Here is a 235,232-nt window from a genome sequence, read left to right on the forward strand (position 1 = left end):
TTGTACTCTCCCTTAAGTACAAGGGGCAGTAAAGTCATTCACTTCATAGTCAGTCTTTTGAGATAATTACAAACAAATGCACAGAAGACAATGATCTTTTAAACCAAAATTTACAGTGACCCCAACAATGTAGAAAAGCTCCTTTTCCTAATTAATAAGTACATGCCCTCAGCGAGGGAGCATTTTCTCTTCTTTTCAGCCTAGTAGTAAGGAATTAATTGCTTGAGCATCTGACAGAGTCAATCTCTAAAATATTTCGAACCTCCTTTTCCTTTGTTTTTCATATTTTGTCATTCCCAGAAAACTGGAAGTTAACTAGGCGGAAAATCTAATCTCTTATGGAGTTTCATTTTAAAACAGAAAGGAGTATATCAAGTTGAGTAGGTTCCTTTGTGCATTTTTATTCTATGAACAATTTAATCCTGAAGAGTAATTGAGAAGTAACTTAAGTTGGACAATGTCACACAATAGACACATACCTCTGTATTGGCAGAGGATTTTACTTTGCAGTAATGAGGAAAATTGAGTTACTCAGCATTGCGGTCAATGCAGACCATTAAAAAGGGTGTTACGGAAAAAGCAAGTAACTTCCAAATTTCCCAATACGAGCTCACTATTTAATCTGTAAAGTCTTTTGTGTGTCTTCAGAACAGGGTGCCACAGAGTTTGGGATTTTTATCTTCTCATCATAGGGTAGGACATGACATCCAGTTCTTTTACCTAGAAATGGAGAACTCAAGACTTTGAAAATAAAGGGGAGCTCCAAGATTTCACTGGTACAATGTGACTCTCACAAAATGTGACCACGAAGAGCATTACATAGATAGAATAATTTATGTTATTCCCTCCCAAACCTCCCCCATCTCTTGATCAATCTAGCATTTGGAATCTGTTTCAGCAAGAGTGGAGTACTAGATAGCCCTCTGAGGTCAGGGATTGTCAATCCTAAACATGGCCATCAGGACTTACATGCATTATCTAATTTAATTTTCACAATTCTCTGAAGTAGATAGTATGATACACATTTTATAAACCAGGAAGACAAGACTTGGAGAAGTTATATTAAACAGTTTGTGGGCATGTTTTACTCCTTTCAAATCTGTCTTTGGAGGTATTTTATCAATTGTACTAAAAATTATTTTATATGTTTACTTTAATGTTGTCTCTCAGAAGAAAAGTTTCTGAAACTATGGAGCCAATTCTTGATTATTTTTAGAATGGCTCACAAAAGTTTCTGCAGGTGTTTATAATGTAATGTTAAACAAAATAATGCAGTATTTCCATTTCTGCTTTTTCACTGTATGTAAAAGTATTCAAATTTTGTTTGAAAAGAGTGAGAGTTGTACTGGGCGTATCTGAATAGAAATATCCATCACTTACGTAATGACTACATTCATTGCAATCACCAATTGGTTTATAACTCAACTGGAAGATACCAGCCACTGACAGTGATTGCTTTTTAAACAGCTTTGAGATATAGTTCACATGTATATATATGGTATATACAACTTGCCTACTTAAAGTACATCATTCAATGTTTTTAGTATATTCACAAGGTTGTGCCATGATCATCTCAACCTATTTTAAAATAATTTGTCCTCCCTAAAAGAAATTCCATGCTTATTAACAGCAAATATGCATTCCTCTTCAACCCCTCTCCCCACTTCCACCTCTGAGGAACCACTAATTTACTTTATGACTCTATAAATTTTCCTATCCTGGACGTTTCATATAAATGTAAATATATAATCCATGGTCTTTTGTGACAGACATTTTTACTGAGACTATTGCTTTAAAATTTCATCTTTGTTGTAATATTTATCAGTTATTAATTTCTTTTTATTGTATAGTAATATGCCTTTGAATAGACATCCAACATTATATTTACTCATTCATCAATTGATGAATATTTGTTTTTTTCCCCAATTTTGGCTATTATGAATAGCTACTATGAATGGCTACTATGAACATTGTGTTCAATGGGCATAGGTTTTTTTTGTTATCTCTTGGGTATATATCTAGGAGCAGAATTGCTGGATTATATGGTAACTCTATTTTTCACTTTTGAGAGATAGTTAAAATGATTTCCATAACAACTGCACCATTTTATATTCTTATCAGCAATGTATGAAAATTTCAAATTCTTTACATACTTGCCAACAGCTGTCATGCCAACAGCTTCTTGCCAACAGCTGTCATTATCTTTCTTTTTATTATACTATCCTAGTGTGTGTGTGAAGTGATATCACACCACAGTTTTGATTTGCATTCCCCTAATGACTACTAATGTTGAAAATTTTTTCATATGCCAAATAGCTAGTTTTATGTTTTCTTTGGAGAAATGTCTACTCAAATCCTTTGGCCATTTAAAAAATTGCTATTTTTCATTTGTTTGTTTGTTTGAGATAAAACTGATGTAACACAAAATTAATCATTTAAAAGTATATAATTCAGTGGCACTTATTACATTCACACTGGACTAATTCATATATATATATATATATATATATATATATATATATATATATATATATATATCTCATGTGTTCAGTGTAAATCACAGTATTTGTATAAACTATGGGGACAAACTCTTGCAGTATGGTTCAAAGCCCAAAGCACCTAAAACACTCTTATCAGTCAGAGCATTCCATGAGCTAAATTCTCAAAAGGAAGCCAAATGCCAGCAATGAAAACAGGTCTTTCTTTGAAATATGGAAAGTTTGAGCAACTCAGGTCTACTGGATTAACCCTTTTGCACAAAACTTGTATGTAGAATATATAAATAACTCTGAAAACATTAATCAGGCAAGCAAACCAACAGAAATGGTGAAAAGATTTAAACAAACATTCACAAAAGAAGATATATAGATAGCCAATAAGAACCTAGAAAAGATTGTCAATATCTTTACTCATCATGGAAACCCAAATTAAATCACAAATGAGTTTCCATTAGACATGACTAAAATAGGATAGGATTAAAATGACTGACAATACCAAGTGCTGGCTTGAATGTGAAAACACTTGAAATCTCATATATTGTTGGTTGGGTGATAAAATGGTAAGGCCACTTTGAAAAATAGTTAAACATACACTTAACATAAAATTCAGCAAATCCTTCTTCAGTATTTACCCAAGAAAATTGAAAATATATGCTGACACAAGACTTGCCCTCAATTTTTCCTGATATTCTGCTATAATTTCCTGCAAGGGAAGAAATCAAAAAATAAAAAAGTAAGCTCAATTTATGATCTTGGAAGTTTTCCAGATCGCAGTTATATCAATCCCTTCAGTGGAGGAACTATCACTGACCTAAATAGACAGGAGATTTGCATTTACTCCTGAGTTCTTGTCCTTATCACCAACTTATCAGTGCACGTAAAATGTCTTGGTAAGGGCACACAAAATTCAATCATTTTAAACCCACTATTCAGCCTTCAGAAAAGAAGGAAATCCTCCTATTTACAACAACATGTATGAAACTAGAGAGCATTATGCTGGCTGAAATAAGCCAGACACAGAAAGAAAAAGACTGTATGTTTCTTTGTCTTGTTCCCTGGCTGCTTTCAGTTTTATATACCACATATCAGTGAACTTTCTTGACTAGTTCTGATTTATTTCGCTTAGCATAATAATCTCAAGACCCATTCATGTTATCGCAAATGGCAGTGTTTCATCTTTTCTTATGGCAGAATAGTATTCCATTGTGTATATATACCACATCTTCTTTATCCAGTCATCTATCGAAGGACACTTTGGTTGTTTCCATGTGTTGGCCACTGTAAATAATGCTGCAATGAACATCACAGTACATATATCTTTACAGATAAATGTTTTCAGATTTTTGGGAGGTAGATACCCAGGAGAGGGATTTCTGGGTCATATGGTAATTCTATTCTTAATTTTTTGAGGAACTTCCATACTGTTTTCCATAGCAGCTGTACTAATTTACATTCCCACCAACAGTGTGTGAGGGTTCCTCTTTCTCCACAGCCTCTCTAAAACTTGTTATTGTCTTGTTAAAAATAGCCATTCTAATAGGTGTGGGGTGATATTTCATTGTGGTTTTGATTTTTATTTCCCTAATAGCTAGTGAAGTTGAGCAGTTTTTCATATATCTGTTGGCTGTTTGTCTTCTTGGGAGAAGTGTCTGTTAAGGACCTCAGCCCATTTTTTAATTGAAGTTTTTGGTTTTTTGTTGTTGAGTTGTATGAGTTCTTTATATATTTTGAATATCAGCCCCTTATCAGAGGTTTTTGTTTGCAAATATCTCCTCCCATTTGGTTGGTTGCCTCTTTATTTTGTTGTTTCTTTTGCTGTGCAGAAGCTTTTCGGTTTGATATAGTTTCATTCATTTATTTTTGCTTTTACTTCCCTTGCCCGGAGGTCAAATTCATAAAATCTTCTCTAAGACCAAGGTTCATAAGTTTAGTACCTATGTTTTCTTCTATGCATTTTATTGCTTCAGGTCTCATATTTAGGTCTTTGATCCATTTTGAGTTAATTTAGGTGTATGCTGACAGACAGCAGTCTAGTTTCATTCTTTTGCACATAGCTCATAGACACAGACAACAGTTAGTGGTAACCAGAGGGTAAGGGGGTCAGAGGGAAGGTAGAAGAGGGTAAAGGGGGTCAAATATATGGTGACAGAAAGAGATTTGACTTTGGGTGGTTAACACACAATGCTATATATAGATGATGTATTATAGAATTATATATTTGAAACCTATATTATTTTATTAACCAATGTCACCACAATACATTTAATTTAAAAAGAGATTTGAATTTTATCCTAAAAACAATGGAAAATTTCTAAATGGTTTTTAAGTAAGGGAATAATAATCTGATTAGTTTTTAGGAACTGTCACTCTTTTAACAGTCTTGCCTTTCTCTATAATGAATCTCAATTAATAAAATTAGGAAAGAATCTTCCCACAAAGGATAAAAAGATATCTTATAAAAGTAGATTTGTAAAAACTGAAGTTGGAGTCACTGGATCAATACTTAATTGCATTTTATTTGTCTTCTAGTTAGGTTAATGAATAAATATCCTTGATATTAAATCAATTTGAATTAATTTTCTGTTGCTTGCTTTCAAAAGCATCTTTACTGATACATCTCATCAATCATAAACTACATAGAAAACATATACAGATAATCCAGTCAATTATTTTATGTATAAAACTCATGCATATCAAACAATTAGATTATAAAATATTTGTCATGTATTTCACAACTTCAACTACAATTATACTTCAGCCTACATTTTTACATATATTCAATTCCTAATTAAAAGTGATACATTATTTTTTAATTTATTTGTTGCTGATAATGCACTTTCTCAAAAAAATAAAATTTAAATTAAAATAAAATCCTAACTAAGTGGTATATATGTGAAATTTGCCTTTAAGTAAATATTATTAAATATTTAATTCAAAAATATATACATAAACAAGTATATCATGAAACTCATGACATTCTGATCTGAAGTTATATAATATATTTTAGACTGTAATATAAATATTTAAAATATTAACTTTTATAAATTTCTTATAGATAAAAAAGATTTTATGTAGATAATGATGGGCAGATAGATTTTGGGGATAAACTTTTCTAAATTTGAGAATGCAAATATATGGTATTAGAGAATATAATTATTATGGAAAAAGTCACATTCACAGGTTACTAGACATCATTATAGTTAATTTTTTTCATTGTTAGTAAATGACAAAATGTAATGAGTGGTGCTCTCTCCTTTTCGTTCTTTCATGTTCTGCTCTTTGCTCTCAATGAACAGCTTAAAGAAAGAAAGAAAATGACCCATAAGATATACATTGATTGCACGATCAGCCCAGGAATGATTCACGTATACAAAGTTTCCATTTATTCCTCAATTGTGCCCTTTGTCCTTATATTTTTCTTTCTCTGTATGCTTTCCTTAAAAACAGCACAATGGAGACTAGCAACAAGGCTGCCATTTTGTCATTTAATTTGAATTATATAACTGCTTCCATTTCCACAATGTGCTAAACCATTATCCAAATTAGTTTTAGAACCTGCTTCTGAGGTGATCCAATGTTTATCTCAGTAACTATAGGATAATTTATGCCCTGGAATTAAACCTTTGTTTTTGTTTTCATTTCCATTAATGAACAGACTAAGCAGATATTCATGCCTGACCAAACTAACTTGCCTTATATATATTTTTGTATGCTGTAGTAATGGTTATATTGAATTCTAATTCAGTTGGTTGGTGCTATAGATTGAATGTTTGTGTCCTACCCCAGATTCATGTATTGAGAATCCAATGCCCAAGGTGACAGTATTAGGAGGTGGGGATTTGGGAGAGGACTAAGTCAGGAAGGCAGAGCCCTCATGAATGGGCTTAAGGCCCTTATAACAGAGGACTGGCAGAGCTCCCTAGCCCTTCCGTTATGTGAGGACACAGCTAACGTGAGCAGCAGTCTGCTGGCCTTCACCACAGCCTGACCATGTCGGCACCCTGCTCTTGGACTTCCCAGCCTCCAGAACTGTGAGAAATCAATTTCTGTTGTTTATAAGCCACCCAAACTGTGGTATTTTGTTATAGCAGCCTGAGCAGACTAACAACTGGGATTTTCCCACGTCAGTTTTCATTTGCAGTATTTTTATAATTGAGCTCTCTACATTAAGTCAATCTAAAAACAAATAAATTTGTTGTTGTTCCTTATATCTTTCTCCCTTCAATAGGTTAAGGAAGAAATTTTTCTATATATATTCAGTAAAAACATCTACTGGAATATGAGAATCTTACTAAATAAATATCTAATAAGTATCACAGTGAAACAATAGTAGTGGTCAAAAGCATGGGATTCTGAAACATGCAGATCTGGGTTTCAAAGAGTTTTCCAATTAGTAGCAATATCATCATGGAGATAATGCCTCTCTAAGCTTTACTTTTCTAATCTATTAAATAGACAAATTAGGGTAGTTGTAAGGATAAAGTTAAATTATAAATAAAAAAATGAAAACGTACTTAGCAAAGTGAATAAAGTGACAAATTTTAGTGTTCAATAAAAGTTAACTTTTATCCTTAAAAGTTATCATTATTTTTATTATTTTTTGTCAGACCCTAATAATATTTTATTTTCATTATTTGGTAAACTATTGGAATACAAAGTTAAATTAAGACATCGGAAGTGGTCCTGTACAGTTCACAGCCTATTAGAGGAACAAGACATGCTAACAGATGGCTATAATTCAGTGAGATTATCTCTATTACAGCATGAAAAATATACTGTGTTATTTCAAGGGAAGAAGATATTATAGATTAGTTTTACCTCAAAGTGAAAGTAGGTAAAGTGTGACAGCTGCTGGAAAGATGAAAGGAAAATCTTCATTAATGTTATGACATTTAAGCTTTCTCACAAACTACCTGTATGAGTCTGTTCATTTGAGTCCCTCATTTTCCACCATGACTATTTTAGACTTTATCCACCCATCCTCACACTTATAATGCCTCATTTCGTCCCCACATTCTCAAAAGATGACAATGTTTCATAGTTTTTTGAGAACAGAAAAGCCATCAGGCTGGTACTCTATTAATTTCATTTTTCTAATATGTAAACCTGTCTATACGAAAACCTAGCAATATTCTTTCAGTCCCATTACACTAAAGGAACTTAACCTCCAGTGTATTTTGAATGTCATCTCTTCTGCTTGCTCAGAAAACTACGTTACCTATTCCTCCTTTTCTTTTGTATATTTAACAACTCCCTTCAACTGGATCCTTCTAGTTGGCTTTTAAATATGGTAAGTGTCTGCTATAGAGAAAAGTAAAATGTAACAAGCATCTCCAGCCACTGCCTGATCTTCTCCCCTTCGCAAGCTAACTTCTTTAGAGTTTTCCAGACTTAACATTTTCTTTCCCTCACGATCATTTTAATCTCCAGTCTAGTTTCTGCTCCCATCACTTCATGTTAACAGCTGTTTTTAAGGTAACCAATAAACCTCATTTGACTAACGCTAAGAAAAATATTTCTTACTTGATATTTTAGGAGGGTTTGTCACACTGACTATACTCTTTTCCTTGAAAGACTTGTTTTCTTGGCTTCCGTGACACTTCTTTTACTTCCAACCGGATTGCCTCTCTGTCTTCCGTGCGAGCTAATTCCACCTGGCCATTACCTGTCAAAATTCTGGAAGTTCAATCCTCTTTTCATGCCATAGTCTCCATGGGTGACGTCATCCATGCCAGAGACTTTCTTTATCACCAATACACCACTGACTCATATCCAACTGCCTACTTGGCATTTCCTGTTAAGTGTCTCAAAGGCACATCAAACTCTACACATGTAAAGCCCAATTAATGTCTCTACCTCCCACAACCACCTCATAATCCACTTAGCCTGGGAGTCTTCCAATGTGTGACAAACCAGACACCTGCTTTCAAGGACCCATGTTCCTTGTCCCCCAATCTGTCACTAAGTCATCAATTTTAGCTCCTGAATATCTCTTATTTCTGCCTATTTTCTTCTATCTTCACCACCATCACCATAGTCCAAGCTGCTATTATCTCTCACTCGAAAAATTGCAATGTCCTCTGTATTTATTTTCTATTGCCAAGTAAAAAGTTACCAGAAACTGAATGTCTTAAAATAACACCAATTTATTAGCTCACAGTTCTGTAAGGCAAAAGTCCAGTAGGGGGCAGGCATAGCTAGGTTCTCTACTCAGAGCATCAAAACGCTAAAACCAAAGTGTCAGGTAGGCTAAGTTCTTATCTGCAGGCTCTGGGAGAAAATCGCCTTCAAAGCTCATTCTTGTGTTGGTAGAATTAAGTTCCTTGTAGTTAGTTGTAGGACTGAGGGCTCCATTTCCTTGCTGCCTGTCATCCAGGAATTGCTCTCAGCTCCTAGAGGCTTCTTTCGTTCCTTACTCTCCATCTTCAAGCCATCAATGGCACACCAAATCCTTCTTGTACTTTGAATCTCTGACTTCCTGTTCTATAATCTGCTAAAGAAAATTCTGTGCTTCTAAGTAAGTTTAAGGTCAGGTCAGTTCCACACAAATAATCTGCCAATTTTAAGGTTAACAAATTTGGGAGCTTAATTCATCTGTAAGATGTTTTCACAGGAGTACCAAGATTAGTATTTAATTGAACAACTGGGAGAAGGTATGTATGCACCTTTGTCCCTTAGTGAGGCAATTCAGAAAGATCATCCAAGGTCACACATCAGAGAAATCCTAACTACGTCTCCCTACCATGCTAACAAAATTATACTTTATTCTCCAGGGTGGGAGAACCATTGAAGGTTTCCAAACAGATGACAGACACGATTACGTCAGTGTTTAAAAGGATGACTAGCAACAATGTGAGAGATGAATTTGGTTAAGAGAATGTGCACAAGAGGTAGAGACACCGTTAAGAAAACTGTAACATAAGCCAGACCATAAAGTAGGCAGATATTCTGGAAGAAAAGGGATGGATTCTAGAGACATTCTGGAGATCTGACAAAACTTTAACTCAGTCATCCTGATGTTAATTAAACCACCACTCAATCGTTCAATAAGTATTCCCTTATATACTCTTTTTAGAAGTACATTTAGGCTTGTTGCTAGGACGTACCATCATCAAAGACCCGAGTAATCTTCTGGAATATTCCCACCCTTAATTTCTCAGATATCAACCTAGCTATGAAATATGTAAACAGAATATAGGTTTCTACAAAATCAATGCTTAACTAAAATATGTATTATTTAAAGTATTTTGAAAACTGCAAGGTATTAAACAAATGTAACACATTCCTGATGCCTAACGTTCCTTAGGAAGATTCAACCCCACTCCCTCTGATACCTAACCCAGAAAACTCCGGAGAATAAGATTAATCTACCCAGCATCCTTGGATTTCCTTAAATATCAAGATGGTCCTTGAGGTAGCCCAGAATATTGATCTTTTTTGAATGATATCCTAATCAGGACTCTTGTCCTCTGGTAACTTTCATTTTCTCAGTAACACAGGACTTCTCAGTCTTTCTGATCTGTTGGCAGCTTCCCAGTCTGCTAGCAGAATCACAGAATCATTCAATTCAATTCAAATCGTTTTTATTAAACATTTACTATCTATGCAGCATGACATGGTAGACATCATGGGAGAAATCAATGGTAACTAAGCAACTATTATGATCCTCAAGTCATCCATAACACAGTAAGGAAGATGGACACAGTCAATTAAAATACAGTGTCAAAAGTGAAAAAAAAAATGAAGGTGTATATAAAGTGCTGTGAGGCATACAGTGGAGAGCAAATTGTTATACTTTATTTTTTTCCACAGTAATTTTGTAGGACGGCTTACCAAAAACTGAAGTCTGGATTTATTTTTAAAAGCAACTCATATTGAAATTAAAACTATAGAATGAAGTAGTGTAATGTCAGTTATTTCTAACATTATGAAACACTAAAATTTCCAAATAGCACTATATGAGAGTAGTTTTATTTTAATTATACATTGTTTGGAAAACTCAGAATGACAAAAAAGCTTTTGCCTTTAGTTTGGTCACTAAATCACAAATTAAATTTTACATATATCTATTAGGAAAAAAATGCACTGTAAAAAAATCTTTTTAATCATTAAAGCATTTTCCTTTAATTTAATGGACATTTAAAATTAATTGTTTTAATATTGCTAATCATAGGAACATCCATCTCTATTTGAAATGTTAAAGTGCACACATATAAGCCACTTTCAGTCTATAGAAAATCTTTAACACATTTAAGGACTTACAGTTTTTGAAACTCTAATGGTTCTACAGGTTGGCGGAGATCTGTGGCCTAGAGCTCAGAAAAGGAAGAAGCACAGTTTGGGTTTCTGGGTCACTGAGAAAGAATTAGAAAGTATGTGGGGAGCTAGAATGGAATTTAGAATAGTCATAGATGTTTCACACTCTGTAAGTCTATGTGAATCCTTAATACAAAATATCAAAATTAGTAGAGACATTAATGGTTTTGTTTCTTGGTTCTCCTCATTTAATAGTGAGGAAACTGAAACTCAAGAAAGTTAAAATACTGCTAATAGTAACCAAGCAATATAACCAAAAGTATGACCCAGGATCTTGAATCTAAGTATATTATTTTATCCAATCCATTAAATTAAAGGAAATGCCTTAATAATTAAAAAGATTTTTGCAGTGCATTTTTTCTAATAAATATATGTAAATTTTAATTTGTGATTTATTGACCAAACTAAAGGCAAATTTTGATGTTAATTACTTAAAAAAAGAAGACAAATTATAAAAAATATTAAATCTATATTGATTTGTATACATTTAAGTTTCATTGAAAACTTTAAAATATACATTGACACATTTTCCTTTCCAAGAACAAGAAACACAAATAAACCACAGACAACTTAAAGCTTGTTTCCTCCAAGAAAGATTTGTGTCTGTAGCTCATTGAGCATTCTAGGTCAGAATAATTATGCAGGAGAAGAAATATTGGACAATGCAGGGACTGACACTTCATCTCTATTCCCACAATAATTACTTGGCTTCATTTCCTAAAATCTTAGATGAGGAGCTAATTTCCGTTCTGTTGTTCTGAATATAAATGAGATTGTCATTTGCTTCTGTTTAACTCTGACTAAAAGTAATAACCACTTAAGTATGACTATTTAATCTAGTTTTGATCAAAACCACCTGTCACCACCAATAATAGAATTTAAAACATGTATTATACAATATATTTATCCAGAATTCTATTTGTTCTCAAACAAGAAAACAAGTTCTATATTGTATCTCTTTAAAGAGCACTCATATTCTTTTAAAGAATGGACCAATGCTGGGTTTTGTCACCAATTGGTTTGCACATCATCAAAGTTCAGGAAGGACAAGGCTTTCGCATCATGCAAAGACAGAAGTTGGAACTAAGGGCACTGCAAAAAGATGAGTCACTTGTCACAACAATACCTGATGAGACCTTCCCGCCCAAAGCCATCAGACATTGTAATTATTGAATCAAGATGACAAAAATAAATATGTAAAGTGAATTAAAGATATAAATAAGAATTTCAAACAAAACTAGAAAAATGTAACGTATTTAAAACATAATGAAAAGTTAAACCATAAATAGATACAGCTATTATAAAATTTTAAGTCATTAAATTGAAAGCTAGATATTGAAATAGCCAGGCATAGAAAATATAAAAAAAGAATTAGGAAATATAGAAAATGTAAAAACAAAAGTTAGTAGGAATTCAAGTAGAAGATAAATAAAAAAATAGCAGGTGGAAAAAGAAAACGTAATTTTACCAGGTAAAAGTTCCAGAAATAAGAGTTAAGATCTGAGAAAAAAGCTGGAAATATAAAGGGGAAATCATGGCAGTGTAAGAATCAAAGAAAAGTCAAACCAAAATTCAGAGTATAAACTGTCCAAAGCACTGCTAACAGCTTAATGGATTAATGGGATAGATCCCATGGACACAGTAGGAAACACTAATGGAGACCACAAGGAATTGAAAGGTCAAACAATATGATGCCAGATCTGTGAGACTCATGATTTTCTCGACAGGGTGCCAGATTCAAGAACTTCAACTAACTCCAAGCAAGATTAAAAATAATAATAAAAGCTCTTCTAGATACATCATTCTTATCTAGACTTCATCATAGTGCTGAAAGCCAAAGATAGAGAGAATATCTTGAAAGCAGCCAGAGGAAAATGGCACATTACATACAGAAAAACAAGGATTAAATCACGGATGACTTAGAAATTCTCCAAGCTAGAAGACATCGATATTCATGGGGCTGAAGGAAAAATATTGTCAACTAAGAATTCTATGTCCAGTGAACATAAACTCCAAAGATGAACGTGAAATGAATACATTTTCATAAAAACAAAAACTGAGAGAATGTATGCCTCACAGACTTGCACTATTAGAAATACTAAAGGAAAATACTCTAGAAGGCAACTGGAATCTATAGAAAGAAATTTTAAAAACCAAAATGGGTAAAGATACGAATATATTATCAGTGAAGATATAGGAGAGAAAATGACACTAATAGCCACATTAACCTAAATGGTAACTGTGAGATGACGGATGTGTTAACTAATCTGTTTGGGATAATAATTTTTTAAATATCATATATCAAATCATCATGTTGTACACTTTAAATCACACAATGTTATATGTCAATTATATCTCAATAAAGCTGGAAAAAATAACTACATTAACCTATTGCCGATTGTGTAGCTCTACACCCAAAAACTAAAGAGGCATATCCTTTTCAAGTACTTATAAAATGTACATGAGGATGGACCGTATCACAGAACTTAAAACAAATCTTAAAAGTATTTGAAAATATTTAAACTTTATACAATATAATCCCTGGTCAAAATAGAATTAAATTACAAATCACCAAAATAAAACATTTAGAATTGCCCCAGAGATCTGGAAATTCAACAACTTACACTTAAACTCATGGGTCAAAGAAGAAATCACACAAAAATTAGAAAATATTTTTAACCATTGATCATCAAAGCACAACACACAACATCTTTTTGATACAGCTAAAAGAGCACTTTGAAGGAAATTTCAGTCATTATATGTTTATAGAAAAAAAAAAGGTCTCAAATCAAAGATCTAATCTTCTCTACTGGAGACTGAAAAAAAAATAGCCAATTACACCTGAAGCAAGCGAAAGGAGGGAAATAATAAATACAAAGGCAGTAACCTATAAAATTAAAAACAGAAAACCAATAGGGAAAATCAATTATATCAATGTTTGTTCTTTAAAAAGATCAACAAAATTAAAGATCTCTATTAAGGCTGTTCAGAAAAAAGAAAAAGCAAATTATCAGTGCCAGGCCTGAGAGAAAGAAAATCACTACAGATCTTACAGAAATTATGAATAACTTCATATCAATAAATCGAAAAACTTGGATTAAATGAAAAAAATCCCTTGAAAGACACAAATTACTAAAGCTCGCTTGAGAAAAAAAATACATAACCTGAATAAGTTTGTACTTAATAAAGAAATTGATCCATATTTGAAAATCTTCTTACAGAGAAAACTTCAGTTCCAGAAAGCTTCACTGGTGAATTCTACAAAATATTTAAGGAAGAAATACCAACTTTACACACTATCTTTCAGAAATATTCTACTGAAGGAAGCAGGCTGATAAAATTATTCAGATGCATACACATGCTACCTTTCATTTAAAAAAAAGGAAATATCACTAAGACGGTGAAATCAAAAGCACAGAGAGCAGAGCCAAGACACTCCAGAGCACAAATAAGAGCTCAAGGGGCTGAGCAGAGAGCCATGAAGGATTATCCCCAAGGCTTGAAACCTAATCAAGAAACTCAGGCTAGAGTTTGCCTGGATAAATTTCAGAACTGCATTGGACCAATTATTCTTTTTTACCTTCCACTTTTGCCCTTTTTGAATTGGAATGCCTATAACTGTTAGCCTATACTTGTCCCACAATTTTATGTAGGGAGTGTTACAATCATGTAAGTTGTCTCTTTAGTTTCACAGGTCCACAGATGAAGAATAATTGTCCCCCAGGAGTTACGCGTAAGGGATTAAAACCAGGAGCCTCATCTGCATGTGATTTACATTATTTAAATGTTGAGAGTTTGAATTTTGAGCTAATAAGATGTAGATGAGATTCTGGATTTGAACCAATGCTGTAATGGGGTGAGACGTTTGGAATCCTTGGGATCAAATGAATCTGTTGTGCATTTGGCAGGAACTTGAATCTTTAGGGTCAGAAGGCAGACCAGTAGGCAGGATTCTAAAATAGTCCCCAAGAATTACCAACTTCATGACACATATTCCCTGCATAATATTGGGATCTTAAATATGACAGATTTTACCCTAGTGAATAGGTTACATTATAGACAGAGTTGACTTTCAGATACAAAAAGTATCCAGGTGGGTCTGACCAAATCACATGAGCCTTTAAAAGTAGAGCATTTTCTTCAGCTGGTCACAGAAGAGATAGATTTCCAAAGCATAAAAAGGATTTGATATGTCATTGCTACCTTGAAGATCTAGGTTATTAACATGCCTCACCTGGAGTAATAGAAGCTGGAAATAGGGGTGACAGAAAAGGAGGAGGAAGATGAAAAATTATATGATCCAATTATATGTAAAATTATGTGCCTGGGGGTGTGGGTGAATGCACAGAAGATGTATTAAAAGATGAAATAAAATGTGAGTGCTAGTTATTTTGGAATGGTAAAATTTCAAGAGATCTTAACTTTCTTATATTTATACGTATCATTTAAATGCTTCAACACAGAGATGTATTATTGATTTAATACTCAAGAAAATGTAACTGTGTTTACTGTTACAAACATAAATACAATTGTTCTTAAAATAACACATAAAAAAGCAACTGTGATATTACAGGTAAGATTGGAAGACGGGGGGATGTTAAGGTGGAAGAGAGAGATTCTGCGAATCAGTGAGAACAACGGCAAACAGCCAAAAAGAAAAACGGGAACAACCATTTTTTTCAGCAAAGCAAAACCTGATAGTAAATAAGCATAGGGCAACCTGCTAGTGATCATATAAACGTGTAATAAAACCACAATATGATACAATTTCATAACCCGAGGCTGGCAAAAAAAAAAGAAAGAAAAATAAAGTCTAATAATACCAAGTGTCAATGAGAGTGTGGAATACGAAAATCTCTCTTATGCATGGCTAGAGAAAGTGTAAGTTTGAGAACAATTTGGGGATATATGATAAATTTGAAGATGCATTTCCTATGAATTAGCAAAGCAATTCCCTGCTAGAGACTCTTTCACACATGTACACAAGGAGACATGAACACAAATGTTCACCACAGCACTGTTTGTAATAGAGACAAATTGTAAACAACTTGAATGTCCTTCAGTTGAAGGGTGAATAAATAAACGGCACTCTCCTCATCTATGTAAGAGTTGTATCAATATGGATGAATTTCACAAAATTTCATACACTGAGTATAAGACTCTGTTTTATAAAACAGGCAAAACAACAACATATGAAGTAAAAACTTACATGGGAAGATAAACACTAAATGGTGGAGAATGGCTGAAGGATAAGTAGGAATGAGATTAGGATGGTACGTATAGGGATTTCCAGGAGCAATTTGTTTAAAAAAAAACAATGACGCAATGTTATGATGGACAAATTTGAGGGAAAGATGAATGATGATGATGATGAAGATGGACAGATAGAAATTTTTTCATAATGTAAAAATCCTTGAAATGTTACAAAAATGTATTTTCCAAACATCTGCTAATAATTTTTAAATGGAAATGTATCTAAAATGACCTGGCATATATTAGCTAATAAAGTCTCACTTTATTTTACTAATTGAGGATAATCTATTATTACTAAACTGTCAAGGTTCTATTAGGGGTCATTTGTTTGATCATTATTTCATGAGGAACAGAACTCTAACACTGGATCTATACCTAACAATTGATCAAACCACACAACAGTTGAACCAGTCATTGCAACTCTCTTCAAGATCAATATCAATCTTTACAATATTGATTGGAATACAAGGCCAGACATAGATTGTGAAGCTGGAGAAAGTGATGGGCTCAACATGATTCTAAAGCCAGTGTGGAGTGTCCCAAAGAAGTGAAATAGCAAAATCCTTCCAGTGTGTCTGATTAATTAAGTTAATTTAGAATCCTACCCTGCAACCTTTTTCTTTTTTGGGGTTATTAATCCTCCATTTCACTTCCTGGAAAAATTTTGCTTTTAATTTTGCCTTTTTAGGCTCAGAAATAACTACATTATTTCTGAAGGTCTCCTGTACCCATTTTACAAAGAGCAGGTTCAATCCATTTTGACAACACAATAATGGGAATATAGCTTCCCCTATGCCTAATTAAGAATCAGCATGTAAAATCCAGAGAAGAAAAATTGGAGACACAGAAAAATTGGTAGATGCTGACTATTGCACGAGAAGGGACAAGATTGTAATATACTGAAATTTTATAACATAATCCATAATGTTATTATCTAATATACATATTCCTGAAGTTTAAAAGCTCTTCTAATAAATGGATATCTTTAAATACCCTGTGGCATATGAAAATGTTGATTTCCTTCCACATGATATGACCGTTTACTAGAATTAGAATGCATCAACAGTTTGACTGTAATATACAAATAGAGGAGACAGTGTGCTTTTATGGGCATTCAAAACGCAGCAGGTAAAGACATTCAGGTTTCTTTTATTATCTTCTTAAGCCGATCCCCATAATGACATATGGAATTATGGAATGATGTAATTGTTGTCAGCTAAGAAGACTGAAAAAACATAATCTGGGTACTCAAAGTAGCAGAATTCTGAATATCCAACAAAGCAAATACCTCTAATAGTCTGCTTACAAGTAATGCCTTTCTATTCATACAGTAGAGTTATACATAATAGCTGCTGCTAGATATAAGGTGCAGCAAGCAGCCTCCAGAATAAGGAAGAGCAAATTCTATTTCAAACTTTTTTCCCACGTTAGGGGAAGATGTAGAAAAAAAAAATCCCTACAGAGCTCTCAAAATCCTAGCCTCCGCACAGCAGTGTGGGAGAGGTACTCTTGTGATGCCTGCAAACGAAAAGATGTAGATCACATTATTCATGGATACCACCTGCTGGTAGACACGCAGCGTTGCTACCCAGAGAAGGGCACAGAGGGTAAATGCGTACACAAAGAAATTAAAAGACCAGAGTACACTGAATAGAGAAACATGACATTTAGAAAAGGATGATGAAATTGACTAGGCTTTATAGCAAGCTGGTGACAATACCTCATTTCCTCAAGAACTTTTCTAACAAATTTCTGAGTTTTGACTTTGAAATGTCTGTAGTAGCAGTGACATGTAGCAATTGGCTCCACATTATAACTTTGTAACTACTAATAATTGTACATAAATCCAATTTTCTAGGCTATTAATTCTTATATCTAGAACACTGATTCTCAAAAGGGACAATTTTGCCGCTCCTCCCCTCCTAAGGGAATTTAGGTAGTGTCTGGGGACAGTTTTAGTTGTCACCATCAGGGGCGGGGGTTGCTACTGATATCTAGTGGTTAGAAGCTGGGGTGCTGCTAAACATCCTACAATACACAGGACAGCCCCCACAACAAAGGGTAATCTAGTTCAAAATAAAAAGAGCAACAAATTTGAGAAATCCTGATCTAGGGGGACCCATTTAAATATGAAAATACACAAAACTGACTTTTATTTAATAAATATTATGTAGTACTTACCATGTGTCCCGCTCTCTTTTTTTAATTTTTTAATTTATGAACTTAATTGTCAGGTCTTTTATAACACTAATTTTTTTTTAATTTATTGGGGTGACAATTGTTAGTAAAGTTACATAGATTTCAGGTGTACAATTCTGTATTACATCATATATAAATCCCATTGTGTTTCACCACCCAGAGTCAGCTCTCTTCTAAGACCTTTACAAACATTAACATATTTTATTTTCATAACAGCTCTAGGAGGTATATATTATTAATAGCCCCGTTTTTAAAATGGGGAAACTGAAACACAAAGAGGTTAAATAGTTTGTCTGAGATCTTACAACCGGCAAGTGCTGGAGCCATAATTTTAACCCAGGGACATTGGCTCCACGGTCCATTCCCTAAACTATGAAACTATGCTGATCACTTTTCAGTGCACATATTTTTTTAAATATAAGGATATACCCAAAAGTAGGATTACCATTTCAATGATTTTTCTGCACATCTTAGAGTATTCTGCTAGAACCTGATAAAGTCAATGTATTGTCATTTACTGCACTCTTTGGTGTCCCTGTGTCATGGGAGTAAGTTGGTATAGCAGGGGTGGGGGGGAACACTGTGTTTTGAAATTCAAAAGATGTGAGTTCCAAGGCAACCAACAGAATGGGAGAAGATATTTGTAAATGATACCTTCAATAAGGGGCTAATACTCAAAAAATATAAAGAACTCATATAACTCAATAAGAACAACAACAACAACAAATCAATCCGATTTAAAAAAAAATAAATGGACAGAGGACCTGAATAGACACTTTTCCAAGGAAAACATACAGATGGCCAATTGATATATAAAAAAATGCTCAACATCACTAGTTATAAGGAAAATACAAATCAAAACTACAATGAGATACCACCTCATACTTGTTAAAATGGCTATAAAGACAAGAAATAACAAGTGTCGGTGAGGATGTGGAGAAAAGAGAACCCTCACACACTGTTGGTGGGAATGTAAATTGGTACAGCTACTATGGAAAACAGCATGGAGGTTCCTCAAAAAATTAAGAATAAAGCTTCCATATGACCCAGCGATTCCTCTTCTGGGTATCTACCTGAAATTTTGAAAACACTTATTCACAGAGATATATGAACCGCTATGTTCACTGCAGCATTATTCACAATAACCAAGACATGGAAACAACCTCAGTGTCCTTCTCAGGTGACTGGATAAAAAATATGTGGCATATATATATATACAATAGAATACTACTCCGCCATAAAAAGGATGAAATATTGCCATTTGTGGCAATATGGATGGATCTTGAGAGTATTATACTAAGTGAAATAAGTCAGATAGAAAAGGACACGGACCATATGATTTCACTTATATGTGGTATATAAAACAAATAAACAACAAAACAAACTCATGGATACAGATAACTGAATGGTTATTACCAGAGAAAAAGGAAAGGTGGTGGGAGGACGAAGAGGGCCAAGGGGGTCAAATGGTAATGGTAGGAGACTATGGGTGGTGAGCACACAGTTGAAAATACAGGTGTCATATTTAAAGCTGTACACCTGAAATTTATATAATGTTATTATCAATGTTACCCCAAAAAATTTAATAAAATTTTTTTAAATGAAAAATTTGAAAAAAGACAGATGTTCAAACTCTATCCCTTAACCCTGTGGCCTTCACCAACTTTCTAAGCCTGTTTCCTTCTTGTAAAATAGAAGTATTAATACTTGCAGACTTGTTGCAAGGAATGGAGATAAGGTATGTTGTGCGCATAGCACCTGGAAGACATTGAAAGTCATAAAAGCCAATAAAAATGGTTATTATCACTCTTTCTATTCAATAGACTGGAATTTCTTACTAATATCCAACTGGTTCCATATTCTCTCTTCCTTTACCTTCTCTACTTCCCTGCCCATTCAAGTCTGAATATCTAGTTCTAAAACATTTCTGACTCTCCTAGTTGGCCCCACTAACTGAAGTTAATTCTCTCATTTCCCTGGCTGCGTAATAAGTAAAGGTATTAGGACAATGCATATAGAAATACATTTTTGTGTGGTGCTTGTGGTTTGAGTCTCTTGAAAAAGTATTTCTTTATTCATCCTGTTGCTATGTTGATTTCTTTGTCTTAGCCAGTTCAGATATAAATTCATGTCTCCCTATCATTTCTTTATCTGAACCAAGACAACTCCCTGGTCTCAGACAGAAAATGACATTATAAATGGTTCAATTTGCATTTGCAATGTCAAATTTGACTCATTAGTTTATCTGTAGTAGAAGACCCACTCGAGCTTGGGAAGAAAAGGATTTTATGTGTTAATTCATACCACTGGGAAGTTTGGAAATGTAGCCAGGTCCTAGGCTTTCAAGTGTGGCTAAACAGAAGACATTATCTCTTTGGCTATTTTTTATTATTATTATTATTATTATTATTATTATTATTATTATTATTATTATTATTATTTAGAGCCTTCCATAACATCTCTGCTGAAAAATCCCTAGAGGCTCTGATTAGCCTGAGTAAGTCAAATACTCATCACTGAAAAGTCAAAGTGGCCAGTGAGATAGTTTACTCTGACTTATATGGCCTATGCCATGTTCCTTGTCCTTCAATTATCAGAAAGGTAAGAGCTATGGTCACTTACAAAAAAAGAGTTTCATCACCAGAAGAGATTGCAGACACATGTTGTCCACTAGTCACCAAAGAGTTCAAGCTTGGATTGTAAGGAAACAAGTTTTGGTTCTGCATTTGCATGCACTAGATTCCTAAATCAAGGTTATTTTTAATGTTTTCATTCTTTTCCCTTAAGATTTATCTTGACACAAAAGATTAAAATGTAGAAGAATTTGATGAACTATTACTGAGAAAAATATATTCAACTAGTAGGACCAGGCTAGCACCAATGGCAGGGATGGAAATGATAGGAACCTAATTACAGGGAAGGTAAGGGATGCCCAACCAAGCACAGCATAGGATTTGGAAAATATGGTGACAGGCAAAAAATTGTGTCCAGAGAAGCAGTTGCCTTCTGAGAAGTTTAGTAAGACAAGCATCAAGCAAACTAAAATATGTGAGATGGCAGGCACAGTAGTAAATCTAAATAAGTCCAAACACCTATTCCACCCCTACTCAACTGTTTTCTATACCCTGGCACCCACCCCACAGTGGCTAGAATAAGGAAAATCTATAGTAAAGAGATCGAGTTATCAAAGGTGGTTATGGAATGGCGTCTTTTGTAATGTAACCCAGGACGAACTAAGAGACATATTTTTAACCTAGAAAGATGTAAGAGAATAATTCCCTAAGGAAAGATATATTATTTAATGCTATATCACCAGCACTTTTACTTATTAGCATAATAAAGAAATGAATGACAATCTTTATTTGCAATAGTAAAGTAATAATAGCCTTTCAGACTTCCCACTTTGAGACAATGTCATCAGGGAGACTTCTGCTCCTCCTTTCTCTACTTTCAAGATCTGAAAACTCTCTCTCCCACCTCCTATCCAATGACAGAATTATAAGTGACTGAGAATAACTAACAACCCCAGCTACAAAATAGACTTTTCAGAAGGAACCAAAAAGCTAAAAGACACAGAGCAGCTCTAGTGGCTGCTTTTCTTCTCAACAGCAAGAAAAGTTGGTAAGGAGAAGGTAGAAATAATATTTAAAGCCAGAAGACAAAAGCATGGGACGAGTAGAATATGTGAGAGAAACCAGTTTTGAATATCCATTACCTTATGGACTCTGAATGTGATGGAATATGAGCTTTGTACTTGAAGTAGAAGTCTACTTAAATAGTCTTCAGGATCCCTTGCATGGATTTAGCTAAGAAGAGGCAACCAACCGAATGGGAGAAGATATTTGCAAACAAAACCTCCGATAAGGGGCTAATATCCAAAATATATAAAGAACTCATACAACTCAACAACAAAAAACGAATGATACAATTAAAAAATGGGCACAAAACTTAAACAGACATTTTTCCCAAGAAGACAAACAAACAGCCACAGGTATATGGAAAAATGCTCAACTTCACTAGCTATTAGGGAAATGCAAATCAAAACCACAATGAGATACCACCTCACACCTGTTACAATGGCTATCATCAACGGCACAAGTAATAACAAGTATTGGACAGGTTGTGGAGAAAAAGGAACCCTCATACACTGCTGATGGGAATGTAAATTGGTAGACTCACTATGGAAAAGAGTATGGAGGTTCCTCAAAACATTAAGGATAGAATTATCATATAACCAGCAACCCCTTTTCTGGGTATCTACTCAAAGAAACCTGAAAACATTTATCCGTAAAGATATATGTATTCCTATGTTCATTGCATCATTCTTTATGGTAGCCAAGACATGGAAACAACCAAAACGTCCTTCAACAGATGACTGGTACCTATATACAATGGTATATAGCAGGTGTTCACCAAACTTTTTGAAATGAATATGTCACCCTAGATCTATGCTCCCTTATTATAGAAGACAAGGGTGGTCAAATCCATAGGAAAAGATGAAATACTGCCATGCAACATGATGGATCCTGAGATTATCATGCTAAGCAAAATAAATCAGACAGAAAAAGTCTAGAACCATAGGATTTCCCTCATATGTGGGATATAAAACTGACAGCAACAAATGAACATGACAAACAAACAACCAAAAACTCATAAACACAAACAACAGTTTAGTGGTTACCAGAGGGTAAGGTGGGAGGGCGTGTGGTAGAAGAAGGTAAAGGAGGTCAAATATATGGCGACGGAAGGAGAACTGGCTATGGGTGGTGTGGTGAACACACAGTGCAGTATATAGATGACGTATTATAGAAATGTATATAATTTTACTAATCAATGTCACCTCAATAAATTTAATAAAAATTAAAAAGAAAAATAAAACCTGCCATATATATGCTAGGATCTGTGTCAGCACCAGGAGTATACAATTAGGACAATATATTTCTGACAGAGGATAGCGATAGCTTCTGTAATAGTAGATAAACAAAATTTCATGGAAAGGAGATGAGACAGTGGAGAGAAAGAGCCTAGAGAAATTGGAAAGTAGTACATGGACTGTATCTTTTAGGAGCTGGGAAACTGGAAAGACTTTAAATAAAGAATTCAGGCAATTAAAATGAGGTAAGAATTTGTTATAAATAGGTGTTTTAAATCCAAGAAAAAAGCAGAAGTACTAGAACTAAGGAGCCATGGTCAAATTAGGATTGACAATAAAATTGACTTGATCTTTTATACCCCAGGCATAGACCTGCATTTCCTGAAATTTCGTCCCTGATAAGATGGGGCAGATCTCAGAAGCTAGAGATGGAGAATGGACCCATAGGTGATGATGGTGCTATAAGAAGAAAAACAAAGTTGTAAAGATAGTTACTAAGTTTTCTATTATGACCAGAGAGTGAACAGATACCTATTCATTTGGGTTCTTCTTTTTTGACTCATTGTATCTAGGATATTAACAATTTTTAAATATTAGTCTTTGTGATCACAGGGTGAAATAGTTCAAATTCCTCATCAAATTCCTATTTTCCTTAGAACATCAGTTCAAAAGCATTTCAATGGGATTAAGATAAATGGCATAGAAAATATATATATATGTGTGTGTGTGTGTATATATATATACACCCTTTGTTGATTCTGATGGGCCAAAATGGCTCACCCTAGGCATGAGAATTTTGTATTCCAGTTATTATTGATCCATATTTGTATTATTTGTGTTGTTATTAAAATGTTTACCCCAAAACATTTTAGTAACAGATATTTTAAGAAGATGTGCACTGTTTATCAAACAGCTTTGCGTGTTACTGGAACCCTGCCATATATCACCAAGGAAATAGACCCAATTTGAAAAGCTCAGTTTTAGAGCAAGATAAAATTGTTTTGATCTTCAGAGGAAAAGGGGCAATGGCTAAATTTGGATAAAATTACTCCATGCTTCCCTCTTTTTTCCCCCCACCACATGATATAAACGTTCTGAATATTCTTTGGAAATTCATGCCATGTATATAGTAATTGTACTGGACATTGATTCCACTGGTTTAAACAAGCTCCTTCTCAAAAGTCTTTAAACCTATCCTGATAATAAGAAAACTCTTTTCTGTTAGAATTATTCTGCAAATGTAAAGCATAACTTCCAGTAAAACAAACAAAATTATCTTTTATTCTTGAAGGATACATGATTCTAAGGAGACAAATTTTATGAGGAACCCTTTGAGGAAAAAAAATGTCAAGTGTGTTTTTGTCAATTACTAATTTACAGAATTGATTTTGATCTTATATGGTAAACTGTTGTAAGAAGACTATAATTGATACTATCTCAAGGCACTTTGTCTTCAGTATCTAAATATACCATGATGCTTGGCGTTCACTGTCATGTTTATCATCATGATTCCTTAAAGCCAAGAGATGAGAACCATTTTGTCTGATGCTGGGCTTTGTCATAACAAATGTTCAATGGGATGTTCTGTCAAGGTAGTCCTACCTCATTTGCAAAATTTGCCCTTCCCTTTCTAGACTCTTCAAGTCAGATGCTAAGAGATAACAACAGATCATAAATAATTCCTATGAATGGAAAATATGAAAAAATTTGAAAATAATGCATATAACCATACTTTTATCAGATTACTGATTTCACTTATGAAACATATTCTCTGAGTAAGGATTCATGGAGTTGGTATGAAACACTCCCTTAATAATGCAATCGTTTTATTACGAGTCCTGATCATGAAGAAAGTTAGGGTATGAAACCTACAATATGATGAACTTTTCCTCATGAATTGTCACAGCTTTTCCCTTCCCCTACTTGCTTCTCCTACTTGAAAAAGAGCCTTTTGTCCTGTCATAGATTCACAAGAAGCAAAGATTAAAATTTTAATTTTTATCAATATGTGCTCAATTTTCAGGTAGAAACTGGCTTCAATTAAGAGATTTACCAGCTTTTGGTTCAAGATTTTTGACATAAGAAGATCCCTCCCTCACCTCCTCCCACAAACACATGAAATCTCCAGCTACATAGAAAACAATTTCGTCTGAAAAAAACCTAAAAACTGGCTGAGCCACTAGCATCTACCAAACAAGAGGTCAACATAGAAGTGGGTAGGAGAGGCTGGGACACAGTCTTGTCATACATACCACCACCCCCATGTGGAGACCCACAGTGTGGAGACAATTCAAAACCAGAAGCTTTACACTAAGGAGGGAAGGGTGTGAACCCCACATCAGGCACTCCCAATTGTATGTGAAAGAAAAGCCTCCCCCACCCCCGCAAACAGCTAGCTTTGAAAACCAACAGGGTTTTGTGACACAAGACCTGAAAGGCTGTCACCGTCTGGACTCTTAAAGGACTCGTGCACTGTGACTCACCAGCTCCAGGCCCCAGCAGGAAGCAACGGATGGAGGGGTGCCTGGACATGATGTGGGAGAGGCTCCTTTTCTCTTCCTGGAGCATCTGCCTGAGATGCAGGCATCAGATTGACACACATTTGGGGGCCTGCTGGATGCTCTCCAGGGACAGACTGGTGGACACCACTGTCTCACTTTCCCTCCTCGTTGTTCCTGCCCGGTGGGTGCCATCTTTCTTTCTTTCTTTCTTTCTTTCTTTTTGTTTTTTAAAACTCTAGGCTTTCTTTCTCTCTTTGTCACCTTTTCCCCCTCCCCCTCTCCCTCTCCTTCCTTCTTCCTCTCTCTCCTTCTTTTCTCTCTCCCCATAGGTGCCATTCTACACCCTCTGCCGCACTACAGCCTGTGGGTGCCATTTTCACATTTTCTCTCTATGACGCTCCTAAGCGCTAGTATCTCCCAGAGAGGGAGCTTTTACATATGTGTGGTGACTCCATCTTTGTAGCTACCTCTGAGGGGATGCCTCTTGATCACCTGACCCCAATGGCCAGCAAGGCTTGTGTTCCTGCATCCCACAGTCCCATGAGGAGAGAGTTCTTGGCAGGCTGCCACCTGCAGAGCAACGCACAGAGCTCAGACTGAGACATACCCCAAGTCTTTCTGTGAAAGAGACCTGTTTACTTGTTCTGGAGCATCAGCCTGAGGAGCAGACTCTGATTTCGCATCTCGAGGGCCCTACAAAGGTGCTGTTAGGGAACTTATGTTGCCCGGGAGATGTCATCTTTGCGTTCTCCATCAGCCTCACTCCAGCTTCCAGGTATCTCTCAGACAGGAGGTTAACACACTCCCCTGGAATGCAGATTTTTGTGGCTGCTGCTCAGGGGACATTTTAGATCACCTGGCACTGGTAACCAGTGGGGCATATGCCTCCAGTCCCATAAGACTGTATATACTTGCACTTTCAAAGCTGCTGCCTGAGGGCCTGGCTTCCAATTACATACCACAATATAGCACATTAGAAAACTCTAAATAAGAAAAATAATCTTCCACAATCTCACCAGTATTCCTTGACTTTTTCATTTATGCCTTGTCTTATCCACATTCAGTTTCCAAATCTGTATTGATTTTTATCTTCTAGTCTGGTAACTTTAAAATATGTTGGTTTTTAAAAGGATATCTCTTAAAGAGCTATGCATAAGCTCTACCAAACACAGCATTAATTTCTAATTACATGTCATGAATAACTTTCAGAATATCATAGGTTACCCTCCTTGTGTTTCTTGTTTTCTCCTGCAACATTTTATGGACTAACTTTGCTAAGCAGTGCCTGTCAAGATACATATTTTACATTCATCTCTTCAATTCATGCTTATTAAACTTCATAGATATAACCAGTGGTAACCCATGATATATTATTAAGACCAAACAATTAACTTGTCTTTTTATTTAAAAGAAAACAAATTTCTAACTTCAAAACCTCTGCATGCATTTACTATAATTATTTGAGGATCTTTTCAAAACTCCTTTTTAATCTTTTGAGGTTTCCCCTCTAATTTTGCCAAATATAGTATTAATGAATCAATAATTAATTTTGAACAAATTTTCTTTAGTTTTAAAACAAGTTTGCAATGTTATTTATTTAAGCACTTTTGGAAATGTAAAAAAAAATATTGGGTATCCTTCAAAGGAAATTTTTTAAAAACTGACCTAACAAATTCTCTGGTGCATGAACTTTGTATAAACACATCACTACCTCTTCTATTTCCGTAAGCCTTAGTGATTATGGTCTTAGGGTGACATTAAAGATTTCTTTTAAATAAGTAGTGCCCAATATCTTCTGAACATTTTTTTTTAACTTGGAGGCAGAGTAAGGAATTGATGACTCTGTGATCATTTACATCAGATTAATTCTAATGTGTATCCTTACTTAAAGTAAATGAATTAACCTGATCATTAAGCTTTATTTTGTTTTAAATGCACTTTGTGGTCTTGACTATCTGAATTACACATACCACATTAAAGCATGTTAGAAACCTCTAAATAACAAAAATAATCACCCAGACTCTCACCCACAATCCTTGAATTTTCATTTATGCAGCCCTTCTGTCCTTGCCCACGCTCATTTTAAATAGTCATAGAGTTGTGAACATGGTTTTATGGCAGAAATGTAAGGAAGCTATTTTTCATCAGACCTCTTTACATCATTCTGCCCCAAATTCATGAGTACATCTTTTAATTACCTCTTTTTCTGATCTTGTTTTCACTTAACGAAAATCTATTCCCATTAATGAAGCTTCCCCAGAACAGGTCTTCACTAGTGGTTAACATCCATCTTCCCACCCAATGGTGTCCCATTTTTCCTCGTCCTACATTTGACATCCTATTTAGATTTTGACCAAGTTCCACTATAACTCTTTATGCCATCCTTAAAAATCACATTGGCAGGGAGATCCAAGATGGTGGAATAAACCCTGTGCCTACATCCTTCCATGAACACATTAAAATTACAACTAAACTACAGACAAATCAACCTGGAGAATCATCTGAAGTCTAACCAAACAGAAGTCCTACGAATAAAAATATAAAGAAGCCAAGACGAGACTGGTTGGATGGGCAGAGATGGGGAACAGGCCACAAACCTCTTTGTGGCGGTTGAGAACAGGAGGGATATCTCAGCCAGGGAGTTTCCCCCTGGAGGAGCAAGGGACTCCAACTCCCCACACCAGGCTCCCCAGCCCAGAGTACTGATGCCAGGAAGAGGAGCCCCCACAACATCTGGTCATGAAAAACAGTGGGGATTCCAACCATCCTCGTGGGACAGAAGGCTTCGGGGAAACCCAGACATCCTCTTAAAGGGCCCACGCACAGACTCAGTCGCTCTCAGGCACTTACCTTGGGCTCTGGTGGAGGGGAGGTGACTTGGGAGGCATCGGAGACATATGGGGAGGCAGACTGAGGTGTGTGGTTTGGGGGGGTGGGGAGGGACTGAAGGACAGTCGGCATTTTCTCTGTGTGAGGTCCTCTTCCCAAGCAGCTGGGAGCCATCTTTCTTATGTTGAGCCCACCCCCCCACCACGGCCAAATCTGAATCTGATTGGCCTGGTGAGGTCTGCTGATCCACTCTGCTGACTCACTGGGATGCCACCTCACCCAACTCACCCATGCATTGTATTCTGCCTTGGAAAACTATCAGAGTCTGGCAGGCCTCCAGTGGGTGCCTACTGGCCTCAATGTTCTCTGAGGCTTTTGCTGAGTAGATTGAGGCTCAGCACTGGCACCAAACCAGAATTTACATTAACCTGGTGACCACACTCTTCTCATTCTAGTGACTCCCTGAGACTTGGCCTCACTCAACTTGCATACCGTACAAGGATCTATCGGTGATGGGCCCTTAAGGGAGCCAGCTGGTGGAAGGAGACCTCAGGATGTCCTGGCTTTTTGTGGAGATACCCCAGGTCCAGTACTGGTGACCTGGGCCTGCACCAGAACCCCTCCCAAGAGGCCCCAGAACCAACATGCTTGGAGGTTGGCTTCAGACCATAGCAGAGTACCACCCAATTAGCCCACAAACTATACACACAAAGGGTGGTCCCAACAGCCACCAGAGCTCGCTGGAGCAAATCCCACTCAGTGGGGTAAGCTCCCCACAGAGCAGCCCGTAAGCTTGTGGACATGGCCAGACATCATAGCCAGTCAGCATAAGGGTCAGATCCACCCACTGATGTGCCAGTAGCAATCAAGATTCAACTATAACCTGAGGGTACCCACAACTTACACAAGGGACATTCCTGGAACACCCAGAGCAGGTGACCAGGGAGACTGCCAATTGGCCCTGCAGGGCACCTATCACATAAGGCCACTTGGCCAAGACTGGGAGACATAGCAGGTCTACCTAATACATAGAAACAAACGCAGAGAAGCAGTCAAAATGAGGAAACAAAGAAATGAAACAAATGAAAGAACAGGAAGGCTATCCAGAAAATGAACTAAACAAAACGGAGGTAAGCAACCTACCAGAGACAGAATTCAAATCAATGGTTATAAGGACACTCAAGGAACTTAGTGAGAACTTCAACAAAGAGATAGCAAGCATAAAAGAAGGACAGAAACCATTAAAAAGGAACCATTCAGAAGTGAATAATACAGTAACTGAAATGAAGAATGCACTAGAAGGAATCACCAGCAGACTACATGATGCAGGTAATCAAATCAGTGATATGGAAAACAAGGTAGCAGAAAACACCCAATCAGAATAACAAAAAGAAAAAAGAATCCAAAATCATAAGGAGAGTTTGAGAGACTTCTGGAACAACATCAAGAATAACAACATTCACATCACAGGCGAACAAGAAGGAGAAGAGAGAGAAAGCAAGAGGTTGAGAACCTATTTGAAGAAATAATGACCCAGAAAGGCTATCATTTAAAATTGAAGGACAGATAAGGTGAGGTAAGTCATTTTCTTTTCAAATTAGTTTCTTCATCTGATAAAAAAAAAAAAAATTCTGAACAAAAATATATGTTTTGCCCATCTCACTGACTTGTTTTAAATACAAAGAGCACTCGATAAATTGTACAGTGTTATATACGATGCTACATAATGAGAGTTAATGTAGAATATGGTTAAGTGCAGACTCTAGTGTCTTTTTCATACACACTTGCTAGCTATATGACCTTGGCCAAGTTCTTTAATCGCTGTAATATTCAATTTCTTCAACTTTAAAAAGTTATAAGAGGGTTTAATAATAGAACTGATTTCCTAAGATTTTTGTTCACCTTATGTAAGATAACACACGTTTGGTTTGAGTTTCCTCACATGCAGATCTTGAGAAAAAGATTCAAGTGAAAGTAATTTAATGGGAGGTAGGGAAGTGAGACAGAATAAGGAAGCAATAAAAGGTGCATTATTAGGTAAATCACTGTCTTGGGTTATTAGAACTCAGTTCTGCAGGGGAACTATGAGTTTGAGGAATGGTATAGAATATATACCCCAGAAATGAATATATACATACCGGGGGTGTCAAAAAAATGTATACACATGATTTTGTTATCAGTATATATTGAGTATTACAATTTTAATACACTTTTTTTCTTTCTTAAAATGTGTATACTTTTTTTGGCACTTTCTGTATATATGTGTGTATATGTATATACACACATCTTCATCTTCAAGTTAATTGATACTCTCATTTCTTATATCCAGTTACCAAACCCATTAAACGAATGTTCATTTTTCATATTATATATTTTTCATTTCTAGAATTTCTACCTGTTTCTCTTAAACTTGCCATTTCTCTGCTGAAATTCTCCATCTGTCATATCTCTTCTTTACCTGCCCTGGTTATTATTGCTACATAAATAAATTACAAACTTAGCAGCTGAAAATAACCATTTTAGTTTGCTTAATGAATTAATGCTAATTCAGAAAAGGCCCAGACTTTCATTCTCTCTTCTATTCTGTCCATATTCAAGGGGAGATAAAATAGACATCACTTCTCAGTAATGTCAAAGAATTATGGGGCCATGTTTTAAAACCACCACACGACCTTTACTTCTAAATTAAATATATTTGTCATAGCTATGTTAAAGACTTTTTCTGCTAATTTCATATCTGTGTTATCTATGGGTCTGTTTCAACTAACTCTTCCTTCTGTTGACTGTGGGTGACATTGTCCTGCCTCTTCATATACCCTGCAATTTCTAACTAAATGCTACATATTGTGTCTAAAAATAACAGCAAGGACCAATATAGATAAAATTAGTCCAAAATGACATGCTCCTTCCTCAGACAAGCCATTAGGTTGAGCTACAAAGTGAGTATACTCAATGTTGTATAATCTGTCTTGGCTTTTATTACAGTTTTAGTTGGATACAATTCACCATTGCATTCAAATATTTTGATGATGAAATCAAGTCTTTTCCTCAGCATAGGAAGACGCTGAAGATCCCTCTCAATTTTACCCCCCAATTCCCAGCATTATGTATTGCCGAGGAGTTTTCTTTGCTTTCTAACTTTCTACCCTTCTTCCCTGGCCCCAGTTTTCCATGGGTTTATGCTTAGTGAAGGTTACATCCACCTCAGGCTCATTTCTCTGAGCTTTCCTGCTCTGCCCTGAGCCTCCAGTGTCCGGCTTTCTTGCACTTGATGATAGCTGTTTGCACCTTGGAGATGCATCTCCTCTTTCTTTCCCTGTACCTAACTTTCACACATTCTTGCTGTGCTTCACTGAAAATCCCATGGGAAAGAATTTATGGCTATGTGTCAACTTACTTTGTAACTGGGATTCTCAGAAATCTAATTGCTCATTGCTGTCTACACATAGCCATTAAAAGTTCACTAAAAATTTGACTGCTTGCCTTTACCTCCATCTGCTGAAAGCTTTCCTACCACAGCCCCAATGATGACAGCCAGCAGAGGCATCTTCTCTCCTAAAAGGGGTAATTCTTAATCCTTCCTAAAATTTAGCTCATTTGGATTCCTTTACATTCTCAGCTCTCTAAAGAGTTTCTGAAAACTATGATTTTATAATAGCTTACATGACGTGTTTTTATTTTTTGTTTTTCTTTTGCTAGTTTATTTTTTTATTTAACTATAGTTGGTATAAAATCTTATATTGATTATATTAGTTTCAGGTATACAATATAGTGATTTGAAATTTTTATATCTTACAATTGTGATCATTCCACTAATAATCATCTAATAATTCTAATAATCATCGGTCACCGTGTAACTTATCACAATATTATTGACTATATTCCCCTTCCCCTTTTCACTCATCCCCTCACCCCTTCCCTCTGGTAATCATCTCTGTTTCTATGAGTCTGTTTCTGGTTTGTTTTGTTTGTTTGCTTTGTTTTCTTAGATTCCACTTATAAGTGAAACCATACAGTATTTCTCTTTCTCTGCCTGACTTATTTCACTTAGCATAATACCCTCTAGATCCATCCATGTTGTCAGAAATGGCAAGGTTTCATTCTTTCTTATTGCTGTGTGTTTTTGTTTTTAGGGATGAAAATAATGGTCTCTTTTAAAGCTCTACATGAACTGATTTTAAATGAGAAAAATTTTCCGTTACACATAGCATGACCTTATTCCACAGCGCTGAGGGTCTGCAATGTGATTCTTCTATTGGGCTCACTAGAGTCTCCACACAATCCACTCATGTACTGCCTAACAGCGTTTCAGTCAATGACAGACTGCATGTTTGATGGCAGTCCATAAGATTATAACGGAGCTGAAAAATTCCTATCACCTCATGACGAGATAGCTGTCTGAATGTCATAGCACAATGCATTACTCACATGTTAGTGATGATGCTGGTCTAAACAAACCCACTGCACTGCCAGTTGTGTAAAAGTGGAGCACCTACAATTGTGTATATTACATAATACTTGAAAATGATAAACGACTATGTTACTGGTTTATGTATTCACTATTCTATACCTTTTATTTTTTTAGAGTGTATTCTTTCCACTTGTTAAAAAAAAGAAAAAAGTGAGGCTGGTCCTGAGGGAAAAGGAATGATAAGATGTAAACTTGGAGGTCACGGGGCCTGAGGGGATGCTATCAGACCTGGAGGTTTCCTTATTCCTCTGTCTTCTTTACCAGTGAGTTGGAGAAGGCCTGATTCAGCATCTATAGATTATTATCATCCTAGCTCTCTCTACCTGTTTCCCATATGATTAGCCACATTAATTATTCATAACACTAACTTGTAGGGCCCTTATCCACAGCTGCCTTCACTTGCCTACAGAAGAAGCAGTGCCTGAAACTGTTGAGCCGCTTCTGAACTCCCCATGAGTATATCCATTTTCTACAACCAAAGGTGCATCCTTGATACCTATAGAGACAGTGATAGTAAGGAAAGGAGGAGTTCCCAGCCATTGTTCTTGGGAAACACCATCTTCAGTGATGAAAACCATCTCTGTTATTTGTGATCTTTCTGCTTACGAATATATCTAGTTAATGAAATTCTCCGGTTCCCACACCATACTAGATATCTGAAAATGTTTTATATTGAGGAAATAAGTGTGTTAATCTTCTAATAATCCCATTCATTTCCATCACTATTGGTAGAGTACCTTTCAAATGAAATGTGAAAAGAAGATCCAGACTTTCTGTGATTATTAGAGATTTCATTACACTTTCCATGAAATTGACATTGCTAACCCTCGTTAGTGCCTTCCTCAATTCAAGTGAAAATAATTATATTTTGTCTCAGTCACCTTTTTGAATGTGTAATCTCAGAGTAAAAATTATTTCTTTTTTCTACATACTGGACTATGATTTTGTGCAGTTTTGGAGTGTTCCTAAGTTTGCCAATCACTTCAGATTTCATATAGAAGTCTTGAATTTTAACCAAGAAAAAAAATGGGAAACATTTCTTTAAAGAAGCCAAATGTTCTTTAAAGAAGAACGTCTTTAAAGGTAGTGTTGCCAAATTACATCAACATATTCAACACTGGGTTTTTGTGTGAATAGATGAATATTACTAGTCTCCACATTACCACAGAAATAATCATCAAAAAATACAGTAAAAGATAGCACATTTCTCTAATATGGGAAAGTAGAAATATTAGCCAAAAATATGGCAGGTCCAGGGCAGATTTTTCTCCAATCAAACCAATTAAATCTTTGAAACAATGTAATATGGCAGGCAGAAAACAAATAATTTTTAACTGACTATCTCATGACTTACTTCAGAGTTTTTAGACTTTGTGTAACTAGAAGTTTCCTAGAGAGAGGAAACTTCTTTCTGAGGAAGTAAAATTCACAGCAGTCCCAACTCTCCCTCAGTTATTCTTCACACTATCATTTCACTTTCAATACTATTTATTCACATTTAGGGATAATAATTCTGTTTTGTAACTTATGACAGATGGTATAGAAAGAGGAGAACTAAGAAAAATATGGAGATTGGACATTCACCACAGAGATTTTCCTTTCACATGACATTAAATTCATTTTTATTTGCATTATATTGATATGTCATCTCTTCTCTCTGTGTTTCCTAAAAACCTTCCTAAGATCAGAACTGTTCAGCAATATAATTTGGTGAAAGATTTCTAAAACTGGCTCTGGAGCCCTTGTAGAAAATATTGTAAATATTCCCTACATGGGTCAACTTAATTTTCAAAAAGTTTGTAGTGTGAGTGACACCAGGGGAAAGGAAGCTATTGAAAGTATATGATAAGCAACACCTCCTGGGCTCTGATCAATCAGAATGAATGTTATGACTGATAAGAACACTGACCATAAACAATGGCACAACTATGCAATCTGAAGATGGGATCACCAGGAAAAATTGTTAGGATATAGGAATAATAATGAAGGCATTTTTGTGCATTTTTCAACATCTCAGTAAAGCTGATATAATGTAGGATTAAAAAGTATAGCAAGAGATATTACAATCTTTATTCTCTTGCCAAAAAGAAAAAACAAAACAGTGAAGGAAGTTTAAGAAAATAAGATTCCTGACTTCATTTCAATGTAGAAAAATGTTTTATAATTCCTAACATGGAATAATGGTGACCACTTCTAGTTCTCTAAATTTATGTTTAAAGATTTTATTTTGTATGCAGTGCGTACACCAATGACTTCATGTCATACATCAGCATCATCTCTCTGTCAGATAATAGGATTTGTTTACAGGTGAGTTTCATGTGAAAACTGATTTTGGTTTATTGTTAGCAATAGGTAATTTCGTGAAGTTTCCAACTGCTCGAAGGGGCAGTTGTTAGCAATAGATAATTTGAAGTCTCCAACTGCTCAAAGGGGCCACCCACAATGAAAAGGATTCATAAATGTCTCCCAAACAATGCAGGGGTTGCTTAGTAATTCCAAGAAACTATCCACATCTCAAAATGAAAAAAAATAGAGTGAAAATAGAGGAACAAGACGCATTTTGAAGTTATTTCAAAGAGTAAATGCCGTAAGCTTTCTTTTGTGTACTCAAAATAAAAAGAATCTAAAGAATTTTTAAACTTTACATTGAATAAAAACGGGTCATGAGATTGCAAATCAAAAACGAGCAAGAAATGAAAATGGTGGCTCAGTGACCCCTCAGCAGTTTAAATTCTTGTTTGAGAAAGTAACCACAAGTTCTCACTTGACCTTCCATCACTGCCAGTCACTCTCTAGACAGCCTCAAGAAGAGAATGTGTTGTCTAAAAGAGAATTTCTCTTTATGAGATCCCAAGCAACCCATGTTGTATTTAATACGCCTGTACAAGACGGTATATATTCTGAGGTCATGGCCTGTTTCATTTTCTTCTCTTCCTGCTAACTTTGACAGCACCCTTTGGTGAATCAAACTCATTACAAACAGGAAGCTAATATTTACAACTCTCTTGCCACTTAGGTGTGTGTTTATCTAGTTCAGATGACGATTTTCTTTAGTTCAATCATTGAACCTTTTTAAAGCATAACACTTATAGAATCATATTGTCATAAGTCACTGTTTTTCAAGACTTTTTTTTACCACAACTCAGTAAAAAAATACTGACCATAACCCACTAAACATGTGCATATGCTTACATACATATGTAATTGAAATAAAGACCCTTTATACTATACAGTGAAATATAATATTCTCTATTTCATTGTAGTTGGGTCACTCTTAAGCTGCTATATATTGTTTCCATTTTAATTGCTTGTCTAGGCCTACTAAATCCATATCATAAACCATCTATAGTTTACATTCTCCAGTTTGGGAAACACTGCTATAAAGATCTCAAAATAGTACCTAGACCTTTGTTCCAAATGGGAAGAAATCAAGAAAAGGGGCTCTCTCTTAGAGATGATGAGTTCTGTAGAAAAAAAGCACTATTCTCTGAGATAACCTACGAAGCCAAGTGAGTAGAAATTTATTTCAGGCACAAGGACATGTTTAGCTAAATACCTTTAAACAATCTCTAAACCCTGATGGCAAAAGTCCAAAACCTCACAACGTTGTGGGAACTCTGTAGTACTGCACTTGAATTGACCATGAAGTTCCCCTTTATTGCTTCCAGAGATGAAGTTACATATTAAACGTAGAAGGACCAAAAGAGGCAATTTCTTCTTTGCCTGGAATATTGACTTATGGAAGAACAAGGGACATCTTAAGGGCTGTGAAATGCCAATATGAACCTGATGTTGTGACATTATTCTCAGTATCACCCTATTAATATCAATGTCAAATAGGATGGATAGTACTATAGTTGGTACTGGAGGCAAGACACACACAAAATGATCTCATGGTTCTCTAAGCCGGTCAGGACATCCTTAGTATTATCTTTATGATATAACCAAAACCAAAAAGTATTTGGAGCATTTTATTAGTGTTTAAAATTGGTTAGCATTTATTTCATTTGAATTTGCCTTTGCTTTTTTTCTAACGTTCTACTGTATTCTTATACCACAAGTTCCCAGGCATGCTTCCTCTCTTTAAATCATATATAAAGAATACACACACACACACACACACACAATATATTCTTTTTTAGTTAAAATTAAAGTTTTATGCCCCCTGAAGCTCTTCAAAAGAAAAAACATGCACAACAGACAATGTTTTCCTTCTTTTCCTAAATAAAAGGCAACAAAACAACATGACTAAAAGATTTTTTCCACGTTTAAAATTCTTTTTCTGGGAAAAACATTATTTGTAGGGTCAGTGTAAGGATTTAGTCACATAGCTTACTCAGTGTGGTCCATTATCTGGCATTATGCATTCTCTGACTATGGACTATATTCTAGTAAAAAGGGAGTAAAGGGATCACTTTTTAGAACCACATTATCTTACACGTATTCAGGCTATTGAAATGTTCATGCATATTGAAGAGAGAACTTTGGATCCCCAAAGGTTTAATGCACCCATATTAATAAAGAAGACAGTACTTTCTCCCTAGTAGGCTTAATGTGGAGAGAAGAAAGACCAAGAGACAAGAAAATTCAACAATACAAACTACATTGAATTTAATATGAACATGTTCAGTCATTCCAAATACATTTTGATACACCTTAAAGTTCTAATCAACTGAAAATAGCTATGCAAACACCAGGATCATTTTTTTGCACAAAGTCTTATGATCTCTTTGACATAAAAAAACATAGTATAAAAAAGAAGGCATATGTAGAGATATGCCTCAACAAGATGCAGAAACAAAGATCATTTTGCTGTATTGTTTTTTTTTTTTAAGTATTTTACTCAACTATCTCAGTGAGAAATGGTTTATTTGCGATTAAAATTTTTATATTTAATAGGGTATAATTTGGTCAAATCAACCCAAAGCACACTTTAAATAATTACATATTCGACAAGTAACTTGATATTTATCTTATATCCACTCACATCCAAACTTTTATTATACATTTTAATGAAAGCTACTTGTTATTACTATAACAATACTGAAATTTTTAAATGTACTATTACTACTTCTGGAAACAAAGACAAGCAAAATTAATCTGGATAAGAAAAACATGTCTTTGATGTGAATTTATACTTTAATATTTATTCTATGGTAGTGTGTGTGTGTGTGTGTGTGTGTGTGTTTACAGTGGCATTATTTTTTTAGCATAAAATAAGCAATCTTAGCTTAAAGACAGCATTAGCAATTGTAATATTGCTGAAGTTAAGTCTTCTCAGTAGAATATTAAGAGTCTTAAAGTTAACTGGATATCAAAAACAAACTTAATTACTTTAGTTTTAAAAGAGACCCTGCATCGTTTCTCATAAAGACATTTCAAGTCATGTGTGACTTGGTTGCAAATACTATAGGTCTATATTATTAATCTTTGAATGTCAGACCAAAAATTAGAATTAAAAACCTCCCAACTGCAAAACTTTACCTTTAATCATTAGCAAATATTTATGATATAAGCTTGTTAGAACATCTGAGTTTGCTATTTGTTAACGTGGCTATTTTTAATTATACAAGTTTTGCTCATTTTCTTAGGCTATATAAAGCATATTGTTAATCAGTATCATAAAAAGGCATCCATTGAGTGGGTATGAAACATTAATATATATGTGCCAGTTGCCACAAATGACTCATGGTTGAGGAGCTCTGTTCAGACACTTCATGTGGACTCCAAGACGGCCTGTTTGAAGTCTAGGCAAGTCTGAGTCAGTATGTATTAGACTAAACTCTAAAATTCTGTTTCTCATGGTTCATCTTTTTTGGGGGAAGTGAGAGTGATATTTCAGTATGTTGGAGTGGCAAATTTGGGAAGTTAAATAACCCAAATAGGACCCAAATAACCCAAACAGACTGCTTTAGCTTGAAGTTATTTGGGTTGACAGGTTAGGGAAAAGGACTCCTTCACACAACCCAGCCTGGAGCTCTTGGGTTTTGAGACAAAACCCCAATTAATATAAAATAAAATTCATCACCTACTTTACCTCCTTTGAACACATTATTTTGGGAGCCAAACGGGGACTAGGGCTGTTTGGACTAAATATAATACTATGTTCGACATGTAGCCTGAATATCCTGCATCCGCATTGTTTGAGTAAGCCAGCAAGTGTATGCCTAGAACGGACATTTGGAGAAAAGGTTTAAAATGTGGACAGATTCCTGTATCAAAAGTGGCTTAAAAGTGGCTTCTTCCTTTTAAACCTCAAAATGAAAGTATACTTTTCTAATATTAATGGGATTGGGGGTCCACAAAATTCTGGGATTTTAAGGTATAAGACCATTTATAAACCTGCTGAAATGAAAGTAACTTGGAGGGACCAGACATCTGGCCATGGGCAGAACTAAGATTTTTTTTAAGGGAATATGGGAGCCTTATTCTTAAGCCTCAGACCAAAGAGGAAGCTGCTGCTCTTGTGGCCTGAATTTCACAAAGAGTCAGCAGAGCTCTTACTAAATCCTACTGGATATCAAAGACTGGAATTAGTTTCTAGGGGCAAGGGAGCCTTCATCCAAACCAGGGACTTGGACATTGGTTTTTCCATGTTATTGATTAAAAAAAAAAAAAAAATCGGCACTGAGAACGTTCATATTTCTTCATGGGGAGTCAGATTGTATTCCAATTAGAAAAAAAGATGTAGAAAAAATATTGTGTTCTAATAAAAAATTTTTTCATTTATTTACCAAATATTTATTGAACACTTAGTATGTACTAAAGTAGTGAAGTTCTTTTCCAGCCCAAGAGAGTTGAGATGAGTTCAGGAAATAAGAAGATATGATTTCAGGAGATGAGAAAGAGTAGGGCTACAGCATGAGACCTGGGCAGAGGATGTATTGCTTCTGATTTGGCCCTGAGGAAACAATCTCCTAAGGGAAGCTTCTGGAAGCACAGCTTTTGGCAGCAGAGACTCAACAAGCTTCTTCAGACTTCCAAAATATGGTAGGGAAGGGCAGACAATAGCACCATTAACCTCTTACTGTGAGATTTCTCTCAAATGTCTCTTAACATCTGGAAGACTGAGTGACAGCCTGGAAAAGCTGAAACCAAGAGTCTCTTTCTCTCTATTTTTTTTTTCCTATTTCTGCTGTATACTTAATTTCCTCAAATAATGCTAATGCTCTTTAGCTATCAACTTTAGTCTGGACCTAGATTTTAATAAGTACTGATACGGAGAAATTGCTTTGCTTGGGACTTATTATTATATAAGAGAGCCAACATTTAGAGGATAAGTTGCTACTTTTAGATTTTGGGGTCTCGGATTCTGGGGATATTTATAGTTCACTCACATAAATATTATTCCAATGCTATAGTCCTGTATTGTGTTGATATTCCGGTACTTAAAAAGAATATATGAGAAACTGGTCTCATTAGTTAACTGTTGTTATACAACAAATAATCCCCAAACAACTTTTATTTGCTCATGACTCTGTAATTTGGCAATTTAGCCAGAGATCTCTGGGACAGACAGCAGATTTCTATTCCATGTGGGGGCAGCTGGGCTGATTCACATGTTTGCGGTCAGCTGGCCAGTGGGTCAGGGTCTGGATGGTCCTGGGTGGCCTCACTCTCTTGTTTAGCAGTTGGCCTAGACTTTTGGCAGAGGCACTTTAATTCTTTTCCACATCACCTCCTCATAAGTCTAAGTCAGATCTCCTCAGCCAGTGGATGCATTTCAAGATGTCATGGCCCAATGCAAAAATGCTCATCAAGCCTCTGCTTGCACCACATATACTAATGTTTAATAAGACAAAGTAAGTCTTGAGGACAACCCCAGAGTCAATATGGAGCACACAAAGGAATGGATGGTTAGAGGCATGACTTAATGGGGGCCATTAACATACCAATATTGTGGTGAGAATAATCCCTCTTTAGTGAAGAAAGCATAGAATGTGCAAAATGACTTGGGCTAAACACACACACATTCATTCACCTGAGTGAGACTCTTCTAGGTAAGGGAAACCTTTGAATTATCATTACACTGTGAGAAAAAAGAGTGATACATTTGTGGGCAAGTAATTTCTCCTAAGCAGGAAAAAGTAAGAAAATTAATTTGTCTTTCTCTGTGGTTACCTGCAGTATCCATATCACAATGCACAACTGTCTAGCAAGTGTGATTGGACAAGAATTATTCAAGATAGGGCACAGAAGAGATGGCAAATTCATGACTCGCTGTGACCTTAGAGTTACTTTAATGTTTTATCTTAACTCGTTGCAGAAAATCCTAGAAAGATTATGAGATCTGAGGATGTAGTGGTTTTGAAATCCTTCTACAAATTCTTTGATAGCCCTTCCTTCAAGTGGCAGACTTTCATTTTCCTCCTCTTGAGTGTGGGCTGGATATAGTGACTCACTTCTGAGGAACAGCATGTGACAGAGTGATGAACAAGATTAAGACACAAAAGACATTTTGGCTTTCTCTTTTGTCTCTCCTCTTGGATTATACTCTCTAGAAGAAGAAGTTGCCGTGTCATGAGGACACTCAAGGAGCGCTATAGACAGGGCCATGTGGGGAGAGGCTGGGGCATCCAGCCATCAGCCATCATGGAAGCAGATTCTCAAGCCCACCTAAGCCTTCAATGATTGTAGCGCCATCTGATATCTGGAGTGCAACCCTGTGAGAAACTGAACCAGACCCACCCAGCTTAGCCATTCCCAGATTCCGATCTCTCAGAAACTGTGTGAGATAGTAAAGGTTTGTCGTTTGAAGCTGCTAAATCTGGGGGTAATTTGTTGCAGAATAATAGAGTACAGTGGAGCTGAACTGCCTCTATTATTAATCCAGATGCACAAAGTAGAGTATGGAAAAGGCTCAAGAAAATCACCATAGTGTTGCAGGTAAGACTTACTGATGTTTACTGACGTCTTCCCCCAACAGAGACAGCCTTACCCTTAGCTGATCATAGACCTGGCCTTTAACTCCATGGGATTAACAGAACAACTACAAAGACAACAATTTTGGCTAACGGAGAAAGAAATGAAAACTTCTCCTCAAGCCCTCTGCTCTTTACTATGCCTCAAAGATGAATCAGAATCAGGTGAAAAAATACTCTACTGCCAAGAAAGAACAGGTACTACATGAATTTCTGGGGTGAGGGGGAACCATTGGTTAACAAGTCTAGCACAGAGAGGTGTGGCTCCATTTATACAATTCCCATGGAGCCTATGTGGTGACAAGTCTGGGGCTACTGCCACAGAATAGGGCCACACACTCTTCACTCTTTCTACTACTCTTTTTCTCTTCTATTCACAAGTCTAAGAGAAGTCCAGAACAAGTTTTCCCGCAAAGCAAAAAAAAAAAAAAAAAAAACAACCAAACTAAAACAACAACAAAAATCTCTAAGTGTTTCTTTCTCTCTCCTCCCTCTCTTCTCCTTCCTGAAAACTAGACCTGAACTCTTGTGCCACCAGAAGAATATGTAGAGTGGACTACTTAGCACAGTTTCATTCTAGACAATGGAGGCAAATATCCATTTCTGATTTCTTCTTCTCCTTCTTCTCCTTCTTCTCCTTCCTCTTCTTCTGTCCTCCTCCTCCTCCTCCTTCTTCTTCCTGTTTTTCTTTTTCTTCCTCTTCTTCCCTCTTTCATTGTACTTCTCTCTGATTCAGTTTTCTCAAACACAAGCACAAGTGTTGCCATCAGAGGTAAGATACCAGATTCCAAGCGGAGGTCTTGAGGGGGAAGCATCCTACTATGTGTAGGGAGAAAGAGCTATTCACGAAGCCCAGCCGACCTTCTAAGGAGCAAAACCAAGCCAAGAATGAAATATCACTTTGCCTTCTTCATACTTTTTTGTGCATACATATGTCTTTGGGGCTTTCAGGAAAGGAAGCAGAAGTAGGGTTCAGAAATTTGTTGGTCCTAATTGACCACTCTTTTGGGTCAATTTTTATATACAATTATTAAGTGAAATGTGGGAATTATTTGCTTGCATTAATTGGGGGATCAAGTTAAGAAATGAGTACAATGACAATATCAGCAGCCTAGACTATCTGATTGTCAAATTGTCAGTCAAGCTAAGTTCTATGTAATGTGAAGAAATGCAGTATTATTCCAAGCAGGAATTGGGCACTATCATAGCAGGCAAGTTTTCGCAGTGTCAAGTTCAAATGGACATAGCAATTTAACATCCTTTGTCCTGATTTTGTAGTTTCTGTACCCAAATCCCATTAATTGAGGAGGCATTTTGCTTGAATATGAACTGTGGGACTGGATCACAGCTGATAAGCTGTGAAATAATTTAACCACTTAGTGAAAGAAGAATAAAAAAAGACCCAAGAGTTATCACTGTCATGACAACTTAACAAAATCTTCTGTTTGGTATAAAAAGAACTTTAAAAAGCAAAACTCTACTCAGTCTAAAGAAGTGAATATTACACATTAAAAGTATGCATTGAATGTCTGGTATATGCCAAATTCATTATATGATTATCTCATTTAATTTTCATTAAAAATGCCTGTGAGGGCAGCACTTTTATCATTCCTATTTTATAGATAAGGAAACCAAGGCTTAGAGAATTCAAATCTGTTGGTGATAATCATCCAAAGTCAGGAGGCAAGTCTAGGTAGGCGGACCCCAGAATATTCATTCCTAACCACCTCACTCTAGTATCTCTAACAGGAAAGAACGCTGAAATACTGAAGTACTATTAAGTGCCACCAGCAAACTCTGCTAAAGGATTATGAGATTCCACTCACAGTGGAATACTTCAGACCTGATGATGTCAAAGGAGAGAAATGAAGAATATTTATTTACTATGTCTTTTCCTGGCTACCAGCCTGGTAATATTATAATATAACAGTCTGTCTGTCTGCCTGTCTCTCTTCCTGTCCCTTATTCTAACATCATGGATTATAGGAACTTCAATCCTTTCTGACTCAAAGCTGGGTATCCAGGAGATATTCTTTGTGTGGCTCAAAATTGCCACTTTCTTCCACATTCAAAACCCAGTCTCAGGCCAATGTGGTCATGGCCCCGACCAACAGTTCCCAGCATCCTAGAGGACATCTATATTCTGCACCCATCATCGATGCCCAGTGAAGCCTTGTAAAATCCTCTTCTCTACCTGCATCACTGCACAGACGGTTTTCTTATCCCACTTGAACTGTTCTGGTACTGAATTGGCAAAGATAACATTGCTCCAAGCCTTCAGCTTTGTACAGGAATATCAGCGACATCTGCTGTTTGATTGTCTGTATTTTCTCCTTCCTTTAGAACTCTGGCATTGAACCTGAGGAAGCTAGCGAGACATTTTGAGTATCACTTCACCATGACGGAATGAAAGGGTGCTTTCCTCATGTCATAAATGAAATGTCGTGAAAATATTCCTTCCCCAGACCTTATGATAATCAGGGAGAGCTGATCAGGATTGGCTGTCAGCCCCCAGAACGGGTACTTATTTCCTCTCTACCAGGCTTCTTAGTTCCTCACGAAAATATCCCTGGTTGGTCCACTAACCTACCCTAAGAACATGCCCAGATAAAGATGAAGCTGCAGGAAACAGAGTTAGCACATTATCCCAGCATTCCGGACGTATCAGAAACCCATCACCAATTAGCCACAGGCTGGCTAGTATATTACAACCTATTCAAATGTTTTGTTTTTTTTTAAATGTATGCTCTAGTTTGGGATCAAATAGTGTATGATAATACTGTTAAGTATTTTACTTTTGATTAAATTGGAAGCATAACAATTCTGCATAAATTATATGTTTAGGAAACTACAATTTCACTGCACTTTTTAAATGGTATAGAAACTTACAATATTATCAGTGTATGTGTGTGTGTCAATTAAAGCATAAACATCATGCCAGTTGAGGACATGTCTAATCAAACTGGCAGCATGATAAGATCATGGATCAGAAAGAAGCCACTCCTTTATTATGCAAGTAAAAGGTAATATTAGGCATATATTTGCAGGACACATTTGTGTGGGTAGGGTGTAAAATAACCTTTCTAAAATCAATCCAGGCTCTTTTCTGACATCCCTGATATGCAAAACTCATTAATGCAAAGAACAAATAATAAGCAGGAGAAATGAAAGAACTTAAGAACCCACCCTCTGCCTTCCAAGACTCTAAATTAAAGAAACCTGCAGGACAGACTGTGTTGCTCTCTCTGAGGTCTGATGGTAGAAATGAACTCTCTAAGTTCCCCAAAGGGAATGAACCAGGTGGGAAAATGCAGTTAGGCCTGTTGACAGGAAACCTCAGGTTCACCAGCAACAGGCAAGGGCTTATTATAGCACAATGAGTCTAAGACTGGAAGCCCTTTGGGACCCAGCCAGTTCGCTTTGGGAAACACTGGGTGAGCATGTCTGTTATTCTGAATCAGGACCTCTTGGTATTGTGGACACCAGGGGGTGAGCAATGGCATCTCTGTAGCGTGGAGCCAGCAATCTAAGTCTTGTACATGACCGACTCCCACAGTGCCACTAGGTGTGCCGAGAACGGCAAGACTCGTGGACACCCAGGTATCACTCATTCTGGCATTTAAAAATAAAAGTGAAATTTCACTCTATTAGAACTGAGTAAATCTTGGGGTTCTTTGGAAATTTTAAGGTAAACGGATATAAGAAAACATCTAATGGATTTCCAGCAAGTAAGAGCATTTGGAAGCATTAGTTAAATCCCCCACGTTGATGAAGTGTCCTTTTATTGGCTTTTTGGCTTACCCATATCACGATTCCAGCTGTCTTACTCTTGTTTCTTAGACTCACCTCCCAAATGAACCACCGGTACCTAAGTCCTCTCTCATATTCTGCTTTGAGGGGAAACACAAACTAAAACAGTTACTTTGAGAAGCAACCGTGGAATAACTGGATTCCAGACAGGGACAACATCTTCTGCAAGAGCGCAAAAGTGAGACAGAGGATGCTACTAAAGCATCTGAGTAGCTTGGCACGGCTCTCATACAGACCTGGGAGTTAACGCAACGATGAAGAGGGTACTGGGTAGAAATGTTTCCTAAGAACTCAGACGAGGAAATTCCAAATAGTGGAGTGAATTATGTAATGAGCTTGGACTCTGCTTTTTAAGACATAATGATTCAGAGAAGATCTTTCAGCCCTGAAATGGCATGTTCAAATATATATATTTCAGAAAGATGGCTCCAAAAAAAGCATGGAGGACGGAGAAAACTGGGGAAACAGACAACCTAACAGACTATGACAATGTCTCAGGTAAGAAAACAAATGAGGCCTTGACCTAAGGTAGTAGCCGCAAAAGTGGAAAGGAGGGTGGATAATTCACAGAATCACCTGGAAAGCAGTATAATGTGAGGGTGAAGAGTGCAAACTCTGCAGCCAGAGTACCTGGATTTCAATCACTGCCCAGGTGTTGCTTGGGGCAACTTTTTAGGCCTGGTTTCCTCAGATGTGATATGGGGATATTAATATTAAAGTCTAATAGGGGTATTGAGTGTTAATTGACATAATGTTGAGTTCTTGGCACAGTGCCTGGCAGATTATCATCCTTCTCATCGTCATTGTTATCATTGACCGAATATAGAAAGTTTAAAAAAAAAAAAAAAAAAAAGAAAGCTAATATTTTTATTTTGTCAAAAATAACAACTTTTTTTTTTTTCAGAATGCTATTTCACAGCACTACATCACCACAGTAAAATTATTCTTGGCTATATCTCCTCCCAGAAAAACTTCAGTGTCATTATTCTAGTTGAGATTGATGTAGATTTAATGACCGGCCTAAGGTCACACAAGCTGCAAATTACAGGGCTGAAATTTGAAGCGTGATCTCTTACAACCAGTCATGTCTTGGTCCACTAACCAGATATGCCCCTAGTCACCAGCATGTCCATGTGCAATAGGGTATGTGAAGAAAGAAGTTTCCTTCAGACAGCAACCATTCATCAAGAACCCAGGAAGTCTCCTAGACTTTATATAAGGCATCGTCTTATCCATAAGTCATTTTATCTGTTCTGAAGGTAATCACGGCAATGATTGAAATGGGGAATTATTGGACATCTAGTTTCTGGTGGTATCTTGATTAATTCTCTCAGCAACTCAGTGAGATAGACATGTTCATCATTATTTTCCAAATAAGGAAATCTAGGCTGGGAGAAATTAATCCACTTATCCACAGTCACAGGAGCAAAGGATGAAGCTGAGATTTGGACCTGGAGCTGCATGATTCTAAATCTCACACTTTTTCAGAATTTGAGGTCTTAGAGATGTGGTGTTTCCTGGAGATCACAAATTCGAAAGATGTATTCAGATGAATACAAATCAAAGCAGACTGAGAACTTTGGAAGTGAAGACACCAAAAACTGATGAAAGTAAGAGATCAGAAAGTAGATTATGAAAATCCAGAGAATAAAGGGAGAAGTTGCTATGGAAGTCAAATGAGGTAGGTCAAATAATGGTTATTGAAAACACAGTGCAAGGACTGTTGAGAGCCGGTGGGGCATGTGCAATTAGAAGGAACCAGTAGATAAAGGCAGACAAGTTTGGCAGAAGATTTCATAAGTGGGTAGTGGAACTCGAAAGAGGAATTATTTTTTATGGCAGAGTAATAACTTCCTACAGAGTTAGGGATTTCTTGCCATAATACATTTAATCAATATCTTTTTTTCTGAATTAAATACCCTTATAGATTATACTGCACTGAGTTTCTGCCATTGGGAAACAAGACTGAATGAATTGAAATATAAAAGCACTAAGTTGGAGAACAGGATACTATAAAGTCCCATCATTGACTTAGAAATTAACTTAGTAATTTTCTTACAATTTTATACAAAAATAACAGTGTGATGGCATATTGGCCGTGACAGCGTTGCTAATTGTCTTCCCCCAAACCCCTTCTCTTCATTTACCCTTAGTAACAGAACCCAATTTTATTTGGCTGATAAGGTTACTAGCTAAAAGAATGCGTTTTCCATATCTTCTTGTGAAAAGGTATAGCTCAAGTCAATGAGATGTAAGCAGAAGACTTGTGAGACTTCTGAGAAAGGATACGTTGTCTCTGAAGACCCTAAGGATGGCAGAGCAGCAAGATAAAGGGAAACTGGATTTCTGATAATCCTGGAGTCATCACAGTGCCAGCAACTGCCTACCTCTAGACTCCTCTATGAGTGAATTAAAACTTTCCTTGTATGTTAAGCTCCCATAACTTTGGGTTTTCCCATTTTATAGGGTCGAATCTGATCTTAACCAATATAGGATTAGTTAGATTAAACCATCATTGACTTAAGTTGTTGTTAAATGCTTGACCGTCTTAAATTAAAATTGAAGTAGATAAGTAGATGATTCAAATAATTTAAAATTTATCAATGGAGTTGTTTGGAGTTGTTTGTAGCTGAGTTCAGTCCAAGAGTATCAAATATAATAATTATTTGAAAGCTGATCTAAGAGGAATGAGTTGATTAGGTGATAATAGATAAAAATTGTCTTGAACTTCTTCCATAATTTCAGTATTTCACACACAGAGCATAAGCAATAAAGACAACAAAGTGTTTGGACTATTTCCATAAATAATTCATGTTCTTATGATAAAAGGAAAATGTTCAAATACAACAGAAACGCAGGAACTCATTTTAATCTCCAACATTTACTGAAGTATCTATACTTTACTATTAAATTATATTGTGAAAGAAAATGTGCTATTTTGAAGTGTAACATGATTCTTAAATATAAATCTTATGATGATCCACTACATACTAAATTAATAATAAAAAGAAATAGCAGATTGTGGAAGAGTCATGAATATGCTTGCTAAAAATCTCTTCCTCAAATTTTGCTATAATTTGGCTATGATTTTTCTGTTTTATCTTTGCAGGGTTCCTCCTCTGACTGGGTAATTCCAGACTGAGAGAAGACATCAGGAGATACTGACCTCAGAATGGGGTTCTTTCAGAAGGATGGAAAAGAAGGGAAAAAAGGGCCATGGAACAATACTAAGTGGGGCACCATGCATGCTTTAAAAATCTTCTTCTTAATTAAGAGAATGAAAAAATAATAATTAATGAGAGGGAATGTAGACAATCAAGCCCAGTCCCTATCAGGGAGAAGAAGAGGGAACTGCAAATAGGAGGTTTTTATTTGGCTTAAAAAAGGAACAGATCCATTTAAAATGTCACACTAGTCAGAATGTGTCAGTTGCATCCTCATTTTAGCTTATTTTATGTTTTATTACAGAGTAATTTCTCTAACCGCACAACTTCCATCATCACTTATTTACAGAGGAATCCTAAATGTCCATCTCCAGGTCTCACTGCTGCCCTGAATTCTAGATCTGAATGCTGTCATCTTCATATGAACGTCAAATCGGCACAGGGAACCCAAAGACATTAAAACTGAAAAATTACTATTTTCCTCTGCCCCGCTCCCAACTCACATGTTCTCTATCTCGGTTAATGTCATCACCTTTACTACCCATTTTTCCCTACATTCTCTCTCTTAGCCCCAAACGGACTTACCTCTGCAAAACTTTCCTTTTATTTATTTCTTCCTTTCCACTGTTTCTGCTAAGGACGTAAATTAACTACCATCACCCCAACTCTCACTAAAACCATCGGAGATCCTCGTAACTGATCTCCATCCTTCCTGTCCCCTTCCCCTTTAACTGAAGACAATTTATTTTCTAAAATCCACATCTCTCCTTGCAAGCCTTCAGTGACAATCTGTCCCTAACCACCTTTATATTTTCACCTCCTGTCATTTATTTCCTATGACCTTATGCTCCAGTGACATGAAGCAATTCACATTTCTTCAAACAAGATATGCACTCGGGGCCTTTATGACTTGCCTGGTACTCTTTTCTCTGCATGAGATGCCCACTTCCTTCCCTGCTCTGCCTGTTCACAGTACCTGTGTGTGTACATCGGTGGCACCTTCTTTGTGATTCCCAGTCAGAATAAGTTGTTCTCTCTTCTTCATTGTGCTCTTAAAGCATCGAGTACACATCTCTATTAAAACACTTATATCTTGTGTGGTACTTAATTGTTCACTTCCCTTTCCACCACTAGGCTTTAAATTCTTTGAGAGAAGAGACCATGTTTTATCTATTTTTCTATCCTTAAGATATAACACTCTTATCTTGTACATAGTAGGTGCTTGGTTTTTCTGAATTGATATAAAATATACTGTCATGCTACCCAAATAACGGTTATTTTTGTTTATTTGTTCATTTGTTTTATACATTTTTCTTTCTCCCTGAAAAAAAAAATACCTACTACTTTAGTTTCCTTCTCAAAAGGTAATGACTTGAAATAAGCAGGGAATCAAACCTCAGAGATACTCGTACTATTGAATTTACACAGCACATTTTAAGTGCAGCACAGTGCTTAATAATCCCCCTAATTATTTATTAAAATTTAACTCTCTTTTCCAGTTAATTAAACTTGCACTTGGTAAAGCTATCCCATTTTGGCAGATAAGCAGCTTTTTCTACGCATCTCTATATGTGTTAAAGGCTGACTTGATACAATTTTTACAGCAGTGAAAGTTTTCAAATTTCTCTCCCTACTTAAATACAGGGCAGTATCAATAGAAAGGCTCTCCCGAAGAAACAGTGAGACTTCATCTATTGCCTCTAAAGGAGTAAAGCTTAAATAATTTAGAGAGTTGTTATTTTTTTTCCTTTATATATCTACCTGCTTACAGATTAAAAGTACCCTTTAAGAAAAAACATAAATATTAAAAGAGTGGATAGCATGGTTTTTGGTCTTCCTAAAGTATTTATCCTACTATGAGTCAATGATCTGGATTTTATGCCAACAAAAAAACGCGGAGCCCTTATTCACTTCAGACATGCTCATCTCCAAAATGTACCAATTCCAACACAGCATGTTTCTTTTCTAGGAGACATTTACCTTCCTCTCTGTTTTTTGGATGCAGGTGCTATTTTGGGAAGACACAAGCAGAGGCAGACACATTTTACAGATATGCAGAGGCTCTGGAACTGCTGATATGATTCTGGAGTTTCAATCACAAAAATATCACACTCCAGTAGGCATCAATTTCCTCACGGCACCACTCTGCAAGGGGCTTCCTCTGGACATCCAGATTGGAACGGCGCTGAAACTTGATTACAAGTTCTTTTTTCCAAAGAGGGGCTGTCATATTTTTTTTTCTGTGTTTAAACATTTTAAAATTATTTAGTTATATAATGTTTTAAACCTATCAAAGACATACAGAAAATAACTTAGCCTTCTATATACACGTCACCTCGATTTGACAGGTGGTAATATTTTGTCACACTTTACTTCAGATTTTCTAAGAAATGAAACAGTATCAATATAGCCTAAGTCCCACGTCCCATCCTTTCTCCCTCTCTCCCTTCTAAATGATGATACAAACAATAGTAGTCTATCTTATTTATGGATGCCTCTAAATGTAAGAAAGGGCTTCTTTTAACTAGTGACTTGACAATTACAAAAAGGAATGGATTCATTTAAAATTTGTGAAATCATGCTCTAGAGTTTAGAGAAGGAATCGGCAAATTTTCAGGAAAAGCACGGTAGTAAATATTTCAGATCTCTGTTACAACTATTCAACTCTGCTTCTGTAGTGCAAAAGCGGCCATCCACAATACACAAATGAATGCGCAGGGCTGTATTCCCATATAAGTTTATTTACAAAAACAGATGGCAGGCCAGATTTGGCCGACTTCTGTTGTTTTCTGACCTCTGCACCACACAGTCTAGACTAAACTATTTAATTTATTGAAGAGCTACCTGCAACACAATTATATAAAGAATAAGCTATAAATAAATATTCACTGTGGTTCTTATAATAACTTCTCTAGAAAGATAAAAAATTGTCCCCATTATCTGTTCTCCCCTTCTTTTATAATGATATAATTTTTAGTACATGGTAGTCTGGAATAAACATTGATTTTCCCATACTGCTTTGTAGTTTGTGGCCATGTGACTAAATTGTGCCAATAAGCTATAAGTACTAGAGTCACATGACAGCTTCTGTGAACTCCTTAAAAGAAAGCTGGCAGATACCCTTTGATACTTTTTCCTTTGCTCTGCATTCTGCTGCTTGAAATGTGGTCACAGTCATTGGCACTCTGGCTTAGCTCATGGGGATATAAACCTCACCCTAGAAATGGGAGAGCGACAAGCTGGAAGGAGCACAGGTCTTTGGTGACTTGTTAGAAATAGATTCTGTTAGCCATGTTATCCCTCGGATTCCCATCTCAATAAGCTTTTTAAATGAGAGAAATGAGTTTTCATATTATCAACCCATGGTTATTTGGGGTTCTTGCAGCCATACCTAATTCCAACTGATATAACTTTCAGGCCTACTCAGTAAGCAATAGGCAAAACCATCAGGTTCTCTCAGCATCGATATTGCTGTCTGACAGAGTATCCTCCCTCCTCATCCAGATTCTGCATTGTTCACTTCTCTTTATCATGGAACCTTCTGGAGGATTGATTGTATTTACTTACAAAATGTAAAGAAGTACCAATCGTCTCTCTCCAACTGTTCAAAGCATCGATGGAAAATTCTATACAGAGACTTTAACTCTTTTATTTCCCTAATTCTGATTTATACTAATACCTACAACAGATTCCTGCAAATGCTAAAAATTTCAGTGTTCTTTGATCTAAATATCTGTGCCTCTGACGTATTACCCTGGATAATGACTCTCGTGAGCTGTCCTGCCAAGAGTTGTTTCTACACAGACATCCCTAAAATGGTTGTTATTTGAGCTGCCATAGTTGCAACTGGAAGAAAACAGATTCCAGACTGGGTAAAACCTGAAAAGGTTACCCTGATGCAAAACCATGTAATCTATCCTTTGAACTTCTTATCATTTGTCCCCCTAGATATAGCAAGGATTTGGAGTGATTCAATTCACATCTGTTTTCATGTAAAGCACTTTTTCTCATCATATCCTAGATGATGACTGGAGGAGGTAAGTTGCAAAGAAAATTACAATCTCATTTGAAATGTAATTTAAAATAAGAGAAAGATAAGAAGATACAATTAATATTTTTAGCATGGCAAAACTGGGGAGAAAAGAACCAGAATGTTAATGTAGCTTATCTTTGGTGAAGTTACAGGTGATTTATTTCTTCCCTTTCATTTTCTAAATATTCTACAACAAACATTTATTACTTTTGAAAACAGAAAACATTTATAATTCAAGTCCAGAAAAAACTCAATTCAATAAAGAAAACACATAGAATGAAAAAATATAAGGAAAATCAACATGGCACAGAAATTACTAGCAAACAATAGACCAACAGTTCTCATTTGTCTGCATTAAAGGAAGACAACAAAAAGTCAGCTACTCCAACATGCAAATGGTACAGTGTTCAATTTCATTTCGGTTGGTTTTGAAACACCTCTGCAATTAACCTTCTAGTCTCTTCTCTGAGCCTTTGAACCTCAGTTTCATCCTCTGTGAAACTGTACCCATCCCTCTGAGCAGCTGGGAGGACTAAAAATTGATGTGACGGCACCTGGATTTCCATTACTAGCAGATGAATAATCATTTCCTTTCATTGTAATAGCAGATGTTCAATCAATGAGTGAAATGCTATGTGAGTGCCCACTGTGAGCTGTGAGAAACTAAGAAGAATGGGAAAGCCTCCCTGCACCCAAGGACATCACAATTGAGTTGGAGGGAGAAGACATATACCAAAATGTTACAATGCAACGTTCTTCATAAGAGAGGAACAAAGTACAATGAAGTCAGAGGCAAATTAAGAAAGGTTTTACAGGGCATAGTATTCCAATGTAAAGATGGAAGAATTATTTTGGTAAAAGAAGTGAAAATCCTGAATTCTAGAGTTGGCTGTACCAGCAACCGTGTGACATAGGACAGGGTTACGAACCTTCTCTGAGTTTCAGATTCATCATTTTTCCAATTAGGACGAATTTCCCAATGATTTCTAAGATAACTTCTGCTTTTATAACAAAAACTGATACCGTATTTTGTGCAAGAACTGATCTAACTTCTTCATAGCTACAGATCAGATAAAGATTGTGTGTGTGTGTGTGTGTGTGTGTGTGTGTGTGTGTCTGTTAAACCTTAGGATACAAATACAATTATTATCATCCCCATATTTCAACTGAGGAACTGAAGTACAGAGAGATAAAGTAAATTTCCTAAAGTCACACAACTAGGAATCAAATCCAAGCATTCCCCACCCCGTACCATTTGAGTGAAATTTTGGATGGTTTTTAGGATTTTATAAGAAATAACTTTTTAAAGGAGTACTTTCCAGAATGGAAACTCACCAAGAGCAAAAGCAGAGAAGTAAGTAAGCAAGAGAGCTTTACGGAGGCCACACATGATCCTGGAAAGAGCAGGTCTTAGAGTAAAATTACAAGAGTTGGAATATTGATTCATTTCGTGACAGTGATAAAATTACTTGAGCTTTAATTATCTATAAATTAAAGATAATAACACATTCCTTTTAAGATTGAAGTAAAGATCAAATAAGATAATCATGTAAAATACTGAACAGCGTCTGGCATGTGGTGGGAACCTAATAAATTGAAGCTATTACTACTAATAGATGAATAGCCTAGTTTGACCAAAATATGTCAGAATAAGGTGAGAACTGGACAATAATTGGCTACAAAGGTAGTTAGGATACAAGTCGGGAAGATCTTGAAAACCTGGCTAGGAAGTTGGGATTTTTTCCAGTCACTTAAGTTTTCAAGAACGGAATTTTGTATGTCTAAAGCCAATATTAAAATTGTTCAAGGTTTCTGAGCACTCACTTCATGTGGTGGACAGGGGGAGATGATACTGAAGGAGGATCCTGGGCTAGAATATAAAATTGTATGGAAAATAATACACATCCATTTATGAGGCCACTGGCTCTGACCTCTCAGTTTACGGGATTGTTGAAGTTTCTGGATAGAAAGACATATTGTTATATTCAGATGTGTCAATTTCTAAAAAGCTGAAAATATAGAAAGGAATTTTTAAATACGAAATGATTGAACTGCCTTTATTCAATTATCATCCAAAGTTTGATGTCAAATCTATGACATCTCATTCTGAGCAAATGAGGATGTGTCCAGGAAAGAAAGAGACAGAAAAAAAAAAAAGTGAACTAAATAAGTAAGTCTGAATTCAACCCAGTGGACCCTTGTAAGTTAAGATGAATGTGGAGTCAGGCAATTTTACCAATAATTTATTATTCAATGTGTTGAATAATAAATATTCAACACATTTGTTGAATAGGGGCTATATGCCTTACACTTTGCTAAGGACGTCACCTACTTTATTTCAATTAATCCCACAACTAAGTATTTCAAATACGTATATTTTAATACTCATAGCAAAGCATTTTATTGTCACCATTTTTCAAATGAGAAAACAGATTCAGAGACATTAAGTATTTGCCAAAGCACACAGAGATGTTAAATGGCTTGAACCAGGATTGAAAACCAATCTTTGTTGCTCCATTACTTAGTACAAACTAAATAAAGCCAGTCACTGCTACTTCTACCCACATGTTGACCACCACCGCCATCATCACAACCACTATCACAACCACTGTCACCATTATGACTCCCACACCCACCTCTTACAATACTAGTATCACTATCATGACTATCACCACCACCAAAGCCAACTACAAATACCAACACTATCACCACCGTCACCACCACCACCACCACCACCACCAGCAACATCAGCACAACAATCACACCACTAGTCCCACCACCACAACCCTCTCCATCACCACAATCATCTCCACCCCCACCATAGGACGACCATCACCACCAGCACCACAACCACCATCACCACCATCACTATGGTCACCACCAATACCATCACTAATAACAAGTACCTCCATCACTGACACTCCCTTCTGCTTCTAAGGAAGATTAGTTTCTTTTAACCAAGTATCCTTCCAGGAAAAATACCTGATGTCTATAAAAATCCAGGAATAAATTTATTTCCCAACTTCCCCCTGCACGAAAGGCACGTACTCATCAACAATGTTCCCCTCCCAGGACAATTGTCCTCAATAGTTCTACTACAGATAACGGCTAAGATATTTTTGAGATTAAAAAGACCAGAATTAGTCCTATTTTCCATGGTCATGCAGTAATGTATTTAATAAACAAAGAATATTTCTACAATTTTAAAAGAATAATGTTTATAAGATGAAGTGAATATTTGAGGGGAATGATTCTAAAGCCTTGAAGTATGAGCCATAATCCAGCATCGTGGACCTAGGAACTTGTGAGAAATGCAGAGTCTCAGGCCTCACCCCTGATTTGATAAATCAGAATCTGCATTATAACAAGAAATGCAGGTGATCTGAGGCACCTCAAAATTTAAGAAGCACTGCTCTAAATCCCTTAAATCTATCATTCTGCATATAACAGTGGATGATTTTTGTTTGTCCGTATTTTTTGAAGAGCTCGACTCAGACACATAACAAACATAACATTTCCTTTTAAATAATAGTATAAAACTGTTTTCAGAAAGCTGAGAATCTAGCTGGCTCATCATTTAGCAATGAAAATGAAAACAGGTATTCTTTCTGAGAAAGGGGAAAGCAGGCTGCAATCGTAGGAGAAGAAATTTTGAGTCTATGGGAAAAGAATATTAGGAAAGGGTTAAACAACAAGGTAAAATAGGAACAGATATTTGAAAGAAACAATAACAGGGAAAACATAGAACAGGAATAAAGAGGATACAGGAAAGTGCTGCCCCCCTTTGAAGTAGAGAAGGGAAAGCTGGTAAAAGCTGACACTAAGTGGCAGAGGCTGTTAATGAGTTCTGAAGACACGTTTTTCACCACCACCACCCCCATATATATATATATATATATATATATATATATATATATATATATATATAAATCTGTAATCAATATAGTACTCTGTAGTCAATATCTGAGGACCATGGTAACAAGGGTAGTTTAAGAATCACCCCAGGGATGAAATACCGATTTCTCATAGTTCCGTCCTCTCTTTTAATCCTTGTTCCTACTCATGATCTTTCCCTTTATGTAGAAAAACTCCTCCCTCTTTTCAGTATCCACCTTTGAAACACGTGTGCACCCTCATCCCGTCTTCCTCCTTGAGGAACATATGCAATTAAAATTAATTTCCGATGTATTTATAGATGCCCACCGTGGGCCTATTCTTCTGTCATTTAGAATCATAGCATTTTTAAGAAATTAAAGAAGCCTACCTGAAGTACAGCAGTCCGTCTGATTTCACACCCCTTACAAACTGGGGTCTCTGTTCTCTCCTTCTGTCTCCTCCTGCCAGGCAAGATCGGGGCCCGTTGACTCCAAATTCTATAAGAATATTTTCATACATATAAGGCCTCAATTTTAGGATCTGGGTCAATTGTTTCTCTTCCTATTTTTATTTTACCTTAAAAATATATTTTCTTAGTATTTTATACTGATTCCATTTTCTTTTCTACACTTTAAATGCCCTAGCCATGTAAATTATTATCAAAATGACATTTTTGCTTTAACTCTGAACTGGAAACAATGTTATAAATGTTTAAACACAATATCTAAAGAAAAGCTGTGTGGACAATCTATTCTACTGTTACGTGATTTCATTCATGTATATTTACCATGAAACGTAAAATGTCACCTCTCATTTTGTACTAAAAAGGGGTAATTCTATTTCTAGGGCATGTAAAGCTCTGTTGTTTCTAACACTTGCCCACCCACACCAGAGTCTGTTAGTGCCAGAGTATCAGATTTCAGAGAGACGATAACTAGTAAAAACAAATCTCTTCCCAGGCAGAATTAATCCCCTCTCTTCTGAGCTCCCAGGGCACGAGAACACACTTCTGTTGCAGATCTTTGAATTATTATTAATTGTTTAAATGGTTTGACTCCTCCATTAGACTGTACTGTGCCCGGGAGGCAAAAATCCACTGTAATTCAGATGGCTAGGTGTTCAGTTTTTGGTTAGTTGAAACAGAAATTGTTTTTTGAAAGAGTTTTTTGGGAGGCTGTCATTTAAAAATATGTCAATCTGTATAGAATTGCCAATTAAAATAATCTTATGCTTCACTAATTATAATCTATAAATATATATATATATATATATATATATATGTGGGGCATAATTACTGAACAAGGCCAGTTAAATATATATTACTGTATATATATATATATAATTAGTATATATTATAATATATGTATTAATAAATGTTTATATATTATATATATTAGATATAGTTTATATCTAATATATATATATATATATATATTAGAATCTGCCTGTTTTAGAATCTGAACTCCTTTGTCAAATCATTTAACTCATAAAGCATCAGTCTGTACATCTGTAAAACAGGAATAATAATTGTACCTACTTCATAGAGTTAAAATGAGGTAATACATTAAAGTGCTTAATATAATGCCTAGGTTATAGTGGGTAGCAGTTGTTCCATAAAGCAAAATCAATAAAGCTATTGATTTTTAATCAGAAAATGGAAAACTAAGAATCATAAACATTAAAGACAAGTTTTGCATTAGTACTGAGGGAAGTTGTATATTATCTTGCATTTTAGCACTCAGCCAACACATCGTGAGATGACCCACGCTGAAAGGCTAATGCTATGTGAGAGTTCTCTCCTAATTTAACTTCATATGGACCAGCCTCCAAAGTACTGAAAAGTACCACTGCCTATCCCGTATTGCAAGCCAGATAGATACCTCCTGTCTCCCGGATTCCTGAGCACAGACCAAATATGAGTAAATTACAGAAAGCCTTTCACAAAGAAATGCTCACACACATTCATACAAAAAAAAAAAAAAAGTAGATTTCTGACCCAAGTGGTATTCATTTTCGCTTCACGAGGGGTGAAGTGGCACTGTGTAAGATTTTTCACTAGGGAGCTCCAACTGGCTGGCTCCTTCTCATTCACATCTCAGCTCAAGGAGAGATTCCCCTAAGCATCCTAAGGCAGCACGACCCATGCCTGACTCTCAGCCCTCTGTACATGGTCTTCATACTACTGCCAGTATCTGAAATTAACAACTTATTTCTTATTTTATTATCTATCTCCATCCTCCCACTAGAATGTAAACTTTTTAAACTCAACCGGTCTTTATTTATTAAACAACTTCATAAATGGATGCATACATCAATTTGCTTCTGCAGTTTTTTTCTCCTGGCTTCTGGATTTCCCTCTAGAATTCTCTTTAGAAGCTAGGAAATACCTGGATATTTCCCAGATTTATCAGCGATGGAACAATTAGTTTCCACTGCGAGTTAATGATGGATGCTCCCACCGTCCCCTCGTACCCTGAGTTATTTATTTATAAAGTTAACAGTTAACCCAAGTGAAGTTTATAGAAGTACAACCTGAAAAGACACTTCCTAGTTTAAGTGGAATTTATTTTTTCCCTGCCAGGAGACACATGCTGCAGAGAAACACAACTGTGTTTTACCCTTAGAAAGATGAAGAGAAAAAAGACAAAGAGACACTTAGAAAAGCATCAGCTCCTATTTATGTAAAAAAAAAAAAGAAAGAAAAGAAAAGAAAGAAAGAAAAAGAAAAGAAAAAAAGGCCAATAATCAAAGCAGGAGAAAGCTTGATCTATCAGGTGGAAGTTCAAATCATTTCAAGATGAAAATATTTATTTTTCACCAAGGCAAATTATTATTCTGTCTGTCATGATGAGGTCTGTAAATCTGTGAAGGGTAATTATATTAAGGATAATTACCAGCTGTTGTCTATTTGGAAGGAGGCTACAAGAAGAAGAAACAAACGTCCTCAAATAGACTGTGGGCTTCTTGAGAGTAGGGGCTTCATATTATATTTTTTGGGTCCCCATGGGTGGCTAGCCCAGTGTGTTTTGACATAAGGTAATATTAAATATGCATTATATTGCCAATACATACATATGAGGGATTGGACTGGATTTCAATATAAAGAAAAACTTGCCGATTGGGGAGTAAACTAAAGCTAGGAACTGGGTTCCTGAGAGAGGCTGAGAAATTTTTCTCTAAATGTCTTTTCAAAGGAAAGCAAACTAATCCGTTTAACCTGATAAATGATTTTTTTTCAAATAAAACAAAATGACTTTTTTTTAGTTCCTCCAAAATGTGACTTTCCTTACATTTATACCAAGTTTTAGTAGAGTGAATTTCTAATAAAAGGCAATTTTTCTTCCACTCACTGTAATTCAAAAATTGTATGATTTTTATGGAAAAGTCTCTGGGTTTTAGAACCATAAATGGAATTAAAGTGATATGGTCCAAATCCTGGTTTTGCCGATGCATAAGCCTTGCTCTAGAGAGACACAGCTGAGAGGTCACTCAACCTGCCGATAGTTAGTGGCAAAACTTCCTCAGCAGTGAGAATGGAGGGTCGGAGGACTACAGTGGAGTTTACATCAAAAGGCTATACTTCAGCACCCAGACGTGGAAGACAAGATCTACAACAAAATTATTCACTCTAATTTATTATCTGCCCAAAGGGGAATTTTTTTTTTTAAAAGAAGACAGGCAGAAGGAAAACGGCAAAGTCTCATAAAGATAGAGAATTTTAATCATAAGTAATCAGTGAAAATACCAGAAATGTGTGATTGCCACATTTTAAGATGATTTTCTGAGTGCTCCTTCACTGAACTAATTTCACTAAAAGATTTATTTGCAAATACAAGGTATTCTATTTGAAGAGTGGCTTATTATAACCAAGTATCTTAAGATATTTGAGTCAGAGAAAAATATACACATTACTTTGCATCTCAATACGCACCTATGTAGATAGAAGAGACACAAGCTTCCAGAAACCCTGCTCACTTGTCACTGACGATGAACTTGACTATTTTCTATTCTACTCCACTTCGTTTTTAAAAAGTAGTTTGTGCACACTAAGTTGATTTCAGAACCAAAGCCTGGTTTTAAAGCGTTTCCAAAAACACTTGCTAATTCCTCTTACCAGACCATCCTTAGTTTAATACCCACCCTCCCAAATCAACAACACAGTATCTACAGAGAAAATACTTCAATAGTGTCAAGACAGCAATAGAGTTAAATTTCTGTAAACTCCAAGTGCTTCTAACAGGTGCAAACCCCTTTGGTGTTCAAAAAACGTCTGTTGCTGACAAAGTTAATTTTATCCTCTTGCGAGGACCAGAGAGCCTTGTCCTTCATCCTACTCCTACTGTGTCACCTTCCTTGAAATCTTCTGCCTACAGAGAACTCTCCTTTTCCACTCCAAGAATGTCTCTTAACCCAATTAGCACTTTAATCAGTCTGAGTCTCTTCTACTTATACCACACCCATGCCATTTTTCTCACTAATTTTGAGACTATCTAAGTTAAGGTTAAGGGCTGTGTCCTACACCCCTTTAGTAGCTTTACAGAACCAAGCCTGTCCAGCTCTCAGATTACTGGTTGTCAGTCAGGGATATAGGATGCCCTAGGATTAAACTCCAACAGAAAAATCTCCCTGTGCTTGCTGTGTCACACAGTGCAGAAGACAGCAGCACCCTCCCCTTGGCAAAAATTGCCCCGATTCAATGTTATTTCCATGACTTGGGCGACAACAGGGAAATTTTCAGTGTTAGCCCCCAGCAGTTGACGATAGGAGATACTCAAACAATTTGAGTAATTCTCTGCTTTTTTTGCACAGAGAAGGGGTAATTAATGTTCTGAACGATAATTCATCAAAGAGGACATGGTCAGGTGTTAGCTGGTTAGCAGCAGCTGGGAAGCAGGGAGCTACCATTGAACTCAGGACAGATGTCAAAGCGTGGTGAATATTCGTGTCTGAGCCTGAATTCAGAAGGTTACTTGTACAGGTGTTGTGTGTGTGTGTGTGTGTGTTCCTTTATAAAATTCCTCTCCCCATTGCCCAGCTTCCTTTCCTAGTCACATTTTTTACGGCTAACAACATCATTCCCACTTAGATCCCCTAAATAAAGGGACTCTAGAATATTCCCCTGCAGTGGGGCGGTGCTGTGGGGTTTGAATGCATGGTGAGTCACACACAGCCCTCGAGGTCACCAGACTGGAGGTGGCAGGGAAGTGGGGGGGGCTATGGAGGGGAGGGAGAGCCTGGAAAAACAAAACCCCTGGAAGGTCTGGTGGGCACGCTGCTCTGACCCTAGAATCTCCTCTATTGGGCCCCCTGAAAGCCCCCAATCACACGAATTAGGGGTCCCTGAAGTCCCCCTAGGGTGGGAAGTGGGAGCTCCCCTTAGGGCAGACACACATGCACCTTTTGCCTATAGTAATTTCTCTCTCCAGGGAAGGAATCGGAGAACCCACGGGTGCAGGTTGCAGACCCATTCACAGGGCACCTGTCTCCTGGGTGCTTAGGAGAAAGTTGGGCAGCCCGGGAAAGTGTACCGTCTGGCTTTCCTCTTGTCCTATTTTGTTGTTACCATTATTCCTTTGGCTGAGCACACAGTGTTGTTAACCTGAACGATGCATGGCCACCTTGCAGTCCCGAGACGCACGGGATGCTGCATTCTTACAGCTCAACGCCCCACAGAGTTAGGAAAAAAGTGTCCGCTGCTGCCTTGCTCTACCCAGCTGTGAGTTAAAGGATGTTAAGGGCTGTGCGTCCTTGCAACCAACTTGCCCGCTTCCCTGTGTGCTACCGCCAGCCCGGGATGCACCCTGTCGGGACTCTGATTGTCCCGGGATCCGCCTGGCATCAAGGGCTTTAGGGGGAAAAAGGGAGGTGTCGCAGTCCCCACGTCTGCCGCTCCAGACCTCCTTCTTTCCACTCTGTCCTCACTGCGCTCATTCACTCTAGGCTACTGTGCCCACCACCAGCCCCCTACGTGGAGGGCGCAGTTCTCCCAAATCCAGCTTGCACCCCCAGCTCCGGACAGCTTGCCCCACTCCGGACGCTCTCCCAGGGCTTGCCGGACCCCCATGACCCTTCTTCTTACCTCCTGCCTCCTGGCTTCTTTTCTTGCTTCCTCTCAGCACCCCAGCTCTTAGCCAACCGTTTTCCCACCCATCGCCTTTCCACTTTCACTACCTCGCCCACTACCGACCCTCTCCACAGGCTCTCAGGTGGTGCTACCCCCCTAGCAGTGGCTGAAGGAGCCCAGGTGGCACAGTCTCCCGGGGTAGGTTCTTTTGGAAATTCACCTCCCTCCTGAATTTGCTTCCCCCAGGGAGGGGACTGGGCTCACAGAAAGCTGTCTCCGGAGATGGGCTACAGACTATGCCCCCCCCACCACCCCTCTCTACCCAAGGTCTAACTGGGGTCCCTCTCCTGCTTCCTGTGTTTACGCCGCATTTTAGTCTCCGGGACTCGTGGGGTGAGCCCCAGCCCGGACTGGGGTAAGGCAACCGCGGCCGGTGCAGCCCCACTCGCGGGCCGGGGCAAGAGGGGGTGGCGGGGAGGCGCTCGGAGCTCTCCTGCTCGCCCCTCCCTCTTCAGGGACAGGAAAGGGCTGATGGGGGCGGAAGCGACCAGGGCGGGGGGGCCGGTGCTCATCAATTCCGCAGCCACCTCCTCTGCAGCCGGGGGGGCCAGTGGGGGGAAGCAGGCGGGGTGGAGAGGGAGCGCGGGGGACGACTAAGACTCTTAAGTCGGGAGAAGTTTGCGCACAGCTCACAGCTGGGCGAGGGAAGGAAGGCGCCGGGTAGGTGAGCCTCCTGGACTTTGGGGAGATGGAAAGAAAGCATAGGGGAAAAGCAGTTGCCTTTTAGCCTGTAATACAAGCTGAGGCTGGGTTTAAACCATCACTTAAGACAGAATTAAAGTGTCAGGAAATCGGGAGTGGGGCAGGAGAGGGAGGGCTCAAGATTAACGCCGTTTGCTCTCATGTCCAACTAGGCCAGCCAGCCCCCCAGAGGCTGGGTGGGCTGCGCGGCGCGGCCGGAGGACCTTCCTGGGTTGGAGAGGTCTGCACCTCACCCTGCAGCTGACATCTCCTGCTCAGCAGACAGGGGCTGAAGCGTGAGTTTCCGAGTCTCTGGAGTCACCAACTGCGAATTTCCTTCTCTTCCAACATGAGGAAGTGTCCAGCCGAAATTGTGCTAGGTAAGGGGGGTCTGGGGGAGAGAGGGACTTAAAGCTTTGGGATGATCCCAGAAATGGTTAACAGTGGCAGTGCCCGAGGTACCTTGATTTTTATGATTATGATGATGATGATTATTATTATTGCAAACTGCAGTTTGATTGTGGTGTTGGAAGTTCTGTTGTTGGGTCAGTCTCAGCTGCTTCACTTTACTCTTGGTTGAAGAAAAGATGGTAGGTAGTCCTGGAAAGGTGCTACAACTTAAGGTTTCATATTGAAGAGTTCTCTGATTTTTTGTGACTTTTACTATGCTGTTAATGTCAATTTTTCCCTTAAAAGTTGTATTCTCCAACTTATCGGGTATGAAAATTACCGGGATGACAGTGGTGGATTTTTTCCGAAAGGTGTTTATTAACTAACAAACAGGTAATGTCGGCATCTACGTGATGTGTCATGGTTGTTCTGGATATTGGGATGAGTACAGTGGTGAATGGACTTGCTTGTTAAGTCATGTTTTACAGAGAATTATTTTCCAACAATCATTTATGCATAGCAGCCATTCTTCACACCTATTAGGAAAAATATGTTGTGTGCGTAGTTTCCAAAAGGGTACTCTTTTTTCATGATGCTCTTTCCAAGCCTGGGTGAAAGACATCAAGAAAAGCTCTAACAAATGAATTCTTCTCAAAACATTTATTTTCCTTCCTGTCCAAGAAAATCCAATCAAAGTCAGAAATCAACAATCCAGTTAGATTTTTAGCCCATCATTCAGGCTTTATTTTGCAAATCTATGCAAGAAAAGTTCTATCTGAAAGCTTTAACCTAATATTACATGGTATATGCACGACTAGAAGACGGGTTCCATTTACCGATCTTCAGGAGACCCTCATGCTATATTGACTGTAATTAAACCAAACCAAGTCATCTGTTCAAGGCTATTTGTTGAAATTATTGAGTTATTGAAAGTAAAATGTTCAAAATAAACCAAAGTGTAACCAAGTCGTTCCTGAAACTAATCTTTAAATAGCAGAGTGTCCAAGTTTGAGTGTGTCTTAAGTGATAATGGAAAGCAAATATTTCATACATTTGGACCACTTTGGCTTACCATGAAAGACAATGCCGGAATGAATGCTTTTAGTGTTGTGGGATTTATAAAATAAAACTTGTAATAGCATGTTGCTAGCCTATTACGCATTTGGTTAAAGAACTTAGCCTTTAAAAAGTTGAAATTGCTGGTTTTCTTCACTAGCATTACGAGAGGAACTAAGGTGATTAGATTTGCAAAGCATCTTTGCAGTTTAAGTCAGTGTTCTCTGTGGGCACTTATTTCTACTCAATATTTTAATATAGCTGAAAATATCCATTGGCCAGGATTTGGTTTGGTTCTATGTCTCTCTAATCTACAGTTAATTTTAGGAACTTTGGCCATAAGAATAATATTCAGTCATATTGTAAAATGTTCTAAGATTACCCACACCAACACACCGAGCAAAGTAAACATAAAACCCTTATGATAACTTATGCACAAGAACACCTAAATAACCTTAGAATTGTATTGTTTTATGATGCTTGGAATTGAATAAACTTAGCTGATATAAATATGGCTTTGTTTCCCATTTTTTTGTGTTTTGGGGACTCCAGATAATGAATGATGATGGATAGGTAAAGATAGAATTTGCCTCAATCACTTAAAGAAATGGAGCTAAATGTAAGCACAGGTGTGCCATGGCAACTCTGTTCTTGGTGAACTTCTCAGACTCTTTCAGTGTTAACATGAATGAGGATATTATCTATTGTTGGTTTTTATCAGAGTAAAAATAAAATGGAAATAGAAGACCGGTGATATTTTCAGTGATAACCTAAACCAGTGTTCTCCATCCGGGCTTCAAATTAGAATTAATGGGAGAACTTTCAACAAATATAGATGCACAGACCCTACCCCAAACCAATAATCCAGAACATCGAGGAAGGGGTCTGCATTTTGATATATTTTTTAACATGATTATAATGTGCAGCCATGATTGGGAATCATTGATTGAGATGCTTCCCGTCAGATTTGGTACAGCCTGTTAGTGTCGGAGGGTCATCGTGAAAATAAGTGCCATATGTTCTATTGTCAGTCTAATCTTTTTTTCTCTATATATATATAACTTGATTTCCAAATTAGAAGAAAGAGACTTTTTTTCTTTGATGTTAGATGTTTAAATCATACCACCTTCCAGGGGAAAAAATGTTTTCCCCCCAGAAAACAAGCTATTGAGTTTGAAATTTACTTGACTATCTAGAAAATGCTTTAGTAAATTAAGTCTACCTTTAGGAGATGTTGGAAATAATGCTTTATGAAACACAGAATTTGATCTCATTTTTCTAAGACCTGCATGATGTGTAATGTACAAATATGTACCCTTTTAAAAGGGGAAAAGGAGAAAAATAGTACCATTCTCCTAGGCACACCAACTAATATATCCCGGGTGCCAGCTATGTTCTAGAATTTTCACAGAAATTATTTATTTAAACCTTACAGTAGTTTTGTGATGTACCATCTATTATTCTGAATTACGCATGAGGAAATTAAGGACCCATTAGGTTGATGAACTTGCTCAAAGCCACAAACCAAGTAAAATTTAATATGTATTTGAACCCAGGTCTTCTAATTCTAAGTTCAATACTGTATGTGTGTATGTATATATTTAAATTTAAACACAGCATTTTTTTAAGAGCACAGATTCTGGCATGGCTCCGCTTGAGTTTTATGCCCGGCTCCATCACTTTCTAAGAAGCTACGTGATTTGGGGCAAATAATCTAACTTCTCCATGCCTTAATTTCCTTTGCAAAATGAGGTTTTTCTAATGAAAATTAAATGAGTTAATATTTGCAAATCTCTTTTGGTATGCACCTGGTGCATAGTAGGTCCTATGTAAGTGTTATATTTTTTAATGTCATTTATTCAAAAATATTTTTGATTATTATATGCTAAGAATTGCATTAAGCCTGATGTTATATCAAAAAATAATACATGTCCCTATTGTCAAGGATTTTGTGTCTAACAGAGAATGACCAATATATAATCATTCCACTCAGGTATGAGATTTCTTTCCATTTTAGTTATAATTAAAAGCATTATTTTGTGTGTCAAGTGTGTCCTTTTCAATGTTGATATGAACTTCCAGAGGTCCATATAATGAGGATTATAAAACCAATTAATAATAATTTGTGTTGTGACAACGGTGTTAACTTGTCTTCATTTCTACTATCAAAACACAGAAAATAATATTCACATGTTTCTGGCTTCACTTTATGAGTTTAGAAAACGGGTAATATGGAAAGGTTTCAGGTCTTTACATTTTTATTTTCAAGGGGAAGAATTTAGGGGGAGAGAATTGGTTAAAAAAAAAATGTTATCGGAATCTATTCCTTAATACTTCTAAGTGCAGTTTCCTTGAATTGTTTTTTGGAAAGAGTGTTGTCTGATTGGAACATAGTTTAAAAAAGAAAAGAATTTTAGGGTATGAAGAGTAAATCAAGGAGTACAGTTAAAGGTCTCTAATATCGGACTGGCTCGGCAAAAATCTATCTCATAGGAGCTGGCTATGTTTCTCCCACGGTGCCGGCAGCTCCATGCCACTACCCAGTATACATACCTGTGATACCAAGGTATAAGAACCTGGCTTTGTTCAAATAAAAAGCCTCCCTTTATTAAAAATAGCATATGAATCGGTGTTCTCTGTAAAATAATAACACAGAGACTCTAAACCTATGGAGCCATTGTTCAAAGAAGTAAAGTACCTGGCTCGGTGAAATATTTTTGGTTCTTGTAATCAATATTTAACCACTTTTTTTTTCCATTAAAATTTCTATTTGCAAGTGTATGTATGTCTTTCTTCTCTCTAAATCAAGTCTTAAGGCTACTCCCAATTGTTCCCATGGATGCTGCAATTTTCTTCCAGTTTAAGCTTTTATTACCTTTAACAAAATACTTAGGTATTCTCCTAATATTCAGGCACAGTATCCCTGTGTTACATTCAGTGTTACACAACGCAGTCAGACTTGTTTTCCAAGCTCCCGTTTTGTCACCCGCTATGCATAATCATTCAGTGATTGCCCAGGGACCCTAAGACTTAGAATCACTCTTCAGCCTGACATTTAAGATGTTTTATGATATAATCCCATTGTATCTTTCCTATCCAAGTCAAATAGAACAGGGCAACAGCTCCCTAATTCCAGTTCTAAAGCCGTAGTGACGCCACAAAAATCGATTCCAGGGTTGGAGTCCATCCTTCACTTTCAACCCTTGCGCCCTTGCCTCAAAATTGGTGTATGTGGCAGGGGAGGGGGCTTTGCATTAATGGTTCAGTTGCAGAGCTGTTTTGCTGTAGTGTTGGTTTTTCTCCTGCAACCGTAGTCCCTGCCTTTTATTTGTCTGGTAGTTCAGAATTCGGCATTTCAAATCGTAACCTTCCTCCATCCTTCAAAATGTTCTAATCATTCACCCGTAACACATCCAACAAATTTCCATTCTTATAGCTTTGCTCATATTTTAAAACTCAATAAATATTTACTAAATGTCTATTATATCCTAGTCAAGGGATATTGTGACAAATTACAGTTCCCCGCTTTATGAGAACTGGAGGAGACACGACAAACCAATAGACAATTACGCACCCGTGTTATAAGTACTGCAATAGAGAAATGCCGTAAATGCTCTGGAAGCAGGGAGGAACAGCACTGACCTGGGCTTTAGGGAAGCTTTCCGAGGGAGGTGACCCTAAAGGGGACATGACTGAGCATTGAAATGACAAGACAGAATGAACCGGATAAGGAGGGGAAGAGATGAAGAGCGTTACAAGCAGGACACCAGGCTGTAAAAAGCCCTGGATGCTTGAAACAACGTGATGATTTGGGAAAGCCAGGTACTTTAGTTGGCTCTGGCGAGGTCTGCTGGGCACCCATTACAAAGGGGTTTGCATTTTAACATGAAGACAATGGGGGTCCTTGAAGGAGTCAAAGTAGGGGACTGACATAATCAGACCTGCCATTCTCATAGATTACTCTGCTGGTAAAATAGCAGGAATATTAGACTGAAAGTAGGATGGATACAAGTTAACGGGAAGCCGGGAGCCTTACTGCAGTAACACAGGAGAAACAATTAGGGTCACCTTATTGGACATAGGAAAGAAAACGGGAGATGAGTATAGGAGTAGCTTTTGTAACAGTTAGTGAATAGAAATTGGAGGTGAGATGAAAGAGGGGAGCGACCAATTGTACGACCAATCCCGGGTTTCTTTCACAGGTAACAGGAGAGATGGATGTCATTCATACAGTCCAGACAAGGAATATTTTAGGGAAGGAAGATAAAGAATTTAATTTGGAATGTGATACATTTGGGTTCTTCATGTGATGATGTACAGTAGAAGTAGATATAGAAATTTGTGGCTCAAGAGAGAATTCTGTAGTAGAGATATAAATTTTGGGAGATGTTACGTTTACCTATTTCAGCTGATAGTATAGAAAGGAGAATTTCACCTTTAGACTACATATATATATATATATTTATCAAAGGCAGAAAATTAAAAAGAAAAGAAAAACATGTAAGTACACACCTCTCCTTATCCCTGCCTCTCGCACTGGTCTGATGGTACTTAGGTGGCATATGTATAGGTATTATAGGCAGGGAAATAACGGGACTTTCCTCCTCATATTCCCAATATAAGCCAGAGCCCTGGAAGCTATTAATCCTAAATTGTTTGAATTACCAATCATCAGCAAGTTAAGACCTAGACTTTAGTAATATCATTAAAATAATAACAAAAACAGCTACAATTCATTGAGCCCCTACTGTGTGCTGGATACAGCGATGCTCAATCACTTCCCATGACAATCCTACTGGATGTAATGAAGCACATACCAAAAGTAAAGAAACATAGACCCAGAAATCTCACATTATTTGCCAAGGTTCACGTATCTCTGAAGCAACACTCTTATTACAGTGAAAACCTGTTTGCCTGATGCCAAAAGACTACTCATTCCACTGCTGCAGTCGAATGATGTTTTGATGGTGACTTAGAGATCTTTTTATTTTAATTGGTATATATTAATTGTCCTGAATGATCAGAGCCTTTCATAACAGATGGAATAAGCAGCCCCTCTCCATGGACTTTCAAGTTATTATTTCTGGAGGCTTTAAACTCAGCTTTCCAGCTCAATGGGGCTATGGGAGCTGTAGCTATACGGAGATTGAAAGCCCAGCCTTTTGGAAAAGGCTGAAATAGTCCAGGCTAATGCTATATGTCAAGTGGACATTCTAGGTAGCTCTGTGCATAAGCAGGAATTCTCTGCACGGCAATAAAAATATGTGAAATGTGATAGAGTTCTTCTAGGCTTTCATGTCTGACCCAAATCTATTTCTATTAAGTAGATGTGAAATGAATTTATTGTAAACGTATATGAATTCGGTGTCAGTCTAATACGAAAGCTATATTTATTCTTTCCTGGCACCTAAAAGTAACAGTATTTATCCCAGGACTATACTAGGGAAAAAAAAATATCTCTCTGATAAGAATAATTTTTCAAGGAAAGCTCTGCCGTTTGAGGAAATTTCCTCCCTAGCGGGGTGTTCGCAAAGTCAACACGGGCAACAAGGGAAAAAAGAAAAGCAAATTGCACTGCTGCCAAATTTAAATTTCAAATTGGCTTGGCTCATGCATTAATTAACCCAAACTTTGGCATAATTATTTGTTTCTAACCTTATGTCTAACAGACAGAATTCTTGCAAGCGTGAGGGTGTGTTGTAGAATATGTCAGTGTTTATAGACATTGAGATGGGATCTCTTTAGCCTAAGATTCAAAGAAGTTCACGGCACAGAGAACATAGTCATGCAAATTGCTTTAGCACTTCATTCCCCGGGCGGCTAGGTCAGAACAATATTAGAACACTTCTTTATTCCTAACATCATATTGACTGCCAAGATGGTGTAAGGCAAAAATCCCAGCAACGTGGAGAGCGATCCTTGTTCCTCAAGGGCCAATTCAGGAAAAACCAGAATTTACTGAGTTGCTTTTCTTCCCATTCAAAATACAAATAATTGTGTGGCCTCCAATGAGAAAAATATGTATGCTTGCAAATTAGATATATTATTTTAATGAATAGAAAGTTCATGAGAACCTTGAATTTCTCCTTAGCTACTAAAATTTTAATAATCTTGGGCAAATTTGTGAAGTAACAACTTGGGTCAGCAAATATCAAAACTGGAAGTTATAGTCCCATGGAGAGGCATTTTAATTTGCTAAAGAGGCATCCCTAGTATTTGAGGTGATGCCATACATTTTCTTGGTAACTGGTATTTTAACCCTTTGTTATTGATTGAGTCCAGATGCTTTCATTAAAGAGGAGACCGAAGCAGAGATCATGTATTTCTCCACCAGCAGGTGACAGTGCTGCCATGAGAATTTCAGCCTTCGGACTCCAGGTCCAGTGCTCTCTTAAGGAAGTCTGCAAAGTTGCCAGGAGTCATGAGTATTTGCAGAGACATATTTGCATGAATGTCCTTATGGATGACCATGAGGAGAGTTAAACACATAAATAAGAGTGGCCCTGGGCTACACTACATCAGGGGCAGAGCCTGTATCTGGTGTCGATTCACTTAGCTTCCCACGCACCTGTCACTCAGAATATTCCCATTAATTCTAGAATCCTGCTTTCCTAAGGAAAAGCCTCGTTGCTTGAGCCTCTTTGCATAATCTCCCCTTCCACTCCCTTTGCCCACCAAAATCAATTGCCTTTTTGTTTTACCCTATCCCCCAAAACCCTACTGTCTGCAAATAATGTAGTAGTGGAATGAACCCTTATTCCCATCAGAGAAAAATTATTTGCATTATCAATGATTCAGGAGGTAATTCTTGAACTTGCATTTCCTGATGTGTGCTCTTTGATCACATCGGTTTCAATCTTTATTCCCAAACTTTAAGCTTTATGCTCCACGTGAGCATATTAAAAAGCTGTGAGACGTCTGCCGGGCTGCATATCCACCACCTGTAAGATGGACAACCACTGTCATCTCTCGTCAGGACCACTCCGACAGCCTGCTATCTGACCTTCTCACTAGCCCTGGGACCCCTCCCCTACAATTCTCTGGGAGCACCCAAAGGGAACTCCTGAAATGCAAATCAGACCAGGCTTCACAACCCTTTAAGGGCTCTGACCATGCTCAGACACTCCTCACTTTGGCCTCAAGTTCCTCTGTGACCTGGCTGTCACAACCTATTGCTCCAACCTCCTCTTACCTGGACCACTCACTCCACCACACCAATCTTGATCCGTTCACTGGAACATACCCTGTTCTTCACCTGTGCTATTCCTGCTCTTCCCTCCATTTATGACGCTCTTTTACTAATTTTCACACATCTTCCTGCTTCTACTACTTCAGGCCTTAGTTTAAATGTCATTGTCTCAAAGAGGTCTGCCAGAGTCAGTTGTACTTTCTAAAATACGTATTGCCCTGTTCATCTCTATAGCCGCACCTTGTTTACTTCCATATAGATTATTTCCATAATCTAGACAGAGCCAAACGTGCAACTTTGATCCATTATCTGATTCCCAGCAAAGTACAACTTCCAATTTTAAAGAAAAGTATGTTTTTAAAACGTTCAAGGAAACTCACATATAAAATACATTTATTGAAATAGTTCAATGACGATGATAGTGATAATAGCTAACACTTACATAGCACTTACTATGAACCCGTAATGTACTAAGCCTTTTGTAGATTTTAACATATTTAATCTTCACAGCAACCCTCTCAGGTAGGTACTTGTTCTTATCTCCTTTACACAATGAGGAAACAAGCACAGAGAGGTAAGTAACCTACCGAAGAACACGCAGCTAATCCATGACAGATGCTGAAATGAAACCAAGGAAGCCTGGTTCCAGAGAGTAAGTAAACCCTAAAAGAGAAATGTATATTTACGTTATATTTTATGTCTATTGTAATTTTATATTAAATGCTTAACAGCCAAAGTTTTGTTCTTGTGGTGTAAAATATCTTTCAGTTTTGCGATTTTGCAGGTCTTTCAACAGCAGTGGATCCACGGATTTCTCTCTTTTTCTTAGAAAATTAAAGGAATTAACTAATGCTTTTTCTTATTTGTTCTAAATATTGATCTCTACAGCTGCTGTGGGAGGTACTGGTGCTAATAGTATTCCACTCTGCCCTGTGGTTTATAAGAAGGGGAAATTGTCCTCCAGCAGTTGACACCTCATTCATAAAATGCAGAGTCAAATACAAAAACTTAATCTGTTTTATTATTTTAAAGGTACAGTTTCTACAAAAAAAAAAAAAAAAGGCAAAACACAACTCTTTACAAAATGTGGTTTTAAAGAGAATTTCAAAACTATATTTTGATTACTTACATGAAAATTAATCAGAAACCCATACTATATATGGTTTCAATGATGTGCAGGGGAAAAAACATGGTCTAAAATTGGCCAGTACAAGTACATTGAATTTTAATTAGCCTAAAAAGGGTCAAGTTTCCTATTCACTCACTTGGAGATAATAAACTTTCCAAGATCTATTTTGGAGCATGGCCACTCTTTTCCATGTGTTCTAAATGGTCTCATTTCCCTGTGCGATGACTACGCCGGACTCTGTGTACTTGTGCAACGAGAGGGATCTGTTCAGATACCCAAAGGAAAGTCTGCGTGTACTTCCACGTTCAAACTGCTCAGCCTTTTGCAAGTGATTTGTATTTACCACCTCTGATACATTTTTAATGTATTTACCATTTCTGTGGTTATTTTCTTCTCTAACATTAATTTTAGTTCTTTTATTTGCTGTTTTAAATTTTTTCATGCATTCTGTTGTGTGATATGTTTTATTCTAAAGCTTCTTTTTTTTCTTTTACTCCACAGTTACAGCTCATTTTAAGAATAATAAAAGAAAGAATGGAAAACATGTGTTTCAGGGACATTTCACAGAATACTGATCTAGAACCTAACTGTTTTACATTAGATTACCCAATTTCCCTGTAAATCAGGTCATTTTTCCAGCAGTCAGTTATCATTTTAGAGGCAAGGAAAGGAATGCACCAGAAATTGAGAAGATTTTATCCTCCAAAATTGTACGAAAGTGTAATCAAATTCATGGAGAAAAAGAATGGAAGAAAAAGGAGCATATATGGCACGAGAAAAAACTATTTTATTTCAAACTAGTTAGAAAAGAATATCTACTCTTGACATTTCTTCTGTCAATTTGATATGATGCTATATTTTAATTACTCAATAAAAAAATAGTGCAGGATCTTTTTTGCCTTTTATCAACCTCAAGAATTACAGAATAATATTTATGTTACCCTCAGTAATGCAAAATATTATCTTAGGACATGGAAAAAAAGGCACTTGATCTTTAACACAGAAATTCATCTTGAAGGCTTTTGAAGATTGATCAGTGTCTCTAATAGAAGAGGAGCAGTCATCGTTCTGTTCAATTTAGGTCACCATTAAGTCAATGTAGTCAATTTAGCAGAAGTCCCAACTTTCATAAACATTGCATTATAGAATTCATTTAGACCTTGCCTAAATTTTTCCCTTCCAGAAAGCCAAAGAACAATCGGTTTACAAACAAACGTAGGAAAATTAGAATGGAGAGCACACTGGCTCTGGCAATAGTGTATTGAACCTCGAAAGATAAGATAGAGCCTACTTTCTCTGATACTTCTATAATGATTTAACAGTCAGGGATTTTTCTAAGACCGCTTTTTTTGTTATTAATATTTTCAAGCTGTTCCACCTTTGGGCATAACAAGAAAAACACATTTGAGCTCTTCTTTATATTTATTATAAATTCCCACCTAAATGATTCAGGATAAGACCTCTAGTTTTGATACACCAGGTACTGTCGATAAAAGTTATCTCTCACCATCAGTTTTACAAATGCCTACCCATTCTTAGCCTTCATTCTTAAGTCCTTGTGTTAGTTTATGTTAGTCCATGATTTACATACTTACATATTTGAGGGATTTTCAAAAGAACATAACACTTCCCTATCAGGTTCCCTCTCCTCTCTGACACTTGTATGTCTTCTAAAACAACCTTTTACCTGTCTCCATTCCTTAGTGCACAGGTTCTTAGGGATGATTACAGCAGATCATAGCAGTCCAAATCCAATTCCTTCATTATATAGATGAAGAAATAAAAAAGATATGACTTCTTCAGTGTCACGTAGTTCCCTTTTCCCCTCAATCACATGTTCGGGGGAATAAGAGGGAATGGCTATTTTAGCTTTATCCATCGTGCATTAGACAATTTTACATTCGGATTTAGAGGTGACTATTAGAAATAAAATAGGACATCCTCTATCAAGGAGCCAAGATTATTGCAATATAGGCTGAGTTTATTTCTCCTTTTGGCTTCATCACTGTCCAGAATCTTCCAGCTAGCCAGACTCCACGCCATATTAAATTTAAACAGGGGTCAGGATCCAGACATAACCACCATGGTGACTAGTGGGCATTAGGTGTGGAGGTAAGTGGCACCTTGAGTGGCTCTCTGAGTTGTCCAGGCTGATGGACACCTGAAAACATAGACTTAGGCAAGAAAGAAAGCAAGCTTATCTGGTCTTAACATTACTCATTGTATCCAAGCTGGAATTTTTTTGTTGTAAAGTCTTCATCTTTTTTTTCTTTCCTTTTCACAATGCTTTTAAGCAGAAGTCCAAAATAGATATTCTTAAGCTTTTTAGTGGTAAGCATGCATGTGTTTTGCTTTTAAGATTTCTCAGTGTGCTTGTTTAAATAACATTCAAAACTTTCCCAAGGCAGTTTGTTGATGGAATTTCTTTCAAATGCATTCAAAACCTTACAAGACAAATAATCAGGACAGGTAAGTTTTTAGGCACACTATAGAGGGATTGGCTGGAGCCTGGAAAAGAGTTCCAAGCAGAGTACCGATAAGGGGTTTGGGGAAGCTAAGGGCAGTCTGTGAATGCACTAGGGGAGTGGGGATGGGAAATGTCACAAAAACAATAATGACTATTATTCATTGGGTTTCTGACATATGCCAATCTATGTACAAACATGCGTTATTTCATTTATGTTCCACAGCAACCCTGCAAGTTAGGTATTTTTGTCTCCATTTTACAGATGGGAAAACTGAAAATCAAAGAATCTAAATAAATTAATAATAAGAAGAAATAATAATATAATAAGAATTATAATTAATAATAATATGTTCATAAGTTAACTTAGAAACTAACATTTTTAGAGGGCTTATTATGATAGCACTTGGCTGAATTAGCTATTTCATTCTCATAATAATAACAGGCATTATTATCATACCCATTTTACCTCTAGGAAATAGAGAGGCTTAGAGACTTAAAGGAAGATAGTATAACTACAAGCAGAAGCAGGATTTAAAGGTAAACAGCCTAACTACAGAGCTCATGGTTTGGATCCCTGTTCTCGCCTACTAAAAGCAGGGCATACATTCTTGCCCAGATCTGTTTGCAGCTCAGTCCATGATTTCTCAGGGTCCCACACGAACTTTGAAATAGTAGTTCTCAAATTTGGTGTGATGACCCATGTTGATTCATGATGGACAGCATCATTTAAAACACACATCTACAGAACGATGGAGGCACATTTCAATGAGGTTTCCCTCTCTGGAAGCAAAGATCAAAAACAATATCAAGGGTTTCTCCTGCCACCGAGTGTGTTCAAGTTTAAAGACTGCACTTTGTTCAAAGATTATATTATTCCTTTTCTGGGGCAAAAATATCCCTTCTTTTTCTCTAATTATGATGGTAATTGGTGACAGTCTTTTAAATATAATTTAAATATTTAAATATCCTTAAATATTTAAAAATTATAAATTTGTCAACCCTATGCCCCCTACCTCACATCAGGAACAATGAGAGAGGAATTGTATTCATTCACAAAATTTAAAAATCTGGGCTCTTTTAAAAGAGGAAAATAGTGCTTTTAGGCAATGAGGAGTAGTCCACAAAGCAAACTCTACAAATTGGCCCAAGATTAACCCTAATGCCAGTGAGTACCACTTTATGGTTTTTACAGAATTTTCAAGGAAGCAAATTATACTTGAAAGAAAATATACTTGAAAGAAAATTAGCGTATATATGTATTTTTATTGCATTCTCCATATGCAAAACACCCAAGCTTTCTAGAGTAGTGTACATGTCGTCTAGGAAGTGCCTTCACATTCAATGTCTCATTCGATCTGAACCCAACACCCCCCGATGCCCTGCTACTGAAACAGGATGGGGGTTGTCTTTCAAGTGCACACCAGGATAGACTACTTATTAGTATTGTGTGGCCACTCTTCGCCTCAGTTTCCTTTAAGGAAGGAAATATTCTATCTTACAAGATTTTTCATGGATTTTAAGTAAAGCAAGAAAAGTGCTGAGCATGGTACAAGGCATACAACAGTCAATCACTGCCTCTGTTATTATAATTACTATGATGCTCATTTTACAGATGCTAAAATTGTAACTTGGATCACAATATGAGCTAAAGGGGCTCATCTAGTGAAGGGATGGAGTTGGGGCTTGAACCCAATTCTATCTGCATCCCAAAGCGTCTGCTCATTACCTCTCACCCACAATACTATGTGAATCCCTAACTTCCTTTTCACTGTCCCATACCACAATTCCAGTAATGGTAAACACCTGAGATCCCGCTGATTCAAATGTGCCTCCATCATTCTAATAATTACGGGGAAGTCAAAACGTAGATGTGTGTTCTAGGAGATGCTGTCCACATAGGCAGAGCACATAAACTTCTCGGGAAAATCACATGAGATTTAAAATGATTTATTGTGTCTATCAATCGAATAGAAGAAACATTAAAACACATGCAGGTAGGAATGGCAATTGTAAAGATCACCAGATGATATGAAAAATAAGATTCTCTAGTGCATAAAAGAGGCAGTAGTGAAAGGTCAGCAGTTTAATGGAAAGATAAATTTTGAAAGTGGACCCATAATTTTTATATCTATAAAAGAGGCCTTATGGTGTGACTAGTGCGTGCCAGCAGATATATTTTCCTAAATTACACACATTGATAGCATGTTGTTTGTTTGTTTATTTTTTATTTAAATTTCCTGAGGTGACTTCACCTCTCTAGGATAGAGTATGGCTTTAATTGTGGATGGAAGATTAGAAAAAGTGGGCATCTCACTGATTCTTTAGTCAAAGCTTTGTTTTCATCAAAATCTTAAAGAATAAGAAGTTTCTGTCTTTTTAAAGAGAAAGGAGAAGTATAACATATTGCAGTCCTTAGAGGGGGCAAATGAGGAAGCAAAGCCAATGTCTTTTCTTTCAGAAGGGTTTTCTCTTAATACAGCACACTCCAATTTAGAGTTTCATTGCTTGCGTTCATCAGAGATCTGGATCTTACACAGCTGCTTCTAATATATTCAGAGACAAGGGTATGGGTATATTCACTACACACTGTGTTGTAAGAATGAATGTCTTGAACTAAAGAATTTAACAGATATTAAGTTTCATATCTTCCCATGATTTACGGGGCAAATTTGCCACAGGAGCTTGTCACATGGTGTGTCAGCCATCAGGCAGGGAAGATAACAAGACTGGATTGCCAAAGGGAAGTTAAGTGTTATGAAGTAAAGTGATCCACATTAACAGTTAGGCAGGGACCCCAGTGACAGTCTGAAAGAGGAGGAGATAACGTTTGAGAATCTCACTTGCTGCACCAACTTATGAAAATGACTTGAAAATATTTACATTCAAAGACCTACATATTTCTTCGTAGATTAACATTGCTCCATGAAAAATAAAAAGGAGAAATATTCAAATGTTTGTCTTTCAAGTACCTAAGTATCATGCCAGCCACTAACCACTATTCCTAAAAGTAAGAAGGGGAGAGTCACAGTGTTTAGCTTTGGGTTTATTTCAGGCAATGGAAATATTTTAGATGAAATAATCAACTGGACTTATAATACCAATCACTTATTTTACTAAGCCAGAAAAGGGCAAAGGCCTTGGTATATAACTCATGAGACTAGGGAAGGTACTTCTTTTTTGATTGTTTCTATTTTCATTGCTTTTTTTTTTTTTTTTTTTTTTTTTTACCTTTTGTGTGTGTGTGTGTGTGTGGTGAGAATGCTGATGATCCAAATACAATGTTATTGTATTTGGCAAAATACAGTATTATTAACTATAGTCACCATGCTGTAGCTGGAAGGCACTTCTTAATAGGCAAAGGACAGAAAACCAGATGAGCCCAGTTTTACTGGACAGCAGTCATGGGCACTGATTTGTCTTAGGGGCCTGGGAGCAGGGAGCAGAAAAGTCTAGGCTTAGTAGCATCCAATTAAGTAGGTCTGCCCTGTGAACTATGCGTGTGAATCCTGCTAAGAAAGAGGTACTGTAGAAACTTGCCTAACTTGCCCTACCATTTTTGAAAGTTATAATCTATTTCCAGTCTTACAATGTTTTCTCAAAATAATTTTCTCAACTTCTCTTCTGTCCTCATATAAGGGAAGGTGATAGGGACAATGATTTCCTTAGTTGTCAGATTTTTGTAACCTCTCATCTCCTCTCCTTACTGCACTCCAGCAGTTCTCAAACCTCAGCCAGCAACAGAATCACTTGGAAGGCTTGTTAAAACACAGCTTGCTGGCCTCACCCCAGAGTTTCTGCTTCAGTCTAAGGCAGGGGTGTCCAAACTGCGGCCCACGGGCCAACTGCGGCCCGCAATCCATTTTTAATTGGCCCGCAGCAAATTCCAAAAATATATTTAGTTTACTTAAATAAACCAGGTGAGGCAATATGTACTTCACCTCGAGTGAGTGGCCCGGCTGTTAGGGTATTTTACCGAATATGGCCCTTGGTAAAAAACGTTGAAAAAAGTTTTGGCACCCCTGGTCCAAGGTGAGACTCCAAAATTTGCATTTCTAGTAAGTTCCCAAGTGATGCTACTATTTTTGGTCAAGGCATCGAGCTCACAAATACCTCCCAGATATCCCTTTCGACACACTATCTTCCCCATCCCTTCCATAGTTCGAGGATTTTCCATTTTATTACTGCATGCCCACTGCTATGTAGCCTTTCATCAGCCCTAGCATTTCCTTGGCCAATCACAATGTCAGCAAAGCACCGACAATAATGCAATTGTGTTCTGAGTGAAGTATTCCAGATGCTTTGCCTCTTCACTGCCCATGTTTCTAATATTATCTTTCCTTCCAATACTTTCTTTCTGATATTTCCAAACTCGTATCAAAAATAGCTCCCTTATTTTTCTTAATTCCAGTTAAATGTTGATTAATATAATAAAAAGAATCATCTTTATTTAAAAAACTATCAAGAACAGCAAAACATGATGAAATCTGCCCTCCCCTCTCAACATCTCTACTGTTTTCGAGAGAGATTAAACAACAACAACAACAACAACAACACGAAGCTCTACTTATTTCAGATGGTATTCTTCTTGCTCACAAATGGTGAAATTTTCAAGACGTCGCTATTTTCCCCCCTAAAACAAATGGCATAGTAAATAATGTCCTTTTAAATAGTACAAATAAACATTGCCAAATTTAGGTATTCAAAGACATGAAGATCCTACCAATATGACTGCTTTTAAAACTCCTACTGCTGGCATAATAATTACGGGGAAGTCAAAAAGTGCTGTATTTCTTTCTAAAAATTGGATATAGGGCAGTAGTTCAAGAGTGTATATATTTTTGTTTTGTTTACTGTACTTGTTTATTTTAACAATAAAAAAGTTTTAAGAAGAAGCAAAGATTACTAGATTTAGTTTATTTGTTCAAATCTCACATACTGTGTGCCTATTCTGGGTGAGGCACTGTTTCAGGCAGCTGAGATATAGCAGTAAAAGGCAGACCGGCTGTGCTTCTTCAGAAGCATTCTAGCACAGAAGACAGGTGATAAGCAAATAGATATAACCAAAAGATTAAAAGGAGTAGAGTCTTGCCTCACCAAGGGTCAAAACATACCATGAAACTGAAATAACTAAAATATCATGGTATTGACACAGAAAAAGGATAAATAGATGAGTGGAACAGGATAAAGAGGCTAGGAACACCCTGGAATTTAGTATATGGTGACAGTGACATTTCAAATCAGGAGTGAAATGACAAGGAATTCAAAATACATATCTACCTTGTACCATACTCAGAAACAAACACTGATGTGTTTCAGTGTAAAAATTAAAATTGTGAATGTATTAGGAGGAATAGAAGAGAATATATTTGTGATAATCTAGGTGTTATAATTCTAATCATCGTACTATACAAAACCCAAAAGGGGTGGGGGAGTGGGATGAAGGATTTGACTATATCTAAATGTCAAATTTCTATAAAATGGTAATTTCTGAAAATAAAATTATAAGTGAACTACCAACATGAAAAAAAGTATTTACAACATATAGAGCAAACAATATTTATTGAACACCTACTCTGTATGAAGCACCACCCTAAAAATTAACAAACATTGTGTTATTTTTAAGACTCAAGAAAAACCTATCAGGCATGTAGTCTTATTATTCTGGTTTTATGTATAAACAGTCCGAGGATTGGATACTTTAGATAAAGTACCAAAGTCATCCAGCAAGAAAGAGGCAAAACGAATTTAAACTAAGGTCTCTCTGACTCTAGAGTTTGTTATTAACACTAAGATACAAAGAGGTCCTTTAAATCCAAAATGCAAAGGAAAAATAACCCAATTTTTTAAAAGTTGGGAAGTGTTATAAATCCACTGAAGATGAACCAAATAGCCAAGGTCATTATAATAAGTCTAACTCACGACCAAGGAAAAGCTGGCGATGTAGTATTACTTGTCAAAATTACAAATGCTCATATGCTTTGGCCCAGCATTTCTATTTATTATCTACCCAAGAGAAATGAGGGTCTTTCTGTACGTATCCTTCAGGACCTCTATAATGTTGCTTGAAATATTATTTGTAATACTTCAAAGCTAATTACTCCGTAAACACCAATCAATAGGGGAATAGTTAAATGTATGGCATATCTGTATGATGCAGTACTATACAGCCACTAAAAAAGAATAAAGTATATGTACTGACATGAAAACATTTTTATCACATATTAAGAAAAAAGAAAGTTTTAGAAGAATATATCTAGAGAGATAAATAGATCCTGTTTTGTAAAATTATACATCTGTGCACACCTGCATGCACAGAAAAATATCTAGAGTGGTAAACTTCGAATCGTTAATGGTTTCTACTACTGAGCAGTTAAATTGGAGAAGTGGGATGGGTATGAAAGAGAACTTTAACTTTTATAATATAAAATAAAGTATAAAATAAAATCAAAATTCTCTCCAGTTTAGATGTTACAATAAAAAAATATGTGTTTTTGCAAATGGTAAGATTTTATTCGTTTTTTATGGCCTAGAGAATATTATGCTAAGTGAAATAAGTCAGACTGTGAAAGACAAATACCATATTATCTCATTTATATGTGGAATCTAAAGAATAGAATAAATGAGCAAACAAAACAGAAATAGACTCAGATACAGAGAAAAAACTGATGGCTGCTAGATGGGAGGGGGGTGGGGGTGGGGGAGAAGGAGAAGGGATTAGAAAGTACAAATTTGTAGTCACAAAATAGTCACGGGGATGTGAAATACATTATGGCGAATATAATCAATAATGTTGTAAAGATCATGTAGGGTGCCAGATGGGTGCTGGACTTATCGGGGGGATCACTTCATAGATTGTGTAAATGCCTGACCCCTGCACTGTACACCTGAAGCTGATGTAGAATAATATTGAATGTCAACTGTGATTAAATATATAGATATAGATGATATATAGATATTGATACAGATATATAGATATATTCACGGGATGTAAAGTACAGCATATGGAATATAGCCAATGATATTGTGACAGCTCTATATGATGTCAGAGGGGAAGTGGACTTGGGGGGTCTAATGTGAGGGTTGTAAATGTCTGATCATGATCCTTTGTACACCTGAAACTAACATTAAAAAATAAAATAAAATTTTAAAATATGTGTTTTGTTAAAGGCAATAAGAAAAAAGCGCAGTGGAAAATATTTTAAAAACAGATTTTATTTAAAAAGTAAAGAACATGTCAAAGATATTTCAAATTAAACAGCATAGAACATTTCTTCTTGAATAGGATCTCTGAATGCAAGGGGAAATACTCCCAATTTATATCTGACTCAAGGATATCAATGCCCTTGAATGCCAAGCTGTGCTTTCATACTTTTCCAGGCCACTGATAATAAAAGCCATTTCAATTCCATTTCCATTTTCATCCTCCCTCCCTATTCTGCTGTTTTCAAGCCCTGGGAAAACAAATTCAAGTGTCCCCAAGTATCTCTGTGACCTAAGGAAAACCTTAATGGATTCAGAAAGGATCATGTGCCCATATTGATTTTTGAACCATTTGCTGGATGCAGTATTTGGTTAAGGTGAGCCGCAGTGTGAAATATCTGTCCCACGCATTTGGCCATCAGTTTCTCGCCTCTGTATTATAGATTAACCTTATTCTCTGTACAGTTGGTGCAAAGGACTTTAGTGGATATGCGATGTTTTAATAAGATTAAAAATTGAGCAGAAATACTTGTTCATTCATAAATGTGGTAAACCTCCTTTGTCCACCAATCAGCCTCTAGTCTTTTCTCCGCTGTCAAGTTCTTGTTTATCAAGACCTGTTTTTAAACAGATGATTTCAGATTAAATGCTAGCTCAATGTTTCTACCCATTTGAACAAATCTATGATCAGCTCAGTGCTGTGTTTAATCTGTGCCACTTGACAGAGTCAGTATCCTGCATCAATAAACTCTTTAACAAAGTTCAGAATTCAATGTCTCCCCTCTGATAAATGTCTATCCCTTCAAAACAACTTGAAGGGAAACATCACTCTAAATGTTTGCGTTAATCTGCTCCATAAGTGACATTTTGCTGTTTAAACCACTATCCAATTTATTTGGGGCTACCAGCCCTAATCCCATCCCAGCTGTTCCAATTGACCCCAGGAGTATGCAGGCCTGTGATTTCTTTGTCACAGCCAGTTTGAAGATAATGAGTCAGTCTTTCTCCAGCCTACCCACAGTCTTCCAGGGCCCCAAATTAACTGGGCCTGCAGTGCTTTGGAGCACAGAGGGGATAGGGTACTTGATGGAGCCTGATCAGATCAAAACCCCCTCTTATCAAGCTTCTCTTTATCCAGAAGCTCCTCCATCCCCATGCAGAGTGTTGACACCTGAGGAGTAATTCTGTTTGACATTCTTTGTCATCTGCCTGGGGCCTGCCTGCACAGAACTTCCCACCAGCCCTCAAGCCCTGGGGAGATGGGACCTGGCAGTTACCCCATAACCGCAAGGACCCTCAGTATAGTAATTAAGTAGTGACTCTGGAGTCAGAGATTCTAATGTCAAGCCCTGGCCTTGCCAGTTACTGACAACATGATGTGGGGCAAACAATTTAACCTTCCTATGCCTCAGTTTTTTCCTCTGTTCAATAAGGATATTAGTTCCTAGCTCTCAGAGTTATTGTGTCAATGAAGATTGAATGAGTAAGGCTTTTAGCACAGTGCTCAAATATTAATGATATTATGTACTATATGACATGTACTATTATATTATATTATATTATATTATATTATATTATATTATATTATATTATATTATATTATATTATATTATATAATGGCCTGACAACTGGATGGTTCACTATCTCGGCCTTTAGAATTTTTCACTTGTCCTAGCCCAGCAGCTGAGACTTCCATTTGGAACACAGTGTTTGGTTTAGACTGGAAATAGCCAGCTGCTACCTGGTCTTAAACTTTCTGCTCTTCCTGATGAACTATAGCTGGACTCTGTCTCCTTATAGTTTTCATACATCTGTCATTCCCCTAGATTAGGCTATACCTTGTTCTTAGAAAAGGTTGATGAATATCAGTCCCTTTTGGGAGACATATAACGGGGTCATCTTTTTTTTTTTTCATCTTTAATAATTTAGGTCATGTGGTCTGTCTAACTTCTATCTCCTTTGATCTCTTTCTTTCTTTGAGGAAAGTTCACATTTGTAAGATGGTTCTTAATCTATAAAGAATAGGAACAGATCTTTTCTAGTCAGTGTTAAAAACCTGTCTTTCCAATCTCTAAATAATAGACTATCATGAGACATAAATATACTATCCAGCAGTGACCTCTAATAGAAATGGTGCCTCTAACAAAACACAAAAACATATTTTTATACATCAATTTTCATGACGGTCTATTTAAAATGCACGTTTTCATGTGAAAAAATAGATAAAACCAAAATTTTGTGGCAATATACCAAAGCCACCATGAAAATATCACACTAAAGCAAAAAGTGGAGTGGATGTGTCGCTCTGGGGTTTATCTTTTGATCCTGACAACTTTCACAATTAAACTTGAAATCCAAACATCTTGAACAAATTAATAAAAGCAGAAATGGCAAATAGGTTCCTTTTCATGTATCTGCTCTGGAGCTCTGCATTGAGAAGTACACTGAGGTCACATGCAGGCACTGCATGCCATGCTAGAAGATTAATATCTATCAAGGCTGCAGGGGTGGTAGTGATGGGATTTGTACCACACGGTTATCATCCCACTTGTCTTTGGGTCGCACATGCATTTGCTCTGTGTGGTCAAAGTATGGTACGCATTTTGTAGAAAGGGAGAGTGCGCTGACATTTGGGGAGTGGGGACAAGGATTATTCTGAATGAGACACTATTCAAAGCACTTCACAAATACTCATTGAATAACTACAATAATCCCCCCAAAAGTACACACTATTATTAACTCCATTTTGCAAATGGGGACATTGAGGCACAGAAAAATGTCAGTAACTTGCCCAAGGTGATACAGATAATCATGAGCGAAGCTCATTGGTGGAGCTCTCAGGAAGTCTGATTCCATACTGTGTCCTTACCACTGTACTAATATGCCTCCAAAGTTTTTTGTGCAAAAAAAAAGAAGAGAGTAAATTTTCATGGATATCTTTCTACAGCATGAATTTTGTAAACCTAGCACCATAGAATCTTAGTGTAGGAAGGGATTTTGTTGGTTATCTAGACCAAACTTACACCTGTTAAAGTCCCTAGTATCCAGTCCCATCTCAGTATCTCCAGATTTTTCCTTTACTGAACAGCTCTCAAAACCCTTTGATATATTGAGCCAAAATCTGCTTCCCTATGAGTCACACCTTTGATCCTACTCCTGTCCTGTATGGAGCAAACAAACTGTCTTCCACAGGATGGTAGCCAACATCCTGTCAGTGAAGACTCTCTACCATGAGTGAAATGTGACAAGGAAAAAGGCAGCAGATTTTAAAAACAACCTATAATGCAGTGAAAAGCGATTTTATTTTAAAATTTTCTCCCTCTAAACGAACACTATATATTTTAAAAGAAGAAGGTTGTTAAGGTTCATATTTCCACTAGGTAGCTAAAACAGATGGATTCTTTGGCCATCACCCTAGAAAGAAATTCTCTGTTTATCCCATCCAATGAGGAAGAACTTCCCAAGGGCTGTCAGACATACTCATTGAATCTGGTCCACCATGTCCAACAGGACAAAAGTAATCCCTTCTTTAGCAGGGACATTGCTACATAGGGAAGAAGGGAACTCTACTTGAGCATTTCATCTTACGATGTCCCTCAATTGCTTGTTTGAGATTCACAAATTCTCTTTGATATAATAATCTATTAATGTGCTGTACTTCATTTATGAAGATAATGCTAATTATCAAAGATTAACTTTGAAACTCGTCTAGTTATGTCCTCCAGAGAGGATGGAAATAGGCCAAAGAGATAATTACAGAGATATGGTCTAATATAAAGGTTTAACAGCAAACCTGATTCACCCATACTTCAGGCCCTGAAAGTGACTTTCTAATGATAGGGCTGAATAGAAAATGGCCAATCAATTGATTCACAAAGGTCAGGCCTTGACCTTGCTTTAGTTGAAGTGATATGCATATGCCCATCTATATACATACCAATGGAGCTGAATCTTATGTTTTAAAATTACTGAAATGTAAGCCCTGACACAGCACAGCCTCAAAAAGAGCATTACATCAACCATCAGGATTCAGGGGTTCCAGTTCCAGCTCTGCCAATAGGTTTTGTGACTTAGGGTAAGATCATGAAATTTATTGAGTACCTCTTAGTCTTTGAGAAATTGAGCAGAGTATTTGATCTTATGTAATCTTCATAGCCAATTTCTAAGTTAGATAATACATTTACCTTGCACAGATGAGGAAACTAAAAGTCTGAGAGGCTAATTCACAATGGCCAAGATCACTCAGCTAGTAAATGACAAAGCTAGGGTTTGACACCAGCTTTTTTCTGCTATTTCCATCACTTAACCTCTTGAGTCTTAGTTTACTTCTTTATATAAGTGAGGTCTACATGCTGTCTATCTCCATTGTAACTTTGTCATTCTTTAATTACAGTGTAAATATTAAAATGTAATATCTTGTTCTATTATTATTATTATTATTATTACCCTTTATCCATTTCACTGACTGCTTGCACACCTTTTTCTTAATTTGTATTATCTACATCAAAATTTATCTCAGTCACATTTACCAAATAATGAAGCTTGTACCTGGGTTGGCTTAACATACTATATCACTATGATTTAAATTTTACATTTGATGTATCTGTAAAATCAACTTAAATATTCAGACTTCAGGAGTCAAATTCTGTAATATTTAAGTTGATTTTACAGATACATCAAATGTAAAATTTAAATCATAGTGATATAGAGACCCTTTGCTGAAAAGTAGAGATGCTGGCACCTTTTGTCTCCTTCATCCAGGAGATGCCACCAACAGAATTGGCCTCATATTTGTTTTTCCAAAAGGTATGGGGAAAGAAACACCTACAACCTTTTGCCAAACTCCTCTTCATTTTAGCTCTCACTTTTGGCCTGGTGCTTACAAATAAAGTTGTTATTCAATATGTGCAAATGGACTCTAAAATAGCTGCCACTAAAAAAAAAAAAAACAAACAAAAAAAAAAACCGTTGAGGAACACTGTTATTGTTTTGTTGGTGTTATTGTTTGAGCATTATAGGATTGATTCTGAGCACATGAATCAGGTTAGAAAAAAAGCCTTCTGTGATAAATTGAGACACAGCAAGGCTTCTAAGAGCATTTGGTAGGAATAAGCTCTGGGATATATGCAGGCAAACTTTTCAAATAAGTAGGAAAAGTTTTCAAATAAGTTGGAAAAGTTTGCCTGCATGTATCCCAGGGCTTATTCCTACCAAACGCTCTTAGAAGCCTTGCTGTTGAAATACACATTTCAATTTCTTGAGTGCATTTCTTGGTAGTTCACAAGTTGTCCACTAGGTGGCAGAGGGTTAACACTCTGTTCGTGGCTTTTCCTGTTACAAGGAACTTTCTTGAAGTTGGTTGAAAAACAGGTTCAGGAAAGACTTGCTTTATATGTACGGTGTTGAAATACACATCAAGCCATATTCATTTTTGAAAATATATTTTTAGATTAAATAATTTTTGAGCTTTTATATTTTATTTGGGATTTGTTAACTTTATACTCTCATTATGCCTTCTTCCTCCAAATATTTATATGCTCACTTCTGATGATTGTTTTCCTTATAAATAAGTAGAAGCAGATGTATTTTGGAAGTGGATTTTTCAGTATTACAAATATTTATTGGCAAACTCCTTGAAAGCACAAATTTGCAGAATCAAGACTACTGGTTTATGGATTGCTGGAAGTTGATATCGCTATTGTGCACTTTGCAAGTGAATTGTAGTTGTAGCGGGGCAAAAAACAAAAAAAGTCACATCTACAAATGTTGCAGATAATACATACAAAAGCATCAATGCATCTCAGTTATTTGAAGATATCAAATAGGTGTTTTGCCATCTTTAATCCATCCAGATATTGCACTTGCCTAATACCCTTTTCCAAATTGTCCCAGTTCCCACATCTCATTTTCTCGTGTGTGTGTGTTTGTGTGTGTGTGTGTGTGTGTGTGTCTGTTTAGCGTAAATGGAAATTCTTGGTGATAATAAACATAAATTCTAAAGGTACTAAAATCTGCGCACCTTGATCAAATTGACAAATTTCTCCACTAATTTGTCTTTAAGGGGGAACTAAAACCCTCTAGCACACTAGGTAGTAAACACAGTCTAACAAAGTTATTATTTTGAGAAACGAAGTTGCTTAAATGCTCTGCACTGGGAAAACATAAAAAAAGATTCCACCTCACATTTTGACATATTGTTGTATTTAGCTAAAGTGCAACAAATGGTGAACTGTATCATTGTGTTCTGAAGCAAATCATTGTATTTAATTATGTTGCCTGTCTGATCCCTCCAGAAGAAAAGATTTTTAGTGACTGAAACTGAATTGCCTATTTGCACTGTTTAAAGCACTGCTCCATCAGCAGCATATGGTAGTTTGGGATACATAAGCTCCTGGATAGCCCCTCTTGAATGTACTTGTCACTGTAATAATATTTATACACTGCTCATGGTCTTTACATCTCAGTTGAGTTACAAAGGTACAGAAATGCATTAGCTTTGCATTTCCCATTAACTCTACTTAGTAAGGTCTTCGACAAGCCTTCAATCTGCAGGTTTATCTAGTCAGATGGTCTGAATGAATTCTAAGACCATTATCTTCATTTTTTTAATTTGATCTTTTCATCTTGATACCCTATCCACAAATCTTAAAATTATTCTTGTGGGAAATTTTCTATTGAAAATAATGAATAACACCGGCCTCCAGAGTAATTGTTTTCATATTATCTAATGTCAACTTCCTAAGCTGGGTTTTTTAAATGGTCCACAGCTGTGAATGCTCAAGAAACCAACTGGAAACTTCAATGGTTGAGGAGATTTTATTCTGTTTTCTATCAGATATCCTCTTCTCCCTCTCCACCTTCCCTAGTTGAAAGAGACATAGAATTGAGAAATAAGGGAATCCCCTGAGACGTGTCATTGCCTTTAATATAACAAAAAGGAGGTCTAAGAGTACTTGATCATTCAGTCCCTGACACTGACCTAAGTCTTCGGGCGACTCATAGTGCCCATGTGGTGTGTGGTCTTGTCGCATTGTACACTGGAGAAAGACAGAGCCGCATACCAAGCAGGGTGCTGGCACCTGTTTAGAATGAGCTATTAATATCCTATTAGGATTGCCTGAGGGATTATTGTCAAACACTTTTCAAAAAATAATGGCATTCTCTTCCATATTAGTATTTTCAATTTGTTAATTTGCAACAGTTTTTTTTCCTTCTTAATAAGAGGAAAGAGAGGGTCCTCCAGCGTATGTTTAGGAGGGTCTCTTACCATTGTTTCACTTATTCAGCCCTTGCCCTCACTTGATGCAAGAGAAATGCAAGCATGGCGTGTAGCTCAGAGGCTCCTTGTGTTCATTCCAATCCCCACCCTTGTCTGATGATGAAAGAGGGGTTAGAAGGTGAGCCCAACAGTAGCAGCAGGACGAAAGTTTAACTTCAGGAAGTTGACAGTTATTTTTGTTTAGATTAAAAGAAATTAAAAACACTGTGTCCAAAATCCAGGAAAAATAATTGGTAATAGAAGCAAAGAAATTCTAGACTCAGAAGTCCCATGAAGTCATCTCTGTACCTCTTGCCAGCAATAGGGTCGTTTAAAAACATGTTCTCAGGGTCCGGGCCAGCTTCACATCAGCTGTCCCGAAGATGGGACTTCCATCATTTCTTTGGCAAAACATCCCCGATGTCCAGCAGGCAATGTCTTCTGACCTGCCTTTCTCAGGTCAATGTACTCCCGGTACTAGGAGATACCACCTTAACTTTCTGTTTAATGAAACTTCTTAACCACTATTGGCTTTATTTGAGCCTATACATCCAGAAGCAGAATTTACATTGCAAAGTTCAAATCCTTTTTATATTTACCATCACAATTATTTTGCCCTTCTAAGTCTACACTTAACAAAACCAGTACTCTGTACTTGGCAAGAGGACAGGATTATTCATCTATGGTACAAAAAAAAAAAAAAAAAAAAAGCAATGGCATATGTGAAGGTCTCAACATACTGAAGGGGCTACTAGGTTCCTTTTTTTCCTGCTAATATCATCAACTGGAATCACATTTTTTTTTTTTTTGTATAGGTCCACCCACATTACAAAGTAAGCCAAGATACATTATCTCATGGGTATTTTATTCTTTCTGTTCCACTAATTTAACACTCAGCAGGTCCAATCTCGTGCACAAAGCAGCCTGAAGAGAAAGCCCAGGCACTAGTACCGTGCAGCTTGTTTTCGACCCTTCTCCGGCAGTCCAGGGAAAAGTGTGGGACAGCTCACGAAAAGATGAGTTCATGTTGAGCCTGGGAAAGCTGCACAGCGGCCTTTCCTGCTGCTCGGCATGAAATGAGCCATGAGCAGCATGAAATCACTGACCACAGGTGTAGAGCTTCGCAGTGACATAAATATCTTTGCTGCTTAGCAGTTGGAGGAAGGCTGTGGGAAGATTTGCCACAAGCGCCTCCCGGCCAAGTCTGCCTTTATAAAGAAATGGTCATTTAGGCCCCAGTGTTGCCAGGGTGCCTGAGCCGAACTTCCAATGAAAGGACTTAGGAAGAAGAATTAGAGAAAGATGTGGGTGAATACTTATCTCAGGTTATTTTAAGGAAAAGAGCAAAAGAAACAAATCATCAAGTGCAAAACTAGTTTGACCACAAACACTTAAAAATCTGTGTGTTAATAAAAATTCCATAAATAAAGTTCGCAAAGACAAATAAAGACAAAATTGTAATCTATATGATAAATTATTAACAATACAACTATATAAAGTGTTTTAAGATTCTTTGGAAAAAAATAAGTTTAACTGATGTGAACATATATAAAGAAGATGGAAAGCACATCATCAAAGGAGGGGTAAAGTCATAGAATATATGAAAAATATTCAAATTCACTAAAAACAAGATATATGTAAATTAATGTAATAAATATACTGTGTTTGCCTATGAAACTTGAAGACTTTTTTTTTCTTAATTGTAACATTCAGCCTTAGCTGAATGTGGAAAGGGGAGAATATACCATCTGATTTCAATTTTCAACTCTTCCATTTTATTTGGTATCAGACCAAATTTTATTTATCTATTTCTGCATCATTTTGTTCGTTTCTTGTCAATATAAGCAGGATACAGTCAGATTTTTGATCAAATTAAAAGTTATTGTCTTTTAATGGAAAAATATATTCCAACTATATTTATTGTCATACTGGCATAAATGATCTTAAGTTTTGCTGTTAATTTTCCAGTTTCCTTTCATTCTGTTATTTTTGTTTGTTTGTTATACAGTCTATAATTTGTTTACTTTTAATGTCTATTGAAATTTAAAAGGTGTAAATTCTATAGAAATTATTACCTCATATAAATATACCCTCATTAGTAATCATAACAATTATCAACAGATCATTAACAGAAACAAATACAAGTAATAATAAAAATATTAAATACAGTAGTTTTATCAATCCGATAGAATACTTTGTAATTATTAAAATTTTTATTTAAAAAAAAATTTGGCATGGAAAAAATCTCAATATAATAACTTGACAAACAACTAGTACAGTATGATCCCAAATGTATGTATATATATCATATTCATAGAAAAAGACTGAGAGGTAAACATATCAAAATAGCAACAATGTTTGCCATCTATTTATCAGTTATGTGTAACTTTTTCTCTACCATATATTTTTTTAATTTTTCAAATTTTATGTAATGAGTTTATACTTTCTTAATAGCCCAAAAACAACCACTGAAGTGAATTTTAACATAATGCTTATCAATGTGCTTCTTAGAAAGCAATAGCTTCTCAGAAAGCAAAAACATCAGACTCTTCTAATGCCTGGTAGCAGATTGTAGAGATTATTTAGAAATCCAAACCCCAGTTTGCAATGGACGGTCACAGGCCGTCCTTTAAGATGGGTGGATATTTCCAGCCACACAATAAGCACAATATCTGTGGATGGACAAATGGATGGAGTGGAACTTCACAGGCACTCTGCCAAACTGTTTTACTATGTTAGCAAAAAGTCACAACCTTGAGATGCCCTCTAGCCCATAGATTGCCTACCATATACCAAAAGAACATAAAACAAAACTCTTCCGCAGCTGATTCTTTTAAATTATAAAAGTATTTAATGTATGGTTCTGAAGTCAATATTTAATATAAATGCAGCAGTGAATGTCTCTTCCCCCAGTTTCTATCACTTAATTTCAATTCTGCTGCTCTTTTATCTTAAAAAGAATTCAGTTTCTGTGTAATTCACAAAGCCTATGATTTTGTTATTTTGGTGTTTATAATCCAATTTGTATCTATTGTTCAGCCCAATGGAGTAAATTTGCATGGCAACCATAGGTTACAAATTATAAACTCAAAACACATTCGAAATTTTGCAGTCTTTACAAGGCTACTGTGAGTTTAAATGCCACATCACTTGTCATTTTTCTTAATGAAATTGATTTTTGTTGCTACCAATATTGAACTATTTCCTAATGAATCCTTCCCAATTGATTATAAATGGGAAAAGAGAGAGTTTGAATTAAGTTGATGTACAGAGGAACGCTAATGTTTGTATAGTCACATTCTCTGTTGTACCACTTAAATATAATGAAGACTTATATCTTCTCTTTAGAGTTGTTTTCAAGTTTGAGCATATTTTAAAAATAGGAAAATTGGGGATAAAACAATACAAATTGTTTAAAAGTAACAAGAAAAAGCAGCCTTCACTACACATTTAAAATAAATTGACTACCATTAGGCACTAAATTTGCCTCCAATTTTCCTAAAAGTAAATACAAATAAAGAAACACATTGAGTTATGTAAAGATCAAAATAGTTAGAAAATGTATCAGCAAAGATAGACTTTTCACTGGATCTCAATTCAAACAAAATTTTATCACGTAATTCCACTTATGAAAGACATTGGGCATCAGCACAAAATACTTTCCACCACCGTTGTACCAAAGATAGAGTTAGTGTATTGAAGAGAATAGTGTATTCCCCTGCCTTCCATACAAGAGAACTGTATCCTAACCATTGACTCCTGTCTTCCTACTTCATGTACTCATACAGCTGTTTCACAGGTACCAAAAACTCACCAAGTCCAAAACTGAACTATCTGCCCCTCAAATCCTGCTGAATTCATCTGTTTTTGATTGCAGCTCCTCTCTACCCCCCGTCTAGGCAATGGAACTAGACATTGAAAGCCTGCAAGAAGCCTGGCAGTACTTTCTTTCCAGCTCTCACCTCTGCTGCTCTCTGCTCACTGGCTTCGTTCCACTGCCACGCTGTGACGTCCATGGCAGAGGACAATTAATTGCCCCACCTAGCGTTCTTTGACGTGGGTCCTCAAATTCAGGCCACCCAAAGGCATAAACTGCCTCTTTCTTCTTGCTCTCTAGAATTGTGTCTTCAGAGCCTTTTTCACTTCCCAGAGTACAACATGCTCTCTCCAACGACTGTAATGGTAAATAACATTACAGTCATTGCCGTGGAATGCTGCCCCCATTTCCCTACCCAGCACATCTTTGCCTAATTAACCCTTAGGTACCCTTGGCTGTTCAACTTAAAAGTCATTTCCTCCAGGAAACCTTCCCTTAATTCTTAGACCATTCATTCACTCACTCAACAAATTTTACTGAGCACCTACTATGGGTCACACACAGCTCTGAGTATTGGGTGAACACTGGGTCCCTGCTTTCATGGAGTTTATGAGAAATACATGTTTACATGATGATAAATATGACAGAGGAAAGCAACAGGATAAGGAATAATTGGGGGAGCTCAGGGTGGTCAGAGAAGGCCTACCCATGGAAGTGATACTTCAGCTGAGACTTCTGAAGACCAATGCGTCAAGATCCAAACAATATTCAAATAGAATGTGCGCCAGCTCCATGGTGCATCTGAAGAATTGAAGGGAGGCCAATAGCTTTCAAGACACTGAGAACATGAAGTAGAAAGTGGCCATGACAGAAAATGAGATCACCCTCCCCCCTTTCCCAAAAAGGTGCTGGAGCACAGGGGAATAATCAGTCATCTGCACACCAGATTTGGCTGCAGGCACATTTTATTTGACTGGTAGAGTATTTTAATGATCTTTTTAAAAATTTGAATACATCAGTCAAGACAACACTCCACACTTCACATGTCTCACAGGCCAGATTCAGACATTTGTGCTACTTGCCAGCCCCCAGAATTCCATTGGGAAGGTGCTAGATACAAATTGGATTGGTTGTTGCATGTTCTATTTCTGTCTATGTGGCAACACCTAATGCAATGTTTAAAACATTTGATGTTGTTAATATGGTGGAATGAGCAGAGTGGAATCCTGGAGTCACAGTAGAATCTGCTCAAGATATTCATAAGAACTGAGATCACTGGTCATATTACAGGGTGGACATTTTATTTCTCTGGATAGTAAATGCCCCAAAAGTGTTTATATAAAGAGATACCTTCAAGGCACTACTCAAAAAAGTTTTATATCTTTCAACCACATAGATACGTTCTTGGGATTGATAGGCTTATAAATTTTATTAAATGTGACATACTGAAAAAAGAATGGAACCTTTAAATAGAGACTATGTTTGTACACAGAGCTAAGAAACGCCATGATTTCATCATTGAAGTGTTTTCAGAAATATGTTCCGTTCTGAAAATTGTGAAAATGTATTAAGCATACAAAAAACGCTTCTAATTTTATTCTTAGATGCCACATAAAAAGGTGGCCATAAGTTATTTCCTAATGGAACCCTATGTTGTTGTGTACAATGAATAATTAACATAAACGTGGCTCAGGTAATGCCAGATCATTAAGATCATTAAAATACTCTACCTTTTTTCTTTTTTGCTTTTTAGATTTGAAAACTTAAGGTATAATTATGGTTTATCCAACTCCAGTCAGCATCCACAAGCTTGTTATGCAATGTATTCGTTTTCTCCTGTTGCTAGGGGTACTCAGCTCAGGGTCCCCCAAGGTTGAAATTGTGCTGTCAGGTCTGCTCTGATCTCACCAGAGTGGGAGTCTTCTTCCAAGAGTGTTTCAAGATTGTTAGCAGACTTTAGGTTTTTGGAGTTGTAGGATAGAGTTTCCTGTTTCCTTGCAGGTTGTAGGTCTGAATTCCCTGCTCTCTTGCCAGCTATTGGCCAGGGACTGCTCTTAGCTACTAGAGGATGTCCACAGTTTCTTTTATGTGGCCACCACCATAGGTCTTTTTATTCTTCCAATTTCCAATTTCTGGAAGGGCCGAGTTCCTTGAAAGACTCACCTGATTAATTCAAGCCCACCCAGGAAAATCTCCCAATTGATTAACTCAAAGTCAATAGATTTGGGACCTTAATTATATTGGCAAAAACCCTTCCCTTTTGTCATATAACATATCCTAATCATGGGAGTGAATTAAAATATATTCAGTCCTGCCCGAACTCAAGGGGAATGGTTTATACTGGGAAAGTACACCAAGAGGCAGGAATCTTGGAGGTCATCTTGGAACTTTGCCTACCACGTGCTTCAAGAGCCCACATCACCGAGAAACCAAATAACTAACTCTTACTGAGCACTTGCTGTCTGCCATGACTGTGCTAGGCATTTTGCTTCTATTAATTCACTTCAATACTCAACAATAATCCCATGATAGAAATGTTTTTATCATCTTTGTTTTCTATATGGGATAACTGAGACTTTTTGAGATATTCAGTAACTTGTCCAAGAACACACAACAAGCAAGAATGTAATCCTAGGTCTGATATGTCTGATTCCTGGGACCTGTGCCATGAGAAAATGACTTGTTGGATGGCATTGACCAAAGAGTACATTGCCATACACTGTTAAGGATAATTATTGATTTCAGAGGAACACTTCTTCCTTTAATCATCCATTTATCAACCAGCAAAGATTTGTTAAGTTCCTCACTTTTCCTGGAACACTCGGCTGAGTAATCAGTGATTATACATATTTCTACTAGAGCTTTGCCCTCAAAACCTTGTGATCAAAATGGGAGAATAAAAATAATCATGTGCCTCCCCTAAATAGCAACCAAGATATTCAATACATAAAATATGATGCATTTGACACACAAGTGCTAGAACTGATATATGTAGACTATTCTGAGCTTCAGCATTCACAGAAAACTTCAGAAAAGAGATGAGACTTTGATATAAGTGATTAGGATTTCAGAAGGATACGGATGAAACGTTAATAGATAGAAGAAAATCATCTAGGGATTTTTTGCAACACATCAATATGTTGTAACATGTTATATATGAAATAAGGCATATCAGGTATCTAAGTTCGGATTCGGCTAGGAACTAAGATACACAAAATCTGGAGGGAATGTGGAAATTCTTCATCTGAGGCTCCTAGACTCTAGAGGAGTCTTTCTCAGAGTGTGGTACAGGGTCACCATGAACTCACCTACATCAGTGCCATCTAGAGTTTGTTAAAATGCAGACTCTAGGTGCCCCTTCAATTGGTATCTCAGGGAGCATGTCTCAGGAATCCACTATGTAAACAACCACGGAGGAGACTCTTATTTCAATAACCACTACCCTGGAGGGTGCACACGCAGGCTTTGAGACGGAGCATATGCTGAAATGGTGCACAAACTCTTGCACACATGTGCCTGTCTGCCTGGAGAGAGGCTCATGGCTCCCCTGAAATTCTCAAAAAGGTCTGTGAACCAAAAAAGAGAAGGCCAAGAATTATTAGACTACAAAAGAGAAGGCAAAGGTGTTTTAAAGCTAGAGAAACAGAATGTTTTCAGTGTTAAGAAGATCAGAACTGTCTCGTCCAGGATAAAAACACTAACCTCAGGGTGGACCTGAGTAGGCAGTGCTGTGAAATGGATGATAATGCCGACCAAGGGTTCGCCACCTCTACTGACAGTGGAAGAAGAATAACTATCATAACACTGTAGCAGAAGGAATTGACACAGGAAATGAACGCTTCATCACCCTAAACATGCTGGGACTACCCCAGAGGGCAAGAATAAACTGGGTGATCACCTATCCAGAAAGTCAGACACACTGTCAGACACACTAAAAGGCAGATTATCTGGGTCTGTCTGCTTCTTCAGTAGAAAATAGAATAATACAATCTTGGTTGTTTTTGTTATTGTGATAACCACAATGGTCCTAATAAAGGAAGAGACTTTATGACATTCAAGGTATTTTAATATTTAGGTTTATTAAAAATTAAATTTAACTTATTACGATTTTTATGTCCTTCATTAATTATCCATTATCACAGCAAAATGATCACTGTTACAATTTACCGGATCAGTAAGTAATTTTTTAAAAAGGCATGTGTTGAGAATATACTACCTGGCTAATTTTCTAAAAAATCCATCTTTCTAGAAAAAGATGTGAAAAATTTTTATATTTAATAGTACCTATTCTAAATAAAATAAATTTAAATTTATAAATGGAATTGTATAAGTTGTCTTGGGCCCTGGCTAAAACAGTCCCAACAACTAAGCAAGTTCATTAATTTGGTAAAAAAAAAAAAAAAACTATCAAGCATGTTGTATGATTTTATATGAGAATAAAAATGTTGTCTTTTTTTATCCAGATGGTTTGAATATTATATATATTCACATAGATATGAATGTTATATATTAAGTATATGTATATGCATAGTAATGGTATAAAACAGCTCTGGATTATAAACAGGATAGGAAGTCTGTAGAAAGTAATTCAGGGAAAGAATTGTAACAAGCTCGTTACATGATTTTTAAAATAAAATTACAAAAAAATGATCACATAATAAGCTAATTACATAGACTAAACTTAAACTAATAATAATAAGAAGAAATACCGAAGAAAAGATTTTCACTAAGTTGGAAAGCTATGGAATTCAACAAAGTTAAAAAAGGGATAAGAGACATATAGTTATATCTAGAAGTATTCATTTATACTTTAGATGTGAAAAACATTGAATTAATGTCAAAGAGAGAAGCTGAAAATTAGAAAATGTATAATGTGGAACTAGACTAATAAAACCTTATAAAAAGGTGATATCCACAAACCTGCAAGATATTGTCCAATGCAGTATAGTTCGTAAAGGGGACATAACCTGTTTAGAAACGTGGGTTTTATTCTCCATTCCACCACCAGCTTTTGTCTTCACCTGTACTGATACACTGTGGTTCTATGAAATAATCTAACAAATGAGCACTTTCTCACTCAAGGTACTAAATTATATAATCTATATATATATAGATTATATATATCTATAAAGCACTAAACATACCAGAAAATAGTGTCAAGGAGGAATTTCACTTGAACCTGAAACCTGGAACAGTTTAAGAGAAAAAAATCTTTTCATTACTTCACTAAATTTTTCTTTGTTTTGCAGTTTAATAAATGTTTTATGAATGCTCATTGAAAATGAAGAAATGTTTTCATAATTCTTTTCTTAATATGAGTTTATTTCTTTAACTTATTGTCATAGAATTTCACATTTAAAAAATGCCTCAAAGTGTAGTACAAGAAATTTCTATACATCCTGTACCCAGATTTACGAATTCATTGGCCTTATCAATTTTCATAATTTTTGGGACCATTTAAGAATAAGTAGGAAACATGATGTCCCTTTACTCTGAAATACTTCAGTGTGTATTGTCTAAGAATAAGTATATCCTCTTATATAACCACAGCTGAATTCTCAAAATCAGGACATTTAACAATGATACAATTCTATTATTCAATCCACAGCCGATAGTTAAATTAAATTTCATCACTAACTTTTTATATCAAGAATGACTCAAACAAAACTTCATGAAAAAATACAAGAAAATTAAGAAATTGCTAAACATTAAAAAAAAAGCAAAAGAAGCTTTTATCTTGGGGAAAAATAAATAAAAGGCTATGCTCTCTGCTATTCCCTATAATTTTTAGAGATTTTATTTTTTTGCATAATGTCACAAAAGCCCAGAGTTTTCTGCAAGGTCTCCAGTTTTTCTTTCCAAAATTGTTAACAGGAAACATTAACATTTCTTAAATAGAAATGCATGGCACAGTAGGTCAGATCTCTTTAAGCTGATCAGTAGAGCAGGAAGAAAATTAATGCCCAGGGTTGGTGACAAAGTGTGCCATTCACGTCCATGAAATAGCATGTGTCGGTCTGAAAGCAAAAAGCATTTAGCATAGCAAATAGCTCCCAAGATTTATTTTGCCCTTTAAAATGCTCTTATACTTCCTCCATGTACTTGCAGCTTGTAATCAATGACTAGAAGTGAGAAAGAACTTCGGGACAGCCCCACCAATTACCATATTCCTTCTCCTAAGACAGAATAGCAAAATATTAACCTGAACAAATATTCTATCTTGGTACATACACATAAACACACGTGATATTAAATAAATGAGTAAAATTATTCAATACAACAAAAGTTAAGAAGGCACCTAGAGAGATTTGCGAGGATGCAGATAACTATGTCAAAGTTAAAAAAAAAAAATTAATTCTGCTTTAATGAGAGAACTTTACATATGGTGTTAGCTGACAGAGTTCAGTTGGTTTGATAGTTCCCAAAGTCCCAACCCACACTGTGGTTCAATCTGCATCTAACTTTGTAATTAGGTCAGAGAGATGATCAACCTGCCTCTTAGGCCAAGGGCAAGTGCTTAAAGAGTATATACAGCCCTGAGTAGATAAACCAAGACTATTTACTTCTGGTTTTCAGTACGAAATTCTTTGGCAATTTTTATATATCTCAGTTGAAAACTGCTCAGCCAAGGAGAGATAACTTTGGTCTCTGTGAGAATATTGATTCATTCATTCACACATTGAAAAATTGTGAACTTATTGATAGAAGCAATAGTATAATAGTAATCATTATCTGTATATTAGGTTGCAGCTTATGAAAGACTTTAGCATAAATAATATCATGTAATCCTCATACATACTCCTGTCAGATAGAGGCTCTCAATGTGTTCATTTTATATGACACTATGTTTAAGTGCTAAGGAGAATAAAATGTTAAATAAGACAAGCCCATGCACCGGAGAAATTTAGGCTTACATAGTGAAATATGCAGCCAGGTGGAATTATGTTTAATATACAGCATGGGAAATCTAGTTCAATGATATTGATGGTTGCAGTGATCACTTCTTTAGCAGAGGGAATATAATCAATGATGCGGTCATGACCCTGTCCTGCCAGTGGGTCCCATTGACTTATGTTGTATGCCTGAAACTAACACCATATTGTACATTAGCTATATTTCAATAAGAATCTTAAAGAGAAAACAAACAAACATATATATATATGAATAAAATATATATTTTTTCATATAAAATAAAAATTAATCATAAAAATTATGATTAAAAAATAATCAGAATAAAAAGAATCAGCGTTTCAGCTTGTTTGCTCTCAATTATCCAATAGATTTCAGTTGTGCAATTACTAGGGTCTCATAGAAGCCGTGTCTTATGATTAGAAGAAATGCTAATAGTACCTGGAGAAACAGAGCATCAGCATAGAATTAAAAATCATAGGTCAACAAGATTCAATGACTGTGAAATTTACACTCATTTTTTCTAGGTATTTATTTACATGAAGAATTATAGAATTATGAATAGCCATCAACTAATCTGTAAATAATGTTGAGAGGCGCTACAGTTTACTGAGTTAGGAAGATTTGCATCACAGCTCTATCACGGAGTTCGTGACATTGGGCAAGTTTTTAATTCTCTGAATCCTAAGTTTTTCATATACAAGGTGAAAGTAGTAATCAGTCTCTCAGTTTATATGTAGATTGAGATATTACACATAAAATACCCAGTGTAAATCAGTAAATGTTATCTCTTGTCTGAGTATTTGAATAGTTCTATAGGGGAATATTTATATATTTCTAAACACTGTAGGTTCTTGGAACTTCTCCACTCATCACAAGAATGGCTTCTTTTGCTATCGTAATTAGTACAGCTTTGGAGTTTTGTTGGAAGGGGTGCTGCCATGGACAGATACAGAAATAATGTCCACCTACATGACATCTTTATTCAAAAAATGACAATTATTTTTGAATAAGTCAAGTTTGCAATCTCTGAGCCAATCTGCACATTTGTGACCAGGGAGCACATTTTAGGAGGCAGCATGGTACAGTAGGAGGCAAATGGTCTTGGAAAGCAGTCTCCTAGTTTACAAATCCCAGCTCATCCGTTTACTCCCTGTGCAATTTGGGGCATGCTTCTTGATCTCGCTCAGTTTTACTTTCTACTCTTTCAACAGGAATTATCACCATTACTACTTTTTACTGTTATATGTATTTGAGATAATATGCAATACTTGCCAAACTTTTGTGTGGTAAATCCTTTAGATCATTCTTTTTAAAGTGGCATCTTCAAAATCATCCTTCCGCTAGATAGAGGGATATTTTGCTAACCAAATGGTGCTTGATTTGTTTTCCTCTTTGAAAATGTGGGATAGGGAGCTGTCTTTTAGGACAATAAGAGTACCTATACCAACCGCTAAATAAATACCAGGCAGGTAAAAGCAGACTGTTACCAAATTCATGAGCAGTGACTCCCAGATTTATTTCCCAAAGAAATAACATTCCCGGCAGAAAATTATTGAATGCTTTCTAAATTTACAGGGCACGGGGGAGAAAAAGACTCAAAATGGTGATAGCTTATTTTTGTAAATTGTAGATCTAAACTAAATTTTAAACCTAAATTTTAGCTACTAACCCTTGTGAGCAAAGGTCCCTGTCTTTCCACTTTTCCTCAATCGGAGTGAACCCAGGGTAAAATGATGAAATGAACAGACTTTTATCTGAATGTGTTTCCCCACTTTAACTTCCCAGTTCATGTTCAAGCGTCCCAACAATGCCAAGTCGTTTTGATATTTCCTTCAACATCCTCCCCCACTGAAACCTCATCTCTGCTGTTTCATTAACACAAAAACTAATAAGAGCTTTGTGCTTTTATCCATCTCATTGGTCTGCATTTCAACAGAGGTCAAAGGCCAATATTTCAATGAAACATGAAGTATAATTTGTTAAAAAAAAAATCAGGCTTCTGGAGAAAAGGGTGCCAAATTAGGAAGATGATTGGCACTTCCTACAAATATTAAGTCATATTAGATTATTGGGCATTTTATCTCGTGGGCATTTTAGTTAAAACAGTAAAAGTGAAAGTGTCCATCGGACACACTTTTGGCTTATTCAGAATGAAAATCACATAACTGAGTCCCGTGGGAAAGGGATTTTTCTTCAATTTACATTATTTATTTTATTGAATAAAACAAGAATAAAAATGAGAAAATTGGTACCACTTTTATCCACTAAAATGTTAGTTCCCGAGCAACTTTTAGAGAAATATCTTTAATCCCATGTTTTTCTAGGTATTGTCAGTCTTCATACTTGTTAGAATCCTGGGAGGTAAGCACCATTATGATCCTTGTTTTGTGAAAGCTCAGAAAAGGAAAGGAACTAAGGATGAATAAGTAGTTATCAGCCGAGCTGAGGCTCGAATTAATGTATCCAATTGAGTGGAGTATTTACTATTGTGAGCCAGGTCCTCCACCACCCAGTGCTACTGGGCCTTCCTCTTTGATATCGCAGGATTTCTTCTCTGCTTGGCATTGGTGTGGCCCAGGAAAAGGGCCGTGCTACTTTTCATTACACTGGTACCATGATTTGGCCAAGGAGGAAGAGGGCTTTGACTCCTGCAACTTACATTGCCTTGCAAAGCCCAGATGTCCCAGCCCATCCTGGGCGATCGCCCTGGCTGTGTTCCCTGGGTTAGCCTGCATTTGCCTAAGAAAAAAAATATTTACCGTGTTTCCCTGAAAATAAGACCTAACTGGAAAATAAGCCCTAGCATGATTTTTCAGGATGACATCCCCTGATCATAAGCCCTAATGCGTCTTTTAGAGCAAAAATTAATATAAGACCCAGTCTTATTTTGGGGGAAACACGGTATACAGTATATCAAAGTTCTGCTCTTTGATCTAGGATTGTTGTTCCTGTGGTTTTTATTCCACAATGTATCTTTGAGCAAAAAAGTAATATTTGAAATTGGCAAAAGTAACTAAAGGAGTCGATAACCAACCAACTGGAACATATGATCACTTTCTTCCTAACTGTAAGGTCATCCCTTCCTGTAACCATGATTCAAAAAAGTCTTGGTTCTCTGGGGCTCCTGTGTCATCCACAGTCATAAGAAAGGAAGCCAGAGCATCGCTTTTTGGTTTTTTTGTCACATTTGGCAGTACGTTGATCTTTTGTAAAGCATATCAACCAAATAAATTGATACTACATCTAGTGTGCCAAGCATTTCCACATTGACTAGGAAATGAGAAATTATCTTTCACACCAATGACATCGAATACTCACGTCTTGAGATTTTTCTGCTTCAGACATGAGCAATCAAGGCTCTAGGATGGAGATGTGTATTGGATTCCTGCAAACTCCTCTGGGCCTTTCGGCAAAGCAGCACCCCTACCATTTTTATTCTAAAGAATGTCATCCATAGGCCGCAATCTGTCCACTATTCCAAACCCTAGCCAGATGGACTGTTAGCAGGTCTGCTCTAATTTGGGAACTGTTTCTGTTCTGAAATAAAGTGCCTTAATAATTTTGTTCCATATGTATCAGTCATTGACTGAGTTTTTGGCCCACCATGAAAAGCAATTATGCAGCTTTCTCATTACTATCATTATCCATCTGTAAAGCATCCTGTCAATAAACTACATTTTCTGCTGCCTGGGGTCTATTTTAACCTAACCTCCTGAATATTGTTCTATTCTGCCTAAGGTAAGAGGAGGTGCAGCACACAGCACACACAATGGAAGGACTTACATAGATTCGTGCTAGTGCAGAGTGGGGGTGAGTGTGCACCACTGGCAAGGGTACCCTTCTTGTCTTCAGCAACGTCTCACTCTTGGCGCTAAATCCTCCCAGCACTGAATATAGTCTCTCTGTGGATTGTGGGTATCGCTATTTATTATAGAGCCTGCACTTGCCTTTAGATAGAATGAATCATCCAGTATCTTTCCCAAAGTTGAGAAAGAGGGATGTTTTGAAGTAGTGAGAACTTTGATTCTTTTACCACTACTTTCTTTTATTCATATCACATACTTCTGACATTTCTGCATGACTACCTATAGGTAGTAGTTGAGAGTATTCAAGTGTTCATAGTGACAAAACTCATATTCTTCTACAATTTGTTTAAGTTTTTTCTTTTTTTAATCTTAGAAAGAATAATATTTTTAATTTGGTTTGAATGTTAATCACATTATGAGCTTGGCTGATTTATTGATTCAGTATACTAAATATGCTTCAGCTATCATTTAAAAACAACTTCTATGATAATTCCTTGATGATGAGTTCATCGTATTTAAATTTTAGCTACACGTTGAATTTTGTTTAAGACTTTGGCCACCAAATCTTTGGGTTGTTTCAATTATCTGAAAACTAGAGGGTTCCTTTGTTTGTTTTTAACCTTCCATTAGCAATGGCTTTCACTGCGAATGTTACTATTGATATGGAAACCAGTAAAAAGAATGACCAGAATGAAAGAAATAAGTATTAAAAATGTAAATATAATTGTATGACCATATATGTTCATATTCCCATGAAATTCTGAAATTGCTTTGGAGAGCATATAAAAATAGATTCAAGGAAAAGGAATATTTTTCATATTATCTCCCCAAATTGCTAATTTGCTAATTTCTCCATCTTTCAAATGGTTTGTGATTTTCAGCTCTCTTTTGTGATATGTGTGATTGAAGGAAATGTTCCTGAAGTTATATGGCCTGCAAGATGGACATATGGAACACCAAAGGTGGTAATTTAGCATCTCTGATCCCCGCCAGTATGCAAAAACTTTTAGAGCAACTCAGCCTAGGTTCCCACACGCCATAATTTCCATTCCACCATTTCCTAAAGCTAATTTTTCTTCACAGAGGGAAGTCACAATTAGCATTCATATCGTGTTATGTCAATGAGTTATTCAACTATACTAATTCTAATAAATTTAAAGCAAAGAAATAAAAGATAAGAATAGAACATCCCATCCATGATATAGTATATAATTTAGATATAATATAAATTATAATAATACTTGAACTTTTACATTCCGCTATGTTCTCTCTAGAGAGCCTTTTTTTCCCAGGTACCTTCAAGTAGCTTACAGCAGAGGCTCTCAAATTTTAGCTTGTGTGGGAATCATCTGGATTGTTGGTAATAACACTGATTGCTGGGATCACCACCAGAGTGTCTGGCTCACTAGTTCTGGGTTGAGTTCAAAGATATGCATTTCTAACAAGCTCCCAAGTGACGCCCATGCTGCTGGTCCAGGAACTACATTTGGAAAACCACGGGCTTAAAGGACCATCTATTCTGCTAGGATTGGATTTTTCCATCGATCACCCATTTTGAAAATTCTAAAATAAACAAAGGATTTATTTTTCCCTGGCTTTATTGAGATATAATTGACATAAAACATTGTGTAATTTTAAGGCATACAGTGTGTTGATCAATTAACAAAGAATTTATATGAGGATCTGAGAAAGTTGGAGTATTGATGCGAGATGCTTTGTCTATCCTCTAATATTACTGTTTATTCCTGGAAATTCAATGATTCTTTCCATAGATGGTGCTGCTCTCCTCAGAGAAGTTAATCACATCAACACCTGTGTGACTAAATACCATCTGTGCTCTCTGGAACCTTGCTAATAGGAGAACGTGTCAAAGATCTTTAATGAATTTTAAAATGCTCCACTTATGGATGACCATAAGCCCTTTTTTATGTACAGGCAATGATGGGCCACCTGCCTGATCTATTACATTAATCCAAATAAATGAAATTGAGCCAAGCTTTTTGTGTGATGTGGCATTCAAGTTAAATTAAAAAGTGAAATAAAGTCTACAGTTACATAGTCTATGTAGCTTCTAGAATGAAAAAGAAAAACCTGGGCCACCTGCTAAGTCCCCAGATAGGTCTGGCTGTCAGAAAGGACTAGAGAGGATTCTCCACTAACAGGACAGTCCATATCTAACATTCCTATAAAAATAGCAGAATTGGTCATAGCTTAGACTAAGCAAAAACCTGTCTGCCACTCACTTCCTATAAGGATCACTTAACCTCTCAAACACTGTATTTTCTCAGTTCCATAATAAGGGACAATTATGTTGCTCTGCCCCATAATGATGTGAGAGCACTAGTAGTGGAAGAGAGCTCTTTTTAGAACTTGACTTTCTAAAGTATAAATAATGGTCAGGGTACTTATCATTTTACCTTTTCTCAATTTTGTTAACCAATTTGCCTGAGAGTTCATGCTGTAAAACATGAGAACTGATAGAGAGCAGTGAAAAAAAAGAACTCTGTTTTACATATAGAAATGTAAAAATAGTGATGTTTGAGAGGCTTTTGCTATTATAAGGGGAGTATAAATTAAAGTGTTAATCTAAATGCAGAGGAAAATTTTGCCTTTGCATACATTAACATTAATTTTATTGAACTACCTTTCCAATAACTATTCTAAGTATTTTAGAATAGTAATCACTGACTTTGCCCAAACCTTAGTTAGTCATCTTTCTGTTCATCATTCATTTATTCATTCATTCAACAAATACTAATACCTAGTGTTCTATTGAAACTGTGGCTGAACCTGTGCCTTGATCCTACATTTTAGTAAAAGTTAGGTAAGTCCCAGATGCAAGACATTTAAATATAAAATTAAATAAAAGAAAAAAGACAAATGAAAAGATACCTGGCATTTATGGGATAAGTGATTTAAAAATAAATGAAAAATCATAGTATCACATATACAAGTTTTGTGATTCTTCGAGTGGTTGTTTTACTTTGAAACTATATGAAATACACACATATCTTTATCATATGTTCACTCGTCAAATTTCATTTATTAATCGATTCATCCACGAATGCAACAGGCATTAAAATAACTAATTTTTCTATAGTCATATTTCAGGCCAGTGCTTATAGCTATAGAATACAGCATCTCTCCAAGGTCAATTGGAGACCAAAGTTTCTGACAGAAATAAAGCCAAACATTCCTCTTTCACAAAAATTTCCAATGACATTGGTTACATATAATACATATATCGGTTTCAGGCTAAGTTAGCTGCTTGAGTAAAGGTAAAGTGAAAGCCTTATTCAAACCATGTATTTTCAGGCAAAATAGAACATTATTATGATGGAACTCTTACTTTAGGAAATTTCAGTGTGGCTTTTCCTTTGTGTTTATTTGTCCTTTAAAGGCCAAATATGGGTAAGACATATTTCTAATTCTTTTCCCATTAAAGCTTTTTAAAGTACATTTTCAAATAAAATAATCAATTTTGAGATATTTAAATGGAGAACAATGTTTCAGAGCTTTATTCATATTATATCATGAAATTTTATATTTCATAGCAATTTTCCAAACATTATTGAGGGTATACTTTGAACCAAACACTGTGCAAGGCTCTGATAATACAAAAATGAGTCTAGAGGTGAACCTGCAAGTGTTTAAGTTAATGCTAATCTTTGTTACTAGTGTACAGATTTTATTTCAAAATTGACTGAACTTCTAGACAAATCAGAGGATCAGAGCATTTCCTGAGCGGTTTTAGACTCTGAGGGAAAAAAGACTAACATTTCAGAGCAGTAGACAATGGTATCTTATATTCTGGGACCTCAAATAAGCCATTAAATTAATATGCTTCTTTAATAAGCTTCCTACATTCAATTTTAGTGTTCACAAAAACTTTATCTCTGTAATAAAACTGAGCAGGTCTGTTTTCTCCAAAGATGCTTCAGCTTTAATTGTTTTGACCCTGAAGATAGCATTTGTTTTCCCACTAGAGCAAACCCACATGAAGTAGCACAGAATTCTGCCCTCATGAAATGGGCTTCTATTTAATGAAGTGCTTCTGCTGCTTATGTTTCTCTTTTATAATAGCTATGGGCCACTGTTTTGTCTCAGAAGCTTATCTGCAGAGCTATTCCTAGATAATATTTTGAAGTGGGCAAAGTTTGTTTTACATGCTTTCTTCAGAGAACCATTTAGTCATTTTCTGAAGATGTCTACCTACTTCAGTTGTCATTTTTAATCAGAGGATCTAAACAATTTTTAAATTAAAAAATGTATTACTCAAAAATCACAAATGTAAATAAGTGTAAAATAAATTTAAGTAATTAAATTGTCAAATGATATTTTCAAAGTTTATAGCATTTATAGTTTGAAAGTGATTAAAGATTAAAACTATATGAAGATTTGGAGGACATCCTGTATATAGAGAAGTAAACAATATTTAGATATAAAATTTAGATATAAATATATACTTTTTAGTGAACAGTATATAATACATATTAACTTATAGAATTATGTATCAAAACATGTATTTATATGAATATTTAGTATATATAAATATATGTAAATATGACATAACTATAAATATTATATATTACCCATATATATCCTCCAAAATGCACTCATTTGCCAAGCTGACTATTTGACAGAGAAAGAAAAAGATATATGTTATTGAGTGAATTTGAAGTTCTGTTAAAAGCTTGAAAGCTATTTTGTATACAATCACTCCTTATAAAGAAAAACACGTTTCGTAGTACAAATCTAAATTTGGGAGAAAGAATGCCGTCATGAAAAAGACAGAGTTTTGTCTCAAAACTATTTTGTTCTGATCCATGGTTAACTTAATGCCATGTGTTCCAGGAATGGAATAACCCAAAGCTAGAATTTTGGTATCTTATATTTACTCATAATCTGATACTGTCAAACATAGACATAGACCTTTTTGTTTTAATTTGTTGAAGTCATAAGGAATTACATAAGTATACTGTACTGCGGCACTGACATCCAGAGGGGTATCATCTGGCAAAGCCAACTCAAATTGAGTTCCTGCCTCCTGACGGCTGCTTTGCTTTGTCTTTAGCGCACACACTATGACCTGCCTACATCATCTTCCACTCTCAACCTTAATTTAAAAGACTCTCTGATTTCAATGGGTTAGTTAGTTCATGTTTTTAGTCTGAACATACTTCTGAGAAATCCAAACAGGTACCTTCTGAGATAGACTGCAAGACCCAAGTAACCTTCTGTTATGCTAAGTCCAGATTTGTAAGAAAAAAACTCAAATAATTGGAGAAAAGGTCATCTTTTTCAACATATTTTGATTTGGTCAAATGGGAAGGTAGAATTGCGTAGAACATGGGAAAGATAGGAATGTGTAAGTGACTTCTAAAAGGTTATTATTATTACTAAAAAAAAAAAAAAGCGATTATCATTTTCTATTTAACCGAGGCTAGGAAAAGAAAATAGTTTTTCTGACTCAAAGCTTTGAAATTACTACTCGACCACTAGACTTTTCCAGTAGTGATAATTATAACTAACATTTATGAAACACTTTCTATGTGTTCAGGCACTTCCCAAAGTACATTGCATGGCTTAATATTCTTTAATTCTCCAAACAACCCTATATGGTAAATATTTATATTAATCTTTTATTCTTAAAGATGAAGAGACTGACACAGAGGTGACATGACTCACCCTAAAAATTTTAATTTTATAGTAAATACCATTGGGGACACAAAATTCACTTCAAAGCATCCTTTGTTATAATATCTTTGGAATTAATTTTCTTAAAAAGATTGTAGGTTTCGTTATCTAATTAGGGACAAAGGCTAAAGATACAGATATTTATTTTAAAAATAAGCACACATATACATTTTTATTTATTTTGTTCCCAAGTCTAATATTTTGATAATTTTGTGAGCTCGATTGTACATGTAAGCTCCTTGTGAGAGGAGAACACAATCAGCAAGTTAATGGAACAACTTGGAATTAAATTTGCTTACTTAGTACTAGAAAGCCTTTTTCTCCTCAAGCAGAGATAAAATTACTAAATAATATACATGAGATGTAAGATCATAATTTGATTATAACTTGGAGGAGAAAATTGTAAATATGTGTACAAAAAAATGGGGGAGAAAAAAGAACAAAATGTTGGAGGTGGTTGTGGTGGGACACTAATCAATTATCTTCCTCATTCTACATATATTTTTCATTTTATTTAAGGGGGGCTTTTACCTCTATGGTGAAAAATATTTAAGTATGGAAATTAGAAGTGTAATTATAGAGTGCTATAATCAGAGTCTTAGTATTATAAATATATTATCTAGAATAAATTTCTATAAAATATGGGCATCCATTATAGAAATTTCTACGCAGTAATACGCACATTTGTTAGATTTGGGATATTAGAAACTTACTATTTCAAAAGGAGCCCTACCTCATTACCAAAGTATTAGATATTCGAACTAGACATTGGATTTTTAATATCTATTTATTGCAAACTTCTTTATATTGACCTAAATTTTATTTCACTGTTGTGGTTTAGACTTAAAAATACAGGAACAATCTCTAGGTTTAAAACAGCAATCAAAGGGAATGTTTTGCTCATTTGCTGGTAATTTTGAAGTGAAGTGTTGTTTTAGTCAAGGCACTCTGTTAAGCACTAATCGAGGCTTAGCAAGACCAACAGAATATAACTCCTGTCCTCAAAGAGCTCTCAATCTAGTTGAAGACATGAAACATTTACCCATATACTATACTATGTTTCCCCGAAAATAAGACCTAGCCAGACAATCAGCTCTTATGCATCTTTTGGAGAAAAAATTAATATAAAACCCAGTCTTATTTTACTATAACATAAGACCAGGTCTTATAATATAATTCAATACAATACAATATAACACTGGGTATAGTATAATATAATGTAACATAATATAATACCAGGTCTTATTTTACTATAAGACCAGTCAATATAATATAATAAAATATAATGCCGGGTCTTATATTAATTTTGGCTCCAAAAGATGCATTAAAGCTGATTGTCAGCCTAGGTCTTATTTTTGGGGAAACAGTAGAAGTTGGGGGAAAAAATTGAAGACATAGAGGGATAGATTTAATTAATTGGTTCATTCAGCAAACACTTGAATACGTACTAGATGTTGGGAATACTCAAACATATTATCTTTTAAAACATATATTACCTTTTAAAACATATATACAAATATTAAGAATAAAACATGAGAGCCACTGAAATGAATGGAAATATAAAATCAGAAGAAATTGTTTAAACCAACTGTTCTGTGAGAAACCCATGGTTCTATAGTCTATTCAACAGAGTACCTTAGCAAATAAAAATATATATACTGTTACTCTGAGGAGATGTTGTTATAATTTTTTTTTCATTTTTAACATTTATTAACATGAATGATTAGCTTGATCTTCCTTGGACATAACTGTTTTCTCATTTTCTGTGGAGCATTTAAGACTTCTAATTGTCCTCTGGCATTAATCATACGCATCCCAGTTTCCTTTGAAGCCAGTATTTCTTTAAGACCATCCTAGAAGCACAGTGAGAGGAGGGGGCATCAGGACACACACGCAGGTAAAGGCCATGACTGGCTTTCTGGGGCACGCAGAGCATTGGGGAGAAGCAGGAGTCTCCTGCAGCAGCTCCGTGCCTGGATTTGGGGATGGACCGCATTTGGAGAGTGTTAATGGTCACTCCCAGCCTTCATGGGGCCTGGTTTGCCTTAAAACATTTTGTTTGTTACAGAGCAGACTCTATTGCCTTATTCATTAGAAGCCAGTTCCTAAGTGCAGTCATCATACATTAAAAGGAAAGTGGTTATCATAAATCATATCAGTGTTGCCATCTATCAAGGAAAACAATTTTATGAGTGCTATTTAGACCCAGATAACTTTCCAGGGAATTATACGATACTCTTGCTGGTGTAAGAGGCAGATGCAGCCAAACAGCATGCAGCTTTTTAAGAACCACTGAAGAGCCTCTTCCACTCTGAATGAGAGCTGCTTTTTAATCAGACTGTTCAGATGGTCTGTATAAGTTGTAGTAATTCATACTATCAAAAATATAATTATCTTAAATATTTTAGGACCTCCAGCTGGATTTAAGTAAGCAAGAAGCTCCCCACGTGTTATACTCACCAAATACTCGTTGATTCCACACAAATTTTACAAAAGTTTCGTGTTATGTATATTTTTCAGGCTCTGAATTACTTTTATTACAAATTCTGGTATCAGAAAACAAAAGCACTGCTGTTCTAAAATAAAGAAAGCATCGTGAGGTCCTGGGAAAAGGAAAACAGGGGCTGTAGATCGAGAAAACCTTTGGTTTGAATTTCAACTCTGCCTTCTCTTACTAAATGGAAGACTTGGACTAAGTTTCTTAATTTTTCTGGGATGCTGTTTCTTCCTCAGTAAAACGAAGATGCCGTGTACCCTCTGTGGGAAACTTTCCCTCCATGGCTATTAGACAATCTTTAATTCCTCATGTTACACTGAACAAGGAGAATGTGAAGCAGAGCTATGCTGGCCAACTCTGACTTCAAAATATAGTTTTGATGGGAAGAGACATTTTTATGTCACCCATATAAATAATTGTAGAGTACTCACGGCTATACTCTGATGAGTGAAATATGCCTTTGCTCACAATAGGGAAATTTATAGGGAAAAAAATCTCAAAAGCCTTCAGAAAACATATTTTTAAAGATATAGGTCATTGCATAGCATCTCTGAAAATCCTTTCTATATTAAAGAAAATAGTAAAAGCATTATAAACATAATGTCTAACTCATATGATTATAGGGAAGCTTTAGGTCAAACTAATGATGTAGGCAAACTATTTTTATGTATTCAGCCTATAAATATGCACATTTGGAATTAGAATTAACTATTACTAATTTTACCATAGAGATTTTTCAGTTCTGTATTTAAAGTTTCATGATATATAGATGTTATATACATAATTTACTTGCTGAGTCCTTAGGGACATAGTCTACAAATGCAACACTGTTCCTGGAATGAATAAGATTCACTTTATGGAATGATTTCCATTGAGGAAATACATTGAGAACTTCTGTGTTTGGCAGAAACTTAATCTCCAATAAACTGAGGGATTTATTGGATACATTGATAAATTCCAAATGTTGCTTTGGCCAAAGTCTTTAGAAAGAAAATAAAGCTAGTTTCTCCTTTGAAGGCCATTGATCTTGTCCAAAGTTTTAGATTGATTCTAAATTGGAATTCTTTGCTGAGTTGTCTTGAAAGTTTTTTCATTTTGTTTTGTTTTTGTTGTATGTATTCAAAGGTCCAAAATGACCTAGGGCAGCTGTTTATTTATATGATATGAGATTATCATATCATGAGTTCTTAAATACATTATTTAAGAGTTCTTAAATACCTTATTAAGATCTTCTCAGGTAGCAGTGTCCTATTTCTAATAATTTGAGTCTCAGGGTTGCCAGCAACCCTTGAGAGAATAGCTCCCCAAATTAGATTTTCAGTAATGTACAAGATAAGACTTCATCATTTCCTGTCTAAAACCCAGTGTTGTTGGAGAAAAGAATTTTGCTTGGGTATCCTATTAGACCCCTCTCTGCCATGCTCTCATCTGAACCAACATGGTGCTGCTGTTCCTTGCTTGGCCCTTCGCTCAGTGACAGAACTCTCAAAGGCCAAGTCCAGCTCCAATTCCTAGAAACAAAACTTTATTCTCTCTCACTAAAACCGAGTCATCTTTCAAGTAATAACGTCCAATCTAATTTGCCAACAGTCCTCTTCCTGTTTCCTTCATTATGGTTAAGTCACAGCCTCACAGCATGGAGTTTTCCTTTAGCTCCACAGTTCATTTCTGCCACACATGACTTTTAACATACAAGTTGGATTTTCTATGTTCAAGAAAGGAATCATATTATTTTCGTACAATTTCTTCCCTTCAGATAACAATTTCCCTCATTTCCTTTAAGGATCACTTTGTTACTAAAAAATAAAAAATGCATACCAATGCCTCCTGACAGAAAAGTTCCCTTTTCCTTTCTTCTCTGTTTCTCTTGAGGTAGAGATCTCAGGAAAAGCGAAAGGGCAAGAGTAATATGAAGAGCTAAAGGTTAATTTTAGATCTACCAGACTACCACCCAGGAACTTAAGGGGTTGTTTCCTTACCCACACCTCTGCCACACCCAATAAATCAGAATCTTTGGCCAGGAAACCAGTGAGCTTTTGAAGTTCCCCAGGTGATTCAAGTAAAGCATCCAGGCTTCAGAAGCCCTGGAGTTTCCAATTGTGAAATAATATTGAATACCTCTTGTGTCCCCCGCTTGTATTTGCTACTACCTATTTATTACCTGTGTGACTTTTAATATAGTCTGTATGGTTTTTATAACTGTAAAGTGGAGGTGGTGAATGGTAACAACTGCTCTACTTTTTTTAAAAAAAAGACAAGCAAAAATATTTACCTCCCAAATAGTAATTCATTCTGTTTGACGATTTGTAAATATGCATCAATGTGATTAGGATGATCAATATATCATTTCCACTCCATTCACTCTGTCAGAACTAAAGCTCCGGAAGTATTTAGCTAATGGCTATTACATTATTTTATTTTTACAATTTCCATTCCTTCATTCAACAAATATCCATTGGGTACACTTCATGATATTCCCTTATTTTGAATATCTCATCACGAAATCATGGATCCCAGGGCTGGAAGGAACCTCCTCCAATTTCCCCAATTAGAAGATGGAAAAGCTGAGACCCAGAGGGTATTGTGACTTATTCAAGACTAGTTACATTAGACTAACACATCTAGGTAGTTGCAGAGTTAGAAATAGACCAAAATACTCTCCCTTAATCTTTTACCTGAAGCCCTTGAGCCATATTTTATTATAGTTATCTATTGTTGCATTAAAAATTGTCCCAATATTTAGTAGCTTAAAACAATAATAATTGTTCATTAATCTCTCACCATTTCTGTGGGTCAGGAATTTAGACAGGACACAGTGGGAACAACTTGACTTTATTCTTTGAAGTCTGGGACTTCAACCAGAAGACTTACAGGTAGGGAGCCAGAATTATCTCAAAGCACTTTCATCACACGTGTGGCAGTTGATGCTCAGACTATCAATCAGAACGCCCATACTTGGCTTTCTTACAACCTAGTGGCTGGGTTCCAAGGGGAAGTTATCAAGAAAGAGAGCCAAGGAGAAACCATCAGCCTTTTATGTCTGAGCCTAGAAAATCGTGAAGAGCCATTTCTGCCACACTCTGAAGACCAAGTCAGTTACTAAGGGAAGGTCAGATTCAAGAGGAGGGAATACAGACCCCACAAGTGGATATATGAATGCCCACATCACATTGTAAGATCATGTGGATGAGATCTATATTGGAGCCGCTATCTTTGGGAAAATACAATCTGCCACAAGTCAAAGCTTATTTGGGGGAGCCTAGTACAAGTTTAAAACCATGTCCATCATTTTTTTTATATAAAAATGCGCCTCCGATCATACAAATAGGTCATTATAAGGATGGCACTCTACCTGTGATCCCCTTGACTGGATTTTCATTTCAAGCAGGGTTAATTAAAAATATTTCTATGATACTACCCACTAGACCATTCAACTACTATCTACAGTCATAACTTTCATTTTGTTTATTGCTAGATGAGTGTTCAATGTCAATAGAAGCAGAATTCAAGTCTAAATTCAATTAAATTGCATTAAAAAGCAATTGCATTTAATGGTTTCATTAGAGTGTGTTGAAAAAGCCCACCCTCTTTGAGTCCACATGCCTTCTGACAGCCATACTTCTGCGAGAATAGTATTAGGTTGGTGCAAAAATAATTGTGGTTTTTGCAATTATTTTCAACCTTTTAAACTGAAATTATTTTTGCATCAACCTAATATATCCAACTGGAAAATATATTACATTTTGCACTGACTCATTCCTCCCTTCTGTTGACTAAGTACATTGAATTTAGTTTTGGTGAAATACCCAACATACACATTAGAATTCTCTTATGTTGATATTTGTGCAGTAAATATACATTTGTCTTTATTTGGGTATACGCCAAATAGCAACAGAGGTTTTAATTGTATTTAATATCTATGCTGCCGTGAGATTCTCTGAGAGTATCCTATGACATATTGTGGACTTGATCCTGGAACTCTTAAGTTAACCAGAGATCAAGGTTTTGTGAAATTAGGAGCACTGGTTCTTATAGATGAAAATACAGAAGAGGTAGCCATCTTCATCTTGTGCACAAAGGAAAGCAGACTTCATCAGCATGACGACAGTCCTGCACACACAGTGGGAAAGGGGATGGTTTTTGCTCGTTTGTTTCTTCTGCTTTACTGTCTTGGTCATGTTTTCTTTCCTGGGGGCCTGATTCAACTTTCCAGGCTGTCTCAAGAACCCCTACATTAACGCCCCCTATCAACCTGCCTTACCTGACCTTGCTGCCTGCCCCTTTCGATCCTGACTCACTACCCTCCCTGCTCTTCACTGTCCTGCCAGCGAGCTGTTTGTCTTTTTGAAATGCTGCTGTTGCTCTAATGTTCACCTGACAGCTTAATATGCCCCATTTTTACCACTTCTCGCCCCATTAGTATTCTCTCTCTCTCTCTCTCTGTGTGTGTGTGTGTGTGTATTCAGTAAAGAAGTGTTCTGCTGCCCTTCTTAATTACACTAAGGCTTCTTACTCTTCATCTCATGAAGCTAGTCCTAATTTGGCACTTGGAGACTTTATTCCTCTCTGATTATTAGCCACTTCCTGGAGGAAAAGTCCTTGCTTAGTAAAGGAAACTAGGAAACAGACTCTCCAGATCTTATGCCCCAATCACCAACTGAAGTTGCAAAACAAACCAATCACCATAGATAGCTCTTTGGCCAAATGATTCAACAAACAACTGAGCCATCAGGATGTTTGGTCGCATGTAGTAACAACAGCAGATTCCTATTTATTTCCTGCAGGGACATTTAGTTCTTTTCTTCTGCAATGCAGCGATCATTATTTGCTTTTTGTTTGTTTGTAACGTCCTTTGTTTAAGGACTTACGAAAACACCTTAAGGGATATTCAACAACCCCTCTGTGATTACTCTTAAAGTTGCTGAGAGTTGGTGAAGTAGCCTTAAGTATGCCCCCAAGAAACCCATGTCTCTAGGAGAATATGGATAAGAAACAGTGAAACTGGTCTTTAGTGAAACCACTTCATGTCCGAAACTTAGAAGCCTCCCAACAAAACCCGACCTCGTATCAGTGAACGGCACCCCCATCAGCCATATTATAAAAGTCAGAAACCTAGGAGTTCTGCACACTGTTCTCACCTTCACACTCCCCATATTTAATCCACGATCAAGTCTTATCAATTTTACTTCCTAAATCACTTCCAAATAGGCAATGTCTCTGTCCTAGACAATTGCAATCACCTCCTTAACAGGTCTTTTACTTCTATTCCTGCCCTCTTCCAACTTTTTCTCCAAGTTACCTACCATAATTATGATATCTGTTACCAAGTTACCAAGTTACGTAGTTATGATATCTGTCATCTCACCACCTCTCCCTCTGCCCCATTAAAACACTTTAAAGGCTTTCCTATGGATCTTAGGTAATGGAGGCAAAGCTTTCCTGGGGCTCGTATGTAGTATTAATTTCCTACGGCTGCCATAACAAAGTACCACCAACTGGGTGGCTTAGCAGAAATTTATTTGCTCCCAGATCGGGAGGCTGGAAGTCCAAGATCAGAGTGTTGACAGGGCTGATTTCTTTCGGAGGCCTCTTTCCTTGGCTTGTAGATGGCTGTCTTCTCCCTCTGCCTTCACACGGCCACCCCTTTCTGTCCTACTTGTCTCATAAGACTAGTCATATTAGATTAGGGCCCACCCTAATGACCTCATGTAATTTTAAGTACCATTTTAAAGGACATAGATCCAAATACAGTCACATCCTGGGGTACTAGGAGTTAAAACTTCAACATATGCACTTTAGGGGGACACAATTCAGCCCATAATATATGGGTTTTGTGTAATCTGACCAACCCTACTCCCTTTACAGCCCCATGTCTCACCTTAGCTCATAGGAATCTCAAATTCATCATATTTCCCCAAAACCATAGGACTTTACGTATTGTTTCCACTACCCAGAATTCTCTCCCCCTCTGCTTGCTAAACTTCAACTCTTCCAGCACAGCTAATGCAATCTATCCTGATTCAGGAAGCTTCCCTGCCCATCCTTGCTAGGTAAAGTCCCTTATTAGAGACTCTCAGAACTCCAAGTTCTCCTTTATAGCGCTTATCATAATTATGATTTTGCATTTATTTTCCTAATTTTTTTTTTAATATCTCTCTCCTCAATATCACTTTAAGTGCCATGTTGGTAGAAATCTCGTATACTTTTGTTTACTATTATATTTCCAGGGTCTAACATCGTACCTGACACAAAATATAAGGTCAACAAATATTTTTTTTGGTTTGAATAAGTGATATGACTCCAAAAATTTACTGTGGTCACTAACACACATAACCAAGCAAATAAAATTAGCATACAGAAACGTTACAGTTTTGGACTTTCTACAATCCTAAGAGATCAAACAAAGATTTTACAAAGAAATCTCTAGTAGCTATGACCTAAATCGAGTATTTTTCTCATATGATATACATTTCACCATTATTTGGCTCTCACACAAGCAATATAGCTGTAAATAATTGTTTGTAGTTCATTTTTGACATCTGGCCACTTAACTAGTTGCTGTTGAAAATCTTATTATCTGTTTGTTTAATCTGTATTCCCCTTGTGATTAGTGATATTGAGCATCTTTTCATGTGCTTATTGGCCATTTGTATATCTTCTTTGGAGACATTTCTATTTAAGTCCTTTGTCCATGTTTCAATGTAGTTATTTTTTTCTTGTTGTTGAGGTTTTTTTGTTCTTTTTTTTTTTTTAGTAACTTATATAACACCTGTCTCTTCCTGAGAACTATCAAGTTAGAAAAAAATTACCACTACAAGATATAATATGGTTGTAATTTACATTAGGTTGCCAATCTGGCATTTTTTACCAAAGATATAATCACAAGGCAGGTCATTGAACATTTTGAACATTTATCTCTTTTAGGTGTTAAAACCTTAAGGATTATTGTAGACATAGAGGCCTATCATATTTACAAATACTATTTGAGTGTCTGCCCAAGATGGCAGATCACAGATTTCACATAAAATAGGAGGACAGAAAAGACTTGCTTAACAGAGGAAATAATGTATAGTTAAAGAATTCCTGCTGGCATCCTTTGAGTACCAGGTACTATAGGTTAGATAACTATCTTATGGTCTATCCTTTTGCAGTCAGTGGCTGCCTTTATTTCAAGCACAGATGTTGCAAAATTTAACTATTTTTAGCTACATTTAAATAATGTTACAATGACAGGATATATTAGGGAAAGCACATGTGACATGTAACAGAATTTGTTGGTTTTTCCCCCTGCTGGTTGGAGTTTCCAAAGAAGCAAAACAGTGATAAGGAGTAAAATGGAAAACGTGGGCCATTTTCTATACTATCCCTGGATGTGTTCTGCCTTTGTGTTTTGTTGGGTGTATTATGACTATTCTTCATAGTCATATTATGGGTGTATTATGACTATTGGCCACTGAGATTCATTTCCCTTTATAGCTTAGCAATTACATTTGTGAAATATATTTTTAACATCTAATCACTATTAGGGCACTCTTAAGGGATATAATTAGAAGGATCATCAGACATTCTGTCTTAAATGTATTACTAATTTAATACTAACTCATTTTTTTTATTATTATAACTTGCTGTTGGTATCATGAATGAAGCTTTAATTATAGAGAATGGTCCTGGTTGAAATGGCACTCCCACTGGTTTAAGTGCCTTCCTTTACTTTGTGGGATATCCCTTACTGGGGATTATTATCAAACATTATTGTGAAGTATACTTCCAGTTCCTGAAAGCAAATCCAAACACTAACGTGAGATGACTATAACTTTCCCTCCTCCCCTCCATAGCTTTCTTCTTCTGTGCTCCAAAGCTACACCACAGGGAACATTCCTGTTAGCAGCACTGAACGAAACCCAGAACAAAAGTGAGTTAGTTTATTTGCCTCTTCTTTTCTATCTTTCAAACGCTAGTTTTGTACGTTGTAAAACTTAGAAAATACATATAAGCAAAAGAAAATCATCTGCAATCCCACCTCCTGAGAGATTTTAATACCATCTTTGCCACATACTCTGCTGTGGAAACTTGTGTGATTTACCTGAAGGTTTGTGTGTGTGTGTCTATTCTCTCTCTTCTTCCTCGGAAATGTCTTATTCATTCCTGACACATTAACCTTGGGCTTGATGCTATGACTTGCTTAGGTCAATGGGACGTGCATAGGTGTGTCTTACCCCGTCAGAGCAAAGCTTGAAACGCCATTTTGTGGCTTGACGCCTCTGGCATGACCACCCCCCGTCATGAGAACCACATGCGCCAGATCAGTGCTGTTCCTCCAGCTTTAGCCACAGAAAGAAAGTCACATGGAACAGATCCACAAAGGGAACTTCAGCTGCCCCAGAGCTCCATGTAACTTGAGCAAAAAATAAATATCTAGTTTTTTAAACCACTGAGATTTGGGGGGTTGTTTGTTACACAGCATATCTGACTAAACTTTTACCTAGCCCCTGAAAGATTCAGTTTCCACAGCTGCAAAATTGCAACAGTAATAGTACTTACATAGAAAGGCTATTAAAAGGATTGAGTGAATGCATCGATAGTGCCTTCTGCATCAGAGACTTAGAAATGCCCTTCCTAAGAAAAGCAGGGTTAATGCTCCCATGACAGCCCCTTCGAGGTATTCCCAGGCTCTGGAATCAGGGCCTGTGAACATCAGCCTCACCACTTATACTGGGTTAAGAAGATCCTTGATGAACCGAGATGTTTGATTTTGATCTTCATTCTCTTTCATTGTATAAATTCTGCATTTGATTCTGACAAAAGGAGAAACATATAGTACTGCATTTTTAAATTACACATTGTAGAAACATTGAAGCAGTTAATCAAGAAGTATTTGTTGTAATATATCCCAATATTCACTTTGGTGGCCCACTCTAGAACTAGCACAATTCTGCAGAATGCAACTTTGAAACTGACATTGACGCCTTTGTGAATAATTGCTTCAATAAAGTTAGAAAAAAATCTAAATAATTTACATCTGTCTTTAAGCAATAATCATTCTGAAGTATGATTTAGATAAAAGTCGATATAGTCAATACAGTTGATCTTGGAAAATTACATTTGTCTAATGTTTCTAAAACTAGTAGCCATAAATCTCCTAATGTCTTTTAGATTTAGTCCTTATTGGAGGTTTTGGGTGGTTACAGTGGGTTGGTTCCTAATGAGAACTAAGAATCCTCACTGGCCACTAACCCTTCAACAAGGGATGTTCATGAAGAGACTCTAAGGGAAGTATGTCGTCACTATTTGGAATTAATTATTTTAAAAATGTATAAAAATTTTAATTCTATAAAAATGCTAAGTAAAACATCTATTAACCAAGAGAAAGGATGAAGTACATTTAACATATTTACCAATCTTCAAATAGAATGTTATCAGTTTAAGAGACAATAAATCTTTACCAAACTTCTTTATTTTGTCCACAGCAAAATATTATATACTCTTTAACACAGAGACCAATTAAAAAGAAAAATCATTGGCAACTTATTTTCAAACTATCATTACTTAATATTGATTTTAAATGTGTATGTTTCTAGAATCAGTGTGAAATTGGGAAAGAACACAGTTTTAAAGAATTGTTTTTAAATTTTGTCTCTGTCCCTCATTGACTGTGGGAACTTAGAAAAGTCACTTAACATCTGTAAACCTTTGATTCCTTATGTATAAAGTGGGGATAATTCTTATTTGCATTTGATGTTTGGATAATGTATAGAATTACTTGGCTCTTAGTATGCACTCAGTTCATTTTAGTTTCCTTTCTTCCTTTCCCAACAGTTCTCCTCTAAAAATCAAAAGTCCATTTTAATTTGGCTAAAGACTACCATATACGTATTCTTGGGTATCAATCAACCAAGACAATACATAGGTTTTCTTGATAAACATTAGGTTCCCCCTATCTTTCCAAAGAATATCAGAACATTCCTGAATCTAAAGCCTGAAGTTCAAGGGTGTATGTACTTCACTCCTGCAGCTGAGAACAGCGACTGAGGGAAGAATGCTGTGACTTGTCACCTTCCTACCATCAGTTAGTTCAGGCCCAGGAAGACCCGCCCCTTATCAACCGTGCCCATTAACAACAGCAGAAAAGCAGTGAATTTATGTTAGCATCCACTTGTATTGGAGAAGCTATTGCCAGTCAAGGTTAGAGAAGAGTCACAGGTCCTGTTCGAGTAAACTCTTGGTCAATTCTGTTATTCCAATTCAGTTCATTGGCTTTGCATAAATTCTAGCTCTTACTTCTCCAGTGCTTCCTTGACCTAGTCTCACTGAACGCTGACCACCAGGAGGCATGAGAAATGCAAGGAAATGTCACAGGAATGTGGTCAGATATTCGGAAAATATGAATAGGGATTACTTATGGATCAAGGTTACCTAGACGCCCCCAGACACATCCTGAATTCACTGAACTTGGGCTGTGTGCGTCTCACTTGTGATCCCATCTACATCCTAAAACCAAATCACATTCATTAAGATTTCTTCTTTGGTCTTCCTAATTAAATTTATGATTGGCTAAGTCTTGTTTTAGGCACCATAATTTCTTTATATATTTAATTTTTAAAAAGTGAACCGGCGAAGTGATTTATATGCAAGTTTCCTCACAAGGATTAACACTCTTTAAATAAAACACGTTGCGAAATGTTCACTTCACCTGAAATATTAAATTGCCACATTGAAACTGACTTTGACACCAGCATTCTAGGTAAAAGTCACCTAGAGCAGAGCCTTGAATATCAGCTGTTAGGGTCGTGGTGGGAAACCACTGCTATGATGAAAACTATTTGCACTATCATGGCTGACGTTTAGAGATCCAGCTCAACTGCCCATCCATGATGTCATTAATTCCACTTAATCTCACTGTTTTTCAAGAGAATCCAGCTAATTTGACAGATCCTTTTGAACGGCTTACACAGCTATACAAAAAGAATACTTTCCAAGGCACTCAAATTTCAGGGAAATAGATCCTTAAATAATTTAAGAGAAAGAAAATCTTTGTAGTGATTAAATTACATTGGATGGTACTTTTCTCTGTTAGTAAATATATGCTACTGGAATAGGAAATACAGTGGCAAACATGTCTCTTGCAAGGTAAGGTTCTAGGTGAAATATCTTTGTGTGAAATCCCAGAAATGGTGAGAGGATTGGGAAACTTGTGTAAATAATGGGGTATGGAAGGGTAGCTCCACTCAGGCATTCTTTCGTAGTGCATAATGACTCATAAGAGCAAGACAGTGCATTTGACTCAGTACATATTTGATGAGTGAATTTATAAATACAATGAGTGCTGTCTGTCTCATTCCAGCCCACCTCCATTTCTGCAATCACAAACATACAGAGATACATGCACAATAAGCAGAAAGATTACGAGCTAACAGGGAAGTGGAGAACTCTAAGGCTAGTTTACAGCTAGTGAGCATTGGTATAATAGGGCCTGTGGTTAACAACCAGCAATTATTCTAACTGGCAGATGTTTAAGTAGCAATGATAGTTAAATATATTTAATAACACCACAGGTTTTTCCTTTATTTAACCCATTTTATTCAGGTCTAGGCAACTTCTACACTAAGATATCCTTGAAATGAGAACCAAACAGAATTCCTGAAGGTGATTAAGAAAAATTGAACTGGGCTGGAGGTTGAACTGTGGTCTTGGGTTACTGCTGTTCCCACTAGACCAAGTCTTAGAGGCTTCTCTGGCAGAAGAGTGAAGTCAGCAAGGAAAACCCTTTGATGTGAGGCCGGGTGGTAATGTAGAGTGTACACTAGTTTGGGAATCTATGACAGAGGTTTAACCAGAGCTCTTCCTCTAACTTTCTAACCAGTTTGAAGAAAATCACTTCAGTATGTTTTCATTAACCATCTATACAGTGAGAGGTTAGGAAAATTTGAATTCCAGTATCCCTTCCAATTCCATCTAATGAAATCAGGCATATCTTTTTCTAAAAGTTTTTTTTAGTAGTGTGTGTGTATAAGGACACAACAATGTATATATAAGGACTAAATCATAAATCACAATTTGAAATTTCAGTCGATATTTATAGAATGATTTGATGTATGTATGACATTGACTTCTACATAAATATTTTAAAGTTTAACTAAAAAAAGTTTACAACTTGTATCAGCCAATGCAGTGCCTCTCAGGAAGTCTTCTGGGTAAAAGAGAAGGATAGTTTTCACATATCAGTATTTGTGAAAGTGGATTTTCAAAACAAAAACGAACATATTTAATGCGATTGTCAGTTCATTAGAACTGCAGTAATCCAGACAACTTGTGGCAAAGTCCTGCTATTTCTATTCCAATATAATAAAGAAATGCTAAGTCTGCAATATTTACCTATAACTACAGCCTTTTCTGCTAATAAAGAGAGCAACACACCTTCCATTCACTGAAATCAGTGGAAGGCAACTATTAACCACACTGACCTGTCCATTCCTTTAGTGTTGTTGCACATTATTATTCGTAAATATAATTAGTAACAACAGCTAATTCAAATGAATTTATTTAAAAGGTCCATTGTTGCAGGACTTCTCAGAACCTTTAATATCCTATCATAAATATTGTAATATAAACATAAAATTTTTCCAGAAAAGAGCACATGGTAATCCATATTTCTCAAATTTCATCCTGGTGAACTACTTCTTCCTTTTTTTGTTTTAAATGAGTGGTCACAGGGATCATATTTTGAAGAAAACAATGTGGAAAATGATGTTTTCATTTATTTCCTATTGGAGGGTCAAATAGCCCCAATATTTATCTAATGGCTATGTTGTCTCCCTCTGCAATATATATTTTTTGCATTTTCTTACAGTTCAACTTAGAGCCAGTGTTGGGTTGGAAAGAACCCTTAATTATGGTCCAGTAGTCTAATTGTATAATGAAATTGATGCCAGAAAGGTGCAATAACATACTTGAGTCACGTAGGAAGTCTGAAGTTCTAGGAGTAGAATATGGATCCCTTTTTTCTTAGCCCTGTATTTTTCCCCCAATTATTCTGCACTGACTTGTCTTCCCATATTCGCCATAGCTGATCTCAACAGAAGTGCTTATAAAAAACCCATAAACATGCTAATTACAATCAGGTAAATTTTAGGTTTCCAATAGAAGACCCTGCTGACAATGGAAATTCCATCTGTCCAAAACTGAGTTTATTTTTTAATTTGTTATATGGCAGTACATATATAATGACTAAGAGCATAGACTGTGGAATTGGCCCACTTAGAGTTTCTTCAACATATCCAGTGATTAACCACATCCTCATCTTTGTTCACGCTGATCTTTTAGACTGGATTATTTTTCTCCCAATCTTTCCCATATTGAAGTTAAGTTTTTATCCTGAGATGGCATCAAAGCACATGTAATAAGTACACGATGTATTTTTAGTTAAATTGATTTGAACCAGTTTCTATCTCTCCTTTCCTATCACGGGTACTATTGGAGATCCAATAATAGACAGAATCCATGAGGTTATGAAGCTCTTTCCTCAAATTAGTTTCCATTAGCCAGATTATCTACTAATAATATCCATTTAAGTAATAACACACTTTTGCACCTCACATGGTTCTGAACCATTTCTCCAAGATCTCTCAGTTTATTAATGTTGCCTAGCCAGCTGCATAAAGGCGATCTATCTGTTTCATTCAAGAAATGTTTATTGAGCACTTACTATATCAGGGCATTGATGTGAGTCAAAGAAAAAGCCTCATTCTTTTGGATATCACATCAGTTTTATTCTGCGTCACTTCTTATCTAGATTCCTACTTTTACATTGCATGCCAACCTGTTTACCAAAAACAGCTCCCCAATGCAGAGAGTGTCAGTTTTTACCAGCTAGACTTGGAGCCTGGATTTAGATAGGCATTTTAAACTCATGATGAGGAGCAGGAAGGCACTCTGTTTTGCTTAATGTGGCAACATGAATTGGGTTTATGACCGCATTATGCCTTGGCATATTAGTTACTGTAGTAATGAAGAATGATTTTCTAGTAGATTGTATAATCAAGTTGTTATCCAAACAGAAGGCATTGCTAAGGCAACAAACCAGCCTACCCTGTGGTTTCACTTACCTGCTCAGTTGGACTATATAGCTACAGACATATTAAAATAGAACTGTCTTCAAAAGAAGTGCCAAATTTCACATTTGAAACAGACTTTAGGTCTTGGATGACAAAAGCCCACAGCTGTTTTTATTTTATATCTGTTTTTTTTTAATTGAATTTATTGAGGTGACATTTGTTAATAAGATCATATAGGTTTCAAGTGTACAATTCTATAATACGTCTATATATTGCATTGTGTGGTAGAAGAGGGTAAAGGGGATCAAATACATGGTGACGCAAGGAGATTTGACTTTAGGAGGTGAACACAGCTTCTTTTAGATAAGCAATGCCTGCCTCTTCTCTTTCCACTTTGCCCACATCCCTCATCTTACTTCTTGTTTTAACAGTCAGGATACTAGAGGAGAGGTTCTTGACAAACAATGCTCCAAAAAAGCAATCACCTCTGAGATGCCTTTTATAACTTTGGGCTTTGTATCAAGACTAGGGAATATTTAAGACCTCAGAAATTACACTTTTGCTCCATGGAGAAGAAGAATAGAAAATTGTAAGTGAAAGGGCGGCTCTTTCTCATGACTTGCAGGCATAATTAACTCTGGTGCTTGTTGCTATAGGAGGGTCCTGTGTTAAATTCCTACCATTTAAAGTTTGTAGGGAATCATGAAGGAGGATACAATTACACTCATTTTCGTATAGGAAATTGGTTGGAGAGATCAAGACTTGAGGAAGGGAGACTGGTTGTGAGGCTTTTACTAGGGTACTGATGAGAACGTGGAGACAGGCACTAAGGTAGTGGTGAGGGGCGGACGTATTTGAAAAGATACCAAATGCAGATCGATTTGGAGTGCTGGAGACTACATGCTGGGCATGAGGAAGTGAGTGGAATCAAGATTGGTCCCTGGCGTCTCATTTGGACAATTCATGGATAATTTTGCTAGTCACTGATTGACATGGAAATGCAAGGAATTGGATAGGGAAAATAATGCATTCAAATTTGTTACTGTTGTGGTGTGGAGAAGATACAGTTGTACACAATCACAGAGTTCTATGCTTCATTTAATTTATTGGACTACAAACCACCATCATATCAATAATAACGATCATGTGTAAGTGATTGTGTGAAACACAGAGGTATATAGATCGCTAAAACATAATTCTTATCTGAAAGGGGTTTAGCATCAGGTAAGAATGTTAGGTTGTATGTACACATAGATGAAAATATGTGGCAAACATACAATGTGCTAAAAGGGTGATTTGGTTAATAAATTTCTTAGACACTCAAAACCTACTTTTCTAGTCTTATTTTTACTTCCTGAGAAGTTCTAAGCTCCAGCTAAATTAAACTTTTGTATTTCTTATTCTTTGGCTACTCCTAAATGTTCCAATCTCCATATTTGTTTTAATTTGCTTTCTCTGGCTATAGATCTTTGCTTTTCAAAATCCTATTTAGTTTTCAAATTACATCAAAGTCAAATCCTGACCTGTTCCTCCCAATCAGAAATGCTCTCTCTTCTATGAGGCGCGGTATTTGTACAATTTTATTGGAGGTTTTAACCCAGTCTGTATTTAGCACGTGCCTTACTCATGTCTACTCCCTCCCCTCCCACTATGCTGTCTCTTATAATGAAACTATATCTCGTGCAGCTCACCCATAGTTGCACTCTTCATGAGTGCATTAGCTGTTACTACGTATATGTGTTTTTAACTTACTATTAGACTTGAACTAAATCAGAAACAATGAATGATGATCAGCACATAAGATAACACTTGAAAATTATACTTAACATTCTCAATTTCCTGTCATACTGATATGTAAATTGAATACAACTTACTTTTTGGGGGACAAGTATATTAGGCATGCAGTGTAATGCTAACTCATACCTAGAAGAAATGTATAATCTGCAAGTGATTTAGTAAATATAGTGTTAGATGCCATCATAACTACTTACCCCTAGTTGACATATTGTTTTCACACAAATCCCACTGATGAAAAGAAATATATATATATATATATATAAAATAAAGGGGAAAAAATTTTTAAAATATACACATACATATATATGTATATATATTATGTATATATACACATATATGTATAAAATAAATATACACATACATATATATGTGTGTATATGTACGTATGTGTATATATGTATATACATATATGTATGTGTATATTTTTTAAAATTTTTGCCCTTTATTATCTTTCCTTATGTAAAATTGTCTACAGAGTCATGAAAAACTGTTGATACTTGTGACAAAGCAGTCTGCTTCTGACTATTGTGGTCTTGAGTAAGAATGGTGACCTGTTAGGTGGCATATTCAATCCTTGTTCTGGAAGAAATTTATTCTTAATAGCAACTTGAAGCTTGAAGAAGAATTGGTAGGAAAGAAAAATACTCAAGTCCCTCTCAATAAGACTCCTTAAATAAGTTGATCTTTTGATTACCTAGAAAGCATGAGAATCAATCCTTTACAAATCACAGGTTTTACTTGCTTGTGTCCAATGAGGTGATTTCTTTGTGGATGTTTCCAATGAAATTTTCAGCAGTTCTATGGATGCCACATGTTAATTGAAGTCCACAATGATTGCTCTTGATTGCTCTGAATTCTTTATTTTGGTCTTGATATGTAAAGGTGGCTTCAGAATATCATAATAGGAGGACATTAGACAACAACCAGACAATAATCTTTCCTGGCGGAAAGGAAGGACGGAACATGCAGTTCCAAGCATACTCTTCTTATTTACATGGATTTTATTTAGGAGGTCTTGGGACATTGATCCTCTTCAAGTCAAATATAAAAACAAGAAAAGGAGTATAGTCAACATCAAAGCTATATTAATTTTAATGTCTTTGTCATTTTTTTATATTTCTCTAGGAATTAGAAGGTCGTATGTCAAAACAAAAATGAAATTCACCCTTACTCGCTGGTGCTTCATATTCTTCATCTTTCTAAATGTAAGTAAAACAAAATTATTCTAAGCTATATTAATCAAGAATGCTGAAATATGGAGTAATGTTTTGAGTATGACTGAATGGACATTAATAAGAGTAGATATTGTTCTCCAGAAGCAAAACTAAGTTCCTCAAAACTATCATTTTCTTAATATTTTGTTAACAAATCTCCCCTCTGAACTTACACTGATTTAGATTAGTGTTAGGTTTACCCAGAAATATGAACTTTGTTTTACAAAAATTTAGTGTTCATTCAAGACACCTCCTCATTGTTTTGAAAATTAACATTGAAAGTTAATAATGTTTTTGGATAAAATGTTTTTCACACTTGACGTAGATTTGAGTCAGTTTCTGGGCTGCTATCTTTTTAAAACATCTGAAATCTTTCAGTCTGTTTATTGATTTTCAAATGTATTTCTTATCAAAAATTGACCAAGAATTTTAAGTCTTAATATACCACTGTCATTCCATAACTCTGCAGTCTTTAAAACCATGTCCACTTTATGTAATTTTATACTGTTTTATTCCTAAATGATTTAGCAAGTAATCAGAACTATAATTGCCTTAGAAATCCCTACCAAAGCCTATTATTTGGGTTAACTTTGTTAACTATCATATCATTTTAATGAATGTGAAAGGAAGATGAGTAAATTTTACATAAGTAAATTTGGAGTTTTCTTGATCCTTATGCTCTCTACAACATCAGAACAACATTAGCCAATGAATTGGCTGGCAGTAAAGATCACTTGTGATCTTTCCTGTGATACCGTTATACTCACCCAAACAAAGCTTGACTAGGGTTTTAGGATTTTCATTGTTCATTAACGTGTAGTCACAGGCTTACAAGTTTACATAAGCTTTACGTCATTCGAGGGAAAATATTACTAACATTTCACAAATGTTAATTTAATTTTAAAGAGAATCTTGTTTTGTAATGTTATACATCAAATAAATGGTTTATGGGAATAATTATTAACATAACTCTCTTGCATCTTTATTTTATACTCTTGTATACTTTATTTTATTATGTAAGGCTGTCATATTATCTTAATCTTCAAATTAAAGTACAGTAAAATTTGCTAAAAGTAATCCAGTATTTGGAAATGCAGGTACCTTTACGCCATTGCAAATATAATGCAAACATTTAAATAAGAAATTGTAGAAACTATTAGAATATTTTATTTTGTCTGTACATGCCCAAGTCTTGTGTGTTGTTCTACAGATGCAGAAATATTGGTATATTCTATTAATAAATTGATGTTGTTATTTTCATAGCTCAAATGATTTCATTTCATAAAGCATATAATTATGTTAGACATTGATAGAAGAAAAATTAAAGTAACTACCAGATATTACAGGATAGTTTGAGTATTTTTCATTATGAAGGATACAGATAATGTATGGTGTGTTAGAAAACTAAAGTAGGTCGCTTTTATTCAAAACTTTTACCTGATATATATTAAAATTCAAAGACTGAAAGAATTTCATATTTGCATGAGCCATGGACAGAAATGTTTTCTGGTTTGTGGGTATCTCTTTACTAGCAAACACAACTGCACAGCGCCCTTAAATGGTTTTGTATTTTCTCTGCTGTGACATACAGAAATTTGCTTCTCTGTCTGTACTTGGATTATACATATGATTTGGAGGATTTGTCCATAAAACATTTTTGATCCATCAACTTCCTTCTATAACCCTTATATGTTCCACATTGATAGTCCTCAGAGAAAAGTAATTTTTTTAACAAAATGACGTTGGTTTTAATTACTCCAAAATGTCACTTCTTAGATACATTATTATGGGAAAAGTACTACCAGTATATTTATTCAATTCTACCAACTTGATTTCCAAAAGGACTTTAAAGCAGCAATTCGAGTCACCACATTCCATTAGCTTCATCTACATTAATGAAAACCACCCACTCACTTCCTCTCCGTTATCTGTGGTAAAAAAAAAATAGGCTTAAAACAGTGCTTAGCACATGGCAAGAACTCCAAAGATGCTACTGATGAATGATGATAACAATGGCAACAAAAATGATGAAGACATAGAAAAACTAGGTACTTCTGAGAAGCATTTTGTTGTTGTTTACTTAGCTATAATCCCCTGCTTGCTTGGAATTTATCATATATGCAGCAGTTTTGTTCTTTATCTACTGCTTAAGTAGAAAGTACATAGGACATCCACCAGGAATATGCTCCTACCCAGAAGAACCAAGGCTAACTCATTACAAGTTCTATTTTGTCCTTTATTTTGAAAAGTATAAGTAACTGACACCTACAAATAATTCTAACATATACATTATCATTATTAAAGATGGTGACATGGAAATCCTGTTGCTTCTATTTGTGGATATTTCTTTTAGAATAGTTCTGTCTTTGGCAATCAATAGGAATTTCTCCCTTCAGTACGGTCACGTGGGTTCCATGGCAGAGGCAAACCATTTCTCCAAGTTCTACAGAGCAGCTCTGTAATCATTCTGTCTCTGTACTTCTAGAACCTAGCTATAACACAAAAGCACGCTGATCATTTTACATCAAAGGAGGACTTCCTGGAGCACATACCCATTCAAATCAGACTGCTTTCCCCTGGACTCCATGACTATTAATTAGCATGGATGAAACTTCCTAGACTGTAAGCTCCCTAAGGGCAGGGACCTTGTCAGTTCTGTTCATTGATGAATCTCCAGAACCTAGAACAGTGCCTCAAAGTATTATTAATCGAAAGAACCAGCAGTGTATTGGCTGCAGACTACAGCTATAGGTGGCCGCTTTGTGGTCATATGTGTACTGCCATTCACTTGAAACTTTAGGAGTGACATCATATGTATGGCGGCTAAACTGCTGCATGAGACATCAATTAAGAGATTGGTTTTGGTTTTGTTTTGGAAGATTCATATGAGATAGCTTGTATGCAAAACATTGAACACTGATCTTCATTCAGAAAAGCTATATGCCCTAATGTCTCATTTCTGTCTTCATGTGAGCATAAAGTCATATATTTATTTACATCCCCCAAATACGTGTGTGTGTTTGTACACACACATATATATGTATACACACACACACATGCATATATATATAACATTATGATAAGTAGAATATTTTTAAGTCTTTTACATTGCTTGGTAGTTTTATCTAATCACTACTGCTTCAAATTGGCTTCTTTATTGCTGAAAATTATACCACCTCACTAGCAGTTTTCATTTGTATGAAATTATCACCAAAAAGTTTAGTATGTTCAACAAACTTTATGAAATTTATACGCATTATGTTTAAGCAGTAGTAATTCCATAATTGAAATTACATATAATAATTTGTACATAAGTAATTATACTGGGGGTGCCAAAAATTTATACAAGTAGACACTTTGGTCAACATTGCTCAAACAGTAGTTCGCTGTAATTAGAAGTGTCTGGATGGTGATGGTAACCAGTTTGAGCACCTCTTGTAATTGCAGAAGTCAAATGTGACTTGTATTCATCTTTTGTTATCGCTATATATTGAGTATTACAATTTTAATACAGTTTTCCTGTCTTAAAATGTGTATACATTTTTTGGCACCCTCTGTATATAAACAATTTTATTTATATATATATATATATATATATATATATATATATATAAAATTGTATATATGTATTTATACATATATAATTATATATATGTCTATGAGTATATCTAATACACGTTATACATACATATATAACAGAATGCCGCCATGTGTATGTTATTTTCAAAAGAAAGTCACTGAAATATTCACCTACCACTGGAAAAATTCCATTATCCATGTTCAAACACGAACCAGACCAGGAGCAGACATAGATTATTATGGCTCATGAACAACGAGGTTCCACTGCCTCATTCCTTCAGTGTTGAAACAATCTCTACTGAACCAGCTCTAAACCAAGTGCACTGGAGTTTCAATACTACAAGAATGATAAGATTGATTAATGTCATCTGCATGAACTACATGTACTCTTTCATAAGGTGCTATTTCCACTATTACTGATGTTAAATCTGTGTTAAAACAAATAGTGTGGTAATTGAAAACACAAGCATAGTGTTTCCACTTGATATCTTTGCACATACTACCTCCTCATGGCTTCCATGAATTTTCAACTAATGCAGAAACATTTCTTAATTGGTTGTCCAGTCCATTTAAAGATAGAATTCAGAATGTTACTTCTGGAAAGAATGCCCAGCTTAAGCAAAATAGTCCCTAGTCTAAAATAGCTAATATAAGTGACAGAAAAGATTTATATGTGATATAGTCTATCTTCTAATTCAATTTGAAGACAGTGAGAAGATGGCCCAGAAATAATATATCAAAGGATCATTCTCATATCAACTGAAGATTCTAAGATTAGAGCCACAGAAAGTCTAAAATAGATGCCTAAACTGAACCAATCGTTAACATCATTTATTGTGAGGACACCACAGTTCATTAAAGATCATGGTTACATGATCTTTAGTCGAATTATTAACACAGACACACACACACATTCATACAAATATTAAGCTAATAAAATCCATAAAGAATCCTTAACATGAAATCTCTTTAAAATGCTTTTTTTTTTCCACTCCCAAATCACATTCCAATTCCTGATAGAATATCTGAGCATTTAACTACTAATGAGTCTTTATCTTTCATAATTTCTGGTGTCAGGAAGTATTTTATAATGGTGCTCTTTCTTGTTGAAATTGTAGGCTCTATGAAAGCAAGATCTACTCATATACTTGTTTTATTCAGCACTGCATCCTCAGCATTTAGGACAGTGTTTGGCTCATCAAGTTCAATGACTATTTGTTGATTGATTGATCTTAAAACCAGTGGGGAAAGGTCCTATGACTACAGAATAGTGTTCAGCTACACTGGCAAAGGATTTGTACATTTTAAATCACTTGTTGGTTCATTAATTTCTCTTTCTTCTGTCATAAATTCAAGAGGCATTAAAATTAGAAATAATCTCAACATTTAAATATTATTGCCAACTATAGTCATGATATGTGTCCATCTAGAGTTATAACACTAATACTATATATAACAGTAATAATTATTTACCCTTTTCTGTTTGCAAGAGATTTCTACTCATATGACTTGCTGGCACCTCCAAAACACGTCCAAAGAGAACTTACCTTCTTCTTCATAGTAAGGTTTTTCTTTCCCAACTTCTCCCCTTTCTCAGGACTCTACTATTTTTTCCAGTTATATAAGCTAAAATATCTGGGCTATTTGACTATTACTATTCTCCATTCTTTATATTCAAATATGCCTTCACCTTCTTATTATTTATCAAAGTGCTGAAAGTTGCTCTTTCTTGTTCCATCACATGGTGATCCAGTCCATACCTTCAGCTTCCTGGCTGGTCTTGCCAACTAATCAGTGGACATCTGATAACTACCACATGAATTTTACTAACACTCTCCTTTCACAGCCTTTACTGACCCAAAAGCTGCAAAATATCTTTATTTCATTATCATGTTTAATAATATTAGCTAAAATGTATTGAGCCTTTCAATGTCCCACCACTTTGTATGTTTTCCCAGGGCTCTGTGTTACCTTATTTTCCTTGACTCCATTTCTTACTAACCCTCAAATATGCTCCCCTCTAGGCAGACAGTTTCCTTACAGCGCCTCACACTTGTCATTTCCTCCTTCTGGAATGATATGCATTCCTTTCCCTCCATCCACAAAGCTTCCCTCTCCCTCTGCCTACACAGACAATACATATACGCAAGGTCCAATTCAAAGTCTACCTTTCCTCTGTAGCAGTCCCTGCCTATTCTGGCTCCACACTCTCCCCCTGCTCTGAATTTGTACTGTAGTATGCACTGTACAACCTGGCATTTAGTGAGATGCTGTCTCATAGGACGTGATGCCCCATCTACACAAAGGTAGACACTGGAAAAAAGTGAGGCTCTCCCACGAGTAGCCTGGGGCACATAGGTTGACTTAAAAAGGATGATTTTGTTTTAGAGACTGTGGGCAATAGAGAAAAATACAGAACACTGTTTCTGCCATCAGCACATATGGGAAAACGTCAATTAGAACAATTTAGACAGAATAAAGCCAAATAAATGTGTGTTTCAATAGGTGTGATAGAGAGCAAGCAGCATTGTTAACTTTGGAAGAAGAAACGTCAGTGCAGCCTGAAGCTTACCAGTCTTCTCAAACAAAGTCTCTATGCAGATGAAAAATCAGATTCCAGCACCACTAAAATACACAGCTACAAAGGAAATTGACATCTATATAAACACGACTTAGGACAATATATTAGAGAGTGATATTTTTACACACACACACACACACACACACACCAACTTTGATAAACAGGACCTATGATGGTTATGAGGATCAACTGAGACTGACAAAACTAATGTCAGCCTGTACTAAAAACGCAAAAGATCTAAGAGAAATATTCAAGATTTACGTTGATTTTTCAGCAATGAAAATGAATTACCCTGTACAGGTCATCTGCTGATGAAACCAATTAAAGAGATTAAGGCTAATTATTCAAGGCAGACTATCTCAGAACAGATTTGTTTACTCGAAAGGAATAAATGGGGTAAATTTTTGGCACTGTGTACAGTCTCAGCACAAATAAAAATCAGCTGAAGAAGTCCAATAAAAAAAGTGTACTTAGTAACACAAATATATCTATTTTTAATAACGTGAGTCATAATTATTAGGCATTCCAAAGGAGGCAAAGTTGATTTAATATTACTATTCTTTGGAAATCAGGTTATTTTCTTTATTTACATCTAAACTTTACAGTGATAATAAAATTAAAAATCATATAATAAAGAGGTGCATGAGTTTGTGTGGGTGCTATATATTTTTAATAGTGAATGGAATAAATGCAAATATAAAATTTGTAGGTAGAATTTGCAGATGAAATGTGAACACTTATTAGTTATAAAGCAAAAATATTCTACATGGAGACTATACATAATTGTTGCTTATAGAAAGAAAAATAAATGTTTTCAAACCTTTTGTTATTTCATTTCTTTATGTATATACCCATCCTTACTCTCTGTAAGTAACTGATTTTTGTTTTTAATACAGCACCCAACCCCAGTCCTTCCTTCCATTGCAAATGACTCCTTTCCTCCAGGACTAGAATCGGAGCCATTTCTGTACGTCGTGGGACGAAGGAAAATGATGGATGCACAGTTAAAATGCTATAATCGAATGCAACAGTTACCCCCATACCAGGGAGAAGGTAAATAGAATGATGTATATAAACGTGTGTTTCAAACATCATTGAAGGTTTATTTTCTTCCATGAGTAAATATGTGTTGACTAATTTTAACATGCCAGCAGTTTTAACAGTGATTTTCAAACCATAGCATATTTGTGTATTTCATGCAGCAGACATGTATAGTTTCTTTGCTCAAGTTCAGCCAAAGACTTTCTGGCTAACATTTGCACTTATGACAAAATTACTGCAAAAACTCAGTATTCACACATGGCAAGCAGGAACAATACAGGACTAAGTGAGAGAGAGGAATTGGAAAATGACAGGAAGGAAATTGGAAAATGGTGGGCAGAGAACTTGCCTCAGGAGAAACCTGTCAAAACCTTGTCTTGTTTGGGTTTAATTAGGTACTATCTTCACTTAGCTGTCAATTGGTTGGCAACTCATACTATTCCTTCTCCTTTTCTACCTCCAATTCCCAGAGGACTTAGAAAAAGGTATCGCCTAGGCAGACATTGTTTGTCTATTGGCTTCTCTATAGTGCTCTATGTGATTGCCCAAATATTCTCAGGGCCAAGCATATTCTGTTAGCTATAAAGAGCCCAGAGGAAAACAAAAGGGAGGGTGCAATTGGCAAGCATTGCTACATCTATTTTAATTGTCTCCCCTGTCCCCTAAATCATTTGACAAGACCCAACAAGATCTTGTATACCTTTGTATATTCTAAGACAACACTCTTGGTAGAGGGGAAAATTGGTTAAATATACTCTATTACTATACATAGTTTGCCTTCAAATAGTTAAAGTTTTAATCTGTATTTCCCATTTTTAGCATTTTTCTTTGAACAAAAAACTAAGTCAATCGGACGATAGATGTATGTTATTTTTCTGTCTGCAGTAGTTTCAATGTTTTTTAAGAACCTGAAGAGGCATTATATGCAACTTACCCCCCTAAAGAAACCATTTCTCTGAAGCAAATGGAACAATAGAAACAAAAACCAGTATTTTCAGAGACGAAGTGAGTGCAGTCACCTTCACTTTGGTCTTAGTTATCTTAGGAGTCTGAACTTTTTGCTATTGATCATTATTTAAAACTTTATTTTATCTCTTTATAGAGATAAATCTTCATGTTTTAGGGAGGTTTAATTTTTGAAAGTAGTGAGAAATCACTTGGAGCCATCGTTGATGAATACATAAAGTGATTACACTGAGCATTATTTTAGCCAGTAATAAAGTGTGATTCTAAAGTACTGAGATTGTTTATATATGTGATCCAACTGGCTGAAAATGCATCTTCAATAGGAATTTTTTCCTTTTTTTTTTTTTTCAATAGGAATTTTGAACAACTGCATCACCCTTGGATTAAGACTAGAACCACCCAAGGCAACCCCTTTGAAGATTAGTGATTAGTAGGATATATATGCTTCAAAGCCGCATAGCTTTTTTTCAAAGCAAGCCCTTTACTCAAGGGTTATATTGCATACACTTTCACAAGAGATCTCTTGTAGCAAGCACTTCTGGAGAGATTTTAAACAAAAGATTTTGAAGAAAAGATTCCATGCAAAAGATGTGTGTCTATGAGGAACAAACGCAGAGAACCTTACAAAAATGTAAATTCCATTAGTAGTCAGTAAAGCATTTAATGCCTTTATTTTGTTGCCACTGCTGTTTTTAATATTTCAATATTGAAGTAGAGAGCCCCAGAATAACTGTCTCTTCACCGTTAAATACTGCTGAGGATTTTGCAGTTTATAACAATGTTAATTTCTTTTTAAATGTCCAGGTCCATTTTGCAACCGTACCTGGGATGGATGGTTGTGCTGGGATGACACACCGGCTGGAGCAGTGACCCAACAGCAGTGCCCAGACTATTTTCCCGACTTTGATCCAATAGGTAGAATATTTATTTTTATTTTATATTTTGCTATGAAGCTGTTAGAGTTTTCATGGTTCTGGAAAGAAAATCAGATATAAAATAGACCTACCTAGTTATCCTCTACACATTTTGCTATGTGCTGAAGCATTTCCATAAATGAAATACCCAGTTGCACAAGTATTACAAGCTATCCTTATATTTTAAGTCACATTGCTGCTCAGTTGTGCACCTTGGTCATAAAGTCGATTACATTTGGAGTAAAAACCAACAATTTACATAGGAAAAAACATAGTATATGTAGGGTTCAGTACTATCTGGGGTTTCAGGCATCCACTGGGGGTCTTGGAACATACGCCCTGTGGATAAGGGGGGCTCCTGGGTCTCATTTTATATTCACACAATATTTGACACAAAACCACAAGTGAACCCAAGTCTCCTGAGCTCTTACCTAACCCTCTCTGTATAAGTAAGTACAATAGTCTTGGAAAAGCATTTGAAAAAAACAGTCTTTCTAAATCTCCATACAAATTTGTACAAACTGAATACTTTTAGGACTTTCAGGGATGGCATGTTTTTTCCTCAGGCCTCAATCTAGTCACACTGCTGTGGTTGGAAGTTGAGCTAGACGGTTAGACAGGATAAATGTCACAGAATACGAGGTGCAAAGTGGAGTAAGGAGCTAGGGAGCTGAAGTTATATATCTTAGAACGGTCAGATATCCAAATGGATGGGAGTTTCTGGAATCCAAGACGTTCAGTGGTTAGGGGTCAGGAGGAATGCAGAGGAATGAGGAGGTAGATGAGGTTGGCTAACAGCCTCCATCTAGAGACTAGAACATGGGAGTGGGGAATGGGATTGGGGAGGTGCTAATAGTAAGTGAGTGATTCTCAACTTGGCTAAGAAGCTGGGGAACTTCAAAAAATCCTGATGCCTTGTACCACCTCAAACAATCTGATTGAATTAGTTTGGAATACAGGCGTGGCATCAGGATTTTTAAAAGTTCTGCTTGTGACTAAATGTGCAGCCAAGATGAAAATGTGTTAAACAATTAAGAAAGTAGTCAGTACAGAGGAAGTTCAACCAGTGTGTTAAGCAGTTGTACCAGCGGGAGGCAGAGCCGACCGTGTTTCCCCAAAAACAAGACCTAGATGGACAATCAGCTCTAATGCGTCTTTCGAAGCAAAACTTAATATAAGACCCGGTCTTATTTTACTATAAGACCAGGGTCTTATATAATATAATTATAATATAATCAATATAATATAATACCAGGTCTTATATTAGTTTTTGCTCCAAAAGATGCATTAGAGCTGATTGTCTGGCTAGGTCTTATTTTGGGGGAAACATGGTAGTATCAGATGAGGTACAGGCCATGGAGGAAGGTGGGTCCCAGAGGAGTGAAAAGTAGTAGCCACTTAGCTCCAGAAACTGTGGGTGTCAGGTCCAGAAAAGTTCTGTCCCAAGGAACTAGATAGAAAGCAGATCCCACTGAAATGTATTTGGGATAAGATACACAAGAGGGAGTTTAAATCTTAGTTATAAAGGAGGCCCAGATACTGAAAGTTAAGTGGGTCCTGCTAGAGACACAGTATGTCCCTGTTAAGGGGTGAGATTTTTTCCTGAGAGCAGAGCGAGCCTGAGCCTGCAGAGGGTGTTTAAGGGGCTCTAGAGGTTGAAACTGGCTGGCTGTGGGAACAGGGCCCCAGGCAAGCAGGTCATTCCACCTCAAGCTCTGTATCTCTTCTAAAAGATGTGATATCACAGAGCACAGTAATCCCTCCACACCTCACAGAGCTCATCCTTCTTCCTTCGGTGTCCTTTAGGGAATGGTTCCATGGAAGAGAGACCATCCAATCATGGAAGGGAATTCCAGGATCCTGACAAAGGAGGATTTTCTTTGAATTATCTGGTCTGGACTAGAAATAGCATTTTGAACAGAGGAATTAGTGTTTGTTTTGTACTTAAGAGACTATGGAAAATCAACTTTGACTTTCAGTTTTTTCCAAGAGTTTCTACCACCTTTCAGGGTCAACCAGCCCATCCAGTTATTCTCATTCACTGACAATGAACGATGAGAGGTTATTTATTGCCCATAGACTGAAAATGAGGACATCAATTAAGATAGAAAACAGCCATCAGATGGTAAATCTAGGCAACAAAGTTTCTGGAATCCAGATTAGAGCAGAGAAATTAGTCTATCCCTAAGACAATGTTTGGGAGATGCTTTTTGTGCTTTCTTCAAGGATGAGATCCTCAGTTCTACCCCAGTGAGATAGAGATCATGGAAATGGGATTATAGGGGACCACTTTTAAAACCAGTTCAGGCCAGCCACTTTTGGGAATTCTCACTTTGATAGAAAAATTGGGATGAGACGAGAGAAAGGGCTTAATCCTGTGCCCTGCTCAGTACTACATCCCTGTAAACTCTAACTAAATGCTATTGGATGGTAATCCTTCAAGTCTTTACTGAGTCTTTCCAATTAATGATGCTTAATTAATGTTGATTTGACAACTACATCAGAGGTAACTTGACTGGCACAAAGAGCTATTCTGCAATTGAGGCTACAAGGCCAGTTCCAAAGCAGTAATGGGCTCGTGCCAAAGTGACTGTAATTATTGACGAAAAGGCAAGTTTTGGATCAACGAAACAGGGATTTCCAGGCAGAGATCCATTTTTTCAGCCAAGTTTTTAGATAGAACTGTCTCAGCTGGGGGACAAATCCACTTCAAAAGAAAAGCACATCTTAAAAATACCTATCTATAACAAACACATTTTCTAGGATTTTACCATTGACTCAAAACTATATCTTGATGATACACAAAACAATTTAATGAAATGACAGACATTTCATTTGAGACAAAATGCTTGGTAACAGAGTGCATGAGTGAATTAACAGTACTGAACTTCACAAGAGGCTACCAGTCTGAAGGAATAATGCTAGAGTGTAAAAAGCAAATTTAATAAGGAAGTATTTAAGGCCCTGCCTTTGGGGTCAAACATTCTATCAACATTAACGACACAGAGCTAAGATGCTTTAGGACAATGATTGTCAACCCTGATAACCCTTTGGAATTAATGATCTTTTTCAAAAAAATGCTGGTTCCTGGTATGTCTCCAGATCAATCGAATTTGAATCTCTGAAAATTGGTGCTAAGAATCTGTAAAGCTCCCCCACGTGACTCCAGCGTGAGGGAAGGATGCTGTCCGTCCTGGTGCAGGCCAATCGTAGAATGTTTTAACAACACCACTATCTGAGCACATGCAGGGAGGCTCCAGGCTGTGAGGGAACAGCAAGCTGCGTGGTGTGAGTCCACGGGAGGTTTGCTTTGAAAAGGGAAAGTCAAAACAGACATATTCTTTTTTCAAATATTGAAAGACTTGCTAGGTGGAAGAGGACTCATTCTTGATGGCTGCAACAGTTAGAACAGGAAATGCCTATATGCAGAATTTAGTTACATCAAAACAAAACAATAATATTTCCAACAGTCCTGTCCACGATTGGAATGTCTTCAGGACGAAAGTCTCTCCTCCATATAATATATTTTGCCATACATAGCTACATAAGTTTGTTAAAACCAAATTATGTTTATTTTGATAAAGCAAAAACTAATTTCTGACAATCAAATCAGATCTCAGTGATATTTCAGCCAAGTATTTTTTTAACATGGATTGCTTCCCTAGCCCTTAAGCAATGACGGTGTCTGCCAAATATTACTATATGATTCTGACTTCCACATCCCTGTACTAAAAAAAAAAAAAAAAAAAAAAAAAAAAAGCCACATATAAAAGGCTTATCCATAGGTGTGACAGGTCCTTGCCTAAACCAAGGAAGCAAAATGCTTCAAAAATATTTCCCTTAAGAAATTATCAAAAATCAAAACTTGGCGTGGGTTCCAAATACACTGGTAAAATCTCTGCTTATTATACCAATTCACGGCTGTTATCTGATCTCTGAGGCAATAAACACATTGCAGAGGTACTTTGGAAAACTAGAGAAAGTTTGAATAATTCAGATTAAATTTGGCGAGTGCGTTCATGTTAATATTTACTTGTTCATTATTTCCATTTTATTTAATTCGATATATTTTTTCTTCCAAATGTGTAGCTTAGTTGGGTTAGAATTTAAATACTATCTTGTAGTCAACAAAATTATTGTTGCTTCTTTGGGTCACTGGAACAAAGTATAAAGAGCTTTGTCACAAGACCATAAGGTTAAATGCAGAGCTTACTAGCCCTGCCATAGCTTTGGAATCAAGTAGACCTGGATTTATTCCCTAGCCTCACTATTTGATAATTACAGCAGGGGAATTTACTTAACTTCTCTGAGCTTCAGTTTCCTCATATGTTGAATGGGGCAGCCACCTTAAGCGGTCATTATTAACATTTAAGGAGATAATTCTGCAAAGTACTTATTAGCACAGTGCCTGGCCCATAGCAAACACAGAGATTTTTAATATGTCAATCCAGCTGAATCAGTGGATTTCACCATCACCTAAGACATGATTTAAAAATAGGGAAAGCTAAATCTATGAATCCCTAATATATTCTTCGTGAGACGTAGAGAGATAATTTAAATGAAATCTTTTTGAGAGGCATAACAATCACCTCTTGATATTTCCCTTAGTTTTGGACTTCTTTGTTCTATTGAATTTAACCATGTGAAATTTCTAGTATTTGATCATCTGATCCACAAAAACTGAAGTTTCATGCAGTCAAACTAATAAATAAATAATGTGGATAAATGAAGAAAAGTATGCTCTTGCTCTTTTCATATAGTTCTACCTAAAATCAGAAGTTTAATGTTAAAAAATATGAGGTAGAGTATAAGACAGCACTTTAGAGTCTGACAGAACTGGGATTAAATCCTAGCTCACCCCCTATCTATGGACTTTTCCAACTTCCTAACCTTTCTCACTGTTTGCATCCTGTTGTAAATGGAGATAGCGATGTCAGCTTTTCACAGCTTTGCTGAAGATAAAATGAGACAACATGCATTACAACGTCTTGTATAATGAAAACATCTGTATAATCTATTAGATTCATGGTAGTTTCTATTACTGATATCCACATTTAAGTTCTATAAAGTGATTAACACTTTGGAATGCTTTTTAAGCCTTAATTTATTCTTTCTCCTTCTTGGTATTTTGAAATAGTAATGCAATATTTGTTATGTTTCATTAACAGAAAAGGCTACAAAATACTGTGATGAAAACGGGTTTTGGTATAAACATCCTGAGAACAACAAAACCTGGTCTAACTATAGTATGTGTAATGCTTTCACTCCTGATAAAGTGAAGGTAAGTTCCATTTCCAATTTCAATATTTGGTGAGGATGCCATTATTTATACATGGAAAAGTATGCACAACTGTAAAATACCTGCTACCAAGAAGCTAACCTTTATTATAGAAGGAAATCAGATGATGACTTCTAAGTCCTAGGAAGTCTTTGAAGTGGCATTAGAGAAAACGGCATTTTACTTCTTGGTTGGCACTCAGTGTCAATGAGAGTTTCATGAGCATATGGAATCAGGTCATTTATGTCAAGGGGAATGGGGTCCATGGAACAGATGACGGGATTCTCTATAATGCCAGATATTAGGCAGATTTCCACGGCCTCTTTAAGATCTCTCTTTGCATGGAAGAGTTCCAAAATGACAAATTTTTCCTTAAGTCACAAGCTAACACTTACCTCCCTCCTTGCCCCGAGATGTCCACGATAGTTTTATCATCAGGCCTTAAAGGAACCCTTATAGTGGAGCTTCTCATCAGGCTGTTGATAAAGGTGTGGCTGTTTAGGTTATTTTCAGTAGAAGTCCATCCTGATTTGTTAGTACTTGTCCTTATTGGTGGTTAAATATTTTTGATATCTCTGCTTAGAAACATTTAAGTCATGGCGAAAAATCCCAAATACCTACCCTTCTTCAGATGAATCAGAAATCTGAAAAGATCACTACGCCAACAACCAGGCGGCCTCCTGTCTCAACAGAGCTGGGAGAAATAGTTGGTCATTGTTTAACCACACGGGGCATCTCTGAGCAACCCTGATGGCTGCAACAAAAACCTATTGTTTCCTTCAAAGATAGAAAGATATGCTACCTGATTACTAAATCGGAAGCTAAAAGCATATCAGAAGCTATAGGAGTATAGAAAATTTTCTTGTTATTAATAACAAAACAAACAACAACCCCAAACAAACAAGATAAATAACTAACTTAGAGACCAGTTGCGAGAGGGATACCTTGTCACAGGTACAGGCTGAAGGCACCAAAGCCACTTACCTCTTCACAAATGTCTTAGTTACCCCTGAGACTCAGACGCACGTCTACATCCTAATGGAGAGCTACTTCCTTAATAAGGTCAGGTTGAAACGACATGTCACTGAGTAAGGAACTTCCTGAATGAATGCCGATTATGATTTTACAGGAAGAAAAAGTTATAATTCTATTAATTGAATTGTTGTAAAGAGTGCAGATCCAAATAAATAATTCTCAGTGCTGACATATTTGACATTCTCACACACTCTGGCCACATCTGAGAAGAAAGTAAAGTACTTTCAGAATAAACGTTCCCCTCTAGGCACCTAACATAATGCTTGAAATTCTTTGCACAAATCTTCCATTTATATAGAGGCAATTTTGTTTTTTGATGAAAGAATTTATCAAACAACAACAACAACAAAAACCAGTCTTAAGAATGACACAAGAATGGTAACTAAATTATGAGCTGTAGGTTTAATCTTACACATTCAGAAGAATAAATATTTTTAAAGTATTGTAGAGGCAACTGAAGGAAAATGAACTAAGTTATATGAAGTTTTCTTAGAAACAAAATATGCAGAAAGAAAAATAAAATACAGACAGAGGATAAAGGTGTGGATTTATATCCAAATCAAAAATAGTATTTTAAATGATAAAGGAATTTCGAATGGTAAACTATTTAAAGGAAGGACTTTTAGAAATGCCACTCCTGGTTTTTTGGCTAGTGGTGACATTAGAAAAATAGCCAGAAAATGAATTCCTGGGAGAAAAGACCAGAACTGAGTGTTTTCTTGCAAAGATTCCTGAATACTTCCTAAGTAGGGATCTATAGGCTATTTTGAAGTTTTTATCAGCTCTAAATATAGACCAACTATTCAAACTTTATTATCATTACCTGCAAGGATAAAAAGCACTGTTAGGAGAATAGCAGCAATAATGAAAATGGCAAACAATGTGTAAATGCCTGGACAAATGGTGCAACAGGCACAATGCAGAAGTTGATTAGTTCATTTGAAATTCTAAGGCCTACAAAGGCAATATTTCTGTCCAGCAATAATGCAAATAACCAAACAAAGGACTATGCATGCTTTGAGAGCCTTTTAGCAGGATTAACACTTTCATCTCAGACCTTCACAGGGAAATTGACAAGAATCAAAATGTTCAAGGGTAATGACTTATACATAAATGCCACATTTCTCCCAGGAATTCAAAGAACTTCATAGAAATTATCCAACTTATCTACACTATATTTGCATTCATGCCAGCACCCACTAAACTATGGAAGAAACTTAAGACCAGAAATCAAGAGACTGTTGTCCTCATTTCAAGTCATTGGCTCTCTCTGAGACTCCGGGTTTTTTTTTTTTTCCATCCATCCAATGACTATTGCAGTTTCTTTCTTTCCCCAAAACATAGAATAAGGCTAACCAACTCTGAAAACAAGTTATATGTTTGGGGGATGGTACCCTTCAATAAATAGAGAAAAATTCTTCCACTTACGATCCAAGGAGTGCCAAAGGTCCACCTACCCCCAAATATTTCTCCCATAGTCATCATAAACATAAAAGGTGACACTGAAAAATATAACACTGTGAGGGTAAAATAAGTAAATGATTTAGAGTTAACATTACTTTCCAATAGAACTTTCACCATTCATGTACCAGAGGCCCTTATATGCCTGAGTCTATATCTGCAGGTGACCAAGGAGTACACTCAAAAGGTGTGATTTCTTTTTAATTTAGAACATGCATTTCGGTTTGTTGAAAATCGGAGTTAGGCATCAATTGTCATTTTTTCCCATATTGATATTTAGCTGAGCCAGCAACATTTATTGAAAAGACCTTCCTTTCCCTACTGTAGTGCCACCATTATTATGTATGGAGTGACTATACATGTCACTACACGCTTCTGAACTCTTTATTACATAAGTTTACTTGTCTCTCCCTGCCCCAATACCACTGTGCTTGATGACAGTAGCTTTATAATAAATCATGATATTCCATAGAGTAGGTCTTCCCACTGTGTTCTTCTAAGATTGTCTTAGTTATATTTTGTCCTTTGTATTTCAATATAAATTCTAGAATCTGTCAAATTTCACATGCAAAGAAGCCTTATAACTGCATTGAATGTATAGATCAGTTTGGAGAAATTTGAGATCTTTATAATATTGTATCTTACAAATATTGACTAGAATATACCCCTCTATTCGTCCTTAATATCTCTCAATAATGTTTTCTAGATTTCTGTGTAGAGGTCACACACACCCTTCCTTAGATTTATTCTTAGGCTTTTGATTTTTCAATGCAATTGTGAATGCCATATTTGAAATTTTGTTTTCTATTTGTTGTTCATGTATTAAAATTGTTTTTGTTTTGTTTTTATATTCAGTAATTTTATCAAATTCATTTATTAATCTTAGTTTCTAAATTATTTTGCATTTTGCATATCTACAGGATTATATCAGCTACCAATGACAGATGAATTTCTAGGTAGCCATTAATATACTTTGTGTCTCTATAGATTTGTCTATGCTGTACATTTCATATCAATGGGATTATATAATAGGTTGTCTTTTGTAACTGACTTCTTTCATTTACTGACTTCTTTCATTTAGCATAATGTTTTCAAGGATCATTTATGTTATGGCATGTATCTGTATTTCGTTCCTTTTTATGGCTGAACAGTATTCCATTCTATAGATAAACCACATTCACCAGTTGATGGACACTGGAGTTATTTTCATTGTTTGGCTATTATGAATAATACTGCTATAAACATTTGTGTGGACATATATTTTCATTTCTCTTCGGTCTTTTTCTTTCTTGATCAGTCTTGCCAGGGAGGATTGAAATTAATTTTTTTTATGAACTAAGTTTTGTCTTTGTTGATCCACTTAATTGTATGTTCAAGCTCCCTTTATTATTACCATTTCCTTTCTTTTACACTTTGAGTTTAATTTTCTTATTTGTCTTAACTCCTTTAGATAGAAATTTATATCACTGATTTCCAACCTTCCCCATTTTTCATATATCCCTTTTAGTCTTTAAACTTCTCTTTATGTACAGCTTTATCTCTAAAAAATTTTGGTATGTCATTGTGTGTTCTACCTTGCTCCAATGGTCATTTAGAAATGTATTGCTTAATTCTCATAATATGAGTGTGTTTTTTAAGTTATATTTTTAGTAAGGATTTCTACACTATTGTGGTCAGTGAAGATGCTCCTTAAGATTTCAATTATTTGAAATATGCTGTGATTTGCTTTACTGACTAGTGTATGTCAATTTGAATAAACATTATTTGAATATTTAGTCAGCATTTGAAAAGAATAGGTGTTCTGCAGATATTGGGTGCAGTGTTTATTATGTGTGAATTAGTAAAATTTCTTAATCATGTTCAAATCTTCTATAGCTTGATGTTTTTTGGCTGTGTGTTTTATTTATTACTAGGAAGTGTCACTTTTTGCTTTATGCTTTATATGGTTTGAGTTTATATTATTAGGTACATAGGCATGTTAAATTGTTATATCTTCCTGACTTAACGTTGGACCTGTATGATGTTACATGTTTTCTTATTGTTACTGTTTACCTGGGACATCTTTCCCCATTCTTTTAAATCCAATATTTCTGTATCCCAGTATCTAACAGTATTTCTTGTAAGCAGCATACAATTGCTTTAAAAATTATCTAGTTCAATCAAATTATGTTACAGGTGAGGACTACTGAGGCCTAGAAAGGTGAAATGACTGACTTATGGGCGTCACACAAAGACTTAATGATAATACTCTGAGAAAAGAACAGCTCTGATGAATCCAGTCTTATGTTCTTCCCACTACATCATGCATATCTTTAATCTGATAATATACAATCTGTTAGTCCAATTTATTGTAATTCAATATAATTTAATTCTCTGAAATATTTGTTATAATTTTAGTAGGTTTTTCTGACAGAGGAAAACCACTGTTGATTTACAATGATATTTAAAAATAGAAACTATTTTCCTTTTTTTATAATCACTTATTCATCTATTTGTTTTTGTAACTTTCTGTTTTTGTTGTTGTTATTCCAGAATGCATACGTTCTGTACTACTTGGCTATTGTGGGTCACTCTGTTTCGATTCTCACCTTAGCGGCTTCTCTGGGGATTTTCATGTTTTACAAGTAAGTACCCTTATAACATCTGTTTTTTATTTTCTTCTTTAAGGTACTGAAATATACAGAAAATGCTGCAAAAGTTTGGCGGGGGAGGGGTTCTGCAAATCATAAGAGACGTGGAAGTCATGAAGTAGCAAGAAAAATGATATTAATCAAAATATGCTTTTAACCCTATCTTTGAGGAAAATAGGATAGATTCATATAATTTTCGAAAGCAATACGCCTCCTCCACAGAATGAAATAGTCTTGTGAGCCCGTAAGTACACTGTGTTAACACGGTAAAGGTTCCATTTACCATCGCTAAGTTTCCATGGAGTATTGAGAAGAGGATCATCCTCCTTCTTTTCCCCCCACTCTAAAATATGGAGGCTATGGCCATAAGTTCAAGTGCATCCTGTCTTATTATGAGCTGTATCACAAGTGGATTTGGCCAGAAAAGAAGTGGGGTTGTGAGGCCCTTACAGTGTTTAGCCAGAGAAGGAAGGTAAATCTCCCTTCTGTTCGTGACTCATTCAGCCAGGGTCAAGGAGAATCTCTGGAAAATGGCCTGATGTCAAGTGTCAGTTTTTTGCCTTTGCAAATCCAGCATTGCTAACTGCAAGTATCTTTTAAGGTACTGTGAGGAATAAAATTTCAGTGAGTGTTTCTGTTCTAAGGCTGTGTCTATACACTTGATTGCATTATCTATGACAAAATTATTAAGTTGATACAGATACTGATTTCACAATAATGGGAAATTTAAAACATTGATTCTGTGTTTTCAGGAGTGACTTCATAACACATATGAGATAGTAATATACGTTAAATTTCTTTCTAAAAACATGTTCCAAATTTAATGTAATTTCCTTAAATCAAAGGCAGGGGGCACTACATTACCTTTTCATGAGAGAGAATTCTGCTAATTTCTATACTATCATGGGGTCTCCTTCCACTAATCCTTTTTTTTGTTGTGGTGATAGTATACAAATGAGGAAGAAAAGCTCCTTCATAGGCCCAGACTGCAAATAATCCTTCACACATTTTTTTTTTTTAGTTTCAGGTGTACAAAACAATGTAATAGTTAGACATTTATACCCCTCAAAAAGTGATAACCCCTTTCCCCAATCTACTACCCTTCTGACATCGTATATAGCTGTTACAGTTCCACTGACTCTATTCCTTATGCTGTACTCCACATCCTTTAAAGATGTGCTATGTAATTAAATATACAGTGATTCATAAATAGAATAGAATGTTAATTTGATTTTTATTAAAATATTATAATACTAAGGAAAATTAGACATACATCAAACACTTCACTATTCTTCATGGAAGTTTGAAATGTTTTCAAAATTAACACTATTAAATGTTTTATAAGTCTTAAAAAAAAAAAAAGAAAATTAAACCAAGGAGAGAGTCACCTCTAAACCCACCCTTAACACAACTATTATTATCTTTTGATCCTTTTTAAATCTTCACCTATATATATATATATACATATAATGTCTATATCTTATGTAGTCAAGATTCTTATATTGACCTAGCAACATGACTGAATAACAATTTTTTTGTTAAATGAGTAGCAAATAATAACTAAAATAGAGAATGAGCTCCTTCCATATATGGTTTAACAGGAGGACATAAACAAAGCAACAATACACAAGGCATTAATTACTAGAACTAAAATAAAAGCATACTTTAAATTCCAGTGATCAAAATACAGCAGAATAATCAGGTTGTATGATTAATCTTGGAATGTCTGTTCATTTTTCAACTACACCTGACCATGGTGAATCAATACATCAGTATGCCTCTCATACAACTTTGATTAAAAAGTCTTTCACTAAAAGTCTATTGTTTAAAAAATGCTAACATAATCATAAAGAAATTGAAAGAAAAATCCCCCAAGTTTGTAATGGTGCAACTGATAAATGTATTCAGGACTTTAAAGACGAAAAATATCAAGGGGTCATTTCTTAGTTCTTTATTCCTCTAGTCACCTAGAAAGTGATGAAGGGTGAGAGCCAAATCAGCAAAAAAAAAAAAAAAAAAAAAAGGAAACAAAGAAAAAATAATGTGCTAATGTTCTAACAATAATTTCTATATTAAGTCACTGAAAATTGGTGTTTAAAAGTGCGGCACATGGGCACCATAGAATATTCCTCAACTCCAGTTAGTCCCAAAACGAAATTAATCTGGTCAGAACCTTGAAAAACTATGGGTGCAGATTGTCTAGGAAACACCTGATTTTGTCTTACTTCCTCTTAATTCCAAGAAACTACTGAATAACAGCTCAAATCTTGGGAGGAACAAAACAAGTCTTATTGATTTATAATCTGGATTTAATAATGGGAAGATATAAACTGAAATAGCTGGTCCTCCAGAGCACACGCGACAAGAAACAAATAGGATATGAAAAACACGCATGCCGAAATGCTAAACTTGCAAATCCTGAAGAAATCATATCTGATTTTTATACTTGTTCTTAACCTTATGTTAAGCCTACCCAAACTAAAACTCCCAAAGGTATCTGTTTTCTTAAAAATAAAGTATGCTTCTTATTCTTCAAATTTTTTTCCTGTGCATTTCCATTCAGACATATTAGAGGCGATTTTGCAAAATAAAAGGTAATTCTGATCTGTCACTGAATTTTATCTTTTAATTAGCAACCATTCCCAAAATTGTTTTCAAATACCCAACAGCAGCCTCATGGTCTTTCCTGCACATCACAACAGAAGGTTTTATGATTTGTGCACTTAAACGGCATTATCGGTGTGAAACCTGAGCAAAAAATAATCATCACTCCCTTGCTTTACATTCCCAGGGCTGAGTTATTTTGAAAACTCCAATCAATTTCATAAAACTGCCATGAAACCAAAATAAGAAGTCATACCTAGCTCCACTTCTGACACCTAACGCCGCATTCATAATCATCCAATTGAAACCTCACTCGAAAATCATAAAATGTGCCTTCTAGGGACTATAAAAAGGAGTAACCCTGCAGGTGTCTTCCTCCAACCATGGGGCTAAGAAGGCTGTCAGAGGAATTCAAAGTTACTGAATATATGGGTGGCCGTGGAACTGCCGATACTTTGCTGCTAAAAATCCCGGGATATTACTCAGAATGAGATCAAGGCATGCATCTAATCAGACTGTGATTTTATTCTGAGCATGCCAGTATAGGTAACAGGCAGGGCTCTGCAACCCTGAAATAAATTAGAATCATGCTCCCTGTGCTTTCAGAAAATAAATGTAGAAATGTATTTAGAAAATCTTTGGTATTTTAAAGAATAAGATTGAGCTTCTATGCCCTCTTCAAGATGGGGGGGGGGGATTTTTTTCAGTGATTTAAATCATAAAAGAGGCAACACTAAAGATCTTAACTCTACAAAAATGGTAGAGTTAAAGTAATGTTCATGATATAAGTTTCCTTCTGGTCCCCTGGTTTAAGGATGAAGACACCCTCTTTAGGATGATATATGGTTTGGGACCCTTCCAGGGAAAATAGTTAGGAGCAATAATATGAGAGGGATTAAATAGAAACATCAAATCAATTTAGCAATCCTCCTCGCTGCTAGAAGCCAATAGTAAATGTCCACAAGAGAATTAAAGATGAGATAGGGAAGACTGACTTGAGAAAGTCACACAAGTGGACATTTATTTATGTTTGTTTCCTGACCACGTTAAGCAAGTTTGCAATAAATTCACTTACGCCATCAGTTCCCTTTACAATTTATTAATTGACATTTCTGTAGAATAAGCCTAAATACTGAAACATCTCACAGTTTACTCTCTAGAAAGTATTAATACAATAATAATTCATTAACATTTATTTTGACTGCTCGAGACACTGATTGTTAACTATTTCAAACATTAATTACTCTTGCCTGAAAGTTAGTAGAGAGATATGTTGGAAGACAGGAGGTGCCTTCATTGCATTACCTTGTCTACATTACATTACATTGGCCACATTAAGAAAAAAGGGAGGTTTCCACTGGGACCTCCAGCAGGAATACTGATTCCTCTACTCCTCACTCAGCATTCCCTATTATTCAGTCACATCTGCAGTGGATGGATAGATAACTCTTTATCTTGTATAATATCCACTATTATACATCTCGGGCTACCTTCCTCTTCCTCCAGAGAAACCATTAAATCAGAGGCACCAAAGATAGCCTCCTCTCTCTCAACCTGCCCTTGACATGACAGGACACCAAATAACTTTTGGTCATATTTTGGCATACCGTTCACTAATAGAACAGTAGTAATAGGAAAGGAAGCAAGCATTATGAATGAAAGGGAGTTCCTTAAAGATAAAAATTTTGTGCTAAACCCAAAGGTAAAAAGTCCCTTGTCAGATGGAAAAGATGTATAATATATTGTGTTTTCAGGTTTTTCTAGGAGCTTTAATGCATTCCATTTCACATTCCCTTTCCTTCCCTCACTTCTCTTGTCCATCGTGAACAAAGTATGATACCTACGTCAAGGAAAATGTAGTTATACTGGAAGATAATGACTTTTCTTGTACTAGTCACAATTTGTACTAGTCACAATTATTCCAAATGCATACTTTTCATGCACCAATAAATCCGTAACAACTTTTATTTTGTTTCCTTATTTGCTACTTTCTTACACTGTCTTATAAGGAGTGAATACTGCCCTTGCTTGTCCTAGGATATCAAACTGGTTTATGTGATCAGCAAAACCTAAGGCAAATATTAAATGCTTTCTCAAGCAACGAACGAAAAGCTCCCTAAAACCACACACATGCATACATAGGGTATCAATAACTTGAAAACAAATTTTTTTTTAGTGTGAAAGATTTGCACCAGATAAACTAAAACCATGAAAATGACATTTCACTTTAACTTTAAAATAGGACATCTTGAGACTCATACTCAAGTCGATCATTGTCTCTTCACATCTGAGTGACACCTTGATTGGGCCAAGACAGGAGTAGATTATGTTGTCTTATCCTCCCACTATTAGAGAATCTATAGTACTGATGGTTCCCTGTCATTCAAAGAGTAAGTAAGGTTCTGTCCATTTAAATACCTATTTTTTTATGAAGAGGAATGAAGTATGGCTAACATCAGGTTTGTGCTGTTTCTACCAAAGACATTTCAGATCTGACAGGAAAACGTTGTCAGCTTCTCTCCTGTTCATTCAAGCAACAAGATATTTGCATTGAGAACAATTAAACACATAATTACTTATGCTAAGCTTAGTTAATCCTCTTTAGCATTCTATACCTCTCCTTCAGAACAGTTATATAATGAGTAAATAAACAATTATATAGTTTATAAGGTCCCTCAAGGCAGCAGTTAACTGTTTTGTTCATCCACGTATCCCTAACATCTGAGAGAAGGTCTGAATTTTAGTGGGTACACAGTATATGTGTTACATTATTGAATGAATTTTAATAAATTTAAAGTACCTTTAATTCACATCAAAAAGCTCACTGTAAATGTCATCAAGTAAGTATAACAAAAAATGTAAAACTTAATAAGCAGAAATTACATTGTAACCTTCAAGAATAAGAAACTCATATTATATATTAGTCATATTCTTTCTTTGGAGTCTTCCAGTTAATCCAGCTTTAAATGATCATTTTCTCATTATGTACATAATGCACTATTGTATATAAGTTTTAGCTATTAGGATAGCATCCACTATTAGTTAATACCTATATTAAGAACTTGGCAAATGTTCAGTATGATACAAAGTATAAGATATGAGATCCTTGACCATTTAATATAATTATCTGATGTACCAGAAAACTTGGTCACAGCTCGAAGGAGAAAATTGTTCTTATATAAAAATTTTTAATTCAAAAAAATGAGTATTAAGCCCTACAACGTGTTAGACACTATTCTAGGTGCACAAAAACAAATTGCTTTAGCACTTTTATTCTAGTGAGGAAAAGGAGAAAAAGAACAGGCAATAAACAAATGTGATATGTCAGGAGACGAGAAGAAAAACAAAGCACAAGGGCCTGAGAGTAAGCAGGAGGTGGAGGAAGTGCATTTTCCTGAGGGTGGTTCTGGTTTACACAGAACATTAACACTAACCAATCCTTTGAGTTAATGTTGTACATCAGCAGATTATTGAACTCTACCTGACCAAAAGAAAACCAGGCATGAGAATAGCAGCATTGTACGATGCATTCATCCACATGCCTTAGTTCTAGATATTGTCAACCGTCACTGGTTTAAGCTAGGCTGCATCCAACAATGAAACCACAGATATTAGGTTGATGCACAAGTAATTGTGGTTTTGCAATTATTTTTAACCTTTTAAACCGCAATTTAATAGTTGCCTTCCAGTGAGAAAAACTATAAAATGCTATTAGAACTATATGGAAAATGGCAGGACACACACAGGTTGAATGTGCAATATGGAAGTGTTTATACCATATAAATGGGTATGATGTTTCATATAAATTTTTTTTGTCTTTTTAAAGCCTTAAATTTGCAACCTACTTTTATAGCATTATTGTCAAACCACTCAGGTTCGCTTAACTTTACAGACTTTTCTGCTGCAGAATAAAGTAACACATGACAGTGAGTGTGTGTGTGTGTGTGTGTGTGTGTGTGTGTGTAAAAGTTCTTCTGTAAACCTCATCTTTACAGTAGGCTGCCTCCTGAATATAAAATTCTGTATTCTACCCCTGCTCAGCAAGTTGGGAATTTTAAAATATTGTTAACAATTTTACTAATGTTTGTGCTTCCTGAAAAGTTGAAAAACGTAGCTACAATAATCAAAATGTTCTCTGATAGATAGTAATGTTCTCATTACTTAAATTTACTTTTTACTACCAATTGAAAATTCATTTTCCCTTGATTTGGAAATCTAGGAAAAACATTATTAGTAAACCTGGACTATTCTCTTATTCATCTTTACCTAGAATTTCCTTTTCAAAATTCCTAGGATCTAACTTTATTCCATGAAGATTTTTTAGGGGTAGTTACTAGCTCAATCTTTAGCATCAGTAATTGAATGTTTCAAGTTTTCACATTATGCTAAACATTTTGGACTGGATCAAATACGGTAAATATAAGATTTTTATTCATCTAGGATAATCATTCCAATTTTGTTATAGCCATCCTACAGGCTTTCTTCATTTGCATCAAAAAGCGAAATAGGATATTCAAATTAATGTTTGTTTACGCAAACACTCACAGAAATACATACGTACAAGTTTATGAAGTGGAGGACAGAGGAATAGAAAACCCAGCAAACCACTTAGCACCCAAAAGGTGGGAAATGGCTATCCAACAAGTAGCAGCCCTTTGATAGGTGTTGTCAGATCCAAACCACAATATGCCTCATAATGAGATCAAATTTGAGCCTGTTTAAAATTCTTTGCCTGTGTCTGAGCTCCACCATCAGGAGGATGTGGAAAGGAGAAAGCACAGAGTTGATTTCAGTTAGAATATGAGAAATAAAAAGATGTTAGAAGAAATGGCAAAAAAGGATAACAGGATACTTAAAAAGTCTGTCTGTGCGATGGATCAAGGACATGGATTCAGTACTTTGTCACAGACAGCCTTGGTTCTGACTTTATGCTCTGTTGTCCCATTTACCACACAATTTCTGCCTCATTACATCAATGAATAGTCAACTTTTGATCTAAAACACACTCCAAACCCTAATGGTTTCTCTTGTAAGCATCCTTCTCTTAATTAATTTCATGACATTTGTAATAATTAAAAGTGATTTTATCATGCACTCTTCCAGTTGTACAAAATCACCCTGAGGACTGAAAACTAAGCTACTGTGACTGGAAAACTGTTTCTAAACATCAGGCAAAAAGTAGTAATGAGTCTTAAAGATGGGACCAGCTGCACTTATTGCTGTATGTTCTCTTATCCATTGCTAAAGGAAATATTTAAAATATTACCAAAAAGGTTCTTTTTCCCCAAATACTTCAACATTTTGGCACTGGTTAATGTTTTTTGTTACTGTTTCTTCCAGGAACCTTGGCTGCCAAAGGGTAACTCTGCATAAGCACATGTTTCTGACTTATATTCTGAATTCCATGATTATCATCATCCACCTGGTTGAAGTGGTACCCAACGGAGAGCTCGTGAGAAGGGATCCGGTGAGCACTGCATAATCTGTTTCTAACGTAATCTTTAAGAATATCGTACCCATAAATAGTGAACATGGTGTCATTGCTTGACTTATGCAGCTCTTTACGTGTGCAATCATATTTACTTTTATAGTTGAGTTTTGCATTAAGCAAGATATATCATTTCTATACAGTTATGGGAAGTAATTTTTATGTACTATAGTAAAGGGCTGGGAATAATTCAATTTTAATCAAATAAGAATTATACAACAAATCGTGAGTTTTTACTACTAATCAAAAATGTGTTAACATCTATGGGAAGTTTACTGAACACATCTTGTGAACACAGACAATACTAGGTGTACAAAGGAGGTGCTTCCCAGTGGCCCCAGTGTGTCACTAATAGGTTACAGGTGTGCCTAGGTAATCCCTTGTTCTGGAACAAGGCTGGGTTTGGGCCAGTCACTTCAGCTATGGTTTGCTATGTATTTACTCAAGTAAGCCATGTAAATATCATGTTCTATATCTGCCTGACTTGAAAAAGGTTTAATTACCCCTAGTTCACTCACTCTCATCTCCCAGTCTCTGCTGATGGTCCCCATAAACTGAGCTTAACCAGAAACCAGAGGGCAAAGAAGCCCTGATGGAGATGCACAGATCCATTTCTCTGGGCCCAGGGCAGTTGGAGGAGGGTGGGAAGTGCATGTGAAAGCGCAAACATAAGCTATCTAGCACAAAAGAATGGCCAAGGGATAGTTTCCTTTTTGTTCCTCTGCTTAACTCTGTTACGCAAGCTTCTGTAGATAGCCTCATCTTTCAAAACTGGCATTTGACAGCTCTGCCAACCCAATGACAAAAATGCATGAAATCTGCCCAGAGCATGCATCCTGCGTGACAGTGGCATGGCATGGGAAAGCAACTTAATTTGGCTTCTAATAGATCCAGTGTTAATAGTTTTTGCAGTATGAACACATCCAGAAAGGCATTATGATCTATCATTTAAAACCATGGCATCTGTTATCTGAGACAAAGCCCTGCTTTACCTGCAGAATGAGACCCAATGGGTTTATCTTGATGAGTTCCTTTTTTTAATGCTGATTTTAATGAAAGTGATCTCATGTCATTTAATCCTCATAAAATCCCAGTGCAGGGTGGATATTATCGCCATGGTTAGCTGAGTAAACTGAGGCTCAGTGAAGACACATGTCCTCTGTACTGTGGATAGAGATGGATTCAAACCCAGTCCTGTCTCACACAGAATCCCATCCGCTCCCCTCTTTATTACATGGTGCTCTTGATTGTCTTGATTTATTTCCTTAGGAAGATGTGTTCTTAAAGAAATAGTCTCCATCATTCCAAAGTGATGACTGTCCATAATGGGACATGTACACTACATTTAATTAGGGAAGCTGACCCCTATTAAGTTTAAAACAGATGTAGAAGTACTAACTAAGCATCTCTCAGCAAAGAAGATTCAAATTTTTGGCTTCCAATTTCCCATTAAGTGTGGAAGCCCTGAGAAAGTTATTGTCTGTACAAAGTACGCCAAGAAATGGCAATTCGGTCATTAAATAATCAACCCTGGGAGCAGTGCTTACTCAAATTACGAGTACTGTAAATTCTTTAATAGACTCTCTCATCTTTCCTGTGGGGGTCTCACACCCACATGTCATACCAACAGCCCACTCTCTGGCTGTTAGGATGAAAGAGACTTCTCATCCATTGTGAAATTGTACTCAACTTGTTATCTTCCTGAAATAGTCTAAATTGAGGGTTTTTCTAAGTTCACTATTGAACGATAGAAGCCATTTAACTTCCATCAAATGAGAATAATAAAACCTGCCCTCCGTACTTCTTAGAGGTTGTCCTAGAGTCTCACAAGAAGCATAAAGCTTTTAAAAATTCCCTAGGGCGTAATACTGTTAGCACTTGCTCTCAGGATTGCTGCTAACCCTTGCCTTGTGGCTAATTCCCTAGGTCTTTGCACATGGCTTTCCCTACCCATCTGTTACTGTAGTCATTGCTCCTAACCGGCTCATGAGTTTCATCACCAGATGTTTTCACTTTCCTGGTATAGTTTAGGGGCAGACATGCCTATGTACTCTGCCAGTCATTACCCACAGGCAGCCAGCTCAGCCCTGCCTTGCAGCAACCCTCCTGCCTAAAAACCTTTCATACAACCTGTAAGTAGATGTCTCAGGACCTGGCTCAGCCACTGTGCAGCTGATTTCCTGGGAGAAGGTAAGTATGAGTGGAGGGGAGCGAGAAAAATTCACGGGAAGCTTTCTTCTGGGTATGGAGGAGGGAGGGTGATTTTCTCACACACATTAGGCATTCTCAAAGTGACCTAAGTTAGAAAAACAGGGACGAAGCTTATCTTAATGACATCACCAGCACTTGGTTCTCTCAAATCAATATACTGTTAATGTAAAAGATGTTTATTTTTAGCTATGTAAGAGCAAACTTCCTAGAAAACAACTATAAAATACTGGAAAGGTAGAATTTAATCCAATTCATTGTTTTTGGAGCACCCAAACCTTAAATTGAGTCTTCAGAACTAAATTCTAATCAGTTTGCTAAAATATCTATTTGTGACATCCCTTTCACAGGATGTGATAGTGCCATGCAACCACGCATGTGGGATTCAGTCATTTGTTTACCTATTTCAAAAAGTGTGAGTGTGTGTGTGTTTAATGAAAAACAAAGGAGCAAAAAGTGTGTATGCCTGAGTGAGAAGCCTCCTTTCCCCTGAGAGTAGACAAAATAAGAATAAGCCACCAATCACCAGCCACTTACAATAGTAAATGGGAAATGCCATGTGGAAACACACTGCACCCTCTTTCACATTTCCAAATGTCTGTTTCCTCCATAAGACAAAATTGGGAAACACATGCCTCTCACCAAATACATGTAAATAGTATAGGCTAAAACAAACAAAACATGGGCTACAACGACACAAATTCATTCATGTTTGTAAATTGTGAAACATACACTTGACCCAGTGGGAAAAAAACGAGGTCATTTGTTTTCAGTACTTTCTTTATTTGAATACAGTCATCGTTTTTCAGTGAAATTTCGTTAAATCTCTTATCTAACCCTTCATATATAAACCAAACAAGATCGTGCTCTCTAGGCAAACAAAATAGGGCAAAATAAGAAAGGGCAGGAGAGAACCCTCAATTAGACATATATGTAATTCATCCTTGAATCTCCTTGTTTATTATTTCCAAGAGAGACAGAAGTCTTGAAATTTGTGCTGTATCTCACCTTGAAAATGCAAATTGTGTATCTTTTCCCATTCAAAAGATTGTTAAAGTGAATCGCAATTGAAACTATAAATTCAAACATCAAGAAAGAAGAAATTTTTCCTGTTGTAATATATGTGAATATCCAGGGGATAAACAAGAACTAGGCCAGCTCCATCTTTCCTGGGTGTAAAGTTCTCCACCTCTAAAGAGACAGACAAAACAGTATCCAAACAATAAGACTAATCTCATCAACATGTTACTAAGTCATATGCAAAATTACATGTTTAAAATTTATACTTTAAATGAATTATTTAAAATATTGCGTTTTTCTTGAAAAACTGACATTCCAGAAAACATTAGATTAAGGTTCTCCATAACCAAGAAGAGTGGAGACAGCAAAGAAAAACCCAATGATAGACTAAAAAAAAAAAAACACACACAGAAATTTTTTGAAAGGGAAATTATTGGACATTGTCAATCTACAAATATTGATTGAAATTGCAACTAATGTGAAAAATATAACCAGTCATCAATAAACGAAAAGCATGTCCATCAACAGATCATCTATCTGTGATTCAGGCACATGTCCCTTTTTTTTTTTTTTACAAAACAATATATATAATTTTTAAAGATACTTTGTTTCTTAAGCAAATTAAAGGCAAAGTTATGGGTTATTTTTTTCATTTGACACAATTCTCAAGTCCCTGAATTAGCAGTTAGAAGACAAAAAGATGTTCCTTCCCAGTGTCCATGGGAATATATTTTAAAAAACAAAAAGTTATTTATTGTAAAATGTGGTGGCACCATTCCAAATGTTGTCACACTACTTCTATAAGAGTTTATTTTGTTGGGGGCACAAGAAAACAGTGTTCTCACTCCTCAGTGAGTAATCCCCTGGGTTTGTGGTCCCTTTCCCCTCAAGGTGGTCAATTTCTTTCCTTGGAAGTTTTTTGGTTAAGCAGATTCTCTCGTGTAACACCAAGCATGAGAAACTTATTCCTTCACATTCTTTTTTTTTAAAAGTTAAACTCAGAATAACTCATGGCATAAATATGGGCTGAATAGATCCTCAGTTTATTGAGTGATGTGAAAATTGCACATTGTCATTTGTGTCATTTGAGCATTTCATTTCCATAATATCGAAAATTTCATTTTTCTTGTTCTATCTGCTTATTTCTTCATGTAGAAAATCAGGAGGCAGAATTAAAAGTATTATTCTTGCTGCATCTAAAGGAAGCTGGCAGCACACTTGTCATTTTCTAGAAAGAAATGTCTCTCTGAACTTTTATCTGGGTCTGAAAGGGACAATACAGGGAGATTAGTTTTTCCTGGATTCTTTGCACTTCAAAAGCCAAACAATCGAGTCACATTTTCTATAGCTTCTTCTATGAGTAAAGTCAAATGAGTCCTTGAAAAACAAAATGAATTTCTTCTAATTCTCATTTTTTCGGGACAACCAAGCCACCAGACTATGTCAGAACTCCATCTTAGTCATAGGACGATCAGCTCAGAATAAACGCTCAAGGCTCAAGCACTAGAGACTGATGAAACCCAGGGTGGAAAATGGACTCTTCCTGCCCAACCCAGAGAAGGCTGGTGCCAAGGGCAGGCATAGAAATGTGAGAGAGGCAACAGGGACGGCAGAGTTCTTGAGATGAGAGATCAATGCAGATAAAACTAGACTGGAATTCTCCAGTTTGGTAGCCTATGGAAGAAATTAGATTGGGAATGAAAAAGTATGATGGATTGGAGGGACAATGCAGAGAGACTAATACCAAGATGTGGTCATGGGATAAACTATCCTACCCTGGTCATTTATGCTACTTCACTTTATTTACAGACAAAACCAGTCAATGGCATTTTAACCAAGATCCAATGACACAGAAAAGTATACAGGATTTCTTTATTCCTTTTATTTATAATCAACTTCTTTCCCATTTGGATTTGAAGAATTTGTTCCTAAAATGGCTACAAGCATCAATCCAATTTCCAGTTTCTCTCATCTGGTCAGTCTGGGTGGTACCTCTACACAGGAAATCAGTGCCTTAAAAAATGGCATCTCGTGACATGGTTTACATAGTGAGTCTTCATCTCAACACTGTACATTGTTTTGAAAATGTTATCATGAGTTTAGTGAAAAACTTTTTATAGATTTGTTTTCATTCTCAAAAAGCTTCCAGTTGGGATACAAGGAGTCTTGTACACCCCATTAGGATATGTTGATTCATTGTTAGAAAGCTTCGGAGCAACAGTCAATTTGATATTTGCTGTGCTTCGCTGGATTGCTCCAAATGCTATAGAGTTGTTCTTGCTAAACTACAGGATCTCAAATCCTAGTTCTTCTACTTCGTTACATATTATTCTGTATTCTTGAGCAAGTTACTTAACCTCATTGTACCTCATTTTCCTAATGTGTAAAGAGGAGACGATAATAGCACCTTCCTCATAGAGTTCTTTGTGTTAAATAGGTGTATGTGTTAAATAAACTGATATACCTAAAATCCACAACACAGGGTCTGGCACATAACAATTCTCAAATATTAGCTATTATTATTTATATTATAGTTGTTACCACTGTCATTAGGCCTTAAGCACTTGTCATTTTCTAACTGTGGAAACTAGTTCCATTTTTGTGTTATACAGCATAGGAAATGTGGAAACTCAGAACATTTGTAAAATACTGCTTCAATCCAAAAGGGACTACGTATTAAAGCAGAATGCAGAGAATACTCAGAGGTTTGTAAATCACAAATAATCAAAAGGACTGTGCTGTGAGACAATAAAACTAAATCAGTCATGGCTTGAGATGCCCTAGTAAAGAGTGATATAATGTACTTATTATACCACATAGAGAAAGACCCCTGGGCACTGCAAGCTGTTAATTTTTATACCCCTGCCACATTTCTAACAGACTTTCTTTTCCATAATGTGTGTATCCTGCTTTTCTGTTTACTGCAGTTTTGTTTGCTGAACACTTCCAGAGTGCTTCCTTTACCAATTTCTCGATCATCTTCCAACGTACTTATCTCAGATGGGACTTTTTCCCCCGCTAAACGCACTGAACCATGACTACAGTTCCACAGATTCAAGCTCATTTTCTCTGAGGCCTTATCAGAAATCAGCTCAGGATTGCACGACAGACTCACATTTAATTGAAAACATTGTACCTTTAAATTCTTCTGGAAAAGGACTTCAGAACTTCCCTACAAAATTATTTAATGCTGACTTTCTGGCTGGGTGACGTTTCTCCTTCATTCAGCTAGCTTTAAACAATGTACAAGTTGATAGTTTTCAAGTTGATATGAGGAGAGCCTTTTTGTCCCTTAGTTTATCAACTGCACTGGCATCTTGACATAAAGTTCTATAATTCCTCCTCATGAGGTTTTAGGATACATGTGAATCAAAGTCAGGACATTTCCTATTGTGTTGCGAATCGACTGGAACAGGAAACGTGTGCTCTTTGATGCTTAGGATTATCAGCAATAGAAGGCCAGCAAGTAACCAAAACAGGAGTCACCAGTTGGTTCAGCATAGCTCCTGGCTCACATGTGAGAAATTTATCACTTGGTTATCTCCTCTTCACTGCTAAGGAGATATCACCAACTTCAGGAGCAGCATTAACAATGTCTGGGTTATTTGCCTCATTGGCTGTAGGAAAGAGGCTATAACAGTCATGTAACAAAATCCTTGGATGCTCTCCAAAATTACGGGTCTCTGACACATTGCAGGAGGATGAGCCTCTATGTAAGTCACCAGAATGTAACAGGAAAAGAACATTTGGGGGACTAGGCTTCCCTTCTTCTTGACGGCTGCTTATACGCTTATATGTAGTACCAATGATCTATGCACTATCGCTCTGATTTGTGGATACAGAGGGTGGCACGTGTTGACAGATGCTTGTGGAAAATGAATGCAGGCTAAATGCATATACTTTGTCTCATGTTCACGTGTACTCTCTGTTCACTGTCAACCCTTGCCCGTGTCTCCAACTGAGTATCTCCATTTCTTTCTGACAGCTGAGCTGCAAGGTTTTGCATTTTTTCCACCAGTACATGATGGCTTGCAATTATTTCTGGATGCTCTGTGAAGGGATCTACCTTCACACAATGATCGTGGTGGCCATGTTCACCGAGGAACAGCACCTGCGCTGGTATTATCTCCTTGGCTGGGGTATGTATTTCCTCCCGCTGAGTTTTGAACCACCTTCACCTCTGTCTGTATATTTACAATCTTCCTCTGGTCTTGGTCACAGAGAACAGTCAGGGGTCCAGGTCCTTTGAGGAATGATGAGACCCAGGTGCGGGCAGGAGTTCAGTCTCCAAGAGAGCATCACCGAAGCCCTTTAACAAGTTCATATACACTGTGATAAGCGTGGGAGTCAGTGCAGAATAAAGGGGTATGATTATAAGTGTCTTTAGATGACCCAGCTAACAGACAGACAAAAAACATGATTGAGCGAAGGTCTGATTAGGCCCCCTTCAGTTTTATTTATCATGAGTTTGTAGATCAAAGGAGAATTTCACATTCTGAGTCCTGTATGTCCTCCAACCTGGCCCCACTTTCCTTCCTCAAGAACATGAATTCCTATCAATACTTCAGCAGGACTCCTCCATTAAAAAGTCAGGAAGAAGAGTCCAGCTGAACAATAGACATAACCACGTGGGCCTCCAAGTAGAGCTTATATGACATCATAGCACGTGGCAATGGCTTTTAAAAGCCTGTGGTGGGATTGCTTAAACTGTGGCTGCTTCTGTATGGATTGACTACAGCAGGGTGCTGAGGTCTGTGAGGAAGCTCAAGAATTGCTCCCTTCCCTCCAGAACTGCTAATAGCCTAGCTCACTCTGGTGGAAGGGAAACAGATAGTGAGGTAGTGAAAGGGGGAGGCTCTGGGACAAAACTGCACGGTGCCTTATCAAAACAAAACAAATAAACAAACAAACAAAAACCATCCCATGAAACTCCCGCACCAGAGGAGGATTCTTACTACAGAGCCAAGGCGACCCTTGCTCTCCACTGACAGGGTGACTGTGCCTCTCAGAGCAGAGGCTATGGGATTGCCTGGAACTAAGCCTGTACTTTAATGCAGCATTTTGGGGAACCCCTAAACATATCGATGAAAGGGAAAGATTTACTGAAGAGGAAGGATAATCCAAAGGCTTTCTAAGAACATCAACCTTTGTATTTAAACTCTTACCCAACAGGCATTATTACCAACTGTGTAGATATATGTCTATATAAGCGGCCCCGAATCTTTCCCACAATCTACACCAGGACTGACTTCATGCAATATTTGTTTCCATAACACTCAGTCCCTAACAGAAATACATGGATTTTAACCAAACATATGACCCAAATCCCATGGCATAATCCTATAATGGTGGGTCAAGGTGGCAGATATGGGGGGGGGGGTGTCTTGACATTAAATTTATGATGCTACAACAGAGATTAAGATGTTCTAATTTCAACAAAAATAGAGAAATTATCATAATCTAGAGTATTTTACAGAAGTCAAGGGCTGAAACCAGGACCAGACAACCAGGAACGCTCTCCCTCTCTCTTTTGTCTCTGCTTTGCTCTGAGCATCTGTTTTAACCCTTCTCTGTCTCTACAGACCATAGATCACAGGTCTCTGCTCCCCAATTCTAGTGGTAAATACAACCTACCCCAAAGTTCCCTGAGTTCACATTCTTCTGTTCCAGCTACCCGGAAAGACTAAAAGCTTGTCTCTAAGTGCCAATTCTGAATAGCCGGGCAAGAGGATCTGAGTGGTCCAACTGAAGTCAGGGGGCCACCCATGGTTCAATGACCTGTGGCCAAGGCCATTGAGGAATATAGTGTCACATAATGCAAACATGTCTGGGGTGAGTGACCCATCCAGAAAAAAATGGGAGAGGGATCTTTGTGAATTGGATAGCCATCTAGAATATACCCCAAAACACCTCATCTTGTGGGCCACTCCCCATTGAGGGGCAGCAGTGGCAGTCCCAGCATCCTGTTTCCTTAACCATCCAGTGAAGTTAGAAATCGGGCTTTTGACTCTTCTCCTGGTCCCACAACAGTTGCTAGGTTCACCTGCTCATCCCGGTCCTCAAGACAGGTCAGAATAGAAAGGCCAAAGTGGTCTTTCACTGTTTTTTTCTTTTAGCTCCAGCCTTCTACAAGAGGTTTTTCTTTCCTTGCTTGCCTTTCTCAGCCTCATACACACCCTCTCCACAATTTCTAATCTTCCAAAGCTGGTCATGCCAGGAATCCACTAGATACAATTTAATCCCCCCAGTAGCAGTTTTAATCACCACAATAGTAATGACTGGTGCTGGTCAGATGCCTTCCTGGTGAACATCTGAAAATGCCACCCCACCCCAGGCCTGCCACACACATGCGCACACACACAGAGACAACCATTTCCATCTGATCTATGTAACATATTTCCTCTGAAATAAAATTTATGGCATATTTCTTGTACCAGTTTTGACTATTCAAGAACGTCTATCTGCCACTCAGAAAATTATCATGCAAGAAAAAAGCTATAAATGTATTCTTGCCTGTGGCATTCAGCAGAGATGAGAGTACCTGGACGGAACAATTTATACTGCTCTTTCCGTACTGTTGCCTTGTGAATGAGTTATAAAACTTTTGGCATCCTCGTAGATAGCTCAATGACGACATCTGTTTAACACGCATAAACAATTCAAAGGTAAAAAAGGAACAAGTTGTTCAGCTGTGTCAAAAAGATGGCAATGAAAGTAAGTAAAATATCTATGGGATACTTTAACCTTTCTTAATCAAAAAATACTTAAAACTTTACCAGAATAATTCAAGTAGACTCCTAAAGAACTTTGCACTTAGTAAGGTAAGCACAGAATCATCAATTTAAAAGAATGAGAAAGATTTGCACTCCCATAAATAGGTGTTTGGAAAATAGTCAACCAGTGTAGTTCTAAAATGTAATTATTTTTCAGCATGCCAGAAATCTATTTTTCTTCATTCCTACACACACACACACACACACACACACACTTCACCAAACTCTGTAACATTCAAAAATCACAGTACCAAATCTCACTTCTGAGAAGAAAATTGAAAGACAGCATGATGATGTATTTTAAAGCAATAACCCTCTCTTCAAACTTCAGGTAAGCATTATCTTTGCATGTACAAGTAAAATTACAATCAAAATAACTTCTCAAGAAAAATAGTTTCACAGAAACTTTAGTGGATCAGACAAGAAGCAATTTCTACTGAATATTTTTACTATCCTTTTGAAATTATTTTCACACCAAAAGAGCATTATAGGTCCTAAATTTTGCAATGCCAAGAAATAAGGTATTTCTTTATACTTTATAAAGAGTCTGAAAGTGGTGCAGCAGAAAATTTGGCCCAAGAAGTTTATGTCCTAAGATCAAATGTTTGCAGGTGATACACATTCCATCCATTCATTTCAGCTGTAAATAATATTACCCACTCCAGGATCTGTAAGGGATCTCAAAGAATTATGAGAGGCATATAAACATTGACCTCTGGGTGAAAAGTAGTGGTGGTGAACTTCTCCCCATCAAAAAATGAAAGACTGTTTCCTTCAGTAGTTACTCCCTTACAAGTCCGAACGGGATCACTTACCTCTCTATTTCTCTCAGATCAAAGCAACTTAAAATACTGAAGTTTAGTTCTCAAAAAAAATCATTTATTTCACAACCCTCTTCATATTGATTCTTTGCCTTGCCGGTTCTCCTCTTGTTACGAATCAAAGAAGGAAAATCCCCCCATGGATTTTTGCAATAAGCAAATAGAATGCATCTAGTCCCCTTAAAAACAAAAAAATCCTAGGAATAGGAATTCCTCTTCACCCTTATTATCTTTAGTAGGAGGGAAAGGTTGTTATGGCTCGTGGGGCCTGGAGGGAGGAGAGGTGGAGGACAGAAAAATCAAAGTGCACAAAAAGAGACACCGTGTCTCGAGGAAGGCCCTAGGAAGGGAGATATGGGGTCTATATCCTCTTTATATTAAGAAACACATTTTCTTTTCTACAAAACGATGAAATGGAAGTGAGAGCTCCATATGCCTCTCTTGTTGTCTAATTAAAAATATGTACTTCAGAATAAATTGAGAGAATGAATTTCTCTTTCTAAACCCATGTAGGGAAAGAACTGTATGTTAGAACTGCTGTGAATACAATACAATTATGTTTTGTGTAAATAATCAAACTCAAATTCTTTCAGGTCAAACATTTAATCGATGGTCCTATTGAATTTTATGCTTCATGGGTTTAGACGCTGAGTTTGTTCTTGGATGAAAACTCAACCTTTTCAGGCGTTCTTTTTTTGCATATAATTCACAGAAATTTAAAGTGTGTAGGTCTAATTCACTTCTAAGACACATTTCTAATCTGATGATAATTTTAAAATTCATTCTACAAATGTCTCAACCAAATTAAACAATATTCCATTGTACCTGAGTGCATCTGAGAAAAAAGATAATTTTTTTTCTTATAAAATTATAATTTTACTCTAGATTACCTTTATAGAATGAAAATTGATTTTAAAAAGAAGTAACCTGACAGGATGCATTGCCAGTAACTATCTCCATCGTTCTCTTTATAGATTCAAAGTTGTTTTTCACTAGCTCTTCCAGTGTAGTCAGGGAAGTCGATACTGGTACTAAGCTGCCTTAATGAAGGTTCTGCTACTATAACTTACAGACGATACAGAATGCACTAGTTACTCTGAAGTGTCCTTATTGAAAGAGAACAGGATCGATGCATGTGATAAAAGCAGACAGAAAAACAAAAAGCCTAGAAGAAATACTGTAAACACCCACCACAGGCTTTTGGAGCAATCAGCCTATCATTTCCATATGCTGTCTCGAGGTCATTTCCCTCCACTGTGACCCAGCTCCCCTCCATAAGAGAGCCCAGTTCACATGCAAAGCAAAGCTTGCTGCTCTCAGTCAACCGACACTCTCATCATCATCATCATCATCACGGACATAACAATGGCACAATAGCCATAGTAAGAGTCGTACGTAATGTAACCTATCGTACTGGATAATTTGTGAAAGGCTTTTAATTATTTGGGTGCTTTTAACCAAACTCTCTGAAAGCACATGATATTCTAATGAGAACATTTTCACCTGGTTTGACCAAAGATCATTCGACCAAAGAAACATCAGGGAAATATCTTGACAGAGATGTTCAATTTGCCACTATTTTTTTTTTTTAAAGTAAAATACCATTTTCCATGCAACTGTAGTTATAGTCCATGACCAAGAAACCAGGTGTGACTTTTCCTTTTTCACGTTTGTAGGGTTCCCGTTGGTGCCAACCACTATCCATGCTGTTAGCAGGGCACTGTACTTCAATGACAAGTAAGTATTATGGTGGTTTTTGGTTAACATATTTGTAAATAAAATGAATTTGTACTGATGTGTTCCTCCCCCCTTCTTTCAGCTGCTGGCTGAGTGTGGAAACCTATTTGCTTTACATCATCCACGGCCCTGTCATGGCAGCATTAGTGGTGAGAATTGCTGTTTCAATCCATTATTAACAGTGCTATATCTGGGGATTTCTGTGAAGATGGATCTAGGCAATATATATAACTTTCAAATAAAGCTAATTTAACGATAATCTATAGTAAGAACAACTTGATTTGAGAGTCTTCAAGTGAAAAAATATTTTTATTTAATAAAATTGGAGGGGCACATCAGCTGGTTTCTATACACTCCACAATGACATATTTTTAAAAACAGTTCTATAACTAAATTCTCCTAGTTAAAGGTAAAGACCAAGCGGCTGAGGAAAAATAAAGACGTTGCTGATAAGAAAGTGAGAGCCCACAAAGTCCCCCTATAGTTTTTCCCCTGGGCTCTGCCAAACAAAACCGTCTTCTACTTCATCTTTGATACATTGAGCCATCTACTACCAATGATCACACACTTCAAGTATTTCAGGCACAGCACACACATCATGCTGTTTTTACTGGCAGCCTTTCAAAATAGATATATTATCAGGATGTTTTACTAATTAGGAAAACGAAACCCAAAGGCTCAACTGAACTCACCCAAAATCACATGACTAATAAGAAGCTGGGTTGGGGGAGAATATGACTGTCTGAATCTATATCCACGCTCTGTCTTTATACCCATGGTTTACTATGTGTTGGCCAGCATCAGAACCATCAAATTTAATATTTAGACATTTTTTCCATTAACCACAAAGACAGGGATTTGTCCAAATAAGAATGAGAAAAATAAAAACAGTCTGAGTCACAGACACACGTTCAGCACGTTCTGTTCCTATACTGAAGAAATATCAATTTATAACTGATCAAATTGTGTCCTCATCCAGAGTCTTCTAACTTTCCTGGCCTTTCTAATGCAAATTCCATTTCCTTTTCCCATTTTTACAGTAGTGAAGTACCTACTATCCCAACTGTCCTCACAAGAACCCACTGACGTGGGTCTTGAATATTTACAACACCCCATAAGAATTCCATTATTACTAAAGATCTCTTTCCTTTCTTGAAATTTTTGGGCAATACATTTATTTCTATTTCAGGTATAGAAATCATTTTAATTATTTTTAAATCAGTTATCAATTAAAGTTTAAAAACGCTTTAGTTCAAAACTAATCTTCATAGCCAAAATTAATAGTACCCCACCAGAATGGCTAATATTAAAAATGGTGACCAGACCAAGTGTTGGCAAGGTGAAGACTGGAATTCTCATATGTGCTTGAAGGAACATAAAATGGAAAACAGTTTGGCAGATTTTTTAAAGTTAAACACACATTTACCATATGAACAGGTAATTCCATTCCTGGGTACTTAGTCAAGAGAAATGAAAACATACGTCCACACAAAGATGAGCATACAAATAGTCACAGCATGTTTTTTCACTATAGTCAGATTGTGGAAGCAATTCCATTCTCATCCACAGGAGAATGAATAAACAAATAATGTGTATTATTCATATAACAGAGTACTACTCAGCAATAAAAACAAGTTAAATGCTAATATACACATGGATGAATCTCACAGATAGTATATTAAACCAAAGAAGTCGAACACAAAAGACTACATACTATATAATACTCTATTTCTATGGTAATAGAAATCAGCGGGTGCTAGAGGTGAGCATGAGGGGGTTTTTGACTGCAAAGGGGCAGGAAGGAACTTTCCAGGGTGATGGAAATGCTCTTTCCTTGTTCGGAGTGGTTGTTACACAGATGCATACATTTTTCTAAACTTCTCAAGTGTAAACTTAAAATCTTCATTTTATTGAATGTACATTGTACCTCAATGAAGTCATTTTTTTTAATGTTATTGAAAAAAAAAAGAAGAAGGCTGCGTTAGCTGTCTCCACTCCATAAACTTTACAGATAAATTTTCAGTCCTCATTTCACTTTTAATTAAGTAGTACTGGCTATGGGGATCACCTTCATAACAAAAAGACAAGAAAGCAAGATCCAAATCTTTTCCCTTTTGTAAAAATAAAACTCAAAATAAAGAATAAACTCCCTCATTACAGTTGAACCAAATATATTTACATGTACAGGAAAAAATTTTCTCATTTGGGGAAAATAAAAGGAAATGTAATTCAGGTCTGAAAGGATCTTGGTTTTACTGATGCTCGGTGTCCCAGAGATGCTGTCCAATTCATACACCATCTCATGCAATCTCTCACGCCCTATGTACCGTAGGTAACATCTGCTTCCCACACTGGATAAATAAGAATTGAGGAAAGTAGATATCCTTAAGTGGTGATTTTCTCATTCATAACGTATATTGCAGGTCAACTTCTTCTTTCTGCTGAACATTGTCCGTGTGCTCGTGAAGAAAATGAGGGAAACCCAGGAGGCTGATCCACACATGTACCTGAAGGCCGTGAGGGCCACTCTGATCCTGGTGCCCCTGCTGGGGATCCAGTTCGTCGTCTTTCCCTGGAGACCTTCCAACAAGATTCTTGGGAAAATCTACGACTACCTGATGCACTCTCTGATTCATTTCCAGGTAGGGAAGCCAATGGTGCATTTATTCCACGACTTGCTCAGCTAGTTTCCCTGAAAATATGACCTAGCTGGACCATCAGCTCTAATGCATCTTTTGGAGCAAACAATAATATAAGACCTGGTCTTATTTTACTATAAGACTCAGTCTTATATAATATATAAGGCCTGGTATTGTATTATATTATATTATATTATATTATATTATATTATATTATATTATATTATATATTATATTATATTATATTATATATTATATTATATTATATATTATATTATACTATACTATATTATATTATTTTATGTTATATTAGACTGGATCTTATATTAATTTTTGCTCCAAAAGACACATTAGAGCTGATTGTCTGGCTAGGTCTTATTTTTGGGGAAACACAGTAGTTTTGGGGGCTTTTCTGTGATTAGAAGGACCCTTTCGACCATATGTAACCTGAAAGGGCTGCTCATTCCCTCCTTTCCCATTTTTTGAATCTTAAAATTGAGGAAGGAAACAGGGGCAGGTATGGACTTTGAGAAACATCTTTATGACGGCAAATATTCAGCCAGGGATTGACCCATTGCACAGTGCTAAGGACAGAGCTTCTCCTCCCACAGTCCTTTTGACCTCTCCTTCCTCTCCCCAGTCTTTTGAGAGCCACAGCTGTTTTTGCTTTATTGAGGGGAGTTTTGAAGAAGAACATAACCGATGGCAACCAGTTTCCCAAACTGGATTACTATCAACATAGTTGCTGACGCCATGAAAACACAGGGTAGAGAAGCAGATGTTTGTATCAGTATGAAATGCTTCCAGGGGACCCCCGCTGGAAGCTATATCCCTCTTAAACCAGAATCCAGTTTCCATTGACTTTATTTCACTGCCTTGGTCCTGAATGGAGAGATCAGGACCTTAGAATATCTATCAGTTTAGCCATTCCTACAATGTTAGGCAAACCCCAGAGAAAGGGTATGGCTGACTTTCTCACATGGTAATTATAGCTACCATTTATTAAGCGCTTACTGTGTGAGGTAAGTATTATTACGCCTATCTTACAGTTAAGGAAATGGAATTTTCTGTTTAGTGGCAAAGTCAGGAGATCTAACTCTAAAGCCCATGCTCTTAAATCTCATAATTTACAGCCTCCAAGTCAATAGCTCCAAGCCAAAACTGGGAGGGATCCAGGTCTTACGGAGCACTTTGTTGCTTCTGCTTTCTCATTACTCCCAGAGCCCTCTGATGGCCCCACCCAGGCATATTCTCCCTGGTCGGTAATTTTCAGACCCTCCTTTCGTAAGTAGACATTGACCCCATGGCGTGTAATGAATTTGCACAGAGCCCTCCATGCCATCTACTCTGTCACTCTCCACTTGTCAGTAGGATGTCAGGAATCCATCTGTGACAGTGCAGTGACTATAAAGAGAGGTGTATCCAGGGGTTTCCTCATGTGGGAGAGAATGGAGTGACCTCTCAGGGGCTGTCTTGGGTTGGTGTCTGTCGCCATTTGCTCTGCCCCAGATTTGAAGCTCTGTTGAAGGCATCGTGCCAGACGGGGCATGGGAGGTCCCAAGACAGAGGGGAAACTGCCACAGGCCCTTAGGCCAGAGTTTTACTGTCTCGATTATACAGTTCAAAATAATTTTATTTTCTACTGCTAAGGCTTACTGTGAAGAAGGACAAAATTAATCGGGCTAAAATTAAGTTTAAAGATTGTTTTAGTAATTTAATAATTGCTTTGCCCATTCTTATAGAAAATTAAAGCTTAAACACAAAGGATCTCCTGAGTAGTGACCAGGACCTCAGGGGTCACTTATCCCACGTCCTTGAGAGATGAGCTTGGCTGTGGGTACAGTACTGCACTAGTTCACCAAGAGGACACAGGGCACAGTCAGGCCCACTGCGCCACTTGTGCTTGCACAAGATTTCTCTACTAAACTCTACAAGATCTGTTTTTAAATTTTTTAAACATAAACAATTCTTTCCACATCCACTATAATCATCATATGCTGCTATAAATCTCCCTGTTAAAGGCAGGAATCTATTAGCCAGAGTGCCTAGAACTGTTCTTTTGGCCAAACGATAGAATGTTGACAAGAAAAGTACATTTCTAATGGGATATTCTTATAGTGAAGCACTGAATATGAGTGGCGGTAACTGTTTTTCATCGAGCCTGGACTTGCTATTGCAGTCGTGAAATGTTCCTCTCCAGGGTGTCTATTTACAGTGATTGCTAATCAACATAAATGCACACAAAAATAACTTCGACTCTCTTCTTCCTCCTCTTTTTAGGGATTCTTCGTTGCGGTGATCTATTGCTTCTACAACAACGAGGTAAGCATGCACTTCATATAATACCACCACTCGTTTATATAAAGCCAGCACTTTACAGTTTCCAAAGGGCCTCTTTTCATTTGTCCTCACTTCTGCAGTTTTGCTCACAGGGTTTCATGACTAGCAGGATTGTTTTCTCCACCACTGCAAGCTGAATCTTTTCTATAATTTGTATGGTACAACTGCAGATACTACCCAGACATGCAGCTAAATTCTGATTCCCTTGGATTGCACCCTGAGCAGCAATAATGAAAGCTATTCTGGATTCCCATAAAAACAGAAGTCATGCCCCCATTCCCTTTAAAACACCAAACTCTTCACGAGGGCAGAGCCAATATCCAGCTGATTTGTACTGGTTCACTGCCTTCTCTTCCAGTTTGGTGCCAGTGTTATACCACTTAGTCAACATTTTGAAAATCTCCCTAAAGTTAAGCCTCAAAATGGATTCTAAAATAAGTAATTTATCCTGAATATTTAGATAAGTAAAATCTAGATAGCCTCATGGCCAGTGTTTTCGGGTTTTAGCCACGGTTCCCTTTCTTCCAATGAAATCTTGCCTGGGAGCCCAGTTTGTAAAACATAAAAAAGTGGAGCTGCTTAAATTTGTACCAAAGAACTTCCAGGGGTTCAGGGAACACAATTTGAAACCTCCCTCATTTTTCAGGTGAGAAATCTCAACTCCAGAAAGATCACATGACTTGCCCAGTGTCACAATGATAGTTGTATACCAGGATTAACATCCAAATTTCCTGATTCTTAACTGAATGAACTAAATCTTCCACTGCACTGCATTATGTCTATGATTCCTCCCTGAAACTTTGTTAGTATACTTTCTGTAGTTCTATGCTACATAACTTTTCTTGTAAAAGTATTTTTCATAATATTAAATTAATTCCTATTAAGAATAATTTTATACCAAGGCAAATCATATTTTGTTAAGAGATCAACATATTATTTTCCTGTTAGTAATTAAAAAGATTTTTTAGTATTATCAAATATTATCAATTGATATTTAATTGATTCTCTAGTCTTTAATTCTTCAGTTGAACAATATTTAATGAGCACCTATAATATTTTGCTGCTCTGTGATATTACTCATCTCCAACCCCAATACCACAAGATTTTTGTTGCTCCTATTCTCCCTTTTAATTGGTGTATTTTATTCCTTCCTTCAGCCATTCATCCACCACCTCATTCCTTCATTCAACAAAAATATTTTGTACATTTACTATTGCTAGGGGCTAGACTAAAGCCCCGGGATAAAAATGAAAAGACATCTTTCTGCTGCCAGCTGTTAAAGTGTGTTAAAGTGTGTATATTCTTGCCTTTGAGTTATTTCAGGTGGCATACGAACTAAATGTTTTCATCTAGAATAATATTAATAAAGGACTAATATAAAAATCAGTTTCAGAAGGAGCATACCTTAAAAACATGAGAGGATTGCATGCATTTGTAAAAATACCTCAATATTTATCGTGTCTTAATTATGATGCTGTCTTTGAAGTGTCAGGTATAGAAAGCAAACCCAGAGGTATTCGTAACAACTGAATGTGTCTCGTTCATCTGAATGTCATCTCTGCTCTTTGAAGTAAAGGAACCATACTCATTTTAATTAAGATCCAGTGCTAAGGGAAGGTACAAGTGTGACACTGCTAATAATGCAAAAGTTGCATACTGCACCAAGTGTAATATCACAGCCCCGTGGATTTAGGCATCTGGCTTTCTGTGAACGTACTGTGTTACAACATTAAACACAGGCAAGGCACTCATACATGCTGCAAATTATTTCCAGCAGTATCTGAGATCATGGTTGTAACTGGGCTTTGCCTGGTTGAATATTAAGTGTTAGCCGAGATCTAGGGGTTAATATGTTACTGTACAATGAAAATAGAGGTTTTAATTTTTGTTTATTACCTGTATGTTGTAAGTGATTCCTGTTATGGAAATGGATTAGATAGGCAATGGATCGCCTAGAAGCAGGGAAGGAACTTGGAGAATTACAGTCATATAAATCAAGAGACAACCAGGGGAGCATGCTTATGTATCAAACATTTCCTACAACAACTCTTCCAAGTATGCGGACATTGACCATCCAAACATTTCAATACATTACTGAGTATATAAGAGACCTCAAAAAATGATTATGACTATAAATATGCCTATAAATATATTTTTCCAAGCAGTAGATTAAAACTTGAGAGAGTACTAAGAACACAGTGGATTTTCACCCTTTTTCATGCTTCTTGCCTGTGCATTGTGGATAAAATAGTTTTTGGATAAAAGTAGCACGGTCAGAAAGATCTCAACTTAATGGTCACAAATTAGAGTGTGTGAAAACTAAAATTTTGTTTATTTGCTGTCATCTTGCTATGAAGAGCCCATTGTACTAGCCTCTAATACAGGCATACCTCATTTTATTACGCTTTTGCTTTCGTGCACATCACAGATGTTGTGTTTTTTACAAATTAGAGGCAAGGCCCTCCACCAGCAAAAAAACATTAGGACTGGCTTTATGTGATGCTCGCTTTATTGCAGTGGTCTGGAACTGAACCCACAATATCACCAAGATATGCCTTAGTTTATAACAGAAAATATTTAGTTAGGGAGATCTAAGATGGCAAAGTAGATTAACACTCTGCCTGCGTCTTTCCGTGAACACATTAAACTTACAACTAAATTATAGAACAGTCCACCTGGAGAACCATCTGAAGTTTAGCCAAACAGAAGTCCTATAACAAAAATATAAAGAACAAGCCACGTTGATTCTGGTAGTTGAGGCAGAGACGCGGAACAGCCCCAAACCTCCATGTGGTGGCTGAGAATCAGGAAGGATATTGCAGCCACAGAGATTCCCCTAGAAAAGCAATGGACCCCAGCCCCACACCAGGCTCCCCAGCCCAGAGTACTGGTGTCGGGAAGAGGAGCCCCCACAACATTTGGCTGTGAAACACAGTGGGGATTCCAGGTGGAATGGAAAGCTGAGGGAAACCCAGACATCCTCTCAAATGGCTCACGCAGAGACTCACTCACTCGCAAGCACTGACCTGGCTCCGGTGGAGGGAGGATGACTCAGGTGAGTGGCAGAGGCAGACTGAGGTGGGTGGCTCCCAGAAGAGAGCTGGAGGACAGTCGTCAGTTTCCCTGCGAGGGCCCTGCTCCCATGCAGCTGGCAAGCAGGCGCCATCTTTCCTGTGTTGAGCCCGCCCTCTCACGGCCAAATCTGTATCTGATTGGTCTGGTGAGTTCCACTGCTCCACCCTGCTGACTCACTGGGACCCCACCTAACCAACTCCCCCAAAGCTGGAGGCAGTTTCTCAGCAGGAAGCCAGCCTTGCGTGAATTGCACTCTGTCTTGAAAAACTACCAGAGTCCAGCAGGCCCCAGGCAGGTGGTGACTGGCCTCAGTGTGCTCTGAGACTTATGTGGAGTCCTCCAGGCTCAGCACTGGCACCAAACCAGAATTTACATTAACCTGGTGACCACAACTCTTCCCAATCTTCCCTGAGACCCTGCCTCACCCAACTCTCCCTGTATCATCTCCTACATGTTCTCTATGTTGTGGCTTTTAGTAAAATTCTATTTTTACACCAGTAAAGTTTTCATTGACTATGCAAAGGGAAGCTTTTCTATTTATAAATTCTTTCTTTCACTCAATAAAACCTGGTTTTCAAAACTAATATATTTCTAGAGACTCAGAAAAGTCAGCTTTGTGACTGAAAGCTAAGCAATGACTTATTTGTTCTAGACCAATATTCTCAAAGTGTAAATCAGAATCTCCTGGAAAGTTTGTGAAAACACAGATTGCTGGGCTCCTACCAGCAGTTTCCTATTCAGCAGAACAGGGATGGGGGCCTAAGAAGTTCTAGCAAGTTCCCAGGTGATGCTGATGCTGCTGATTTGGAGACCACACTTTGAGAACCAGTACTTTAGACAGAATCTAATGTGCCCTTTAAGCAATGAATGACCTTAATGAATGGGGGAGATGCAGGGCAATGTTATTTAAGAAACACAATAATTAAATATTTTCAAAAATATTAACTTTATTACAGATGATACTTATGTATTATTGTCTTTTAGAACAAGATATCCTTCCCAAACATAGGAAAGTAAGTAGTGAACGGGAATTAGAAAGCCCTGGTGTCGTGCGGGGCGTCCGGCGGGGTCTCTGGTCCCGCTCCCCAAACAAAAACGCAGGACATGGTGAGGCCAAAAAGGAACACTCACGGAGCCATAGGTAGGGGAGTCACACCACTATACTCTCACTGGCGGCTGGGTTGGAGACACAGGAACCAGGAGCAACACAATTCTCAACCCTCACTGTGCCGCTTGCAGACTCAGCCACCATCTTCTTGCTAGCCCCCCTTTTTTCTTTTTGCTACTAGCCTAGCCACGGCAGTTATATTCATGGCTAATGGCTCACTGGTTACAGCTGACGGCCAACTAGCCACAGCTGCTGGCCATTTGATCACAGTCGATGGCCATTTACTACCTGAGCCAGCACCTTTCTATGTGAGGCCGAGAGCCTGGAAACTGCTTTTTGGGGCTCTGTCCCCACACCTGGTCTTGTAATCATCAAGTGCCCAATTACCTCAAACTAAAGGCCATATAAATTCTGTAAGATAAACTATTCTATAAAATAAAGACCAGTAGAAATATTGCTGATACGTCCTCCAAAATGTGGGGAAAAATATCAGTAACAACTTTGTGACGTATTCAGAAGTCTCCCTTAGCATTTAATTAATAGGCTATCCTGGGGATCCAGCTTCCAAAAGTCTTATCAAAACATTTAAAGCATGCAATTACCTTTTGACTTCCACTGAATTTAAAGTGTTTTTTAAAAATCATGATTTTTAATCTTAAGCTCAGATTGCAGCAGGTCTGTTGAATTGTAGTGGCAGAAAGTGAAGGAGTGAAAAAGCGGGCCTTAAAATTGTTTAATTCACGGGATCAAAACTCCTGGTATACACTCTGCCTTCCATTCAAGTACATAAGTGCAGGGGCTTATGATGGACTTAACAGGAGAACAAAGGCCAAAACAAAAATATTCGATTCTGACCTGATTTTCATTTTTACAAATATATATAAACTGAGGCTCAAATATACCAACCTCACACAGTGGGTTTATAATAGAACCAGGTTCAATAATTTTGTCTTCAAACCATCAGACCAAGGCTCTATTTCTTAAAGTTGGGAGTAAATAAATTGTTATAATCAGGGGGAACTCTAAAGTGACCTGTGTCAATTGCTTTTATAACAGGTGATGAATTTATATAGTAATTCAAAACTTTGTATGTTATGCTATCTATCCCCTTGGCAACTCCTAACATTTCTAATGCTTCTGAAGTAATGAGCATCTCCTTGTTTTTGTTTGGTTTTTTTTCAAATGGGCTCAATATCCTTATTCCTGGTTCAAAGCAGCATTAGGCTCTACCTGTAGTATTGTAGGAGATAACTGCCTTTTTTAAAGTGTAATTATTGATGTGTCTTTTACACACTGCTAAGGGCCAATTCTAATATGTGTGGTTTACAAATTGAAGCAGATTGCCGTCTCCACAAAAAAGGATAGGTTATAATTTTAGAATACAATTATAGGGGGCTATGAACATTTCTGTAGCAATAATTTTAAAAAAGAGACTTCAAACCCTTTGGCTTCATACTGGGCTGGGTACTTCATTAATATGCATGGTACTGCAGTCGGGGTTATTTTAAAAGGACAGGTGAAGAGAAGCAAAGTCTTCCCTTTTTTTTCCACTGAGCATTTTTACAAACTCACTTTAAACTTAGAACTGTCTCTGCTGGATACCACTAAATATCTGTGTAAGTTTCAATTATAAGGACAATTCTTCAACATGGCATTTGGTGATTCCTAGATCATAAACCTGGCATTGAAGGACCTACATTTAATAAACAGTACAACCCAAATAAAGCCACGCCATCTCTTGGCTGGTCTCAACAGGAAAGTACATTGTATAGAAATCCAAATCCAAAATCCAAAAGAGAATTGGAAAGCAATATAAATATTTACTAGACTCTTGAAGATGTGTTAAAGGAGGAATTTCATTGCATGGCAAAAAAGTAAAATTTACTCATGTTTTATCTGAAAATATAACACAGTGGAGATGTGTTTTCCCAGATATATTCATCTTTTGGTTTCATATCAATCCCTTCTGATATAATCAGCCTAGTCTCTCTTCAATTCTGTAGCTCTCCCTACTGCACAGATTGCAAAGGTAAAGCCCAGAAACTAGTCAGGGAAGCACAGAGGGACGTGCAGGATGAAGGGAGCAGTGGAAGGAGAAAGTATGAACTACTTATACAGCAATATCTTTAATAAATGCACTTGTACTGGAACATATATTCCTAGGGATGAATTCCCCATTGAGTGTTTTCTTTCTTTTTCCCCAAAGATCCAACAACACCCTTTTCTCCGTGCAAACCACAATGGAAAGAAAACTCTTTTCATTTGCACTAGCATCAGATAATTCACAGGAAGTGACAAGCCCAGGCTATAGAGCATTCTTTGTGGAGACCTAGTTTAGAATGAGAGACAATTGAGATCAGAAACTATGTGTGTAATTGAGAGGTTTTTATTTTCCTAGCACCACCACCCTCAAAAAAAAAATGACAAAAGAGTTTCTTTTTAATCTAGATTTGAGGTTAGTATCCTGTCATAATAACAGTACAGTAATAATAATAATAGCAGTGGCCTCCTTGTGTGGTACTTAAAGCTTAGAAGTCACTTTGATATATCCTGTAACAAGTTAATCCTTCAAACAGCTAGGTAAGGTAGACGAGTTACAGTAAAGAAAGGAGTCTCAGAGAAGTTAACTATCCTGCTCAAGATGACATGGCTAACGTGGGCAGAGTCGGTTTCTTGACCATGAGTTCAGTACTTTTTTTTTTTTTCCATGGCATCACATGAAACCCGGTGAAATGATCTCATAGGTAGAAAAGGAATGGAAAGGTGGTGTGATGTTCTCTCCTGGCCAGATGGTTGCAGTATTACAAGTGTTTGATTCTGATAATTTCCATTGGAGCTCAAGAGCAATTCCCAGAAACACATATCTTGGCATGAGCGATCCGGGGACAGTGGTAGATGGCCTAACGTCCAGTGGCTTACGATTTGCCTCAGGGAGCAATTCAAAACCCGTGATTCTAAGTCTTATATCAAAACTCAGGGTTTCATATTTGCATGAAAGAAAACTTTGGTTTCTCCCTCAGGCTCACTGTAGACGTGTTCAGCACTCTCACCTGAATACCACTGGACGCCAACGCACTCACTGTAATATATAGTCATGGATGATCATTGTCTGCACTGAAAGAGTCATGAACTTATTCTAGAATAGATGTTGACAACCAGTCAACAAATATTTGTTGAATACCGGTTCTGTGCCAAACAGCATGACAGGTTCTGGACAAACAAAGAGGAATAGGACATGGTTCCTGCTCTTAAGGATGTCAGCGTGCAGGAGGAGAGAGACATACTAAATCATTACAACAAAATGTAGTAAGAACGATAATGAATATGTGGACAAGTGCAACAAAAGCACAGGAAAGAGACTCCTAACTCTGTACGAGGGGTCAAGAAAAGTTTCCCGGGGATGACAGCAGAAATGAGTCCTGCAAAGGGAGTTTTAGCATTGGCGAAGGGTGGGAGAGAGGCATTCCAGGCAGAGGGGACAGAGAGAGTAGAGACCTGATGGGACGAAACAATAAACCTGGTAGGGAGAAATAAGCAGTGTGTTACTTGGGGAGAAAAAAGGTCAAGGCAATAAGTAGCTAAGAACCACCTTGGCAGAAAGAAGAGCCACTTCAGGTGAAAGCAGTGAAATGAAGGGGAATTTTCCACTCCTCCACCATCTCTGTGTCTGGTGTTCCAGTGCTTTTACTGGACACTAAATCCCTCCTTCATGCACCTGACCGAGTGACTGAAATGGAAGCATTTTTGGTAAACAGCTAAAGGACAAAACCCTCAGACTAAGACTTCAGGTCATTGTTGATGTGGATTGAATTCCTTCCCCTGAAGAGAATAACCCTGACCAAATTCAGCCCATGTGGAATATGTCACCCTTTGCTGTCTTGAATGGCAATGGCTGAGTGCAAAAAGCCAAAGTGTGTGAAGGCATACATCGTTTTGATTAGAAAGAGTAGAAGGATTTAATCTTTCAGACTTTGTCTTCTCCCTGTGCCTTGACCTCTAGACAAAAATGTCTCAGAGTGTCAACAGTCAGTGCTCAGGTATTCAGCGCTAGATGTAGAAAAACTGTCCTAATTGATTTTCTTCTTCACTGTTCCATTCTTCCTCACTTCTCTCTCTTCCGTTCCTCCAATCCACCGTTTTCTCTTTAGCATTATTATAGCTTATATCTGTACCTCATCTAGTAACATGCCCAGATAACCGTAGGAGGCAAAACACTTACACGAATCAATTTTCAACCAGTAAATAGCCCTAATAAAGAACGCAGCCAGACAGGAGGCTGAAAGTGCTGGATAATAACAAGGGAGATATTTGGCTCTCTCAAATTCAGTCACAATGACTGGAAAATCCTAGGGGGGGTCAGTGTGGAGAGAGAATAAGGGCAAAAGAAGGGAACTGTTTTCGCTGTGCACGAGCACCACACTAGATGATTTAAATAACCTCACTAAATCTTACCAATAGCTCTTTGAATTACTGTTATGTTCCCCTTTTTACAAAGGAGAAAACTCTTAAGTTAAAGAAATAAACATGAAGCAAACAAACTAGGACTCAAACCCAAAGAGCACAGTCTTTGGCGCATAATCTCACACACTTGATGCCATCATCCTGCCTGTGCCATGACCACAAAAGACAAATCCTATTTTCGATTCAGTGCTAAACTTAATGGACAGCTCTCTATGGTGGATGCTGTGGCCGAGAAGCACGTGACCGAAGAGCCACGAGCCTCCCCTGCGATTGTGGCTTCGCCATGTTTCTGTTGTCTGACCACGGACATGTTGCATCACCTCAGCCATTGTCTATAAAGTGAAGAGAACAGTCCTGCTGTTGTGAGCATGAAAAAAGTTAATACTAATCAAGTGTTTGGACTACAGCACCTGGGAAGCCCACAACAAATAGTAGCTAAACCTTTTCATGCAATTCGATGTTTCCCTGTGTGTCTTTTGTCAGCACAAAGTTCAGCTGCATGGCACACAGCTCACCCATGGCCCTTAATATTTCTTTGTCTCTTCTAAAGAAAATTACATATAAAGTGCTTTGCATCCAAGCAATCATCACTTCCAAAACAAACAAACAAACAAAACAGAAGGCAGACTTTGTTGTTGCCTCAGTAATTTAGAAAGACTAGTATTCCAAATGATTCAATGACCAAAGTATTCTGATTGCCATTTGTCATCTTGAGCTCTCCAGCTGGTCTGTTGTGTGTAGACGAACCTCTCCAGCTACCGTTTCACACTCTCTTGACTTGTTTTTCAATGAGTCATTAGACTGTTTTTCCTTTTCTGAGTTAAAATATTTAAAATTATATGACAAACACTAATAATTACCTGGAGAGTAATTAGTACTCTAACACATATAGAAAAAATGTATTTGCCACAGAAACATTTAGTCTTCTTAATCATGCATGTAACTTTGTAACAATAGGTTGTGTATTGTTTATATTGCCTTTCAGATTCATACAAATGTAAAGTAGATAAAATGGCTCTCCACAATCAAGTCATTACATGCTTTATCTCACGTCATATTATTTCCAGATTCTCCCGTATGTGCCCCATAATGTTTAGGTATTATATTCAAATTTGGCAGGAAAACAAAGGATGTATTAATAAATTAATGCAACTGTTTTGTATATAAGCTTGTCTTGTATACCGAGCAATAGAACCTTTCAGAAATATAAAGCAGACATTGTAGCAATAATCTCTTGTTTTATCATTTTGTTCAGCTATAGAGAAAAGCAAGAAGTTTAGGAAAAAATAGAAAGGATTAACTTAACTACTAAATTGAACCCAGATCTGTAAAAAGCAGAGCTAGACAAGTAAATTTCAGGACTGTTGGTGGCGTTTTCAGCTGTGGTTATTGTACTTTTCATATTCAGAGCTTCCTGACTCTAGCCTCTTCTCCACTCTTGTGTTCAACATAAAGTTTATAATATTTATAAAGGAAGTTTGTTAAGTTTACGTATTAGAAGTCTTTCAACAGAAAGAGATTGAAGTTTTATTCTTAAAAGGTTGTCACTCCGTTCACCAGAGTTTCCACTGGCACACCCCATCTCAAGCCATGTTGATAAAGGAAGAGCAACAGTATGAGACCCTTATCATACAATCCAGAACTGTGCTATGGTTTACATTTATATGTTCATGACCAATAATGTAGAGATTTAGATGAAAGTTTCTGCCTAATCAGAGGTGGTAGCAGATAAAAAAAAAAAAACACAACTTTCTAGCTCTTTCTCTCTGATATGACATGTGTGCCATATTGAGTATGAAACCAAATCAAATTTCATTCATTGGCTGTAAGAGCTAAAGAAGAAACCTTTGCACACAATAGCAAGGAAACTTGCCAAAGGTGGTGCAGGCAAGTAACTCCATTCTCCAATCTGCAAATCTTCCAAGTTGGTGTGATAAGTTCCAAGAATTGTGTTCATAAACTTGGCTCAGGTCATTTCTGACAATTATATGAAAACAAGACTCTCTTTTCTCTTCTAGGTCCAAACCACCGTGAAGCGCCACTGGGCCCAAATCAAATTCCAGTGGGAGCAGCGCCGGGAGAGCCGCAACCCCCGGCGCCCCAATTTTCATGCTGCAGCTGCAGCTGCAGCGGCTGCCGAGGCTGAGGCGGGCGATATCCCCATCTACATCTGCCATCAGGAGCCCAGGAACATGGAGCCCGCCATCATCCTGGGCGAGGAGGGTGCTGAGGTCATCCCTATGGAAATCATCGAGCAGGAGTCATGCGCTTAAATGTGAAGCAAATAGAGCTTTGTGATATCTGAGCCTTCATGTCCTGGGAAAATGACCAACCATGCGTTTCAAGTGATCTCCATCCACCCAGGCGCTAAACATCATTTGTGAAGAATTATTAAGTGATTTTGTCCATAGTGAATCTGAAGAGAGTTCTTCTTGGTACTATTGCTATGGGAGACAGTCTAAGGAATGGAGTCTCCCACTGCCACACTTGTAAATTCCATCTTTCATTCAGAACTGAAATGCAGGTGTAATGCAAGCAAAGTATCCAAGAAAAACACAATTAAATTGACCTAGTTCAAATACAGGGTGCTCCTTGTTAATCTTGAGCCATTTATACCTTTGAAAAATTAAAATCACTGTCAATGTTTTTCTTTTTAACTCTAAATTTTGAATTCAAATATTTCTGTATTTGGCTATGGATCTGAGTTTTAATTTCTTTATTTCAATCATTTGTGAGGCTACTCACATGTTTTACCATCCACACATATAAATCATGTAAATTGCGACATGACCTCTGCAAGACAAGTGGCTTTCTAATGTAGAGATGACTAAGAATGTGGAGATAAAGACCTGCACTTGGCAGGAAGATGTAATGCTTTGAATGAAAAAGAAATTTAGAGTCAATTTGATCGAAACATTAAATGGGCCAATTTGTTCATTGTATGCTCAGGCTGGTTTTGGATACCCCTGTCCACGGGGCAGCCCTAACTGCTGTAAGGAACCGGTTTTCATGTTGAATGTGCTTTGGTCACTGACATTTATCAATTGGGAGGTCACAGAATCCTTCGCTAAATTTTTCACAAAACTGCCAAATACATAATTCCTAGTGGAAGAGAATACTCTTTACAGAGTTTTCTACTTTCCTAAGCTCCAGGACTTATAAAGCAAACCACTCCAAAATTTATAAAGCAGATTACCTCTTACCCTTGGGTGCTATCTAGCAGTAAAAGATAAATTTACGACTGGTAATTAAAAGACTCCATATAAGTCCATTAACTGCCTTCCACCCAGCTTCAAAGCTGAACAAGATCTCCGTCTTTCCCAGGAAGATTCATTAGGGCTAATTAGAAATCAGTTTGTAGTTGACCTCTTGTTGGTTGCTATTAGCAAAACCAGAGGGAGTAAAAATGTAACCGCCAGAAGTTTAACCATATACCAAGTCATTTAAAATAAAAGTAGTTTCTCATTAAAATCTTCCTCAGTATAAAATCTTCAAAAATCCCTGAATCAATCAGTATCATTACTAGCACATGAAATTAATTTGTGGATTTTCCAAAGCAATCGGTTACTGTTACTTAATTTATATGCTAAATGAGGAGATACATTGAAACCCTCCAAATCTCAAAACTCTCATCTATGTCATCTTATGCCACTGGCTTTCAGAAGTGATTCAGTTGAGGAAAGAAAAAAAAAATTGATTTGTTCTGCTTACATATTTAGTGCACCCCCCCAAAAAAAAAAAAGAGAAAATATTCTTTTCAGAAAATATATATTCTTTCAGAAAATATTTTGGATACTAAAGTAGTTTAAGTCTCCTTTATTGACTGTAAAGGAGGAGTTAAAGAGAAGGTATTTTTCCAATCACAGTGTTTATGTAGTGATGTTTCTATTTTTGTTTACAAACATGGAAAACAGTGTATTCCTGGCAGCTCTAGTACAAATGTGATAATATATTGCTGAAATATTCTAGATGTTATTGAGCTAATATAGTAGGGGCTGAAGAAAACAAAATAGCTTACTATAGAATTGTGCATAGTGCCAAAATTATGTGAAATGCTTTTGCTATGTATATGTATAAATTAATACAGAGTATGTTATAAGCAAAAAGGTGTATATTTGCATATTTTTCTAAAGAAATATATTCTTCATCTTTCCATGCATTCATCTCGTCTCCTGTTCATTCCATGCTCTTTTTCATTTCAGTCATTGGATGCTAACATCCCATCTAGCTTGTACTGCAGGAGGGGGAGATAATCCAAAAAACATAGGTTAGAAAACCGTGTGCAAAAACATTAAGGTTATTATCTTTGTCAGTTTAACCATCTTCAGTCTTCGGCCTGACTAGTCCGTGGCACAGTTCTCATACCCTTGATAATACAAAAACCACCTATAACTATCAATGTCTATTGTGTAAGTTTGGGGAGCACAGCAAAGAAAGCTAGGGCAAGAAAATATCACATCCTTTTCTCGTTCTTGTTTTTGTTTTTTAAATTTATTCTGGGACCAGATTTGAACTGTCCAACATCACATCAGATCATTTGAATTGTTAAAATCATTGATTTTTAATATAGTTTGAGAGAGAGACTAAGGCAACTAATTAAGTATCATTAGTATAAAAGGCAACTAATTAAGTATCATTAGAATGCATAAAGGCCACTATTGGAAAGACGTTTATATCTGGAAAGCCTGAAGTGGAAAAAATAAGGATTAAATGAGAACTTTTCCAGAAAGGACACATAAGGGCCACATCTTTCCCTGTACGCTCCAGTGGGTGGTACAGATAGATACTATTGCCCTTGCAAGCTTAAAGAACAAAAGTAATTTCCCATCATACCATAAAATCTGATTCTTCTTTTAAGATTTTTATTAAAAATATAGCTAACATACAATGTTGCATTAGTTTCAGGTGTATACAGTAATTATTCAACATTTATATACCTAAAGAAGTGATCGCCATGAGTCCAGTAACCATCTAATATCATACCATGCTATCACAGAATTATGGACTATATTCCCCATGCTGTCCATTGCATCCTCATGACTTGTTTGTCTTATACCTGGAAATTTGGACCTTTTATTCCCCTTCACCTTTTCCCTCCTTTTAAATTTTTCAATTATACTTGACATTCAATATTAGTTTATATTAATTTCAGGTGCACAGCATAGTGGTTAGACATTTACATAATTTAAGAAGTGGTCCCCCTGACTAGTCTAGTACCCACCTAGCACTATACATAGTTATTACCATATTATTGACTATATTCCCTATGCTTTACTTTATATCCTTGTGACTATTTTATAACTACTAATTTGTACTTCTTAACCCCTTCACCTTGTTCACCCTGCCTCCAATCCCTCTCCCACCTATCACCCTGATAAACCTAGTACCCACCTGACACCATACATAGTTATTACAATATTATTGACTCTATTCCTTATGCTATACGGATAGATATTATTACTCTTGTGATCTTGAAGAACAAAAGTAACTTCCCCATCATACCATAAAATCAGCTTTTCAGGATGGTAACTTGAACTCACATGGCCAGCTGTCCACCTGCTTTGATCCCTACTACAAAGTGATCCAAACTAGGCTTTTGGGTACACGTGGATATCATGGGTCCTGAGGAGGGAAAAATGGCGGAGAAGACCTGACAGAAACACAATCGTCATGGAGCTTCAACTCTTCTCATTCATTCCTTCATTCATTATCATTGATTCAATGGATGCTTCCTATATGTTTCATTCAGCTATACAACAAATATTTATTAATAGTATTTATCATGGCAAAGTTCCTTTGCAGTGGTGGCTGCTTCTTTCCTGTAACAATGGTAACAATCAATGGTAACAATCAAAACCTGCTAAGTGAACCATTAACCTAAAACCATAATCACTGATATGGGTGTGGAAGAACCACATGTGGTTGGATGTGGCAGCTGAGTGTGATCTTTCCTCTTCATTAGCACTGGATGGGACAGCCTCGTTATAAGAAACATTCTCAGAACAAGATCTCTGCATACAGGCTTAGCGAGGACTTATTTTCTTGACAACATGGTCTAAAATGGAGATTCTTTCACTGCCTAGATTACAGTTCAACTGCCTATCAGAATTTTAAATGAGCTTCTTCACAAAAAGGGGAGATAAGAAGCCATATTTAAAAAAGCAATCAGGTATACTCAGAAGTAAATTTCATTTGTTATTTTGAGAAAGGAGACAAGATTTCTCACTACTAACTGAAGCTTAGTAAACTTGATGTTACTAAACTAATCCACAGATAACTTGTGTGGGGTGGGGACCTTAGGGGAACAAGAACTGAAAGCATAAAGAAAAAGGATGATAATGTGTGTGTGTGTGAGAACAAAGGAAGGCAGAAAAGTCACCTCTGAAAATTAAGAACTAAAGATATTTCTGGTTTGTTTTTCTCTGAACATAGAATTAACTTCTGTTTGATATATATGAATAATCTGAAACATGAAAGGAGAGAAAACAGCCACTGAATCTGGAAACTAACTTAGGTCAGTAAGGTTTTCTAACATTGTTGTCTTCCTCCCTTTGGATTAGCAAGCACCTCTGAAAGAGTTCAGAGATTTTCCATTATCCTAACATTGACCAGACAGTTTCCTAGGTCACTGATTAGTGTCCATTTTCCATTTACAGAAATCCAATGCCTTCTGTCTAACTTTCCAGAAAACCTCCCACTGAGACTCAAATTGTACCCTCACTCTTTGCCGATTGACCAGCAATGCCACAGCATGTCACTGCAGTCTCCTTTACTTAAAAGACTTATTATCTTACTTTAATTTGAAGAAATTGCTTCCAAATAAAATCCCAGAGTTTTACTAGTGAAGTGCTGAATAGAAATTCAATAAAACCAGTTAAGATGTCTTTAATGAAAAAATAAATAAATAAAAGAAAGAAAAGAACCTTCAGAATAGATCAGGAAATCTGTCTCCATCTGCCCCTGCCAGACTGGCTGATCAAAGCTAACATACCAGCCTCTCATACAGAGACTCTACAGTTGAACATACACCCAGCAGCAAACTCTCAAAATCTTTGCACAGCAGGGTAGGTGGTTAGCCTCAGGCCAGCAAGTATTTCTCTGGATATAGCACTTCTCCACTGCACTCATGAATCACAACTTCTGTCCATTGTCATCACAAGACGGATACTATGGAGCTTAAAGTTGTAGAGGACATCCCTTAAATAGAGATAATTTGGGAGGGAAAAAAGAAAGGAACACCAATCGTTGAAACACTGCAGTCAATATAGACATTAGTTTACTTACTCTTTATAACAACCAAAACTAGTTTTATCCCTATTTGAGTGGTTAGAAAACTAAGTGGAAGCTAAGTAATGTGTCCATTACAGCCACACAGTTGGTAAGTGACTGATCTAGGATCTGAAGCAAGAGTGCCTAATACCTCTGCTTTTTAAATCGCCGTCTTTGTCTGCCCTGCTATACCATCCTGCCCTCAAAGCAAAACTGTTCCACCTCTTAACTCTAAAGAATACCAGAGAGTTGTCTCCTGGTGGTAGAGAGGACAGAAGTTGTTCGCAAATATGAAGGGTCTTCAGGTGTGATTTATATTTCTATAGTTTGAAAGGATTTCTTTCTATAGTGATGATTTCTTTCTCTAGCCAGGGAATTTTTCACACATAGTGTTGGTTTGCAGTTCTCCATTTCCAATGTGGTCCTCGTGCAAATATTTGGGAGACAAAACACATATTGGGGAACATCCCATGGTCTCCCTGTGGACACATCTGGCCGAATTTGAGGCCTGTTGAAGAGCCAGCTGGGTAAGGGTAGGCAGGGCTGTTCTTGCACTGTTTGTAGTAAGACTCCCACTTACTGGTTGTTAAGAATTGAGTCCTGAATAGATAAGATGGTGAGAACCATGAATATTCATTCACCCATTTGACTATGTGCCATGTGATGAAGCAAAGCGGAGAGTGGAGAAAGAAGAGGCACTGAGAGTGTAGGGCCAGCTGAGACGGCAAACTAGTTAGGGCTATTGGCTCCCTCTCCAGATACCAACCCTGGAGAAGCTCTAGAAGCAGAGGGATCACATGCATTCCGGGCATTAGTAATTAATGAAAAACAGGAGAGAAAAAAAAAAAGAAATACACAAAAATAAGAAAGTCTAGGCTTTTGAGCCAGTGTGCCTTATGAGGAGGGGTCTTAAGATGTATGAAATAAGTGTTAATATAAGATTAATTATAGTAAATTGGTCAAAGCCACCAATAAAAAACAGAATCTCATGCTGGATTAAAATATTAAAGCCCAACAATGTATAGGCAATGAGAGACACAGCTAAGACAAAAAAAGAAAGAGAGAGAGAGAGAGAAAAGAACAAGAAAAAAAAGATGGAAAATGGATGGGAAATTTTATGATAGGGAAATATGAACCAAAAAAAAAAAAAAGTGAGTTTCTCTCAATATCTGTCTAAATAGAATGTAAGACAAAAAAATCATAAAGGATAGAAAGGAAATTATAACTAGTAAAAAGGAATGATTAATCAAGAAGATCATAACCATCATAATCTCATAGGCATCTTAGAATAGAGTTTCAAAATACATCAAGCAACAGTGAGAGAACTTCAGGAAGAAATAAATGATCTATCAATTGTAGTTGAAGATTTTAACATACTGTCTCAGAATCTGATAGATCATACAAACAAAATATTAGAAGTGTTATAAAATGTCTGAAAACACAACTATCAAACTCAAGTTAATAAAAATATATCAAACTCTATGATCAATAAACAGGAAACATGCATTCTTTTTGCATACACACAGAGTGTTTACAAAAACAGCCACATTTAAAACCATAAAGGAAACCTCCATTAATTCCAAGGTATTAATACCATTCAAAAGATCTCTGACCATAATGCAATAAAATTAGAAATTAATAACAAAATTATAGTTTAAACAATCTGATGTTGGAAACAAGAAACATTTTATATAAATCTTACTTTTAAAAAAATTTTGAAAATATAGAATGGGGACTGTTTTGTATTAGTGTCATCTTAGTTTTAACAATTAAGCCTAGTTAAAGAAAGCATCACATCTTTAAATATATGGGACACACCTAAAGCAGTTTCCTTGAAGGACACTAAAACTTCAGATGTATTTATCTAAGAAACAAGAAGGTGAACAACAGAGTAAAAGGAAAAAAAAAAGCACAAGAAGAAAATGTTATGCGAAAAATTAGCTTGATGCAATGGTATCCTCCAAGTACACGGTCAGGCAAGCTATCTCAGAGGTCATGGCCCAGAATGGTTCATAGAGTAAATTAAGATGCTTAAATCATGCAGCTTGTTTAATCAACTGAAAACACTCAGTGAGAAGACTGGGGAAGAAGATGGGGTAGGTTAGCCACACTTAGGATGGAGTACTAACAGGGTGGACTAACCACATTACTGGAATCCTTAAGTACAGTGTTTACATGTCCTCTCTGGACCACATATTCCCTGCTAAAGGTGTGGATGTGTGGACTAGAGTTGAGGTTTGAGCAATGGACACAGAAGGCGGAAGATGCCTAGAGCCAACCTGTGGTACTTGCTCTTATCAGAGAGCGACACAAGGCTAAGTACTCATGGCTACTGTTGTAGCTTGCCTATGTTAATAATTATCATAATTAACAGCTACGAGTTTTTCTGCATTTCTTGAGCAGAAGGCACAGGAGCTAGAATAGATGTCACCATGGGTGGCATTATGACTATTGAGTGTCTTAGAAGCCTTGTGTATAGTAGAGTATCAATGAATATTAGGGGCTCTAATACCATGGTATCTTTAGGGGATCATAAATGCTTGGTGTCTCGTCGTTCCTCCGTATTTTATAGTCTATCTTGAACACACATATGCGCTATTCAATTTATTCTATGTCTAATATGTCGTACAGGTTATAAACCTACTTATTATTCATTCTTCTCATTTATTTTCCTTATCTTTATAGCAGAATTGAATGTTCTAAGAAACTCATCAAACACGTATTGCAGATGGACACGAGTTTCCAAGCAGAAATCAATGTAATAAAGGATTAAAAAAAGAAGACCAACAAAACTAAATATTTGGTTCTTTGAAAAAAAAATTTAAAGTAAAAGACTTCTAGTGAGACTGATTAAGGCAAAAAGAGATGCTTATTTTTAACATATATAATAAAATGATGAATAATCAAGACACCCCAGAGATTAAAAAAACAATAAGATCATGATGTCCATATGTATATGTTCATTGTACAACTATATACTAATAAATTTGAAAACTTGAATGAAACAACTAGATTTCTAGAAAAATATACAGTATATAAATGGAAAAATTGGGCATAAAAAATAGAGAACTTGAACAAACTAATTAGCAAAAACCATGGTCTTAAGTGGTTTTATAGATAAGTTCTATCAAATTTATTGAGGAATAGTTAATTTTTACCTTAAAACATTTTCCAGATATAGAAGATTTCCTAGAATACATAACAAAGGTAGTACCATAAATCAAGGAACAACAATGAAATCAGGAGAGATGGTGTTCAAAAAAATAGCTCACGACATGTAGGAAAAAAATAGGTCTTTATCTCTTACTAATACCACATAAGAGGTAGATTCCAGGGAGATTAAGATTTAATTATAAAAGATAAATATATGCATTTACAAAAAGAATATGTCAGCAAATAGCAGGGAAAGATTTCTTAGACAAATTGTGTAAACTAAAAGGCAAAATTAAGACGAATTTGTTTACATTAAAATAAAGACACCTGGTCAACAATGACTAGTGTCCTTGTTAAATAGATATCTTTAACTGACAAATGATAGAATGGAAGATAAAACTGACAGTAAATTAATATCAAGAACATAAAAAGAACTCCAGCAAATCAACAAGAAAAATAATGGCATGGGATATAAAAGAAGGTTGTACAAAAGCTCATCCAAAAGGTTAAAAAGCATATGAAGATACACACAGACTCATTAGTTAGCAGAGACGTGCCTACTGAAACAACAATGCTGCTATTATACATGGGAACATGACTATTTCAAGGGAGACCGCTAAATTCTGTGCCTCATCTGGTGAGAGAGGGGAACCTACAAAGTGGACATTAGGTTTGTCTGATTCAAAAGTTTCACAGATGATATATATTTTAGGAACAAGCAGGTATCTCTATTTGGGGAAAAGCAACCCTCTTCCAGTTCGCTGGAAGATGAAAGAATAGAAGAAAATAATTCTGAAAGTTCAGAAAGGAAGCAAAGCCAAAGTGTGGACTTAATAACTAGAAAAACACATATAGGAAAGATAACTCTCGATCTGGTTTGTGTGACAGCTTTGTGGTCAAGGAGGGTGAAGCTGAAGCATTTCATTAACAACAATGACAGCAACTCCAAACCCCATCCCTCTAACCGTCAATAACAATAAATAACCTGCTTACCCCTGTACTTAGTATATAGGTTGAAATAAGTGGATCAAAAAAGGCACTTCACACAAGTGAAGATACATCTCTCTCCATTCTAGAACCGTGCGTCTGTTGATGCACTGATAAAGTAATCCCAATCTCTCCATTCACACCCCCACCTAAGAGACTGTCTCCTATGTTTAGTCCAGATGACCTCACTGTATTTGCCACAGCACATTGGACCATGGGTGGACACCTAATCTAGGTTGAGATGATCAAAATTTCTCAGGAATTTTAACTAAGAGACATAGAGATTATTTTTTATATGATGATAGATTTTGGAGATACAAGTCCACAAAGATTCTGAGTTCACAGACATTTTTAGCCATAAGAAGTATGAGAATTAAGTTAGCAAACTCATTCTAGAAAAAGTGCTATATACCTCATTGCTGAATATCACTACAGTCACCTTCAAAGAACTCCCCTTGGGAAGCTATGCACTGATGTCAGGGCCTAGTCCACCCTTCCTAGAAATTTTAGAACTCTCTTTCTGGAATGGCCATCAGAGCTGTCATCGTATTACACTTGATGTCCTGAATGTCATCAAAATGTCTTCCTTGCAATATTTCCTTTCTCTTCGGATAAAGAAAGAAGTCACTGGGGGCCAGATCAGGTGAGTAGGGAGGGTGTTCCAATACAGTTATTTGCTTACTGGCTAAAAACTCCCTCACAGACAGTGCCGTGTGAGCTGGTGCATTGTCGTGATGCAAGAGCCCTGAACTGTTGGTGAAAAGTTCAGGTCGTCTAACTTCCTCACACAGCATTTTCAGCACGTCCAAATAGTAAATTTGGTTAACTATTTGTCCAGTTGGTACAAATTCAAAATGAATAATCCCTCTGACATCACAAAAGCTTAGCAACATCATTGCAACAAGTTCGCAAACTTAATTGTCAGACCTCATATACATACCATGTTTCCCTGAAAATAAGACCTAGCCAGACAATCAGCTCTAATGCGTCTTTTGGAGCAAAAATTAATATAAGACCAGGAATATAATATAATATAATATGATATAATATAATATAATATAATATAATATAATATAATATAATAAACATAATATAATATAAAATACGGGGTCTTATATTAAATTTTGCTCCAAAAGATGTATAAGAGCTGATTGTCTGGCTAGGCCTTATTTTTGGGGAAACACGGTACTGATAAATAAGACATAATCAGGAAAACAAAATGGACACACTGAGAGAATAAAAATAAGGAACCATGATGACAGAGAGACACACACACACAGAGAGAGAGAGAGAGAGAGAGAGAGAGAGAGAGATGAAAAAAACAGCTGCCAATTACTTTCTATATCTCAATAGACCTGTCTGTTTTACCAACAATTGGATTCTATAATATTGCCATGTACTCTTACAATGAATCTCTCTTTTCCTTGAAATCATTTCAATAGATTTCTGTCCTAATATTACAGTGTGCCTTGACTAAGGTAATTGGCTTCTGAGAGTATATGTCTAAGTCCTGAACAAAAGCTTTCCAAGGCTTATTAAATGCACCAGACATACTCTTCTTACTCCCATAGGAATGAACAGTAATGTCATAAAAAATGTTCCCTGTCAGAGAATTTTAGGTAAAAAGCTGAAAATCATGGAAACATAGATGGTTTTCATCACTTCTTCCAAATGAAGGTAGTAGCTTTGTCAGAAAAAGTAGAGAGAATGAAAAGAGTTCAATCTGAGGGTATCAGCGAAAAATAGAATTTGGTTTTCTGAATCTTGTTACAACAGTATGTTGAGTCTCTACTGAGGCCTTGTCTGCCCATCCTAAAGGCTGAGAGGATTCTAGTGGGCAGAAACCTACTGGTAAAATCAAGAAATTTTTGAACTGGAAAATAAGAAAGAGAGGGATACTAGTACCCAGATACAGCTCCACAACCTTCTCTGAAGGACCCCAGCATGATAGATAAAGTAGAACCACAGGATATATTCCATGGAAAATTACCTGGGAAGAAAGATAGAAATAATTTTTATATCCTACAAAGACTATATAACAAGATAAAGTGGTATGAGAGTAACAAATTGAGTCAGAAATATTAACACAAATAGAGAAATACTGTCGCATGGATGTTATAGAAATTTGGAGAAACAGCAGCAATAGAACGATGTGATACCTTACGAATTTTCTTAAAAACTCAACTATTGAAGGAGCAGAAGACTAGAATACTATATTGAAAATGTATGGAAAAATCATTGATTTGCCTATAAAACCAGTACTGGACCTGATGAAGAAGGGGAATAAAGCATATAAAAAAACCAGTGTGGTATCCATGAAGCTCTCTGAACAAGACGGAGCACATTGTGAAGAAATGTGCACAGCTGGAATTCCTACTTCTATTAGTGGTTGATTAGGTAATTCAGATTAATTCTCTCTCAGAAAACAACTACGAACCTTATTAATATTAATAAAATATTAATATCATCTTGTTAAAAGCATACAAGTGAAAACAAGAAAGAAACAAAGCACAAAATCAAAAGTGAAGAGAAAGTCATAACACAGAAAGAGATGTGCTCTCAGAAGGCACCTGAACACTGAGGGCATTTGCCAAGGTGAACCTTAATTTTGACAGGCTAAGAAGACGAACAACTAACAGACAAAAAAAAAAAAAAAAATCTCCCTACAATGAACTCGCATCCCTAAAAGGCTACGCTATCAAAATGCAGGCTGAGGGTGAATTAAAATGAAATTACTTTTATGGAATTTCATTCCATTCCACTCTTCAGGATAAACTAAGGAATTTCAGCTTCCCCCACAATCTACGCCCTCTGGTAGGGTCCCCTTCCAACAAGGCGGACTTTTGGTCCCTGATAAACATGCATCTTTATCATACTAGAAATGAACGAGCAGAAACCTTCTGTACACTGCCAGAAGGAAGGGCAGCTTCAACCTGTGTCACAATGATACACATCTTGGTAAAAATCAGATATCAGACTTTCTCTTTTCTTAAGCTTCTTTAAGCATACCAAGTTTTTTTTCTCTGAGTGGTTCTTCCTTCAGCATTTCTAATTTGGTTTTGATGGGGAGAAAAACAAGCACCTTCCTTCTGCCATTGGTGGAAGAAAGGGGAAGTTGAGGTCTTGAATGTTTACAATTCTCCTAGGAAATTCTTTCTCCCAAGGCCTCTTTACCTGAACTCTTTTGTACTGTCAAAGTGCATGACAAGACAATGTTGGGAAACTGATTTACAATCTGTTGGGACTCCCCCGTGTGGAAACTTCTTGTTTTAGGATATTCTGTAGGGATATTGGACACCTATCATATTGTTCTCGACCACTGTAGTCTCAATCAAATCTGAGACATAACGAGTGCTATTTTGACATTCTATTTACAATACTAACATATATGTACAAGAATTTCACAAATGTTTTGTTTGGAGGCAGATGGGCATAAAAAAAAGAACACCGTTTCTAGTGTTGGATAGAATTTGGTTCAAATTTGATTTCTGCCACTTAGTAACTATATCACATTCCTCACCTTTTAAATGTAGCTATCCAACTTCACCGCATCTTGAGAAGTAAACTAGATAATAAGTAGATACAATAACTTCACTGACTCATTGAAAGGAGTCAACAAATCCACTTCCTTATTCCTTCCCAGGCTGCCCTGAGGTAGGCATTGTAATGACCAATTTCCTAATGACATTAGCCCAGGAACTAAAGGACAGAGACCATTCTCAAACCGTGGCCTTCACACGTTTTTACCACATCAACTTGCCTTTATGTGAGAAAGCTTGAGATTGTGATAGATGCTTCAGATAAATGTCCTTTTCCATTGCCTATTCCTACTCTGTAAAACTCAGTAGAGATTGTGGAAGACATTTCTCAACCTGCTCGGATATTTCCATGGTGGTTTAGATAGGCATGACGCACCCTGAATGAGCCCATTTGCGTTCAGAATTTTGATTCGTTCGCAAATTCACAATAACTTTGAAAACCAGTTAAGATTCAAATCGCAGCTCTGAGGATGACTGTCGATGACTATATTTATAGAGATCGGTGCACAGAGAGAGCATGATTGAGTGTTTGTCAAGTTCCAAACACCATCATTAAAATGTATGAATTATTTTTGCACTCGGGATGTCCAAAGTCTTTACATTTGTAGGTGTATTCATCCAACAAAGTAAATAAGACATTGGTCTCATAGGCTTATTTATTTACACTTCACATGTATCCATAGGTTTGCAGATTAGAAAAAAAAAAAAAAACAGATTGGGATTGTAGCAGACATGGCGAGTGTCATTTGGCTCTCCCTTTAAGAAAGGACTGGCTGCCCAGATGTTTGGTCACCTGGCAGTTGCCAGCTGTTCACTCCAGTTCCTCCTCATCTTTTGAGCTGAGCACACACTCTTTTCAGGATGGCCCCAGCCAATGACTAAGTGGTAAATTTCTTTAAAACAAAGTCTGAGAAGCTTAAATATGCAACTTTAATGTGTTTATGAATCACCTGGGGTTGTTAAAATAACAGAATCCCATTCAGCAGGTCTGAGGCTGAGATCTAAAAATCTGCATTTTATCACTAACACAGTGATACCAAGTGATCACGCAGGTGGTACCAATGCTGAACCACACTTCTTGAATAGCTTCTAGCCAGGAGCATTCAGCGTGTCATGGCATCTACTAGTATGTTCTACAGAGGGAAGGAAGAACACGGTTTCATCTGGAAAATCAGGAGAGTTCTTCAATAATGATAAATGAGGTTTTACTTTGATCACATGCTATGCTAAGTACTTTGCATACCTTATTTTATTTTATCCCTGAAACTCTGTATCAAGGAAGATATTATTCCATTTAATGGATCACAAAAGTAAGGCTCAGCCAGCTAACTTGGTCAATGTCACACAACTAGTTCGGTGGCAAGAAGCACTCTGACTAGGAGAGAACAGCACTTCTCATTTCCAGTTAAGATTTTGAAAATCACATTGTATATGTTTACCACCCAGAATCAGTTCTCCTTCCATCACCATATATTTGATCCTGTTTACCCTAATCTACTACACCCCTTCCCCCATACCATGTGGTAACCACTGAACTATTGTGTATCACAGAATTGTACCCTTGAAACAATGTAATTTTACTAACCATTGTCACCCCAATAAATTTTAATTAAAAAAAAAATTTTTGAAAATCAGCTAAATGGAAGGAAAGTAACCAGTCTGAAGAGAGCCCACTTTTTAGTTTCTTTAGATTATAGTTCAAGGGATTTTCCCAAAAGGAATGTGAAGCAAAGAGAGAAAGTGTTAAATTCCGATACTTCTGAAAAGATTCTGGGGTAGGTAAGTCCATGCCATACTTCATTTACTAAAGGCAAAATTCTTATCCATATTAATAGAAATACTTTTCATGTCTGAAATTCTGTCTTCTTTATTAACTTACAATGTTTGTGATTTTTTTGAGTGATCAAGAATCAAACATACACATTAATTAGCCTAAAAGGAATACAGTGTCAAAAATTATAATATAAATGTGCAACCAAACCCAATTGAGTTTTTACTGAATCTTAAATATTTACTACGTTGCTGAATAATTCAGCCCTCAAAAATCTGGAAGAGAATCCCTTCTGTATTAGTAAGGACCTAAAAAGAAGAGAGAGTCACATTTACATTTTATCCTATTCTTTGATTCACTATCTTACCACCTACAAGAGGAAAAAAAAACAACACAATAAATTAGGACCATGATACAAAAAAGCAGAATTCAGATGTTTTTAAATTGTTCTTCTCGACAATAGTACAACTAAAGCCATTTTTGATTCTATAAAACTTTTCTCCTTTAGCTATATTAATTACGAGTTGAGGGAATTTTAAAGAATAAACTTAATTTCATAATGCACTCTAACAGAAAAAAACATTTTGCAGATGGTAATTTCAGACTGTTAGGTATTCATGGCAAGTCTTACTCAGCTTGGCAATATTTGAGGGCCTACCAGCAGTTAAAGCATAATTCTGTACCATGTGGCCTCATCTGTTTGGAGAATTTGAGATCCTGCATGTTTGATTCAGAGTCCACAGTAATCAATCAACTCTCTTACTCTCTTTCTTCAAAAACTGAATCACTTGGGGGAAACAGACAGGAAAAATAAAATTTAGTATCTATTATTTAAAAAAATACAATTTACAAATAACATTCTCATTTTCTTGAAACAAACAAAAAAAAAATGTTTTCAGTAAAAGCAATGACAGATAAACCGAGGTGAGGTGGAAGCTGCTGAAAGGATCATGGATGTGGAGTCCGATTAGCAGTGTTCTCACCCCAGCTCTGTCACTGCTAGCTCTTGGTTTTTACATATGAAATGGAGCCTTTCTTGCTTTGCAATTCTAAGACTGTGTGAAAATTTTCCTTAGAAAGACAAAACATCAAAAACATAAATACAGTGATTGTATTGCACCTAACATTTAAGAGGTTAGGTTATAAATCAAAGAAGAATATCCACAATTATCCAAAAGAGCTATTAAAGTACTCTTACTGTTTGCAGTACACATCCGTGTGAAGCTAGATTTTCTTTATATACTTCAACCAAAAACAATATATTTCAACAGATTGAATGCAGAAGCAGATATGAGAATCCAGTTATCTTCATTTAGCCAGTCACTAAAAGATATGCAAATATGTAAAAGAATGCCTTTCTTTTCACTAAATGTTGTTTTAGAAAAATTTGTTTGGAAAATATAGTTATTTTATATGAATATGTTATTTATGTTATTGTATAATACTTCATTTATTTTAAATAAATATTAAATAAATAAAAAACATAGTGATTGTTTTAATTTTACAGTGTACCATACTACAATGATAGTTACCAGCGGTCACCCCTGGTTGATGGACTAGATGGACTATTCAGGGAGTTTTATTTTCTTCTTTAAATATTTAGGTTTTTCCTGAATTTTCACAGCGAGCCATATTACTCTTACATTCATAAAATGCCATTTCAATTTTGAAAAAGAAATACAGTGAGCCACAGTTCTTTCAATAGCATATATATATATATATATATATATATATTCCATGAAAAGTTACCTCTCTGTTCAATTCAAGCAATAAAGTACATATATTATTAGTAGTAGTCATTTGTACCACCATTGAGATATGTTACATTTTTAATGAGGTTGACTGATATTTCTTTTAATAAAAACAAAATTAAAAGCGGAATGCTTTCTTCACTTGAAATCAGCTTGAGACCATGAAAAGAGAATGGCTTCTTCAATCCCGATATACTCACCCAAGAATGCCAACCCTTTTACTTCCTAGCTGTGAATTTGGACAACTTAGCCAACCTCTCTGACGGCCAGGGGTAGGGTCACTGAATGGGTTCCTGGCTAACTGCCTCTCAGTGCTAGCACTCTCTTCTGTGTTCCACTCTGGGAGGTTGAGTCTGGACTCTGGAAATTACATATCCCAGAATGTCTTGCCAGCTGGATTCCAAATAAGATTTGTCAGTGGAGTCACACGCTGGTGATTGGAAGGTGTCTAGATTCTTGTAGCATCCTCGACCCCTGATTGCAAGTGACCCTTCTGCTCCAGCTCTTGCTCCAGGTTTCAGCTTCTCTAGGCACTGCCAGCACCAGTGACACTAATGTCAGCCTTCGGGATATCAGCCAGCGGCTCTGCATCCCTGATCCAGGCACTAGGCAGTGTGGGTCCCAGAGGCAGCAGCCACACTGCACACCTCCTGTGTGCTCCCCCTCTGAGGGCCAAGCACCACTGGCTTGTACCCTCACCTCAGAGACCCAAGTCCAGCTCTGGAGGGGAGGGCTTTCCTCTGAGCCCCTGGGTTCTAACAACTTAACTCTAACTCTGCCCTTCTTTCCCCAACCGGCCAGTCTGCTCACCTACCTATCCAGATAAGGGATATTCTTCCTCCGTCATCCTTCTAGTGGAAATCCACTCAAATGTGTGCCTTAGCAAACCACACATTTCGATTCCTTTGGGTTGCTTATAAATGGTTCAAATGGTACATTTTAAAGCCTACCACATCAGAGGTCTGTTGTATTTCTAGAAATTGTTCATAAGAGATCAGACAATAAATGTGATTGTAGCTGCACATCTGCATGAATGTTCCAGTCTACAATTTCCTGCATTCTTTGTAAGGACTATTTTACCCCAAGAAGTTCCACTTCTGTCACGTGCCACGCGACGAGAGTTGTGGGGAGCGAGGAGGGCGGCACAGGGTTAAGAAAAGATAGTAGCCAATAATAGAGTTTAAGCGGGGCCAAGGGACCCCCAGTCTCAAGGACTGGAGGCGCCTAATCGGGCCTACGCATTAGCTTTTATTAGTTAGGTGGGGAAGTAAAGGAGATAAAGCTTGTCAGTCTCAAGATCTATGAATCCTATACATCATGATAGGAAACTGATACAAGCCAATCACCCTTGCCTGCAGGCAGCTGGACCGTAAGTCTCAGGATGTCTGTACTTCCCCAGGTTTTGGGAAGGAATGCAGCAACAGAGAGGCAGAGGATTTTCTTAGCCTGGGGAAGGTGGGGGGCTGTGCCCACCTCTACGAACCCCGTGGGTTCTCCTGTTGCTCCCCACTTGACTGCGCCTGGCTTGAGTTGCCCCCCCACCCCCCGTGGGGAATCTTACTCATCATTGGCTGACCAGCCATCTTATTGGGGCCAAACAGGGAGACATGAGGTGCAAACACAAAGGTGAAGCAAGCTCCCTGAAAGGATCCGTCTCACAGACTCTCTTTTCTTTAGGGGCAGGTACATGGAGACAGACGGGTAGGCTGCTGCATGGCCACACACTTCCTAAGTGGGTAAGTTCCCAGTTAATCAGAAAACTGATTTTCCCCAAATAAAATGTCACTCCTCCAAACCACTAACTTTTAATTCCTCACATTTTCATCCCATATTTTTATCTTGGAGGGAGGGAGCAAGGAATCTCTCGTAAGACAAATTACATTGCTTAAAAAGACCTGTACTTTAACATTCCCTAGAGAGTTCCTTAAAGATTTTTCAATCAGTAGGAAAGCCCTCTAAGATAATGATCAAAATTCTAAGATTTTTGTCCATACAGTCAACTTTTAGTTGTGACATGACATTGTCACTAAGGTAACATACACCAGCCAGATACAATTTCTCCCTCTAGGTAAGGAAAAGAAAGCACTATATTTTGAGCATTTCCTAATGGATCCAGTAATCAATAAGTAAAAGAGATTGCATCAAGCCCAGAGTCTGTTATTAGCTGGTGTATACTCCTGATGAATGAAGTGATTTTCTATAATCTCTTAAATTCTAAAGAGTATAAAAGGAGGATAACTCTATTGTCCTCTGTGTCCACCACTTCTCTGGACTAATTTATAGAGAACTAAGAGTATTAGTATCTTTCTCCACTTTAATAACTATAAATCAAAGAGAAGTTGTTTGGAATGAGGATAGAAGGGGATGATTGTAAAGATCCTAGGTCTTTCTGGAAACAATTTTAGATGTGTGAATTCTACAGAGTTTAATGGCTCCTGCCTTTACAATGGAGTTGTTTTTTTTCTAAGTATCATGAGTGGTCCTGGCTGGCATTACAGGAAATGCAGCCCTTTCAGGATGCAGAGAATGAAGTGCTATTTCTGGGACATCACACTGGGGCCTAATCATAGAAGTTGATTTATTTCCTGGAAACCACGAGAGGGCTGAAAGGGAAATGTGACAGCAGCTGGTCCTATACCAGCCAGGGTTTATAGTCTCTAAGAGGAGGTAGTTTTCAAGTAGAAATGAGAGACTATTTTCCCAAGTGACTCTGTGAGACTCGAGCATAAGAAGCAATGCTCAGGTCCCGGTTCAAAGCGAAGCTTGAAATAGGAAAAAGACAACCAACCCCACACAGACCATAGCATGGCCCAGGTACGGTAAGGATTAAAGGCAACACAGCATGGATTTGTGCTATAGGGTTTTGTCATTTTAGCAATTGAAGGCGGTGATACTTTGGGTTGTTTCAGAAAACATCCACGTGGATCCCCCATAAGGATGTGACCAAACACGGGTGTGTCCACAGGCCAGGCTGATGACCAGAAGACAAGGAGACGTGGCTCAGTGCTGAGAGAGCGGCAGGACCCTGCATAGGGTGTGTCACTCCTTGGGGACAATTGTGCTGGGCATCGGTCTTTACATTACACATAAGAAGGCTCCTAAATATAGAGACTGGACAATGAGTGGTAATTGTTTTCATCTACCCACAAACCGAAAGAAAGTGGAAACTTTCCAATTATACACACTTACTATGTATTGGATTTTGTGGTAAATGCAGCTGAAGTGAAGTCACCAAATGTTTGATTTGCAAAACATTTTTCAGCCTGAGACCATTATTTTTGACATGTCTAGTTACAATGTCTTCAATTCAGTCTCCTTATCTTTGTGGCTTTCCAAGGCCACCAAACTAAGATCCTAGGTAGAAATCATTCTCTTTTCAATGATTAAAACCAAACATCTTAAGATTTTTGTGTTTAAACCACTACGCTAACTTCTTTACTGCCACATTTCAGTTCTGGATATTTCTGAAATTAAAAATAATGATGTTTTTAAGAAACCCCATTTGAATAGAAACTTAAAAAAAGTTAACCACAAATAATCTCTATTTCTACTTATTAAAAGAAATCAGCAAATGTAGGTAGAAAGATCTCTTGGGCACTTTATATCTTGATGAAGTCCCCCATTTCCTCCCATTGGTGCTAGGCAGCTTTACTGTACGCATTAGCTGTGTGCATTTGGATGGCAACATCTGAAAATGTGTCACTGTTGCATTAACGTGGTGTACTGCCAAGCGGCTATACCATTATAATGGCAACTCTGGGCTTATGGGATGTGATCACCTTTTTAAATTTATCTTTAAGATCATGGCTTACTTATTTCTCAGGAGAAGGTTATCCCCAGATTTCCCACTGCTTTCAAAGAAAACCCTGAGAAGTAAAATTTTAGCAGTTTTAATTAATTAATGAAAGCAAATGAGGTTATTAGGTAGTCAGTTCTCTTGGGATTTCAGCTGTCCATTGGAAATGGTTAAAGGTTTTGGCAAAGGTACAAATCTCAGCAGAACTTGACAGCCCATTAGTGGAATCCAGTTCTTTCTCCATGAAACAGGCACCTCTGGCATGCAGACTGGAAGGGAGACGGGGAAATTATTCTTGACAGTGGGCTGAGGGCAGACCTCTGCTCGAGCCTCGCAAAGAAAGCATTCAGACCAACTCCCCCGTAAGTTCTTGAAGTGCTCAGGTTTCCCTCTGCTTAGGACTGACCATGATGTCTACATATTCTGCTGAACCTCATTCTCCGCATTGGGTGTGCAGAACTTCCTTCATTGTTCAGAAAAGTAGGCATTCGCAGCCGTGAGAACATGGCTCTGGCAGAACGTGAGGATAATACTGCTGTAAGGTCAACTCAGCCCAACAACAGGTCATTCAAATGCAATCCTGGATCACAACTACTCCAGGGGAGAGACAGTGTCCCTGTGGTCTGCAAGGGAATTCATCACACCTCAGGGGAAAAAACGACATCTTTGTCCTAAAGAGGATGACATCTAAGCCACTCTTGTCAGAGGAAAACGAAATCCCTCATGAGAAGACCCTCCTAGCAGGCAAGCCCATGTCCACCCCAAACATTTCCCCACCCCCTGAATCCAGTACCCAGGAAATACACCACTCCCTGTCCGCTGTGTTGGTACCCCTGAATGTCCATGCCCTCAGGTTTTCTAGCTAGACCACCCTTCCGCTCACTTCACCATTGCTGACATTTCCAGGGCTTGGAAAACAGTAGAACATTTCAGGTTACAGAATATTCTATTCCAGAAGCAAACAAACTCTGAACTGTTCATACATGCAATCAGCGCTTTCCAAAATTCTATCAACCATTTCCCTTCGTTTGGGCAGGTAATGGGCTACATTTTTTTTCCTCAAAAATTAGAAAATAAAACATGTTTCCTTAAAATAACAGGGATTACTTATAACTTCCAATTTTTTATTTGAAATACTGTCTTGATTCTAAGATCTTCCCTATTACCAGTTGCCATTTAGATTTGTATCTTCTTTTTATAATCCTCTACTCACTTCAGAGAGATCAGTAGGAGATGCTAATCTTTTAGGAAATATTTCCACAGCACCATTTCCCACACTCAGCAAATTTAACAGTCTCAATGTTACTACCTGTAGCCCAAAGGGGGGAAATAGTGATGAAGGGTACATATTAGATCATCTGTCTTCATCTTTCAAAAATTCACTGTGAACAAATTTTCATTCCAAACTAGTTGAGTCCTTTGCTTCCGTCACCTAAAAACCCCTCATGGACTAGCCCAGCTCTAGCACCTTATAAAGGGAATGATATATACTCCGCATTCTACTTGGTCGGCATTACAGCATTTTCATGATGGTATTCTCTTACTATGTGCATGTCCCAGAGCTCAGATGGCCTGTCCTAAAACCCCTCCTTCCCATTCTGATAAAAGGAAAAAGCTCAAATAACCGACAATGAAGAAAAGAACTCAATTCAGAACACGGTGATAAATCCCTAGTCATTGATGGCATAGAGTCAGAGGACAGCTCGAGATCATTTCTGTTCAGCATCTTATTCAGATGCACACAGACTCTAGCCAGAACCTTGAGTAATTTCTAAGTAATTTTATCATAGCTTAAACCAACTTTGTATGATCTCTAAATGGGGTTATCATTTTGGAGTACTATCAGTGATAAGACCTGAATAAATATACATGTAGAAATTAAATGGTTATTTTCCCAGAACTAAAAAAGAAAGCTTAGGTAGACTACATTTTCTTTCAAAAACTGTTAGATTTAAAGGATGAATGCTCTCCTGATTTATCCACCTTTGCATCATTACTAATCTATAAAAAGAAAATAGATTGTCATATTTTACAGCCCCATTTCCATTTTCACAAGGTTCTAGCTTCCACCATTAGATTTTTCCTTCCTTTATCCCGAGTGGTCAATCAAGTACTACCAAGACTGACCTCCTTTCTTTTGCCAGGTGTCCACTTGGCCACCTCTCTGGCTCTTATTCTAAATAAAGTGTGTCCAGATTGACTCTGCAGAGGTTCACAGCTGGCCACTTAATATTTATGGGCTCTGATGTTTCCTTTTGAAAAAACCTATTCCCTCTAGCGAATCTGCTAGTGTGAGCAGTCACCTGCTCTTGAAGTGTATGAGACTCTAGTGCTAATTCCTCGCTCAGTGATCCAAATGTGTCCATTTCAGTCTAAAGTCTGGACCACAACGTCCTCTCCACAGGGACTGTCTGTCTGCTCTCAGCTAGCAGGGCTAGAAGACATGAAGCAGCAGCCCATGGGCCAACTGAGGGGTACCTGTCTCCTCCTTACATTGGCTTTGGCAAAGCATGTGAGAGGTGGATGCCTTATAGGCAGTGGGGGAGAATCCTTGACCCATTTGCCCATCCACGACTTGTTCTTACTCCACACAGCCAGAGAGAGGGCTTGAAAAGATAACACCAGGAGTATACTTTAAAAGCATCACACATGCACAGTTCCTCTTACCTTGACATCCGTGCTTCCTCTGCTCTATGATAATCCCTTCAATCAATCATTTTTGCTATGTTAAGGAATACACCATCAAGTGTTCACATGGTTGACTATTTTAAAACCATCATCACTTTTTTTACACAGGAGAGACTGAGGTGCAAATGGAACTAACTGTACATATTGTCTCTAAATTTAGAAAACTGGTCAGCAGTGAATTGGATTAAATAAATGAATAATTGGGCTAGGTCAGTATTAAGCCCATGGTTTCACACGGTCCTCCAGGAATGCCTCAGACCCTGTGTTCATGTAAAAGTGACAGGTTTATTGAAGTTTAACTTTTTTTCTTTAGCTCTCCATTAAGTCCTCCCAATAAGGACCCTGAAAGACACTGGATGTGTGGGCGGCTGAAGAAGGGAAAAGGAGGAGTCTGATATGTTTCTTGTCCTATTACATTCTTCCTCTCTCTTTACCACATACACCTTCCCTGCCACTTATCTCAGAAGGCTGAGGATTCCATGGATACTATCAAAAGTTGCTTCTGATTTGGGTCTAAGTGTTGAGACCTATTTTTCCATTTCTAGTATAAATCAAGCAGAGATCTGAAAATGGCTCCCTTGGGGAACAGTGGCCTGCTGTGTGTGGTTGAACTGGGGGTGGAAGGGAGGGTCGATAAAAGAGACTCGAATGTAATGCAAAGACTTCCACAGCATTTAGGAAGGGCAGTGGCATAATGGATAGAGAGTGGTAAATATCAGAAATGTATACTCAAGTTAGTTTTAGGATTGTACTAATTCAAGCAAGAGATACTAAGAGCCTAGAATTGGCCAATGTTCATGTGAATGAAAAGGAAATGGCTGGTATCAGAGGAACACGGTGGGCAAAACCACCTAGTATTTCCTAGGCTGTGGAAGATAAAGGAAAGTGAGGAGCTGAAATGGCCTCAAGATTTCCATCCAGGTCTAGAAAGATGGTTATGACATTAACTAAGAGAGGATTTCAGGAAAGGAAGAGGTCTGGACAAAAGATGTGGGTGAAGAAAATCTTGGGTTGGATTCATAATATGCTTTAAATATACATGAAAGAACGAAAACATGATCCAAGTTGGTTAAGAACTTTAAGTTCTGACATTTTAATCTTTTCTTTATGTAATTTATATAGTCTTCCCTAAACCCAGTCGTTGGGAAATTGGTGACTGAGTATATATTAAACCTGTTCTCCCCAAGACTGTGTTCCCCTCTGAAGGAGATAATAACCAGCTATGAATCAAGATGCCTGGAACCAAGGCAGGCTCTACATTCACACTTCTCAACAGCCTCTAATCATATGTGAAATTTCCTGTGTTATTAAATGAACTTGTAATGATAAACCATTAGTATAATAAAGGTGTTCACCATTTTCACAACAACCAAAAAGGTTTACCTCTTTGTTTCTAAAGATTAGTGTAAAACACAGTTGGAGAAGGAGAAATCTTATATTCATGTTTAGACTTCCTTCACAAAATTTCTTGATGCATACAACATATACACATTTTATAATACTGTATAACTTTCTAAAGTATAATCTAGCATATTATATTGATCTGAGACCATAGTCCGTTTTAGATTTTTGCAGAAATAAAGATTATTCTGCTTTCTGAGAAAGTGTGCAAATACTTTCCTGATAAATTGTACCTCTTTTTAAGCTCCATATTCCAGTTCCCATGAAAGGTCTCTGGATTGTTCCTCCCTATAAAACCCATTGTGTTGTATTTAAATTTCAATTGTATAATCAGTTATACTCATACTCGTATAACCTTTCATGCAAGATTTCTGTTCTCTAACCTATAGTTTTTCTGCTTCTTCCAAATGACAATCATTTTTTGTATGTTTTAATGAGAAAGGCACTATTCATCCAAAACCAAAAGAGAGAAAGATACAAGACTTGTAAAAAGTCTTTTTACTTCTTAACCTGGAGTCTATCACTCGTTCAATCATGCAGAAAATATTGAGTACAATTGCTCTGATAGACACTCGGGGTCCCAAAGTTGACCAAGATAGGTCTTTTCTTAAAGTTCAGCAAGGGAGTTAGACAAGTAAACCAATAACTACAGTACTGCGTGAAAAGAGAAAGACCAGTGACGCATCAGGTGCTATGGAAGCACAGAGGATGGAGGACAGCGATATAAAAATGGAGGGAGTCAGAGAAAACTTTTAAGCAAGTTAAGCCTCAGGGGAGTCTTGAAGGACGAATGGGGTCCCTATATTTTTAACTACTACGCTTGAATAAAATATACACATGCCAAGATGTTATAATTAAAAGAGCCTAATGGGTCCTTGCTCATAAACATAATCCTTGCCAATATGCCACATTGTTTAAAACTCCCACCTGGTAAGTCATTTTATATTAAGATTCTCTCTGAGGAAGACTACTGTCAAATGCAAATTCCTCAACTAGGAATGTTAATACAATAATAAACAACCATTCATATATGTACACGTATAGTTTATCAATTTCTGAGCAATGAACTAGGTCAAGAAATGGGATTCTAAACAGAAAACTTTGGCAGGAAAGAGCAAGAAGAGCCAAGATCCTATAAGAAATGCTGTGAAGGGCCGGGCCCAGTGGGGGTATCACCACAGGAGTCTCCATACAGTAGTTTCTTGGCAAGGTTGTGGTTGTACGTAGAGAGAAATAGGACAGCCCTTGAGAAAGAGAAGAAAAAGAGCCCTAACTCACAATTTCATTTCATGTTAACTCAAATCTTCCACTTCCCAGGGAAGGAATAGAAAACTTTGTTGACATTTTAGATCTTGAATTGGAAGGAAGCCAACCCAGTAAGATGAGCCAAGAGACAAAAAGTTTGGGCTTCAATTTTGCATTCCACTTGAGAAGGCACCCCAAAAGAGCCACTGAACTGTCACAAAGAATTTTGAAGTCAGAATCATGTTTATAAACAGGTTAATAAACAAAAATCAAATGTACAGAGTCGACTCCAAGCTGGCTGAGAAGACAGGAAATTGATACTTGTTGAACCCACATATGTTGAAAATCAAAGAGCAGGTTAGTCTTGCCTATAACAAAAGCATTGTGGAGAATCGTGTGTGTGTTTTGTTTGTTTTTAATATGCTGTGAACTTCCATTTCCAAAAATATGGAGTAAAAGTAAATTTCCCATGATGGCTCTAATGCCACGGTGAGCTAACTACAATCTAAGTTTGTAAATGCCTCCAAGTTACAAACTCCAAATGCTAAGGACAACCAATCACAAACAGCCAACTAGGCTTTAAGCTATAGCCAATTCAATAATTTCCTTTCTTGGCTTCCCCATTTTCTCTGTATGTCTTTCCCCTGGCTCCTTTCGGAGCACGCCTAACCACTTGTGGTTTTGGCACTGCCTGATTGGAATTGATTCTTGTTCAAATAAACTCTTAAAATTTTTAACATGCCTCAGGTTATCTTTTAACAACTCTTAACAGGTGCTGGTGAGTTCATTTCTCCATTTTAATTGCCCCGTGTTGTCCTTCCACAATCCCACAGCGTGTTCCCTTTTTAGAATAAAGTTGGCTGTCCCACACGTTTCCTCCATCGTGATGCTTCCTGCTCCGACCCTGGTTAGCCCGTAGGTGTCAACTCAAACAGCTTGTCCAGTCTTTCCAAGCAGACTGTCAACCTTTCATTGTATCTTCCCTCATTAATTAGATTTTCAAAGCCTTTGGTCATGACTGCTACTTATCTCTGAACTCCTTTTATTTTGCCCTCATTTCTCATGAAACGAGACAGTCAGGACTGAATACATTACTCACCAAAGTAGAAGTAAAGGACCACATGGCCTCCCAAAATTATTATGAAATTCCTTGAGCTATGCTTTCTAATAAGTTTTTTAAAATCCATCTCCCATTTAAGATTTGAGTACAATTTTCTGTCCAGTAAGAACTTCAGTTGCATTTTTGTTCCCTGCATTTATCCTTCTAGTTCAAAAATTACTTGTGAGAGTATTTCTCTGGATGGACCAGCTCCAGTTTTTAGAAAATATCATATTACTTGTATCATGTCAATATTCCTAATTTTTCAATCTCAACATGACCAAAATTTTGAATTAGAGAAAATTAAAAAGTACCTTTTTAAAAAGTAAAATTTCTCAGGAATACCCTATTTGCAAACATCTTGCTTAGAGAATGCCAACTAAATCTACTCACATAACAAATTCCCACAGATTGCTTTTTGAAAACAGCATTAAAAGGCATTATAATTAACCTGTAGTTTTGACACAGCATCAAAATAATAAAGGGCTTTGCAATTTACACAGTCTTCAATTTTGTTGTCAGGGAAAGATGTTTTCAAGTGTATTAGATCTAAGAGTGACTATTCGATTCCTGACAATTTGAGTTACAGAGGTTCATAGAATTCTAGAATCTTTGGTCGATGTGTAATAATCAATGAAAATAACTTTTCAAAGAATGAGCTCAAAAGGGATATAGTCTTAGTGATTTCTTCAAGAACAAGGAAACATTATATGAAAAAAATGCACTGGCTCTATATTTAAAAAGCAAACAAACAAGCAAATAAACAAACACGATGTAAACAGCATGACCTTCTTATCCATCCAGGAAGCAGAGGAAGGCAGGGCAATATCAGTCTACCCAAGAACTGAAGTTTTGCCAAAAATAGGGAAACACACTTTCATGAAGAAAGGTCTTGTAACCACAAAAAATAAACAAAACAAAACAAAAATAGTACCAAAAACAAGAAGCTGTGATGTGACAAGGAAAAACTGTAATTGCTGGACCTTAAAAAAATGTGTAAATTTTGGATACTGAACATAACATTTATCAACAGTGAATGAGGACCAAAAAAAACAACCTATTCACAAAGGAGAGATTATATCAGACAAATGTCTGTCTAAATGGATCTGGCAGGGAATGTTTTTCTTCTTTAAAAAGATAGATAAATAAATAAATAACAGGTCAGTCCCTGCTAAGGAGCGACACTGTTTGATTCCACTTAACTGAAGCATTTCTTCATTTTTTACCTGAAAGATTTCAGAATATTCTATGTTCATTCCAAATGGTAGATCAAATATAATAAAAATGGATCAACACCACCCATCTTCCTGAGTAAACAGTAATATAACTCCTGTGCCTCTGACACAAAAGACCTGTGTGGCAATTACTTTATTCTTCCCACGGATGGTATAAACAGCATGATCTGATGTTAAGCAGCTTACTGTAGGGACTCTTTCTAAGGAAGTTTGAAAGTATTTCTGAAGAACACAATCAATAATATTCCATGTTGATAGATTCTAATCCATTTAAATCTGGTTTTCCACCTTTTGGTGACTCATCTTGACTTGAAACCTAACCAGAATCAGAAAATTCCTAAATTTGTATATAGGCTAAAGATACTTTGGGCTTCCCTCCCCAATAACCCAATACTCAATTAATGTAAGGCCAATTTCAGACATTGTTATTAACCAGGGATCTTAGATGCAAGTGAGAGAAAGCAACTCAAAACAAGGGATCGTAGTTACAAGTGATAGAAAGTCAACTCAAACCAGCAGAAGAAGGTAAAAAGGAATGTACTGATTAATACAGCTGAAAAAGCCATGGTTGAACTGGGTTTGGACATAGTAAGAACCAGAAGTTCAAGGTGTCATCTGAACTCAGTCACCCTTTCCCCTTTCTGAGTGTCACTAACACACAGAGGTGTCAGCTTCGTTCACTGGCAGGCCCTCTCCATTTAATGATCCCTGGCATTTCTAGCTTCTCTTTCCCCCTAGTTCCAATTAAAACCCACAATCACTAGCCATGCCTGGGTCATGTTTCCATGCTTGCAACCAGAAGGGGGTGTGCGCAAGGGTCTGTGTGACCCCATGTACAAGGACCAAGAATGGAGAGGGGTGGTTCCCCAAAGGAAAATGAGTCAGTTACTGGAAATAGGAAAGATCGATACTGGGCAAGCAAAACCTACCTCTGTCTATCAAAAATACTCAGGAGCCTTTGGCTACAGGTAACACCACCAATTTTAACTAAGACAATAAAGATGAGAGACACGATTCTCACAAGAAGAGAGAAAGAACACAGGGTAAGCTGAACAGTAGATGTCTAGACTTGTAACATAGCACACTGTAAGGTTCTATTTTATTATGGCCCCTATAAATATGCCTTCCAGGTCTCTGAAAACAGGTACAGGAAATAAATAGATGAATAAACAAACGTCACTGTGGTAACTGTATTCTAATGAAGGAACTCTTGTAGGTTCTCCAGCTCCTGTCCTCTGTGTACTGCTTACAAGGTGAATTATCTTCCAATAGAAAGTTGTCTTGCAAAAAAAAAATGTCCTAAGAGGGTAGAAGCATCAGTTTAATCTGGTGCCTATAATGCACCTGTAATAGCCTGAAAGTAGACGTGGTATCTATGTAACATAATCTATTTTCCTTTTTTCTTTGACGCCCCGAAAGATGACACAAATTCTTCTGTATTATTTGAGTGATTCTCCAGTAAGTGAAACTGTAAAGTTCTTTTCCCTCCTCATACGATATCTGATTTGTATTTTATATGTATATATATTTTATGTGTATATGAATAGCCTGCTTCAAATTACTTCTGAAAGTACAATGGGGCATATTGTGGAACAAAATAAGTATTAAGGTATTTTAGATGTTTATACATGTCCATCCAGAAATTCTTCTTTTTCTGGACCCTACATCTTATTCCTTATAGTTCCAGTCTTTCCAATTACAGCACAAGTTAGACCTTTCAAGAGTTTGTGTATATCAAGGAAAATCTGGAAAGTCCATTGTTCAGTAAAAGCCATTTGACTTCTAGAATACGTACGTGTCAAATTTTGATACAAAAAACTCTACAACCAGACTCTGTTAAACAGAAGAGCCATTTCCTACCTAATAAGAACCTTAAGTTTACATTGCTCTTCGCAGTTTTCAAAGTAACCTGGTGAGGCAGTCAGTATCAGAACTATTACCTATTAGTATCCCTGCTTTTCATTTTCATTTGTGCTGAGACCTGAGGGATGCGAAAGAGCCAGACATGGGAGAATCTGGGAGAACAGCATGTGCAGAGGCCCTGAAGAAGTGAGAGGTTCGTTTATTTGGATAACAGAAAGAGCAGCAAGGTTGGACCAGGCTGAGGAAAGCCAGAGCATCAGCCGAGGCCAGAGAGGTACATCAATAAATGACATTAAAGAGCCGAATAGGACCATGCTTTCTGAAAACAGAATCAGAGCAATGGTCTATACAGAATATTTTTTCAAATGTTCATATTTATTGCTATTAAAAAAGTACATGAAAATGAAATCCCATATTGCTATGCATTTGAAACTATCTTTGTAGTAACGAGAGAGCATGACCTGAGCACAAATGGTCCCAAGAATCCACGACGTGAAGCTAATCTATAGTGATGGCCCTGGCACAGGTCTGCCTGGAAGACACAGAAGCAACAACAACCCCTGCAAAGATTCACTGCAAAGTCTTCTGGACTCGATTTATGATGAGAAGGAACAGTTTACTTTGAAGACTGGAACGTAATCAATCTCTTGCTGATGATATTATTCTTTGCTGAACATTTTGTGGCTTTCTGGAACTCCTTTCATTTGCACATAATCATCGTGAACAATGCTGCTGAGTGAATAATAGTCAAATAAGGCAGGGGAAATAAGGAAGCCCCACTTAGCAGGGAATGATCTTTAACTCAGATGGGTGCCTCCCATAATGGGGGTACACTGAACATCAAACTGAAATGGAAACTCGGATTGGGGGAAGAAAGTCTCACACAGCTCTACCCTGAGACTTAGCATCACAGGACTTCTTTGTATGTACTCTTCTGAACACTGGTATTCACAGAAAGAGAGGCGCTCCCTTCACTATCTGAGAGAGACGAAGGAAATCCCAAATAGGGCCTGTCTGGAAAAGGACATGATGCCCTAGTAAGTTTTGGGTGAACTTCAAAGGATCTACTTTCAGGAACTCCTGTGGCTTCTCTTTTTCCCAACAATTTCCTTCTTCAGCCCTTTCCCCTTCCACCCACTCAAGACATCCCCTCACCACTGATCCATAAGGGGCCTTCTTAGGGTGGTTAGCAAAGCAGAACAAAGTACTCTTCTGCCCAGACTTGCAAACTTGTTTTAGAATCTATCCCACATCTGGGGTGGCCCAACAGGATCCAGTTTATTTGTCAACCAAGGTGCTTCAAACCATGCTTAACATCGTATTTTTTTCTTATAAGCTGATTATGAAAGAGATTGCTCATTGCCCTAAACAGAAATGAATTGTTTTATCACTTTAAACAGACACACATGTACATTACTCGGGCATTGAAAAACTGTGAGACTCACTCACATGAGGTTTTTGGTTTTCCTCTGAATGGGAACCCTTTCCTGCAGCTAACATAGGAGGAGAGGCTCGAGTCAAAGCAAGGACTCTCTGAAATCACCAGTCTTTTCCTGAAACTTCTTATTTCACATGCTAAAGTTTTTGAACTCAGTAAGAGAAACGACACCAGAGAAATTAGCCAACACTCATATTTCTGTAGGGTCCTAGAGGACTTATTAAAACTAAGGAAAACTTACTATATTAGTCAGTGTTCTCCAGAGAAACAGAAGCAATATATATATATATGGAGAAAGAGCGAGAGAGAGAGTGCCAAAAAAATGTATACACATTTTAAGACAGGAAAGAACTGTATTAATTGTAATAATATATACTGATAACAAAAAATGAATACAAGACAAGTTTGAGTTCTGCAATTACAAGAGGTGCTCAAAGTGGTTACCATCAGCGTCCAGACACTTCTGATTACGGCAAACTACTGTTTGAGGAATGTTGACCATGTGTGCACTTGTATACATTTTATTGGCACCCCCGGTATATATATATACATATATATATATGGAGAGAGACAGACAGAGAGAGAGATTAATTATAAAGAATTGGCTCACGTGAGTATAGAAAGAGATGAGTCCCAAAATCTGCAGGGTGAGTCGGCAAGCTGCAGACCCGGGAGAGCGAACAATGTAGTTCTGGTACAAAGGCCTGCAGCCTTGACACTCAGGAAGAGCAGATGTTTCAGTCTGAGTCCAAAGATAGGAAAATGCCAATGTCTCAGTTCAAAGATAGGCAGGAGGAATTCTCTCTTACTTGAAGGAGGTCAGCCCTTTTGTTCTACACAGGACTTCAGCTGATTGCATGAGACCCATTACATGAGGGAGGGCAATCTGCTTTACTCAGTCTACTGATTCAAATGTTACTCCTAATCCAAAAACACCCTCATAAAAACACTCGGAATAATGATTGACCAAATATCTAGGCACACCATGGCCCAATCAAGTTGACACATAAAATTAACAATTACACTTATCAATATAACTATACCTTAAGCTATACCCTCAAATTAATTCTTTGATGGAGGTTATAGAGCCAGAGGCTGGTCTTTCTCATCCAGAAATTAATGCTACTTCACTCAGGACATTTTCAGAGGGTTAAGGGTGCAGAGCAGAAATGCCGAAAATTTGATTTTGTGCCTTTTTTTGTACAATCTAAATTATACTTCATGAAATTTTGTGCAACTGAGACTTATTGAGATTATGCGAAGCTGGAGACTTCCTTTATATTGTCCCTGACATTAAGAAATTTGTGAACTTCCTTCATGAAGAACCAAACAGCCTAGGTATCTCCTACTAGCTCCAGAATAAGTATAAGGTAAAATCTCAAATAATCAGAAGCTTAGATTAAATAGTATTTTCCAATATCCGTTTTGGGAGAAACAAAACACAGTTAACAAAGAACAAATTACAAGATTTAGTCAAAACACCAGCCATCAAGGGAAGATAGATAACAGTTGATCTCTTCCATCTATATTGACATGTTTGAATAATGAGAATTAATTCTGAGTGATGACTCTGAATTACTACAAGGTCTTTAATCATTGTCAAACAAACTACGACAATGAAACCCTCAATTATATACTAATGAGTGTGCATTTACTCAGCTGAGATATTTAGAAATATTTTGTCAATAAATATTAAGCCCAAAAGGGTTTGGAGATGGTTTGGGTTTTAAAGTCAGACATCAGTGATATCAGTTATGATGATGTATGGGAGGAGAGCAAGCTACTAAAAGGTGTCTTTGTGTTTTGCTGGTACTCCAGACAAAAATGCTCACTGGGTGTGATTTGATCTCAAGGCTCACACAGGGGTCTAAAGGACTCCAAGAGAGGAAAGGACTCCAAGAGCACATGGAGGCAGAAATGACCTCATCTTTGAAAGTAGACACTTTCCTTTACGCCCAAATTTTGTGTGGGACTCCAGATGGGGATAGGAAGGAAGGTGCTTGTGGAAGATGACTAGAGCCCTGAGATGTAGTGGAGGTCTCTGGGTCTGAGTTGTTCATTTGTAGAAAAGAATAGTGAGTAGGTTTTCTCTGAAGTAAACCCAAGTATAAGGGCCCAAGAACACGGGGAGGACCAGACTGTAGCAGCATCTTCAGGGGCCAATGTTCATCTGGCTTTCACTCGTTTTCCAAGAGCCATGGAAGTCCTTATAATTCTTACATGGCATTAGTAGAGGGGAGGGCCCCTGAAAACATAACTGAAATTGAATTTCTTAATATCTTGGCAAGTGGGAACATAAACATCTAATTTTTTAAAGAGCTTTATTGAAGTAAAATTGACATAGAATGAACTACATTTGCAATTCCTTGATAGCTAATAAGGTTGAACATCTTCCCATGTGCTTACTGGCAATCAATGTATCGCTTTTGGTGAAGTACAGAAGGTGCCAAAAAAATGTATACATATTTTAAGAAAGAAAAACTGTATTAAAATTTTAATACTCAATATATACCGATAACAAAAAATGAATACAAGTCACATTTGGCTTCTGCAATTACAAGAGGTATTCAAAGTGGTTACCATCAGCGTCCAGACATATCTGATTATGGTGAACTACTGTTTGAGCAATGTTGACCAAAGCGTTCACTTGTATACATTTTTTTTGGTACGCCAGGTAATATGTTCACATATTTTGTTCATTTTTAATTGGGTTTTTGTTCCCTGATTATTGAGTTTTTAGGGTTGTTTACATATTCTAGATACAATTCCTTTATCAGATATGTGACTTGCAGATATTTTCTCAGTCCATGGTTTATTTTTTTTCCTTTTATCAATGTCTTTTAAGAAGTATAAGTTCTTAATTTTAACGCAATCCAACTTACAAATTTTTTTTTCTGGATCATGCTTTTGGTATTGAATTTGAGAAATCTTTGCCTGATCCAAAGTCACAAAAATTTTCCTATGTTTCTTTCTAGAAGTTTTAACATTTAGGTTTTATATTTAGATCTAGGATCCATTTTGAGTTAATTTTTATATGTGATGCAAGCTGTGAATCAATTCTCTTTGTTTCATTTTGTTTTATTTTGTTTTGTTTTGTTTTACATATGGATATCCAATGGTTCTACGACCATTTGTGGGAAAGACTATTTTTCTCCAATAAATCACCTTTGTGTTTTGTTGAAAATCAATATAAAACCACATATATGTTGGTTTATTTCCAGAATTCCCATTATGTTCCACTGTCTATATGTTGATCTTTACAGCACTACCAAACTATCTTGATTATTGTAGCTTTATAATAAGTCCTGAAGTCAAAGTGAAAAAAACTGAGAGCAGACAGCCTTGCTTTGTTCCCAATCTTAGGGAGAAAAAATTCAGTCTGTCACTATTAACTATAATGTTACTTGTATTGTCTTTGTAGATATTATTTATCAAGCTGATTAAGTTCCCCTCTATTCCTTTCTCTCAGAGTTTTTATCATGAATGGGTGATTAATTTTTTTCAAAAGCTTCATCTGCATTATCCTTTCTCCATTGAATTGACTCCAATGGAATCAAACTGGAATCAATAGCAGAAAAATAAGAAGGAAATCTCCAAATACTTGGAAACACACTTCCAAAGCAACACACTTCTAAATAACCTATAAGTCAAGGAGGAAGCCTCAAGGAAAATCAAAAGATAAATTGAACCAACTGAAAATCCACCATATCAAAACTTGTGGAAAAAAAGCTAAATCAGTGCTGGGAATGAAACTTTTAGTTTTAAATGCTTACATTAGAAAAGAGGAGAAGTCTCAAATCAATAATCTAAGTGCCCATCACAAAAGAAGATAGATCAAAAGAATCCAAACAAGCAGAAAGAAGTTATAAAATAAGAGCAAAAATCAATGAAATTGAAAACAGAAAAACAATAGGGAAAGTCAATGAAATAAAGAGCTGGTTCTGCAAAGATCAATAAGATGGACAAACCATTAGCAAGACTTAAAAGTGAAAAAAGGGGAAAGACACGAATTACCAACAGCAGGAATAAGCAGTAGGTATCTATAGAAATAAATTTGACAGCTTATACGAAACAAAGCAAATACTCAAAAAACACCAACTACCACAACTCATTTACTATGAAATAGATCATTTGAATAGCCCTATGTCTGTTAAGGGAATTGCATTTGTAATTTAAAATCTCCCAGAAATCTCCAGGCCCAGATTGTTTCACTGAAGAATTAACACCATTTCTAAACAATCTTTTCCAAGAAATAAGAGAAGTCAACACTTACCAATTCATTCTATGAAGTTATTACCCGATATCAAAACTTCAAAAAGACAGTGCAAAAAAGAAAACTACAGACCTATATTCCTCATGAATATATGTGGTGTGATAAAAAATATGGTGAATGTTTAAATTTTTAAAAATGTATTACAGTAAAAGACACATTGTCATTAATCTCCCTCAAAATACTCCCCCTCTCTTTGAACATACTTACCCTATCATTGTTGCCACTTTCTGAAGCAGTTCTGGAAGTCCTCTTTCGTGAGTGTCTTTAGTCGTGCTGTTGTGGCTGCCTCAATGGCCTGAATTGATTCAAAATGTTGACTTTTCATAGTTGTTTTGACTTTGGGTAAGAGCCAGAATCACATGGTGCCAGATCCAGTAAATTAAGTGGATGAGGATGCACTGTAAAGTTTTTATTTGACAGAAATTGCTGTACCAGAAGAGATGAGTGACACAGAGCCTTTTGATCACATTGTGATCAAAACATACAGTGAATGCTGCTGCCGAGTGCCATCCAATGGAAAGGTAGCAATCTTCACAATGGGAAGCAGTACGTTGAACCTTAGTGACAGTGTGTGACAAGTTTCAACTTGTTTAGTGCAGTCAGTCTGCTGTGAGCTACAGTTGAGAGGTGTGTTTTAAAGTGTGCCGTAAATCATCCTTCATCAGGGCAACACTCCGTGTCACACACTGCTGCTGGTATACAACAATTTCTGTCAAATAAAAACATTATGATGTGCCCTCATCCACCTTATTCACTGGCTCTGGCACCGTGCGACTTCCGGCTCTTCCCCAAAGTCAAAATAATTCAGGATATCAAGCAGCCATGACAGCGTAAGTAAACACACTCACAAAAGAGGACTTCCAGAACTGCTTCAGAAAATGGCAACAATGATGGTATAAGTGTGTTCTAAGTGAGGGGAAGTATTTTGTGGGGGATTAATGGCAATTTGTCTTTTACTGTGATATATTCATTTTTATTTAAACATTCACCGTATGTTTTGATCACACCTCGGAGACATAAAAATCCTTTAAAATATTTACAAATAGAAGTAAGTGGTACATAAAAAGAATTTTACAGCATGACCAAGTGGGGTTTATTCCAGGGATACAAAGCTGGTTCAATATTTCAAAAGGCAATCAATGTAATCAACACATCAACAGGCTAAAGAAGAAATTACATGTGAATTACATTTCCCTCACCAGCCAGAAGTACAAGATAGGCTCTAGGAACATGTCAACACAAAGGCACTTTAGGGATGGTTTTTGGTCTGTGTTGTAAAACTCCTAAGACATCCTAAATGGTCGAGGTATTGAGGCTTGTGCTGTTTGCTCTACTGAAGGTTAAAATTACCAACTCATACAGTGACTAGGTTCATTTTCCAATTTACTGACATAGTAACCAGGGCAAAGGGAAAATAGAAAAACCAACACTCAGTTAAGAGTTAATAATAATAATGCCCATTCATTAGCTGGTAAGGATTGCTTTCAATACAAACCCTAAAGAACTATACTTATTAAATTGCAAAATGACAGTTGTAGAACAAATATGGTGAGTCCTTCTAATCTGTCGACACATTGAGGTGGTGCACTAGAGAACACCAAGAACACCTTGCCCTAAGTGGAACCTCCCACATTCCCGGGCCAGTGGAAAATATGGAGAATAACTACACCATTTCCCCAAAAATAAGACCTAGACGGACAATCAGTTCTAATGCATCTTTTGGAGCAAAAATTAATATAAGAGCCGGTATTATATTATATTATATTATATTATATTATATTATACCCAGTCTTATAGTAAAATAAGACCAGGTCTTACATTAATTTTTGCTCCAAAGGATGCATTAGAGCTGTTTGTATGGCTAGGTCTTATTTTGGGGGAAACATGGTAAAAAAAAAAACAGAAGGCCTATGCAGGCTTAATATTAAAGCTGTTTATTACGTGACTCAGAAAAATAGAACACTTCTTAGAGACATCAAGGGGTTTACTCATTTTCTATAAGCACACATTATTTTTAGAGGAGTCTAAGAAATTAAAACAAAGCCAGGCAAACTCATTATCATCCATCTGCAGGATTGTGAAACATGCAGCACCTTTAGTCTTCAATTGTATAGCCTGAGTGTGAGAGGTTGAGGTGACCAAGGGTGGTAATTAAGCACACATGGGGAGTAGGCAACTTGCCCAAGAAAGGCGAAGTATCTAAATCCCACTCTCCCTGTCATTTATACATGTATCATTCACCACATCTCAGTTCATGCATCATCAACTAACTAACTCCCACCTCCCCTCCCTCAGGGACTCTTTCTAATTTGGCTTCCACTTCCTCTAATGAAACTATACTATAGCAGTGGTCCTCAGCTCTGAAGATTTCTTCTATAAGGCTTATTTGGCTAAAGGAAGGGGTACCTGAGAAGTTCTTGCTTTGCCTTGCGGATGGCGTCACCATTCAGGCAGTAGCAGAAGGAACAGAACCAGTACGCATACCCAGCACAACTGTAGGGGCACTACTCCCATTGCCATCTAGGTGACGGTGGCCCCTGCAGTTGTGTAGTGCACACACACACAGGCCTGAAGGCGGCTTTGCAAAATTACCTTCTTCAAATAGGGGAGAACTGATCAATAAGGTGAAGAAGATGAGCATGGTGGAAGAATAGAACCAAATTCATAGGATTCACAGTACCAGGCTCAGAAACGGTCAGTAGACCATAATAATAACTAATATACATTGTCTTATGTCACTCACTTCACTGAGAATTTTACATATTTTATCTCATTTAATCTGCCACTATGACATATTCTATTATCCCAATTTTACAGATGAAGAAACTGGGGCATAAGGAAGTTATGCAATTTGCCCAGGTTCACCTAGCACCTTAGACTCTGGGGCTGAGTCATTAAACCACCATGCTATATACTATTTCCCTCAAGAGAGGACAGATTTTTGAAAAATGGTCAGGAAAAGATATCACAGTCCTCTGTCTGGAGAATAAAAGGGAATTTAGCTCTACAACAGTAAAAAAAAAAAGGGAGAAGAAAAACAAGAAGAAATTCTGACTGTGGAGTTCCAAGCCATCAATCTAAGAAAGAAGAAAGAGCTGTCTGAAGGTGGCAATGTGCCTCCCCAAAGGAATATTCTGCTCATATCACTGCAAAAAGTACAAAAGATGAAGAGAGGTAGTTGCATAACCAGAGTCAAATACAGAAGAGTAACAAGGCACCTTTCCAGAGGTTAAATCTCAGTATGACCGCCTCCGGACAGCTCTAAGGGTTGTTACATATGTGTTCCAAGCAGGAATAAGGAGGAAAACACATCACTCACTGCTTGAGGCACATGGAATAATATTAATTGGGTTTTTAAAAAAGAATGTTCATTATAATTAAAAGGGAAGAACAAACATGATTAATATAAATGAAAGTCAGAGAGATATAACACTCCAGTAAGTAAACATATACCCAGAAACTTTACATAAATATGTCTTCTTCCTCTGGTTATATAGGAATGAGAAGCGAGAACTAGCATAAATTTCTGCACAACTATATGGAGGAAAGGTGGGTGAAGTCTGGAAATAGGTGAATAACATTCTAATTTATTAAATAGAATTAGGCTTCCCACACAACCATATGGTGAACTTATCATGGAATACTTGGCAGAATTCAAGAATAAAATATCAAAAAATAAGTGTGAACACTTATGAAAATAAAAGGTCATCATCAAAGGCCAGCATAGATTCAAGGGAGGACAGAATACGAAAACGTTTTCAGTTTCCATATTGAGGGTGTTGCTAGTATTTTATTCTCAGCAAAGAATTTCACAAAATGTCATATAACCTTTGTGGTTGAACTGGAAAAACCTGGGGAAAGCGATAAAAGGTAGTGCATTCATGGCTCTTATGCACTTATTCGGGGTTCTGATTACTGGAGTTACCTTTGCTGAGCCTGAGAGCTCTGTCCTTGGTTCTGTCCCGTTTACATTTCTATCTGCTTGACTGAAGACATTGAATTCTCCCTTATCACTAGGGCAGCAGAGGAGGTCATGGTTCATATTCTGAATGACAGAATCTGAAACCAAAACGTTCTAGACAGGCAGCGCAGGCCGAAAGTAGAACAATAACTAGATGAAAATTAGGTAAGATCTTGAATTGACACTTAAAACAATCCACTATACAAATGCCAAAGATAATAGATTTTAACCACACTAAATAAATTTAAGAGCTTCTGTTGACTAGATGCGCAAAATGAGTTCATGTCCTGCCTATGATCTGGTTATCATCAGTCAATGTAGCGGCAGGTAGCATTAATGGAAGGGAGAGAGACGGGTGTCTATATTCTCCCTAATCAGAGAGCAACATATAGGACAAGGAATGGAGGCCCCATGGAATATAGTTTCAGATCTGGGAAGATCTCTGATGATCAGAGCTTCTGAAAAAGTGAGTTTCCTGCTGCTGGAAATTCTCAGGAAGTAGCTAGAACTGACCTGGTGGGTGCTCTAAAAGATATCCTGCCTTGAAGATGCCCAGAAGTTACAAATATCCATAACGTACCTAGGGCAGGTCGCACTAGGTGACCTCTAAGCTTCCTACCAGCCTCAAAACTGTTAGATTTCCCTCTGGAAGCTTCTCGGCGTGTTGTCATGTTGTCCCCTGGGGCTACATAGTATGATATCGCTACTGCCATGCCCACATGGTGCCTCCCAGGCAGATTCTCTGGATCCCAGATGAACAGGATATTCCTGAACTTTGCATTCACAAGAGTCCTGATATGATCTGCCCACTCGTCATTCCTCTACCTCCATGCAGATCCACTGCGGACTCCCTCAAATCACAACTAAGAGATCATGGGGTTTTTTTCCCTGCATGCTCAATTGTTACCTGTTTTTACTAAAATACTTTGTAGCCTTCAACTCTACCTTGCCAGATGGACAATTCTAGTGTGATGGTCTCATTGCTAAATCTTCTCATCTCAAATGCTGTAATTATGTCATTTATACATTGTCCCTGAAGCTGAGAGGACAGGAGCTTATAGCATCCTATAGCCCACCCCAACTCATGCCCAAAATCTATGCCACCATCCTTTTTATCAAATCATGATCTCTCTTCATGGTCTCCTGAGGATGTAATCTAAAAACTGAAAGAGCAAAAGAAGAGTCAAAGGAGAAAGACGAGGCATTTGATCTTTAACAAGAAAAGCAAAAATCTATTTTAGTTAAAAAAAAATGAAACAATATAAAAAATAACATCAAAATGTCTAAAACTATAAGAGTCAAATTCCTCTAATAATGGCTAAATACCAGCCAAACAACACTTCAAATTGCCAATGTTGAAATCTCCTCTAATATGCTCAAAGGGATCAATAGAACTTCAATGATAAAGGTCTTGCCTTTTCTCTATAAGATGGTTAGAAAAGCATTTAAGCCAACTTCCAACAAGTGAGCTTTTAAAGATGAAGACAAAGTACTTACTGAAAAATGTATACCAGGTACTGCCAAATCTCAGTCCCTGGGTGAGCACTAATTAGAATCTCATTTAGAATTTTATTACTGACACACACTTAAATCTTAGGGACAACGCTGTGGTTAGTTTGCTTGCAACAAACCTTGTCTCAAAGATTAATGACTCAGAAGACACAACCAATGGACCTGAGCCCAAACAAATTTCAAAATAACCATCCCGTTATCTGAAGGAACAGATACCAGGCAGTGCATTTGTTTCATTTGTTTGTTCAGTCATTGAAGTTGGAGTTGCTGGAAGATGTGTGAACATATGAAGCAGAAGAGGAAAATATCAGGTTTTTGCATTTATGAATTTATAAACTACAAGGAATTCTACTAAAAAAATTGAGAATACTCTCCTGACAACCTTAAGAGACTGATAAAAGACAGGGCTGTATGTCCTTTAATGCTCCTATTGGTTTTCTGTGTATTTCCCTTTCTTTGTTTCTCACTAGCATCCAAGTGCCATTTTTCCTCCTTCAGTCCTGAAAGAAGCTGAAATAATGCATCTAAACAGTTGGCCTAAGTGTGGGGAAAAAAACACGGTCACATCCAGAACTACGTCTTCTGTCCCCCAAAGCATAAGAGTGGGGCTAGAGAAAGGGGCTGCAGTGGGGTTGCTGGGAGGAGAGAGGAAGGCATGGAGAGACCAAGGCAGAAAAGTGGAAAAGGCGATTCCACCACGTGGGCAAGGGAGCAGAGGAGAAGGGACTCGGTGCCCCAAGTGTCAACATGTCTATTACTTGTGGGCCACCTAACACTCAACAGCCAGACTTAGCCCCCTGAATAGAGATGGGGAGGACTGGATATCTTGTTATAGAAAGGAGGAGAAAGAGAAACCTTCCCCACCCCTGAGGAGGAAGCTGAAGTGGCAGCAGAAACACTAGCACTGTCAAATGATTCATACCTGAATTTCTTGATTTAAGAGTCAGAAGAGGGTCCCATGGGTGGTTTGTGTGATGGAAAAGACACTTGAGCATTCACCATCCTAATGGCACAAACACGGATTCTCATGTCCCCAAATAGGGACACATCACTCACCTGCAATAGGCTCTGCTCTTCATTTGCAGGTGCTCAAAATGGGAGTCCCACTGAGGACCAGCATGCTTTGTGCAGGATGACAACTAACCCCTCGGCAAGGGGGCACACGTACAGCCAGGAATCGATACTGGGATGCAATTCAGGCAGACCGGTGTTCTGAAAAAATGTGATGAGGCCCATCAGTGACCAATGTGTGGACAACACGGCTGCCAGAGTGGTGATGGGCAGAATGCTGGAGTCAAGTTCTGGTTCCATCCCTTGCAGTGTGACCTTGGCAAAAATGCTTCAGCTTCCTGTGAGGGTACCAGTTACCATCACCACAAAACAAGGTTAATAATAATCACCACCATTTATTGAACTCTTACTATATGCTAGGCTGTGTTCTAAGAACTTTTTCTCCCATTTTCTTTTATTCTTACACTAGCCCTATAAAGTAGGTACTATTAATCCCGTCTTAGAGAAATAGAAATGCTTTTGGTGGCACAGAAAGGTAACTAGACACTAGGCAAGGATGAAAGAATATTAACTCAACAGAACCCCAGCCGCCAACACACATCTAACTCATGCTAAGTCTGACACACACATATCGTGTTTCCCCGAAAATAAGACCTAGCTGGACAATCAGCTCTAATGCGTCTTTTGGAGCAAAAATTAATATAAGATCCGGTATTACATTTATATTATATTATTATATTATATTATATTATATTATATTATATTATATTATATTATATTATATTAAAGACCCAGTCTTTTATTATAGTAAAATAAGACTGGGTCTTACGTTAATTTTTACTACAAAAGACACATTAGAGCTGATTGTCCGGGTACATCTTATTTTCGGGGAAACATGGTAGGAACAAGTAGGAGGGTAAAAGCCTTCTATTTATTAACTCTGTATAGAATAAAATATACTTTTCCTAAATTAATCAAACCAAAATTACTTGCTTGGGATGGCTTACAGAGTAGAGTTAAATGTTCCAGCTATGGAATCAGAGTGGATGCCTGTATATGAGTCAAATCCATCTCCTCCATTTATTGGCTGAGTAACATTGAGTTATGCAGAAATAAAGAGAACCATCCAATTTCCTCATCTATAGAATAGGGATGATAATAATAATGGTAGCTACCACATAGATTTGTTAGGATTAAGTGGATACAGGAAAAGCATTTAAAACATGCTTTGGCCAAGATAGGGAAACAACCTAAGTGTCCATCAACGGATGAATGGATAAAGAAATTATGATATGGATATATATATATATACACACATACATACATACACACACACATATAGGGGTGCCAAAAATATATATACACATTTTAAGAGATGTTATCTATGCTCAAGCCGTAGTTCACCATCATCAGAAGTGTCTGGACATTGATGGTAACCACTTTTGAGCACCTTTTGTAATTGCAGAAGTCAAACGTGACCTGTAGTCATGTTTTGTTATTGGTATATATTATTACAATTAATATTTTTTCTTAAAATGTGTATACATTTTTTGGCACCCTCTTTTGTATGTGTGTGTGTATGTGTATATATATATATGTATATGTATATATATATGTGTGTGTATACATATATGTGTATATATGTATATATGTATGTGTGTACATAGATAGATAGATATATACTGTTTCCCCGAAAATAACACCTAGATGGACAATCAGCTCTAATGCGTCTTTTGGAACAAAAATTAACATAAGACCTGGTCTTATATTTTGTTAGATAAGACCTGGTCTTATATTATAGTAAAATAATATCGCGTCTTATATTAATTTTTGCTTGAAAAGACGCATTAGAGCTGATTGTCCGGCTAGGTCTTATTTTCGGGGAAACACGGTAGATATATAGATATATATAATGGAATACTATTCAGCCATGAGAAAGAAGGAAATCCTGCCATTTGTGACAACTTGGATGGAACTTGAGGGCATTATGCTAAATGAAATATGTCAGAGAAGGACAGCTACTACATGATATCACTTACATGTGGAATCTGAAAAGGCTGAACTCACAGAAACAGAGTGGAATGATGATTACCAGGGGCTGGTGGGTGGGGGAAATCGAACGGATGTTGGTCAAACAGTGAAAACTTGCAGTTATAATTGAATGTATTCTGGGAACCTAATGTACAGCATGGCGACTATAGTTAATAATACTGTATTATATACTTGAAAGTTGCTGAGAGACCTGAAATGTTCTCACCACAGAAAAGAAATGGTCATTATGTGACGAGGGAGGTGTTAGCTAATGCTATGGTGGTATCATTTTGCAATTTATAAGTGCATCAAATCAACATGCTCTCTGTACACCTTAAACTTCCACAATGTTATAGTCAATTATATCTCAATAAAGCTGGGAGAAGAAACATGCTTAGGGACTGTTATCTATTTAGATTGTTATTATGAACTGGTCAGTGCTGGCTGATTGTGTGAGACACACAAACGCAGTATACAGCCCATCCCACAAGAGCCCAAGCCAATGTCATGTATTGAAGCTAATGCAGTAGAAAGAGCTCAGAAGGTGGTATGGGGTGTAGGGTGGGGGAATGGAAGTGATGACAGCAGCTGAAGTAGCCAGGGAGGCATCACTGACATGATTCCTGAATGTGGATAGGGACACAGAAACCACTGGACAGGTGGTGAAGGCAAATACTGCGGGAGAAGCTGATGAAGAATGTCGATACTGAAGGGGACGGGTCAGGGCAGGTTTGCTTTGCAGGCTGAGTGCAAGACAAAAATAAGTTGCATGCATATTCTTTTCAGAAAGGATATATCTTTTAAAGGTCTCAGAAAGTGTAGTTCTTTTATGTCACGGGAAACATACAAAAAAAGCTATGTACTCTGTCCCATTATCCTCTTCCCCAGTAATTCTGACTGGTCGTCCTAATGTATTTCATCAGGAAACAAACGATGATAGTCTCTGTTGTGTAGGTCTGCACAGAAATCTCAGAATAACTCCAGTTTAGTAACTCCATTTTCATTTTTAGCGCTAAAAGAGATGTTCTTATATATTTCCTGTACAGAGTCCAGATATGGCTTTATAATCGTTCAGGAGGCCTCCACAAACCCTGAAATATTTGCAACCACAGTTATGCATTAACCCATGTGTCAGATGTTTCACAACTTCCTAGATTTGGGGACTGTCAGCAAGGTGAAACTTGACAACAGGTGACTCGCCAACAAATAACCACCTGTCTGACTAACTTCCCTTACATCGTCAACTGGCTTCTCTCTCTGTCTGATTTAGTCAATTGCTGAGAGAATCAAAGACCACACCTCTGTAAAATATGATACATGATATTAGTTAGTCCTGAGTCCCACGTGTCTCACTGGTCATGACTCATGCACCAATTAAAAGTCTCTTGGGAGAATCTTTCTCCTTCCACTCAAGTCAGTGTGAGGGAGACACACATGCCTCGTGACCTGTCCAAACACGAGTCACTCACAGAGGTTCATGGGGGAGGACGGTGCTCTAAGGTTTATTTCACGAAAAAGTAACAATTCTTATACTAAAGGGAAAAAAAGAAGTCTTGTCTACAATCAGAAAGAAGGGCCTTTTCAGCTGTCTGGATAGCTATACTACATAGTCCTTTCTGTGAGGAGAAAGAACACTCCAGGGAGCCACTTTCCCAGGGATCACTTTATCCAGAGTGTGTGTGCTTGAAGGCAGTGGTTCTCAAACGTTAGCATGCATCAGGGCTTGTGAAAACACCGATTGCAGGGTCCCCCCTCCAGCATTTCTTGTTCCATAGGTCTGTGATGGGGCCTGAGAATTTGCTTATCTAACAAGTTCCCAGGTTAGATAGCGGAGGCTGCCTGTCTGGGAGCCATACTTTTCAGAACCACTGGTCTAGAGCAATCTATTAAAACAAGTTACGCTTCATATCAGGCAGCCTGCAGCTATTCAACACGTTTTAAGGAACTGGAGCAAGCTATTGCTCCTTTTCAAACTCCTATGTTTCAGCTTCAAATGCTAGCGTGCAACTCTCTTCAACAATCCTTGAGTAATTCATCCTCTTTCCACAATAGAGGTTAATAAACACGAATTGTGTCTGATCCAGTACAAGGTGCTCTGGACTGTAAAGTATACCCAGGACAGTCCTGCCCCAGAGAAACTGACTAGCTGTTCAGGACACTTTAGGGGAGTATTGTAGTTCAAGGGGCCTGAGTACTGGCATTTCATCCATCTATTGTGTGGTTTTGAGCTCAGTAAGGTTCGGTGCTAAGTGCTGCGAAGATGCACATGGGACACACAGCTGGCTGTTCTGGGTGGGCCATTGCCTCCTTTATACAGACTCCCTCCTACCCCCGTTGATGGACCACTGGAGGTGACTCAGAGATTAAAACTGTAATCTGAGTTCCTGACCTGCATTTTTCACATCTCAAAACGCTTGTCACTCATTAACATCTGGTGCTCTTTTCATTGTCTCCTGCTCAGCCCCACACGGCATCTAAGTTTGCCACGTCTCCTCCGTCTTCTCTGTGCCCGTCCCCACCCTACTGGGTGCCAACCACACTGGCCTTTCTGATCCTCATCACACTCTTCTCTTAGCCTCCTCACCTAACTCCTCCTCATCCTCAGTTTCCTCTTGCACATTTCTACCTCAGTGGAGTCTTTCCTAATTCCCACTTCAGAGTTCTCCTTTAGAATGAAATGTATTTGTCTTACATCTGCTGCTAGATTGAAGCTCCCCGAGGAGAGGCATTATCTGTCCAATCCACTGGAGCCCAGCCAGTGTCTGACACACGAGACACTGGTGTGATGCTGGAGCTCAGGCACGTTGCCTGGATAACAAGCTAGCGATGGGGAGGGCTGCACTGGAACTCACCTTCCAGAAGGCGATGATGGCTTCCTCCTTCCTGTCAAAGGAAATACGACGTCCACAGGCCGCAGGTCACTCGTATTTGCTAATAATAATAATAAAAAAAAACCCACCCTCCTCTGGTACTGTCTCTGTACTCTGCTAACCCTGTCTCATCTCATGGTGACAATGACAAGGGAGCGGGTCCCAGGCTTGTAAGTTTCCCCAAGAAAGCCTATTCCTTAACCCATCCTGTGAGGTGGAAATTGTCTTGAGCCCAACTGCAAAGCAGATGGCAACTCTGAAGGGACGGAACCTGCATGACTAATACTCATTAATGGGCCAAGTATGATTTTTCTGTCCCCTAAAAAGAGCTTTGGCTTTATGTAATATACCGATGACCCACGTTTCCATCTGCAGCCCTGATCTCCTCTCCACACTCATGGGGGCAGCTGCCTCTTCTACATCCCCAACGCTGTATCTCAACATCTGTCAAACTCACCTCTCTAAAACTGGTGTCTTGATCTTCACAAATCCAGTTCTCCCAAAGGTTTCTATCTCCTCAAGCAAAAGTCTTAGAATCATCTTTAATTCCTCTTTTCTCAAATCACAGCAATCAACAAATCCTATCATCTCTACCCAGAGTCTAACCACCTTCATCACATCCACCAACATGACTGCAAACCAACCGCCCATCATGCCTCTTGATTTCCTGTATGACCGTGTTTCCCCAAAAATAAGACTTAGCTGGATAATCAGCTCTAATGCGTCTTTTGAAGCAAAAATTAAAACAAGACCGGGTCTTATTATATTAATTTTTGCTCCAAAAGACGCATTAGGGCTGATTGCCCGGCTCAGTCTTATTTTCGGGGAAACACGGTAGCTTCTTACTTTGTCCCTTTGCTTCAGTTGATGTCCCCCTAAAGCCTTTTCTCAAATGTACAGGTAGAGTGATTTTACTAAAACCTAAGTCAGAAATCGGGTGTCCACTCTGTTCTCAACCCTCCATGTGGTTCCCATCTGAACGTGAAGTCGAAGGTCCTCTCCGTGGCTCACAGGCCCTCACTGTGTGAGCCCTCCTGCCAAGTCCACTCACGGCAGCAACACTGGTCCCTTACTGTTCCCAGAATGGTGGCCCTTACCCTAGGACCTTTGCACTCAGCCTGTAACACTCTACCCTAGATAACTGCATGGCTAGGCCCCACACTTCCTGCCAAGTGAGACCTTTTCCAATCTCCCTTGTTGAAATTGTACTACCAGCACAACTATCGTTCCCTATGGCCTTTTCTCCATAGTACCTCCTCCTGGGAAGGATAAGTTTCATGGAAAGGATGGCATCTTGGCTGGATTCTTAAAGGTGGAGTTGTGATTAGGACATAGCGATAATAGAAGTAAGATAAAGTATGAATAGCAAGGAGTTAGCAAAAATTGTCTTCCAATGGTCACCTCAGGGTCACCTGAGGGTGTAATTGCACTTTAGTGTAGACTCCAGAAGTGACCTCTGTTGAAAGGGAAATCCTGACCAAAATGCCTCTTCTGTTTAAGGCAAAGATTGGTATGCTGTTTGCAGGAGCTGGATAAAAATGTTCTCAGTATGGAAATATCTTCTCTTTAAAACGTAAATCCTTTTGGTTACTGATAGGCAGAATCAAGATACCAGGGATTGTGAAGAAACCGAATAAAATACAGGTTGTTGATCAAGAAAATCCCTTTCTGGATTGAACAGCTCAGCTCTGTATGAAAAACTCTTTAAAGAGCAAATGTGGAAATCCTGAGCAGGACAAAGTCTTCTCCGTCTTGAGATCAAGAAGTGATTGCTGAAGTAATTTACAAAAATGGTTCTTCATCAAAAACAAAACATGTTCTAAATAAATCATATCTTTAAAGTACAAAAATCGCAGAGGGACACTAGTTCTCCTTCTTCCCCAAGTTTCTGTTCCCTCCCCCAACATTCCTACCAAGTGAAGGTGAATATTTAATTATAGTTGTTTTCAAATTAAAAAAAAAAATGAGGGGATCAAATATATGGTGATGGAAGGAGAACTAACTCTGGGTGGTCGACACACAATGGGATTTATAGATGATGTAATACAGAATTGTACACCTGAAATCTATGTAACTTTACTAACAATTGTCACCCCAATAAACTTTAATTAAAAAAAAAAGAATACAGAATTAGGAGGATTCCTTTAAAATAAGTTTTAACTGTACACTCCCATAAAAGGCAGAGAAAGTTGTTTTCCAGTTTTCCATCTTGGTTTAGAATGCTTTCAATAGTTTCCGGTATATTGAAAAAGTAAAAGAATCTGAGAGAAAAAAATGATGCGGGTACACTTCACAATATTTACAAAAGGATGTGCTGATCAAGAAAAGTAGTATCAGAGCTACGAACTACTTTCCTCTGCTTATTTTGAAAAGTTAAGAATTCTCATGTATAAAATCTGACGTAGTTTTGTCCTTGGGAGAGTTGTACAGCTTACACTTTTCGATAGCCTTTAAAACTTTGTGGGTGAAAAGAATTGAACAAATACTTTTCATAAAAATAAAAAACATCTGTAAAGAGCTGTGCTGGTCTCAACATTTAGCAAGCTTACAT

At 37.0% G+C, this 235,232-nt stretch overlaps 1 protein-coding gene across 2 annotated transcripts; it reads left to right on the forward strand.

The window, feature by feature from the left end:
• Positions 1-63,457: 63,457 nt before the first annotated feature.
• CALCR (calcitonin receptor) lies at positions 63,458-187,822 on the forward strand. Of its 2 annotated transcripts, none has more exons than XM_033088062.1 (14): positions 63,458-63,528; positions 63,723-63,929; positions 129,941-130,020; positions 137,086-137,242; positions 139,001-139,111; positions 144,279-144,391; positions 149,417-149,508; positions 157,459-157,585; positions 164,820-164,973; positions 170,105-170,165; positions 170,248-170,314; positions 172,589-172,807; positions 175,085-175,126; positions 185,807-187,822. In XM_033088062.1, exons 2-14 carry the CDS (start codon positions 63,899-63,901, stop codon positions 186,059-186,061), a joined length of 1,509 nt encoding a protein of 502 aa, XP_032943953.1. In that variant the 5' UTR covers positions 63,458-63,528; positions 63,723-63,898; the 3' UTR covers positions 186,062-187,822. The 2 variants fall into 2 exon arrangements, with proteins under 2 accessions (XP_032943953.1, XP_032943954.1); XM_033088063.1 differs by having other exon boundaries at positions 63,485-63,532.
• The last annotated feature ends 47,410 nt before the right edge of the window (positions 187,823-235,232 follow it).

The sequence above is a fragment of the Rhinolophus ferrumequinum genome, chromosome 20 (genome assembly GCF_004115265.2).
Source record: "Rhinolophus ferrumequinum isolate MPI-CBG mRhiFer1 chromosome 20, mRhiFer1_v1.p, whole genome shotgun sequence".
In the NCBI taxonomy this organism is placed as follows: Eukaryota; Metazoa; Chordata; class Mammalia; order Chiroptera; family Rhinolophidae; genus Rhinolophus; species Rhinolophus ferrumequinum.

Coding starts and splice junctions, on each gene's coding strand:
- CALCR (XM_033088062.1), top strand. CDS start 63,899: ATGAGGAAGTGTCCAGCCGAAATTGTGCTAG. Junction 144,392..149,416: donor TCACTCCTGATAAAGTGAAG/GTAAGTTCCATT, acceptor TTGTTATTCCAG/AATGCATACGTTCTGTACTA. Junction 170,315..172,588: donor CTGTCATGGCAGCATTAGTG/GTGAGAATTGCT, acceptor CGTATATTGCAG/GTCAACTTCTTCTTTCTGCT.